This window comes from Apteryx mantelli, chromosome 1, assembly GCF_036417845.1.
Source record: "Apteryx mantelli isolate bAptMan1 chromosome 1, bAptMan1.hap1, whole genome shotgun sequence".
NCBI lineage: Eukaryota > Metazoa > Chordata > Aves > Apterygiformes > Apterygidae > Apteryx > Apteryx mantelli.
The window spans coordinates 131466476-131749998 of NC_089978.1; the positions used below are offsets into that span (position 1 = coordinate 131466476).

The 283523-nt window shown below is 44.8% G+C and overlaps 8 protein-coding genes and 3 long non-coding RNA genes across 21 annotated transcripts; 7 read left to right on the forward strand and 4 right to left on the reverse strand.

Annotated features, from left to right (window-relative positions):
• Positions 1-1986: 1986 nt before the first annotated feature.
• Positions 1987-30710, forward strand: LOC106490700 (galactosylgalactosylxylosylprotein 3-beta-glucuronosyltransferase 1-like). 2 transcript variants are annotated; one of them, XM_013950186.2, is made up of 6 exons: positions 1987-2292; positions 21020-21168; positions 21619-22157; positions 23501-23797; positions 24300-24407; positions 28148-30710. In XM_013950186.2, exons 2-5 carry the CDS (start codon positions 21057-21059, stop codon positions 24384-24386), a joined length of 1035 nt encoding a protein of 344 aa, XP_013805640.1. In that variant the 5' UTR covers positions 1987-2292; positions 21020-21056; the 3' UTR covers positions 24387-24407; positions 28148-30710. The 2 variants fall into 2 exon arrangements, with proteins under 2 accessions (XP_013805640.1, XP_013805641.1); XM_013950187.1 differs by lacking the exon at positions 1987-2292 and adding an exon at positions 18184-18285.
• Positions 30711-31588: 878 nt separating this feature from the next.
• LOC106490701 (uncharacterized) lies at positions 31589-37070 on the reverse strand. The gene is made up of 2 exons (XR_001293666.2): positions 33961-37070; positions 31589-32495 (listed from the first exon to the last, which is right to left on the reverse strand). It is a non-coding gene; the product is annotated as an uncharacterized lncRNA (long non-coding RNA).
• Positions 37071-37191: 121 nt separating this feature from the next.
• Positions 37192-51896, forward strand: LOC106490693 (beta-1,4-galactosyltransferase 3-like). 2 transcript variants are annotated; one of them, XM_067302087.1, is made up of 7 exons: positions 37192-37237; positions 37548-38007; positions 44966-45201; positions 46058-46248; positions 46896-47018; positions 49861-49965; positions 51201-51896. In XM_067302087.1, the coding sequence occupies exons 2-7, from the start codon at positions 37770-37772 to the stop codon at positions 51340-51342; spliced, it is 1035 nt and encodes a 344-aa protein (XP_067158188.1). In that variant the 5' UTR covers positions 37192-37237; positions 37548-37769; the 3' UTR covers positions 51343-51896. The 2 variants fall into 2 exon arrangements, with proteins under 2 accessions (XP_067158188.1, XP_067158197.1); XM_067302096.1 differs by lacking the exons at positions 37192-37237; positions 37548-38007 and adding an exon at positions 41178-41736.
• An 80-nt stretch (positions 51897-51976) lies between these two features.
• On the reverse strand, positions 51977-85389 carry B4GALT4 (beta-1,4-galactosyltransferase 4). 5 transcript variants are annotated; one of them, XM_067302072.1, is made up of 7 exons: positions 85371-85389; positions 66605-67091; positions 64637-64869; positions 60897-61108; positions 56589-56711; positions 53911-54015; positions 51977-53409 (listed from the first exon to the last, which is right to left on the reverse strand). In XM_067302072.1, exons 2-7 carry the CDS (start codon positions 66873-66875, stop codon positions 53268-53270), a joined length of 1086 nt encoding a protein of 361 aa, XP_067158173.1. In that variant the 5' UTR covers positions 66876-67091; positions 85371-85389; the 3' UTR covers positions 51977-53267. The 5 variants fall into 5 exon arrangements, with proteins under 5 accessions (XP_067158173.1, XP_067158162.1, XP_013805646.2 ...); XM_067302061.1 differs by lacking the exon at positions 85371-85389 and adding an exon at positions 85040-85100; XM_013950192.2 differs by lacking the exon at positions 85371-85389 and adding an exon at positions 76158-76263.
• Positions 85390-90558: 5169 nt separating this feature from the next.
• Positions 90559-115566, forward strand: TMEM39A (transmembrane protein 39A). 2 transcript variants are annotated; one of them, XM_067302152.1, is made up of 9 exons: positions 90559-90736; positions 106430-106623; positions 107686-107908; positions 109356-109439; positions 110905-111047; positions 111563-111911; positions 112759-112946; positions 113488-113608; positions 115210-115566. In XM_067302152.1, exons 2-9 carry the CDS (start codon positions 106511-106513, stop codon positions 115441-115443), a joined length of 1455 nt encoding a protein of 484 aa, XP_067158253.1. In that variant the 5' UTR covers positions 90559-90736; positions 106430-106510; the 3' UTR covers positions 115444-115566. The 2 variants fall into 2 exon arrangements, with proteins under 2 accessions (XP_067158253.1, XP_013805556.1); XM_013950102.2 differs by lacking the exon at positions 90559-90736 and adding an exon at positions 91982-92084.
• Positions 115567-116314: 748 nt separating this feature from the next.
• On the reverse strand, positions 116315-136253 carry LOC106490646 (uncharacterized). Of its 3 annotated transcripts, XM_067302130.1 has the most exons (20): positions 136076-136253; positions 135940-135996; positions 133968-134005; positions 132576-132716; positions 130912-130974; positions 129699-129819; positions 129195-129287; positions 127919-128079; positions 126715-126800; positions 126429-126512; positions 125097-125159; positions 124876-124953; positions 124695-124783; positions 123914-123950; positions 120764-120912; positions 120248-120310; positions 119850-119925; positions 119302-119386; positions 119036-119123; positions 116315-118505 (listed from the first exon to the last, which is right to left on the reverse strand). In XM_067302130.1, exons 1-20 carry the CDS (start codon positions 136229-136231, stop codon positions 118395-118397), a joined length of 1839 nt encoding a protein of 612 aa, XP_067158231.1. In that variant the 5' UTR covers positions 136232-136253; the 3' UTR covers positions 116315-118394. The 3 variants fall into 3 exon arrangements, with proteins under 3 accessions (XP_067158231.1, XP_067158243.1, XP_067158235.1); XM_067302142.1 differs by lacking the exon at positions 133968-134005 and having other exon boundaries at positions 136076-136090; XM_067302134.1 differs by lacking the exons at positions 133968-134005; positions 136076-136253 and having other exon boundaries at positions 135940-136064.
• On the forward strand, positions 129297-132582 carry LOC136992638 (uncharacterized). Its single transcript, XR_010885082.1, has 3 exons — positions 129297-129384; positions 131314-131690; positions 132226-132582. It is a non-coding gene; the product is annotated as an uncharacterized lncRNA (long non-coding RNA).
• Positions 136254-136416: 163 nt separating the features above from the next.
• On the forward strand, positions 136417-161278 carry CHD1L (chromodomain helicase DNA binding protein 1 like). Its single transcript, XM_067302188.1, is given in 25 exon segments — positions 136417-136624; positions 138721-138833; positions 140301-140407; positions 141712-141826; positions 143540-143571; positions 145975-146056; positions 146888-147050; positions 147386-147539; positions 148713-148807; positions 149284-149380; positions 150564-150740; positions 150846-150919; positions 152255-152365; positions 152549-152663; positions 153093-153246; positions 154329-154494; positions 155845-155990; positions 156365-156528; positions 157233-157441; positions 158534-158632; positions 159434-159504; positions 159759-159779; positions 159781-159874; positions 160128-160236; positions 160923-161278. Coding segments are annotated over 25 exon segments (2844 nt in total). The 5' UTR covers positions 136417-136527; the 3' UTR covers positions 161002-161278.
• A 7421-nt stretch (positions 161279-168699) lies between these two features.
• On the forward strand, positions 168700-210926 carry VANGL1 (VANGL planar cell polarity protein 1). 2 transcript variants are annotated; one of them, XM_067302179.1, is made up of 8 exons: positions 168700-168747; positions 177743-178039; positions 179192-179318; positions 182332-182939; positions 203238-203371; positions 206823-206955; positions 209037-209271; positions 210557-210926. In XM_067302179.1, the coding sequence occupies exons 2-8, from the start codon at positions 177957-177959 to the stop codon at positions 210815-210817; spliced, it is 1581 nt and encodes a 526-aa protein (XP_067158280.1). In that variant the 5' UTR covers positions 168700-168747; positions 177743-177956; the 3' UTR covers positions 210818-210926. The 2 variants fall into 2 exon arrangements, with proteins under 2 accessions (XP_067158280.1, XP_013805600.1); XM_013950146.2 differs by lacking the exon at positions 168700-168747 and adding an exon at positions 177440-177543.
• Positions 210927-212728: 1802 nt separating this feature from the next.
• LOC136992646 (uncharacterized) lies at positions 212729-216816 on the forward strand. Its single transcript, XR_010885083.1, has 2 exons — positions 212729-212933; positions 216177-216816. It is a non-coding gene; the product is annotated as an uncharacterized lncRNA (long non-coding RNA).
• Positions 216817-229465: 12649 nt separating this feature from the next.
• CASQ2 (calsequestrin 2) lies at positions 229466-268306 on the reverse strand. Its single transcript, XM_013950060.2, has 11 exons — positions 268073-268306; positions 249162-249246; positions 247454-247554; positions 244814-244925; positions 243240-243313; positions 242092-242222; positions 238282-238327; positions 235551-235605; positions 234179-234279; positions 233718-233792; positions 229466-229748 (listed from the first exon to the last, which is right to left on the reverse strand). The coding sequence occupies exons 1-11, from the start codon at positions 268304-268306 to the stop codon at positions 229548-229550; spliced, it is 1215 nt and encodes a 404-aa protein (XP_013805514.2). The 3' UTR covers positions 229466-229547.
• Between the last annotated feature and the right edge of the window lie 15217 nt (positions 268307-283523).

Genomic DNA, 283523 nt, shown 5'->3' on the forward strand with positions numbered 1-283523 from the left:
CTGGAGCACCTCAGCTGGCTAATTCTTGGAGTGGGATAATGCTTCTGCCAGTAGTGCAGGGTTAATTCAGACTTCTGCTGAGCCATCTGTGGGGAAGCATCCGGCCATTTTCCTGACTCCACACACTGGCTTTGAGCCCCAAGTGCACAGGACTCTTCTGCACCTATTGTACAACCTGGTGATTTTTGCCTCTAACACTGAGGATGGCTGCATTTCTGGTTTGCTTTCTCCTAGTGCGGGGAACCTGTGATGCCAGGGCAGGATTGCTTCAGCCCTCAACACACTTGGTTAAGGAGAGAGACAATTCCTGCCCACCCTGGCTGAGGGAGAGGAGAGCGAAGTGAGCAGGGCAGCAGTGAGCATGGCACCAGGGCCTCCTCGTGGAAAAACACACCCAGCTCAAGGAGTCCCTTTGGTGAGGAGAGAGGCAAGTGAGCGACCGTGCTGGTGCTCACACACCTGCCACACTGCCCATGTCTGGTTCCCCTCTGTGTTCTGCTTTGTAAATGTCATTTGGGCTCTGAAATGCTACTTGATGTCTTCCTTTCCAAGGTCTTTCCAGCAACATGCGCTCCAGGAATGCAACAGAGACTTGTTGACTAACCCGAGGAGACTACTCTCTTGTTCTTCTCCAAGAGTGCTTCCCAGCCAAGGATCTCAAGACCTTTTACCCTGTTTAGCACATCCCACAGCAGGAGCCTATTACCTAAGGGAGAACATGCTGCTGCTGAAGCCAAACCTGATCAGCAGTCCCATCTGAGACTGGGCTTATGCTACCTGCTGCGCCTCTGAGTTTGCTGAAGTCTGTGGCACCCTCTTCAAGAGAAACTCCTAGGGCATGCCAGTCACAGCCATCAGGCTGGAAGCTGGCTGAGCACTTACCAAGGTGTGACAGCCCTCACTTCTCTGTTTGCCCTTTGCTCATTCAGCCTCAGGTTAGAGGCTGAGCTGCTGCTTCACACCTCCCTCCTGAAAGCACCGTGGTGACGGTTCTGCCAGTGAACACAGCTCCAGAGGGAGGCCAGCAAAGGACAACCACCAGGGGCAAGCTGCCTTCTCCAACATAGCTGGCACCTAGCTGGAGGCTGCTGGACAACTGTCCACTGTGGCTGCTCACATGGCCAACATTTGAAATCATCCAGTGGCAGGTGTGGTGAAAGTGGATTGCACTAACGTTCCTTGTGAAGCACAGAGCTAGAAGGGAAACTGAGGCACGCAGCAGTGATGTGATCCATCAAGCGGCAAGTGAGGATACCAATGCCCAAAAGAGCTGTGCCTTCTGGCTCTTGGTCCTGTCAGGTGCATCTGCTTAGTGTTAGCGACATTCAGATTTTGTAGTGGTATCTGTTGTCTTGTCCTTAAAGCAGCCACAGTCGAAACAGGGAGTGAGAAATCTGGTGTACAGTTAAAAGCAAACAAAAGCTCTAAAACAAACAAATGGGCAAAATACTCCGCCCTCCCAGCTTCAGCGCTAAGCGGGAACTGGTGATCGGGGAGCATCAGCTAGGGCTCGGAGACGAGAAAGCAACGGCTGTTTGAGGGAAGGGGCATCCAGGGCGCTCGCCGCGGGGCCGCGCGGGCCCCTGCCCGCACACAGCCGCGGGGGCGCTCGGCGGGGCGGAGCGGGGCAGCCCCGCTGCAGCCGGGGGGCGGCGGAGGGGCCGGGAGGGCGCGGGGAGCGGGGCGCGGGGGCTGGCCCGGCCCGGCCCGGCCTGGCCAGGCGCTGCCGCCCGCCGGGGCGGCGCTGCCCGCGGATGCTCCGCGCAAGGCGCCGGGCGCGCAGTCCCGGCCGTCCCCTCCCTCCTAGCCTCCCTGCTTCCCTCCCTGCCTCCCTCCCTGCCTCCCGGGCTGCTTTTCTCTCCGCTTCTTCTCCCTCTCGTGCTCTCTCCCCTTCCCTCGCTCCCCTCTTAAGGTGGCGCAGCGGGATGCTCTGCGAGCGCCAGCCGGCTGCGGGCAGCCCTCGGCGCTTCCGCCGGCGGGGTGGCCTTAAAAAGGCTCCTTTCGCGCAGGCTGAAGCGGAGCTGCATCGCCAGCGCCGGCGGTAAGGAGGCTCCCGAAACCTGCTGGCTCCCGACACCGGGAAGCGGAGACGGCTCCGTGGCGGGGCTGAACCTCCGGCGAGCCGCTGCCGCCGGGCACGTGTGGGCAGAGCCCGGCAAGGTTGCAGCCGGGCCGGGCACGTCGCTGCCCTGCGGCGGGGGTGCTCCCCGGGCAGCCCCCGGCCGGGTGCCGAGCTGCCCTCTTTTCTCCGGGACCTGCCCCGTGATCCGCGAAGCCAGCGCAGCTCGCCAGGTAAGCGGGAGCATCCCGCTCCGCCGGTGGGCGCGGGTCGGGGTGGGAGAGCACCGGGAAAGTGCAGATGACCTTGCAGTCCCCTGAGCGCCCAGCACTTCGTTTAATGACAAACTGTTATATTTACTGTGCCCTGTCAGAAAAGAGCTGACTGAAAGCTGGATCCCCAAACTTTAGCTGGGCTCAGAATCCAAATCTGGGTCTAAATTTCATGAGCAGCTCCTGCCCTTGCCGTGAACTAAGCCATGCAATCCCCCTACCTCCTCACCCTGCCACCTGAGGACCTTCAAAATGTGGAATATTCAACATCCAGATTGGAATTTTCCAGCTTTGGTGTGATACCGCTTGTCTTGATTTCTGACCACCCATCGCTATAGCATCCAAGAAAAAACAATAGGATCTCTAACCAGGTTACCCAAATGTGGTGTCCCAGACACATCACTCCCCAGTGAAAGGTTTTATCATGCCCCTTTGTGGACTTGTGAGGAGAGAGGACTTGTACAGAGGCACACGCAGCCACGATGGATACATACCCTGAGTGTACAGCTCCGTCTCCCTCAGCTAGGCTGCCCTCCTCCTCCTCAGCAAGAGCAGGAGGTGTTTGGCCCCTCAGAGAAGAGGGTCTAAGCACAGGGAGGGGAGACACAGTTTCACTGTGTTGGCTGGTGGCAATGGCCAAAAAAGGCCAGCATCACCATGAGGAGGCAAGAAGACTTTGGAGAGAGGGCAGGATGAGCAGAGAGGCATTAAGCAAACAGGGGGCAGGAGCAGGAGGAAGTGGAGGGCTGAGGAAGGACTCTGCTCCTCTTCACCCTTGCCTGGCACAAATGTGTCCACCGGGGATGCACCTGCGGGTTCTCTAGAGCAGCCGAGTTTGGGATGGATGTTCTTAGGTGGGTTGGAAAGAACTTGTTTTGCCCTCCCATCACTCACTCCATCCAGCTTGGGGCCAGGGGAGGGGAGGGGAGAAGCAGGTTTAGCAGCTAGTGCATAAGAGAGGGAGAGGGAGGAATCCCAGAGGTGCTGCAAGTCTGGGAAGAAGCAGCCGGTCCCTCAGTAACCCCATAGGAAGACCTGCCAACGGGCTAATTTCTGTGAGCGCTTGGGTGAAGGAGCGTTCGGATTTTCTGCGGAGCAAGGCCAGCACCAAGCATCTCTGTAGCACAGCAACAAAGACTGGCAATAAATATCCATCCAGCAACTTGAAGCTTGCACAGCACAGCAAGTGAGTGGGGGAGCATGAACAATGCAGCATCTGCAGGTACTTTCAGCTCCTTTTCTGGACAGGAAGGAGTCATTCCTGCGCAAAAGCACGTATGCAGAGAGTATAGCAGGGAACAGTGGCTTCACATGTAAGTCTGGTCATCCACATCTACTCGGGTTCAAATCTTGTCTGGTGCAAATGGGAAAAATGGCTTGTGAGGTTCATGCCTTGCATCCCTGGACCGCCAAAGAGCAGTCCCTCTCTGAGGGAGAGCCTCAGACAAGCCTAGGAACAGGGACTGCATGATGAGATGAGAGATGGGTGCACAGAGACGAAACTATGGGATCCTAGCAAAAAGGAGGCCATCATTACTCAGAGGTGAGATACCTTGGTAAGGAATTATGGGGAGACCTGTTTCAGGTAGTAGAAAAGGTTGCAGGGCATGAGGGTGGCACTGGCAGAGCTGCAGATGACAGCATGTGTCACATCTATTTGTAGCCATGCATACACCAATCCCCTTCTTTCTGTGCCTTAAAGCAGGATCTGGGGGCCAGGGTAGCTTTTGGTTAGTGTCTGCTCCATGATTTCCTGGAAGCTGTTAAGGGCATATATGAGACATGCTCTATACGTAAGTGCTAGTTGCCGAGCACACACTGTCTCAGCACAAGGCCAGGAGCTCAGTGGCCGTGATTCCATCCCTCCCTCCCAGGAACTACTTCAGTATCGCTTTCAGGACACTTCAGTCTGCACTGAATTAAGGCTTCGCAGGACAGTTAATGTCAGAGGTAGATGCACTGAGCAGCCAACATAGTGTTGGGTATTTCAGAAAACAGATGATATCAAATTAAAGCTCTTGGCTTCTTTGACATTTTCAATGTAGTATTAATAATTACAATAATTGATAAGCCATTTAGTCAACCTTGCAATTCCAAAGCAATTCAACCAGCTGACACAGCACAGCTGAGATGCAGCCACCTTTACAGTGAAGGGCCTCAGCCTTACTTGCAAGACACTTGACAAACATGGGATAGAAAGTAGAGCAGTTGGGCTGAGGACGCTTGCTCTCATGAAGAAGTTTTTTAATGAGCAAGACTCCCGCACCTGTGGGTTTTGTTTTGGTGTCATTTAGGAAGACTGTTGCCTAGTGAGCTGTACAAAGCTACAGAACAGCTAAACGTATATAAGAGAATATACTTCCACAACATATAGCCTTATCGCCTTTAAATTCACATTCCTTCCGTGGTTTGGGCATGTCTTTGTGACTAGCACTTCAGTGCTGTTTAATGGTATCTTCCCTGCAGAGTGTCCAGGTTGTTACTGGACAGCTCAAGGCTATGTCTCCCGGATATGCAGTATCCTTTCTTCTTGCCTGTGAGACCTTCTCCCATTGGTAGAAGTGCTTTCTTGAAGGAAACCTCCCTCTGCTTCAGTGGCAGGCCAAGATATGTCCTTAGGGTCTGAAAGCCAAGATGTACCTAGGATGCAGCTTGCTGGTGGGGGCTTGGAGTGGGTTCCCTGCAGCCATACCCCCAGATTGTTTTCTTTTCCTCTTCACTACAGTAATCACCTGCCAGCAGCACTGCCCTGCATACCCCTGTTTCTTTGTGCCTGCCCTGCCTCCTTTATAGCTCCAGCCCCCTCTGCCCCTCTTTCTCAGGGTGCCAGTGCTGCAGGCACCATCACTTCCAGCTTCCCACCAACATGTAAGGTGGCAATGCTGCCATCCCAGCTGTGAGGAGCCACCCCATGAGCCCATCTACTTCCTAGAGCTTCTTCCAAGGCTTCTTCTTCCTCCTCTTTAGCATCCTCAGTTGTCTTCCCTGTTCCGGCAAGGCAATGTTTGGCAGAAATAAAGAGAGCTCCTGATATACACTGCAAGCCTATGTATGCCTGTGAGGGATGAGATATTTGATAGGCTCCAAATATGCCCTTTACTGAGCATGCAAAATTGCTTTGGGAAAGCTTTGCAATTATTCTGCAGGATGTACACAGGAAAGATGATATCTGTCCCTTTCCTCCTTGTATTTAATTATTCTTAATACAAGAAAAAGCCTAAAAAAGTGGTAATAAGCCAGACTGGAAGTCAGGATCCAACACACCTACAGGGCCCTGGAGAAGTCTAAAAATCACTCTGCTCTTTTTGCTCCTGGCCTTTCTGTCTAATAATAAGTATTATGCTCATCCGTACAGTTTCCCATCCAAAGATCTCAAAGTGCCATGCATACGTGATGAAGAGCACTCCCTGCCCACATACAGAGCTGTTTGTCCGTATGACTACCCCTACTTTACACAGGGAGACACTGCAGCTGATAGCGTCAGAGCTGAGACAGCCCCAGATCATCTGTCTCTCGGACAAGGCCTGCATCTCTGAGAAGTGCCTGTGAAGCTGGGAAGTAGCTCAGCCTAACAGGACTGCAATTAAAACCTACTGGTACCATAAGAGACTAATAAATACAGAATACAGATGAGGCCTAGAGCTAATGTCACCCTCCTCTCAGCAACAGGCATGTCTGCATAAACCCCACTCTTTGAGAGGGAAACTGGTTAGACCCCACTGATTCCTCTGAGCTGGAATCGCATTCCAAATTGCACCCCAACTTTTGACCAACATGTTTATAAAGAACTTGATCCTCTATCCTTTCGTGTTTTAAGCTGTGCAGGCTCATAATTCAGAGCTTGGTTGAGAAGTCTTATCTAGGTCACTCTCAAGCGACATTAATGTTCCTGTAGGTCTTAAGAGCTAGAATCTATCTACTTTGCCAATATTCGCAAGTGTTCAATCACCTGCCTGATTGGCTTCCTCCACTGCACAGTGCAGGGGGCTGCCTAAGATCCTTCTCCCTGAGATAAAAAAATTGCACTCCGCAAATTCTTCAAATTTATGAAATGTGAGCAAAGTTTCCCCAGGAGACCCAGCTTCCCGGGGCTGAGACACAGAGTGGGATCCACAGCTTCAGCAAAGGGTACTTTATATTTTGCTTGCTATTTGTCCCTCCTCTCAGCAGGTAATCCCACAAATGCCTTATGCACAGAGAGATTTGTTAAGATGAGGCTAGTTAGTTCAGGGAAATAAATGAGGAATGACATCAGGGTGGAAAAAAACCAAAGCAATGAACATTGTAGAACAGGGAATGAATGCTTTTCTACACCTCTTTTCTTAGTAGATGAACTGGGTTGCATTCAGGAAAAATGCAAAAGGTAGCAATTTGGTGATTAAAAAAGTACTTTCCTTTGCAATGCATAGTGACATATGGAACTCACTGCTACAAGATGCTGCCGAGGCTGAGTGCAGGATTCAAGAAAGGAGGAGACATTTTGATGGATCATAGATCATTCATCATCGGATAGGATAGCCAGTTTGAAATAGATGTAAATCTTCAGGCTTCAGCCTTTCACAATTGTCTAGCATAGGATTTCTTGTACCTTCTGAAACACACAGCATTGATCAGTGTAAAAGGCAGAGGACAAAAGGAGACAGACATGCTCGAGTGAAAATCACTGGGGCAATTCTGATATTCATTTCTATGCAGAAGTGAAAAATTTATGTTTTCCAGCCTCTGTGCTAACACTTAGCTCTCATAGGTTTGCTTTTTGTCAGCTGGAGAGGGTTCAGGATAAGTTCTGATGAGATTTGAGCTGGTCCAGTGGTGCTTACACTGCTGCTTTCCCTGCCTGTGCTGTTGATTTTAATAGACTGCCAGCAGCCTGGCAACTTTGTCTGGTGCTGGTTTATGAATAATGCTGCATTACAAAAGAAAACTGTATTGTCCCATTCTTTGGATGTTACCCCTTGGCACTGAGAGCAAGGGCATTTGTTCCCAGTACAGCCTGCTGCTAGCCAAGTGAAGCACTAGTATTACTTGGAGGTGAACAGGGTTAGCAGTCAGACATACTGAGCTCTGGTTAAAAGATTTTAAAGCAGCAATGCTATCTCATTCTGTAAGTTCATGGTGGGTTTGTGTGTGGGAGTACAGGGCACATGGGAACCATGTTTTGCTAGCAAAGCAGGATTGCTCCTAGGCAGTCCTTGTGTGGGAGAACATGAAGGAAAAGCCAAGGGCCAGGCAGGCAGCAGTGGCTTGGCAGACCCTGCTCCCTCTGTGGTGATGCTCCCAGGGGAGCGTTGCAGGGCAGCCTGGCTCCTGAAGACACTGTCCCTAAAGTTAGAGGTAGAGATATGGTCTTAGCAAGGTCCTCTTTGTCTGGTAGAAATCTCCTGGTACCTATTTTTAGAATGGCATAGTCAGATCATTGCCTGGGAGAGAGTAGAGGTTGCCTGCTTTCCTCCACCAGTTAGCCTTCCCCATCAGTCTGTAAAGTAGGATAGATGATATTCACCTCACCCCGAGTCCTCTTTGTGTTCTGAAAGCATGTTAAAAAAACAGTTTGGAAAGGATATTTCTCCTGTGGCTGGCAGATTTTATCAATTATTACCTGGTTATGTCCATAGCCATGGGTTAGGCAGCAGTGCTGGCCTCCCTGGAAGAGGGACTTCATGGCTCCCTTAATGCCCTGGCTGTGACCGTAGTGCCCTTCATCAAGTCAAACTTATGCAAGGTATCACCTCCTAAGACAGTGCTGGGCCAGCCCCAGAGGAAGCAAAGGATCCAGCCATTGTGTCCACTATGCAGTGCTGGGATGGCTTCCTTGCTGGAGGCAGCCAAATCTAATGCATTTGCTGGGTCCCCCCTTCCCTCTTCTTTCTCCCACTGAGGAGTCCATACTGACTGCCACCGTGATCTTAGCTTTTTCCCTCCAGATACATCATGCCCTGGATTGCTGCCTTCCACCTCTGTGGATGCTTCCCTCCCACAGCCCTTCCCCCACCCGAAATCCACACAAAGGTGAAAAGGAAGGAGGCGCCAATGACTTTCCTATATCTGCCAGCTTTCCTTTCCACCTCTGACATGAATGAGGCCCTTCATGTGCTCCTCTTGAGCAAACACAGATGCTTTTGTTTTATGGGCTGGTGGGATGGGATGGAATTAATAAATCAGAGCGCTGATGCTGTGTTGCCACATTCCTGCAATTTTAAGGCAGGATCACCAAAAAAAAAAAAAAAACAGAAGCAAAATAGGCAAGCACTTCAGAGAGATTTCAGATGCTCTCTGCTCTGACTGTAACTCTTGCTTGCTATTCCACCTGGTCCCCTGCTCCATCTCCCCTGTTCATTCCTCCTCTGCTTTTCTCCCACTTTGTCATCCCTATTAACCTCCTCTCTTCTCCTGTTCCCTCTCCTCATTTTTCTTCCTTCACCTTCTTTTCACCTGTGCTTCCCTTGCCTCACCCCACACTAAGGTCTGCCCAAGGCTTGTGCATTCAAGTAGAGCACAATGTCCTGAGTGTAGGTCCAGGAGCAAAAATGCCTCAGCTCTATACTTCAGACTGAAAAAGCTCTTTTTATAACCACTTCCTCCTCCCTGCCTCAGTTTCTCTCTCCTAATAAGGAGAACATTGCTGTCTGAGAGGGTTAATGAGTGACTTTGGAGATAAAACAGAGTATTATCATTCTCCTCTCAAACATGGTTTTTATCAGTGTTCCTGTGAGCAAAATAAGATCCTGTTGCCTACAGTCCCAGAACTCATCCAGATAACAAATTTTTATAATCTCTACATGGCTACTATCAGGTGGTGAGGGGCTAGGAAAAGATCTTTGTTCTCTCCTGTAATTGGTTAACTGTACTTTGGGCTTCCAGTGTGAAACCTGTACCATAGGGATAGTGCATAGTATAGTATAGTATAAAGATAGTATATAAAGATAGATAGATAAAGAGATATATATAAAGATATCAATAAGATATGTAGATAAGAAATATAATAGTAAGACAAGATATATAGATAAGATAAAGGTGTGTGTATATATATATATAAAGATATATATACATAAAGAGAGTATAAAGATAGTATAAGCTACTGTCAAAGTGCTAAGATAGTCTTTATTCATTGCAACATTTCTTTCTATAATGAGCTTGGGCACTTGAAAGTCATTTCCCCAAATTGCTTATATATTGTTGTGTTTATCTCACCTGTGGGGGAACTGAGGCACTGAAGCAGGTGAAATGATTTGCCCAGACTCACATACATATGCATAGTTGAAGCCAGAAAAAGAACCAAGAAATCTTGTTTCACAGTTGAGTGCTTTATCCTTTGGCCTCAGAGGAGGCCAGCAAAGACCCTTATCTTGTTTAGATGAGTGGATAGTCATTCCATGAGGACACTGGGGCAAGAGTATCTTTCTGCATTAATACATGTCCTAATGAACCCTGTTTCTAAGCTGCTTCAAAGATAGATCACGCATCTTCTTCGCTAAGCATTGAAATAATTTTTTAATCATTAAAGCTAATATAAAATCCTCAGAAACATCCAAATCTCACAGCTGGGGCTCAAATTAGCAAGCAACAGAAACCAGATCCTGATTATTCCTGTTCATGTCCACAAAGCCCACAGGCAGCATCTGCTGAACTCAAATATGAACCCATCTGAGCCAGATCTCAGGGCTAGACAGGGCAGAGTCAGAGCCAAACTGGCAAATTCTAATGCTCCAAAGTCCACAATAAATTTCTTTCCTTCCTCAGGTATGCCGCCCAGCTCCCCATCAATGTGGAGCAACTGGAAGGGAGTGGGGGCATAAACCACCTCCACCAGCTAGTGAAGGTGTCACCTGGCAGATCTTTGGACAGGAGGAATTATTTGTGGTTTGGCAAGTGCTATCAAGTGACAGACCTCAGCATGGCTAGCGTTTCTCCCCTCACCCCATTTTTTTTCCTCGGAACCTCTTTCTCAGCCCTACTCCCAACAGTCTTCTGAAGCCTCTATTTTGTCAACAACTACCTATTTCAGCAAGGGTCCTCTCCATCCTAGCCCCGTCCTTTGCCTTCACTCACACGTCTCCCCTGCACCCTGAAATACCAACACCTCTTAAGCTGCAGCAGCCCATAGGACTTCATAGCTCTTCCAGGAATCCCAGTGCATTTCCAGTTCAGCTTAGCAACTGTCATTCTACTTGCCATTTTCCTAAAACCTACAGCTCTCAGAGGCATATTATCAAATGATAACATAAGCTTTCTTTACGGTAAAAAAGATGTTTCTAACTTTCATGTTAGAAAACAACTCTTGAAGCATTAAGGAAAACACAACAGATCTCTTATTACTTGGGTATGCATCAGAAAGTCCATTACAAGGGAAGGCACAGGACACTGCTAAGCACTTTGCTAAGATGTAACCATCACTGCTGACTTCTGTGCTGAGGAGACTTTTGTGGGTGAATATAGGTCATGCCAAGAATTCCTTTGGGAGAGGAGAATTAAAAATCTGAAGTACAACCAAGGGTTCCAAAAAAGCGTAGATCACCTCTTCCTGCCAACTAAAAGTATCTGTTCCTCAGATATTCTGCCCAAGGTCAACTGTCAACCCATGCATGTGGAAAGGAGGTAGGAAGGACAGCAGCTGTGAGAGCAGAGATATAAGAGCTGGGGAGAAACATCTCCCAGTAGTTCCTCGCTGGTGTTTGGGCAAAGACCACACTCCAAGCTCAAGGGACAGACAGAGCAGACAACCAACCATCTTGGAGGGTAGCATAAACCCCTTGCTGATTCCAGATTTTGAGCATCCTGAAGCACATAAGTTCACAGATAAGCTCCTAAGTACAATATAGCATAGGCTGACCTCCCAAGGGAAGGCTTATAGACGCCACTTTTGGCCTAGGTTCCTTTCATTTGCAATTAAAGAACACAACAGAGATAGCAAGCAAGCCCTATAGGCTCTAAGAAAGAGAGGAGAGTTTGTTTCTCATGCTGCGAGCTCTTCTGTCTTCAGTTCCCTCATAGTCTTGCCTTCCCAACAGACAAGCCTCTTTCATTTTAAAGGTGTAAGACATGGTAAAAACAGAATCCAAAACATACACCTCTTCTTTCTGGTAGGATTGGATTGTTGTCAGGAGGAGGTATTTGGCCTTCAGTACTCCTCAGCTCCATCTGTTCCCCAAAATGTATTCATTGCTTAAATGCTTTCCAACACTTTCTAGAAAGAAAAACTTCTTTCTATTGTGATGTAGGGCTATTTTCTGGCCAGCTCTTTTTGGTGCGTAGTTAAGGTATTTCCACTATTGAGCTATCTATCTGCTCTCCTGGCATTCCCAGAGGGTGGAAAGTATGAACTGCACATGAGTCTTGATCTCAGATGTCATATAGCCCTGGCACCTACTTTGGATATCTATACTTTGTGGCCTGATTATGGTCCAGAGTCAACAGCTTCCCTGCTAGGACTTTCCCCTTCTACCCAACAGGACACTGGCTATCACCTTCCTGCCACTTCTTTCCTTCACTCCCTTTCTGCCTTTTCATCTTACATGTGGAGGACAGAGACAAGCACTGTAGCTTTTTGTATTTTTCTCTTTTTCATCCTGGCCTTTTTTTTTTAATCAAACCCAAATTTATAGATCAGCTGTGACACTTAAGGTACAAATCAAGCAATGGACCATAACATATATCTATTACAAAAGAAAATTCGCTAAGCACCACTTTATTTTTCTGTTCTACATTTGTTTTTAAAAGTGTCTGCACAACACTTGGATGCCACAAAATAAGTGGCAAATCTGATGACTGCTGAGGATTTATTTTGGGGAAAAGATCAGAATTAGCATTTGGGACCATCACAGCTAGTTACAGAGCTAGCATATTTCACACAGATCAGAGAGCTATAACAGCAAAAATGTCCATCAAGTAGGCCAAAGCGTTGTTTTCCTCATTCCACATCTAACTTAATCAATGCCTGCTCGATTTGGTGGCAACTCATCAGTGCTAACTAATTTCCATTCTGGGTTAATCTATGTGCTGGCCACTTACAAAAATATTCTGCCCAAACTTGCTGTTTGCATTATGCTTATTGATCATGTAATTCAGTAACATTCCCAAATAAAAGCTCTGGGTGGTTGTTGTCCATATCTTGTGTGATGTTGCAGACATCTTCTGCCCCCAACTGTTTTCATGCACTAAGGACTCTGGATTCTGATTTTTCAGGGTGCCGGCACACATGGGAACCATTAAAATGTCAGTATTACAGCAGATTTCAGAAAGATGGCTGACATCTGGGTTTTAAATGGCATAACGGCTGTTCCACTCATTTACGGTATGATTTTAGCCAGAGCAGCTTCTCCTTCGGTCTTTTTTGCCTTCTGTAGGAGTAAGAGGGAAGTCCAATGGGGAAGAATGTTTCAACATTGCCTTTGAAAGTAGAAGGAAAACAAGCTGTCTAATCAATCAAGAGTGTGCATTACAGAGAGCATGTTCCTCTGGAGGTCTGCATTTGATGTCATATTGACACACAGCTAAGATCAAAGCCCATTTCTGCATCCTGGCTGCTACCAGAGGAACAGCATTGGCCTTTGTGCCCCATATCTTTACAAGGAGCTTGTGACCAATGTGGTATTTTTTCCCTAAACAAGCACCTGTGACATGTAATTATCCTTCAAATAACGCCTAATGCCTTTTTCTCTGAAAAAGTAATTCCTCTCCATCTTTGATAATGCTCTGGAAGCAAATACTATGGGTTTTTCCTTTCTGCTTTTATAAGAAACCTGTAAAATGACAGCTCCTACTCCTGCTGAACAGGCTTCAGCTGTTAACTCAGTAGGGTAAGCTCTGGATGAAATGTACAGATACTTCGGAACAATTCAGTATTGCTTTTGCTTCCTTAGACTTATTTTGCCTCCTCAGAAAAAGAAAGCTTTTTTTTTTTTTTTTTTTTTGGATAATGCAGATATTGGGCTGATTCATGCTGATACCTTTGGACTGATTATTCTGTAATAGTCATCAGTGCCTAAAAAGGACCTCAGTTCTGCCGGTGCTTGGCAGCAGGGGAGAGAAGTCATGGTTTAAATAAGCCCCTGAGCTCCTTTTAAGATAAGCTAATTCCAGGCAGACAGGTCTATCAGGAGAGAGCTGGCTTTCTCAGGAGACATCTGGTACCTCCTGCTTCTGTTTGGGCCTGAACTGCCAATCTTCCTCTGGGTATTTTTGGCACTCCTGGATTACCGGTCTGGTCAGGAACAAGCAGCAGAGATGCAGGAAAATCAGAAGTGGGTCGAAGGCTGCATCCCTCTGATTCATAGCCTGGCCTTGCCAAAGTGCAGGGCGGTGGGGAGGCGGTGACAAGTCGTACAGGTCAATCGGGAAGGACGTATGGGTCTGGGCTGATTAAAAATAGCATATATCATGTTAGATCTCCTTTCTCAGGCTCTGGAAGGTTCCCTAGGTAGCTGAGCTTTGTAGTCTAGTTCAATGTCTAGGCTTTATCTGAGCTGGGTTACCTCCATTCCTGCTGATAGCCCAGATAACACTGGATACCCTCATTCCATCTGGGGAGAGCAGGCTGAGCCACGCACTGCCTCAAAAGTATTGGCTCCCACAGGACCTAGCCAGCAGATTTAATTAGCTGCCTCAACATTTCTTTTTTGCATTTTTTTTTCCTTTTTACTTGGGAAGAGAACCCTCTAATGCGTAGCCTTCCTCCACTTTGTGCTGTTTAGCAAAGAGCCACCCAGCTGGGATAAGGAAGCTGCTTTACTCTCCGAGGAAAATCGCCATGCCGAGCTGTTTGCAGAGCTGACAGGCCTGAGGTTGGAGGAAGACGCTTGGCCCAGGGACGTGCTGGGGGTGGAGGAGTGGGAGGAGAGCGCAAGGCAAAGGACAAGCCTGGTTTCTGAGCTGAAGTAACTGCAGTCCCATATGGCGAAGCGACTGGCGCTGGCAAGGACAGAATGGAGCCTTTCGTTGCATCTGAGGAAGATGTGGGGGCTTGGGAAGGGAGGCTGTTTCACTAAAACTGACTCACTTCCTGGGGAAGTTGTCCCCCCAGGAGCCCTCGTGCCAAATGGCAGAGTGTAGCTGGGCCCAAACGCTGCGACCCCACAGCTGCTGCTAGCTCCTGTCTTCCTGCCTAAGGGAAGGACCTGACCATCGTTCCCCATATTGTTTTATTATTTGTAGTTCTCTGGTTTTCATCTCTCCAGGGGTCTCAGTGGACATCATTTCTGCCTCACACTCTGTCCCCATGAGCGGTAGTGAAATATCATTATTCACCTCATTCAGATGACAGGAGTTGCTTGCCCAGAGTCACTCACAAGGTCTGTGGCAGAGGAAGGATTCAATCCTCGGCTACCTGAGCATGAGAGCACCCTTCCGCCTTAGGACTGCAGTGGTCTGCAGTACCCGTGCTACTGGAAAGTGAGGTCCCAGTCACAGGTTTAGAAAAGAGCCATTCCCTTCCCTGATCCATCATTAAAATGTCCCTTCCCAGAACAAAACATCTTCCCCTCCTTTTGGGGGGTTTTGTTGTTTGTTTGGTTGGTTTGGTTGGTTTTTTTTGCTTTCCAGTCACCCAATTCCAGCAGAGAACTGCTGACTGGCTAGAAAACCAAGTATCCCTTCTGTTTCCCACTCTGTACAAGAAATAGTGCTGTAGGTGACCCTTCCGGTATTGTCCTTTAGGTTTAATCTGCCCTTTCTGTTCTACATCGGCCCCATGCGTGCAGACCTGTCTCAGGGTCAGAGGAGTCCCACTGCCAAGAAATGTCCTGTTGTGACTCTGTTTGCACAGTAATTACCCCTGCTAATCCCCTAGCAAAAACCCAGTCTGCCCACTTCTGTCTTTCCTTCAGTCGGTCCTCCCACTTAATTGTGCACATCTGTAATAGGCAGGAGACTGCATGCATCCATGCACTGCAGCATCTTGACTGGTCTCAATTTTACACAGCGCTGAAGAGAGGTTGCTCTCATCAATAATTGAAAGCTCCCTGCTCTGCCTTCAGCATTGCTTCTCCCACACCGGGAGTTAGGGAACTTATGAAATCTGCATGGACTTCCTCAAGGTGGCCAGGGCCTGGAGGGGAGATGCAGCAAAATACAGGCAAAACAAACCCAAGTCCTGCTGACAGTTCCAGTGCCTGAAATAATTAAATTATCCACACCCGCCAGCAGCTCTGCTCCCATTCTGCCCTTCTCCTCCTCCCCACAGCTCTCTCCTCCCCTCTCCACCTCCTCTTTCCTTGTAAGGTACACAGAGAACGGTAGGCTTGCAAAACAAGATTATGGGGTGTTTTTTGAAACTTTTGGCTCCATCAGCTGAGATCAGTTAGCTTTGGGTGCTTGCCTAGACAAGTCTGTACACAGGGTGGTGGGATGTTCCTGGGGAACAGTGTGAACTCTGAAAATTGTCCCTCCACAAAAACAATGCTCTTTAGAGTCTGTATCTTAGAGGACACATATATTGTCCTGGGGCTGAGGTTGCTCCAGCACTCAGGGACTGTGAGCCTAGGGCAGACAGACTGGCTGCCCTGAACCAGAGGCTGCAAAACTGCTTTCCTTGCAGAGCAAACCTTTTAAAAGGTGTCATTCTCATGCTGAATCCTGTGGGTGGAGTGTTTGGAAATCTACCTAACTCTTGGTGATTCTAATAATTTTTGAGTTATCAAAAAGGAAGGAAATTGAGCACATTTTTAACAGGGTTATAGCAAAATCACAGGCTCCTGAACTCACATCAGTCTCATAAACCCCAGTGAGCCAGGCCTCTCCTTAGCTTTCACTTTTCTCTGCCTTTCACCCACAAATATGTCCTTTAAAATCACTCTGCAGCTCAGGGAGAAAGTCACAAACTTAAGTATCTTAAAGTTGTATCTGAACAATGAGGCTGCCTAGGTTGTTTTTCAGCCTGGGAATCCTTAGCCCTCTCCCAGCATCTGAACTGCCCTGCTTATAGCAAATTGTATCGTGTTTTGATAATTAGTCAGCAGCAGACGGAGGGGTCTGTCACATGGGATGCTCTGAGCTACAGCCGCATCCTGCTTCTCTTCAGCGTCAGTTTGGGGCACCCAAGCTTGGTCTTAGGCTCTTCCCTGTGTGCTTTTCTCATTCTCTTCTCCCAGCTCCTTTCAGATTAGTGCCCTCTGCATCAGCACAGCGCTTAACAGAAACCGGACGCCATTGTGTCCTGGGATTTGAGAAGTCTGGCAAAGCCAGGTGAACTCCACATAGCACAAGAAACCTTTTGTCCTCAACATACCCAGCTTTGTGCTGTGTCTGTGTGTGTGTGCGCGCGTGAGTGTGTGTGTGTGTATGTTTGTTTATTTTTTAATGGAGAACAGAAGATTGATGGATGAAATTAAGAAGAGGGATGTGTAATTGGAAAACAGCTCAAGAAGGCTACAGGCAGCATATTGAAGGCATCCATCAAACATCCAGCTAATGTTGTTAAGGGTGCGTAACACAAGCGAGGGCTGCAGGAGACACTAGAAAAAAATGAATAGGGAGGAGAAAGGGGAATAGGCAGGAAAGGGAAAACAGCAAGGGAGGGGAAGAGACAGCAAGAGAGTAAAATCAATAATATCTGTATTGCAATTGCATCCAAAAGCCCCTGTTGGGATCAGTAAAGGACTGTGCAAGCACATTAAGAGACAGCCCCTGCCCTCTACAGTTTAAACCCAGGAATTACGGGATGATTACTGGAGATTGGTCTAGATGATCACAAAATTTTCTTGTGATCTACAAATCTCATTTAGTGGGATCTACTCTGAATAGGTTTAAAGACAGAGGGAAGAGAGCTGGCTGTGCCAAGAATACATGCAGTAATGCCTGCCAGCCAGGCACACAATTAATCTGAGGCACTTAGGGGTCTTTGTTTTTAATTATAAGAGGTAGGTAAAAATATGTGCAGTAAACCCCAATGGGGCCATCAGCAGCCTACCCAGAGGCACTGACACGTGACTAGGTTTTGATGCAGTGTTTTCAAGAAGATGGGCTGACGCTTTAATGGACTACTTTGTGGGAAATATTCCATGTGTAGTGGCCATTAAGAAAATGCAAAGGGCCTTTGTGTGGGGAAGGAGGCAAGATAAAGGATAGTGTTATTAGGAGGCCAGCGGATACCTCTAGTCCTGGAAACAGGGAGGAACAGAGACACCTAAAGACTGCAGAAAGGAGAGTAAAAGAGACATAAAGGAATAGAGAGAAGAACACAAGCATGGTAGGGCAAGGGGGTGCAACAGTGGAAAGAAGGTAAGGCTTTAAAGAGGAAATAAAGTATCTCAAGACAGATTTCCTAAAAACAGGATTAAAGTCAGACTCCTTGTGAGTTTCACAAGTGACCTGATGTTTTATGCAGGGCTTAACTTCTTCAGCATTGCATGCTATCGAGAAGCAATAGAAAGAAGGTGCATGTAGAAAAAAATGAGCAAAGAGCACCAGGGGAGCTGCACACACAGACAGCTTCTCTGCTTGTTTGCAGTGTTTGGGAAGCATGAACAGGGCTGGCTGTGAGGAGGAGGAAAAAGAACCAGAAAGAGAATTTGTTAAAGCTCTTCTAACTCTGATCCGCTCTCCTCTTTGCTCTCTTGGTAACACAGCTTCCACTGCCGCCTCCTCCTCACCTTCCCTCCAGAATCAACCTGAGTTTGCAGCAGTGGCAGGCCCGCTGCATAGAAACTGTGCTTGTATAATTAAGGCCTGTTATTAATGGGAAAAAACACTGGCTGCCTGAGAAGATGCTAGCACAGGGCCATTTGTAATTCCAGGCATCCCAGAGCAGGCAAGGAGCTGTGATGACCCCAAGCCAGGGCCTGGGTGAACCTGGGTGTCTGCTGCTGTTAGAAGGTAGCATGGAACCCTCCTTTCTTTTTCAGGCTTGGATTTCTTTGGTGGTTCTGCCTGTTCTCATGGCTCAGAGTGGCAGGAAGCCTTGCTCTGTACTGCTGCTCTGATAAGGGAAGGAGATTTCCTGCGGGGGAAAGCAACCTCCACGTAGGTAACACCATCCTGCCCTACATCCAGCTTAAACGTGTAGCTTACCTACACCTTTGGCACCAGAGCTTGAAGGAGCCTCTTGTGCCTGCCCAGGACCCAGCCATCAGAAAGCAAAATAGTTATAAAGAGCCAGCATGTTTGCCATAGAAGACTGTTGTTGGCATCACCAAAACACTTCTGTACGGCCACCAACCAAGCAGGTCCTTTGACCCACTGCTTGATTGGCTTTCCATAGCTTGAAGGTAGAGGAAAAAACACCAAATTGTTTCCTGAGTGAGGGGTTAAGGAGCATTAAGGATTACCACCATGAACAGTTAGTCTGGGGAGCAGTGGAAGTAGGTTGCCTAGAGAAATTGCTCAAGTATCATGCAGTTGGTATCTGATAAGAAATGAGCTCATGGTGCGGCAATTCCCTTACTAGGGCATGTGAGTATGGCTTCTTGCATCTACTTGCCTGCCAGAAGACTTGCTGGGACATGCTAGCCCTCTGTCAAATTTGGCTGAAATAAGTTTGATAGTTACTGGTGGTAGGGCACTGATGAGCCCTGCGATCACATAATCCTGGTTTTGTTAGGAAACCAAAGTAAAATGTCATTGAAAACATTGAAGACTGGTCCCAAGAAGATCCCAGATGATGAATTTAGCATTATGCCCCCTGATATCTTCCAGGAGTACCAAGTAGCTGCTGTCACTGCAAATCAGATTCTCTAAGGCTGAAGCAGGGCGATTCTTTCTCTTTGGACAGGTGAGGTGCTGCTGGGCCCTGATCCTGCACATGGAATTTCCTTTGCCTGTGTCACTTTGAGGATCTTGGTTTTAGATGACCAGCCTGCAGCACACCTAGGAAATCCAAGGCAGAGCAGGAATTTAGAGCCAACCAATTTGAACCTCTTTCCTTCTTTTGTGTCAATGTGATGCCATAGCCCTCTTCCCTCCAATTCCCTTCAACCTAGGAGAGCAAGTGAGCCTGAGGAGGCTGTATCATACAGTAGCTCTCCAGTTCCCAGGGAGTGTGACTGCAATTTCCCAATGGAAACCTCTCTGTAGGAGGTTAATGGAAGTTTTATGCTCCCTTTAGCCTCTGGGGAGCATCTCTGTAGTAGGAAGGAAGTCCACTGGGAGAAATATTTGACATCAGAAAGGAATCCAAGAGGAAATAGACCACAGATGTTACCAGGAGGGGAGGGGAATAAAATCTAGCAAATGCATGTCTCAATCAAGCATCAGGCAATCTGCCTGGAGTGATAGCAAAAAGTCTTCAGATGGCAACAAGCAACTTTGCTCTGTACCACTCGGTGTTTCCTTGGGCTGCTGTTCTGCAGCAGCAAAAGTGGATCCCTCTTTTTGAAGCACTGCTTTTGTTGCTTTGGGAGTGATAACAGGATTGGGAGCTTTAGCACCCAGAGAGAGACCAAAGAAAAGCTGGAGACTGGAGGAAAATGTTCTTGACAGTGTGTCAGAGTCATACATGTATTATGTATGCTGGACCTCCAGAATTCACCTCTGAGATCTGATGCTCATATGACTTACTGCACACAGGCTAGGAAGGGCCTTTCAAACAGGAGAGCCAGGACTGGGATTTCGTCACATCATGACTTTACTGAGCTATGTCCCTGAACAACTGGTCTGTAACAGACATCCAAGGACTTCAGTCTGTATTTTCCAAACTGATCATTAATGTTGGATACTTTGTTGAAGGCATGCCTACCTTGAGAAGCCAAAGATCTGATTTCCAGATGAGCTGGCTGTTCATTAATCATATTGACTAGCCAAAAGTGCTCAACAATTGGGAAAAAACAAATACAGGATTGCTGTAGCTTAGAGTGCCTGTAAATAAGGCACCCCTTGTTTTTGATTATTCCTGATACTTTTGTCCTTGAATTTTCTTTATTTTCCTTTAGTTCCTGTCACCTTATGGGGAATGTGGGGATTGAAATCAAATGTTAACTGTTGTGATTCCTCAGGTCTCCTGGTCATGTACATTACAGAAATACTGTGAATGAAATTAAAGTATTCTGAAGTCTGTGATATAAAATAAATGATGCAGTGGCCAAAAACTGCAAGCCAGCAGTGGAAAAAGATCTGGAATAATTAAACTTTCAGCAAGCACCACCAGCACTGTGGAATGACTGAGGCAGGGGCTTTGTGGAAAACTTAATAGGTAATGGTGTGGTTATTGACTGCATCAATGCATCTGCATAAGGAGAATGAATTAAAAATGCAAGTGTGAAAGAAGCTAGGCATCTTTAGGACCCCTGATATTTTCTCTTTGTTTTTCCCACTGGCACATTCAGGAATACAAATCTTGCACACAATTTTAAATAATTCTACCAATTTAGCACATTAAATGCTTACCACTAGGCTCAGGAATGAACACTCATCTGGAATGGGGGCAAGTAACAGTCTTCTTAGACCTCAGATTCAGCAAGGTGAACAACCTTAAGTCAAGGACAGCTGGTTCATCTCTGGGCAGCAGGAGGTTCTTTATAGCAACATAAATAGATAAAAGCTTACATTCAACAGCACAGGAATTGCCAGGCCTGCAACCTAATGGGGCTCCTTGTAAACTTATACTTCAACAAATGCTTTGCTGTATAATAATGTCCAGCATTTATTATGCCTCTCTCTAAGCAAGCCAAATTCAGTCTTTTAGTTTGGTCTCTGATCTCACTGTCCTAGTGTTTATGGTGACTGGTATTTCAGAGGCCTTTCTCTTTTCTCTGCTGTGAAGGTAGAGAGATGCCTGGGCATCGGAAGCTCTCTGCAGCATGCTGAGGAGACGTAACCTTCTTACCACGCTCCTGATCGCCTTGCCATGGGCTCTTCTCCTAACCTTGTGGCATCAGTATCCAACCACCCGCTACCTCAGCCTCCTGAGAAGTAAGTGTAAGATCTCTGCTGTCAGCATGCCCGTGGCTGTGACGATTGCTGGTGAGAGCCCTCAGTAGGAGACTCTCCCTCATGGGATGAGTTAAACCAAGACAAATTTGCTTGAAGGCTCCCTCTGTCTAGCTACAACAGGCACCTAAGTTGTTCTTAGGAGCATGTTAAAAATGTACCTTAGGCTGTCTTCAGGGAGAGCAGGCTGCTGTGCTGAGCATTGCTGTCGTGGTGCCTGTGAGAGGGAGCACTCTGAGAAGAGGGTTGCCAGGAAACCTCTGCCTCAGGCAGATTCCAGCCAGGCAGGTCTCCAGCATCCCTGGAGAGGAGATAGCCCTGCAGTGATTAGTTTTCTAACATCCTTCTTCTTCTCCTTCTACTTCTTCTTCTTATTCTTATTCTTCTTCTTCCTTCCTTCCTTCCTTCATTCCTTCCTTCCTTTTGCCCCAGAAGAGGCAGATGAGAATGTGACCTCTAAAGCTCTTGTCAATGGTACATCAGCACTGAGAGAGGAAGGCCTCCCGTCATGTATGCGGCAGCAGCAGAGCATGGCGGCAATGCCCAAAGTCATCCAGAATTATGTGTACTCCAGGCCTCCCCCATGGTCAGACACCTTGCCAACCATCTTTGTTATCACTCCTACCTACACCCGGCCCGTGCAAAAAGCTGAGCTGACCCGATTGGCCAACACCTTCCTACACGTACAGAACCTACACTGGGTGGTGGTGGAGGACTCACCCCGGAGGACCAACCTGGTATCCAACCTGCTGGAGAAGGCAGGGCTTAACTTCACCCACCTCAATGTGGAGACCCCCAAAAGTCTGAAGCTGGGCCTGTCCTGGATCCCATCCCACACCCCAAGGGGGACATTACAGAGGAACCTGGGGCTGCACTGGCTGAGGAACAGCTTCAGCAACACTGCACCACCAGAAGGGGTAGTGTATTTTGCCGATGATGATAACACCTACAGCCTGGAGCTCTTTGAAGAGGTAGGAACCGTAAAATTACATGGGACAGAAAACACAATATAGGTGCAAACCTATACAGCTGGACCTCTTAAGGCAAAGTCCTGCCTGCACTTACAGAGATCTCTGAGACAGGACTACCAAATGCACTTTTAGCACCAGCTGGGAGATGAGGGGTCTGGCATGCTGCCTGGAGCCCTTCCCTTTCTGCACTCCATGGGAGCTGGGAATAGGGCAGTTATAAGCCAATGGTTATGCAAATTCAGTAGCCATTCTTTAAAGGGCTGAAAGAGAAAAGAGTGCATCAGCCATGGTGTAGGCTGCAGATGTGCATAGGCACTCACCCAGCATTGCACCAACTACAGCCTCCTTTTGCCAGGTCTGTTTTCATAGGAATCATAGAAAAGATGCCCCAGAGGAGTAGAAGTTCAGGGAGAAGTGACTTGGATTAAATAGGCACCAAAGACAAACTTCTGCCAAAACATAAATCTTCACTGTTGTAGCAGTGTTATAAAAGTTGACTGACTGTCTAATCCACTTTTTTCCTTTTCCTGCCCTTCTGTATTCTGAGTTCCAACCACCACAACAGAGCTGTGTCCCTGGGATCAGAAAAGCTTGCCCAGACTTCTGCTGGAGACTTGGCTTTTGTGAGACATCAAGTCTATTGAAGACTGGCAAAGATGATTTTTCAGTAATACTCACTTGTCACCAATTTAAGCCAAACTGTAATACACCACTCAAAATCCTGTGTTATGCATCAAAACACATTTCCAGTTTTCACAATTTTTTAGATCTCTGTTAAGTTCATCCTTTCCTATTTCTTTCCAAGTCCTTTCAGGCAATTTAAATAAACCCCCACCCTCTTAGGAAGTAGCCATGGATGGTAGAACAAGGTGGGGTGAGGGGGGAAGTTGCTGTAAGTAAGCACGGAGATGCATCAGTGAAGGAGGGCAATTACTTGAAAAAGGGTGAAGATGGTGTGAGTGGAGTTGATAACAGGGAGCTAGAGGCCCGGGAGAAGTTGCGTTTGGCATGCTTCTATTTAGAAAAATTATAAAAGTTCAGATGAGATCAGAAACCAAGGTTTTCCCTCTTCTGGGGGACTGAACATGGGTAATAAAATGCAGCAAATTTTGGTGTTCAGAGCAGAAGAATGTGTTAAAACAGAGCTCATGGCATTGCAGGCTGTAGCTTTTCAAGCAATAGCACAGGTGAAGAAGAGTGTGTGCAGCTTAGAGCTGCATGATTGTGTAGGAAGTCAACAGGGGAGGGCAGGCACCAAATAATACAGGGGATGGTATACTGATGGGCTGGGACAAACGTCACAGGGCTGAATTCTCACAGCACTGTTTCTTTCTGGCCCACAGATGCGCTACACAAGGAGGGTGTCAGTCTGGCCAGTGGCTTTCGTTGGGGGTCTGCGATATGAATCCCCAAAAGTGAGCCCAGCAGGGAAGGTAGTGGGCTGGAAAACTGTCTTTGACCCGAACCGACCCTTCGCTATTGATATGGCTGGATTTGCCATCAGCATCAAGCTAATCTTGGAGAAGCCTCAAGCCAGTTTCAAGTTGGAGGGAGTTAAAGGAGGCTACCAGGAAACCAGTTTGCTGAAGGATCTGGTGACTATGGATGGGTTGGAGCCAAAAGCAGCCAACTGCACAAAGGTGAGCAGGACAAGAGACCTGAAGATACCTTCCCCTTGCTCAGTTCTGGCCTCTCCTGCAGCCTCCTGCTATGCCCCATTCACCTTCCATTGTGCCTGCTCTTGCACGAGAGCACATCAGCTCAGAATCGTGCTGAGGGAGATAGACAGAGCCTGTCAAATTCTTTGCAGATGAGAAGTTCAATGAGTGCCGAGGAACATTTAGTGCTATGCACTGTAATTGTGTTAATAAAGAGCCTCAGCTGCATAATTCACACCTTGATTTTTTTCTCCAAAATCCAGGAGGATTAGCAGAGGGTTGAGTCTGGGGTTTTGGTCCAGAACAATCTGTCCTCCTTACCACTTTCATGCACTTACAAAGTCTCCCCCAGGTCCTGAGTCAAGTCCTTTGAATCACACACTTCAAACAATCCTGAGCCCTGGGTTGCTCAGGATCCTACCTGCTGCTCTCAGCGTTTCCATGGCATCCAGAGCCCCTCAGCTCTCTTTGTGATTCCCTGTAGGTGCTGGTCTGGCACACAAGAACTGAGAGGCCTACTTTGGTTAATGAAGGCAAACGTGGATTTACAGACCCCAGAGCAGAGGTGTAAGCAGAGAGCCAGCTCCAGGGTGTGAGTATCCTTGTATTTATTACTTTTAGCAAGGCAAATAATCTATACTGCTTTCCTTATTTGTGTTATTACTTCCTCTAGGATTGCATATACAAGACAGCCTCAGTAATTCCCTTATCATCTTACCCTTTGCACAAGAAACAGATTCTCACCTTCACTCCCTTACTGTCTGCATTTCTTATTCATTCAAGCCTTCTTGCAGTTCACATGGAATTTTTGCCTGCAAGAAGATGAGAAAAAAAATGGCAGAAAAAATCTCATGGTTTCACTCAGTAATAATGACAAGTCAAAGTTCTTGATCCCCCTTAAGAGATTCCTACCAGGTCCAAAGTCTCTTTAGTGTGGCAGTTGCTCTACAGTGTGTGGAAAGACATCACACTCCTGCAGATGAGCTTCTTCCCTTGCAGCCCTGCAGGCCTGCCACCTCTGCTGTGATTCATTTGTCTGCCTTCAGCTTTTCTCCTGTAAGAGGTGCTGCATGAACAACCATGGTATGGGACAGCACATAAAGGCTGATGGGACACTTATACCATCTCAAAACAGCAAAAAGTAACCTATACAAACTCTCTTGCACTCTGAGGGGCTCCAGTACTGACATTACTGGAGGAAGGAGTATGTCTGCTGTTGAGAAGAAATAGTGAAGGCACTAGGAGTGCCTGTATGGTCCACAGAGAAAAGTTCAGCAGGGGGAAGGGTTTATAGCCACCACCACAGGCAAGGGCAGGAATGTATCAGAGATCAGTGATACATTCTTAGAAATTAAGAGTGATGAAAAATAGGCTCCAGAGGAGCTATAGAGACATTGACCTCTAAATGTGTACCGCCTATATGGTAGGCTGTAGCTGAGCTCTCTGCATTGCTGTGCACTTGGCAACACCACTCTGACACCACAGCAGATCAAGGCAGATGAGTATATCTTATGCCAGCTATTCAAACCCAGCATGACCTGATGGCTATGACCTCCTCTTTATATCAACTGCCCTGTCCTCTGATCTCAATGTTTGTCTTTGGCAGAATCCTAGCCCACAAATCCCAGAATAAAGGCATCTAATTTGGGAGGATCCAGGTCTTCCTGGAATGGCACATTCAGCATCCTGTACCCTGTGGCATTTATCCCTCCTATTTTGGAAGATATTCCAGAGCTGTTTTCAGTCCTGTCCCCAACATACACTTCAGCTCAGATCTACCAGTGGAACAAGAATGACAGCTTTTTTACACACAGTCATGAATGTTTCAACTTCTGCACTGATCCAGCGTGTGTATTACTTGTAGTTGTGTACAGCATTTCCACATCATCTTGTCACCTCTGAGTGATAGCCATGCAAAGAATGAAAAGCAACCCTGGCTCCTGCACATTGCAGGGGTAGGAGTAGGGACCCTGGTGTATCCTACCTGGCCCTCCTGTTGGGCATAAACCCTATATCATATCTGCCAGCCTTCCATGAATATCTCAGATATCCTAGGGAAACTAAAATGATGCCAGACACCCACACTTGGCAACAGCACCGCTCTCGGCCTGTGCTTGAGTGACATCCACTAGCAGAAACGTGATCATTTTATATACTCATTCATGCTGGGTCTGCAGTAAAGTAAAGCTATGACTTCCCAAGCTCAGCTCTGCTCAGGATCCAGTTAACTGTTGGGGGGGTACCACTTACTTCACACAGGATGAGCAAACTAAAAAAGTTAGACGTATTAGGCCTGCTTGCCTACTTATCAGAGGAGGAGTTAAGTACTCCATTACAGATGCAGAGTGTGGGCATGATGATTTTATAAATGTACTATGTGTCTGCTCTTTTGTCCTCACTCCCTCCTGGCCAAACACTGACCATCCTCCATGAGATATGCCATTCACCTACAGTGAATTCTCATGGGAATGGCTTCCTTCAGGTCAGAATTTGACCCACAGCCCTTTCTGTATCATCATCTTCCATGTGGGGCACCTGCCCTGACCTGCCAACTGGGTATGTAGTACCCACTCCAGGAGACAACCCCAAAGCAATGCCTTGAGTGTGAATGTGCTGCCCTGAGAAGCCTAGTGGATTCAGCTGAGAGAGGCTTTGGGCAGTCAAGCAAAATCACCATGTTCTCCCTTAAAGTTTTAAATTGACATCCCTGCTGATGACTGTGCTCTGGAAGTCCCTAATATCAAGACTGCTGAGCTTCAGAATCTTGCAGGCATGATCTAGATAAGCTAGAGGAAAAACAGGGAAAATTCCTCCCTTAGGGATGTTCTGTGTTGTAGCTACAATTGTGAGAATATTTCTGTCTTTCCTCCTGAGAACTTGTCCTCATTTTGGGTCAGATCAGGCCAGGCAAGTCCCAGACCTCCCAGAGGCCTTTTTCCCTTTTAACACCTGGGGGCCTGAGCCAGGCAGACATTGCTTGGTGCAGGGTTTGGTGCTCTGTTAACCCCTTAGTTCAACCACTCTCATGGCTTCTGGGCATGTGTGCATACTCTCTGGATTGCCACAGATGCAATGTAAAGGGATGCGCTGATCATGTAAACTGCAAAGATCAGGCTTTAATGGATACTGCATAAATGGCAGTTATATCCCCCCATTTGGAGTTCACCCTTTTTCTCACCTGCATTCCCACTGCTCTTAGCTGTGTTTAGCTGAACCATTGCAGTGTTTGTGAATCTATGAGAGAAGAACTATACACTCCAAATCAGAGAAGATCGGAAAAGAGGAAACAATAAGACACATGCCACAGTTTTGCTTTTCATGAGAGACAACAGAAAGAGCTCAAAATTTAATGAAAGTGTTTTACCTTTATGCACTAGAAATTCTGCTTTTCTCTGCCCCAAGAAACATTAGGGAGGATCTGAAATGTGTTGAGATTACAGACAGTGAGTGAGATCTTCAGCTGCTTATCCAGCTGTTTGATGCAAAGTAGAGGAGCAGGATGGGCAAAAAGGAGGTCTCTGAGCCCATATTCAGCCAAACTAAGACTTTCACTGTGGAGATATTTTAGCAAGTGGCCATAAGTCTGTTCTCTGAAAAACGCTGTGGGGACATGCAGGGTAGGAAGGGGAATGTTGGGGGTGTGTGAAATCCTTAGGATTGTCTGTATTACAACAAGGGCCACAGATCAACCAAAGCCATCACAGCATATGTCCCTGCACACTGTGTATTGGGATCCCCCCCATAGAAACAAAAACGTTGGTTTCTGAGAGCAGGAGAGGGGAACTAGTTTCGCTTAGTATTTTTCCATTGTTAAATGCTGAAATGTATCACTGAAAAGTGGTGTTAAAAACTAGCTGTTCTTATTGTTATCACCTATAACAGGCATTTGAGAGAGAAGAACTCACTCAGTTTAGCATGGCTCCTTCTGCCTTGTGATATCTGGAGACAGTGAAAGAAATTCCCCTGCTTTCCAGAGCTTCCAGACAGGCTAAACAGGGATCCTCAGATCTGATCATCTTGCTTTTCCTTGAAAAAATATCAGAGGGGGTAAATAATGATTTTACTGAAAAAAAAAACCTTCAAAACCTTTTACTAATCCATAAAGAAAAATATCCCACCCCCAAACTCTGTGGTATAGATAGAACAAACAGCACTTCAGCCATAACCCTAACCTGAGATGGTAGCATGGTTGAGGAACCTGGTTACTGATGCCTGGTGTTTACCTGAGCCAAAGGACAGCACTCTTAAAAATGCATCTCTTGCCATGATGTAGCGGATAAGACATTGAGACCTACCTCCCTTCCTCACCCCATCTTGTGTTTGTTTTGACAGAGGCACAGGGCACTGTTGATTCCAGAAGTTCGTCAGCAACCACAACAGCTGTGCACGCTGCCTCTTCTGCCCAGCACTCTGCTCCACCGCTGGAGGATGATAAATGCCCCCAAATGTGGCCACATCTATCAGCTGCCACTGCCCAAAAGGTGGTAACAAACAGGGACACAGCTGATGTGGTGCCCTGTGATCCTACAGATCTTTACCTTTGACTTCATGCACTGGCTCCCATTTCCCACCTGGAAGAGGGATGCTTCCTTCCCCTGTGGGCCCTGTGTTCATTCATTAAACGGGAAATTTATTAGACATGATCTTCATTCTCTGCTGTGCCAGCGTAAAGGCTGAAATCCAGGGTGGCTGTGAGATTTCTGAAGATCTCTCTTGGCAGATTGTGAAACTATAGCTGTACAGCTGTGGTGAGCTACAGTGATTCAGGAGCCAGAGTTGTCACAGAAGCACATCTGTCAGCCTGAGAATGAGATGCTCTCAAAACAGCTTAAAAACAAAGCTAGCCTAAGAGAGGCTCTCCCTCCCAAGGATACACTCAGATACCTACATGGCTCAGCCTTCAGTTTTGGGGAGGGAACTGTGCTGAAGCACCTCATTCTCAGTTTGGGAGTTCAGAAAGGTGTGTAGGTACCAAGTAGGGATCCGGTGCCTACACCTCAGCTTGTTGCTTCAGCTGAGAATGGAACTGCCCTAAATTACAGTTGTTTTGGAAAATGCCATACCAGATCCCCAGACCCACAGCCCTCTGGATGAAGTTGCTCTCCATCTCAGGGAGACCTGGCAAGTATTGTACCTCAAAAGCCATGCCTCCATGTGCCACTGGAGAGACCAGAAAGCAGGAAAAAAGATGGGTGGACTTGGCAGTTTTGTTTCTAGCCTGGAACCCCACTGCAGCGCCATCAGGCACTTCAGTAGCCTCAAATCAGATATATAGAGTTGTTTCCTCAATTTCCACAGACAGAGACACCTCTCTGGAGTGGAGGTGAGTGAGAAGTGCTCAGAGAAGAGGAATCCTGAGCCTGTGCTAATCTCCTTTGAGGACATCGAGGAACGTGGAGAGACACCATCAAGAAACTATTCTTGAGCACCATAAATGACAACTGAAGTAGCAAATGTGACAAAGCTTTTCAGGTGAACTTTGAAAGGCATGTTTGGTCCTGTGAACAGAGACAAGAGACATTGTCATCCAGAACAATTTCCTTTTCCCTTAATAAAACAGGGGGACAGTGAGGGTAAAGGCAGCCCATAAAGGAGGAGGTAGCAAATAAGGACTGGAGGATGCACTGGATTAAAAGCACAATTGTTTGTATCATGTAGAAGAGGGGCAGGTGTCGCTCCAACTTCCAGGAAGATACCTTGAATGACCCAGAAATCCCTGTAAGCACATCTTGAAAACCATCTTCACTCAAGCCATGAGAAACAAGGCTTTAGGCTTTCAAAACACATTGAGAATTTTCATAGCTGGGGGAAAGTTATGAGTAGCTGAACCATTCCCCACCCAAGAAAATCTGGGCTGGCAGGAGACTTATTTATTTGTTGATTTATTTATACTACAATTCTTTTCTGTCTATTCCTTGTTTTGTTTTGCATTTTAGCTTAGCTCATCTAACATATTCATGAAGAAAGAATAATTCCCCCCTCACCCCAAATTCTCACAGAAGAATAGTAGAGCTTTGCATTCACTGCTGAATGTCATATGTTTCATGTTCCCTGGGGTTTCTTTACAATGGTGTCTTAAACTGGCAAAATAATCAGAAACACAGCAAGGAGGTGAGTACAGCAAGGGAAACTACCATTCCTTTATGCAAGAGACATAGGTGGCACTAAGTTTCTGGCTCCTGAGCAGTCATAGCAAGGTGAAAACATGCAAAGGACTGGCTCACTCAGCAGACAGTCCCCACAGGATCTTGGGAAGCTTCCAAGAAGAGGGCTCTTCAAAGGATATCTGAGAGAGAGAGAGTTGGTCCATGTTCCCTCCTGTGGAACTAGTAGCAGCACATCCTGCTATGGGAGGGGGATTAGAGTACAAGAAGGGGGAAAGGGAGTAAGGCACAACCTCTTGGAGAAGAATTCATGAGAAATCAAAGAATAGGCAGCAAACAGAGAAATGGAGGCTGCCCTTAATTTGAGTGTAGTGAGGCTCACGCCAGAGATAAGCACACCCAGGAGAAAAAGCTACCTTGCCAGTCATCTCAGCACAAAGGAATACTAAATGTACCATGAAAGCTGTGTCTTCTCTGGACCCTAGAAAATAGTCCTTACTATTTTTTACAAGGGTCTGGCATGTTGGAACTGGATAGCAGGAAGGAAGACTGGCTTCTGTAAAACACTTTTTCTTCTCCATTTGTCAGAGCTTTATGTCCCGACCTCTGCATAAGATAACAGGCTTTGCCTTCTGGTGGGCTTTGCCCACCCATCCCTGCCAACTGACTGGCAGGCTCACTGATCCCACCCTGCATTAAAACAAGAAAGTGACCTTCTTGGTGATTTTAATGAATGAGCAAGACAGAGGGAATAAAGGAGTTATTTAGGATCTTCCATTTTCCCCTCTGAGATGGGCAAGGTTACTGCCCGTATGAAAAGCAGCGGATATGGTGACCGATTCCTTGGCCTTTAATCCAGCTTTTGAGATTTTCATGCAGGTCCTACGTAGAGTTTCGGCACTGCTAGAGGAAGTTTGTAGCAAAAGTCTATTACCATTGTAAAGGATACCTTCCAACACATGTTTTTTAGGGATTTCTTCTCTCTGCATTCCTATAAGAAAGTGAAATCGTTATTCCTATTTTTCCCACTGGGAACTTGGATTCCCGTGAGCTGTGCTACACTGTCAGCTCAGCGCAGGTCTGAGCCTGCTCTCAGGACTAGACCCTTCACACCATTTCTATTCCTGACCCAGCCTGACCCTGGAGCCCTGCAGGGGAGGAAATTCTGTGAATCAAGAAATTCACCACTCTGTAAATTGTGCAGACCCAAAGCCTTGTATGGGCAGTGTGGATGTACACAACTACTATTCCAGGCTAGCAGACATTTGGACCTGTTCAGCACAAATACTCCTTCTTTGTAGAGCAGACTAAGGACAGCAAGGACTGTTGCCAGTCCAGATGCATCAGCTAAGTGCAGATGAGTAAGAGGTATCACAAGTTAAGACAGCTATTTGCTAGCAGAGCTTGGTGGGAGAGCCCAAGAATGGAGCAGCAGTGAGGGCCACAGGTTTCAGGGTAAGCAAATACAGGGGTACAATAGGGAGGGAAGCTGCAGATCAACCCTAAGTTGTTTAAAACAAGAGAAGGCATCACAGCTCCTGTTTTTATTAGCATATTAGTGTCTGATATTCATGTTCTCTCAGATTCATCCAATTCACCAACCAATGAATACTACTAACATTTCCTGTTGCAGAAAATACTATTGACAAGGAAAAGAGTGTCAAGAAAATAATTTTAATGGTTATTTATTTATATTGAATGGTACTAGAACATTATTAATTATGATGCAAATAGTACAATATGGCACCACTCTCTATCATGCAGTGTAAGTGCTTACTTCTTTTCCAGGAAAACAGTGGACTCTGTAATGAAGAATGTTATCAGTTTTAATTGTTCTCCTTTCAAGGATATTGTCTCCAGTCTTCATCTGACCCAAATGCTACATGGGTTTGGAAGAGGTTGCCTGAATTATGGAGGTGAAGGAAAGAGACAGAAAGGAACATGGGTATTTTGTCTAAACTACACAGTCCCATGGCATCTCTAGCCACAACTGGTCATTTGAGTGACGTGATGACAATCCCGACTGAGACTGCTCCGTAAAGTGCTGATCAAAACTCAGAAGTGGGTGGTGGTCAAAACATAGGGCAGTTTTCCATCACAAGGGTCTTAATGCAATGACAAGCTGTATGGCAAAGTCATACCTAAACAAGGCTGCTGCTGCTGACAGTGAGCGAAGACTACCTAATTTTTGCAGGGTAATGTTATTTAAGTCTGCTCTGCAGGTAGCTGTGTACCCACTCCAGCTTTGTTGGGCCAGCCAGCTCCTGCACCCTGTCCTTCCACCTGGGAAGAGCCAGGACAAGCTCCTGGCAGCATGACAGTAAGACATAAGGGATCCCCCACAGGAATGCGGGGACACATCACCTCTCTAGGGTCTCAGCAAAGGTTGATCCATGGTCACGTATCCGTTTCGTCAGTGTGCGATGTGAAAAGTCTCCCCGAGTGGTCCTGGAGGCCATGAAACACCTCAAGAGACATTTTTCAGCTGCCTTCCTCCTGCTGGATCAGTTGCTTAGGACAGGTGGCAGTGAGCAGCAGCCAGGGCGATAGTTTGTGGCCCTGTGCAATTGCATGTCCTGGGGAGAGAGGGAAACATCCAGAAGCAGCACCAACAGGGTAAGGAAGAGTAGGCTAAGGCATTATAAGGTCTTGTCTTCCTAATGAATCACACGCTGTTACCAGTTCCTGCTCCTGCCGGTCCCTAGTTAGCCACAGCCCACTGGGAAAAGCGCATAAACCCTCACCAGAGCACTAGATGTCAATAGGATCAGATAGAGAAGCACCTCTGGTCTCTTGATTCTACTCTCTTCAGGCAGGAGAAAAATGGATAGGCCTATTTGATGGGACCTCACTGTGGGCTAATTCACGAGCTTGGGAGAAGCTAGTAGACCCAGGTCCTGTTTCTAATGCTGTCACTGATTTACTCTGTCATTTGGCCAAGGTACATGCCATCAACTATCTCTAACTTTGGGTTTTTCAACAACCATAAGGCACCTACCCCTCAGAAAATGGAAGCACTTCTAAGACTCTTTTGAGGAAGCATTGCTAAGAATTTAGTGTATTAGATGACAGGCCAAACCCATGTCTTATGTCATAACAATCACATTTGCAAAGGTATCATTTAAGGTGCATCTTGGGGTGTACAAGCAAAGGCTCTGAGAAACGCTGAGAAAAAACTGCAGTGGCTCAAGGTACCTGAAATCTCCGCTCTGCTAGAAAACACAGTTATCCCCCCAAAAACAGGGACAGCTCTGCTTGGCCATGGTGGCTGAAAGCCTCTACAGTGCCTTTAGCAAGGATTAACGCTATATTCCTCTTTCCTTGATAGAAACCCTGCTGATGTGGAGAGCAGCAGATAAGTAACACTGTCTGATACTGCCTGACCACCCTGCTGGGTATCACTCTGTTACACCAGCGCATTGGTCCTTCCCTCCGTTTGCCATGCACCTTTAAGGCTGAGCTTCCCAACCACTCTGCTGCATTTTCAACAGGGAACTGGTGCAGGTCCCAGGAGAAGGGGGGAGGTTGGGGGGAGAAAGAGAAAGGCAAATAAGAATGAATCTTATTAAATGGTGTGAGGTACTTCTCTCAGTCTCTCATCACATTCAAGACTGATTGGAGGTGAAATTACACTCGGAGGGAGGGGAAGCACCCTCCCCTGGGACATCCAGAGGCTCTTGCACAAACTTAATTTCAAGCTCTGTTGAAGATGGTGTTTGTCTTTTTTTTTTTTTTTTTTTTTAGTATGCATTCATTTAATTTCTCAGGCAGACGTGTGAAAATGAGAAAGTCAGACCTTTGACTGTGAAGATAGCCCTGTGCCTGCTTCTTATGGATCCAGCCTCACATTATTTTCTTCTGTTACTGCCCTCAATATATCTGTGCTCAGGGGTTGCTAAAATGCCTGCCATCTCCCTTCCACACTTCAGTAGAGACAGTTAATTTTTTTTTTCATTTAAGCAATTCAAATCATTTTGAATTAAAAAAAAAACAAAAAAAAACAGCTTTCCACAGATCAGTTTAGAACAGGGAAACTGTTACCTTGAAAAGGTTCTGTAGCTTGGGTCTGTCTGGCACCACGAAGTTCTGTTCTGTATTCAGCTCTCCAATCCATACTTGCTTTCTGGTGAGAAGAAAGCTTATGGTGGGTTATGATCCAGCCATTTTAGTGATGATGGCTGAAAGGGAAAGAGAGGAATCATGATTCTTGCATTTGGTTTTGAAAGGACGTTGAAGGAGTCAATCCCAGAGGTTCAATTCTCCCAGGCAACACAAAAAGACATGCCATTTTCACACAGTTGGTCTGACTAGTTATATGTTAGTTTTCCAATCTCAAGAGCATATATACCCACAGATTTAAATAAAGAGACTGTTACCTTCCCACTTGACCTGCTTGTGCCTGGAAACAAGCACAAGATGACAGCTATAACAACTAACATGTGGTTGCCAGTTTAAGTTAGCTGAGCTGCTGGTGCAGGTCAGTTCCAGGGTGCCTGGCTTCTCCCTGCCTCAGAAATGGGTGGAAGCAGACGGGCCTTGCCCAGGTTGTTCCTGCATTGTGATTTCCTGCTGTGACCCAAGGAAGGATTGCAACCGAAGCATAAATTCAGGCAGTACCTCGTCCTAAAGAGTTGCTGCCAGCAACTGCAGGCCATACCACTGAACTCTTGGTTCCTCTGTTTGGTTCACTACTGATGCAGAAATTAATTCTTTCCTGACCATGGTATTGTATTCACTGGAGCTTTCAGCAGAGCAGTGAGTGTCTCCTTGGTTTATTTCAAACCAGGCAAAGGATTAGTCATTAGCAGTCAAGTAGGAATTTGAATGTAGGAGAAAACCATTTTTACATATTTGAGGTCTTCTGAAAGATTCCCTGCAGACCATGCTATTTCCTGCAGGTTCTCAGCTTTCAGTGAAAGTTAAGGGATAGTACTTTTTGGTACAAATAGTGTAACTATTGTGGAGTTGAAGTGATATCACAAACCAAGCTATTGACTATACTTGGAAGGTGCAAACAACATGGGTTCAAGCTGTGGAGGGAACATATGTCTTGATTCTTTTCTGAAGACAGGATAAATACTAGTGAATGCTAGTGGAAGACTAGCATGATGAGAGATGGAAAGGCCCCAGGTGTGTAAAACTAGATAATTACTTTTTTATTTACTTAGTCACCAACTTATTTATTTAATGATATGTACAGCAAGAATGCCTAAGAGTCCTGGTCACGGACCGACAGTATGTAAACAATTGCTATGCATGGTGAACAAGCGGAATGGCGCTCTCTACAAAGAGTTTACAATCTAAGACAAGAGATGAGGATTACAAGCAAATAAACTAACAATGACTAGTGCAATCAATTTGCTATGTCAGTACAGCAGTTTTCTCTAAACATCGTGGAAAAGGAGGGATTTCAAGGAGAATAGCTAAGTATTTTCAGGGCTGTTCAGAGATGGGAACAGGCAAATTTCTTGATATTAAGCGATGTCAGGTAAGGTGAGGACAAATCTTGAAAATGAAGACAAACAAGGTGGTTTTGACATGGTAATGGAGAGAATGCCAAAGGAAGAAAGTAAAATATAGAGATTCAAAGTGTTGTGCAAGAAAAGCAATCTTTACAGCAATATTGGGTGGGTTTCAATAAAATAAGACTTTGTCTAGACAAGAGAAATATTAAGTACATTTCATCTTCTAAAAACAAGTAATTTAAATATTAAATTCTGACAATTTATATCCAGGTTTTAAGTAATCCACTTAAATGGAATAACAGGGTGTTCTGTGCAGCAGAATTAATGAGGTCAAGTTTCCTATAGATTTGTGTCCTGCATCTCCTAATCCTGCTCTGAAGCAAGAGTACTCTTTTCCCCGTGACACATCCCATTTGGCTGGGCAAACAGCAGCACGTGTTTTGCCTAGTTTGGGGCCATGTGTGCTGGCTGATGAGTCCACACACAGGAGCCGGCTGCCCTGCTGCCTGCTGCAGCTTGGAATGGGACAGGAGTCTGAGCTAAATGAACCCGCCCCATTTTGCAAGCACAAATTTGTGTCTTACTACTCTTGTCAGTGCAAATCCAGGCACTGACTTTTCTTAAAGACTGGTAGGAATTTAACGTCTGTAAGACTTCTTTTCCTCTGTGAAATTTAAGAGAAAGTGGACAGCACGTTTGAAATTTATTATTGGAGAAGACAGACAGGCCAACAGATAGCACAATCACATAAGCCCCATCAAGAAATCAGCCAAAAAAGAGATAAGTGTAGAAGCCAAAATTTTATAGGCAGTCAAGCAGTTAAAGGAAGTTCCTCACTGTGCAGTCTATCCAAGTGAAATCCTGCCATAGTCTCTTCTGAAGTAGGTAGGGTATTGTATTAATTTCTGTTTATCTAATTTACTTCAGTTCAATAACTAATTCAAAGTCAAGAAAATGACTGTGTGTTGAAAGCACAGAAGAGCTTTCACTCTCTCCTTCCCTATGATCGAAAACTAGGTGTGACAGATGTGACATCTATTTGTTCTAAAATTATGAAAAATACAGTGGCCAGAAAAAGTTACTTCAACTGTCCATTTACATATACTACTCCCTTTCCTCAATAAATCAGTACGAAATATAAAAAAAACTTAATGTATTCTGTATCATCAGACTAAATACTACAACGAAGTTTTGACTAATGAAAACGATTTTAAAGTGCTTGTTTTCAGCATTTTTACAAATTTTTAATTTCTACCCAAAAGCAGCTTGACATGAACCATGCAAAAATCATCTTGTAAAATAAAAAAAAAAATCATTTGTCATAGTCTAATACAGCAAATATAAAAACTGACACCGTGGAGTACTGCATGTTGTACTATACTCGTGTTTAAATCGTTTTACAGCTTCGCAGCGGTCCTTGCCCCTCTTCTCTCCAGCTCCACCCCACAGCGGCGGCTGCTCCCCACCGGGGGTTACTCAGCTGTTACTCAGCGGGCAGGGCAGCCCTGCCACCCTCACGTGTGCCCACAGCACGTCGTTGCGAAACTCTACAGGAGCAGAGACCCTGAGGGCCATGATAGCGGAGGGCGCTGAGACGGCGGGGGAAGGGGACTACAGCTCCCAGCATGCCGCGCTCCGGCCCACCACGCCCGGCGCGCCACCGTGCCCCGCCTTGCATGCTGGGAGCTGTAGTCTGGCCAGCGGGGAGGGGGGCGCGGCAGCACAGCGGCGCGCCGGCTCCCCCTCAGGCGAAATGCGGGCGCGAGGCCCGGGGCGTGGCTGCGGTGGCGGCCGCGTGACGGTTGGGCGGAAACGGCCCCGCTGCCGCCGCCGTCGGTCAGCTCCGCCGCCCGGTGAGGGGATTCTCTCTCTGCCTCGTCGTGGGTGGGGACAGAGCGGGGAGGGTCGGGCTCCTCCTGCGGGGGCGGTCGGGGGAGCGGACCCCCCCTCCTGGCAGCGAGCGCGCGCTCGCACCTTCGCCTCTTCCCGCCCCCCCCCCCCCCCCCCAGACCGCACGTTGGGGTCCGCCGCGCGGTGCTGCTCGCCTGCCTCTCCCCGGCGCGTGCTCAGCCCTGCCCCGCCCCCGCGCGCGGGCCCTGCCGAGTGCTCTGCTGGGCTGGGTAGCTGTTAACGGTTGTCTCTTTCCTCTCGCCTGCCGTGCAGGTCCAGCAGTAGGAAGGGATGGCTTGGCTCTAGCGCACCGGGCGGGGGCCCAAAGCGTCATGAGGAAGCCATGCTGGAAGTACGTGCTGCTGCTGCTGGAGAAAGTTAATTCTTGAAAAGGATGAGCTCTTCTACACACACTGATGTAGCCGTGAAAGTAAAACGATAGTTTGTGAAAGGCATCTAAACACGAGTCTGATTCCAGAGCATGGTCTAAAAACAATGTCCCTGTACCGTGTTGAAAATCCTTGTTTTCTGCTCTTCCTGCTTGTCTTCCAAGTGATATTTATCCTGATATTGTACCAAGGTGGACCTTCAAATGTGTTTCGTGGGTTTTTAGATTCACATCAGGTTCAGGATTACTCAAAAACTCATGATGTGTATACAAACCTCAGCTTTTTTATCCAAGCTCCTAATGAAGAAGTTATGCTGTACTGCTCAGTGCAGTCACCAATATTTGGTATGTATGAACCAGTAATGTTTGAAATACTGCTTTGGGTTATAATGACATTGCACACTTCATAAAAGTAAGCTGTATTTTCAAACCGGTTCCATTTTAAAAGCAGTATGCTTTGTTATAATGTTGTAATTACACTGACAAAATTATAGGATATAACAGGAAAGGTATTTTACTGATATAAAACCTTCCAATATTAAGGCGTTTGCAGAGGTTGTAGGGGAACAAGAATGAAAACAAAACACAATATTAATACTAAATTAGGAAAAGGTTTTTGTCATACAGTTGTTCTTTCTCTTAACTTGTGGTCGTGTATCAAATGTCTGCCAAGGATTGTGCTTTGGGAATCATCTTAAGTCTAGAAACTGGATACCTTTGACCTCTGTACTCTTTAACTCACCTGGGTTCTTTGTTTCAACCTTATGTTGAGCCTGTGACTCAAGCTGATGATGTTAGCTTTGAATACAGTTTCCGTGAGAATGGGAGTTGGCACTCTGAAAAGCTTGGTTTCTTACTTTTCTTGGTGACCTCGTTGGCCTATGGTTGTTAATGCTTCCTAGGCCTTCTCCTTTAGACTTAAAACTGTAAGTTTGGTCACAGATTTCGCATTAGAGCTGGTGCTAGAAGCAGCATGAATTCAGTTACTGCACTACTAAAATGGTTGAGAAACTTTGAGTAAATGCAAAGTCAAACCCATAATGCAAGTCTGTTAGAGTGTAGTTAGTATCTCTGGTAATAGTGAATCAGGTCCACCAAGATAGCTAAAAATGGATAAATTCTGTAACCGTGCACATATAGCTGGTTTGGCTCTTCCTGCTTCTTCTTAGTGTACTGTATAGTAAGTAACCCTTTTCTGTTTTTCTGTATTGGACAGAATTCTCTATATTTAAATCTTATATATAACCAGTCTTGAAGTGCTATTTAGTAGTTGCACTTGTGTTGTAGGAAAGCAAATCACTTCACCTGGAGCATGGTAAGAGGAGATGCCTGATCTTGGTTCACAGGAAGTGTTGTGGAAAACTGGTGCTGTGTACTTGTGTCAAGTTACATAACTAGTCTAGAGGACTCATCTGGGCCACTGTGGATGAGCCCTTTGACTCTGCAGTATTCATGTGGATCTTCTTCTTCTGGGGAATTTTCTTTCTTCCTCTGTTGCTGCAGTTAAATGAAGTGTGTGCAGCATGTATGATGAAATTGTATGATAACTTTTCGGTATATACTTCAGCATTTCGCTTGGAAAACAGTCTACTAAGTATATGTTACTGAAATACTAGTAGTATGGAGCCTTTTTGCACAGGTGCTGGTTGTTACGGTCTTGGTGTAGTCTCTGTTCATCAGTAACTAGAACCCATCAATTCTTTTGTAAAGCTACAATTTTGTGTCTCAGCCTTCTTTGTTTTACTTAAAAGCATAGTGGAAATATGCTTGCATCCTGCTTGTTTCCACTACTGACAAGAATCTGCTGTCCTGGAAGAGACAGATGAGGAAGCTTTGGTCTAACTAAAAAACTAGGTATGTGTTTTTGCAGTTTCCCTGCAAACCATCAGATAAGCAAGAGTAAGTGGTACGTGTGGAGGAGGCAGAAGCAGAGTAAAATTACACTAAAATAATCGGTGCTCTTAGAGCTATGGAAACTTTTTAAGACCTCTTATTCCTTCCACCCCTGGGAGCATTGAGAACAGAGGGTGGCATGCATGTGATACTCCAGAGCTAAAATGAAAACATAGTGTTGTTAGTTATAGACAGAAATAAACAGTAAAGTTCACTTGAAGGGAAAAAATATGACCCAAAATGTTACAAAAGTGTTGCTGTATGAGAAATTAGAATTGAGTGTGTGAAGTGCTGTTGCTGTGAAGCACTTAAATAGTCTTTTGGAGTGTTGATACAGATTCAGTTTAAGAAAAAACACTCTGCTACAACTTAAATTTTACTTGGTGATTTTTTTTTAAATATAAGAAACAAGTTATTCTTTCTGATGTTACTATATGCCAACTTCTTCCAAGTGTTTCCTTTTGGGAGAGAGAGGGGTTTGGTTGGTTGGTTGTTTTTTTTTTTCTAAAAGTGCATGCTACTCTCAGATACTTGCCCTTCATTTTGTATGTGATAGGTGCATGTGAATAGATATATAAATAGTTTATAAATGTCTTGATTGATTATCGTCTTCTCTCATGGGTCTGATCCCTATTGGAAACCTTACATCAGAGAGAATGATGCCTTTTAATATTAATTTCATAAACTCCATTAAATAAAATTTCAAGTCAATTCTTGTGGACTCCAGTCTCCAATTCAGAGCTGGTAATAAGTCACTGTGTCCACTCCAAAGTGTGTTAAAGTAACTGGCAGAATGCCAAATGCCTTAAATGATTTCTGGATCAGGGCTTTTATGAAGTGCAGCACTTTCTCCACTTATATATACAGTAGATCATTTCACTGATTGTTTTGAATGTAAGATCAGCTTGCAGCTCATCTTTTTCCAGCCTCCTGAATCCACAGCATCTTGGTTCTTCCAGGGTAGGGGAGTAAGAATTAACTCAAAGTATAATTGCTCAACATCTTTGCCTGGGAGGAACTGAACTTTTGCTGACTAGTATTACTTTTTTAAGCCTTAGTGTACTAGATATTCAGTATCTTCATTAATATTGAGAATGAGTTATTTCAGTTCCCTTAAAGGTTTCTACACAAATATCAGTTGCCTGCTTCCTTCTTTATTGTTTTTGAAAAAAAAACAAAGCGTTCATATGCTCAAGTTGAGCCTTTCAGACTTTACCCACTGGCATTTACATTTGAGGTCTATGCTTCTCACTTTGCACTGTGTTGTCTCTTTCAGTTCATCTTTTCCTCTTACAAGGAAGAAGCTTGATGCTAGAAGAATTGGGATTTTTTTTTAAGAGGTGCCTTACTTCATGATACGTGCTGTATGAGTTGATTTGGCCCTTGCAGATTTTAATAGGTCAAAATTCTGTCTGTAACTCTGATGTTTCAAATATGTTCATGCCATGGAAGAACTTTTTCCAAGCCTTTTTTATAGCATTTACTCCCTTTTCCTCCCATCTGTCATAACCTTTTCATGAGCATGTCCATCTGTTCTGGTAATGAGTAGTTCCTGCTGTGCTTTTTGATGGATGCTTTCCTACTAAACCTTCTTTCTTTGGTATTTGAAGAGAAGTAAAAAGTGCAGTAGTGGTGCTGAGATATATCTTTCGCTGCAACATCAGAGTCTATCATTGGAAATTGGTGTTTAAATTAAGGCTGTTTGCTTTTTATTTTTTTTCATCCAAGTGGTGGTAGAGTTATACAGATATGACTACAGTAATACACAGTGTGCTACTGCATTTTCTCTTTGAGATTTTCATCCGTGCTACTATTTCCACTTGGCTAGCTTGTGGAAGTTTTGCTTATCCTTGTTGAACTCAGTAATTATAACTGCTCGCTCTGAATTAAACACATGGGAAGAAGATGTTTAGAAGTCATGCAGTTGCTTCGTAAGGTGGAATAGGTCTGATCAAAACAATAGATCCCCCTGATATTCAAACGCTTTGCCTAAAAAGTAAAACGAGCAGATAGTGCAGTGTGCTGTCACTGGAACCAGCTAACAATGTAGACAAAGAATTGTGGTTTTTAACTCTTCACACTAAAGTTTCCTGTTCATATTACACGCCCTCCATTTGGTGGTACAGATGCAGAAAGAGCTCGGGAACCAGGCTGAGAAGAAGGTTGTTCAGACACTTCAAGGTATTGATTTTGTATCCCGTCTGAATTGGGATTCTGTGCTCTCTAGCATGTCTAAGATGGATTTTGCCTCCTTTCCTAAAGCTGAGCTTTAGCTGTTTTGTTTTTGCCTGTTTGGACTTGCCTGCAACTGCTCTGTCCACATCTGGGATTTAATTGGATTACAGTGCATTAGTCTTTTGTTAGTTGAAGTTAGACAGGAAGGAGGTTAGAGAGCCAGAATTTAGTTTATAGCCAAGGAATGTGGAGCAGCCAGAGGTTTGGGGGATATAAGGCACAGATTTTGAATTCTTTGACTGTGTTTCCTTGGAACATGTTAAGACTGAGTTTCTGAGCTGAGCTGTTTGGGATATGGAGCCAGGCAGCTCAGGAAAACATAACATTTTGAAAAACCTGCTGAATGTAGATGTTACCCTAATGAATCATACATATATCTGGGTATAGAAGGAGACAGGAGTGAAGCTATTGCACATTATCTTACTCTTACCCTTATGTCCAAATTTAGATTTGATTTTTGGAATTTAAGGATTAACACTGCAAATTCTACTCTGCAATATGAAGGGCCCTGGTTGTAGTGGAGAAAATAAAATCATGCCTTTGTGAGAGAATAAAAGGGTTTAATTCCTTTTCTTATATTTTCCTTGGAGCAATGATGTGTAGATGTAATCTAATCTGAATACAACATCTCTTCAGCAAGCTTCTGTTGCCACTGAATCAGTGGTTAATGGCACTTTAGTGAAAAGAACTGATAATGAGGGAATTCATAAATATAAAAAGCAACATAAATGACAAGTTAAAAACAATGCTGGGCTGAAAAGTGGTCTTCTAAAGGCAGAACAGGAAACTGACTTCATAGAAGTAGATAATAACATGATATCTTAGCAATAAATATGATCTAGATTCATGGGCCTTCAGTCTGCTTCTCTGAAGAACTACTGCTATTCTGTTTCAGGCATAAATACGTTGCCGTACTTGCATATTCCTGTTCAAGGTAACAGAGTCGAAATCAAACTCCCCCTGTGTTTTAGAAGCTGAGGGAAGGATTTAAAAGTAATACTTAAGAGTTTGGTATTGCAACATCTTGTCATTTGCTGACAAGGTAAACTCAGGTTTTCCTTTTTAAGGGGGAAAAAAAACCCTTAAAGTAGAATCCAGGGAGGCTAGTCCTTTGTGAAAGTTCCAGGAATGGGATCCATTGCGGCATAGACTGCGCTTCAGGAAGTGCAACTGTGTATGGTTTTTTGAGCAGGAAAAGGAGACTGTTGCAGAGAATAGCTTTGCCTGTCAGAAATGTGAAGTATACCAACTTCTGCATACAGGCAGCTCCAGTTCTGGACAGACAGCCTGAGTCTTACTCCAAAGTTAGGTCCCTCGGCCTTGTTAGCTTTCTTTTAAAAAAAAAAAAAAAAAAAAAAAAAAGGCAGTGAGAGGGGATGGGATGTTGCTCCCTTCTGAGTCAAACAGAATGTGGGTAAGTACAGGCTCAAAATGTTGTGTGTGTTGGAACTGTAGCAGAGACTTGAGTATAGGATGGGCTGGAAGAAGTATCTTCTGGATCCACTTGCTTAAATATTTATTAGAATTAAGACTCACCCATACCTTCCCCTCCTAAATGAAAGACAGTAAACATAAATACTTACACTAAATACTGCTAGTATATTCCCTAGGTACTTACTCTGTCTCTCCTAGGCTTCATTATCTGAAGTTTCTTGAGAGAAGAAAATAGTTTATTTCGGTGGTTTAAGAGGGAGTCTGAATTTTTTGATATTGAAAGTTCGCTTCAAAATGGCCACAGCATTGACTGTGAGCTTAGAAGGAAAAGAAAAACTCAACTATGGCTTAAAAAAAAAAAAACTCGCCCCAGAGGTTTTTGATACAAAATACTTCGTCTTTGGGTAGCATAGCCTGCAGAGTGGTTGGAGCTACTTAAAGCTATAGTTTGAAATTGTCAGCTTTTAGTTGTGATTTAAGTGAAGATTTCTTGCTAGTTCATTTAAGTAGTAGATTTTAATCTTGGTCTGCATTTGTGCTTTATTTTCTTAGAGAGGTTGACTGTCAGTGGTTGGAAACCATTTAGATGCAATGATTTGCAATTAAATACAACTCCTCTGCTAATTTTGGAATCTCTTCTTACTACCCAGACAGATAAACTATATACACGTTTAAGCAATTGTAGAACTTGGTGTGTTTATTCATATTGTTAAAATGTGAGACTTCTGTTAAAATGGTGATGGACATTTTATATTGACGATTCTTTTTACTTGTGATTTGTCAAATAATTTGTGATTTGTCAAAAAAAGTGATTTGTCTTCCTTCTGAAGAACAGCAGAATTCAGATAAAAATGCAGAAAGCCAGCAGTCTTTTTTATTAAATAAAACTGTTAAATGCAATGCATAGCCAGTATATTTAAATTTGATGTACCGAGTAGAGAAAATATTACTTGTAGTTCCTCTTGCTACCCTATGCCCCCTGTAAGTATGCAACATCCATCTTCCTTTTCAGCTTGGTAGTTTGCTTCTCTTAAAATTTTGATAGCAAAAGTACTGTCTAATTATTACTTTGTATATAACTAAATAATATAGTGAATACAGCTCGTATGGCAGGCTACCATAACTTCAAATTTAACTTGAAACTTTTTTTTTTAATTTTCTGTTAGAAAAGCTAGCACTTTCTAAAGCATTTGTATTCATCCAGGCTTTAAACTATTTTTCCCAAGTTCACTGAAAATTCTTTTGGATATTTTTGTCCTTGGAGCTCACCTGAAAAAGAAGCTTAGATAGACACTTTTTCCATATGAGTAGCAAAAGGAGATATGTCTGTTCATCTTGATCCATTTTCAGCTGTACTCTTACAGCAAATACCTTTAAGGATACCATCTAAGCAACACAACACACAGTTTGCTTGTACAACAGGGAGCCAGTACCAGGAAGAAGAAAGCTGTGCAAGAGCCCAGTGAGATTTGCTGGCTGTGATGGGATTCCTGATGTCTCTCTGGCAGGCAGCTGCTGGCCTGGTGCTGCATGGAGCCGTGGTGAGGTGTCTGGGAAGTAGCAGTGGAATTCATCATGTGGGCACAGCAGCATCACCTTATTGACAGTTCTGTGCTAGGGGTAGAGCAGGTGTTTTCAGATAACGTATACCTACAACTGATTGGCTTGAATGACAGTTGAGAAACATCACTGACCTTATTTCTGGTTTGGGTTTTTTTTTTTTGTCTCTCTGTTCTTGCAGTTGGTCCGTTAACCATCACCTTCAGGGTGCTCCCCAGTGAAAGAATGATCATCCAGAAAAATCCTCTTGTTCAGTCTGGTGGCCGCTACAAACCTCCTCACTGCTTGGCCCGCTACAAATCAGCCATCCTTGTAGCATATAGGAACCAGGAGCAGTACCTTCGCCATCTTCTTTACTATCTTCATCCTTTCTTGCAGCGCCAGCAGCTCAGTTACAGTATCTACTTGATTCAGCAGGTAAATCTAAGTTGGATGTGTCTGGTGATGTAACTGAGCTTTCTAGTTATGGAGTTAGATTCTGAATGAGAAATGTAAATCTTCTAATGTGGAAGTAACGTTTTATGTATGGGTTGAGAGCAGGTCAGCTGCATCCTGTCCTATCGCGATGGCTACTAATGACTGGAGTATCTTACCACTTGCTAAGATCATCAGCACTCTGCTATTGATTTGTTTTTCCTCTGCTAAAGGGATAAAGCTATCTTTAAAGGGTAACTTGTATTTTCAGCTGTTGGGAGGGTTGAAAGGTGGTTTGTCTGTAGCCCGTCAGTATAGCTGCTAAGTAAACTGTTGAGAGTAAATGCTAAAATGGAAGTTGAAGATCTTTAGTTCGTGCTCAATATCAAATAAAAACATCTGACTTGACTTTGCTGTGGGCCGACCTGTGCAGGTCAAACACCTATTACTTACTGATGGAGACAGGGGGAAGTTTTGGGCTCATTAAAGAAAACTGATAGCAGACTGGGAAGGAGAGGAAGCTTTTTCATCATCAAGATGTTTGCTCACTTCCCAGCTATAATAATCAGCAGTAAGGGCAAAAGTGTTGAAGCACAGATTTAGACATGAGAATTGACTTACTGGTCTCTTAAAAGTTGGCCTTCTTTGTGTGCTTGTGCTATATAACCCCTGATGCAGCAAAGCTTGTAACAATTAATGAGAATATTGTGAAGAGAGTGGATAAAATTTTCAGTCTGCAACATTAGATTTGCAGCCAGAACTGATTTACTCCAGTGTTGCTCAATTGAATAAGGCTTTTGCAGTAACATCAATTTTAATGAAATTATCGTCTTTACAAGATGCAGGTTTTCTTTTCCAGGTCGGGAATGGTACATTTAACCGAGCAAAGCTGCTTAATGTTGGTGTCCGGGAAGCCCTGAAGGATGAAGACTGGGACTGCCTTCTCCTGCATGATGTGGACCTAGTACCTGAAAATGATTATAATCTCTATGTTTGTGATGAATACTATCCCAAACATATGGCTAGTGCCATGGATAAGTTTCAGTACAAGTAAGTGCTTCCATTTGCTTTGGGATGTATATATTCTAATTGGTTTCTTTTCAGGATACAGATAGTTTGAACAGGGACAATGAAAAACATAACTTTTAAGAGGTGTTTTTTTTTTGTACTAGTGATTTCACCAGAAAAGGATATTCTTAACCTAAGCTTGCAATCTTGAACAGTTGCCTGAAGTTCTTTATTCTACTGTTAGTTCAGGTTGGCAGATGATCCTACCACCAGCCTGGTACATGCTGGCAGACTTTTCTGTTTGCCTTTCCTTCCAAAATAAAAAATATAGGATGGGAATTATTAGACTACATGGAAGATGTGTGATATGATACAGATATTTGGAACTAATCAGATGTTAATTTTAAAACCAGCTTTACTTTGGGCTACGGGGGGAGGGGGGGAAGAATTACACTGAATTTGCTATTTAGGGCTTAGAGCTTCCTTTTGAGTATTTTTTTTTTTTTTTAAACTTACCACAACTTGCCACTTCATATCCATCTACTTTTACAAAAAAAGGTCTGTAAGTGACAAGATTAATATGCATGTGAGTTGAATGATGTTGTTAGTTTGTGAAGGATTGGTATTAGCCCTCAGTCTTGATGCTTTCTGTTCTTTTTTTTTTTCTTTCTTTCTTTTCCCTCCTTTAGTCTGCCATATAAGTCCTTTTTTGGGGGTGTATCTGCTTTGACTCCAGAGCATTACATGAAGATGAATGGGTTTCCAAACACATACTGGGGAGGCGATGGTGAAAATGACGATATTGCTACAAGGTACTGATGCACAGGACACATACTCTTAAAACAGAATCAAGATAGTGATAGCTAGTGAAACATGTAGTATTACCCTAAGAAAGGAACTAAGAAACTGGGTTCCTTAACATGCTTGCAGTAGCATTGTAATTCAGATGCTATTAGTAGTTGGAATGGTTGAGGTCAGAAAATGCTTAGGCCCTATGAATCTAATCATTGTACGCTGGGAGGACAAAACTTTCTTCAGACTCTGGACAGTAGAGAATGTTAATCCACAGCCTTGTGCCTTCAGTTGCTCTGGAGTGCTTCCAAGGGGTTATAACCACCAGTAGTTGACAAGTAACTTCATTGACATGAAGAGGCCCCAAGGGAAGGAATGTACAAGCTTGACAAATGAGAAAAACAAGAAGGTAGTAAAACAGGTACTTCTGAATTCCCAAACAATTGGGAATTTAAGATACGTTGTGTATACATACTGCTGTAAATACTATCTAGTCACTAGCACTTGGAATTAAGGAACATAAGAAATTCCATCTTCAGTGTTGGATGACTTATGAGTCAGTGACAGAAAAAAAACCCCTTTTTTTCTTGTACCTTTGTTGCTATGGCAGCAGTATGCTGTAGAAGTGAATTTGATGACTTCAGTTCCAGGTAGTCTACATAATGCAAATTCTGAGTGCAAAATCATGGCTGTATCTGTCTTCTTTATCCAGCTTTGTTGCAGCATTTCATCTAGAGTGTACCTTTATCATCATGTACTGAGGCATGCTCATGGGGAGTTTATAAACTGACAATAAAGGGGTTTTTTTTTTTGGTCTTGCACAGTGTGACAAGTTATACAATTTCAGTGGAATGTTGTGTTCAAGGACTGTAGGAGTTTTTACAAAGCAGTATTCTTTGGGGAATTGAAAGTTAGGTTTTCTAACATATAATTCCTCCTTTTCCTTTCAAAGAAAGCTAACTAAAAGAGCATACAATTGTTTAGTGAGTCGGCATTTACTGAGGAATGGAATGCCAGGAAAATAGATCTTTAAATCAAACACTACAATGCTGAGTCTATTCAGCTCTTCTCTCAGTACAGCTTAGGCCTTTAGTGTGGTTTTCAAATACCAGTGGTGAAGAGTCATACCAATTATATGTAAGAGTGCACTTCGTTATAGAAATCACTTAAGGTAAGTAGGTTATATAGATCCCAAAATAGCCCTTTCTTGAAGGGAGGTTAATCTTGTGTTGTTCTGTGAAAACTTACACAAATGATTAGCGGTACTGTGGCTCATAGGTGCATAGAGGTCATGAGCAGTTACCGTTAATGATTTATTCAACTTTCCAAAGTCAGGAAGTAAGCTGGCTGTTTTTGAATGGCCACCATGACACACCTACTGGGATTTGGGTTTTAGAAAGTGTTCAACCACTTCCTACAAAAGATCAACAAAAATAAATTGGTATCTGAAATTGGACATTGAAACCTGTCTTATGTAAAGATTTCATGTTGGAATGCTGCTTATTAAAGCAGAATTAGCCCCCCAAGAAGTGCTGGCTGCTACTTATAATTGGCACAGACTGCAGTACTCTTATATTAGTTGTTAAAGCTAAATATTAGTCCTAGTAAGCACCAGCATCCACCTTTTATTAGAACACTACTTGAATTGGAACCACTTACGTGTTAACATCAACTACAGAAAAAGGTCTGGTGGGCTTCTTTTTAAAACAGTAAATGAATGTCGTATTAACTGTTTCATATTGGGTTATTAGTTTAATCCTGTAATATAAAAACTGCAGCAGCAAAACTAGTTCGGCATTCCTGTCTTTTCTTGTCTTTTTGATTGAATATGCAATATGCTTATGTCCAGAAAATAAGTCTTGTCTAAAACCCAGGATGTAATATGTTATCGAATGCTCACAGACTCTTAATGAACTGTTGTAATCATTTGATATCTCTAGACTAGCACATATCTCAAGTTATTAGCCTGTTTCTTTCAGCTTTGTACCAATCCTACTTCTTTGCAGCTTGCTGCTGTAATAGATCTCATCAGAAGGCCATCAAATGTTACAAACATGCCAGCTATATGAACTAAATTGAGCAAACACTCACTGTAATATATGTTCACAGGAATCCTCTTTGCATAAGAACCATCCTATGGTCACAGAGGTTTGCTAGATCTAGCACTATTACCGGCAATTTTTTGTTGATAAGCTAATATAGATGCCATCAGCAATGGGTTTCTTGAAAGTCACCCAAAATGCAGCTTTTAGCAACTCTATGCTGGAATTCTGAAGCTTCTGTTCAATTGGTACTTGGCAAATTGTAGTGCAGCTGACCAGCCTACATTTGTTGCTTTGGTGTGTTTAATCTATCACTATTCTTTCATTAAGTCAGTCCTCTCATCAGACCCTCTGTACAAATGGCATTAGTCAAAGAAGAAGAGACTTAATCTAGAGCTGAGACTCAGGACTGGGTTCCTTATAGAAACTGCAAGTGTTCAAAAAAAAAAAAATTGAATGGTGCCACCTCTAGGCAGTAGAAGCTCTGCCCTTATGAAGAAGTGAAAATAATGCTCACTTGTCAGAGGCATGGAAATTGCTCTTGGATGGCTCTGTGCACTGTTGTTCATTCCCTGCTTGCTTATCTTCTTTCTTCCCTGTCCAAACCCATAGCAACCAGGAGCTTCCCATCCCAAACATGGCTAGAACCCCCTAGGGAACATAGCTTGGCACCGTATTGTTAAACTTGCTCCTTTCAGCCTCTGCATTTTGCTGAAATTGCATTAATATTGAAAATCATCTCTGCCCTTGAACTTACTATAGCTAAGCCTAGAGGTGGCATCCTCATGCACAGGCAAACACTTTATTCTTTGTTTTAAAGAATTCAATTGGCAGGAATGAAAATAGTCCGGACACCATCTCATCTTGGACGCTACAAAGTGATGGACTACAAGAAAGAGACAGAGATCCAAGAGTCCTGGAGAAGGTAACTGTTCTGGGGGCACCTACGTGGCCAGTCTGTGCCTTGTTACTGTAACCGTCATCTTCCTCCAAAAAGGGAGAAAGTGTACCTAATGCCACTGTTTATTTTTCTGCTTTATTGCTGTTGTATAAAGCAAGCTCCCTGCTTTTGCTGATGGATTTGAGGATGTTCTATTTTAAAAACAGTATTTTGCCTTGTGATAATTTAGATTACTGCATCTTTCTGGTAGCGCTTACACTGAAGTCATGCAAAAGATGTCAAGATGTCCCACCAACACACACATAAGTTATATTAGAAGCTAGTACAGATCCCCAGTCAGTTTCAACTGAATTGTACTGCTCATGTACCTTTGAAGAGTGGATGCACTACTTTTGTTTCCTTACATCTTACTTAGTAGGAAGGTGTTGTTTTGATAGACAGCTGCCAGTAAGGGTCAAAAGAGCATTAAATTTTTAAAGTGTCACCTCAGTCTGCCTTGTAAATAGGGAGAATTGAGTTTGAAGATCCTTTTGTTATGCCTTTTCTAAAAATTATTATGCAACTTCTATATAATAAAAATTTACTCTTCTGTCCAAGGCTTACACTACATTAAAATCATTGCAGATTTACCATGACCCATTAAAATAGTGGAAAGCAGCGTTCTAGCTTGAAGAAATGAGTAAGGTGCATGACAGAGACCCTTAATGATGACCTACTTTAACCAGCACCCTCCTCCAGGTCTTTTATGTAAAGTGTGCTGGAGGCTTCCCATATGGACACATCAGGCTTCCCTCTCATTGTCTTAACACTGAGGTTTCCATAACAGTCCTATACTAAACCTACCTACAGCAGCCTCTAGATGCCAGTACTGCAAACCTCTTTCCTGTAGTCCCAGGTGTCTCTCTAAGCTGCTGCCAGTTTCTTATTTTTGCAGAGTATAGTTGCCACCTTACTCATCTCCTGTGTTCCAGTCCAAATTGTTCCAGTCCAAATTGTGCTCCTTGTTTATAAGACTTTTAGCATGAAGTTACTCCAGTTTATCTCATAAAATACCTTCTCTCTCTAATCTATATTATGTGAGAAGAATCTTCTTGGGGCTTTTCTGCTAGCAACTTTCATTCATCTGCTAAGCTCTTGCTATCTAGAACACCATTTCTTTCCCTGCCTCTATTCTAAAGCATCAGCTGCAAACATTTCCTGTGTGTTTGGGTTTTTTTGTTTTGTTTTAAATCTAACTGCAGGTATTCTTCCTTCTTCAGGCCTACTTCCCGGCATAACACCAGAAAAACATGGAAGGATGATGGAATGAACTCATTAGAGTTCAAGCTCCTTTCCAGGAAGAAACACCCTCTTTATACCAACATCACTGTGGACATTGGCTATGTTCCCCCATTTTCTTAAGGGAATGAAAAGAAAATTTGAAAAGAAAATTTGAGTTTGAGCTTACCGTGGCAGCACATGGGCATTTAGCCTCTACCTCCTGTGGTACAGCGCATGTTCCACCTGAGATTAGACCTTTTGTCTCCTGCATTTCACTTCTCTTCTGAGTGTACAAGACTTAGAAGAAAAGACTTCAGGAACAGGGTATGATAGCTAATGAATAGGATATGGCTTACTGTATAAAGACTCACTCAAAGTGCTATAAAACAATACCTACTGAGCCAGATGTACCTCAGGCCTTGAGGATTAAGATCTCCTTGACAGTAAAGGTGACATAAGTTTTCAGTACCCTGTGTTCCACAGCTGGATAGCTCTATCCTGCTGCTTACTTAAATTGTAAATGGGATGCAAGCCATGCCATCAGATACTCCTATCCTGTTGGGGCAACAGCTCCTCTGAAATGTTGTATTTTGAAAAGAATTCATTGACAGTGTTACAGTATTGAAACCTGTTACATTTCTGTAAATATTTTTGCGAATTTGAGTAAAATAAATTGAGATAGCTGTTCGGTTTGAGATTTTCTAGAATACTTCTTAAGAGTCTAATGAAGGAGAAAGTCGCCCTGAAGTCAAAGAAACCAGATGTCATATCCTTATTTCTGCCTCTGGCCAAGTCCATCAGTAGTTACATGTTTTTACTGTAGTCATAGAATAAGTCAGGCTGGAAGGGACCTGAGGCTTATCACCTAATCCAGCCTGCTCAGTGCAGGGAAATGAATCTAGTATTTCAGCTGTTGCTCAAACAATCACCTTTGTAATTTGTCAAGCTTGAACTATCTTCAACATAAAATACTTCTGAGAAATGAAATACCAGAGAATAACTAAGTCACATGAGCTGTGACCCTAGCAGCTACTTACCTGAGTGTGAGACCCTGCCCGTTTGTAATCTTATTCTCTATAAAGGCAGGCAGTAGCACTGCCTACCAGACAATTATTTTGCAAGCTTGAGACAGCTATTTTTCATTACTGCTCTCATCAAAATTTTAGCAGAAATCCTGCTGCATACTGGAACTGTTAGTTTTCCACAGATCTCCACCAATCTTCTAAAACAAGAAATACAAATAATAATGGTCTGGGCATTTATATGAACATGCACTGTGCCAACAGTGAGGCACAAAGCATAACCAAAAAAAAAAAAAAAAAGCAGTTTCGCAGTTTCTCTCCATCTCCCATAGCTAGCCAGTGCACTTCCTTGTAGATCTCTCCAGAATAACACAGCCTGTAGACTACTGCAGACTTAAGTGAGCCTTTCATTTTGCTGCAGGACACTTGAGCACTCCCCCGCTGCATGGTGAATTGAGCTTATGAAGGACAAGAGATGCCTTTTGAATGAAATTAGTTTTATTTTATTGAGAGGTTTTTAACATCCCCTCAACTGTTACCATTATTGCCTTCCCTCACACATAAGCAGCTTTTCCTTAGGCTGGAAAAAAATAGCTTTTCTCAGCAAGTTTGTAGATGCTGAGGTATTCTTGTGCTTTGAATGAAAAAACGCTGGCCTGCTCCTTTTGAAGTCATGGCAATGTTGGCAGTGCTAGGCTGCCTTTCCAGTACAACAAACAGTAAATTTAGTTGTGAGAGCAGAAATTTTTCAGGAGGCATAGTTCAAGTCCTTCCACTGGACCAGCCCAAACAAGGAAACTTTTATATATGTCCCAGCAGAAAGTGCATAGAAGAACACCAGGAACTGTCCCTAAGGTCAGTCCACATCTCCAGTCCTCACAAAAGGAAATTCTGAACCAATCAATTAGATGCTGTGAAGAAAAACTCTTTCCTCTGTGCTACTGAAGTACTTGTTCAAGCAGAATGCTGGGATTCAGCTGCTGTAACAGCTACCACAAACAGAAGGCCTGTCCCCATCTCCTAGAAACTGTGTGGTGCACACCCTTATGAGATCTTAGGCTGCATGCTGAAATCCACTGTGATGTTGATGTATAAAGGGTTATGTTCTACTGAGAGCAATTTATATGAACAAGAACTCAGCCCATCTGTTTTCCACATTCTAGACACCTGGCGTAAAAGCTTCATCCTGAGGACAGAGCAGAGAAGAAATAATCTTCATAACAGCACAAAATTAAAATGCATAGGAGAGGAGTGTTGAGCTCTTCCCCATTACTAGTAAACTTGCAGGTGAAGCAACAGCCATTCTGGGTCTACTTGGAACATCAAGGTCTGCTTTTTCTGTCATGATCATGCATGCTCAGTCAGACATGGGAAAACAGTCCTTGGGTTTTGTGGGGCTTGGGGTTTTTTAAAAACCATTTACTGCCTGAAATCAGATGCTCAAATCATATCTATGTGACTATAACTTTGGAAGCTTTTAAGGAACATTACCCAGGCAATTACAGGCAGAAGTCATGCATAAAACCACAGCTGCCAGTTGTGAACAGTGGTGTTACACTGGTGTCCCCCAGAGACTCTGGTACCACAGAATGCCTATTTGGCCTACAGTGAAAAACCGGGCCACCAGTTCCCTGGCTCTTAGCCACCTACCAAGACGATGCAAGGTGGAACACTGTCCCTGACTCACCTCTCTCCATTCTCTTCATTGCCCTGGTCTCGAGTGTGAAAGATCATTGTGTACCGGGCTACGTCAGGGGACGGCCTCATCACTCGCATCTTCTGCATCTCAACCCTGAAAGAAGCAATAGTGCACTGAGCAAGACTGTGTGTTAAGGCAAAGACGACATTTGGAGACTTTGAGTCTTGTAGAAGCTGTGGAGGCAAGCACACCAAGAACCCTAAGAAACTTATCTTCACCTCCTCCATGCCCCGTTTTGCCACAGGAATGGAGCTCAAAGACTTGTGTTTTTTGAGAGCAGGTCCAGCAGAGTGACAGATACTGTTTTCTTTTGCACAGAAGCAGGTAATTATTACAGTAGGGATCATGTAGATCATGTAGAGCCCATGTTTTTGTGCCAACAGTGAGCACAACAGAATACATTTAAATTAGTATTGTCTGGTGTAGTTCTTGTTGCCGTGTATTATCCTAGGAGGTCTGCATCAAGATTTCCACACATTCTGCAACAACTTTGTCTCAACTCCTGCAGTAATGCCCCTACATTTGGTAGCTTCCCACCGAAAAAGAACCGAGTCCATTTCTTTTCTAATGGTTTGCAGGCAGCTGTGCAATTTTTAACCTTTGTTCACATGAATAAAAATCTCTGATTACACTGCCAGAAACACTAAGTTTCCTGTTTGGTTTAAGTGCCTAATATCAGGCACTTCCTTGGAACTTTTGGCCTTAAACATATCTTATGGAATACAGTAATTTTGCTGCCAGCTGAAAGGATTAATTTCATGACAATGGAATTAAGGAATACGCTGAGCCTCTGCTAGTTAAAAAGCACCTAAAAGAGCAATAGGAAACCAAAAATTTGAGAAACTGAGCCCCCACAGATTTTCAATGACTGTATATAGCAATAATTTATCAAATGGAGGCAACAAACAATCTGAAATTCTCTTTGTGCTGCTCATTTTAGGAAGGGACCCAAAAGAGAGTATCCCATTTAGCACTGAGGCAACACAGTAGGATGCAGAAGTACTCCTGCCCTGAGTTCTTGAAGATAATGAAGGGGATGCTGCCATCTGCTGCCTTCACAGAGGATCTCTCCCTACAACAACCTACTGAGAAAGCAAGTTTCCCATTACCCACTGACCACAAACTGCATAAACAGCCCAGTCCAAAATCTACCCAAGAGGAGAGACATAAGCCAAGTCCAGTGCAGTGTGCACTCTCTGGGCCATACAGTTTGGTGGCAACCACATGGCTGTGCACCCCTTTCCACACCAAGACCACAGTCTGTGGTCTTGTGGCTGTGAAGTTACCAGGTGCCATGCCCAAGCCAGTATCACTTGATTCCAACCACTTACAAACACCCTAGACACCATCAGTAAATCCTGCTGATCTGCTGCACAGCTGGTTCTGCATCTCATGAACGTTTGAAAGAACACCACCATCACCTTTGCACATGAACTGTGACACTTTTCAGGAAGCTGAGGAATAAGATTTGACCAAGCCATCCCCTGCCACTAAAAAGGCATCTCTCAAGATGTTCTCACAGAGAAGTTGGTGTCTGTAGCTAGGGGTTTTTAAAAAAAAAAAAAAAAAAAAAAAAAAAGCGATGGGACCGAAATCTGTGTTACCACTAGACCTTTTACATTTCTTGAGACAAAGCCTGACCACATCAGTCATGCTAGACTGACATGGGGAAAACTTTCATTTGGAAATTCCTAACTTTAACATGCTTCATTTCACCAATGTAATTATTTAACAACACCAGGGGTATGCATTTAATGTCCCTGAAACGTTTGTTTGCATATTTAAGCAACTGAACAGGATAAGCACTAGTTTATCCACCAGGTTAAAAATTGACAGGCTCTGCCAAGCAGAGCTTGCAGGCTCTGTTCTTGCTGCACTAACAGCAATGTGGGATTATAGGGGTTTCCTCCAAAGCACAGAGCAGAAGTTCAACACTGAGCTTTTATTGATCATCAACATGTATGCTGACTGATTATCAACATACATCTTCTATTGGTTTCTTTGACCTGCTAAACTAACAAGCTTCTCCTGCTTCAAGACAGGTCTGTAAAACTAGTTTTAACCTCAGCGGCAATGGGCATAAGGCAGATATATGCAATCTATACAAAATGCAAGTTACTGACTACACCTACAGAAAAACTAGGCCATGCTCAGAGGAAATCATGACAGTCAGTGAATGCAAACCCCTCTCCCCTCCCCCAAACCCAAAGCTGCCACTCTCTTGCAATTACTGGAGCTCAATTCATTTGTGTTTCTTGAAAAAACCTACTCCACACTTCAATACTATTGTTTTGGTTATAATCTACTCCCAAACCAAAAATACAAATGCTCTGAGGCTGCTCCCTCCCTCCCCTTCCCCCACCCCCCAAAAAACTAGCAATAACAAAGAAAACACCCCATCCCCCCCCCAAACACAATCTCAACAGGAGGACCAGGCTTCAGGCCTGCCTAATCTTTTCAAAGAGGAAACTGTTCATAGAATTGCATCTCACACTCCAAATCCCCATAGCAATACAGCTTTTGAGTTGAAGACTCCTGTAGTGTTCCATCACCTTTGGAGGCTAGGTGTGAAGTCGCACAAGTTTGTTGCTTTTTTTGTTTGATTGGTTTTTTTAAACCCCACTTCTCACCCTCCCACACCCATTTCCCTCCAGCCTTCTTTTTACCTGATTCGAAGGTCATCATCTTCTCCACCCCAACCCCAGTAGCTGTTAGAGAATCCATTCACCTTGGAAAACTGTTCTCTCGTTAGAGCAGTTACGCCTCCAAAATATCCCTGGTAACGTAACCTAGAAGTGCATAAGAAGAGAGAATGAATAATTAGAAGTCTTGCTCTACTAATGGTGAAAATATTACCCTGAAGCTTTGGATCCAGACCTGACTTTTGCAAAGTTCAGGGTGCACAAATCCAAGAGCAAAATCTCTTCTCTCCCTCTTTTGCCAAAAATATAGTGTTGCTTCAGGCCAGAAGCAACTGACACAGAGAGACTGGTGCATTCTTACTTGAATAGTTCTTTCTTTTACACATGACTCCCCTTGCCAGTCAAAAAGGCTCTTTACCTCAAAGACTCTAAATGAGTAAGAAAGCAACAAATCTATGCAATAATATAAAAGAAACAACAAGAACTTGCTCCTTTGTAATAATGATCGTACAGCTAAATTTCAAAAACTTAAGATGAAAAACTAAGGGGAAATGTGCAACTGGTCCTCAGCAGAGCTAGCAATATTATAAGACAAATTCCAAGGTAAAGTGTAGCGTAAAAGGAGATCAGTTTCTAACCTCTACCTTCCTTGTCCTGGAAATTGCATCTACTTAAAAAAATATATAATAATAATGACATACCATGTTTACTCACTTCTTATACTGCCCTGCTAATTGCTTTTTATGACACCCTCCACTTGCTTGGCCCTAAAGGTAACCATTACAACACAGCCTGTACTACATTGTCACTACCAAATTCAAACATGATGTGCAAATGGCTGTAGATTATATTTTTATTTGTGGATGTATGTGAATCTAAATAGATGAACAGACTGGCAGAGCTAGAAAGTATACATTACACTAACTTACATGTCAGATAAGTGAAAGTGCAAATGCTTATTATTTATTTCATGGATCAATTGGGGGGAAAAAAAAATATCACAGTCACACTCACACTCACCACACACCCACACCCCCTATTTTTTCCTTGAGGCTGGCTGATTTTTGCTCCTGGCATAGAATCACAGGAAAATCAACCTCTGGAGATCATCTGGTCCACCCTCCCCACTCAGGGCAAGGTCACTACAACAGGTTGTTCAGGGCCATGTCCAGTTGGGTTTTCAATATGTCCAAGGATGGAGACTCCACAACCTCTCTGGGCAACCTTTTCCAATGTTTGACCACCCTTGCAGTAAAAAAGTTTTTCCTCATGTTTAAATGGAACTTCCTGTATTTCAGTTTGTACCCATTACCTCTTGGTTTTCACTGCATACCACTGAGAAGATTCTCTCTCCATCTCCACCTTCTTTACTCCCTCCCATCAGTGTGCATAGCAACCTGATAAGATGCACCCTGAGCCTTCTTTTCTTGAGCTCTCTAAAACTCTCCTCATACATCAGATGCTCCAGCTCCTTAATCTCCTCTGTGGCCCTTCACAGGAACCTCCCCCAATTAGCATGACCTTTCAAAGATAGTTGAGAGTGGCCCCACAATGACAGCAGCCAGCTCCCTCAGCACTCATGGATCATCAGGTCCCATGGGTTTGTGTACGTCCAGTTGTTTTTTTTTAAAAAATTTCCTGACTTGATCCTCCTTTACCAAAGGTAAGTCTTCATTGTTCCAGGCTTTCCCACTGGTTCAGGGGCCTGTGACTCCTGAAGGCAAATCTTACCAGTAAAGACTAAGGCAAAGAAGGCATTGAGTATTGCACCCTTTTTCATATCCTTTGGCACCAGGTCCCCTGCCTTGTTCAACAGTGGGACTATATTTTCCCTCATCTTCCTTTTGCAGCTGATGTACCTGTACAAGCCCTTCTAGTTTCCTGTCACGTCACCACTTGCCAGATTCAAATCCAGATGGGCTTTGGCTTTCCTAATCCAACCCCTGCAACCCCCCCACTCAGACAATGTCTCTATGTCCTCTCGAGTCACCTGACTCTGCCCACATCTTGCATGCTTTCTTTTTATGTCTGAGTTTTGTCAGAAGCATCCTTGTTCAACCATACAGGCTTCCTGCCATCTTTACTTGACTTCCTGCATATGGGGATGGACTATTCTTGAGCTTGGAGGAGGCAATTCTTGAAAATCAACCAGCTCTTCTGGACCTCTCTTCTCCCCAGGACCATCTCCCACGGGATTCTTCCAAACAGATCCCTGAACAGGCCAAAGCCTGCTTTCCTCATGTCCAAGGCTGTGATCCTGATATTTGCTTTGTTTCCTCCTTCCCTCCTCGTTTCCAGCCTTCACATCCCCAACCAGTCCTTTCATGTTTATGAGGTCCAGCAGAGCACCTCCTTTCATCAGCTCTGATGACCTCTGTCAGGAAGTTGTCATCAGTGCACTTCAGAAATCTCCTGTATTGCTTGTGCCCTGCTGTGTTGCCCTTCTGGCAGGTATCAGTGTGGTATTCTGCACCTCCGAATCACTGTTCAACAACCTCTTCCATGAGGATAAGAGAACATCAGCTCCTTTGGGATTTTTAAAATTGGACTGAAGAAACCATACAGTAAAAACAGTCATCAGAAAAGGATGTTGTACTAGTCTCTAAGCTAGAAAGAATTTTCTCACCCTTACCATCAAGGTTTCAATAAGTAAACCTTTTTCTATTTCACAGAATCTAAAACCAAGCTGTGGTTATACAATTCAACACTACTATTGTGCACTTGCTCTCCATAGAAGCGTAGCTGCTAAAATTACCATATCACCATAGAAGATATCCCCCTTTAAGAAAACGAACAAAAAAGCTCCCCCTCAAAAGACCCACATTGCTGCCCAGGACGTTTTGTATTAATGCAGAACACTTATGGTTTCCGTTTTCTCAGCTTCATCTGAGACACACGTCTCAATATGCCTACTCAGCCTAAGCAAAAGGCTGAGGTCACCCAACTGGGATTTTAATGTGTGGTGTCAGCTAAGTTTAGGTACTTAACGGACTCAGGATCTGAATTCCTTCAGACATACCAATGAATTTCCCTGGAAATAGACAATTGTTATCCCTTCCTCACAGATGTGGGAACAGAGACGGCAACACAAATGAGAAAGCATGAACTGAAGTCACACCACCAGTATCCTAGTGCAGGGTATTCACAACAAAAACATTTTGTCAGTGTAAGACTTTTTAAACCAAAGGCTAAAGCTGACCTAAAGCTATCAGCTCCCTTCCACAAACAGGAGAAACCCAAGAAAATTAACTGAAAGATGCCCCTTTAGCAAAAGCAAAAATGCATCTGCACGCTTAGCTAATCAAAACCCATGCAGTAACTAAGGCATAGGAAGTTAAGTAAAACACCTCAAGCTTTGTTCAATATTACTAATCTGGATTCTACATGTCTGTCAAATAACCAAAGCGGTGTTTCTGTTGCTTTGGTGTGTTGACCATCCTGCAGTCCTTAGCATTCTCTTTGCAATGCATGCTACTCCAAAAATCTGTCACAAGCCTAGTTCATTTCTGGTTGTTCCAGTTTTTACTAAATAACTGGTAAAGTAAATATTATTCTATATAAGAATTTGCACACCCAATCTCTTTCTCATATATTTGATAAAGAAAACCCAGAAATGAAGCAGAGTTTTACTTGAAAGCACTTTGAGATCAGCTTTTGAGAAGTCCATTTCTAATTAATATTTAGAGTGACATAAGAAGTGAATCTTGAAAGAAACAGGTTTGATCAAACCACTCTAGTCATTAAAATCACCAATCTCAGGAGTATCTTTCCTCCAAGGTGGACTAGACCTGACTTTTTCACTTTAAATTATTTGTATCACAGGAGCAGCACTTAGGGGACTCATGTAAAGCATTCCTGTGTTAGGCACTGCACAGTCAAACAGCTAAAGGGCTATCCTATCCCTTGGCAAATTCTCACACTTGAGCTCTCAATACCAGAAATTACCTCTTCAACAGCAAAAGCTAAGTGGCAAGTTTTATTAGCACAATCCTAATACAGTTCATACTGTTAAATCACAGGACAGAAGACTGCAAGTATATTTCTGTATTTCAACCTCTGGCGTGTTGCTTTCCACTCAGAACCTCCTTAACATCACCCCAAAAACAGGAATAGCGATGTTAACTACTCGCATAGATGACCAAGGGGCTAACTTCAAAGGAGTCTGTAAGGACCTTTGTTCAGAAAGAGCTCCAGGGAGGCAGAATGTTATCACCAGAAATCTGGTGTCAGATAGAAGTGTACTAATAATTAAACAGCTCCATTAGAAGAGGAACATTATCAGTAACATGGCATTTTCCAGTTGGTATTCTCTCCAGAGTCTTGATTTCCTACCTGTATCCAGTATTGTTTCTGCCAACTACAAGGTGCTTTGGTTGTGTGTCACACATGTAAATATTAAAGTCATTCTCTGGCACCAGATCCACATCATGGAAAATGAAACAGTCCCAGTTCTCTTCTTTCATGGCCTCTAGGTATCCTACATTCAACAGCTTAGCCCGATTAAACTTCGTGCTGCCAGCCTGCGGAAAAGAAGGGAAAAATCTCTAAAAAAAAAAAAAAAAAAGTCAAACCTTTTTAACCAGAACTGCTCCCAGGCTTTTGTTCTAATCACATAAGTTCACAATTGCACTTGTGCTTCACAGCCTTTACAGCAGTAACTATACAAAGAGTTACTCCATGACATTAGATATAGCATCAGAGCAGCCAATAATTTGAAGTGTTTCTTTCAGTCTACTTGCCATGAATAAACACAGTCAGGGTCAGAAAAGGCTAAGGCTATCTGGCTACCAGAAGTATGCATGCTGCATGACACAATTCCACTACTATCATTGCTCCAGTCCAGGAATTTCTATCAGGCTACATAACAAAAGAGGTATCAGTAAACAGCTGAGAAACCAGCACTCCATGCAACTGCGATTGTACAGCTTATGGAAGCTTAAAAAAATAACGGTACTCCCAGTGATTGGTTTATAGATTTCTGAGCACTTGACACAGGTGATTAAGCATTGCTATCTGCAAAACGGAGTGGACAAGCATAAAAGGGTTCAAGTGTATTTCCTTAGGCCACACAGTAGGTGGCAGAGCTGGAAATAAAATGTAAGCCTCTTCATGTTTTATTTAACTCCTACCTACACCCTAGTTACTATGCTGCACAGGGACTCCTCCTAGCACAGAGCTTCACTTTACTTTTACTGATTTTAGTTGTTTGCTTTTACTATACGTTAGTGTGTCTTCATTTTTTACAAATATCATTTTCCACCAGTTTTTTTAATATATCTATATAGGTATATATAGATATATATATCCTGTATCTGGCAGTTTTGTAAGCTTACAATGACACAGTTCATTCTGAAGCAACATGAGTACTTATCTGGCTATTTATTTTTTACTGGACTGTACACACACACCAGCCAGCAGAACACTTTCTGCTCCTGAGGGCAAGCTGAGAAGTTGCCTCCAGTTCACACTTGGGAATCAAAGGGATGAGCTTTATGCTTCCAGAATCCTGTCTGTAGGCTGACAAGATGGTCATTTTTGTCAAAGCTAGCAGCCTGGTGAACTTAAAAGAATTAAAAAACAATTTTCAATAGAAAGAGTCCAGAGAGCTTCTAGCAAATGACAGAAAGAGGCTCCATGGAAGAATAAAAAGCAGCTGGCCTCCCCAGACTGAGAGAGTGGTTAGCTCTAGGGAAAAGCAGGCATAGGCAAAACATGTTTTATTGTTTTAATAAGTAACTTTCCTTCAAAGAAACAATTTGCTCACCACTACCAATAGCCATCTGCTCCTGCACAAAGATATATAGGATTTATGGCTCATCATACCTGCAGCTAGGGAAATGAAGCCCATGGCCCATTCTGAAAAATTGAGAGGGAGAATCAATTGCTTCCATTTCGAGTCAGGGAAAGAGTGCATTTCCAAGAAAAACTTAGATACGATTCACTCAAAATCTGTGATGTCAAGGTTCTGAGTATTTTCATATACAGGACACACAAAAAAATCTGACAGAATACCTTCTCCTGATGATGAAAACATAGACTGAGTGAACAACAGAACTTTTCAGATGACTGGTAAAGAACATACAGAGAACGTATATTGTATAGCAAATCCAGCATAATTCGGCAGCAACATCTACTATCTGTTGGATTTTCCGTCTCCTTTGCCAGTTTAGTCAGTGACAACCACCCCCTTGCTGTACAAAGATAGCTGAATGACAATTACTACTGCCTTCTATCAAAGGTCATTTCAATGTTGGACCATATGGTGAACAAAAAGTAAACTCTATCTCATCTTTTATAGAGAGGAGGAGAATCCTCCTCCTTTTCTTCTATGCAAGAAAAGTGACTACAAGACAAACTTTGTTGGGAAAGAAATTATTCACCCTTTAAGAATTACAAACTCACATCTTTCAGTACTACACTCACGTGGGCATGTGTTTGTGCAGAGAAACATGGCTTTCAAAATGTTAAGAGTAAACCATAAAGAAGAAATCTGGAGTTATGCCCTTTTCGTGGTTCACAGAGAAAATATGAAAGGCCCATTTCTTAATCTTCCTTCAAAGGAGGCTTTTATATTTTAATATATTTTATAGTATGTATAGTATAGTACATATATAGTGTAGTATATTTTAATAGTTAAATCCTGGTTTTATCTATTTCTTTCCTCAAAGATACTTAAAACATGGAGACTGAAAATGGATAAAAGAGTTTTAGTTAGACTCACCTTCCAGTGTATGGGTGTGCCTATCCACCATGAAAGGCTAAGTAAAAGTTTCCTATCTTCCAAGTAAAAAGTTCAATAGAACAACTCCAGACTTCACATTGCTGTCAGATCAGACAAAACTTTCAGAATTCCTTATTACTTTTTGCTAACATAATGACAGCCTGCCTCCATCTCACATATCTCAATAAAACAAAACAAAAACCCAGGCATGCCCATTCTTCCAATGATTTATTGTTAACCACTGCTTGCTAGTTGGGTTCAGCCATTATATGTACAATTACAGTACACACTAATGCAGAAAAAAGCCGCACTTTTCTACTCTACAGTCCACATGATGACTATAAACAAGGAAAGAACAGTATATTCCAACTGAAAGTAAATCCTGCCATGACTTTTGTCATTGTTCTGCCACGACATAGAGCAAAAATGTAAGCTTCTTCCTAGAATGTGCTGCTTCTTCCTGATTAAATGACTCCAGGCTAATTAAACAGAAAGGAAGAGAAACTTCACTAACTTATCACCTCATTTGTGTCCCGCTGTTTGAAAAATCTGCCTAGTGTCAAAGCAGAGCACATAAGTAAATGACAGTAGAAGAAAACTGACACAGTTAAAGATCAAAGAAAAGACAACATATTACAAGAGAGAAATCTATGCTGCCTCAGCTCATGTGACCAGAACATATGCACCATATGAGATGGAAAAGGACCTGGCTGAATGCTCTGAATGCTCAAATTTTAGCCACCAAATCAGCAGAGCTAAAGAGAATATGAAAAAGGAAGTCATTAAATCTTTCAGGAACCAAATGCTATGACTGTTCCTTCCCTCAGCTCTTGTCATGCAACTAAAGTACCTACAGGCAGTAGGTAGCATGTTTACCTCGAGACAACAAGTACAACCACATGATGTGTGTGGCTTACTAAGCATGACAGCCAGTAAGCAGATGGGAGAGAAGAGCTGGATATAAACTGAGGCCTTTGGTTCAAACATCTCTGAATTTAAAGGCACAAAATATTTCAGCCTAGTTGTGTAAATATATGGTGCAGGAAAAGTGAGTTGCCAAAAGATCTGAGCACTAACTCAGAAATATTAAGTTAGAATGAGAAATGGACAACAATTAGAGACAGGGTTTGTTAATACTTCCAAGTTTTCCTAACAATAGCTCATATCCTCTAGCATTACCAGCAATGGTTGGAAGACCCACAACAATTAGAAGACCCTCAACAACTGGAAATGTTCGAAGCAGGCTCAGAGGACTGATGCTTGACAGCAGAGGTGGCAGCCTACCTCTCCTTGGACTGCAGAGCAATGATGTCACCCCCCACCCAAACAAGTCTCTGTGTAGCTGCCTCACCTGGTGAATAACGTAGATGCCATAGTCCAGCTGCTGCCTCTGTAGGAATGGGTGGAGGTGCTCCAGGAGGTACAGTAGGTGCCTCTCTCGATTGCGGTGCGGGATGAGGATGGCCACATGTTGCAATGCTGAGCACTCTGTAGGGTGATACCGGCCCTTGGCTACCTGAGGGTTCTCCTTTTCTACTTCTTCCAGTGTGAGAGATGCTCTGAAGGTGAGTTTGCTGGCACCTCCTGCAGGAGAAGCACAGGAAGCCTTCCTGATTTGTTTCTGGTTGTGGCTAGTCCAGTGCCCTCACGAGGTACTCTGATACCAGCATAAGAAACACAGGTTCAAGCCTACAGTTCGTTTCCCTGGCTTTCGAAGAGAAAAATAGCACTACAACAGCATTACAGAAGCAGTGGAAGGAGGGGATATTGAAGTTCCACTCTACTGCAGGAGGATTGGCCAGAGATGGCTGCCAGGACAAAGAGGAGGACAGCAAAGTGGAAAGAGATGTAGGGCTGGAACCATGAGAAGCCACCACAGCTTAAAACATGAACAAAAGCATCTCAGGCTTAAGACTAGAAATATATAAGAGAAACTATACCAGGGCTCTCTCTAGCCAAATGAAATTTTCATCACTTCTTTTGCACTGATCTGTCATTCTAGCCCCTCCAAATTCAGCAAACCAACAAAAGAGAACAATGCAAGCAACTGTGAGAGTACATGGCTTTACCTTAAACAAATACATCTAAAGGTGTGGGAGGGAGGATGCACCTAGACAGCAACCTTTTGGACTACATCAGGGAGGAGGGAAGAATCCAGTTTCACAAACAAGTACCTACTTGGGCTCATGAAGAAGATGAGGACGATGACACGGTAGTGCAAAACAGATGCCTGGTGCTGCTAGCACAGGGTGTCTAAGGCAGTACAAGTGGTCTAGTAAAACAGCTAAAACTAGGAAACAAAGTCACCTATTTGAACCTTCACCATAAATCCCCCCCAAAAATTCAATGACACAATGATCCAAGTGGGAGTACTACCCCCAAAGCAGCTGTAAAGACCTTCAATTGTTGAGATAAAGAGGTGAAAGCACATCTGATAATGAAAAGGAAAGTCTCTTGTGTGGAAGAAAAAGGGAACACTATAAAGAAAAAAATAAAGAAATTGTGAAACTGGCAAATAGGGATAAGGACCATTTTTCTTTATGCTGTCATTGTAAAGTTCACAGTTTCAGGAGATAAACTGTACTCCAGCTCTGCAGATTAAACAGCTGTAAGTAGTGAAGAGAACTGTCTGCATTCTTTTAAATACCTAGTCAGCAGTCCAGAGCAAAGTTTAATACACAGGTGTTAGGTTGTTGCAGCTTTTCTGATGGACTTTCCACTGTCTTTGCACCCTCTCCTCCTGACAGCCAAGAGTATCAAGTTCAACCTACAAGTAGGAATGCCTTCCATTTCATCTTATCCCCAAAGTGGTAGGATAGGGGGTTTTGCCCAGAACACATACAAGGTGACAATGGAGATAAATACAAGCAGTGCAGAATGACTAATGGGTTTCTACCACATTCAACTTGAAAATGCAGAGGTGGTCAAGCTTCCTGACATTAAAAGCTATATTCCGAAGTTCTCCCACAGCAAAGAGCTACACCCTGCCCTACCCAGACACCCTCTACATTGCCACACTTCACAGCCTCAGCTCCATGCACTGTACTCTTTCCCCGCCCCCTTTCTTTAACAGCGACTGTACCCTACACTCCCAATCTTCCAAGTCTACCCAATGCCATCAGACAAATCTTCCTACAGGAGTTAAGGCAGTCAGTGCCACAAGTCACTACCCTCATCCAGAAGTACTTATTGCAATTAGTAGTGTTGTTATTTGGTTCACAGCAAAAATGCCAGAGCAAAAAACAGCTAGGAGAAAACCAAGTCAGCAGTACTAAGCAGATGCAATTGTTAAAAAAAAGAGGAAAACAGTATCACTTACGCAGGTATGGAGAGAGAGCTGGGCAGTGACCCTGAGATGACTGCACTGTGGGAACTTTCACAGTTGATTTGGTCGTCTTCTGACTGTCCTCTTCCTCCTCCAGGCTGGTTACCTTTCTGAAATTTTCCACCACGCTCTTAGCTTTAGGAATTGCCTGTCCAGAGTCCACGATGTAACTGAGTGTGGCCCATAGCACCATCAAACACAAAGTGACAAGCAGCAACACTTTGAACCTATAGAAGAAGTGAAGGACATAAGAGCTCAAGGCCATGGCTCCCTCTGGCCCGCAAACTGCTTCCTTAGTGCTCTTCCTGAGGTAGGCCCTTCACTGAACACTCAGTGGGGATGATATCAAAGGTCCCCAGAAAAACGTCACAGTAGAGAAGGAAAGCCGGAGGTAGGGATGGCTGCCACACTTCCTCTGGTTTTGCAGTTCATGGAGTTCTGGTGCTGTTTGTCCTCGAAATGTCAGAAAACATGACTTAACCTGGACCAAAAAAAGGAGGGATGGGAAGTTAGCTTTTACTGCTGTACCTTCTCTGGCTTCAAGAAAAGAACTTATGACAAGCCAAAGGATCAAAACATCACAATATAAAAGGAAGAAGAAGTATCTACTGGTCAGAAACTTGGGAGACTAAGCTTTGGTCCTAGCTCAGTTACAAACCAGCCGTATGATTTTAGGCAAATCAGTTTTCTTTTTTGCTCCTCACTCCCAGCCTGTCCTTTTTCAGATCAGAATGTGCAGCAGTTGTCCCATTATGTCTGTGTATGGTGCCTGGCACTACACAAGCTTAATTACCTCTATTGCTAACATAATTAACAACAGCTGCAAGGCCACAGATTCTGCTGGCCATGGGTAAAGCCAGCTCCCCTCACCACAATGAAGAACCCATGAAATTATCTCTGAAGTATTAAACTGTTTTCTTCCGAGAGAGAATATTATCAATGCTATGCTGCTATACACTGTAGTGTGAACCATATAATGGTTAACTGACATCAGAAACTATTCATTAGCTACTGCCTGACAGTACCACCTTGTGGGTCATTGCCCAGTACTCCTCTCTCACATGCTGCTGTAATGAGGAATAAACAGGACAGAGGTAAATCATCCTGCTTTCTGAAGGAAAGGTTCAGTTTTCCACAATAGGTCTGCAAGGATCCAATCCTTTATTCTGTCTCCTGACCTCTTTCAAAAGCTCCATTTTCATACAGGCTTTCATTGCCATCATACTATAGAGTTACAATGCTAATACTCTTGCCTGATAGAACATAGCAGAGAAAGAATGAAATTGCAATAGAGAGAGCTTTGATAAGGAAAATACACAAGAAAATAGCACCTGCAGAAAAAAACAAGGACTGAAGCTAAGCAAAGCAAAAGCTTGGTGCTCTCATTTATGCCCTCTGCCCTGATTTTCCGTGTGGAAAATTGTCAAAATAGTCTGTAAGGCATTGATAGCATAGGTCTCTACTACTCTCCAAGAAGTCTGAAAATGGTCTGAAACTAGCAAGAACTAGTCTTTCCTCTGCTGATACCCATTAGCTCTGTTTTCAGAACAGAACAGAAAACAGCTGCCACAGAGCAATAGCCAATATCCAGCTTACCTACCAAACTAGAAAATCTATGTAGTTAAGGACTGCCATATACATCTGCGAAATCCAAGATGATCAGCAAAGCTAAACTGTATGCTGATAGTACACAGTGCTTTCCACAAAAGGATCTCAAATCTTGTGATAAACAACTGGAAAGCAACTTTGTGAGGGGCAATCTATAATATGTATGTCATGGATATAGTAAGCTTGATTACTTATTTTCCATGGTCAAACATTCACTATTTTTCTCTTTTTTGCACTAAAAAGTATCCAGCCTCTGCACTATCCAACAGAGAAGAAATACAACCTTCAGACCCAAATACAAACAAACCTCATGACCTCAGTTGTAAAAACCTTCACGTTTACTCAGCACACCTCTTTCATACATTCACTTAGATACTGTGATAAAACCATGCCTTCCTCACTTTTTTTCTCCTATACAGTCAAAAACATCAACAACAGAAGAGTAAACTATGAACTTATTTCTCCATCTGTATCATCAGAGATGTTCAATGAATTCTTACTACAGAATTAGCTGGCAGGGGTCTTGCATACACCTAGAAGAGCACTGCTCTCACTGCTGATAACCACCCCAACAAGCCATGTTTCCCCAGACACCTCATATTTCTTTCACCACATCCCAGGAATCCTCAATATCCTGCTACAATCCCACCACTCTGGCAGGCCTCAGGAGAGTCTCACATTAACACACATATCCACATGCACACAAACAGCAATTATGTCTCAGGGTCACCACACAGGGCCCAGACTAAACCCAACCTAAGTATTTTGCAGTGATGCTGATGATCTGCTCCAGATGGTGCTAACCTTGAGTAGTATACACACAAGCCAGTCTGCACCAATTCATCTGGAAGCCCAATTCTCTTTCTGGTACCTGTCACGTAACTGTTACTTACAGCACAGGGTGCGACACATAGTGACTGAGTGCCTAAGGGGGTACAACCATTATTGCAAATCCAACTGAAAAACTTCAATATTTCTGTGGCTCTCTGGAAACAACTCCATCCTGAATATTACAAAAAAGGGAGGAAATCTGGCCTGCAACCCAACCAGATTCAGAGAATAGCAGTGATTAATATCATCACGTAGATATTCCAGAGCTTGGAGATCAATGCTGAGCAGCAAGGATCTTTCCCCCTTATTTTTTAAAAAAGGGCCACTTTAAACCCACAAAACTTCTTTTGACCTGGTCATCTTCCTACTGGTTCTGGATTTCCGTGAACAGTCCTAACAGCCTCTATGGCATTCAGAACAGAATCCATAAACTGAGAAAGGGAGAGGGCACCAAGGGAGGTGGTGTGACTAACCAATAAAACCCTACAATGGAAGAAGGCTCAGAAAGGATGGGCGAGGTGCCCATGAAGCTCAGGAATAATGTCAGATGTTACTCATTAACCACAGCTGTTGCACAGAGCACTGACTTTATCTCAATACAAAGGGGACCAGAGGGTGACCTTTGTTTTAGAGAAGCAGCTGTATCTGTTGAGTGGATCAACTGGTGTAAACTCTTCCTGAGCTTATCAAAAGAATGTGAATGTCATTCTTGAGGTAACCAGGCCAGCATGGGGAAGTGTATACATGGCTCAGCCCAACATAGAGTATAAAACCTGAACAACTACCAAAGGAATTTTGAAGAGAGCAATGGGCTTGAGCTGGCTTCAACTCATGTATCCCTTCCCAGGGACTGGGGACACCCAGCATCGTGACAGTGAGCATATTACAGAGACCGGTAATGGCAATCATATTGGTATTGTGATTGAACTGTATAAGTGTACACTTGTAATGAGATTTCAGTATACTGCTGTATCACTCTGCTAAATCAAAAAACCCATGTAATATCAAATATCTTCAAAGTAAATTTTTATATTAAACATTGCAGTCTCCATGTGTGGAATACCTAAAAGAACCTGGTCAGAGAGTACTGGACTCTGACAGATGGACACTCCAGCTTCTGTTCCTCAAGAGTGAGGGGCCCAGTGAATCTGTTCTAGAAAAGCATCATCAGCTTTGTGAGGCATGGCGGTTCTACATGTTTTAAAAATCAAAGGTTTAAACAGAACCCTCATTCCACCTTTTCCATACTAAGGGCTACTACAAACAATCATGCCTCTAGGGACCTTATTTTACAGATATCTGTTGTTCAGCAGATGAGCCCACAAGGATACAAACACTCCAAACCAAGCCAGCAGCAGCATTTTACAACTTCAGGGTGGCCAGCAAGCTGGAACCAATGCTATGATATTTTCAGATATCCAATTGTTTTTGTATCCCTTCAAAGTTTAGATTTAACATTTTGGTAATACCCCATATGCATTTACTCCCACTGTATACTTCTGAAAACGGGGCCATCCCAACTGCACAGAAAAACAAGTCGTTCTTCCTTCCTCCCTAGGGTCCTCTGAAGGCTGCCTGATCCCCTCCTGCCCCTGCTGAGGGGGTAACCATCACTGGCTGCATTCCTTTCACAGGCATTCCTCATGTCCCCCCTGAATCTGAAGACATTATTTTACAAAGGATAGGGTTTCTTTCCTGTTTCTTTTTGTTACATTGTAAATGCACCTATTTCTTTCCACTATGCACATGACAGACATAAGGTGATGGACTTTACGGTCCTAAAAAGCCTGTGACATGCAAGAAACTCAATATTCTAATTTATACTATATTGGTCAAATGAATGGCAACAGAAATTAAATCCAGGATCTCCATATATGCCCCAAATATTGGTTTGGGGATTTTTTTAACCTTATAAAAATATTACTGCAGTTGCTGTCAGTAACTGATACACACTTTATTTTGCTGATCCTCATATGAGTTGCAGGCTACAGCTGAAGTACTGAAGGAATGCCCAAAACATGCTACTGGGATTGCAGGCAGGTGGGCAGGGGAGGGAACTAAAATGTGAAAGAGCAACAGGAAAAAAGGAGGAAAGTCTCAGTTAAGAGATAAACAGCACAGATAAGGGGTAGGATTCACTTTCCATCAAAGGGAATACTCCAGTTTGCACAGAAAAATAGAAAAGAGTGATCATTGTTTTACAGTTAAGAAAAATGAATTCAAAAAAAGTTTTAAATGGGCTCAAAACAAAAAATAGATTAAATCCAGTTTAACCTCCCCCCATACTTCTAGAGTCCAAACTCGATCAATCTCCAGAATGGGTGGGGAGGAGAGGGAAGCACCCTAACTAGGAAAATGAGATGCAGATAAAACTATCACGTATCAAATATCAAAGGGAAAGAGGCATGAAAAAGGAAAAGAAAAATGAATAGAATGAGATTAAATGGAAAAATCTACAGGAAAGGAGTGGAAGACAAAAATAAGACTGAGATTTTCAATGAATATATTTTATTTCAGCTAGTTCAGCATATTTCAATATGAATATTTTATTTATGATTTTTTTCAGCTATGAAGTTTTACTTCAGACATTCTGTTTAGTCTTGTTGGCAGACATGCCACAGTAAGCCAAATGTTCAGTTATGGTGCCCTGAGAGGTGACAGCAGAAATATCATATTGATATAACTTGAGTTAAACAAGTGCTCACGGTCAAGCTCAAAACTGAAGTTAACAGGATAGTATTTGTTTCTGAATATTGCCTGCTGTAACATCAGCTCATCCCTTTCACCCAAGCATCATTTTCTAATTAGCTGTCATTTTTAATATTGTTTGCTTCATCCGATTATTTCTGCCTTTCCAGGATCCCTGCCATACATACTGAGGAAAGATTTTTGCACGACAGAAGGGATTCTGGACCATAGCTTTGTCCACAGTTCAAGTCTGTTTCTTACAGCTCAGATTCACAACTGCAGCAACTGAAGAATTATCTGCTCAAAGACCCCACCCTATTGCCCCACTACATATTATCACCCAAACAATGGGGATGCAAATAAAAGTGCAGTTGTCCACTCCCCAGTCAGAGTGGACAAAAAATTGATCAAAATCAATTTATTAAATCCATAGCCCCCCACCATATCAGAAGCAGACTGTATTTTTCTAAAAGAAGTTAAAGTAGCTACTTACCACTCATGCATAGACTGGGGCAAGCAGATCCTCCCCCATGAGAGAAATTATTTTTTCCACAAATAAAAATTTAAAAATAAACTACCCATGAAAAAAACATAACAAAATATCAGGAAGCAATCAGGAGCATCAGTCAGAAGAACAAACTTATGAAATACTTTTATATCAGGAAGAGCATGCAGATGTTAAATTGCTAAGGTACAAAGATGCTCATTTATGGAAATAAAGCAAACTCTGAACTTACTGCACCAGTCTGATTTGTACCCCCTTCACACTGAGTTAAGTAGAATATCATGTGCACAGATTTTGTCAGTTTTGTGAATGCCGTTTACAAGCAGATGTTACTAGAAGTTCACAGTACTTGCCAGTGACACATACTCAGATTTTACTACTGTCAATGTGAGTTATTTTGTATGACACCTTAAACCTCTTCTCCAAGTTCTATGGCAGTCAGAATAACTGAATGTTATTCTTGCTTAAAATATTTATACTTGAGCACTTTATAAAAGTGGCATAAATATGCATGCATAATTACAAACAATTAGTCATTTTCAACTCATCACAACACATGCAGAAGGGCATAATTAACATTTTATATACAAACACCATAGCTTGCAGTTTGGTATTTTGGTGTCTTCTATGGAGAATATAGTTTGTATTGCAACACACGGAAAGCATGAAGATGCTTCAGGTATGTTAAATGGAAAAACATACACAAATTAATTCACTCAACTTACATTATTAGTTCATAAGGTAAAAGGTATTAGTCTTTTCCTGGGACAAGGGAATGGCATGTGCACAGAAAGGCTATACTAATGAATTATTAAAAGCTGTGCCCTCAGGAATGACAGCAACTGAAAAAAAGCAGTGAAAAGCTAACACGACTTCCACCAGGGATGCAGAACCTGTGAATATAAGATGACCGTAAATGGAAATAAAAGGACAAGCATGACGTTAGGCCTTAATAAAAGCTTGTTTGGAGTATGTACTTTACTGTTCCATGCTAAGGACTCTTCAAGCTTTATCTTAGCTAATAAAAGCTTGCTTACTTTGAAAAGGTGATTTTTCACCAGCCAGTTTAAAAGACTGGTGTTCCTGGGTTGCTAAGATAACTAACTCCGACTCAAGAACAGTAACAGTTGTGGCCTTGTAAAAAGAAAAACAAGTGTTACACCCAGAGGCTAGTGATAGAAAGCCATACTCAGAGATATAGGATAAAAGCCAGAGCTATAACACATCCATCAAATTGTTATTAATGGAATAGCCTTAATAAAAATCTTAATAAAATAAAATATTGACCAGAATAGTCATGAAGAATCTACTCCAACTTTAATAAAGACCAATGGTCACTCTGCAATTTACATGAAATGCAAATGTTTTGTACTTCATAACTTTTAGAGAAAAGGAAACCCTCGCCAATTAAGCACGGGCTGATGATAAACAAATCATTGCTGATATACTGGAGAATGAAAAGATCACCGGGTCGGACAGATATTAAAATATGGGCAAAAATAATTCAAACAAAAATACAATACTAAACAAATCTTGCTATAAAGATTAACCAATAATCTTCAAGACACTGGAAAAGCAGTTCTTCCTTCTTCTATACTTGGTAACTCTGGGTATCTGTCCCTCAAATAGGGGTGTGAAAATATAGGTAGTACAACAGAATTCTTCTCGTAGCTGTCAAACCTCTCTCTAGCTAGACCTGACCTCTATCAGACATACCCAAGAACCTTTCATACAGACCTAAAGTGCAATTCATCTTATGAGATAACTTCTCAGTGAAGCATGACCAAGCCTAGTTTAGAAAGCTGCAGCTGGTTAGCTGTGCACAGCAAAAACACAGCACTTCAGGCCACAAGGTTAAAAAGACCATGGTACCCACTTCAAAATCCATGAAAAAATTAGAATGTAGTTATCCAAAAATGAAATCGGCCAGAATTTCAAAGTCAAAGGCTTTACAAAGAATGAGGAAGGTCTCTATGCATCTACAGACAGACAAATCCATATCTAGACAGACACTGCAAACACCATTCTAAACAAACTCATGATCATATTAAGGCACATAAATACCATACGATCTATGTTGGGTACCTAACATCTTATTTATATTGGCAGCTGCTCTTCTGCTCTGCAGCTTGTCTGTGAGCTCAAGCTCTGTAACCTGCTACATTTTTTGAAACACCTGACAAACCCTACTTTTCCAAGGCTCCCCAGAACTGCTCAGAATAGGCTACTTGTAGGAATCAGTCAGAAATGCACTGCTGTCTGACCACCTCAGTGAACAGGGGGGTTCAAATTCTGATCCTTGGGCTTGTGGGCATGAACACAAAGCCCTAACTTGCCCCTCTCTGCAAACAGCCCAAACTAATAAGTGAGGTTCCTGCACGGACAAGATTTTTTCAAAGAAAAGCAACTGGATTATAGCCACATTTCATTCAGGGTTTTCGCAACAGAAATACACATGCATGTGTACTGAGTCAGATTTGCTGTGCAAACACAGAGCAAACAAGCAACATATGTGCAGCCAGCTCCCTGTGCATGGGGCTGCAGGGTCAATCTGCCCATATGCAATGGTCATTTGTCTAGCAGCCTGGCTGAAGCTACTACCATAACCAAGCTGAGAGATACCCCAAAATTCTAGATTGATAGCCATTCTTTTTCATCTAGACAAAATTTCTACATAGACAAAGAGAAGGTCAGCAGAAAGATGGATTATTGGTAGCCCTGACCTACATATTAGTGAAGGGAAAAAAATATATATTATAAACAAACTTTGATATGCAACTGGGGTTGATAAACTCATTATTTTCAAAAACTTATTTTTCACTGATATGTTTTTAAATTAAAAATTTTCATTATGACAACTACTTTAAGGCCTAGATTCACATGATTATTTGTAGAAAAAGCTAAATCAGTATAAACAATATAAATAATCAGGCAGAACAATTGCTGCCTAAACTTTATTTCTCAGGTGCTTGTATTTAAAACAATTCACCCTGTATGGAACACCTGCAGAGAAGCTCTAGAGAGATCCTTTAGTTCCATGCATGCAAAATTCCTTTAGTGGAAGCTTTTTTGAATTTGCACAAAATAACCTTCCAATTCTGCCTGTCTCACATTCCCCAGTAAGGAGAGGTTCCCTATCATGCAGGATTTTCCAAAACCCTCTGCAGCCTTCTCAAGTTCAGTGAAATGCACAAATTCCACAGCTGCCAAATGGATTCATTTCAACCTAGCTTTAAAACCCCTCCTAAGTCCAAACAGGAAATGAAGCACGAAAGAGTTCCTTGAGACAGTGTTCATCAGATCAATATTGTGCAGACTGTTACTTAGTACTTTATAAGGGCCCAAATTCAAAGCAGCAAGGGGTTTGCTCTGGGGGTATCACAAATAAATACAGCAACCTTCTTTAAACCCTCCAAGAAAGAATTAAATTCTTTACAGCTGACAGGGTAGAAAGATCAATGTATACCATCAGCTTTTCTATGCAAGACAGTTCAAGTCCTTGAGTTTTACAAGTGTCTAAACCCGCTCCTTTCACAAGTCTTTTCTAGCAGATTAGTTTTTCAGTTGGGCATTAAGCTAACACATTTTAGCACCTCTTTTATATAACAGCTTTATAATCCTATTACCTCCACCTATTAAAGAAATACTAACTGCACTGAGAAATGGTGAATACATCAGCAGTAAAAAAAATAAATATACATATTAACAGTCCTCAGATAAACATCCTTTTTGCCCCACTTTTCACTTCTCAGGGTTTCAAGCCAAAAGGAAGCACATTAAATTACTCACTGTTGCTCCTGCTGCCACATTCCTCCTTCCTGTAGAGCAGTCACTCCGAGAAGTACAGAAAGCCCTATGCAAGCAGCAGACACTTTTCAGCCCTGAAACCCCACACCATAAAGAGATCTCTGTTACCTCTAACAGGCTTCAGAAAAGAGTCAGCTCAAAACTCGCAGGATGACCGAAAAAAGTCAGTACCTCCAGGTTTTCTCCAGCCCTAGAGAAGCTCCCTAGCACCGTCCCCCACGCTCCTCCCCTCTGCCCACGTCCCAGAGAGGGAAGGCAGGCAGCCTCCCTCCCTCCCTCCCTCTTCCAGGGCACCACTGCACGACAGAACCAGCACGGGGGGGCGGGGGCACTCAGGCATATCTTGATGGAGCAGCGTGCCAAAAGCAGCACTGCAATACAAATTATATCAAACCATGGCCAGAAACAAAGAGATTGTGGTTTGCTTGAGCCTATCTGAGCTCTTCTGGTACCTGTTCTATTTGGGGATTTTTAATGTTAAAACTCACATCATTCTTACACAGATCAAGCTGCCCCTCCTCACATCCACACCCATGGAGAAGCCTTGGCATTCCCATCACACCTCTCCGTATCACCTGGTCATGTCTGGTAAGCAGAGTGTCATCAATGACAGAAGCATGTACTTTATACGAGGGTCTTTAGACTGCCTGTTTTACTGACTAGTATTTCCACAAAAGGTAACTCATTATGTTATTCTTATTGTGAGGTTGCCTCTTGCTGGTGCTTTTTCCACTTGCTTTGCCCCATAACTCTCTTCTAGCAACTTAGCAGAATCAACAGCACGAAAGCGACTGAGGCTTCTCTTTGCCATCTGGCCCACGAGGGCTTTTGCAGGCTGCGAGGGCAGCAGTGCCACCATACTAGCGGTGCCAGGCAAGCCCTGATTCAGCACATGGTGCACAGCTGCCAGAAGGTGTTTCCTGCCAACCTACCTAGGCCTCCTCCTTAATGGCCATATATTAAGCTGACAGTCAGACGTTTCTTTTGGTAGAATTGCACCTACATTAGGGGAATTTATGAGCACACCTATGCCAGCTAAGGGGTGGAATTTTCTCACACTTCCAGCCAACACAGTCATAATGGCAAAATAATATAATGAGGATGAAACCGAAGTACACACAGAGTACAATGCTAGAATGGACTGTATTATAGGTGGGGAGAGAAAGGAAAGTTACAGCCTGATAACAAATGTTAATCTCCTGTAATTCACAGCTGTTTGTACTCTTTGTGCAATACATACTTGAAATGTGTGGTAGATATTTCAAAACTTTACCAGTAGGTCTTCTCTATGCCACAAATATTCATTATTAGAACTGCACAAAAGTTTTGGGTAACAACTTCCTTGTTTCAGATACTCAGTAATGTGGAAAAAAAAACTTTAGAATTACTGTATGTTTTAACCAGTGTTCCCACAGCCACATAAATTCAAATCAGCCTGGATCTTGACTTTCACTGTATCACTTCTCTCCCCATTCCCACCCACAAACTGTATGTCCTTTGTACTGGCATTAAGACTTACACAAATGTGAGGTAAGCCAAACCAGGAAGCAAGCAGCATTTTAATAGCCATCTAGGATCCTCTGACTATTCTTCCTGATGAAGAATGTCAAAAGACACAATACAACTAGGAGAAGAAAAAAAAAAGTATCTCAGCTTTCTGTTTAATAGGGACAGTTATTTTAGGAGGACAATAATAAAACAATACATTTCCAGACAATAACTGGTAACATTCTACAAACTGCCTTAAACCAATTGTAAAGAGGAAATGCACGAGCTAAAAAGAAACAGACCAAAGAGCATCTGTGGGGCCTGAGTAGAATAAAATCCATTGCCAATGAAAACATTTCAGTTGTGTCTAGAATATAAGCAGATGTGCTGACTGCACGTTCCTTTCTTGCTATTTATTACTCGATAACTGTTTGATGCTGAGTGTAAAACAACTGAAGTAATGGCAGCCCCAGCTCCCTAATGTATAAATTAAAAAATAGAAGATTTAACATACTAGGAAATAACCTAGAGGTTTAGTTTACATAAATTACTGTCTCCATGTGCATGAGCATCACGAAATAAGGTATTTATGATAGGTTTAAGCGAGGAAAGGCTTGGCAGCCAAATACAGCAAAGCCATTTCACACATGAGGAACAACAGCAAAAAAGCACTGAAAGAGGACTCTCTAAACAGCTTTAACTCTGACACACAGGACAAAGAAGAAAATCAGAGGGGTAGGTGAGATACTGAGGCTCCGGTAGGGATGCCATTGTTCTTCTGCCCCGTGTTAACCCAAATGAGGATTGCTATTCCTGTGTTCCAACATGCTTTAATTTATAATCAATGATCTGAAGAACTTGCTCAACAGTGAATGCACCGGACAAATTCTTTTGAATTTACGTCTCTCTGATTTTCCTTAATTTCTAAAGGCTTAAGATGCAATTAAAGTTTCCTCCACAGCTGAGACTTTTAAAGATCTCTCTCTTTCACACGGGCTGTCAGGTTTCTAAAGAGAAGTAAGCTTTTCCTTCAGGACCTCTTCCCTCTCTGAGGCCAATTACTTTTGCAAAAAATACAGGAACTTCTGTACTGAACTTTGACTCCTGTGTCAAGTTTAGCTGAATTTGGCCAGTGCAGGAACAAACTCACTACAATGATCACAAAAACAAAACAGAATATAGGAAATAGGAATATAGGAAATGGTAATTCATTATGATCTTGTCCATCCTAATGTTACACCCAGAGCCCAGTCAGTTGAAGGGGATGCTTGTATGGTAAACCCAGCACTCAAACACAGCTGAGTTCCTAGGCCTTTTGTTTTGTTTTACCTAGAATATCTAGCTTCCTCTTTGAGCAATTAGGGAAATACTGATTTTATATCTTCTGGTTTCTCTATATTTAATTTCATAGACTTAAACATTCCCATTTTGGAATGGCACTCAGATCACAAAGCATCAAGAAACACCTGCTAGTTTAGCTTCCCATTACTGAAGATGTTTGAATGCAGATTGATGTTAAGAGTTAACTACTAGAGTTACTGCCAAATGTTTGACAAATGTAGATTTTAAATTTCTTGAGCTCTGATATTCACATATCTTCATTTATTATAGAAGTTTCCCCTAGGATTCAATTATGTCAGATTCCCTAAAGATCAAAACAGCTGCAGCACAAGTAGACTCTATGCCTACGTATTATGTTTACCAGGGCTTTAAATTCAGAGAGGAGAGGCCTGGCAAACAAACAGGGACAAGAGCCACACTGAAAAAAAAAAAAAAAGGCTGCATAAGACAACACATTACAAAAGTCTTCTGCTAACACTGTTCTAGATAAAGCTGCACAAATAAGCAGCTTTCCAAGGGAAGAAGTTAAAAATGCACAGCAAGTGAATAAGAAGCTTAATACCCTAGAGCACTCAGTTGCAAGAGCCAAACGAGGATCATTAAATTCGTTTTACAATCCAAATACATTGCACAACTGAAATTAATTGTTAAAAAAAACAGAACTGAAAAATTCAATCCAGAATTCCAGCATCTAATAACAAAAATGGGTGGCCTCAATTTGGTACAACCAACACAAATTCACATTTTCAAATGTCTTCTCACCACAAAGAGCATCACAAATAATAGGTAGTCTGTAGAACTGCAACGAGTAGGTCTTGCAAAGGCCAATCCACCTGCAGTTACTACCTGCCCACTTTCTTTCCTCCATATTCTAATCCCACTACCAGAATTTCCATTATTACCATAAAAACCTCTGATCACTAAGATATGAAAACGCCTTTTGCTCCTGTCACAACAGCTGAAATGACCAGAGAGAGACTGAACAATGCACTACCAAAGGGGCTGTTTCTGTGGCATATACAACTAAGAGGACTTCCAAATGAAGCAGTAGAATTCATCAAAGCAACACAGTAAAACCTCACGCAGGATCCTCTAACAGGTTCATAAATCACTTTTACTGATAGATATATTATTACAAATACGGCATAAATATTTTTTTCTAGTTTGCAAGGTGCATGTGGACAAGGAGGGAGGTAGAATGAGGAAAGACAGTCACCTTACACAGACTTCCCAGCCACAACTGGCCTTTCTTTCTTTTCTGCTCCTCATCTGACCAGTGCAATCGATGGATCTACTCACTTTACAATGACAAAATAAAAGCCTGAAAGAACTTGTTTGCTAGCTCAAAACTAGAGAAGACAGTGAAATACTAATCTAAGAAAGTGCTTTAAAAGATCCATTGTGTTGCTTGAGATGTATGGCTTCTTAATGATCAGTCATGTATATTTACCTAGAATATATATCATTTTCTGGCTACTAGCACACACAGTTGATACAAAGTCTTTTCCACCCTGTACCTCAAATATTAGAGAGTGGATATACAGCTACCTGTAACACCCCCAGACAATTTGTTGAGCAAAAAGAGACATTTTCTTATACAGTCATGTTTCACTTACAAACAAAGGCCTAATTCTTGGCAAATACTCAGCGCCTAGAACATCACATTTAGATTTCTGAGACTGCCTAACAAAGAACCTATGCTTTTTTTTTTTTTTTTTTTAAATAAGCACTTACAGAGCCTTCGCTGCAAATGACCCAACATTATCATCAAGCACAAGCCAACTGAGTGGGTGCTATTTCAATATTACCGCAGAGTTTTCACTCTCCTAAGACGTAATGAACTCTGATTTTATGCTACAAAATGCAATCCAGCTTCTCCAGGCCAAGAAACACATTTATGAATGGCTCGCCTTGTTAGACAACTACAGCCAAGCCACCGACCTCACTGTAAAAGACACAGCACTGTCAAACTGAGCGCAGTCAAAGAGACCAAACAAGACAAACAGAAAACTGAACTGGCACACTCCCTAACCCCCTAAACGCTCATCATGGAAGCGGCTTTTAAAACTACAACATAGTTTAAGAACACCTTCCCCCCTGTGCTCAGTGGAATACTGTGAAAAAGAAAAAGGTAAAACAGATTTCTGCTCACACAAGAATCTCATGAATAGGAAAGCTAAAGTTAAGATTCAGCTTGGCAATATTCTACCTTCTTCTGGCAGCTGCTGCCTTGCTGGAGTGGCATCAGCCAGTATGGATGCCAGATGTCACAGACTACACTATATAAAAAAAGAACAACAACAAAAAAAGACCCACCCCCTCCAAAAAAACCAACCAAACAAAAAACCCCTACAACAATGCTAAAACACATTTCTGGACAAATTCTTCACTCATCTTTCTTTGCACAGAAAATAATATAGCCAGTTAAACTACATCTGAGAAAGGCATGGAATTAAATCAGTGCATATTCTTACTGCAGCTTTAAGTACTTCAGAATACTTTTTTTTTTTTTAAGCCAAAGGATCAGTCACAGATAGCCAAAGCCATATAGGACTGAAATTGAGGTAAGAAGTAGAGATCTATGGCTATTTAAATACATTTTAAATTTTTAGTTTACAAGTGTCTATCTGTAAACCACATTGTAAAAAGTGAAAACTAATAATTATAATTATACAAATATCATGAATGCATAACTGAGAACAGAATCCCATTCTTTATTTCTCATTGAGGTACTTCTGTATGAAAACTGCACCAGAGACACTCCAGTTGAAGTTTTTAACAATTTAACAATTTCTTATTTTTGCAGTCTTCTCTCAGTAAAGATTGTACTAGGCACTAACAATTTATAAAGGCAGCTATAAGGAAACAGGGTAGACAGCATGATTTTGTTAAGCTGTTAAACGTACAGGACCTTTTCCATATTAGAACACAATTCAGAGCTATGCAGATTTTCAGCCCAATTACAGATTTTTTTTGTGCAGGAGAAAACTTCCAGATGTACAAAATAAGAGCTCTAAATCAGATTCTTCAGGAATGCTAGGGCTTAGAACAGTGTTTGACAGGATTCCAAACTGCTTGAGCAATTCTCGTTCAAGCTAGTGATGAGCAATTGTATTCAAACAACTTCTGGCGGTAATTCTAAAAACTTACCATGGTACCACCAAGAATCAGGATACTGTTGAACCTTTTGGACAAGCAGCTAAGTAACAGCTCAGGCAGCAGGAGATAGTGCATCTCTCTCCCCCCACCGCCTTACTAGTCTCTCATCTGATCTTGCTGGGGGTCTGGAGAGCAGACTCTCTCCTTCCTCAGGGTAAAGGAGCTCCCATTCCTCTAACAGCCCTCCTGCTCACACAATCCCCAGCCACTCCACACAAACAGCAGCTGGGCTCTAGCTCTTTCCAGGAGCAAGAGACAAAAAGGAACACTCTCAGCTCAGAAGAGGAGGAGGGGAAACCTCTGCCACCCTCCATTTCCTCACCGTTGTACAAGTCTTGTCGCCCTCTCCCCTTCTAGCTGATAAATCAGATTAGCTGCAGAAGTCTGGAAGAATGAAAGAAGTCAACTACAGGACTGGAGACAGAGGTACAGCAGGGGGGACACAAGATTAGCACTGCAGATGCCCTAGCCATGTCAGTTCCTACAATTTTGGTATCGTTTGGAAATGTGTGCATTTAGAATCATCATGATTATCAGTTCAAGAGGATGAGCTGAATTATGATGGATGATAACTTTATCCCACACTTCACTGCCTGACAAATAAATACTACCCAGAAGATCTTGCTCTCAGCAGCAGCTGAGATATGGAATATGGAAATAAACATTGGAAAAAAAGAACATTTAAAGACTCCAAGAGGACACAATTGTAGCTGTAAGGTACATTCCATGTATGTATACCAAAGCAATTCCAAAAGAAAAAAAAAAAGTACAGATGCACAATATTTATAAAAACACCTAAAATACGTTAAAAATCATAAAGAAAGAGGAGATGGAAACTCTCCCCCACTGTTTTATAATATTTTCAAACTCCCATTTATACACAGCACTACAAACACAGCTTTTGAAACCAAAAAAATAGCTAGCACCATTATATAGCCTGCTGGGTGACTTTTGGCCTACATATTTGCCTGAGGAAGCAGTTTTTGAGCTGAACCCTTGCATCAAGCAGATGGTCATTTGACCAAACTTCAGAATCTTGAGGCATATCATCTTCAACTAGCAAAACCCAAGTTCGCAAAACTCATTCATACACCTTAGGGTTAGGATCATGTAATAAAAAATAAAAATCAATTATAAATAGATTGAAATCAATTTGAAATAAAAATCAAAATATTTTTTTCTGCCATACTATTTAAAAGAGAAGAACATGGAGACTCGAAAAAGAAAGACTCAAACCTTCTGAAGTTTAAGTAATAAATTTCTTGGAGCAAACTAGAAACATACTTGTGAAAATTAAAGACAGCTGTTACAAAAAAAATACAGTGAAATAACCACCTAAATCAAAAACATGTTCATGCAGATATCGTCTATCAAACTCATTAAAGGTGTTTATCAAGAACAATCATTTTTCAGTAGCGTGGATGAAAGGTGATACTTCACAGTGTTAAAGAAAGGTTAATAAATTTATCTCACTAATTAAAGAGTCACAGAGAATAAAACAAAACTCAGAAGCCCTGCTTTCCAGCATCCTAAATCTGATCAGAGTATTTATAATTAACAAAAGACTTAAAGAATTGTCATTGAGTTGCAGAGAATATATACTTTAGAGAAAGAGCATCTGACATAACACTACAAGACTTACTAATAAAAAGTAAGCATAACATTTTAAATTTAAAGAAGTCCTAAAGCTTGTTTCCTTTCTTCTTTTTTTTTCCTCTTTTTTTTAATGTTAGCCATCTCAACGGCATCAAAACTTTACCTTTCTTTTCTCTAACCCCCCTTCTTGAAAACTGAGATCTAGAATGACTCACCTATCTCTTGGGAACTTCCTTAGCTCTTCAGTGAAGGGGTAGAAAGAATGTTAAATCCATAAAGGTATCTTTGCTGCTATCTGAGTCAAGTAGGTGTTAAAAAAACCCTATCATATATAATAAAAATTATTACTCTCTTTAATAGAGTATTGCTATCATGGTGCTGTGAAAGTCTTAAGTCTACTAGGTTTCTAATTTTATCAGAGCTATAATTTAAAAAAGCCACTTTTGCTACAATTCAGAAAACAACCCCTCCCAAATACTCCTGTTAGTACTCCCACTTCTGCTTTCCCCTCAAGGCCTGCAATCATACATTCATCATGAGGAGCCCACCTGGGGCATTTTCATGAAATGAGGTCTCCGACAAACCTGTGCATGTGCCCTCTTAACCCTCTGATCATTAATAAGGATCCTCCAAAATAACACCTGGGGGAATGAGCAAAGGAGTTTACGTTACAGCAACGAGAACATTCATTTTATTGAACTGTATGACTTGCCTGTGCTTCAGATTCTCCATCTGTGAAGTGGAGGAAATAAAACCTAGTGGAGTACTGAACTTACCTTATTACAAAACTGTTCAAAAGCATCAATTAAAATGAAAACACCACTGGACCAAGTCCATCCTCCAGACTTATAATCTCTAAACCCAATATGGTAAGCACTTAAGCCTCTCCATAATTTTTTGATATGCCATTATTCTCAATTTATCAACATGCTAACACAGTAGTATAATGTTACACTACAACGAAGTTCCATATCAAAGTAAGCATTTTCAGGATCACAGCCCAGATTCTTTCCTTTGACATGTTAGTATAATTTCAAAGGTGCTACCTGTAGATTCAGAGAACGACTGAACAGTGACCAACTGCAGGATGGGGGCCAAAGTGTTTTCAACATATTAAACGTTCAAAAATATTAGGCACAATTAAACAATTGTCCTTAACGGTTTTGCTAACGATTTAAAACTGAAGTGATCCTTGAAAGCCAGTTAGCTGCTAAGATTTGGGCTGATCTTTTTCATCCCTCCATCGCCAATTTATACCAGTTTCGTCCACATTTCACATTTACATTCTTACGGCTGCAGCCTCTCCGTCATACCCATTGCAGCTGCTGGCACGTGTATCCTCATAAGACATTTAACCGAGCGGCACGTTTCCATCATTTGTCGGATTTACCGAGATTCGTACTTACACGAGCCAAACTTTAGGGCAAATAGGAGCTGGCACCGCCCTGCGAGCCCGCCCGCCCGCCGCGGCACCCGCCGCGCCGCGCCGCGCAGCCGCCCTCCACGCAGGCGCAGCTGCCGCGGAGCAACAGCGCGCCCCTCCCCCCCCCCGCCACCGCCGCGTCCGCTCCCAACGGCTCCCCAGGGCACCCTGTTGCCGTTGAGGGCGGGGGGGAGGGGGAATGGAGGCGGCGCGTCGGCACCGTTGCCCCTGGGGGCATCGGTCCCTCCTTGCCGAAGGGAAGGCGGAGGCGGGCGGCGGCCCGGCGGGGGACGAGACCCGCAGCCGGTCCTTACCTGTCAGCCGCCCTCCCTATCGCCGCGCCACCGACTCCCACCCAACTCCCCCGCCAACCATCGAGAGCGAGCCTAGAGCGGCCGCCTCCCGCCACAGAGACCCCCGCCGGAAGGATAGACCAGCCCCGCCGCGTGCGGGGGCAGCCGTTGCGCCGTCCTCCATGGCGGCCCTTGGCCACGTGCGGCGCAACGCAGCGGGCCCGCAGGCCTTAGCTGCTTCTTTGCTTTAGCAGCGCAGAGCAAACTCGGGAGGTATAATTTAATCAGCACAGGTCAGGTGTGCCGGTGTTTAAATATGCTGAGGATATTTTATGGCTGCATACCAGAGACTGTGCCAACTTCTGTGATTTCCGGGAGCGCGAGGACCGTTCGCTGAATTGTCTGGGTTTGAAGCTCCAGGAGAGCTTTGAGGGTTTTGACATCACAGTGCTTGCGTTTCTTGTATTTGTGGAGAGCTGAGTTTCACTTTCTCGTAAAATGTATCCTATTCAGGACTTCTATAAAGTGAAGTTATGTCAGACTTGGCAGCACTTTCAGAAATCTCAGAAATCAGGACTTAAGATACCTGCTTTCAAAATGTAATTGCTTGTTAAAGAGAAATGTGTTCTCCTTCCTTAATCCAAAGTGGAATTATGAAAGGACTTTTGCGTCCAAACCCTGATGTACAAACAAACCCCCTTGAAGTATGCATGCCCACGTGGGTATCTGCAGATGGTTGAGAGTGTTTCTTCAGCTGTTACTGGTAAGACTTGTTAATATTTTAAGAATTAAAAGCTTCAAAATCAAAGGTACTTTTGCCTGCAGTATATTGCAAGCTAGATATGTTAAATACAAATTAAGTCACCCTTTGGGTTAACCGAAGTTTGTATCGCTACAGTGCAAAATTTGCTGTTTTCCCGCCGACAACTTTTCAAGATAAACCAAACAAGAAACAATCACTTTAAAGTATTTGTTCAAAACACCAAAGCTGTTTCACTGACAGTGGCAAGAAAAGCCTGGCTGGCTGGCTGGGTAGGCATTCCCGAGCAGGCCCTCTGGCGGCTTTTGCCCTCCGCACTGTGGGATGGCAACCGTGCTCCCCTGCTGAGTTCTCAGCTTTAGGGGAGGCCTGCATACATTGTACATGCTCAGCAGGAGCTGGAGCAGGATTACATTTCATCCAGACCTCAGAAAGGCTCTAGATCTGTAGCACCCAAGAGTAATCTGATGTCTTCCACTAAAAAAAAAGAAAAAAGAAAAAAAAAAAACCTCAAGAAAAAAGCAAAATGCATCTTTTGAGGTAAGAAATTCTTTTTGTGAAAAGATCCAGAGAGGAGAAAATCTTCTGTTTAAAAGTGTAAGATATTAAACAAAACAAAATGCTGCAAATGTTTTTGCAAGAAAGAAAATACCTGCATCAAAACTGTCAGAATTAGATCTGAAGGAGAATGAACTATGGTCCTATATTTCCTCAGCTTATAAATAGTGCAGGATATTGGTAATCCAAAATTAAAAGACATATAGTTAGTTGTCCAGGGCTGTGCACTTAAGATGACAGTAAGTGGCACTTGGTAAAAATTATACGAGTGACCTCTGCTCTAATGGTTTCATTTACACCCATTGATATTTTTAGTCTGGCTTTCTAAAGAAATTAGATTAATACTGTGTGATTGTCAAATCCAGATGCTACTTGCTGATTGTGATCAAATTTATCAAAGTGGCATCTTTCTTAAAGACAGTAAGATTCTGGAAGTACTGTGAGAATCAGAACTAGGTACAAGGAGATCTGAAGTCACTTCTCTACTGAGAGAGGGACAGAGCTTTAGCCTTTCTGTTTGACCTGGCCAAGAGTCTATTGGCATTATCCACCCTGTTAGTCTGCATACATACTACGGATTTAATCAGCATGTGTTTAAGTTCCAGCACCCTCAGCAAATCCCATTCTTACCTATTCTACAGGACAAACAAAGATAGGTACAGGAATGGTAAGACCTGAAACTACTATAGTGGTGGTCTTGCAGAATAGGGAAAAGGAGAGGAGAGATGGCCAAATGTCCATGGGACAACACTGAAAGGAAATCAGGATATGTGCAGAGGACCTACAGTTGTTGGGTAGACTTGGAGAAATGAGACAGAGTGTCTCCCCTCGAGACTCTTCCCTCATCTTTCATATTCTGTCTGAGCTTCTCCTTGTTCCTCAGTACCAGCTTCCTTAGCTCAGTCTGGATTAATTTCCTCTCAGGTATTAGGAGAGCACGGACCAAAGTTTCACAAATCCTTCTCTCTGATGGATTCAGGGATAAAAATACAGCACAGCCACAAAGACCCTGGCAGATAAGTGCAAGGAATTTCTGAAACAGATTTATCAAGGACTGATGGGAAAAAATTCTCATTCCCCAATTGTCTCAGGCTCATACTGTTTGCCTGCAAGAGTCAGAAAGGGAAAGAGGAGGCTTCCAGGTCTCTGTAACACTTCATTGAATTCTGTATTAAGTAGTGTGTTGGGGTATGTATGTTTACAGTATATCTGTAAAATATCCAGAGTTGTTGTCAGGTCACTAGCCTAAATTTTACAAATAACATGATAAAGTTATTTCTTTGAGTCAAAATGTATAGTAACTGTAAGATTCATATGTATGTATCCAGACTTAGACTGATGTTCAGCTTTGTGTCTAGGAAGGAATTTCCCCCCATCAAATTAGCCCAGACCTCTGTTTCTTACCTTACTGTGCAGTACTGCACAGTAAGGTAAGATCAGCTAAGATCTCCTGGACATGTTGTGCATAAGTGGCAGCTTTCCATTACAGCATGGGCCTCAGGCCTAAGAAGCACCTGGACTGAGGTTGAGAACAATTTATTTTCTGAACACTTCACATTTTGAAAAATGGGAAACCCAAGTTTGGATTTTTTCCTGGTGATCTGGAACAGGAAAATTCTTTGGGAGATTTTCTAATACAAGGTGTATGTATATTACACAGAGTTTGTCACTGATGAGTGATCCAGAGATACAGACACAGGGACTATGACTGGTCTGCTGCTAGAACTGGGATGTCACTGGTCATTTCTGTGGCTATCTATGGCCAAGCGAAAGGGAGAAAGATGAGCAAAGCTGACATATGTAGTCCTAGCAGGAAGTGAGGCATATGTGGTCAGCAGAATGCACCACCTGTAGTCTGTTTTGTAGACGTGAAAATTAATTGAGGATGCTGTTGAGACTGATGGGAGGAAAATGTATGTATGTATTCTAGATCGGAAATCAGCCCGACCATACTGATAAGCCAATGAGACCATATCAGAGCCCCTTTATGCCATTTATCATAGAAAAACCTGGCCTGATCAGCAAAGGAGTTTGCCAGGCCTGAGTAACCAAGTTCTCAGCGTAAAGCTTGTAAGTAGCGTGTCCCCAGGCAGAATTGTCTACAGCTCACACATGGTACAGAGGATTAGACAACAGGATTCTGGACTGAATTCTGTGATAATGTAACTCTGTCTTTCAAAAGGGTGATGTGAATTACTCAATAGGAAAAGATGGAGTTTACCCTGAAAGTTAAAAATAACAAATTTTACACTGAGTGAATTTTAACAAAGACAAACATCATTAGGCTGACAGCGGGCCAACTAAATTTCAGCCCAAAGAATGAATGTTTGGGACCATGAAAATAAATGGGTGGAAGGCTAGAAAGCAGACTTTTGCAGATATTTGTCAAGTTATTTCAACTGAACTTTCATCTCTTCCTTAGTTTTTGGCTATTGCTGTATGGGAAACGAGGGACAATCTCCTTTTTGTCAGCCTTGAGTGTAATTGGGTTTCAAGATTATCTCTTTTCTCCATTATTTCCTCTCTCTCACTCGGCATGTTATGACATGACCTTTTTTTCAAACAGACTGGAAGAGTATTCTTCTTGTTACTGTGAAAGATAATCATTCAAAGGGATACCTTTTCACCAGTACAACCTCTTTGCTTTGGGATAGCGTCTACCAGCTGGCCCAGAAGTCCCTTTCTGAACCCTGCACTAGACGGCCTGTAGTTGGTTTAGTATCAACTTACCTTCGATTATATGCTGCCGCTTGGTGGCTATTGCAAATATTACCCAATACTCCTTCCTCCCAGTTTATTTTTCACTGGGTGTCTCTGCCCATGCCTTACTGCTGTCCTGAGTACCTGTATGAAAGAAGAGTAACCTGCTTCCATGTTCAGGTGGTCCAGGTCTTCTGGCATCTGCATCACATTTCATCCGGAGGTGGCAATGCAGCAGGAGTTTTCAGCTGTTGTTGTTCAGTCATGGGATAAATAGCTTTTGCTGACTGTAATGAAGCAGTGAATTATATTTTTGGCCTCTTGTGATGCAAAACGTCTAGCTTTCTGGATTTATTATTACTCATGACTCTATAGCAACAAAAATGTACTTGGCACGGCAAATTGCAAATGAAGAGACAGAGTGTCTCCCCTCGAGACTCTTCCCTGAGTCTAGCCAACGTGTGGATGATGTATGGGTTTAAACAAACAGCCAGAAGGATGAAGTAGCAGCAACACTGAGCACCAGTTTTGAGTTACTTTCTGAATTGTGCTTGATTTGTATTAGCATTGCAGAGAGACATGAAGGACTGGCACCACTGAGTTATTAAGGCCTCTGGGAAGGAGCATGTTTTCAGGACTGGAGAAAGGAAACAACTTGTTGGCAGTGCTGGAGAAGGGATTTCGGGTAAGAGGGAGCAGAAGGGCATCAAGAATGTGATGATCTCTGCACTTCTGGAGCAGAGGAGGCAAGGAGGGGGCACAAAGACCAGGAAAAGAGAGCTTGAGGGAGTTTCTTCTGCGTAGACCAAGACTCAGCTTGGCTCGTCCTGAACACTGTGGTGACGCGCAAGCCTCACTCGCAGTTTTGACATCACACCCGTGGGACAGGTGCCGCCGCCTCCCCCCCCCTGGGCCGGGCCGGGCCGGCGGCGGCGGCGGCGCTGGCGCTCTGCCACCACCAAGATGGCGGCGCGGCGCGGCCGCCACCAAGATGGCGGTGCGGCGCGGCCGCCCCGCCCCCGCGGCGCCGCTCCCCTCGTGGGCCGGGCGCTGCCCGCCGCCGCTGCGGTGGTTGCTGCCGCCGCCGCCTGTCGCCCTGTGATGAGAGCATCAGCCCTCACTGCCACGTCTCCTGGGCAGCTGCGGCGGCGGCGGCGCGGGCAGCCGCTGTGCAGGGCAGCGCCGCGCCGCGCCGCGCCGGGGGCGCCCAGGGGGCTCTGGCCGCCCGTGCTGCGCTGCGCTGCGCTGCCGGGGGAGCGCCCGGCCCGGCGCGGCCCGGCGGTGGGTGTGCCGGTGCCGGGAGAAGGGGACTCTCCTCGCAGCCCATGTCTGAGCTGCGCCGCCGCCTGCCCCGTCGGCGCTTGGATGTGTGAGTACGGCGCCCGCCGCCTCTCCCCGCCGCGGCGGCTTTTTCCTGCCTCCCGGGAGCCGGCGGGGGCGAGAGGCCATGGGGGCCGCTCCCTCCCCCCGCCCGGGCTGCGGGGGCTCCCCGGGGCGGCCGGGCTGCGTGCCCCTGCCGGCCCCGCAGGCTGCCGCCGCGGGCATGGCTGGAGCGGTATGCTTTGGGATGTGCTGCAGTTTTGCTTTCAGCGACTCCGGGGCGGGGAGTGTTTGGGTGTTTTGTTTTGTTTTTTTTTCAGTTGGGTTCTTCTTCACTGCAATATTTGGCCCTGAACTTCTGATTTTTAGACGTTTTTTGATACCTAGGCAGTATGTTCGGGTTAGAAAAGAGGTGTAGGCACGTTATTGAAAGACGTGCTCTGAGGATTAAACATGAGAAAGTTTGTTCGGGGCCAGGTGTAGGTTTGCTCTGCGCTTTTAAAACGCTGGCCTTAAAGAGTCAATCCGACAGGGCCATATGACAGAATACCGCGACAGGGAACAGGCAGAGCTGAGACAGTTCTCTATTTAGCATATTAAAACATAGGCCTAAGCAAATCTAACCTGCAGTAAGATATCATTTCCAGAATTAATGTGTGTGTGTATTTCTGTTGCTGCTCTGTCTTGCACGGTCTTGATCATCTTCTATTGTATAGGATAGTAGTTGCACTGATGGTTTTGCTTATAATACGAGGTAGCTCCTTAACTGTTCTGGGATCGTTTTAACACACAAATGTTTAGCAGAAACAGAAGTAGTTTTGTTTGCAATGTATGGTCACTCTTGTGCATGCCTTTTGGTTGTGAATACCAGGCCCCTCATATCATGGGCATTTGTTATGACTGTAAATGAAGGAACGAGATATCTGTATTCCAGCGTGGCGAGTCATAAACTTTTTAGAGACAAGGCGTCCTTTCTGTAACGAGTTCAGGTCTGTTGACTGGCTGCAATCAGCAGGATTTTTTTTGGGGGGTGGGGGGGAATGCAGTGCTACAGGGCTGGGGCTGGAGTGGTTCAACTCTGGTTTCACAGGATGTCAAGAGCAGAGCAGGAAATGGACACCAAGCCTTTAAACCACCATCTGCTCCTTTGCTCACCTCTCAGCACTTGTGTTTGTTGGTGCTGCTTTGTTTCTGACGCTCATTTCTCCTTCTAGCTGCTTCTCTGGAGCATGGACACCTTCAGCTGAGGTGCTCAGTGTGGCATTTTGATGGCGCTGCTGGTAAAAGCTGGGCCCACTGAAGCCAAAACGTTAGCCAGGCAATGTTGATGTCTACGGGAGCTGTGCTGAATCTTCACCCGCTCCTTGTTGTCCCTTATCAGGCTGGAATTTCTTAAGGTGTGGACACATGTACTCTTTGCTTCAGTTCTCAAGCATCTTTACTCTTGTTTTGCCGTGCAGACCAGCTTGTAGGGTGGGAATGCCATCCAGGGCTAACTTATTTGGAGGCAAAGTGGAGCTAAGGAAATGTAGCTTGGTCAGTTAGTCTTGTCCACTGTGATGTGTACTCCTAGTTTCAAGACCATAGAGCAGCTGTATACCTCCTGTACAAACCATTCGTGGCCATTTCTTGGCAGATCTAGTTACTTGCAGGCATTTGACACCTGATTTTCAGAAAGTCTGGTTATCCACGCTCCCATTGTGCCTGTATTGTTTCAACCTAAGCATTCAAAATCATTGATAATTTAGAAAAGCCAAGCCCCCCCTTCCCTTTTTTTTCCTTTTACTCTGTGTGTCAGTCTTTCTGCCTATAAAATGGGGATAAAACATTTTACTTACTGCTTCTGCAGGGTATGTTTCTATTATAGTGTGAGAAGATTATTTTTAGACCTTCTTAAGAGGTATAGGATAGCACCTTTCTGCAGACCTTCTTAAGATGTATAGGTTAGCACCTTTCTGAATTATTCTTTTCACAGGGATATTAATGCCATCCTGTGACACCTAAGGAAATAAAGCTATTTTCCTCTCAGTGCCCTATCTATATTAGCAATATTTGTGCTGATGTAACATCACCAATGTAGTTACACTGTTATGTATTACTCAAAACCAGACAGGCCTAATCACTTTTTTTGTCTATGTTTTCTTCAGGCATGACTTTTTGATCTTCTGGAGGATTAAATTGTGTGTGTAGAATTTGAGGAATTTTCTGCCGGTTTTGGAATTAGGCAGCAGTGAACATGGATTTTTCTCTTGAGTTGTTCAAATCAATTTCCAATGCAAGTCTGAATATCATTAAACAAACATTTTTTTTTCTTCTGCAGGCATCAAATCTGGATGTTTAAAAATAGAGCAAGAGAATATAAGCTAGAAGTGTTTGTTAAGCTGGCTTCCAGTTTCAGTGAGCGCTCAGCTCTGAAGCTAGTTGAGCACACAGTATTACTCCATAGAGTTACAGCTCCTAAAGATGGTATGGTACAAGACAGTACTGACCGAGGCCTTTCCACTCCTCAGCCTCCATGCTTTCTCTGTGCCTCAGTATCATGAAATCTTGGAAAAATAGTTTTCTCTGTCAGTTACATTACAAGCATGTGGTTCAGGTTTAGTTTATGAACATGAAACTCTGAGTTTATGGATTTGGATTCATACTCTGGATCTAAATGAATCAGAGGTGTTTTGTCAACATAAAGAGGTGTGCATTTTTAGCACTTGTGAAAAATCAGTCCATTTCTGTTTAAACTTTCAGATTTGGTTGAAAGTGTTTACTATTTGAATACCTGGTTTAAAAAATTATCTATTTCTAGCCATTCTTTAGTTTGTCCAATACAAATTTTATGTCCTGTTATGTTTATGGACTGAGAAATACATAGGAGAGCTGAATTAAGCTTGCAGAATCTACTTAAATGCCTGTGTTGTTTAGACTTCATATTACTTGATCTGTTGTACTTAACTCTGCAATACAGTTTTCTGTTATTTAATATATTTCTTTTCCTTTCTTAGGCCCAATTTTTGTTCTTGCACTGCTATTCAGCTGGAGAACTGATGCAGTTTAATGCTGATATTGCAGTGTTAGCTTATGCACAAGAAACGTTAAGGAAGATATGAAGTTATGACAGTCAGTCTTCCTCTTTTCTCAGTGATCCGTTTCCTCTGCCATCTCAGTAATCCACTCTCCGTCTGCAGAGTGTGGCCTATCATGGTAATGGATAGGGTCATGAAGCTAGTGCTCTCCTCCTCTTTGTTCACCTCACCACAAGTAGGTCTCTTGTGCTGAAGGAAACTTTAGCTGATTTTTCTATCTGTATTACAATTTGAAGTGCTTTTTAACAGGTGAATTCTTAAAACTGGAGGTAAATCTCTAGTTGCTGTGTGATGTGGCTGAATCATTCATGAGCTATCATAAACTCAACTAACAGATTTCCTGCCATTCTTTATGCGGTGTATTTATTTGAGTGATTTGGGTGTATTCATTCCAACCTTTTTGGACTTTTTGGACTAAACATGTTGCAAGCGGAAAAAGAGACTTCTGGTGGGAAGAGGGTATTATGCAACCTAGTCAGAAAAGCTGTGCTGGCCAGCATGGTGCAGCAGCATCCATGTATGCTGGCAGGTTTGAAATGACTAATTTAAAGCAAAATTATCAGATTTCTGTGGCACAGAAATGTTTTTAAGGGAGCATGCACATAAATTCAGATGGCTAAAATAATAAATAATACTAGGGATTAATATATCCTACTGCATTTTCCTGATGTGCAAGGTTACCTGCTCTACAAACGGTCATATGAGGTTCTGAGTTAGCACTGAGGAAGCAAAGTCCACCAGAGTAAAGGGAATTGAACTGAAGGCCCTTACAGTTTTGCTGGAGACTTGCATAAGAATAGGGCCATATGAAATGATTGCTGATTAAAACATTACCTATACCTGCTATTTAAGATACAATTAGAGGGGAGTTCATGTATTTTTATGTGTTTTATGCTTTTATGCAAACTATGTTTTCAGGATGATCTATTTAGAATTCCCTATCATAATTTCACTTTTCTGTGGTGTCAGGGATATGTAAATCATCATTGTACTGCTAGTTTCTGATATGAATTCCAGTCTGATGACTTAGAGTAAGGCTCAAGTAATTTGCAGCTGATCTGAATGCACAAGGAAGCCAGGCTTTCAGAGTAGCTGCTAAATGAATTCTGATTAGGTACAGCTAGGCACACCCATCCATGCACAGCACCAGTAAAAGTTGCATTAGATGCCATTAGGAAAAAATGTGAAATGACTTTGAGAAGTATTCCTTGCTCTGTCTTCAAATTCACTGCTACAGATGGCAGATTCCTGCCCTATTTTTAGCTATGTGAGGACAAATAGAAAAATCCTAGTGACTCCCCATGATCTGTCACCATGGTTGATCTCCTTTAAATTAAACATAGGGGTTGGCAGAGGAGCCTAAACAGCAGGAAAGCTGCTTCTGTTTGTTTAAACAAAGCTTGTCAAGAGCACTAAAATAAAGCTATAAAAATCTTCACTGCTACTCACAGAGACCCCTGGGAGGATAAATACTTGCCCAAATATTTATTCTGTTTGGAATAAGGAAGTTGAGGCCCAAATTGATGAAACAACTTCCCTGCAAGTAAATTGAAGAGCATAGATTAGAAAGCAAAGAGTTCCTGGTTTATAATCTTGTACTCGGGCCATTAGACCATGCGTATGCATGGTGTGAGGTTTGGAAGAGAACGCTGATTTCAGTGGCTTACTTGTCTGAAAATTAAAAGATGGGTCTTAAGTATGGCTTTTTTTTGTTTGTTTTCTTTTCCTTTTTCCCCCTCTCCTCTGGAGTGGTCTATTTTGCTGTATGTTTGTCCCAATAGGTTGGGGGGGGGGGAACAACTCGGTGCCCATATCCCAAATTCCCCATCTTTGACTGTTGCTGTGCACTGCACTGTGTAACAGAGAGCAGTATCTCTGCCTGTCAGTAGTGGCTGTGTTTTAGCAGTGCTGTGCAGATATGCAGTATTTCCAGAAGAACTTTGGTGTGAGATGAACTTAAGAATGCATGTTGATAAATTGTATTAACTGATGACTTTGATGGCTTTGCCTGTATTGTCTGCTAATACGTCATCTTTCTGATGTAGCTTAACTTTCCAGCCTTTGAATAAGTGTTCCCTTTAAATTGCTTCTTTATTTGCTGCAGTATTAGTCTGCCTCAAAGCTGACCATATGCTAATCTAGCTCTGAATCTATGATACACTAGAAATGCCTAGATATCTTGTAAACCCTCTGGCCTACTGGTAGCCGACTTATGTTATGGAGAAAAATGGAGAGTAGTCATTTCTACAGTGATAAAATGTTTGTTTTTATCTGTGATAGGCTTATGAAATGGGAAGTTAAAACTTCTGTGTTGTTATATATCTGAATCCTGTTTTGGATCTCAAACTCTTTCTGTCTTTCAGATGACAATGCAAGTTGTCTTTGAGAAACATATGTCTAGCCAAGTAATTCCTGACAGCTCTTTAGTTTGACTCTCTTGCTGTCTATGAGACTGGAATTACTATCCCTTTCTCCATATGATTTAGAACATAGGAACTGTAAGACGAAAATAGACCATGATCCAACTAGTTAGGCCTGCGTTTCCCTCTGGTGCCGGAAAAGATGAACTTTGCAATTCTTTCTTGCTCTCATGCAAGAACTAGTAAATGTCTTCTTTATTCCCAAATCCAGTTTTTAGCTGTGATCACTGCTGTATATCTCAGTAGAGTCCAAGGAAAATTTTAATATCTGGCTAATCGTGCGATACTGTCCTCTAGGTGAGAAGTATGTTATTGGTCACTTGTAGGTGATCAGCTCCAAGGACTTTGTGTTATCTCTTTTTTTAAACCTAATTGCACTTATCTTCATTCATAAAATTATTATAATCCTTCATTAAAGTCTTACTAAGCTGTTTGCTGTACCATCCTGCAGCAGTTAGTTACACAAGATAATTATATGGTTCTGAAGTATTATTTTATTAGTCTAGAAATTGCAGCTTTGTTCTTCTACTAGACAGACTGTCCTTAAGAGTGCTTAGAGCATGCATCTCCTTTTGTCCAATCACAAAGACCTGACTTTATCTGTATCCTGAAGAGGACCATATTTCCTGCATGCCTCTGGAAATCTCTTCCTCAGACCCCCAGAAATAAGGTATTTGAGGAGATTTCTAAGGAATTTAGGATTCAGGTTGGAAATCTCTGTGCTTTTTAAAAACTGCTTTTTTAGTCTCTTGGATAATTTTACTGGCCTAGAGTATTAAGAACTTAAATATATGTCTCATCTTTCATGAATATGTCTGCTGAATGAGCTAAACTGAATTTACTGCATTTTACCCTGGATATGCTTTCCATGGAAGAATAGGCTTTCCTGCTCCAATTTCTTGAGTGGGTATTGGAAGTACTGTGGCAGCTACAAATGGCAGGTACTATCTTCATATTGTCTTTAGCTAGAGCTTTATTTTCCCCATTCATTTATCTGCTTAGCTCTAGCCTTCCTCCCTGAAGATGCCTGAAATCAGTCATACAGCATTTATGCAGTTCGTGCTAACTTTTTCCCTTTGCTTTTGGGACACGTGCAGAAGACCAGTTGATGGATCCTCTTTGTTTGCCAGAACTGTAACTGTGTGCTCTCAGAAAACCCTGCACTAACTTGGTCTTGCTGGTTGGTTTTGTTATTACAAAGGAGATTCTTAGTCACCGAGCAAAAATTAGTCTTGATAATGAATCACCTGACAGAGGTGATTCACAGCCATGCTTTCATTCTGTGAGTTCAGTGCCTCTGGAGCCTGATCCTTGACTGTGCTTTAGGGTATTTCTGTCTCTGTCCGCACTGACATCTCCCTGTTAATCTGTTGCTCCTGAGAGTTCAGTACGGCGTGAGGATGTGGAAAATGTGCTGACTTCAGAGATGTCCCTCCTAACCGGTTCTGCCTCCCCGCACCCAGCTCTGTGCCAGGTGGCAGGTGTACTCCTATGTTAGCAGGCCGACTTCAAAGGTCCTGTTTACTGTACGCGGAGGGAGGTCTAGGCAAGCCAAATATTTAGCTTTCAGTCTGATAACCTATCAGTTATTTCCTCCTGAAAACTGGGGTTGGGAATGAAAAAGCACTTGGTTGTTGTGTTAACGCTTCTGCGGAAGTTTTGCAGCATCTCGGCTTTAGCTGCAGCAGATGTGACAACGCTAACAAGGTGGCCTCATGATCAAAGCACGGGTGCAGTCATAACTATTTCTAGGCTCTATTCTTGATATTGCATTGTGTTGGGTAAATCAGTTACCAGCTTTGCATTTAAGTTTCCCATCTGTCAAAATGTCCTTTTTTTAAAAAAAGATAAAATTCTCACACCTAAAGGAAATTAAAAAAAAAAAAGAGCCACAATAAGTAGGACTATAGCAGTTCAGAAGAAAACTTGAATATCACACAAATTCACTGATAATTTGCAAAGGAGTTAGGACTGCAGGACAAAAGCCAAATTTGGATTAGACTGATCAGGAACAGTGACTATAACCCAAGAGACAAGGTTCTTTGCTGTGCTTGTTTCAATTCTGGAGACTGATAATGAGAGGGAAGGAAGAAGAGGAGAAAGAGCGAGCTGTTCCTCTGCTAGATAAGTCATAATTATTACAGTATATATTTAATCCCAAAGGTTAGAGAATCCTTTCCTATTTTTCTCCTCCCATCTGTTCAGAAATTATTTCACTAGAGGCTAGTAACTGTCTTTGAAGCCCGTCAGTGCTGCTCAAAGAAGGTTTTATACACAAACCACTGTCTGCCACACAGCGAGTGGTTGTCACCTGTAGCATTTTTTATTGGCACTGGCCATGAGTATCCCCAAAAGTTTTACAGGTACTGGCTGTGCTGCTCAGTGGCAGCACTGGGAGAAAAAGATTTTCACTGAGCCTGGGTGAACTGTCAAGATCTTAAATGGTCCTTTGCCCTTGCGGATGGGAAGCCTGAGTGTCGGAGTTTATTCAGGCGGTCCTTTGAATTCTGTCCCAGGATAGGTTCCTTTATGAAGGAAAATAACGTAGAAGTCAGCGCTCCCAACAGCAGGGGATTAGACACATGATATAGAGTTGGGAGGGACTGTCAGATACTTCGATGCAGGAATGCCTTTGAGATATACTCTGCCATTTCCCATAGCAAGGAAGCCATAGCAGTGACATTGGCTTCTTCTGCACTCCTTGGCTCATCCCTTTCCTGTGCTGCTTACGGTTCTTTATGCTTTTTGTCTTGCACTTGATGCTAGCTGTGGTCCTAGGTATTAGCAGCAGTACCCTGAGGGTCTAGAGATGTTGACAGTGTTGTGTCAGCACTGGTAGCTCCCTGTGCTTCATGTCAGCACTGCCAATGGTGTTCAGCTGTGCCGTGGTGGCAGCCTGCTGGGCTTTCCTGCGAAGGAGTGATGGTGTCAGCTCAGCAGCGCCTCTTCAGATGGCAGGTGTGCTGCGATGTCTGTTTAGCTGTAAAGTGTGGGCACCCCAAATGGAAAATCATGCTAGCAACCTAGATACCACAGGGAACCTCCAGTGTTGTTGAGGAAGAGGCAGGCCGAGTTCCCTCACAAACGGCCACAGAGGCAATGTGTTGCCTCACCCCAAGATGTCACGTGCTCAGGCAGGAAGGCGGCTTTGATGAAGATGGAGGGTTGCAATGAGAGGCCTGTGGTCTTCTTGAGCTGTATTGCTACAAATGAGGGTGGCCGCCACATTTCCCCTTCTGCTCTTAAGAGTATCTGGTTATAGGCCTTTTGGCGTCAAGGAGAACCTCTTGAATGTTTTCTATGCTCTGGCGATTCTCAGACCCCAGTGCAGCGAGCTTCCCAGGAGGATTGGAAGCTTGGAGTTTTCTCCAATTAAAAAGCATTAACGTCATCAAAATAACTGGCTAAGCACTGTAGTGTTTCCAGCAAAGAGACAGGGAACCAGGCAGATTTTTCATTCTGATGAGTCACTGGCTCTCTTCTGATTTGTTTCTTGTAAGTGCTGTTTAGACAGCTGCTGATGCAGGAATATGGTTCTGAGTGATGGTCACTGGGGAGCAGGATGAGGCTGTGTGCTATTTCACCTCTGAACTGGTGGATAGCTTGTCTGCCTAGCTCTTCATCAGTAAAGGCTTGCTTGCAACAGTGGTTCTTGCCTGCCTTGATCCTGCCTCTTCAGGATAGCTGGGGAGCTGATGGTGGGGGCAGGGAGAAATAAAATGTGTAAATATTTCCTGTAGTCCTAAATGAATAAATCAAATCTAAGACGATTTGGTGCATTTCATTCCTGGATCTTCTGTTAACTATATCACAGTTGAAGGTTTTGTCTCTGCCCTGAACAGAAAGTGACCCAAGACCTGTCCATACCCATATTCTTTCCATCTGCATGGACAGGACCACTATTCTGTAGCTGATTCTCAAAGCTTTCTCGAGTGTTTTTATGATGTCCACATCTGCCTAAAAGAGGAGAACTTGAAAACTAGGCTGTTTCTGTTTTGGGGATGTTGAGGAGGCAGGCACTACAAATGTGTGACATTGTTACTCCCAGTTCACCTACAACTTCCCTCAAAACAATGTGGAATCAAACTAATGGACTACAGAGTCTTGACAGGAAAAGTTTTTATCTACTGTTATTCACTTCTTGCATCTGAGACTGTATATAAAATAAAAGATGCTGATGTGCAGCTACAGGGGGACCTACAAAGAGCAAAGGGGGAGCCTGGCAGGCTCCCAGCTTGCTCTGCTGGGTCTTTATGAGAACTTATTATGACTTGGATGCACACAGGAATCTGATCTACTGGAGTAAAAGGTCATGGATGCTTTTTTTTTTTTATTTTTTTTTTAACAGAGTCATTTTTCACACTAGAATGCTTTTTTTTTTTTTTTACAGAGTCATTTTTCACACTAGAATCATGCCTTTATAGTTTTCAATTGTTAGTTTAAATTAAGAGGCTTTTCCCTGTGTCTCCTTCCCCCAAAGGAGGACTGTTGTCTTGTTCAAGGCAAAAAATGCCAGCTTACAGTCAAACTGATCTGTAGTCTCGCCACGTTGTTTGACTTGATCTAGGGAGCTTTGATTTCACCTGACTATTGAAAAAAAAAACGTTGTTGGGGAGATCTTGCTCTTACAGATACCTGTGAAACTTGATCAGAGTCCAGTGAAGTCAACAAGTTGTTTGAAGTGTGGCTTTAGTAACTGTACTCATAGGTTAGCCCAATCTATATGTTCATGGATCACTGTGAAAGGGATTATTCAAGTGCATTTAAAGTATAGTGTACTTGCATTAAAGAGAGCTGCTTCCTATATGCATTCTTCTTTTACAAGCAGATGCCAACATTTTACTGGTTTGCAAAAGCAGAGGGTGAAAGCATGATTACTTAGTTTCCAAGTCTCTAAGTTGATGAACATGTAAAGCATACTAACTGAATAATACAAATGAAAGCTGTTAAATTATTTGCATGAATTACTGAATGTGGCATAAAATATCTTGCACTGTTAATACCTCTAATTAGATCACCAGCTTCTGGGTATTGCATCTGTTATCATAAATATCCTGTAGGTTGAATCAGATCAATTATTTTAGCTTGCACAGTTCTTATAATAGCTTAATTTGGCTTGAAGTGGCTTTTAAAGTTATTCCCTTTAGAGTTTTTTCGTCCTTTTCTGCTTAACTGCTTATATAAAGCATCTGGATGCCTTAGATGAATTCTGCATTGTCCTTTGCCCTCTCTGCTTGTCCCATGCATGCAGGGTTGGCAAGAGAATTTTCCTCTGTTTATATTTAATTCCTGAAATATGAGTCTTCGAATTGTTCCCAAATAAAACTCCAGAACATTCTAGAGAAGTTTTTTCTGTAAGCTTTAAAGTATTGATCAGAAAGATAAGGAAGGATTCAATTCTGTTTTGTCACTGGAATCATAATGAGAGTTTTAAGAAGTCTGAATTTTTTTTTTTCTCCAAACACAAACTATCCAATGTTTGCTCTCTTCTTTCATGCAACTTCACAATTCCATTTGTTCTCCAGGATCTCTTTTATACTTTTTTGCAAGTGACCTTCACATGGGTTTGTACACAACATTCAACAAAAATCAAAATGGCATTTCTAAAGATGAAACTTTGAGAAATGTTTTTTGGAGTAGAGATGCAGCATGAGAAATTCTAATACAAAAGAAAGTTTTCAGATGGAGCGTTTTAGAATAGTTCTCTTGCAAGCTGTGTTCATGGTGACAGTGATGTGACTCATTCAACAAACTTCCTGGCACTTCTGCCAGCTATGATTTCTCAGGATTTTAAAGGAGGTGATAATTGAATTATAAATAGAAGATAGGCTTTATCTGTAAATTTCAAAACTAGATTCAGAGCTTCCAAAAAAGCACTCCCACCTTTTGGGAGCCTGGGTTGGTTCTGGCTGTAATATTTTTGCCAAAAGGGCAACTGATTAGTGTCTCTGGAAACACATACACAGATGTCCTTGTAGTGAAATGTTCACCCTCAATGTCTTGTTTCGGTACAGCATGCTCAGTTGGAATGACTTCAGGATTAACGCTCCAGTTTAAGTTGTCATTCTCTTATGTCTGTTAGCCATCAAAAACTTAACTTGACTACCAAAATCCTTGCAGTGTCATGTGTGAGATTCATGAAATAAAAGCAAAATTATATAGGAAGTGGTGAAGTCTGTGCCAGAGAATCCAGCTTTGTTATTGACCTTCTGAGTGGCCCAACCTCTCTCATACTAGTTCATTTTAAGGAATCACAGAATCGCTGAGGTTGGAAGGGACCTCTGGAGATCATCTAGTCCAATCCCCCTGCTCAAGCAGGGTCACCTAGAGCATATTGCACAGGATTGCATCCAGGCATGTTTTGAATATCTCCAGAGATGGAGACTCCACAACCTCTCTGGGCAACCTGTTCCAGTGCTCTGTCACCCTCACAGTGAAAAAGTATTTCCTCATGTTCAGATGGAATTGTCTGTGTTTCAGTTTGTGCCTGTTGCCTCGCGTCCTGTCGCTCTGAACCACTGAAAAGAGTCTGGCCCCATCCTCTTGACACCCTCCCTTCAGATACTTGTACACATTGATAAGATCTCCTCTCAGCCTTCTCTTCTCCAGGCTGAACAGGCCCAGCTCTCTCAGCCTTTCCTCATAAGAGAGATGCTCCAGTCCCCTAATCATCTTTGTAGCCCTTTGCTGGACTTGCTCCAGTAGTGCCACATCCCTCTTGTACTGGGGAGCCCAGAACTGGACGCAGTACTCCAGATGTGGCCTCACCAGGGCTGAGTAGAGAGGGAGAATGACCTCCCTCGACCTGCTGGCAACACTCTTTCTGATGCAGCCCAGGATACCATTGGCCTTCTTGGCCACAAGGGCACATTGCTGCCTCATACTTAACTTGGTGTCCACCAGCACTCCCAGGTCCTTCTCCGCAGAGCTGCTTTCCAGCAGGTCAACCCCCAACCTGTACTGGTGCCTGGGGTTATTCCTCCCCAGGTGCAGGACCCTGCACTTCCCTTTGTTGAATTTCATGAGGTTCCTCTCTGCCCACCTCTCCAGCCTGTCCAAGTCTCTTTGAATGGCAGCACAGCCCTCTGGCGTATCGGCCACTCCTCCCAGTTTTGTATCGTCAGCAAACTTGCTGAGGGTGCACTCTGTCCCTTCATCCAGGTCATTGAGGAAGAAGTTGAACAAGACTGGACCCAGGACTGACCCCTGGGGGACACCGCTAGCTACTGGCCTCCAGCTAGACTCTGTGCCACTGATCACAACCCTCTGAGCTCTGCCATTCAGCCAGTTCTCAATCCACCTCACTGTCCACTCATCTAACCCACAACATCCTCATAGGTAAGCTCAGGAAGTATGGGAGACAGTGTCAAAAGCCTTGCTGAAGTCTAGGGAGACAACATCCACTGCTCTCCCCTCATCTACCCAGCCAGTCATTCCATCACAGAAGGCTATCATCAGATTGGTTAAGCATGATTTCCCCTGGGTGAAGCCATGCTGACTACTCCTGATCACCTTCTTTTCCTCCACATGCTTGGAGATGGCCTCCAGCATGAGCTGCTCCATCACCTTTCCAGGGATGGAGGTGAGGCTGACTGGCCTGTAGTTCCCTGGGTCCTCCTTCTTGCCCTTTTTGAAGACTGGGGTGACATTGGCTTTCTTCCAGTCCTCAGGCACCTCTCCTGTTCTCCATGACCTTTCAAAGATGATGGAGAGTGGCTTAGCAATAACGTCCGCCAGCTCCCTCAGCACTCGTGGGTGCATCCCAGCGGGGCATACTCTGACAGTGTTCCTATATTCCTCCCAAGTGGCCTGTCCCCCTTTCCACTTTCTGTATACTTCCTTCTTCTGATTGGGTTTTGCCAGGAGCTCCTTGCTCATCCATGCAGCTCTCCTACCTCCTTTGCTTGACTTCCTACTCATAGGGATGCACCGCTCTTGAGCCTGGAGGAAGTGATGTTTGAATATTAACCAGCTCTCTTGAACGCCCCTTCCTTCTAGGGCCCTAACCCATGGGATTCCTCCAAGTAGGTCCCTGAAGAGGCCAAAGTTTGCTCTCCTGAAGTCCAGGGTTGCGATCCTACTTAGTAACCTGCTTCCTCCTCGCACGATCCTGAACTCCATGATCTCATGGTCACTGCAGCCAAGGCTGCCCCCGACCTTCACATCTTCCACCAGTCCTTCTTTGTTTGTTAGTACAAGGTCCAGCAGCACACCTCTCCTTGTTGGCTCCTCCTCCACCACCTGTGTCAAGAAGTTGCCACCAATGCTCTGCAGGAACCTCCAGGACTGTTTGAGCCTAGCTGTGTTGTCTTTCCAGCAGATATCAGGGTGGTTGAAGTCCCCCATGAGAACCAGGGCCTGTGATCATGAGGCTACTTCCAGCTGTCTGTAGAAAGCCTCATCGACTTCCTCTTCCTGATCAGGTGGCCTGTAGTAAACACCCACAACAGTGTCCCCCATGCTAGCCTGCCCTTTAATCCTTACCCATAAGCTCTCGACTCGCTCTTCAGCCACCCCTAGGCACAGCTCAATACATTCCAGTTGCTCTCTCACATAAAGAGCAACTCCACCACCTCGTTTGCCTGGCCTGTCTTTCCTGAAAAGCACGTAGCCATCCATGACAGCACTCCAGTCATGCGAGCTATCCCACCATGTCTCTGTAATGGCAATGAGATCATGGCCCTGCGACCGCACACAGACCTCTAGTTCTTCCTGTTTGTTCCCCATGCTGCGTGCATTGGTGTACAGGCATTTCAGAGAGGTGATCGAGCATGCAGGTTTCCCAGGAGGGATACAAGAGGATCCTCCATAGCCACATCCCATGCGCACTTCCCTGGCTGCATTCACCTGCTGGAGGCATCCCGACTTGAGCAGTCTTTTGCCAGCTACCCTGGCAGTATAACTCTCCCCTTCCCCCATCTTTCCTAGTTTAAAGCCCTCCTTACCAGGTTGGCCAACCTGTTGGCAAAGACCCGCGTGCCCTGCCTCGTGAGGTGGATCCCATCTCTCGCCGTCAGTTGTCGATCTTCAAACAGCGTCCCATGGTCGTAGAAACCAAAACCCTGTTGCCAACACCAGCGGCGCAGCCAGTCGTTAACTTGGAAAGTCCATCTCCTCCTCCTCTCATCCATCCCCCTCACTGGCAGGATTGAGGAGAAGATGACCTGGGCTCCCAGACCCTTGACCACCATCCCCAGAGCTCTGAAATCCTGCTTGATGGTCTCCAGTTTGCCCTTGGTGTCATTGGCGCCCACATGGAAGAGCAGCAGTGGGTAATAGTCCGAAGCATGGACGAGCCTAGGCAGTCTTTGCATGACATCTCTCACACGAGCCCCCGGCAGGCCACAAACCTCTCTAGACATGAGGTCAGGTCGGCAGATAGGTGCCTCCGTCCCCTGCAGCAGGGAGTCCCCCACAACAATCACCCGCCGCTTCTTCCGGGCGTTCCGGCAGGGCACAGGGTCTGTTGTCCCAGGTACTTCCCTGGAAGGAACTGATTGAATTAAATGTAACATTTAAAATAATCAAAGACTTTTTTTTTTTTTTTTTTTTTAAGAATAGGCTTTTAAGGCTGGGATATGTGATTGCCTATCCATACGTTCAAACTACATTCAAACATATATTTTCTGTTGCACTACTCTGTTAGCTAGGATCATTTTAAATGGATCTCCTACCAGCATGTCAGTCAGGTTTTCTTAGCAATAAGAGAGCTGAATCATGCAATTAACTGGTTTGCCAAATCTTCATGTAGACCAATTAGGGCTGTCCATTTGGAGCCCCAACAGAGGGGGTTCAAATTATCTGTCAGCATCAGATGCTATCAAATGGTGTGTTGGATGGTTAAAAAGACCTGAAAAGCTCTAGCAGTTTCTCACACTGTAACAGGGAGAAAATTCTTCCATATTTGCTCTTAAACTAAGCCACGCAGTTGTTCTGTCTTTGGCCCTAGAAATGCTCAGTAAAGCTTTCCAGCCAACAGGAAGTGCTACCAGTCATTGATGGCTAATTTAAGCTGTCACTTCTTAAAGATATAGTGTCAACAGAGTCCCTTCTGTGTAAGCAGACAGGCACTGATCTGGTGCCATCATAATGGGATGGTGTTTAGGGTGCTGATGGGTGTCCCAGTTTTACTGCAAGGCTCTGCATGTATGAAAATGGCTTCCTGTTGCCTGAATTCATTTGGCTTGGTTGTAGACCAGCTCACCAGAAGTTTGCAGCTTAACTGATGATTCTGCCTCTTTGCAGACCTGGGAAGGCTTCAGGATTGTTGTCTGGGTCTCAGGACACAGCCTGCTGGAGGCACTGGAAGTGGATTGGTTCCTGGTCATGCCCGGTGGAAGAAGGGGACCCAGTCGGCAGCAGCTAAGCCGTTCAGCTTTGCCTTCTCTCCAGACCCTGGTTGGTGGGAGCTGTGGCAATGGTTCTGGCTTGAGAAACAGGTGAGGGCAAATCCCAGCTTCTCTTCCTGGCTCTGCTGGTGATGCATGCTTCCCTCTGTGGCCCCCCTCTCAACTTATGTTAAAATCTGCCTCAAGGGGAAGCTTGTGCAAGTGTTCTCAGCCACCCTTCGCTGCTCTCTGTGGTCACAATGGCTGGGGGTGGAAATCGTACAGTGCTCATTTTGTCTTTCTCTGCAGCAATTCCCAGGGTAGTGAATTCTAGCCGATTATGAGTCCCCTTCTCTCTTACTCTGTTGCCTGCAATGCCCTGGGAAATTACTGTGATGTGCCAGAGCCCAGTTATGAGTCCCCCTCCTACATGGTAGAAAGGCAGGGCAGGAGGATGTCTATATTCTGTTTTAGCCCTGTCAGCTCCACATGAAACAGATTCTCACAATTGGTAAAGCTCATCTCCATTTTCTGGGGAAGCTGGGGGTTGAAAAAGGAACACACAGTGACATTTAGATCTCCTCATTTGTCATAAAGATTAAGAGAGAGCCCAGTGTTATTTCCTTCTATGCAGAAGTGAGTAAACTGGAGAAACTATTTGCTGCATGTTGAGGTCCTGACTTAGTTGGTATAGGTTCATTCTTACAGAGTAGAGAGGGCCAAGTCATTTAGCTTTGGCCTTTAAAAACTTCTTGGGCTGTGACAGGTAGATGGATGGCACAGTCTTAGATTCTTGAGGAAAAAGTGACTGTGTTGGAAACTTGGAATCAGCACCCCAAGTTCCTGGGGAACGTTGTTTATCCTGGTTTCAGTCAAATACAGCAGGGTTTACATGTGTTGAACTTTCTCCCTCAGCATAGTCTGCTGGAGCTTTTGGTTGTCACAGGCTCCTGTGAAGGCTGGGCAAGAAGGAAATGTCAGTACACAGACGGGTCAGCCTCTGGGAAGTAGCTGAATTCCTCTAGGTACCTCCTTATCTAAGAGAGCACTGGTACCATCTCTACTCCAGCAATGCACAGTCCCAAACTTGCAAGCACAAGTACTGTCTTTCCAGGAAGATGGTGGAGTCAATGTAGGATGTTTCCCAAAGTGAGTGATATCTGTCTGTTTCAGGAATGGTAGTGCCATCAGCCTCTCTGCACCTCCAATCACAGCCCTGATTACTCCAGAGCCTGTACGTCACTGCCGGATACCTGAACTGCCTCTGGATGGGAGCCTTCTCTTTGAATTCCTGTTCTTCATCTACCTACTGGTAGCCCTCTTCATTCAGTACATCAACATCTACAAGACTGTCTGGTGGTACCCATACAATCATCCTGCTTCCTGCACCTCACTGGTGAGTTTCCCAGCTTATGCAGTCACCTGTGTTTTGTGATTACACAGCTTCTGTTCTTGCTGCTTCAGTCCAGGACTGGCCAAGCATTTGACTTAAGTGGGTAAAGGGGACTTCACATGCCCCCCCATCACCAGGGCCATGTCACCCCCTATTTTAAAGGGGAGAAAATACATGGAAAATGAAAGAGAGAAAGAGGTGTTAGCAGGACTACTTCAGTGCAAATCTTTTTTACGATACTTGCGAGGCCTAGTTAGCCTCAAGGTTTTGAAATGGAGTTGAGACTCTAGAAGGCTGCTGTCTCCTGGTGCTGATGCCTCTTCCCAGTGGAAACACCAGAGACTGAGAAAATGCAGATGACAGAAGTTTTCATTAGGATCTCACAGCAGATCAGCAGCAGAGGAGTTGGGGAGGAGGTCAGATCCTCAGCTCATGTAAACCTTGCAATCTCCTCAGGTTCAGTCTTAATCTTTCCTGACCCAGAAAGCTGGGCTTCCTGGCAGTGACCTGTTCCTGAGTCTTCTAATGCCATCAGACTTCATCTGGATGCAGCTAGCATCTGAGGTGGTTCCCCCAACTTAGATGGTTGCCTTCTTGCTTTGAAGCATGAGGTGGTTCCTTAGTTTCCATACTGACAGGTGGTGCTGGTATTCCAGTTATCCAGCGATCTCTTTCAAATTCAGCTACGTGATGCTGGACACAGCTTTCTTTGAAGAAAAAAAAACATTTTGTATTAGGCTCCCTGTGTGAAAAGATTTAATGGTCTTACATTTGTTCCCATCAGAAGTCAAGCATTCTCATTTACTCAGAAAAAATTCTTCAAGTCCCAGACAGCAATATTCAGAGTCTGCTAACCATTATAACCAGAACCCATATGATGGCTTCACTAACAAATTGTAAGGAGGCCAAGAGTTGTATCTAACTTGATGCAGCCAGAGCCAACATTAACTTGTAATACAGAGCTGTGACCCATGAAGATGACAGTTCTCAGATCAACTTGATGATGACATCTCAGAGCACTGGTGGACACTACAGCCTGCTTCTGAGATGAAGGGGTGAAGTGAGTAGATGTGCAGGTCTCTGGACTGTACTTCAGCTCCCCTTACTCTTAGTGGCTTTTCCCAGAAGAACTTGCGAGCAGTTGTCCACAGTAGGATCCTGGTCCTAGATCTCCCTTTGACCCCAAAAATATCTGCCTGAAGGTTTTGGGTTGTTTTTTTTTTTTGTCTCCCCTCAGTAGAAATTTCTCTGTGGGAAGGAACCTCCATATGGGGAAGATTTCACTTCTGTAGACATTCCTGTGTTACTGATTTTTCTCCCTTCTCCCTTCTCCCTTGTTCTTAATAGACAGATTTGGGGCATGTTTACGTGAGGTCCCAATGCACTCTCAACAGCCAGCTTTTCCAGTCCCACTCCTCTTGGTAAAGACCTTTTCTCTTTCCTCCTTCAGAATTTTCACCTCATTGACTACCACCTGGCGGCATTCATTACAGTGATGCTGGCACGGAGACTGGTGTGGGCCCTCATCTCCGAGGTAATATTTCCACTGTTCACTCTTCTGCATCTAATACTGGTCATAGAGCATAACTGTTCGTGTCTTGAGAGAGTTCTGTGAGTTGGATAGCTAGAGAGTTCCTTCCCCCAGGAAGAGTCTGGGTGTGAAGGACTAAGATTTTTGGGAGTGCCCTTCTGCCTTGGATCTCTTCTACCTCAGCCCACTTATGTCCTGTAGTATTTGGGAGCTCTGTTGTCTTTGCACCTAGAAAGAGATGGAATGGTTCCACTTGCTTCTGCAGGCGTGATACTGTAGCTCACTATCTCCTGCCAGAAAAGTGGCTGAGATGATTGTTAGTCAGGTAGCAGAGTGGGGAATGGGGAGGCTTGGTATTTTGGAAGAGTGAATAGGACATTACAGAGGACGTGGCAGAAGAAGGAGAATGTCTGAGTACACCAAAGTGAAACAGGAATAGCTGGTAGAACTGTTCTTCCTATACTAGGGCTTCTTCTTAAGCTTACTCAGGTTGCTGAGGCTTTGGAGTTGTGACTTTGGATTTTGAGAGCACGTGCATCTGTGTATCTGAGAGCAGAACCAGGCCAAATATAAGTCTGAAAGAGGTCATTCTGGGTAAAGTGGAAGTTGTGCCCACTGAAATAGTTATATGACTCTGGACTAAGCAATAGGTTTAAAATGACTGTGTGCACACACACACCCACACCTAACAGTTATGTCCTGTTGAATAGGTGAATGGGCTAAATGGGATCCCAGAAGTTCTCTTCCACCTCTAATTCCTGCCATTTTCACTTACTTTCCCGTCCTCAGTAAAACCTCCCATAGACTGAAATTTCTGCCTTGAAAGCTTTCATGCAGATTTTTGAGCATCCCATCTATTGGCTCTAATCCCTAAAAGTGTTTTTATAGTTCAGTTTGCCTTACCCCCTCTGGAAACTGGAACAAGCTTCCTTGCTGTTCTTTTGAAGGTGACTCCTCCTCGCTAGACTGCAGCCTGTACATCCAATAGAGATGGGTGGTAGAAATCTAGTTTTGGAACTGTCCAAGGTGCACCATCTTTTCTTCCTTCAGCTGAGAACTTGGACATTCCAGTTCTTTGGGAAAATGAATGCTGAGACCTGATCCCTCCAAAGGAAATAACAAGAGGAAATGTATTTCAGGCTATCCTGGAGTATCATCGGAACAATAAAGGACTTGAGCAAAAATGTTTCCTACTTTGCAGCGTGAATTTGAAACAGCCCTATTTCAGTCATGCCCTAGAACTTGGGGTTATTCACGAATCTTTTGGATTTTCCCAAACAGTGAATGAAATCAGAGGACTTCACCTTTGTGAGAGTCAGCCCTCTACTTCTCAGAGGAAGAGGGCAGCCATGCCTGTTACAGCGCCTTCTGGCGCCCTCCCCCTGCTCCTCTTCCACAGGCACACCCTGTGCTGTGTGTTTTAGCACTAGCCTGACGGAGTGGCTGAATGTTTCTTCTGGATTTGCAGGCCTCTCAGGTGGGTGCAACATCAGTGATTCACTACATGGTGCGCCTGGTGCTGCTCACCCTCTGTGGATGGGTGCTCTGCTGGACTTTGGTCAATCTCTTCCGCAGCCATTCTGTTCTCAACCTTCTCTTCTTGGGCTACCCGTGAGTAACAACACCTTGTACCTTCAGCATACGGGGAGCATAGCCACCTGGGGTGGCATGAGCCACATAGAGAACACTGGGAGAAGCAGGGCTGTTGCCTGTAATCTGCCCCCAGAAGATATGCAAAAAAAGACCTTTCCTGACCTAATAAGTAGAGAGGAATTAGGAATAACAGAGGTAGGGGGTGGAGCCTTTATCTGAAGAGCACTGAGCTTATGAAGCAAATTGCATGCAGTATGCAAGTTGCATGGGGGATCATTACTGTGACTGAAGTCTGAGCCATTGAGATCACTGGTTCCCATAAACAAGGGATTTAAAGAAGCATTTCTGCACAGTTGTCGAGGCTGTAGCCCCTAGTTTCTCAGGGAGAATAAGAGTTGGCCACTAGCCTCTCAAATGAGGGTTTTCTGTGTTACCCCTCTGATATGGGCCAGCATCTCATCAGAAGATGCACTCTTCATGTTGGGATAGCTGTCATTTCAGCCCATGTTCCTTTCTTCCTTCTCTCCCTGTAGGTTTGGTGTGTACGTTCCTCTGTGCTGCTTCCACCAGGACAGCAGAGCACAGCCCCTACCTGCGGACTGTGGTTACTTGGTACAAGATCAGATGGTGGATGATGGGGCTTCAGATGTCAGCAGCCTGGTCAAACCCAAAGATTTCCTCTCGCTTCTGTGGGAATCCCTGAGAGAACAGTTCAATAATCCTACGTCTATCCCCACCCACAGCTGTCCCCTCTCTCCAGATCTCATTCGTAATGAGGTGGAGTGCCTAAAAGCAGACTTCAACCGCAGGATCAAGGAAGTTCTCTTCAACTCTCTCTTCAGTGCCTACTATGTGGCATTCCTACCACTGTGTTTTGTGAAGGTAGCTCTCGTCTGGCGCTCTCTGTGCCCCTGCCCGTCTCCTTCTGAATGTTGTGTGAATTGCTGCCAGGCCAGATTCCTGGTTAATTCCCCTTTTCTCTGTCTCCCCTTTGGCAGCCCGGATAGCGGAGCATGGCTGCATCCGGAGTGCACTAGTACTGCTCCTGGTTGGCGGATAGGTATTGCCATAAATGTGATGCACCTCTAGTCCTATCACCCCACTTACTAACTCCCCTTCTCCCACCCCCTGTCCTAGGTAGATGGATAGCTGTGTTCTTAGACAAGGGCACCTGTTACTGTCTCAGAGCCAATGTCCTGGTTTTCAAGTGCTTGGATCAGAGGCTTTGGTGTTCGCTTGTTAGAAAACAGAGCCAACTAGGATGTTTGGGAACCTAAATCTGAGAACCACTTGTCAGTGTGGGGGTTGTATTTTTAATCTGTATTTCTCTAATTTGAACCAGCTCAACATTCATTAACAAGGATATTTGGGACTTACACAGCCAACTCAGTTGATGTAATGAAATGGGCAGGGCTCCACAATCCATGTAGCTGTCCTGGTGCAATTGGTACTCCTGGGGCAGTTCTGCAGCAAGTGAACCCTCCTGTTTGCTGCTGGGGGAGGAGATGTACCAGCTGCAGCATCACCCCCCTTCCCTTTCTCCTTCAGGTCAAGGAGAAGGGAGTCTTGGGTGTTTCCTAAACTGTAACCCTCTGAAATCACCGGCCCAAAAGCGCATGCCTGTAATGTGTGATGTGGGTCTGCTGGATGCACACAGAGTATGTCCTCTTGTCATTCCCTTCTCTGTTCTGTGACAGTGGTGCTAAATTCTTGTCTGGTCTCTTTGCAGAGCACCCAGTATTACGACATGCGCTGGTCCTGTGAGCACCTCATCATGGTGTGGATCAATGCCTTTGTCATGCTCACCACTCAGCTGCTGCCCCCCAAGTACTGCGACCTGCTCCACAGATCAGCTGCCCATCTGGGCAAGTGGCAGAAATTAGAACATGGTTCCTACAGCAATGCTCCACAGCACATGTGAGTGTGGGGATGGTGAGGGGTTGGCATGCCTGGCAAGGGGCTGATAAAATGATATAGTAGATAGGCAAGTATCCAGCAATGCTACCTCCCAGGGAAACTTTTCCATTCCCCACAGTGCTGGTGTCACAGGTACAACTCTGCTGATCTTTCTCTTCCCTCGAAACAAACATTTGCTCTAGAGCTGTCTAAGCCCCTCCAGTCAGTGCTTGTTCCCTCCCAGCAATAAATGCTCAGATTCCTCTTGGCTGCTGGAGCAGTAGCTTGTGTAGGTGGAAGGGGTGGCCTGCTCCAGTGCAATGGGCTAGGTTCTTGTACTGGGAGCCATTTGTTCACATTGCTGAGTCTCAGAGATCTGATGAGTTCATGATCTCCTCACCTTGCTGTGGTTTTCCAGTGGGAGCTGGAATGTTTCCTTGTGGCAGAGGCTTTGTTATTTTTCAAGATGCAGTCCTATTCCTGTGAGTCCTTCAGTGAGTTGGGAACATCCTCCCACTTGCTTTCCTTCAGGTGCTAACAGTACAGTGTTCTTTCCCCACAGCTGGTCAGAAAACACAATATGGCCACAAGGAGTACTGGTGCGACGTAGCCGATGCCTGTATAAAGCAGTTGGGCCTTACAATGTAGCAGTGCCTTCAGACGTCTCCCATGCCCGCTTTTATGCAAGTATCTCTTCTGTTGATGTGTCATAATTGTGGGAGGGAGGAGAGACTCAAACCTAGCTGCAGCAGAGCAGATTATGTTTAAACTGAAGAATTAGACTAGATATTTTCTTCAGTAAAAGACGTGTTAGCAGAATAATCGTACCTTCCTGCTCTTTTCTCCTCACCACCTTTTAGGATCTGACTTCAGGGTCACTCTTGGGGACCCTGTGTTTATACAGTAGAGGTGCCCAAATTACTTCCAAATGAACTGAGTAGCAGATAAAAAAAAAAAAAAAAATTCCACTACCGCCATAACTACAATAGTCTTAAAATCTTGTCCTCTGCAGGGATCACCCCAGCATCCTTTATTGTGGGTTGTGCCTCTTGGTAGTAGACTTGCTGCTCCACCTTGGTTACCTTCCTGTGTTTGTAATAATATACTTTCTCAGTATACTCCTGAAACAACTGCAGGTCAGCAAAGAGTAAAAATCAAACAGTCAGTAGCTTACAGCTTATGTCTAAAAGACCACACTTTTCTCCCTGCTACCTATGCAGTCTCCCCATGATCAAGTAGTTAGTTTTTAGAAAGTATATATTCTATGCCATCCAGGTTTGCAGATGCTTTCATTCCAGCTGTGGTGCGGGGCCTGCAGCTGCTGCACTGGTCATCAGTGGTGGTGGTGAAGTAACTGCTACTCAATTATGTGGTTCTTGAGGACTGAGGTGGCTCGGGAGCCTGGAGCTGAGCACACAGTTCCAGAGGAGGAGAGGAACTGATTTAAATCATTGCTGTCAAATGTGGTTCCCACCACTTATGTCATATGAGCTCTATTATTCATTAGGGTCAATTCAGCTCACTTACCTGGCAGAAGACTAATCCAAAAAGAAGTGGTTAGGTTTTGGCTGGGTTAGTGAGCTGAATCAGCTCTTGGGGTACTAGAGCTTATGCAAGAGGGGAAGAGTGTAAAACTGAGGCTTTCACCCTTCTAGTAGCAGTGGCTTGTTAAGAGTGGTTTTTAGTTCAAGAAGCTGGGGAGTCCCTTTCCTATCATGAATTGGCCACATCACACCTGTTATGCTCAGCTGAACCTTGTTCCCCATGCGCCCATCTCCCACACATGCTTTGGCTGGGCTGGATGGAGCAGAGTTCAGTGCTGGGCAACATCCTTTTTACTGCTAAACAAAGTATTTGTTCTTGGCAGAGGGACTTCTCCATTGCAGCATTACAGTGATGTCTGAGCAAGACAAAAGTCATTGCTGCCTTGTGAGTGCTTTCTCACCATGGTGATGCCGCTCTTCCATCAGACAGTAGTGTATTCTTAAGAGGATCCTAGTTAATAGAACCTCTTCCAGGGGAACTGGAAAATATGTGAGCTGACCATTAGGTTATTTCATCAGTCCTCCCCTTCTCAAGGAAAATTACAATTTGGCATGCCTTGTTTCCTAAACTTCTGTCATCTAAGTAGCAGCTAGTGGTGGGTAGGATATAAGAGCCTTGTTAGCTCAGTGAAGTCAGAAGGCATTATATACACACCCCTTCCTACTTTAATGCTGCAGCAAACCATAGAAATGCTGTTGATGTTCTTCTTTTTCCATCCTTTTTAACTGTTCCCCTGCAGTTCCTTTTTCACCGTCCATTACGGCTGCTCAACCTGCTGATCCTCATTGAAGGCAGTGTGGTCTGCTACCAGCTCTACTCACTGCTGCGTTCAGAGAAGTGGAACCATACCCTCTCCATGGCCCTCATCCTTTTCTGCAATTATTATGTCTTATTTAAGCTCCTCCGGGACCGGATAGTATTAGGCAGGGCATATTCCTACCCACTTAACAACTATGGACTCAAGGCACACTAGGCCTGCCAAATGCGTACCCCTTACCTCTCCCTTCCCAAAGGACAGGGAGAGAACCTCAGAAAAAATATTTTCGTACAGTTCTATTTTTTTCTTGCGGCATTTATAAATATTTAAAATATTTTATATTTTGTATACTATTGTTTTTGTGGGGTGGGAAGGGAACCAGTGGCAATTAAATGTCGCTTTATAAACAAGGTGTTTTTATATATATATATATATATATATATATATATATATAAAAAAATCAGTGTGTATATACCGTATATATATACCCATACATATATCTATGTGAAGCAACAGGATTGTGTGTGTGGTCACTGTGTCTGCTTTGCTCACACAACTGTCCTACCATTGCATGTGGTGGGGGTGGGACTGCTGCTAATAGGAACTGGTCTCATGGAGAGTTATGGATGAGTACAGCAAGGGGAAGTAAGGAAACACAGGGGGCTTTCAGCAGTGCAAGCAGCTCATCTTAGAAACCTCAGTACCAGGGGAGTTTTGCCCTGGAACTGTGCACTGATGTGATACCAGCTTAGAGAAAGGCAGGAAGCAGTGTGCTGAAAGACAGGCTAACTTGCTATCAGTCAGCAGAAGCTCCCTGTTCCCTTTTCTTCCAAGAGTTAGCAAGATGCAACTACTCTTTTTAAAAGCAAACCCTTTACTTTAGGTCCTAGCCATCCTTCAAGAAACCTGAGCTCCCTAACTCCACCCAGAGAATGAACTTAATCTTGAAATTGTAATTTTACAGTAGTGTGTCATTTAGGAAAGAGGAGGTTTGAAATAGTTACATTTTGCAGATGGTGATTGATTGGTTTATACTGCCGTTTCTAACCCCTACAGGAGTAGCATTAAATCAGTGAATATTCAGCCATTATTTCCTGCAAGCAGTAGTGCTCCTTGGAGAAATTTATTGTCAAACACTAATCAACTCCTTCTATTTCCATACAATGTACTTCACCAGTTTTTCATCTTGCAGGCATACAGCTCCAGGGTGTTTTAGAAATGTTTAATAAGTTATCATTAATATCAGAGGGAATACTTTGCTCTTAAAATCTGCTCTTCATAGAATTGAACTATACTAGAATCTAGTGAAGTAATATTTTTGGTAGTATTGTACAGGGGAGTTGAAGATGAAAGACAATATCAACCATTTCATTATTTTAACTGTGGATGCTGCTAACAGCTGCCGTTAGCAGTTGATGCTTTGACTCAGGTAATTGTGTGGAAGGTAATGCAATGTTTTTTCCATTCAAATGCTATCTGACTGCTAACTTTAGCCATTAGTAAAGTGCTAGCTCTGTTGAAAGAGTGGATTTAAATTAAAAAAAAAAAAAAAGGCTATACTGAGCTTTGGGAGAAACTGCAACCACTCTCTGTTCCTCCTTTCCTTCCAAGTAGAAATAGAGTGCTCTTTGCTGCTGATGATTATAGGACAGCTTCTCCAGCAGCCTGATCACAAGGCCAGAAGTTTCCCTTCTCAGATATCTGATAAGGTGGGCAACAGGAGATGTCTCTGAGTGTTAACCCTGAGCTAGTCCAAAATGAAGTTAAATGCGTAGCCTTGGTTAATCCTAAACTTCTTCTTGTCTTTGATGTGACCACAGTGGTGCAGGCAGGACACAGGCACTTAAGTTTACAGCCAGGGGGCTTTCAATGGAACCTGTAGTACATAGTACTGTGACTTTAGGGCCTACTCCTGTGGAAATGTAGTCTTCTCTAGCTTTTCCTGCTGCGGTATTATGATTTAAGTATTACAGCCTGGTCTTCTAATCCATGTCTTAATTCTACCTGATGACTTTAGGAAGTGTACTTGGGATAGAAGGGCTGATTTCCTGTGCTCTGTGCTGCCTACAGCTTCATGCAACACCTCTCCTGCACCCAGGTTCTGCTCATGCAGTACTCAGTATCATTTCCTACTTTTTAGTGAGGCACCAGTTTCACCTCCTTATAGTAATCGGATCAGCAACCATCTCCTTAAGAGCTATTTTACAGCATACCAGGTAGCTCATTCCATTCCACTCCACTCTGGAGAAGGAATTACTAAATGCTGGTAGGCTTATGCCTAAGAAACTACCGGGAGAACAGAGGCTCTCCAAGTCTTGACTTAGGAAGTATGCCACCAACAGTGGCATGAAAATCCAGAGCCCTGAACCAGTTTTGGCTCACAGAGTTACTGAGGGTTCTTGCTCTGCTTTTTCCTTCCCTTGCATATAAGACTGAAGAGAGGCAGGACTGCTCATGCAGCAAGCATGCCTGTATTTTGTGCAATAGTTAGACTGAGTCCTACACTGTTCCCAGCACAAGGGATGGAAAAGGCAGAGGGACACTTCCATAGCTACTGGACTTCTGTTTTGCTCTGAGGGACTATTCTAGGTAAGGGGCCATGACACACACACTACCTTCTTGCAGGAGTGTTAAGATCTTCCTCATTCCAAGGGAACAAGGCACTATATCTGTGGGAATCTATCTATCTATCTATCTATATAGGAAGCTGCCCTTCCCCCTCAAAAGAGTACCTTTGTTAGATCCTGGAGCAGGAGGCATTCTGGGAGAAGGTTTAAGGACTCAATTTTGGCTTTCCATGCATAGCCATGTAAACTGCCTGTATGCAGTCCAGCTGTCTTCCATCTTTACATAGGAGCCATACAGGGAAAGGGGTTGCAGAAGATGGTTGCAGCTTCCCCTACTCGCAAAAACAGTGAGGAATGAGCTAGCACAGGTGGTCTCCCCCGTACAAACTGGAACATCCCCTACCCAACAGGGAGCAGAACTGATCTCTGCTCGCATCAATGCCTGCTTAGATCAGTCTTCCTCCCCCTCCCTCAAATGGGCCTGCTAATAAACCTTATTCAGGTAAACACTGAAAACAAGTCCACTCTTACACTTGGTCAGGTCAGACTAGAAGAAAAAAAAAAAAGAGTTACAGAACATTCCCCATCTTGGCCACCCTATCATGCGAGGATGTCATAATAAATGGATGGTTTTTTGGTCTGGTGACGAAACTGTTCCAGCTTCAGACCAATCCTGAGAAGCATAGCTTCATTCCACCATTTTGTCATGACCTGGGAGAAGGAGAGAGGGAAAAGAAATGGCAGGGGGGAGAGAGAAAAGCATCATCATCACATACAGACACTACTGAAAGCCCTGCAGAACATGGCTAAAATTACTTCCAACAGCACCAGAAGAGCACATGCTTTTCCCTTTTACCCCAGTAAATGTGGCATTGCTGCATTTGGGACAAAGGCAGCTGTCTGACATAATTCAAATACATAGAGCTTTCATTTACATGACACCATTTCAAGAGGGAGAAGAACAAGGAAGGGTTTAGAGAAATTACATAACTGAAAAATAAGGAAAAGAGAGGGAAGAGTAGTGACAGATGATAGGGAGAGCCAGGTGGTTAGTGATGCAAGTAGACAGGAAGATAGAGAAATCCATCTCCCAGATGCCAGAAGAGTCCTTCTGCCCTTCTAGGCAAGTCTTTACTCAGAATTTAAAACTTTATTACCAGTCCCTGTATATTCCTCAACAGTGCTGCGTGGAATGGCAGGAACCTGGTTATAGTGGCTTCAGTTCAGAGGGACTGTCTCACCTGGAGGCTGATAGGAAGCCCAGCAGCAGAATATCCAACGGGGACCACTAGGCCTGGAATGCCAGTGAAGTTGCCAAGCTGCATGAACCTGGGGGAGAAACTGTTATCAGCATTCCTGCCTTGGGACAGCAACAAAGTCAGCCTTTCTGGGAGAGGCAGCTAAGATGGATCTCTCCTGCTCTACAGCCTGAGCTCCTTTAGTTAGTGCAGCTAGTCCTCACCTACTCCCGAGCTTGGTTCTTTAGTACAAGCAGCACTCTTCTTACCTCATGGCCCGGACTGTGAGCGAGAAATCGCTGCACCCAGCCAGAAGGTCAGAGTCGTGGATTCTTGGGGCAGTGGAAGCAGCAGCTGTGGAAGGGAAGAATCAGGCAGTGGGCAATCTCTAAGATACAGCTCAGTCCCTTAAAGCTACGTTTGATCTACACTGGTGATGCAAACAACCCTCTTGGAGTGCAAAGAGGACATTGGGATTTATGATTTTAACAATTAGTTTCTAATTGGAATAAGACCATCTTTGTGTCTAAGAAGCAAATGTCCAGTCTCTCCTCTGTAACTGTGCCAGCTCTGCAGGTCCTATTTCAACTACCAAAAAGGAATTTTCTGACTGCCATGGATACAGGCAGCAGGTCTAGAAATGCGCAGCACTCATCCTAACCAGAACCCATTTTCTTCTACAGACCTGAGGCACTGCAAAGTCTTTGCACAAAAGTCATGCTCTTAAAATTAGGGAGGTGGAGATAATGAAGTAACTGTTCTTAAAATGCACCACGCAACTGTCTGGGAGCAGCTCTGTGGCTAAAACTGCTAATACCTGGTGTAAGGATACAGTTCACAGTGGTGAAAATTTCTTGCAAGAAGCCCATGCTCCGGGTCCTCTGCCGATTTGCCTGCAAACAGAGACTACTGTCTGACAGGGCCTCTTGGTTCATGAGGCTCACATCTGACAGTGACAGCCACTACTCATCAAAGCCTGCATTCCCAGCTTCATTCTTGCAGCTTGGACTCAATGTGAAATACACCGACCAGTCTGAGTGGTGTCCTCTGTGGTGCCCCACCATTTAGCATGTTCCCACAGCAGAGGGCAGTATTGCTGCGTGATGTCTTTCCACAGCCCCTGTCCCTTGCATGAGATTAAAGGAACCTTCCACCCCACCTTTGTAATTTTACTGGATGACTCCCTTCCAGCCTTCACCACAGTATGTTCCTCACCGTAATATAGTCCAGAGCTGTGAACTGGCAAGCCAAGGCCAGGCTGGCCCGAGTCTCCAAATTCTGTAACAGAAAACCTTGATCATGGCTCTGCTTGCAACAAGCTAGTTAACCATATCTTCTTGCTTTAGACAAGCACAGGGTAAGAAAGCAGCTTAAAACTCCCTCTTTTCTCCCATACCTTTCTCATCCTCATTAACTTGCCATCATGCATAAGTACCTTACTAGGAACCATAGTTCACATCTTTGCACACTTGGGCAGTCTTCTATGGTGCCAGGAAGAGTTTTACATTGGGCATGACAATTTGAGAGGGCTAAGATGTGGTTAATAGTAGGAGACTGGACTGGATATTTCAGGAGTTCTCTTTTAGGTCTACATTCCTGTATCAGTAGTCATCCAGCTGTTCCTTTGCCACAGAAAAAGCAGGAGAACCCCAGGTTTCTCACTGATATAGAGCACTTGTTCTGCATCAGCTGTGAAAACCACTGGCACTGATCCAACCTGCTGCCACTTACCATTTGCTGGAAATGTTTGTTGAAGTCAGGTTGCAGGAAGTCTCTCATCTCACTGAGAATGCAGATTGCGTGGGCCACTTGCACTTCCTCCATCTCTGGAAGAAACACTTCAACCACGCTGGCTCCCAGACTCTGCAGGTACTCCACAGCTGAGGACAGAACAGGTCGAGCACAGACAGCATCCTTGAGTTTAGCAAACGTTACAGAGGAGCTGAGAATCCCACTCCCTTGAAAAGTCAGAAATTCCATAGGCTGTTAAAATGCAAGTATCTTCAGTGCATCATGTGGCATGCAGACTGCTGCAGCTGCTTCTCATAGGTAAAAGCTTTAGGCCTAACGAGTGCTGAGGGAGCTGGCGGACGTTATTGCTAAGCCACTCTCCATCATCTTTGAAAGGTCATGGAGAACAGGAGAGGTGCCTGAAGACTGGAAGAAAGCCAATGTCACCCCAGTCTTCAAAAAGGGCAAGAAGGAGGACCCAGGGAACTACAGGCCAGTCAGCCTCACCTGCATCCCTGGAAAGGTGATGGAGCAGCTCATGCTGGAGGCCATCTCCAAGCATGTGGAGGAAAAGAAAGCGATCAGGAGTAGTCAGCATGGCTTCACCAAGGGGAAATCATGCTTAACCAATCTGATGATAGCCTTCTATGATGGAATGACTGGCTGGGTAGATGAGGGGAGAGCAGTGGATGTTGTCTCCCTTGACTTCAGCAAGGCTTTTGACACTGTCTGCCATAACATCCTCATAGACAAGCTCAGGAAGTGTGGGCTGGATGAGTGGACAGTGAGGTGGATTGAGAACTGGCTGAATGGCAGAGCTCAGAGGGTTGTGATCAGCAGCGCAGAGTCTAGCTGGAGGCCTGTAGCTAGCGGTGTCCCTCAGGGGTCAGTCCTGGGTCCAGTCTTGTTCAACTTCTTCCTCAATGACCTGGATGAAGGGACAGAGTGCACCCTCAGCAAGTTTGCTGACGATACAAAACTGGGAGGAGTGGCCGATACCCCAGAGGGCTGTGCTGCCATTCAAGGAGACTTGGACAGGCTGGAGAGGTGGGCAGAGAGGAACCTCATGAAATTCAACAAAGGCAAGTGCAGGGTCCTGCACCTGGGGAGGAATAACCCCATGCAGCAGTACAGGTTGGGGGTTGACCTGCTGGAAAGCAGCTCTGCTGAGAAGGACCTGGGAGGGCTGGTGGACACCAAGTTAAGCATGAGGCAGCAATGTGCCCTTGTGGCCAAGAAGGCCAATGGTATCCTGGGGTGCATCAGGAAGAGTGTTGCCAGCAGGTCGAGGGAGGTGATTCTCCCTCTCTACTCAGCCCTGGTGAGGCCACATCTGGAGTACTGCGTCCAGTTCTGGGCTCCCCAGTACAGGAGGGATGTGGCACTACTGGAGCAAGTCCAGCAAAGGGCTACAAAGATGATTAGGGGACTGGAGCATCTCTCTTATGAGGAAAGGCTGAGAGAGCTGGGCCTGTTTAGCTTGGAGAAGAGAAGGCTGAGAGGAGATCTTATCAATGTGTACAAGTATCTGAAGGGAGGGTGTCAAGAGGATGGGGCCAGACTCTTTTCAGTGGTGCCCAGCGACAGGACGCGAGGCAACAGGCACAAACTGAAACACAGACAATTCCATCTGAACATGAGGAAATACTTTTTCACTGTGAGGGTGACAGAGCACTGGAACAGGTTGCCCAGAGAGGTTGTGGAGTCTCCTTCTCTGGAGATATTCAAAACCCACCTGGACGCAATCCTGTGCAATGTGCTCTAGGTGACCCTGCTTGAGCAGGGGGGTTGGACTAGATGATCTCCAGAGGTCCCTTCCAACCTCAGCGATTCTGTGATTCTGTGATTCTGTGAACTAGTTCACAGTGCTCCAACAGAGCAGACCTAGGGGCTTGTAGGCAGGCTCATAACTTACCTACTATACTTTGGGCAAGTTTATCTCTTCCCTCTATCTCCTGGTTAATCTAGACAGTAAAGAGGGGTTGATAATGCCTCCCTGAACACTTGACATGACCAGTACAGTAAGAGCATGAAAAAGTTATTTAGCACCAGAAGATTCTCATTCAAAGCCTATTCTGAACAACAATGGTAGGGGAACCGTGGGATGGGCTCAGAGACCAAGTCAACAGTACAGGGTCACCGAATCCTAACACACTTTAGCAAAGCTGAACACGAGGACTTTGGTAAAAAGCGAATCTTTAGCAGCCTACGAAGAACACCTTTCTCTCTTTGATCCCAGCTTGTTGATAAACTCCCAGTCTTGCCTATTTCACTGGCATATGGTGTGTCCCTCCTAATAAAAGTCTACACATGTGAAGAAAGGCCAGATCTGGTGCAGGTAATATCTCTGAATTCTCCTTTGTTGAATAACTAGGATAACTAACCATCCACCTTTGAAGCTGCATGCCACTGGGAGAGGAGTTGTATTTTCAGGGAGCCTGTCAATTTGACATTTTAAAGCTACAGGCTATATTTTGGATCTCCGAATGCAAGTAAGCTGCAGAGTCTGCAGCACTCTCTGTGTCTACGGAAATAAGAGCTGGAAATAGGGAGGCTGAAGAAAATTCAGGCTAGCAAAGCCCAAGTACTGTGAACAACCTCAGCTCCAATGTGCAGGAGGCCAACTGTTCTGCCAGAGACTGTGGAGTCTCCCTCCTCTCCAACTACGCACCAAGTTCAATTTTGCTTAGTCTAAAATTTGACAAGGCCACCCTAATGGCACTCTTTGGCTGATTTCAAGGAAACACCACAGGACTGGACGCATCGTAAAGACCTAGCCTAATCTTTCCTCCTAAACAGTAGATTGTCAAACAAATCCCTCCGCTAAAAGTCTTTCACCCTTAAAGCTTGCAGAATGAGTATTACTAAGCACAGACAGAGCTGCCTTTATAGAGAGACAGAGACTTAACACATTAGACCCCATTCTTCCATTGTAACCAGGCAAGCCTACAACTGCTGAGCTTTTTAACCCTCAGCAGTCAGGAGGATTTCCCTAGTACAAGAATACCACTGTCTGTCCAGCCAGACATCTTCAAGCATCCCCCTTAAAGGACTTCAGGCCAGACCTCTTTAATGGGTGCATGAGAGGAGCACAAAGTGATACAATGACCTCAGATAGATGCAGAAATATTACATGCTTTTGCTCTTTACCTTTCTCACAGATGGACAGGACTTCTGCATCACATGCCTAGAGAAAAAGAGGAAAGGCCTGATCAGATTTTAATAGCTGCCCTCTCTCTCCCCCCAGCACACTCACCAGGACTTCAGTCCACACGGAGCTTTCTTTACTCCTGTCTCTGATGGTAGGGAAACACAGCCCTCCAGAGCTGCCTTTTGGCCACCAACTCCAAGAGAACAGCTTGGAGGTCCTAACTCTATGGAGAAGGAATAGTCTCCCTTTCCAGGGGAGAAGGTGTTCCTCCTCTGCCCTGAGGCAGAGCCGGAAACAGCCCTTGTTCTCCTCCAGGGAAGAAGTCTTGGGCACTTCTGTGGGGTTGCATTACAACTGCTAAGCAGTACTAGCTTGCCAGCCCAGTTTCTACATTGGAATGATGAAATACCATGCAGCAGCTACACTGTTGTAATCAAATGGATAAACTAATTTTCCTCATTTGTTTTTAAACAAATTACCTTTTGGAATCAGTTCAGAAGCATCGCTTCCAATGGAAACACTAGTATGAGGAAGCACACTGCCATCAACTGCACAGAGTCACTACCTTTCCTCACACTTCCAACAGACCTTTGCTCAAAGGCCTGTCTCAGGAAAGAAAGTCATCTCAGCGGATAACTTCACCTGAACCATATTCCCCTCTAAGTATAGGACTAAATATGAGGAGCTCTCAAGTTGACAGGCAAGGGAACACTGACCACGCTGAATTCCTTCAAAATCTCATCTTGCAAAGCACCAGGAAGAGAGAAACAGGACAGGCACCTTAAAAAATGTCCAGTCCACTCCCAGTTTTAAGCCCTTCAGGTCAGGCGCACACATATCTGACAGAGTTGCTTTGGGCTGCTTTAATCCTGCAGGAAACAAACAAGAGTTCCTCTTTTTATCTAGGATGCCTCTAGGAAGGCAGATCACCTGGACTGAAGAAGGGAGAGGGCTCACCTACCATATGGATAGAGTGGATCTGGCTCAGCAAGGATACTGTAAACAATAGCTGCATCTGCCACTGAGGTACAGATAGGGCCTGTCAAAGAGAAATCAATTATGTGTGTGACAAGGGGCAAACAGGACCTTCTTCCCAAGGCTTTTTGTAGGCATAGATTGCCTCCCCAAGCAGTGACAACACCACACAGTGAGGTCCCTGAAGTGAAACACAAGCCCTCTTACCCACACTGACTGTGGAATAGGAGAGTGGGAGGCTGCCATGAGAACTGATCCGCCCAAATGTACCTTGAGAAAAAGAAATAGACAGGTAGATATGCAAGGTAATAACAAGCAGTTGTTGGTGAGATCTGACCTGGACAGCTCTGGCCCTCCCAGCCATGTTCCTCAGCATTTGTCAGTAAGCAATATACCCCTGCCAGTCACTTCTCTGTCTGCAGTTTCAGACCCTGATCACTGATCGTTCAATACCCAGTTCTGCTGACTGCCAGTCTCATCAGTGAAGCAGCTGAGTTCAAATACTGAAACCATTTCCCCCCATAAGAAATGATCTAGTGAAGAGGAAATATGTGCAGGGATTTATGAAATAAATGCATTTAAATAGGCAGAAGCAGCACCTATGGTGCAGAGGATGGAGAGGCAGGAACAGAATTATCAACAGGAGGAGATGCTGGGCTCTGGGACCAGATCACTGCTCCAAAAGATCTCACTGCTTCACCAGTGAGACTTAATGCCTAACACCAGTTGTCTTCTGTGAGTGTTCTTGTTGCCTCTTTGTGACCAGTTACATTTGTCATAATCATCATGATCTTCTTCAGATCAATCAAGATGAATCAAGTCAATCACGTGTGAACAACGGAAAAACAGGGTAATGGTTTGAGTGTCTGGTCTCAGATGAAGCAGCTGAGATCCTAAAGGATGATAAGCCTTTCCTAAAACCCAGTATCTCTTCCAAGTGGCAATCCTGCCTGTCTCTCCATCCTTCATGCTGCAAATACTGCCCTGTGCATTTCCTGTGCACGTTCCCCCTGATTACATTAACTCTTACTGGAAAAATTGCTTTGCAAACTGTTTTCAGGAATGCATCCTTGACAGATAAGTCTACATCCTGATTTGGTACAAGCCTGTTACCAGGTTTAACTTACCAGATATGAGTCTGAGCAGTCTCAGCCTCCCCATCTAATTGGGGTGATGGGAATCCATGTTTGGTGGAACTGCTTTTCACTAGCTCACTATGGATACCCAACCAAGTTGGGAACACCTCCCGGCAGAGGGACAGAGAAGGAGGATAGAAAAGGGAAGGGTGGGTAGAAAGAGAGGAAGCACGTATGTTTTGTTGAGCATTTGGTTCACATACAGAAGTTAATATTTTTTTGAATGTCTGTTCAGTGGCCAGTACTGGGAACACTTCCACTCTGCCAGTCCCACCTGTATGACTCACACGGTGTTATACTCCAGAGTTTCTCTGGTCGAGTTTTTTATGACAGGAATTAATGGAACATGCCTGACTTGTTTGTGGCATCCTATCTGATGCAGAAATGATTAAAGGGGCACTACCTTTCAGCCCTACCACACCACAGAATGAAGCAGGAATCCTCACAGAGCCTCCTCCATCTGTGCCAACAGCCACTGGGCAGAGACCTACAAAAAACGTAGTGGTCTGGGATCAGACAGGTGTCATGTTGCCCCTTCCATCCTGCTGCCAACTGTAGCCAAGACAGCACACAGAGATTTCTGTTCAGCTAGGAGTTCCCCCAGCTTCCAAATCCCCTCATAAGAAGCTAATGTTTGAGACTCAGGCCCTTCCTCTTCCCCCCTCTAAGCTCAGTTTAGGACCACTTACCTGCTGCTACAGCTGCCGCTGATCCACTGGAGCTCCCACCTGTGTAGTGATTGGGCTTGTAGGGATTCCTTGGGATCTTGTGGCACCTGAGGCAGATAAGCATTATAGAATCTTTTTCTAGGAAGGACCAAATGCATTATAGGGCAGGAAAGATCCAGAAACATAGCTCAGGGATTCAATTCTCCCAGTAAAGAGACACCCCTTTTATCCCAGATAGTGCTATGTCCCTAGAAAATGAGGCCCAAAAAAGATTTATGGCTCAGAGTCCAGTCTCCTGTTATCATAGGCAGCCTGTCTGACAAAGAGCAAAGCAAGAGAAAGGATGCCATTCCAGCTCTTCTCTCTGTGATGGTGCTGTGCCATGTGAAGCATTACACATTTCCAAAAGATGGAGCAATTGCTGACCAGCTCTTACAGAATCACAAGCAAGTTAGCATCCCCTGCTCTGCCCTTTATTCTAGAGCAGTGACTCTTGAACTCCCTATTCCAACCACAGGCCCCACATACCAGAGAGGCCTGCCACATTGAAAGGTATCTAGCTAGTGTGGCAGACCACAAGCAGTGGGAAATGCCCTGGCACTCTGAAGCAGCTGAAGGGGAGTCCCAGTTCCATGCATACATGCATGCATGAACTGTGGTTCTACAGGTGACTTATTAAGGCCATCTGGACCGCTGCTCTGGAATAGCTGTTCTCAGCTTGCTATAGTTGAAAAATTCACAAAATTAAAACAAATTACAGTGACCTGTTTTAGCTTGGAAATAAAAACAGTCAGTTCTCCTGAGTTGGTTGTACCTCTTCTCACTGTTCTGGGCCTTTATCTACTACCGTGACTAAGCAGTTTACTATTTACTTGTTTTCTGTCCCTGAAGCTTTCACCTATCACTCATCCTGTAAACATTCACACCTCCAAACATGTAAGGTCTTGGCAAAGCAACATCATTACTCAGCAGACACCACTTGGATCCTCTTTTTCTTTTGGTTCCAGGAACCTTCAGGCTTCCACAGTTGTCCTGACCCTCAAATCTGCAATGCTGGGTTTTCCTATCCCCAGGGTTCCCCCTGCACTGGGCATTTTGTCAGTTTTATTTCCACATGTTTACCCTATTTTTGCACCCTTCCCTGTCAGGTCTGGACATATCTTCAGGCCTTTCTAGATTGGTGCGGGTTGGGGGGGGGGGGAAGGAAGAGAGAAAGGATTTTTACCCATTAGGGTTACATCCAGTTGTTCCAGTCCCTAGTTCATGCATGTTTGAGACCCCAATAATGATAGCTCCAGCCTCTCGCAGTTTCTTGGCCACAGTAGCATCTTCTGTCTCAGGCTCTGTCCCAAGATACTCTGTTCCCACTCGGTGATGGTAAGGCACCTTAGCAAGAAGACACCTTGTCATGCATCCTAAAACCCTAGTCAGGCAGGCAAGCACATGTACATGCTTTACAGTTCACCCCCACAACAGATCCCAGACATCACAACCCACAGAGTTAAGACGCAGCCAGGCAGCTTCCTTCTCCATCTTGTTCTGTATTGGTTTCTGTTAGGAGGGACACTTAACCCTTCAATATTTGATCCTTCCCACATGCAGAGGAGTTCTTATACTGCCATAATATGGAGGAGCAGAAACACATAGATTATCTAGAGCAATTCAGTTGTTATGCCCAGAGGCTACAGAACGGACACTTTGGCCCCACGGCACACAGCAGTTCCATTTTCCACTTTTCTATGGAAGGAGCTGCAGTGTTTCAAAGTAAGGCACCAAGATTAGATGGATGTTAAAATACCAGATGGGCTCATTTTCAGGGTATGCTAAGTACTTTCCACTCAGATACAGCAGTAGAAGAACCTGTACGTAAACAGGACTCCCACCCTACAAGTAGGTATCTGCAGAGCCTATGACAGCTCGATGGCACCAACAGGAATACTTAATAGTAACTGTTACTAGGCCACATGCAAAACACCCCATGGCTGGGGATTTTCAGAGTAACTTGCATATTTCTGACAAGTATGTCCTTTAAGGTAAGGGGAAGGAGATGCTTAGCCAGTGGAGCAGAGTCAGTGCCTGAGAAATCCATGCAGTTACAGCTACTGCTACAGATGTATTTACTCATTCTGATTTTGTCAGATAAGTTCCCCACCCTACTCCCACATTCTACTCCCTATGGACTAAAGAGATCAGTACCAGATATGAAACATGTCTGTCATTGCCCAGATCTGTCTTCACCTGGGAACACCTGGGAACCCTACCAATTACAAACCTATATACTACCCCTTATTACAAACATATTCTCAGCCTTCTGCTGAGGAGTTGGTCTTATAACCTTGCTGCAGTGAGTTGCACAGGTTGACCACTTTATATTTGCAGGAGCAAAAAAGATACTGTGAGCTTCCTGAAATAGGTTGCTTTGAGCTCCTTCACAAGAAGGAGCAAAACAAGCTCCTAGAATGCCCTACAGCATGAACTGACAACTAGACAAGGAAACCCACCACTTTAAACTCTTCTTTCAGGCACACTGGGATCCCATCCAGATAAGACAGGGTACATTTATTCCTGTAACGAGCAGTGGAGGCCTCAGCCATCTGCACAGAGGAAAAATAATTAGTTGAACTGAAGGTCATTACCAGTATCAGAGCAGAAGCTACAAATGGCCTTTTCAAGCTGCTGCTAAGCCAAACTGTAAGTTTCTTTCTTTTTCTACCATTCTCTGATGGAAAACTATTGCTTAGAGGCCTCTGTGCTGCTAACAGTTGCCACAAAAGCTAGAAATCTTGTTTCAAACATAGTGACTCAGTAGAAAATAGATTGTCTTAATGCTACCTGTCTTTGGAGGAAAGGAAGCAAACTTGTTTGTAGTCCTCTACCCAAGGAGGGAGGAAAAATATACATACTTTTCTGTGCAATATATCTGCAGAAGAGCTGCTCCCCCTTCTAATAGATGCTATTGCTGTTGGGGCGGCAGAGGCCCCTTTTCTACCACAGGCAGACATTACCAGCATTATTTGCTCATGGTCCCATTGCACTATCGCTCGGAGCGGGGGTGTGGATTTGTCGCAGTCCTCCAGCACGGCAATGATGTTCTTTGCTACCTGAGATGGTGTCAGCTTTCCACTCCTACGGGACAGGAGAGGTTGGGACTTCATTGTAAGACCCCCCACACCACACCTATGCACAGGGTTTGCCCCTCACATGTAGCAAGATGCAGCTGTCACTTCTGTAACAAAGAACTAGATAGGAATCTGTGGGTGGTGATAATTTCAACACAGTTTACACCATCAAGACAGGAGACTCCTTTCTTTAAAGGGGAAACCCAGATATTCCTGAAATACCAGATGAACAGGGAAACATGGCTGAGAGCTCTTGAAAGCCTGAGGCTATGAAACTCCCAGTATCGTGAGCTAGGCTGAGAGGTCAGCCCTCTTTATACACACCTCCCATTACAGAGAAGGGGCCCACAGAGGCACTGTCATAATCTACCTTTAACAAGGAGGCCTTGCCTCCCTCCTGGCGTTACACCATAAACAGACCTGGCCCTGGTTGATACTAAAGCCTCATAGTCAGGATGAACCCTAACACCAGACAGCAACATCAGCCTTTTGCACCAAGGCCACAGCTTTCTGGCAGAGGTGGCCATTGAGGAACATGTGCCAGGTTCCCAGGAGGGTTTATCTGAGCGCTCCAGATCTGGGCACATGTGCCAGAAGCATCTAGGAGTTATCAAGCAACCAACAGCTTGCAGTGCCACAGAGTCAGGGATGTGCTTCCAGCTGCTCCTGACCTGGACACACTTGCTGGGTGGATGCAGTCAAACTGCTCACAGCAGCACGAGCAGCAGGGGAATCAAGGGACTTTTCAGAGACTTGCAGTATGTGCAACTCTTACCATCCAGATGAACCTTCCTCTCCTTCCCTCTCACTTGTCTGGGCAAACAAGGTATGTAGAAATCCCTCCCAGAGAGGACTGACAATAAGCCAAGGATAACGGCATGTAAATATCCTTGTGGGGCTTCTAAGAGTTTTGCCAGCTCCCCAGGTTGGCTTTTCTTTGTTATTCTATTAGAGGGAAAGGACTGCAGAAGGTGGTGTGAAGCAATGGTACGTTGAGGACAATCCTAACAAAGAGGTACCAGAGAGCTTGTGGAACAACACTGGCCTGCAGCAGGGGAACATGCAAGACAAGTTGTTCCCAGACTATAATTTCACCTACCGGTAGCAGTCCAGGTAGTCTTTAATTCCTTTGAAGCTAAACCCATCAGTGGCATAATCAGGCCTGCAAAGAGAAAATTAAAGGGGCAACTGTACTGCCAAAAGTCACCTCTGTTTAGAGCTGCAGAGTCCCCCTGGGACTGCGGATTTCAATGTCACAGTCCAATGCAGGTTGAGCACTGCTCACCTCCACTAAACTTGATGGTTATTCTTTGGGCCACTAGCCCAAACATTTCAGCTCCATCAGACTCCTTGCAGACGAGCAAAGACACATGTACACTAAGAGTGCTGCAGAAATAAGGGGCAATCTTGTCAACATGTTCTCCTTGCTTCATATACCTACTGTTGCTTCATATATCTACTGCAAGAAAGTAGTCACTAAACTGTTTGAAATTTATTGCAGATTTACATTTGCTGCTCATCACTGGAGCGATGCAGAAGAGCTAAAAAATACCAGCAAACTTAGTTCCAGGATCTCTGCCTCAAGTTTAAGTCAGAGTTAGGCAGCAGTGCATATGGTATGTGGTGGCTGGAGAGGGAAGAGGCACTACACAGCATACGCAGGAATTTACATCAGCAAGCTGCTTAAAGATCAAGTCTGTGGCTCTAGCACCTAAGAAACAGAGCATTTCTCATCACAGTAAGATGAGCAAAAGAAAACACAGGAAGAACCAGCTACAATTACTACTCCCGTGATGTCTCCATATCATCACTCAATCCAGAAGCTATATCCTGGAACAGGACAGCATAAGGTCCCATAAGATGCTATGTAGGGAAGAGGTAAGATACAAGTAACTTGCCCAGTAATACTGGGCAATGTATCAATATATCACTGGTAGAGCAGGGGACACAGAACCTGACCAGCATCTGCAGGAAATACACCCCTTCCTGCAAAGTGAAGGAGCTGAAAGTATTTCCTTGCTCTAACTTAAGAACTCAAGGAGGGAGAAAGTTTAGTCTTGCTACAGGCTGAGCTATAAACAGAGAAATGACTCTCTCTGTCACTGAAGTGCAGCTCACAGACTTCTTCAGTAGCCACTGGATAGGTCCACAGCTGAGAACAAAACCAGATGGGGTCCAGCCGCTCCCAGCCCACCTCAGCATCAGATCTCAGTGAGACATGTGAACCAAAGTAACTTTTCACCCCTAATCTAGGAGGATTTATTCAAGTACATCAAGAAGCTGAACAGGCTGTTATCCAAGTAACCTAACTAACAAAGCCTAAATTCTTGTGGATTGTTTTCTTTGTACCGTGCATTCCTTCCCTCCTCTCAGCAACCTCCTTCCTCTATGTTCTCTTTATGATTCCTTGCAGGCAAGAAACAGCACATCTGCAAACTCACTTGAAGGGATGACAATGCTGACTAGCCAGCCACTAAGCACACCTGCTCTGACAGTGCAACCAGAGCCACGGTGAGGCAAAGACTGACAGAATTTGGTCTCTCCCCACTACACAGGCTCCATGAAATTTGTAGAAACTTGGTTGTCACTGCTAACAACTTATGAGTTACAGGAAGGATGACTGATAGCACTGTTTCTTTTGAAAAGCAGCATGGTGTGGGAAAAGGGATTTTAAACACAGATTATTGACAATGAGTTTCCCACTACTATAATAGCATCAACACATGTGGTCTTCCACTCCACTCCTACACATCACCTACTGACCTTGCATCTATCAGCTGCTTGATAATATCCGAAGTGCTTTCAGCCTCAGACTTGTCCTTTGTAAGCTCTGCAGCAACCTCTGGGATAAATGTGGGATCTTCGTGAATATCAAGAGAACGCATGAGAGAGAATTTGTTCAGCCTGAAAGAGAGACAATCACTGCTGGAGCTTGCAAGTTCCACCATGACTTTGATTTTTTTAGATTGTTTAAAGGTAACTTAATTCTAGGACATTTTCCCTTAACAATCTGCTTCTTACAGCATGGAGTTGCAACAGTTACAAGATAATCTCTCACACCTTTCCTCAAGGTAGCATAAACCCTACTGTGCTTGCTTAACAAAGCCTCCTACTTCTTGACATAAGGCCAGCCAGCCAGTCTCCATCAACCCAAGCTGGAAAAGAACCAATGAAAGTTTTCCCATTCACTTTAATTATACACATTTCACCCACAGACCAAAAAAAAAGACAGGAGTGGGGAGCAAAAGATAAGGAGAAAGTAGTAAAACCCATCTATACAAGCACTAATCCTGTTAAAATAAGCACCTATTCAGAATTTTCCATGACCTGTCTCAACTTGTTTATAATGAAATATAACAGGGGTCATAGCAAGGATTCAGGCTTGGAATCGGTAACAAAGCAAGGAAATCAAGACCCTGTCACAGATATCAAGAAACAACCCACTGTATAATAGCAGCGACAGTTGTCTGGTTTTGATTCAAACAAACAAACAAACAAACAAACTTGTGGCATGCCCAGAAGTGAAAATTCAGGTTTACCAAGAGTGCTTAATATACTTCTTAGTGTCTTGGAAACTGCAGAGATGGTCCACCACGTTACAGGCAACATATACAAGTTAAGTGTGAGGCTGAGGTTCCTGACACCTCTTAACTGAGTGGTTTTCAGTGCAATGTACACTTGAAAAACATAGGTTCTAACTAAAAAACTCCTAAGAGTGAGAGAGAAGGAGAAAAGGCTAACCTAAAATGGTGAATATCTCTAAAAAGAACATATTAAAAACCCTGAACTTCATGTCTGGCCTCATTTCCCCACTACAACTGGTGATAAACAGAGTAGATTTGCACATCCCCAAGCTTTGAAAGAAAGACTGTTCTTTTGCAAGAACACAGTAAGACTAAGAGGCAATCCAATGAAGTTTCTGTGCACCAGCCTGGCTGTGAAAGAAGGTTAATTTCTTCTGATAAAGGGCCACTCAAACCAGAGTTTGTAAACAAAAATCTAGTAAATAACCACTATGAAATAATCTTTTCTCACTCTTCACTCAAGTTATGCAACTTCCCTCTTAGAAAAGGTTATTTCAGATAACCTGTAAGAGGTATGCAGTGCAAGCACCGTAAAAAGGGAACTTAAAGGGGAAAAAATCCCCACTCTTACCTTAATAAGAATGGCAATAAGCAGATCTGTCCAAAAGCCTAGAAGAAAATGAATGCAAACATTGGTTTGTATCTACTTTGACCTCAGCACCCTCCTCACTAGATGAGGAATGCTGGATGCGCTCACAACTGCTGCAGCCTTGGCCTCTGAGCACCCTCTCTGAGCATGCTGTGCTATGTAGTAAAAAAAAAATATATATATAGTTGAAATACAGTTATTTCAGGCCACAAACTTGGCCTGAAATGCCTTCCCCTCTCCTCTCATATTCAGAGAATCAGAAGGATTGTATTCTTCTGGATCTCCTGTAGAAACGTGCATATGTCCTTCCCCGACTCGGCCCCAGAAAGCCTGCACTTGTAGACTACAGTAATGTTAGATCAACTGCAAGGCATACAAAGCTCCCATCTGTTACTTTCTTAATGGTCTGCAGATTATGCAAACATTGGATAAGGTGTAGAAGTTTATTATTATTTGGCTTATCCCACTATTAGCATCTTTTCTGTTACCATTCATCCTCAGCTGCCCTTTAGAAGACAATCAGCTCAGCTCCTGCTGTAAACTGAGTCAACTTGGAAAAGCATTAGAAATGTAGAGATTCCATGGTAGCAGGCAGCTGAAAACACCCTTTGAATACCTTGGTACCTGATGTAGCAATACCAGCAGTCCCAGATCAGCCTTGTTCTATCCTGTTTTAATAGCTCAAGAATAGATTTCCAAATCATGTTAAAGGAGTGTGGCTTAGTACAAGTCTGAAGCAAGACTCACAGTCCTAGATCTATAGAGAGATATATCGCACATTACAGAACCATTACAGTCTTTTGAAAAGGCAGTGCTCCTAATCTACACCCGCAGTGATCCAAGACAAAGAGAATCCTGTACGAGTTTGAGAATACTGTGTCCCCACCTCCAAGAGTGATGTCAGGGAAGGGGGAACTACAAGCCCCAAGGTCACACACCAAAAGTGGCCATAGAGCAAAGGATAAAAAGGCATTCCTGCTATTATGTCCTGAAACAAAACTGCTTGCAAGGTGATCTCGCAACAATCTCAACAATAAAGGAATAACCCATTGCTAGCTTCCACGCCAGTCCCAACGACTTGCCAAGATCTCAAACAGGTCACATTACTGAAATGAGACACTTCTGCATCACCTTGACACTGGCTCAGAAGGGAAGATGTAGGAAAGGCAGAGCAACACCAACAATAAAATCCAACTGCTTTGGAGTGATCAATGCTACAAGTCACTGCAGAGGGGAAGCAGTCTTTTCACGCCATCAGCACTCTCCCATGCAGCAGTCACACCTGTTCCCAAGCACTCCTCCACAACTGTCACTGCCAGCATGGCAGGGATAAATCCACAGGCTTAAAAACATGCCAAAACCCGGTGAAGCATAGCTCTGCTTAGGGCAACTGTCTTAAGCTTCTTCACAAAAACTACACTCAGAAGTGCTCAAGGATCAGAATTCCTTTATGTCCCAGTAAAGTTCGCAATTACTTTATTCTGCGTTTGATCTCTAGTCCAGGCTCTCCCCACAGTCACAACACCAGCACTTCAGAGAACAGCTTTCTTTTCCTACCACATCCTGCCCAGCCAGCCACCAGTACCACTTGGAGGACCCAGAGAACCAAAAAGCATTGAGAGAGCATGAACCTCCCTATAATGCAAGAAGTATTCAGGAAGCACGGATTTATCTTTATTCCAAGACCTGCTCCCTCGGAAACCCTTGACAGCGTTGGCCTCGTTTAGTTCCCCTGTGCAAACAGGGAGGGTTTTACTGCCTCATTTGCTTATCGGCATCCCTGCCGGGGAAGCACCATCAGGCGCCCTTCCCCGGCTGATCCTCCCCACCCCGCGCAGCTCCCCGCCACCCCTGGCGAGGCCTCCAGGGTCCCGTCCCCCCCCCCCGGGGCTCACCGAAGCGCTCCCGGTGACCGTTAAACGGGGATCACCGCCGCCCCCGCGCCCCCACTCACCGTGTTGGCCACATGCGCGAAGAGGCGCAGCCAGAAGCCGCTCAGCCGCGGGGCCCACTGCGGAGAGGAGGCGAGAGGTGAGCGCCGGGCCCGGCTCCCCGCCGCCCTCCGCCGCCCTCACCCCCCCGGCGCTCACGGTCTCCCGCGGCGGGCGGCGGCCCCGCGTCCCGGCCCGGCCCGGCTCCCGGTGGTGCAGCACGGCGCCCGCGCTGCCCGTGTGCCGCCGCACGCAGCCCAGGTACACGGCGGCAGCCGACAGCAGCGACAGAGAGAGGAGCAGCAGCAGCGCCATGATGTCAGCTCCAGCGAAGTCCGGCGCCGGCGGCCCTGGGGCAGGCCGGGCGGCGGGGCGGGGCGGGGCGGCGGCGGCGGTGGGCCCGCCCGCTCCCTGGGCGGCTCTGCGGCCCGGCAGAGCCCGCGGGTGGGGGCGCTGAGCGCCTGCACCGGGCGCGCTCCGGCCTGCGCGCGGGCAGCCGTTACGACGCTCGACGACTGCGCGTGCGCCTTGCGCGCGGGCAGGGCGAGCCGTTACGGCGTAACGGCCGGTGTTTGCCGTGACGGGACGGCCGCGCTGCCTTGCTGCCCGGAATGTCCTGCTTCTGCCAGGCTCTGCGCCGTGCGTCCGGAGCCCGGGCGGCGGGGCCGGGCGTGGAGGAGAAGGACATATACCGATGGGGGCTGACAGGTCAGTGCGGTGCGCTCGGCGCTTCCGCTTTGCCGCCGTTAAATGACGCGGCTGGGCCTGGCTCCGGAGGGAGCGCGGGGCCCGTCCGCCCTGCTGGGCACCGGCCGCCCGTTAGTGCCGGCAGCTCCTGCTCTCTCGCGGAGAGCTGCGGAAGCAATTACACTAATTTTAATGAGGTTTGTCTCTTCGATGTAGCGAGCCGGCCATGGCTGTAGCGCCAGGCGCCTCCGGGGCTGCCAACTGCAGTTCCTGCCCTGCTTCTCAGTGGGGGTGGTTTGTTAGTGTTACTCCGAACCGCACGCTTTAACGATTTAAGTAAAGAGAGTATAAAGACTAAATAATAATGATTGAAGTTGTTTTTTTTTTTTAATTTTGGTTAAGTACTGAAACATAAGAGTTTTTTTTCTTGTATCTTCCCAATCAGCAACGTCAAGAAAATAGGGCAAATTTTTAATCACAGGTCTTATGAGTCCATTTATCATCAGTGTTGACTCTTGTAATACTGATAAACAGTTCTGGTAATACAGTTATTTTGTTTCTTTAGTATTCTAGTATTTGATATTCAGTTTCTCAGGATACATTCAGCATTCCTATTTTGGGGGGTGGGAAATACAAAAACAATCTAAAAGTGTCAGACAGCATGCTCCTTACTCATATTTTGGAAATAGAATCTATACAGTCTGATGAGAACATTTTTCATCTTCTGCAAGGAGTGTAGCCTGGGTGGGAGGCTTTACATTCGCTTCCCTAATATGTTCTTTGCTGCAAATTAAAGAATGCTGACTGGCATCCTGGTGGTCCACCAGGCTAGCAGACTGCCTGGTGCATCCCACTCCTTTCCTCCCTCTACCTTCCCTAGCTGGAGGTATTGCTTGGATCTGTTAGGTTCAGTATGGCAGATGCTGTGCTGCACAAATATGGTTATACTGGTCCTGTCTCGACCATCTGGCTAGAAATAAAATTGGCTCTTGGGCTTATAAAAGTCGGCCATGACTGTTACAGAAAATGGCATACTTCCCTGCTTGCTGCCTCTTGCAAGCCTTTCCTGGGTGTTTCAGTCACCTGGTCTTTATCTTTTCAGTTAGAGAATTAGGCCTGGATCTTGTTTTTTTGGGCTCTGTTTTGACTGCTAGAATGTTTCTGTGCAACTTTAGTTCAAGCAACTTCCATTCTGTACTTCTTTATCAAATAAATTAAGACAACTTTCATCTACCTCAAAGTGGGTCATAAAGTTTAATGTAAGTTACAAAGTGCTTTCCACTGCTTGAATGATAGATGTTAAAGAAAACAGTGCCTGGGCTATCCAGCCTGCCTGCTTGCATGCTTTCCTTAGCTGTGGGGAACCCTTACCTCAACCCATTTGCTAGTTTGGTCTTCTGTTTCCTGTGGACTGGTGAGTTAGTCCTAGCCCTGTTCACTCATTCAGCTTTATGTTTAACAGTAGAGGGACAGCTAGGGTGGCAGGGGCAGCAGTGTCAGTGTTGCCAGTAATCACAGTACTTAAATCGAAGCGCAAGAAAAGACCTTGAAATTTTCTCATTGATTTGTTTTATGTTTGCTTTGATGTATTGTGCCTGAGAATAGGGATTGCTCTGCAGTAGTGGTAGCTACGGTGGTCTACACTTGTGGTGGTGTATCCTACCCTAAGCATGAGAAATCTGGAAAACATCTTGTTTAGAAATGATTATTATTCTATAGTAGACTGTTATAGACAAACATTTCCAGGCCATTAGCCTAAAGCATATCTCTTACATATTTTAAAAAGTGGCCTGAGCTGAAAATCCAGCTGTCTTGTAGGAATGCAGAGTAGTGGCCCAATTATCCTTGTACAGGCCTATATAATGACTTAGGGCATTTTTGTGTATGCAGATTCCTGAAATTGCTGTAATTTAGTGAATTCACTGTAATACCATTGTCTCGGTCCTTTCCAGCAGGGCAAACTAGCTTGTGCTGAAAGAGTGTGTGGTTTTCCTGCAACACAGTTGGTTGGGTAGGTCTGGTCTGTGCAAGGCCTGTTTCGCCTGGCTTCAAGGTGTAACAGTATATAGAGTGTATAGGATGACTACCTAAATGTAACAAATTGCTTTTATTCCCAGGCATTAAGCTTCGTCCCTATCAAATAGAAGGTGTAAAGTGGCTAGTGCAGTGCTTTGAAGTCCAGTATGGCTGTATCCTGGGTGATGAGATGGGTCTTGGAAAGACTTGTCAGGTGCAGGGTTTTTTTCTTCTGAAAAATCAGCTTTGCCCTGTTTTTTTGTTTGGCCAATGTTTCTGCAAGATGAGAAAAAAACTCCTTAATGATCGATCAGTTAAGCAACCAAATCCTAAAGTCCTTACTCAAAAGAAAACTCTCTGTTTCTTTCATTCTTTATTCACTTAAAACTCGTTAGGTCCTGAGTAATGCTCCAAAAGGGTTTCAGGGTTTTGTAAAGAAGTGAATGATGATTTTAAAGAGACTTCTCAATGTATAATTCATAGTATGTGGAGTTGAAGGGTGTGGTGTTGCACCAAAGATTCTTTTGAATGTTTGTTATCTTAAGGCGGACTGTAAAAGAGCAAGGACTCCAGGTGTAGCACAGCCACAAGCAATAAGCATTTATTATTCACCCTTAGATTAATCTCAGCCTAATTTGCTATAGCCAGGCACTACATATTACTCTGTGTGCCCTTTGGGATTGCAACTAAGTTGCTGTCTTACGAATTCTGATCCTTCGGTGCCCAGTCAGTCACAGAGGAATCATGGTGTGGGCATCCCATTCTCACCAGGTAGGGGTCCTGTGGTCAGTCCAGCTGTCCGGAGCAGGGTCCAAACTGTGTAGGATGGCATTAATCTTTTATATCTCCCTCCCATTGTTCCCCCTCCAAAAGCAGCAATTTAAACCAATCACAAGCCGAATTGTCTTTTTATCCAATCAGATTCCGTTGTTCCCTTATGATTTTTGTTTCTATCTTTTATCATTATATCCTCACATAGTTCTGCCAGAGTTGATCATTTCTGCAGTGTCATCTCATTTCTTATAACTTTCTTATTCCCACATAGCTTTGCAGTGTGGTGCCTCAGGCCATAGACACCCCAGGTGATTTCCGACTGGTGGGATCACACCAGTGCATCCTGCTGTAGTCAGGGCTGTGCTATCCATGAGGCCCTCTCTTGTCTACAGGTCTGTGACAAAGGGAAAATATACAGCCAGTACAGTGAGAATGATATTATTTTGACTCACCTGCAGCAAGATGGTTTCTGAGTTTGTCAACACATGGATTAAAGCTGAGTACAAATGAACATTTATCAAAGTATTTTTTTGTGTTGAGTTTTTAGATAGGCTGCAGTTTTGTTGGAGAATGAATGTTGTGCTTTGCTTCAGCTCATGGTATTCCATGAGTCTTCAATAATAAACTAGTCATTTTTAAAAATGATGTTTGGTAGCTCTTCTTTTTTGTGACTATGGGAGAAAGGGCTTTGGAAAGGGGACTCCAGCTGTCAGGGTCAGTTTTTGGATCTAAATTTTTCTGTCATTTATGCTGGTTCTCATTTGGTATCTTTTTCAGTTCCACTTTGTGCTACAGAACCTGTAGGAACCAGCTACAAAGCTCAAGAAGGAGAAACTTTATGTAGTTTCAGGCTATTGAATTGAGCCCTTTTTTGTTACTAAAAAAGTGTCTTTTCTTTGCCTTCTAGACTATTTCTCTACTTGCTTATTTAGCCCAAAAATCAATGAACAAAGAGACATTTCTGATACTTTGTCCTCTGTCTGTTCTGAGCAACTGGAAGGAAGAACTGGAGAGGTAAGTTTCAGTAGTTGCCCAGATCATCATATTCTTGCCCAGCGAGTTACAAAGATTCTCTTCAAATATACTCAGTCCAACAATTTTCTTCCTTTCAAAAGGAAAAAAAAGTAAAAAGGGAAGCTACCAGAATAACAAATCAATGCAAACACCATTTGTAGTTAATGCACAGTCTCTACTATGTTGTGGTATACATGGATTCATTCAAATTATAGTATTGAATGACTTTCAGTACAAATACCCCCACTAGTTCCTTGCTTTTTATTGTTTTGTTTTGTAACTCTTCATGCTCAGTCTCTCTTAGGCAACATCTGCTGAAGACAGACAGGATTCTATATGAAGAAAAGTAAGATCCAAATTGAATGGTGCATTTCTTTGCATGCTAACAGAGGCATGCAAAATACTGTTACAGACATGCATGCAACCCATCTTCACTGGGGTGCAATGACTGTGCTGATGGCACATTCACTATGCAGAGTTTTTCTAATCTTTTTTTTTTTTTTTAAGCTGGAACCCAAACATTCCTTTTAAAGAGGAGGGGCAGGAAGTTAAAGATTAGAACAGGTGACTTTCTATGTGGTTGTAGGATGATGCTGTCTCTCAAAACTTGAAGTCATCCGGTTTAGACCCTGAAGTGAAAATACCTGATTTGAGTAGAGTTACAGTTGGAATACTTGGGGGAAAGTGCATCAATTAGTGCTACAGATCAGCAGTGAATAGCTGTCCAGGAGGAATGTTGGGGAAACATTAGTGACGGGATTAAATGAGGAAAAATTTTATGATCCCAACTCTTTTACTGAACTGTTTTTATGTGCTTCTTGGCTATGAGGATAGATTTTTGAGGCCCTGACTTGGAACTGTTTGCTGCAGACATCATTACCCTTTATTTTAACTGGCTTTGGACCAGTTTTTTGGTATCAGCTGGGGAAAGTGTGTGTTCAGCATCCTGCTTCTCATTAGCTTTTTCAGTTCAGAATAGCAGATGTACCATGAGATTGGTTTGCAGTCACCTGTGTTGGACTATGAGAGCTAAGAGAAAGCAGCATATATGGGACTTGTTCATACCAGAACCAGCAAATGAGGTGCCAACCTGAGACACAAGTCAATCAGAAAGGGGTTAGATTTGAGAGCTGACATCCAGCCACTTCTTGCAGGAGGTTAAGGTGTTTGAATAGGAGGTTTTAATTCAGCCTTGTCTCTGTGCTGTGCACTAACTAGGTTTGGTAATGGGGTCCAAGGTCTTAAACTCACAAAAGACTTAGCTTGGTGTTGGTGGTTTTTCTCTTTATTTCTCATGACAACAGGTTTGCTCCAGGTCTTTCTTTTGTGACATACATAGGCAACAAGGAGGAACGAGCCAAACTGCAGGGAAACCTGAAAGGACGATTTCATTTCCATGTGCTCTTAACAACATATGAGGTACATGATGTCTGTCACTTGGAAGGAGGGCTCAATTTCCTAGGCTCAGTAAGACAGTATGTTTGTAGCAGTGTGTTAATTAAAGCAGAGATTTTTTTACTGATAGAAAAAAAGAAAAAACCCTATGGGATTTGGCTAACAAAGCTATCTAACTCAAACTATTTCCTTATTCAGTCATATTGTTGCGCTGTCTTCAGGCAGGTAAGGATTGCAGAAAGAGTGTTCTTTGTAGTTTCTTCTTCTCTCCCCATTTTAAAAATCCAAAGTTTTTCCTCCCCTTTTTCATTCATCTGTGCTGCCTAGCTCATGCCTTGTCCCCTGTACACATCTCTGACCTTCCTCAGTGATTTTCTCCCCTGTAACCCACCTCACCCACTCATCTAACTTTCTGCAATTTTTTTGTCGCTAAGATGATCTAATTTAACCCCAGCTTTATCACATAGCTGTATCACACTTTGAGTAAAGAAAACAGATACACATCCATCCTGTTAACAGTATATGCAGTGACTCAGGTTGTATATGTCTGTGTATGGTACATTACAGACCTGTAAAGTTTAATAGAAATGTACACACGTGTAATTTTTATTAAGATCCTATCAGTCATGCAACACAGGAACACTTAGAGCTTGCCTATGGTTGTGCTCTTTTCAGCACGCCCTCCTCAGACAAAACTCTCATTCCTGGACTGTAAAATGGTACAGTTCCTGCTACAATTGATAGGACTTTGGGCTGAATCTGACCAGAGCTCCCCTGAAAACTGACTGGAGTAGCATTGCTCCCTTGGTCACTGCTTTGAACTGTGCAAGACCTGATGGTTAATTTATTTGTGAGCAGAAAAAAGCCCTCATTTTTCTTTTATGAGTCAGTCCCACTCAGGTGCTACTTCGTATAGCATGTTGATTTTTCTTTGAAGAGTCTCTTAACAAACACACCAATTTGAAATTAGATGAAAAGCCTCTCTTACAGCTTCTAGTTCATTTTTTCCTTCTGATTTCCCTATCCTTTTGTCCTTTTCCTTTCTCTCTCTTCAAGTATTATTGTCTCCTTCCTCTGGGAGCTGTGTGACCTGGGCTGACCACTCTGAACCTACATCTTTTTCCATGTAATCCTTGTCCTAAATGTAATAAATGGAGGTGCTCACACTGAAGCAAGCCTGAGAAAATGATTAGCTGTGTCAAGATACTCACTTTGCTAGTATTCTTGTCTCTCTGTTGCTTTTGATAGTAAAAGGCTGTGCTTTTTAAGGATTTCTCCTGAGCAACCTGATTCCTCTTCCTCTTTGAATCTGAAACTGGGCAAACAATGTGTGCACTTTAGGATATTAGCGAGTCATTATAATAGCTCAGGTTGATCCACTGAAGCCTGTGTTTACTTTGGATCAATAAGTGTGTGATGTTGAGGGTGTACGATGTTTCTTACTGAGTGAGAAGAAGGATGTTCAAAAAGAGGTGAGACTTTGGTGTCTGTACCTTTCCCCTAAATCACTGTAATATTGTTTCTCTGAGCACTGCTGGTGCTTTGCCAGAGAAAAGTTAAAATGTAGGATCACAACAGCCTGTGATTACAACAGCTGTCATGTTACTTTCTTTAGATCGTACTTCATTCCACTCTGCTCCATTTCACCATAGCTTGCAGTAGACAGAAAGATGCTGTGTTTCTTAACTGATGTATTAACTTAAGTCATAAGTAATGATTCATTTTCTTTCATTACAGATTTGCCTGAAAGATGCAGCATTTCTAAAATTGTGAGTATGGTTTTAATTTTTTCAAATTAATTCTGTGGGTCTGTCAGCAGTTTCCTAAGTGTATGTTTGTATGTGTGAGAGATCCCATGCTTCATGGATGCTCTTTGCTGGTGATTAGAGCTTTGCCTTTATCATCTTTCAGTGAAGAATCTTTAATGTATATGAACTTCACCCCAAGGACACTTTTTAAGACAGTTAACTCAGAATAAAGTGATACATAGTGGCTTATAGCAGTATATTAAATATCAATCCAGGAGACAGAGGTGTTCTTCAAAAGCTTCAGATTTTAGAAGTATTAGATGCAAAATTTGCTGAACTTGACCTGCCATATATTATAGTGGTCACATGCTAATACCACATCTTGCAGTTTATTGCCTCTTGCTATCAGTCAGAACCGAGGAGGGCTTAGGGAGCATTATGCTTTCTAGCAAGACTGATTTTAGTGCTGAAACTCAACCTGTAGGAAGTACTGTCATGATCATGCAGGATTTTCCAGAAGCCTACACCTGAAATGGGGAGGAATTTTCATGTCTTTTAGTAATACTGCCAGTGCCTTGTAGTAGGGGTCATGTGACAAATGCTCAGGGCAGTCGCATATCATGAATGATTCAGGATCTCTGTAGGAACGGAAATCCAGTAGCAGCCACTGACACAACCTCGGATCTCTCAGTTCACAACTGGTCAGGCCTGCTACGGGGGCCCTGCTGAGTTTCTGCAAAGCACATGTTCTTGGCCATTGCTGGAAATAGGCGATTTTGCTGGATGAACACATCATGGTGGAAGCCAGGCCTTGATTCTGCAATATGAAAGCTGGCCACAGGCATACAGTTCTTACAGCTCCAAACCATGTCTTGTGCTGCTGCATATGATTCTGCTTGTTTTGCAGCTTGGGCCTGGTATGTTGAACGGTCAGTACCCAGGGAGAACAAATAACTAGCCCTGGTATCATAGAAACGTCAGCTCCAGTGCAATTTCCTAGATCTAAGGCTAGCACATAACCTCAGTGATTCCAAGTCATGTCACTCAAGTATTTTCCCTCTCTGTTATTCGTTCTGAAAAAGGTGGCATTTGTGCCTTGTCCTTTATGTGTCTTAGAGCACTTTAAAGGTGGGTCATAGTTATCAGATGTCCCACCACCCTCTAAAAGTGTAACAAAATTGAGACTTGGTAAGGTTTTCACCATTGCTGAACGGACAAGGCATTTAGCACCAGCAGTTTCACAAGTTTTCTATATCAGCTATCCTCTCTCCTGCTCTTGTTTTCCATGCTGGAACCTGCCCCTTTCTCTGCTTAACAGTCTGGAAAGTCTGGGTCATCACTGCTGCTATTTGTTTGAGAGCTTTACAAAAGGTATTCTCCAATGGTGGATTCTGTTGCCTTTTCTGTGACTGCTTCAAAAGCAGAGTGCAGCTGTCTGCCTGGCCCAGCAGAACAGGAGATGCACTGCTTTCTGCTGACCAAAGAGCTGAAAAATGAGTTGAGCAAGAGCCCTGCTCTCATGTAATGCAGGAGAGATCAAACTCTGCTCTGCATCTGAGCTTCTGTCAGTGTCCCTTTTGCAATTCAGTTGCAGAGCCTGTAAAATAATAATGACATTTCCTGGCAATGGAGAACCACTCTTAAATAGCAAAGATGGGAATCAAGGGAAGAGGAAGAGCTGTGGGGAGAAAGTAGGTCCCTGTGATTCCAGGCTTCTCCTACTCCACTAGGAAGAGAAGTGTGCGGGTAAGAAAACTATAGAGTGTCATGCTTTTCCTCCCTTGCCTACCTGTGAGCCAGACTTGACTGTGTGGAAATCACTCTGTGATGTGGAAATTGAAACCCTAGCAATAAGTGCACACCCACAATAAGACCTGAAAAGATCTGGGGTTTGTATTAAGCCTAGTGGATCTGCCAGGTCAGCAGTGATTCTGTAGCATGATGAGACACCTGCATATGGCTGTATCAGACCCAGAACAAGTCAAAACTCCTATCTTGGTTGAGTTGCAAAAGACCTGTAGTGGCTCTGCCATTACAACCTCAGGGTTTTGCACAGGTGCAAGGGCCTACTTTCATGGCTCTTCCTCCAAAAGATAGTCCTTCTTGCATGTTTGACTGACCTGTGCTTACATCGTTTTCCCCATAGCAATGAGCGTGGAGAGAGAAGTAACATGGTAAAGTGAATTTACTTAGTTTTGATTTCAGAAAAACTCATCTAAGCTACAGTTGAGAAGTGGTATTGTCTCTCATAGGCCAGTGCTTGTGAACTTTTCTTTTCCCTCTTGTGATGTTTGCATGCATGCCATGGTGTGGGGCCATCTCGAGTTCAGCCAGGCAGAGTCATGGCTTATTTCAGTCTTTGCATACTGACAAGAATGAATTATCTGCATCTAACTTAACATGGTGTTTTGTGTTTGTTTGCAGTTTTACCTGGGCTGCTTTGGTTGTAGATGAAGCCCACAGACTGAAAAATCAGAGCTCTCTGCTTCACAGGACGCTTTCTGAGGTAAAAACTCAGCCATCTTTTAATGGCTAAAGACTTTTCTCTCTTCAGTATAGGGTAAGGATTCACTGTTTGTCCTTCTGTGTATTTTTTAAGCTCTGGGCCATAGCCAGTTTCCATCAGATTTGGTGAACAGATTCCCATATTTAGTGGCAGATAAATCAGGGCCTATCTTGTTGGCTTGTGTGGAGGTGGACAGTGCTTGGAGATTCTCTCTTATTGTGGCTCATGTTTGCGCTTGACAAGTTGGAGCAATTTGAGAGAATGAAAAGTGTAAAGAAGCCAGACATAGCACTGAACCACAGCTGTGTGACTGAAGTGTCAGGAGTCTGACTGACCCAAGACAATAAAAAGTTACAAAGTAAGAGAGGACCTACAAATCTGTGCAGGTGAGGGAACCCTGGCCTAGTTCATGGGGGCTTGAGTCGAACTATTTCCATTGTCTTGTTTAATGGAGTCACCTGAGCTTATTGAAATTAGTAGAATTGTTTCAGCTTCCCTCGTACTGTCCCAGATCAGCAAGCACCCCTGCTGGAGTGCTGTGAGTGTCTCAGGGTAGAATATACCTCTTGTCATGCCAGTGAAACGTGGGCATAAGATTTGGGCTGTCACCGGGATCAATGAGCTATGTACCTTTAAAAAATTCCTGTTGCTCCAGACCTTATGTTGGCTGGTTTGGGCAGACATTTGCAGCATTCTGCAGACATTTATTTCTGTGCCATCTATCAGCTTTAAGATGGGCATACAAGTGGCATGGGTGGAGTTGTATATTAAGTGACTTTTCATTCCAGACACTTTGGCCTGATCATTTTATTTTGCTGTTGGTTCTTTCAGTTCTCAGTAGGCTTCAATCTGCTGCTCACAGGCACTCCAATCCAGAACAGCCTTCAGGAACTGTAATCCTTACTCAGCCTTATTGACCCTCATATCTTTCCTAGGGAGCAAGTAAAAGAGTTTGTTGAGTACTACCAAGGGGTTGAAAAGGAAAGTGAGTCAGGCAAGTAGTAAACAATGTTGTACTTGAATCAGAACCGGCTGTTGTCTTGACTAGAAAGCAGGTGTGTTGTGTCCTCTTCATTTGCCTTTAAATGCCAATTGGATATAAAATGAAGCCATTAAAAGTAATGATTAATTGTCTTAACATAGCTTTTAAGTACTCCAGGTTTGCAGCTGTGTTTTGTTTTCTCTGTTTGTAAAATTGGGCTTGAATCATTTCACTAAGAGGTGTAAGGTTCATTTATACCTCTGTTTTGAAAGGATAGTAATGAAGTTGTTGTACAAATTCCTTACATTGAATTCAATAATCTCCTCTTTTTTCCTGCCTCTGCCTAGCCAAAGAATTGCACAATCTTCTGCAGCCATTTTTGCTTCGAAGAGTGAAGTCTGAGGTGACCGCAGAACTGCCAAAGAAGGTGGAAGTGGTTCTGTATCATGGAATGTCAGCTCTCCAGAGGAAGTACTATAAGGCCATTTTGATGAAAGATCTAGATAACAAGGGGTTTTGAACCCTGTCAGTTGATTTTAAAACAAAATGAATTCCGTTTGTAAATCCATGCTCAATTGTAGTGAAGCAGAAGCTACTTCGGCCTGCAGAATATGCACAGAATGAACATGCCAAATTCAGTGCTCTGGGCTGCTTAATTAGTGGTTTTAGCTTGTGATAAAATTAGAGGCAAGTGGATCTAGTGAGCTGTTGCAGAGCTAGGGAGGGATCAGTTTCAGAATTCTGCTTTGGGCTTACCACTGAGTAAGCCTGCATCTATTCCATGTTTTTGTATTCAGACAAAAAGGTTGTACCAGAAGTTTATAAAATGTGGATCTCTAAAAATTTTCCAACAGCAGTGCAGATGCCATACAGCAAATTTAAACCTACTGGTGGTAGGTTTGAGCTTTCTAGGAAACTGCCAGACTGTATAGACAGTATAAGCAGACTCTTATAATAGCTCACGCCTTGGCACTCATACAAACTAACTATAACAAAGCACCCTGAGGTGTAAGAGATGAAGTATTTGCTTCTCTTGGAATTCTTCCTCTTCTGTGTATGCATATCATATGGTTTGCCAGTGCTTACCTTTTTGTAGGGGTGGTAAAACTGTAGGGAATGGAGACCCTTTGTTCTGCTAGTGCTAATGTCTGGTGCATCAAAGAGCCAATATCACTTTATGGGAATATCACTCTGCAAGCTGAGCTTGATTCTTCCAGCATCAGCCTATGTATGCTTTTTTTTTTTTTTTTTTTTCACCTCACACACATGCATCCCTTAACTTCCTGATTCCCCTGGAGATCCTGACTGTGCTGATACTTTTTTGTTAGAAAAGTTAAATGAGCTGCACCAAAATATTTTTGATGATTTCAAGATCTATAAATCACTCTTAGAAAAATGCTAGTGAGACTTAGCAGGGTGTCCAGAAACTAAGTGTTTGACAGGGCAGAGTAGTTTTCATCAGGGTCTTATTTCTAAATGCTTGTTTCAAAAAACATGTGGGAAAAACTGGTCTATGAAAATGGATGTGTTAGGATTGAGAGTGGAAATCCAAATGCAAGTTATGTGTAGAGAGATACTCCACATCAGTGCTAAAGCACAAACATTCCCAGTCACACCCACTGGTGGAGTGTGGGCTTTCATGCTCACTTCTTTTTCCATGCCACTCTGTGTTCCAGATGCATTTGAAAGTGAAACAGGAAGCAAAGTAACACTTCAGAATGTCTTAGTTCAGCTTCGGAAATTTGTTGCACACCCATATCTTTTCAATGGTAAGAAAACTCTTTCTCTCTTTTGAAATAGGAATAAATCAGTTTCTAGACACACCCAACAGCTTTCTACAAATGCTTGACAGTGTAGTGCTTAAAAGAAGCAAATAAAAAATAATGTTATACATGAATCAGAACCAGCTCTGAGCTTGTGACCAGTTCCAACATATGACAGTTCACTAATGATGAGGAATAAAGTGGAGGGCTACGTGAAGCTGGAGTTTCTTCCTTTAACCCTCCAATTGCTTTCATGTCAGCACATTTTCTCACATCTAAACAATGATATCACGATGCTTTGTACTGAAGTGTTCTTTAGAGAGAGAGAAGGACCATCACTTTTCAAGCAAGCATCCTGGGTGTATTGGGGGTCTGTTTGGCAATGTTTGGCAATATTTGGCAGTGCAGACACGCTAAGGTTGACCATGAAGTTCTTACTTGTATAATATTAGGGCTGCTTCTGAAAATCCTTTTTGTTCTAGGTGTTGAGCCAGAGCCCTTTGAGATTGGAGACCATATTGTTGAAGCTAGTGGCAAGCTGTACTTGTTGGATAAACTCCTTTCATTCTTGTATGCTGGGTATGTTATGTTGGGGTGAGGAAGACTGGGTGGGGTTGGCATAGGGACAAAAGGTAAATGAGGAAGAGGAGCTACCTTGTTTAACCATAACTTCTGCAGGTATTCACCCCAATACAAACACTGCCCTAATTAATGTGTGTTATTGACTATCCTAAAGTAGTCACTTCAGTATAAGGGGCTGCATTAGAGATGGTAGAGGAACCTCAAAGATTTTGGAGCTTCCCTTTAAACATTTAGCTAATTCTGTCGCATGTTCTCATATTTGCTAAATTTATGCTGGGAACCTGGGGGAATAAACATGTGACATGGTGTTCAGTACATCCGGTTTGATCATGGGTTTCCTGTGGGTAGCCTCCAATGCATCAGTTCGGTTCCTTTGCGCTACCATGCCTGTCTGAGCCCCGGAGGCAGAATGCATAGTGAGCGTGAAAAGGAAATTTGGTGCAAAAAACAAGAATAAGCCAAACCCTGAAACACAAGCAACCTAAACCTTGGAAATGGCATTCAGAACTCTGATCTTGATTTTGAGCTTTGGCGACTTCAGAACATGGAACCCAAGGACTTGGATATTTCCCTCCAGCTCTGATGTGAGGCAAATCAAACAGCAGTTTGCGTTCCTGTGCAGTCTGTGCATCAGTGCCTCCTGCATGATACAAATTCTACTTCCTCTCTTAACTGGGCTGCTGTTTCCCTCTGTCTACTTCCAAAGGACAGAGCTTCTGTAGACCTTGTGACAGTCTGATGTGGCCAGAGGGCTTTTTCTTGCTGCTGTACAGCACCCTGAGTGGTTGCTTCTCTCCCTTGGATATTTCTGCCACATGAGCAGCCCTCTGCAGCTTCTAGACTTCAAAATACCTGTATTCTGCTCAACAGTGAAGCCTTGTTTAAACAGCACTGTAAAACAGTCTGAGGCCTAGAGCAGAAGCTGGAAGGAAGGAGAGTTGATTTCTCACTTGAGCTCTGTCTACAATGGTATATGATCTTTGAGGGTCATTTGTTGGAGAAGGAAGTGCTCTAGTGTCCCAGAGATGCTGAAATTATATTTTCCCAGCAGCTAAGATACTTTGTGCTGTGATTTGAGGACAGTCTAGTGTGTCAGGTTATGTGGTGAGGGAGACCTCGTGGTGCTAAGTTGAAGCTGAGGAGTGCATTTTTTAAACAGTATCCTTTGGATCCTCATTAGGGAGTACCCAGCCAGCGGTAGTGCTGTGCCACAGCCTCGTCAGCTCTGCATGACTCTACACTCCAGATATGACAACTGGCAATGGCAGATGAGGCTGACTGACTGCATCTGGATGCGGGGCTCAGTGTGCAGTGAGGGAATGGGCCACGACTGCGTGAGGCTCAGTGTGCAGAGGTGGTGAGATCTTGCTTACGTAACACCACCTTGTTAAGCTATTATAACCCCTATACTGCTCTGTGAAATGCTATCACAGTATGTTGAAATCTCACTTTCTTCTTCCAGTGGCCATCGCGTCTTGCTCTTTTCTCAGATGACTCAACTGCTTGATATCCTGCAAGACTACATGGACTATAGAGGTATACTCTGCACGCTTTGGCAACAGAGGGCTTATCCTAATGATCTCTGACATATGCTCTTCCTCTGTCTTTGGCTGATCTGCCCAGGATGGAGAAGGGACTATGATGGGGATTTATTGCTTCTTTGTAGTTAGAAACTGTATTGTTGCAGTCGAGATGCGGGGCTGTGAGTTGGGGGGTCCCGAGTTCAGCTCTTTGCTGTGCTACCATCTGCCTGAAATGGGCTTGCACTTCAGTGTTGTTCTTAAAAGTAGCTTCAGCTTTGGTTCCTTGATAAAATGGGCCTTAACAGATGGCAGGGTAGTAATGTTTCTTTATAAGGATGTGTTCAGTTATGTGCCTGAGTCCTGAGGTTTTGTGGGTGTGGGGTCAGCAGTCATAAGAATAAATCCAAGTTTGGTGTCCATGAGCAAAGAGCCCTGTTGGTTTCAGAAAAGTTGTATCAGGTTGTCTGGAGGCACTAAGCTGGTTTCCACTGACCAGATATGTCAGTACAGTGATATTTGAATACTTGTGCTGGCTGAGAAGAACCCTGTGCTACAGGGACACATTCTCCTCTTCTTTCAGCAGGTATTAATTGAAGTAATTGCACTGAAGGCAGTAGGCTTGCTCCAAATTTAGTGTGTCCAGCATACCATGCAAATTGGGCCACATTCGTACCAGGAAATGAATTTTTTGATTAAAACGGTTTCTGGCAGTGGGTCCCCAGCATGTCTACAAGGGCAGATTGGATCAGACCATTTTTGGCAAGGTTACCAAAGTGTTCTTGGAACATTTTCTTTTGTTTCAATCCACATGGCTTCATGCCTACTTAGGATTCCCATGAAAGAGGCTTTTATTTGGTGTTTATGGTTTTGAACAACTAGTGCGGAATAAAGCCAAATGCAAGACCATATCCCATGCTGCTTGCTCACAGGAAAGCACACGTTGAAGGCAGTGGGAGTTTGCCTGAGGAATACCCAATAGTTGGCCTGTTTTGTGAGGCCAACAGCCAACACTGCGTAGTCTGAAATGGAACTGTGTGCTAACATTCTTTTACTTTGGCTCTGAATTTTCCCATTTTATTTCCAAGCAGTAAATTAAAAGCTAAGAGTCTCTTCTTCAGACTCAGCTAAATTACCCTTTGCCAACAGTGGATCTGGAAGCGTGCGTCACTGCTTCAGGTTATACCAGGTTTATTTGGAAAAGAAGGGAGGAGTTGAGAGCAATAAAATAAGAATCAAGGCAGAAGGATTTGGTGTAAAAAGATTCAGGAGGGAGTCTGTGGAGAAAAACGTAAGAGGGGTGAGAGCATAGACAGAATTTCAGAAACATACGTGTTGCTTGTTCGGAAAGGCTACAGCTACGAGCGTCTGGATGGTTCTGTTAGGGGTGAAGAGAGACACCTTGCCATAAAGAACTTTGGTCAACAGCCCATCTTTATCTTCCTGCTGAGCACCAGAGCAGGTAAGTCAAGAAAGGGAGACACAAACAACCCTAGATCCTTGTGAGACTCAGATTTGGGGTTGAGAAGTGGATTGAATTTGATGTAGCTGATCAGATCAGACAGAACCTTGCATGGCATAAATTCTCTAGCTGCTCCTTTATTTTCTGCTGGCAATATTATTTTGTGACCTTCTTTCTTCTTAGGTGGAGTTGGCATGAACCTGACAGCAGTGGATACAGTTATTTTTACTGATAGTGATTTTAACCCACAAAATGACTTGCAAGCAATAGCAAGAGCTCACCGGATTGGTCAGCGCAAGTGAGAAACATTGGTACTTCTGGTTTGGTTGCTGACCCTCTTGGTCTCAGTATTGCTTTCCCTTTCCATAGGCAGTGGAGGGTTTAAGGACAATAGACTGAAGGGCAAAGAAGGAGAACAGAGAGGGTTTTATGTCCTTGTTTTCTCTTGCAGCCTCATGCAGTTCTTGTCATGTGTCCAGGGTGGGAGCTTTGTAGATGAGGAGGAGAGGGAATCTGGAGGTTTGCTGCATACTTGCAGTGAGCATTTCTCCTTGTGTCAAGGAACGGTTGTATCAGCATTACATTTCTGCTGATTATCTTTCCTGATTTTGCTTTTGCCTTTGTCCATACCAAACGATTGGATGATGGGTTAGTGCCCCATGCAAGGAAACAGTTTTAGTGCACCTCAAAAAAGGAAAATAACAACAACTTTCTTAAACTTTGCAAGGCCTGTAAAAATTATCTGCTTGGTTGGGCAAGATACAATTGAAGAAATAATCTACCGAAGAGCTGCTTCCAAGCTCCGGCTGACAAATGCCATTGTAGAAGGAGGTCAGTTTGCTCTGGGAGCACCCAAGCCTCAGGGAGCAGCAGAGTTACAGGTAAAATATAGCTGTGCCCTCAGTTTGACTCCAGTAATGTCTTTAGAAATGTACCCCCTATATGTATGTCTGACTTGGACCTATTCATACACTTGTTTGTGGGAGGAGATGTACGTTATGGACATGATAGCTTGTTGCATGTGTCTTAAGAACCACAATGACATCCCAGGTTCAGACAAGGTCTGAAATTTGAAAACAGGTGTTATAATGTTGAGGTTCATCCGTTGTTGAAAAAGGGTGTGTTTTCTGGGAGAAGAGGGAAAGGCAGAACTTCACTTTGTTTTATTTGTTTATTTTTAATTATGACAGGTCTAAAATGGAAGCTGGCTCATTGTTTTCTAGGAACTTATCTGTCTCTCTCGCTTCTCAATTGCAAACAGAGCTGACAATAGGTGCTTTGCCAGCTTTTGATTGCCAGTCTGAAACTTGGGCAACTTTATGTTGACCTTTTGGTAAATAAAATTTCTCAGGAATCAGGGCATAATATGTAGTTCTGACCTGAAAGCTGAGGTTTGTGCTAAGAGTTTGGGGTTGCAAACCTTAAGCAAAGTGAAATATAGAGGAATATATACCCTGTGTGCAGCTGAGCCTAGGGGAGGGTTGGAAATTGTATAGCATTTCCCCCCCTCCCCCACCAGCATGTATCTCCACAATTGTGATTTCCATGGAAGAAGTGGAACTGAGCCCATAGGAAATTCCATGCTGATATTTTTCTCCGGCTGGGCTTTTGTGGGATTTAAGCTTTTGTTTTAAAGGAGTAGAGGGAGAAAGGAAGCCTGGCATTTCTGTCTATGAAGAAAACTGCTTGAATGCAGTTAATACAATGCTATCATGTCATACAGCTAATGGAGAAAAATGACCATTTAAATCTAGATGAGTATTGCTGAGGGAGATTTGTCATAGAGGTCTATCCCATCAAGTGTTGGGAGAACTAAGTGTGAAACAGTAAGTGTTTTGACAGGTAACATTAAGGACTAGATTGCTTCACTTGCACATCCTTTGCATTTATGCCTGAGAAGCTCAAGAAACTGTGATTGAATTAGGAGATGTTAATACTGAACTTCCCCCTCTCTTTGTTAAAGCTGAGTGAAATCCTGAAATTTGGCTTGGATAAATTACTCTCATCTGAGGGGAGTACTATCCAGGATGTGGAGCTAGAAAACCTCCTTGGAGAAACGAAAGGAGGGATGTGGGTAATGGATGTTGTGCTGCCACACAAAGACGAGAGTGAAGAGAAGGATACAGAGAGTAAGTTAAGAATCTAAATATCTAATGAAATGCCTGACACTTGGATGCCAGTAGAGAAGGCTTCCCAGACAGGGGTGGCGTTTTTCAGGCAACAAGAAGTAAAGTGGACTTGTAATTAAGCAGGTGACTTGGATTTTGTTTGTGGCCTATTTACAAGTTTAATTTATGAGCCTTTATTGCTCTTTTTCTTCTTGTTTCCTTGTTTGCCTACCTGTAAAATAATGGTAGCAATATTTTCCTCATGAGGTGGCTGGGGGGGGCAGAATTCCTTAATGTGCATTAAGTATTTTCAGACTTCAGATGAAATTCATGAGAAAAAGTGAAAGAGTCAATCTGCAACTGCAGTTATTCCCACAGAGAACTGTTAAGATGGAACTACAGTTTTAGAGATACAACAGTAACGTAGGGAAAGACTATGTAGCAGGTGTTCTGTATTTGTCTCCAAACAAAAGATTATTGGCCATGAAAATTACCAGTTAAAGTGATCTTAAAGAATTCCAATATGTGAGATAAGAAATGCAGAGTCATGGAGTCTAAACAACTACAACAACTCTACTCTATCTTGAATACTCTACCTTCCGATCCAAATGTCGCACAATTACGGTAAAGTCTTTGTAACCCTGTATTATATGAGAATAAATTCTAAGGATATTTTTCCCCCTTCCAGTGTCATGATGAGAAAGGCTGAATTTCTATCTTGAACACATGATGGAACTTAAATATAGATCTGTGACTGAAGCAGAAATATGGCCCTACAGGATAGGTATTGCGTGTCCTGCCAGCAACAAGTAATTCTTTGCTGGCAGTTAGCAGGTGATATTTTCTGATGATAACTTAAAGAGGAGCAGTGGTACCATACTCTGTAATAGCTATTAGAAAAATGGTTGACCTGATGAGCAGTAACTCTGTATTTCCAGAGTTCTGTGCTTTTTATTTTGTTTGGGAGCTCAAAAAAAAGGTATGTTATCCATTTACAAGAGTAACCCTGCAAATGGATAGCAAAGCTAAATGGATTAACTGCTGGAAGAGGTGGAGTTACCAAAGAGAATGGTGTTAGAGCCACAACTTAAAACAGTTAATTGACTGAAGCAGGCAAAAGGTTCTTTGCCAATATAAATGCCTTAACTGAAAAGGTTTTGTCTGACGAGACAAATCTTGATTCTGTTGTCTCAACAGGATGCTAACACTGGCTATACAGAAAACTATGAGTGTAAACATGTCCTTTTTTATAGAGGTTACAGCAGTGTCACAAAGAAGCCCTTTTTTTTTTTTGTTTGTTTGATCTCACAAAGTATTTTAAGTGTTAGCCATTTTTAGTTTTTATTTACACTTTTTAATTATTTTTTAAAGATCACATGTACCTGTATGAAGGTAAAGATTATTCAAAAGAACCCAGCAGAGAAGACAAAAAAGCATTTGATCAGCTTTTGGATTTTCAGAAAGCCTTGATCGAAGAGACCCACAAGGAAGGGAGAGCTCTCTGGAACAAAGCAAATGTAAGACAAAAGACATGACTAGGCACATGATGCTCTTAATTGCTTGTGGAAAATGAGGTTGACAGTTTTCCCAGTTTGCATACAGCTTGCAGAAGATGTTAAAAGATGTGGATACAAATGTAATGAGATGGCTCTTGAATCTTGAGGGCTGGATGATCCAATGGTTCTGATTACAGATCAGATGTTTAATGTGCAGGGCAGTAATTTAAACTTAGGTCACAAAAGCAAGAATTATGTGACAGTTGGGATCTGATGACAAATACCTGGAACAAGTAGACAAATGGGAAAGATACATGGGGTGTTAGGTAAGGTGGGCACCAGACAAAGGTTTGAGATGAGCAGTTTGTTTCTGTGATACTTCCTTCTTTCTCGAGGTCCTTCTCATAGGTCTCCGTGAACAGTCATCCAGGAGGAAGCACTCACTGAGCACAGAGGAGCTGGAGGCTAGGAGGAAGAAGCACCAAGAAGCAGCAGCTAAGAGAGCAAGGCTAGTGGAGGAAAAGAGGAAGGCAAAAGCAGAAGCAGAACACAAGAAAAAGTATGTTTTGTACTGCATCTACTACTTATAAACTGGTGTCTGTTAACACTGTGCTCTGGAAATGTGTGTCTGATTGACAAAAACAAGTCATGCCCTCTGTCCTCTCAGGCAGATGGGACTGGGAAGGAGGGGAGGAGAGGGTGACAAAATGGCTGCAGGCCATGTTTCTGAGAGTGTGCTCAAATTGCAGAATATAGGGATGTGAAGTGGGAAAAATGACTTGAGCGCCTAGCAAGGGGCCTGCCTTCACATCTAATTTAATTCATAGAGATTGGCATGAAAAAGAACCCTATATCTGAATGTACACCCAACTTTTAGGAGAAGTTTTTCCTGAAACTGTTGGCCCTTATGTGTTGTTCTGACATCTGTGACCCTCTTCATTCTCCTCGCTTCCTCGTTCTTCTTCTTTGTTACCTCTCTAAATAACTCCTTCCCCTTGTCATATACTCACTCTTTCTGTTCCTTCAGTCAGCTTATCACACCGACACATGCTGTTAATAGCACAGATAATAACTGTGGTAATCTCAGACCCTGTCTAAAATAGGGGAGGAGAGCAGACAGAATGCAAGTCTGAATCTAGAGTCTGAGATTTGTAACTCAAGACCCCATCTCCTGTGTTTCACTGCAATGATTTAAAACACAAGGTGCATGTCCCACCTGCCTTTCATTTTCATTGAACCTCATCTTCTTTTGTTTTGTTTCAGGATGGCCTGGTAGAAGGCAAATCATTACACATCTGCTTGTCTCCCTTCAGAGGAGAGTGATTCTGAGGAAGAGCTTGAGGAGGAGGATGCTGGGCTAAATGTGGATTTAGATTACAGAGACCCAGACCTGAACTGTATCAAGTACATCATGGGAGATGTCACCCACCCCACAGCAGAAGAGGAGGATGTTATCATTGTCCACTGCCTAGGTGGGACTCAAAACAACAGGAACATTGTTGGGTGGGGAAATGGCCTGAATTGTTCCTTCTAGCTCAGTACCTTCTAATTCCCATCCAGATTGAAATACTTTGGGTCTGAGTGCGACATGCCCTTGAGCAGGGCGGAGGCAACACGGACTCCAGCTCCGTTTTGTATAACCCACACAAGTGCTTGGAAGGGGTACATGGGGATTTTCATGCCCTTTCTGTGGATTTCTGGAGGAGCCTCTCAAAAGGTGCATTGTGCCTTGAAGTTGCATGAGTCTGCAGCCAAATGAGGACAGTGCCTCCAGAGATGAGGGCCTTCTATTCATCCTGTATAAGCTGTAGGCACTGAACTGAGATACTGAAAATCAGCTTCCTTATATAGCCAGCAGAGAGAGACAGACACTTCCAGAGGCTGAGATCAGAGCTGCCCTCTTGTGGTGCCTCTCTTTATGCTGAGCAAAGGGCTATAGGCTAGTCTCCTAATTTAAGGGCTTCTGTTAAGACACTAAAGCTGAGGGGCAGAAATTCAAGCTACAGAGCTTCTCCTGAGTCACTGTTGGAGCTGTTTCCAGACCAAGGCTCTAGTGGAAAATTGTAATCTGTTTGGCTTAATTTAAGCTCAGCATGAAAACTCCTGTTTAAAGTAGAAATATCAAGCAAAAGTAAAAGTTCTCAGATTACAAATGAAGTTAATTTAGTTACAAATTACAAAACAAAAGTTACAAATTAGTTCTCTGAAGCACAGGCAACCAATCTGGGGTCATAATGGATTCATGCTTTCCCTGAATACAAGGATACTGACAGGTTTATATGATAACCTCCATGATTAGTGCTCAGATGTACATCTCCACTGGGCAGTAAGAAGGAATTCTTCCTGCAGCGTTTTTCAAAAAACTGTGGCAAGTTTGTTTTTTTCAACGGCTCAGGTTTATCCTCTAGGATGGTCTCCTGAGTGCTGTTCAACTTCAGTTCATGTATGGTTCCCATATCTGTCTTTGATAAACATTCATCACATTTGACCAGAATAGGTGCCTTGCCTGCCATGGTGGTCTTCAACCTCAGTTTCTAGGAATCTAACTTGTCGTTTCACTCTAGATGACTCTGGCTGCTGGGGAAGGGACGGTTTATTTACAGCTCTGGAGACTCGTTCTGATCAGCCAAGGAAAATATATGAGATGGCAGGAAAGATGAAAGGTAAGAGATTAAAACATGACCTTAGGCCTAGATACTTGAAAGAGCTTCAATCCCATTGATGTCGCAGTGGTGAGGTACCTGAATACCTTGATGGTGATGGTTTTTCTTCTTTCTCTAGGTATTTGCATCCCTAGCTCTGAAAGTAGGAATACAGAGAGTGTGCTTTAACTTAACTCGTTTGGAGTGTGAGAACTCTGCACAGGGGTTGGTCATTCTGATCTATTCTGCAAGTCATTAAAAAAAAGCCCTTGTCCATTACTCACAGGATTTTTTTCACTGTATAAGACAGAGCCCTGCATCTTCTGTCAAAGTCCTTTTAAGAAGGATGAAAGCCACCTCAGGCAGTATGCAACTGAACCTTTGGTTCCTCCAAACACTAATTTTCTCCTGAGCATGTTAAGAAATGTGAGCTACATTGAAGAGCTGGTAAAGAATGTGCATCTTGCTGTAGATCTGTAGATGGATCTGTTGTTTTCTTAATTTCCTGGTGGAGGTTTTTTTTTTATTATTTTTAACTTGTTTCAGTATCTCTACTTCCATTTGTGGCCTCGGACTGTTTATGCGAGGGGTAGGGGAGGGAAGGGGGATGGGGACCCAAGGAAATGGTAGTGTCTGTCTTTTTTCCCTCACCAGAGAAAACGACTGGTTGACTCAACTGAAATCATCATGAGGGAATAAAAACAGCCAAGAAGTACAGAACATGAGATTGAAATCACTACTGTGATTTCACAGCACTAGTGTGCTGATTCACTACTGACTCTTCAGGGCTGATTTTTTGTTCTGTTCTTGTTTTCTGGACAGACCTGGAGTTAGGAGGAACCCTGTTATTCCCCATTGATGACAAAAAATCCAGGAAAAAAGGGCAAGACTTGGTGAGAATGAGAAGGGTTTTTTTGTGTTACTTTGCCCAGATGTTTCTGAAGCTTTGTGAAATGAACATTATGTCTTCTTCCCAATAATAGTGACACTGAATGCTAAATATGACTAAGTTGCATTTAAACATTAGAGAAGAGGAGAGCTTTTCTAGCTTATTAAATACTTGCATAATGCAATTTTTTAGCAGCTATCACTATGTCTCTTAGCATTGTAGATTGACTCCCTTTTTTTTTTTTTTTTTTTTCCTTAGTTGGCCTTGATTGTAGCTCAGCCACCGGGATCGGTCCAACAACTTGTCTGGCATTAAGCTGCCTGCTTTGGAAAAGGGCCTGAAGAAGGTTTATTTAGCAGCTAAGAAAAGGAATGGTAAGTGATTGTGCAGCAGAATAGTGAATCCTATACCCACATGTGGATTCCACCTAAAAATGACAACCAATTTCCACGTCTCCTGTACTGTTTTTTCCTGAAATGAAGTAAAAGCAAGGTCTCCATAGCAAATGGCATGTTGTGTTCCAAAATATTTCTTCTGTTCTTGCTGGGTAATTTGAACTCCTTTTCCAGGTTGTTTTCTGTAAGTGTATCATGTCCTAAAGAGTATGCACTCTCCCTTCCCTTTCAGCAAGTGTGCATCTTCCACGTATTGGGTACGCAACAAAAGGTTTCAACTGGTATGGTACTGAGTGGCTCATCCGAAAATATCTGTCAGCAAGGGGTATCCCCACTCTTATGTATCCTTTTGAAATATGTTCTCCTTGGTTCAAAATTTAACATTGAAATAGTCTTCTAAAGATCTTGGTGGATGCAAAGAAAGGCAAGGAATAGTTCCCACAGTATGACAGTCCAGCTGAAAACTCAATTTATCTGTCTCTACTCTTGTCCAAGTATTCCTTACACTGTGAGGGCTCAGCATCTTAAGTGATAATGATACTTTAGTGTGATTCAGTATGTCTGCCAGAATTTGTTGGGACTGCACGCTAGTTTTATGTTGACAGCCATCAACTTACCTGTCAGGTCAACTCTGTGGGGGAGATGACTGAAATTTCAGAATAACAAAAGTGTCTTAGAAAGTATCAAAATGGAGCACGTGGAAAAAAAATACTCCAGTGTTCTAAGCAAGTGATAACCTGCTTCCTTGGCTGAACATGATGGAGTTGGTGTTGGGACAGACTTGCAACAAAACAGCTCACTGCTTTCACCTTCCAGGAAAGGAAATAAACATCTACAAGGAGGCTCTGTTTTGTCACTTCTCCAGGAAGACATGCATTTGCTAAATAGTGCCACTGTCAGCAATGCTCCCAGATTGAAAATCTGAAACAAAGATAGTAGTGTACAGAGCATTCTGTCTCCTTGTTTGAGTCTGTTGTTAGACGCATTGTCTGGCATTTTGCAGCATTTCCTTGACACTTGTTATTAGATACCACTTCCCTAGGAATAAAGGCTCTTCCTCTGCTTCACAACTATCTTCATCTACAATGACAGTCTCAAAGCCATGAAGACACAGCAATTTAATTGAGAAGCATGTGCAAAAAGCCAAAGATTTTTCAATATCATGCAGGCAGTCTGTATGCATTCACTTCAGAAACATGGCGTACACAGCCATTATTTGTCTCTGTATCTGTCTGCCTTTATTGTTCAGAACCTTTATATGCTGTCAGTAGGCTTGAAGTGGAATTGGCCTTCTTCAGATTTCAAAGAGTCTTTGGACGAGGATGTTGGCTCAACCGTAAATCTGTTTTAGAGATGGAAAATTAAAATTTCACTGATGGTCAAGTTGTTATCCCTTACATTCAGTTATTGCCAGGGCTTCCAATACAGTATTGTTTGACCTTTTTTTTCTGCCCTTCAAATTTCATCTTGTGTCACACTATGCCTTTTTTCAGACAGCTTTTTAGTGGTTACTTGGGACTCTATGTACATGCACACGTAAACGTCTCTGTGGAAAGGACTGCATTAATGATGTGGCATGACACCCACACAGTATAAACAATTCCAGCTCCCCAGAAATCCATTTGACTTGCATGTGTTCAGATATAAAATTTAGACACATAATCATGTGTCTACAATCTAGCAGTATCCTTCTGACCAGAATTCTTGGCAAAGTCATGCAAGGCTGCCAATATTTGAGATGGCTTTATAAATGACACCTTTGCTCCACCCATAACTGCTTTTTCATTACACAGTTCTTTGACTGTAGCAGCTGTTGGGCAAAAGCAGTTCCTTATTGCTGTCCAAAACGCTGGATGAAAAGTACCATGAGCCGTTAATTCAATGTAAAGAAATCCTAATGCAGCATTCTTGCTGTTGGCTTTAGTCTGTGTTGCAACAGAATTTTTCTGCAGGTTATGTTGTTGGCAATGTTGTCTTTAGTATATAGGGTACAACCAGGCGGTAATACCTTCCCTAATAAGTGTTTCAACCAGAGAGAGAGAAATCGAGCTGCCAAACTTAATTCATTGGTAAGTTCAGCTTCTAAAAGGAAATTATCCCACAAGCAATGGAAAGTATGTCTTTAAATATCTAATTGCCAATACACATCTCATTTGCTGAACTTACACTGTCTCTGTATCACCATCTGGTTACTTAATAATATCAAGCCTAATTCTGACATTGTTCATCACACTGACTTGTGTCCTCCACACTAGAAGAAGTCTTCCTGAGTTGGATGCTGTCTTTCACTCTTATCTTTGCCAGAAGACCCCGAGCAATTCTCATCTCCTTTTACCCTGCTGAAGCTTACACGAGCTGCCTAGCACCTCTCTAGGTGAGACCCTTGTTGCAGCTTCTCACAGGAATAGCCCCTATGTGTGTGGCGAAGGGCTTGCAGGATCAAAGCCTGACTGTAGAGACTTCCTGGGGTATAAGGTGGTAGGTAGATGTACATTTTTTTCCTTGTTACATGAACTGGCACTCTTCCAGCTGGCCAGCTGGTGGCACTGTTAATCAGCTGCAGCAAGCACATGTTGGTCTTCAGCCTCCCTTCAGAGATCAGGGCTGTGATCTCCAGCATGGAAAAACACTCCGTTTGCTGGAATTAAAATAATAATAATGGCTTTCTCTGAACACTTAATATGTACTATCAGTCTGAAGGCTCAAGGCTCTGTTCCTCTGCCTCTTCCTTTCCTTTACATTTATTGCCCTCCTTTAAAAAATTTCATTCCCCACTGTTCCCAAGTGCGCAGTCTTGCTCTTCAGCCTCACCCACACCTCCAGCCAAATCCCAGCCCAGCTACAGGTTCTCTGGCTACTGTGCCATGGAAGGATTTGTCTCAAGGCTGAGACCCCCGGAACAGAATGAAGTTGATCTGAGTACTGAGTTTACCACCTCTGTTGTCAGGTATTCCTATGTGAGACCTCACGCTCCTCTCTCCTTCTTTGAGCAGATAGGTCTCTGCCTCTGTCCTGTGCCCCTCCCTCCAAAACTGACTGGGGTTATGGAGGAGAGGGGATCATGATTACCTGCCTGTTGATGTCCTTCATCCTCTAAGTACGGGTACACAAAGAAGAAAGGTCATGGTATGCAATAGACTCCAGCTCTCCAACTTGGGGGTGAGTCAGACAGGAGGTGTTCCCTTTTCGTGCTGTAGTCCTCTTGGCCTTTACAGATGAAATCTACCTTAACTTCTTCCCTTTAAATTTACTTTGAAAATGCTTATGGAGTGTTTTTTTCTTTTTTAAATAGTATTATTTAAGTCTGTTGAACCCAAAGAGAAGTCCAACTTCTAACTACATCTGCTTTGAAATGGAAGTGAGATTTCAACTGAATAGTGAAGTGGGTTTTGCAGAATCCCAGCTAAGTGAAGTTTTTCTAGTGTTTGCTGCCCATCACCATTTCTTTTTATTTGGGCAGAAAACATATTTTGGATAACTGATTCCATAAAGCTTTTATGCAAGTTCCTATGCAAAACAAATGTGTCATGCTGTTTCTTCAGCTGTGCTGTACTACGCATTTTCCTTTTCTAAATAGCAACCACTCCAAAAGGGAAGGAAGGCATTCTTTTATAGTCCTGTCCCTCTGTCCTCCCTCTTCCTCTAAACAAGATTTTCTGCAGAGTAAGAGCTGAAATGTGGCTCCTTGTGTTTATCTGTCACTGTACATTTACCTAAAGCTCAGATATATACTGCTAGATCGAGGTCAGTGGCACAGAGAGAGCATGCACAGTTCACATCAACTAAACAAGCAATTTTGACCGATAGGCCTGCAAGGGGGCATCCAGTCTTTCAGGCAAAAAGCTGTCCTCTCTACCCCATGCTGGAGGCTCCAGCTGATGCCATTGAGAAGTGAGCCATAATTCAGAATAACATTCATACTTCTGCTGGCTCAGCTCATGCTTCTGTTTCTTATTTGAGACAAGGCACTGCCTCTGATTCTCAAGGCGTTGTCTAGACAAACAAATTCCATTTTAGGTGAGGAAAATCTGTGGCTCATAATTTAAGAATAATCATCTCTTCATCCTGTTCAGTAAACAATAAGAAACTGGAGAAACTAATCAAGTTTTATAGACATGTACAGATCTGTGATGTTTGTCACCAAACAACTTATTGTGTGCTGTGTATTGGGTTTGGGGTAAGACAGAGGAAGACTAATTTCCAAGGTGGAGGAGATGATCTGCAGCAGCTTAAACCTCAATATTTTAACAGAAATACTGTATGTGTGTGTCTCCAAATAAGGCAAACTCTGGCCCACAAAAGTGAAAAATTGTAGAAAAATACAAGGGTGAGTAGTTAGACTTTAAAAAAATACATGGATCTAATGCTCCCAGGGGTACAAAGAAAGCAAACTAAAAGAGAAGCCAATTGAGAACAGATGATCCCAGAAGGGAGGCCGTAAAAGTTTATTTAACTAATTTGCTTGGATAGCAGATTGGGCATGAACTGTGATCGGCAAATCAAAATGTGAGACAGTGATTTGAAATACTGTGGGAGCTTTTAGAAGAAGAGATAATGTCCACATTCCTGAAACTACCTCTTCTAGAGCCAATATGACTTGTGTTCCACACAAATGTGACCCAAAATCCATCTCTCCCTGCTCTCTTGTCCGACTCATGCTTTTCACAGTGAAAAATACAAGCCTGTATAATGCAGTAGCAGGACTAGTAAAATTACAGCATGAACATTTCCTCTAAAAAAGCAGATTTCTGTATCATTTTGAATTCTCTGCATGAATGATTCTGTGTGTTTTCCATGCTGGACTCTGCCATCCACCCATCTTGGCCTTGGTCAGATGATACTGCCACTGTGGGAAGATGCCTAGAACCATTTGAAAATTTGATAAGGACAAAAATTGTCTCAATCCTCATGTTTCAACCAGGAAGAGAATGTTCTGAGCACAGCTTGCACTTCCTACCATTTTTCTGACTGTTTCTTCAAAGTTAGGGAAAGAAACAGTCCTCTCAAGGAGCTATATGAAACAAGAATGTTAGTCATATATCTATTAGAAAAACAAACCAAAGGAGTGTAAAGGGAAGCCAGAAGCTCTTTCTCATAAGACCTGACGAAGTTTCAGGTTTTGCTACCTTAAGCAGAAAAAAATTACTCGTTTATTTACTTGAAGTAAGTGCAGAGCATCTACTAGCCTTCCTCTGCTGTTTCCAATTAACTTTTGGCTATAGCATTGCCATTCTCACAATAAGGATTTTTTTTTTTCAAATAAGGGAAGGGAAAGACAAACTGGGAGCAAATCAAAGGTGTTTCTTCTGTATCTCATGCAAGTTAGTGGCAGAAAGGGATGCAGAATCTGAGATCATATCCCTTTTCTGTATGCTACATCATGAAACAGACCAAGTTTGAGCATGGCTTAACATGAGTGACCTACCTCTTCGTCCTTCTCTTTTGTGTGTGCATCCTTTCTGCCCTTTATTTTTGGAAGAAGAGCATGCCACAATGTAGTGCCAGTCTATGTACTTGATCACACACAGATCCTTCCTAAAACTTCCCCTGGCCTCTGTACCAGCAAAAACGGGTAAAGACCAAAACAGAAAGGAACTGAACAGTGAAAGTGTCTCACATTACATGAAGACAGAGTGCAGTCTGGGTCAGACACAATCTCCACTTATTTAACTTTGACACACTGGAGCAAGACAAGGGAAGGGCTGCTAAGATGATGAATGGTTTGGAGCAGCTGACATAAGACGAGAGGCTGAGAGAACTGGGATTGTTTAGCCTTGAGAAGAGATGGTTCAGAGTGGAATCAATGTGTATCAATGTGTACCAATACCTGATGGAAGGGATTAAAGAAGACAGAGCCAGACTGTTCTCAGTGGTATTCAGTGAAAGGTCAAGAGGCAACGGGCACAAACTGAAACACAGGGAACTCCATTTCAACATAAGAAAAAACATTTTTACTGTGAGCGTGGTCAAACACTGGAACAGGTTGCTCAGGGAGGTTGTGGTGTCTCCATCCTTGGAGAGGTACTCAGAAGCTGACTGGACATGGCCCTGAGCAACCTGCTCTAGTTGACCCTGCTCTGAGTGGGGAGGGTGGATTGGATGATCTCCAGAAGCCCCTTCCAACCTCAATGATTGTCCTGGGATTCTGAGAGAGGGTATTCTAAAAATTTAAAAAATCTAATCTTATCTATCCAGTAATGTTCATGAGCATAGCACTTGGCAAATTTCTAAACTACGACCCTACCACACAAGTAGCTTGACTCATGCCAAACATTTCCTCATGTCTCAGTGGTTTAAACAGATGATTGAAGATGTGTGTAACAGCATCTCAGCATCTGCCTCTGAGCCTGTATTCAGTGTGTTTCTTCTTTGGCAATACTCTGTGCAACAGTTTGACCCAGTCAGGTGTCAGTGGGCCCCACTGCTGGGTCTAACAGATTTCTAAGACAGCTAGGTTTGGACAGGGCCTAGATGCTACTTATCTCCGAGGTCTGTGTACACCTTCAGCTTAGATCTTGTAGCCATCACTTTTCTTTAGCATACTGCAACAAGTCCTGCTGCCCTACACCATGAAACTAGTATTCAGGACTCCTCTGAATCTTCTCAGTGTTTTACTGGCCTCACTTTACACATGCTTCTTTTGGACTCTGCCTTGTCTCTGTCTACCCAAAAAATTTCTTGAGCAGCTGCTGGGACAGCATAGTAGGAGAACAAGAAATATGAACTTAGCAGAAGAGTTTCTTGGTCACTTTGAGAGAACTCCAGTTAAAGAAATTAAAGATCTAAGAAAAGAAACTAAATACCTTTGAAAAGATCCCCTTTTCCTTGTTGAAGCTCTTTTCTCTTAGTTTTCTTAGCCTTTCAGCCAAGGCAACATCTCCTCCTTGTCCTCCAGCCCAATCTGCACAGGTAAAATCTTGCTTCTTACACTGAGTCACTCTCCTGTGGCACATGCATAGCCTGCATTAACTCCAGCCTGTTGCCTTTTGTCACATTTGCCCCACCTCTGAGCACCAGAGCAAGGAGGAAAAAGTCCTGTTGTGATAGTTCAGCAGTTGGGAGCCATTAGCACCCAGTGATGCTGAGAGACAGGCTTTCAGCAAGATGTCAAACACTTTCCAGGGCAGGGCAATTATCTGGAATGCAGCAGAGTACTCAGGCCTTGGGCAAGTTTAGACACGTGTTGATGCATAATACAAGATGGAGTCTATTATTTGAAATAGGCCTCTTCCAGTCAGTCACAGGGCTGGATAAGTATGTACACCATGCAATATGGGAGGAAATTCAGCTACCAAATCAGAGGGATATGGAAACGTTTCTTCTAATTCCTGATTGACTGTGTTTCATTGTAAAGTCATTCTACATTGTACAGATCTTGAGTAGAGGACAAGTAGTACAAATAAAATTGTGACATTATTTTGGAAAAGGGGAGTGAGGGGAAGTTGAAGGGGAAAAATTAAAGATGCAATCCACAGAAGCTGCAATAATGCAATGCAGAAACTATGTGGTAGGATTAACTTCAGTAAATTCTGTATTTGTTCCTTTTATAGACTGGATTGTTCTCAAGTAATTCAAAGCACAGGACTGGGAGGTAGATGGTCTAGATTTTCTTTATGCATTCTCAGCTGCTAGTTCATTGTATGACCTGAAAGCTTAACTGTTTTTATGGGGTAAGACAACCCAAAGGTGAAATGGAGAAGGAGCAGCATTCAGAGACAGGAAAGGTGATTTGCACGGCTTGCAGAACTCTGCCTTTTTCCTCCCCAGCTGCCCAGAGCAAATGGTGTGAAGAGTTGAGTGCCAAGGCAGACAGGAAGCCTGTTAGAGGCTTTGGGCAGACTAGACCATCCTCCCTGGGGGGCAAGAGGCCCTACCTCATTGCAGACCTTTCATTGCAAGGGGGAAAATGTGCTGCAGCTGCAGGCTACACGTGGAGGAGGAGACCAAGTGATCCTGTAGGCTAGGTTTTGTGGAGAGAAACCTGGGAACGTGGGCGTCCTAGATGGGAGACCTTGAAGAGACTAGTCTTCATCCTGGAGGGGAGTGTAACTGTATAAGAACAGGTGATGGGCAAGGCTGGGTGGAGGAAGACTGTGGCATGGGAAGGGCTCAACCTTGGGGGGCTGTAGGGCTCAGCAGGTGGGGGGCTGCAGCAGGGAGGAGTGCAAGAAATGGGTCTCAGGAAGAGAGGCAGCAGCAGGAATTGTGAGGGTGCATGTCTACAGGCTGAGACGGGGAAGAGGCAAATTTGTAGTGAGAGGTTCAAAGGGTGAAATCAAGTCTCTCGGGAGTGAGAAGTGGGTCCTGGCTGCTGATCCCCGCAAGCCATGGCTGCAGCAAGGGCTGGATGGCCACGAGGTGCGGTTCAGCCTTCGTGCGGGGAAGCTGAGTGACAGCAGGGGTGCGGGTGGGAGACGCTGGGGACCGGGTCTGGTGTGCGGGTGGGCAGGGCTGGGGTGCCGGAGGAGGCAGGTTATGGGGCACGGGGACCGGCCTCGCAAAGGGCAGCTGGGGTCGCAGAGGGACTGTGCGGGGCTCTCGGTGGGAGCAGGGGGCGGCCGCCTCTCGGGGGGGAGCCGCGTCCGGGGAGCGCGGGGGCTGCTGCGGGCGGCGACTCCGCCGGGGCTGGGCGCGGGGCGCCCGCCGCCGCCAGAGCCGGTGTGGGCCGGGCCGGGGCCGTGGGCGGGGGCGGCACGGCCGTAGTCAGGGGGAGGGACGGGGCCGGGCACAGGAAGCGGAAAGCGGCGGCACCAGCGACTGCGGCCGCTGCCGGGGGAAGGCGGTGGGGGACGGCGGTGGCGGTGGCGGGTCGGTGCCGAGAGCGGCATGGGGCGGCCGCGGGAGGGAGGTAGGTAGGTCGCTCGCTCGCTCGCTCGCTCGGTGCGGGGTCCGGAGCGGGGCGAGGGGCCGCGGCGCTGCCGTCCGTCGCACCCTCGCCTTCTGCCGCCGGGACCCGCCGCCGCCCTGCTGGCTGGGGCTGCCGCTCCGCTGGGGAGCCCCGCTCCCAGGCGGGGTTGTGGTTGGGGCTGGGGCCGCAGCGGGCTGGTCTCCCCGGCCGGCGGGAGCAGGGGAGGCTGCAGCCCCAAGTGGGGGAGGCGGCGAAGCTGCCTTGCCGGCCCTCCCGCGCCGGCGGGATGGGGTCCCCCGGGCCGACACCCGTGTCCCGCGGGGCCTCGGCAGCCCCGGGTCGGCGGCGTGCGCGGGGTGCGGCTGGGAGCCGGCCGGAGCTTCCTCTGCGCCCGCAGGCTGTGAGCTGAGCGGTGCTGGGGCGGGCGGAGCGGCCGCCTGCGCCTACGGCTGCCCGCTGGCAGCCCGGGGGCTGAGGCTGAGAGCCAGCGGGGCAGCGGTGCCGGCCGCGGCGGGGCCTCCCTCTGCCCGGGGCTTCCCGGGGAGCCGGTTCTCGTCGCTTGGCCGCGGGGGGAGCGGGGCAGGTCGGGGGGCCTCCGGGGCGCCGCCCGGCCCCTGCCCCTGCCCGCCCGGGCACTGGCGGCGGCGGGGCCAGCCTCGGCCGTGGAGCCCCGCGAGCCCTTTGCCGCGGGGAGCAAAGCTGCTTGGCCGTAGGGTCCTCGCTTTGATGCTTCTCACGTTGCAGCGAAAAACATCTGAACTTCTTATGAGCAAAACCTTTAAATTCGGGAGAGAGCTGTAGGCTTAGTCCTGCAGAGTGGGCAGCAGTTGCTTTTCCAAGCCTTGTGTTTGAAAGAAATGGTGCACTACTAACAGGCCAGCGTGAGTGAAATCAGAGTGGTTTGAAGACTCTGCTAATGCATCATTGGCCAAATCATATAAAACAAGCTGCTTTATGTTTCAGCTCATCCATCTGGGTGGCTAGGTGTGTCATGGGGGATGGGGACACAGCACACAGTTATGTTTCTCTGGTTAGAAGCTGATTTGGTCAGTTGGAGTGATATCCAAAATCATGGGCTCACAGGACAGAGTGGTCAGTTCTGTTCCACAAATTACAGCGTGTGGAACCTCACATGGCTGGAGATAAATCTGCTCCAAAAACGCAGGCTGCAGCACAGTAGCTGTAAGGAGATCCTCCTTTCTGTATCTGAGCAATATTGGCCTGGGATACACAGCTGAACATTTCTGAGTGTGCCCAATAGAGGGCAAAGCTATTGCATTAGTTGTTCAATTTCAGTAACAGCAAACTTTGGATGGCCACTGTGAAACAATATTCTTTTCTTATTTAAAAGATTGCTGAGGGTGTAAATTAATTTTCTTGTGCCGAAGGCTGAGTTCTTTGACTGCAGGGTCCATGAAAGCTTAAATGACTTGATGACAGGGTTTTAGTCTGTTGAGGCAGAGTTAGTAATTCTATGACTGGTTGAAGCGTTATTTCTTTGGACTTGGGTTTGTCAACAATCCATTGCCCACAAGATCCTTGCAGCTCTAAAGAGTTAAGAAGTTAAGTGACGCTGCTGGAAGAGGAAATTGGGATGTTGCAGAGTGCGTTCCATGATTTTGTTGCCTGTAAGCCCATTACTAGAGTGTACTGACACCAAGGAGAAGAGAGAAACTCTCCAAAGTTGCTTCACCATTGCTGAAGCTACGTAGTCTTTGAGGAACTTCATTTTGAATGTGCTTGGCTCTCTTCCCCCTCTGGGGTTTGGCTATATAACTGGCTGTAACTCTGGGACTTGTATTGGCTCAGTCATCATTTTGCTTGTTAATTTTGAAAAATAAATGGTGAATAGAGTCTTACAGAAAGCCTCACTTAAAAAATGCTCCTTATGAGCTGAAATTTTGGAAGGATTTCCAGCCTGTGTCAAACCACCCAGGCGAGTAGCTAACGGCCTGTGGTCATTGGCCAGCGGCTTTGAAAGGAAAGCAGATACTTGAGCTGTGCTTGGTGGTAGTTATTCTAATATAAAACCCCTTGTAGCTGCTAGTGACGTTTTGCTTTTGGTTAGTATTGGCAGTATTCTTGGTAGACCTTAGTGTGTTACGAATGTGTGCACCTAGGGAGGGTTTACCGTAATGGGAAGAGTAGGATACTGTACTGCAGAAACTCTTCCAGCATGTCTGCACCAGTTCTAGGAAAACTGTGTGTTGTGTTGTTGTGGTAACCTTCCTTCCACCCACACCTCTGACAACCAAAACTAAGAACAACATCAGAAATGTAGCTTTGCTGTTGCAGGGTCTGTTGCCATTGCTGTGTGGGGGTAGGGACCTGAGAGACCGACCTGAGCAGAGAACTGTGCTGTCCAGTTCTGCCAGTGGGAAACAGTAATTGTACAAGGCACAAGTAGTATCGTGCTCCTCTGTATCTCCTACTGTTGCTGGGGAATTTGGTGGAAGGAGAAAACAAGCATTTGTCAAAACTATCCTATAAATTTTTTAAAATTTCTTATTAGCCTTTACTTCAGAAATACCATGCCATTCAGGTCACCAAAAAAAGTAGTTACTTCCTCTGTGGTCAGCACTCCTGCCCTTCCTTCTTGCAAAGTCAGAATGGCATTGGCTTTATAATGGGTTGATCGCAAGGAGGGCGTTAGAAGGAAACTGTGTTGTGGAATCCAGCTGTGTTGTGTACTTGGGTTTGGTCACGGCCTCTAGACCTGTTTTTTGTTGGTGGTGGGTTTTGTTTGTTTTGAAACTCCAAATAGAGTGTGTAGAAGACATGGAGTGCCCTAAAGGAGGGAGTACACAGTCAATAGATAAACTTTCTGTAATTTATAGCCTTTGATGTCCTCTCAATATTTAACTGCTATGGCTACAACTAAACTTTGAAAATAAGATACAAGTACTGTTGGCTTGGATAGGCAGAGTCTGAAGCAACAGCTCCAAGGCAGATCTTGCCTCAGTTTGTTTCTGTGAGGCTGCAGGGCTTTAAATGTTGGTATTGATAACTGTGTTAGTGTGTACTAGAGCATGTGAGACTGCATCACAAAGATCAGAGGTATGCTCGAAGGTCCAACAACACAGGGAATACATGGATGAGGAAGTACGAGTTTTCACTAGTCTAGCAGATTGGTAATTAAGGTATAGTTTGCATGACTGACGTGAATGCTGGGTGGGCTTCCAAGATTTGGACAGTGTAGATGTGGTTCTTGGAACAGGTAAAGAACATCCACTGGGGAAGCAGCAGGTTGGTGGATCCTGTGTAGAGAACTTCCCAAGTCATGGGTCAGCTATGTAACAGAGAGGCAAGAGGCTGGGACTTACTGCTGGGAAACCCCACTTGCTTGAGTATCAATTTTGTTCAGGCCTTTTCTTTGTTGTCAAATAGGATAGCCTCACTACATTTTCAGAGCAGTGTTATTGCATGTTCTAATTAAGTATATGAGTGGATTGCTTCAACAAATACAGTGACTTATCTTTTTGAAATATCCATGTCATGGACTTCTGGTTTCCAGTCTGGGGATGCAAATTCCTGGGGGTCCATGAACTGCTTCTAAGAAATTGCTTCTGTGAGAAGTAATAAAGAAAAGAGAACCCCTTGCTATAGGGCTTGAATTTGCTGATTACTGAACTTTTTTAGCATGAGGGGCTTGCAAATTAAGAGCTATTAAGAGCTATTTGCTATAAAGCAAAAACTTTGGTTTATACATTTCAAGGCCAAAATATGCCTTATTTAATGACATGCAAAAATAAATAAAAAGCTTTTGGAAAAAATGATTCCAAAAGCATGTTGGCAGTTGAAACTGAAGCCCTTGGCTCTGCAAATAGATAAACGTGGTTGAACTTAGGTGCCTACAGATCAAATTGCTGGATCGGGGACTACTCAGGAAATTCAAAAGTGAAAAGTTCCTGCTGTATTGCTCATAGGTCTTTCTTTACAGTTGAATATAGTAAGTTACGTAACTTCTCATTTTTCTGAAGTGAATAATAGGAATATGCTACAGCTGTACCATGTAGCAGAGTTAATGCCACAGTTAATATAAAAGAGACACTGTAAGACAGTCAAAAAATATTAATTTTTAGCCTTGAAGCCTAGTGCCATCCCTTAGCATAGCTCTTGGCATTCTGTGTGTTTAATTTGCAAAGCTCTTCACCTCACTAAATGAAGAAAAAATTCTTCAGCGTGATAGCTAATGGGCATCCATTATCCTCTAGACAGCTGGTGCTGTTTAACAAGTGAAGCCAACAGTGTACTGAACTGAATGTGTGCACATACTCGCAGACATTGATGGCTGCTTGTGCTCCAGATGGCACTTTCAAATATATGTGATTTCATGAGCCAATTGGTAAATTAACTCTAATTCATTGCAAGTTCTAAACTGGGCAAGATTGAAACTATACTGACGAAGATTTCAAAGCTGAGCTGCTGTGGAGTTATTTGCCTCAACTTCACAAGGGAAAATCCATTGGGATATAGGGTGTTCTTGTTTGTGTTTGCCTTCTTTGATTTAAAGATGTAACTCGTTCTTTTAAATTTCCCTTGGGCTTGGAGCCAAATTGTGCTCCCTTGAAGACGATCACAAAGCTAACTTCATTGGAAATGGGATTGGGCCGCAAGCATGGAAAATAGCAATTCAAATGAACTTTTTCTTGAGATTTATGAATCTTTTTGTGTGAAAAGAGGGAGTTGCAATGAGTTTCATAGCTGTGTAGAAGCTGTACTTACTGTGATCTCTACTGTACTCAGGAAGGGGCGACTACATTTCTTCACTGCCATGCAGGATGTGGCCACCCTTCTTGCCAGGACAGGGTACCAAATTTTCCTTTTGGGCATCCTTAGCATTGTTCCCCATCTTGTAGTTCACAGTAAGGTGAAGTGTGCTTCTGTCATCTGTGAACAGGAGAAAGGCAAAGTGAGAGTCCCTGTCCTACTGGTAGCCAAGTGCGCAGTGTGTAGTTGCACAATAGGTTGGTTTGAGTGGAGGAGGAATTCCTGTCTGCCCTCTAGCTGTTTGCTTGTGCTGCTATTCATCATGGTGTTTGTTGTGTTGTTTGGGACCATGCTGTGAACTAGGTCAGGGAAAGGATCCAAGACAAAAGCGCAACAAGTGGGAGAATAGGGTTTTTTTCAGTGGTGCTGTTTGCTCTCTGAGAATTGCATTGACACAACTGAGTGGTGAACCGTGATGTGGAGGTGGAAGTTACTTACACTGGCTTTCCTGTCAAAGCTGAGGTATAGTGTAACTGTACCCTCAGGCCAGAGGAGCCGCCTTTCACACAGGGCAACAAGCTCTGCAAACAGACCATGCCTTCAGTGGAGTCCTGTGAGATGTAATGATCCTTTGTGAAAGCATTTGAACTAATTAAATCAGACTCTCAATTGTTGCTTGTTTGTGAAGGGATGAGGCCCTAAATGACGGGCCACTTCTTAATGCAGAATAGTTGTCCTGGTCCACAGGGGGTAGAATAAGGATAGTGATGATTAGTAATTCTGCAGTGGAGGTGTTTAAAAATTGCACTTAGTTTGGATCTGGTTGTGCTAGGTAGGATGCACATGTCAATTTGCCTTCTGTAGCTTTGTTCAGGCTTTAGGGGTGGGAACTACTGGGGTGGTGGCCGTCCAAGATTGGTTTCTGTCTCTCGCATCAAAAGGGCTCCAACCAAGAGACTGCCTGGGTTGTTTTTTTTTTGGTCCCCTCCCTACCTCTTCCTCAGCAGTTCAGAAGAATTTTCTGGGGTAATGCTAGTACCCTTCCTGCTGTAACATAGACAGGAGGTAGTTAACCTACTTGGTTTGGCTATGAGAAGTGTCTGGTTGGACCATTCTCTCTGCAGGCTGTGCTCCTCTCTCCTTGGTTTTCTCATTTCATCTTGCTTAGGTTGGGAGTGGTGTCTAGCTAGCTGCCCATGCTAAACTTTGCTGGTCAAATCTAGGAAGCCTTGTTGAAGATCAGCCTCAGTTGAGCACCAGACAAAGCCAGTGGTCTTCTGCTTTTTCCAGCTTTAGTCTGGCAGATATATTTCTATTCTCAACAGGCCTATAGCTGCCTTGGCAGGAAGCTCTATTTAACCATCAGTGTGTCCTGCAGCAGGGGCCAGGAGGTGTTGCAGAGTTCCCATGTTCAATATATTGCTTTTTGACCGCAATCCAGGAGCCTTAACATTTTCTGGGGGTTCTCTTGTTGACTTTTCACAGAGCTGTGTCAAAGCTGTTGCTCTTGTTTACACAGAAAAGGAGAGTTGGCATGATCCAGCCTGCCCCAGAGTTCCTGTGTTAGCCTCACCATGAGCCTGCTTTCTGTGCCTGGTACCCAGCGCTGCCTTGCTTCACCCCACCATAAAATGGGAACTGCTTGCTTTGTGGTTTGTGTCTAGTAGGCCTGTGCATTTTCACAGCAGTTTCTACCTGCTGAAGTGTTCTCTGTCTCCAGAGAAGTGTGACCCTGTGTTACTGGAGATGACAGGAGGCATGAGAAGCTCTCCTACTAATCTGTCTCAGCTCTGATTCTTCTGTCTGGGAGCTGGGAAGAAATTCTGTTCCGTAATTAAAGGAAAATGCTGGGAACTGACACTTTTCTCTTGGGTTCCCCCATAGCACTGCTATGTGATCCTGGGTGAGTAGTATGCCTCTGTGCCTTGGTTTTCTCATTCAGCCTCTCCTGGAGGTTGTGAGAATTGTGCATTAAGGCAAAGTCCATTGAGATACTTGCTAGTAGGCCACCTATGCCAGCTTTCAGTATAGGAAGCCTAGGAAAAATTAGTAAGCCTTACTGAGGTACACCAACAGCTCCCTTCATTTTTGCTATTCTTGTAATGTGGTAGTATGTGTTTGTAAAGACAGTGGCTGCTCTCAAAGAAGAGACTCTAATAAGTTTACAAACAGCCAGTAGTTTAAGCCTGTAACACTTGTTAACACCATTCATATAACTGAGAGTGTTCCTGGTTTGTTGTGTCTGACACTTATGACCTCTTGAATGGCCATGCCTAGTGTATCATCGTGCTTTACGGGGGTGGTAAGGAGAGACTTAGCTCCATTTATCAGTGAAGGATGGACGCAGAGGAAGGGGTTTACCCTAGGTTGCCCAGCAGGGCAGAGGAGGAAAAAAAAAAAAATCAGCTTTTCTGAGTCCAAGTGTATTGCTGGAGCCATGAGCCACAGACAGTGTGTGTGAACCTAGTGAGTTAATGAGCGTTTCATCACGTGTACCAAGCTGGAGGATTTTTGTTCATGTTATGTTAATGATGACATATTCCAGACTGTACTGTGTCTTGGCTTTTTGTTTTGCTGTGCCTATACAGTTTAAATTCATCCTCACTTCCCTTTCCCAAAACCAGGCCTTATGATTCCACCCTTGTTTGCTCTTCCCAGATTTTGTGCTGCCTTTAAGGAGCTCTTTTGAGGCATGATATTCCCTTACAGCCTGGGAATTTGTGTACACAAAATGTCCCATCCTCTACCTCTCTTTTCAAAGAGCCTTGGCAAGCCCAAGTGCTGGGCAAGTACCTGCAGCTCCTGATGCAAAGGGACCGCTTCTCAATGGTGTTACAGATTGCACCATGAACTAGGGAACCCTGTGGTGAAGGGATCTGATTCTTTTGGCATAGTCTGTATGTGGTAGAGGGCTGTACTCAACTTTCTGCTTGCTTACAGGCTTTTCTGAAGGTGTTAGAGGAGAAATCTTTCTGTGTTTATGGCTGGAAAGAATAGTTGGCCAAGTATGAGGTCTGATTTCTCTTGTTGTCCCTTTCTGTGTTTGGGGAGGCAGAGGGCGGAAGGCAGTGGTTGACTTTTATTGCAAACAGCTTTGAAAACTGCTGTGAGCAGAAAATAACGGAGGAATTTAATTTAATTTAAAGCAGCTTTTTCCTTGCTTTAAAACTACAGGCCTGTAGACTGTGGCCTTCCATTCCACTGGTGTTAGAGGCAGCAATAGTCTGGGCAGGAAACATGTGAAAAGACTCTTTCGAGCCAAACACTGGGCTGTGCCAATGCAGCTCCGTCCATAGTTGCAACCCTTCTCTCTACACCTCTTTATAGTATGCATTCATCCTCCAAGCTGGTGACTTAGTCCCCTCCTCTCTGTTTCTCTTATCACCTAATGCAGAATCTGGACTTGGGAGCGATTGGTGTCTACCCTTCTCTCCCCCAGGATTCAAAATCTTTGACATATAACTATTAGGAATTGTTCTGATGTCTCCCTGTTCCTGTCCCAAAAACCGTGCTTCTCTTTTGCCCTTTACAGTTAGGACTGTAGCTGCTGTTCCAAATGGACGTACTTTGTAAGAAATGTTGGCCCGTATAAACTAGATATGTTCTCTAATCAGCGTTCCCCAGTGTTATTAGTGTATGTGTATATATAGATATAATTTTTAATAAAATTCAATTCTTCAAGACCCAAATTAACTTTTGGAGGTAAAGGTTGCAAAGGAAAGGAGGTGTTTATAGTGCCATTGATTGTATAGTAACTAATGCTTGTAAAATGGGCACACCTTGCAGTTATGAAAACAAAGCAGGTTCGGGCATGGTGGTCTGATCCATTCCTGCATTTCTCCTGGGATAGTCACATCCCTGCCGCACCTTCCCCCAAGCAGACTATAATGCTGTGATTCTGAAGCTGGTGGTATTTGGGATGTGCTTTATACAGGTGTAAAGATGGGGTGGGGAGGTCAAGACCAGTACTTTTTTGGGGAGTGAATATCTATATCTAGGCTGCTGAGTCCTCTCCAAATCACTGTCTTTTCCAAGTGACTTATGCTGGTTTTGATTTTTGGATGAATGGACTAGATTTTTCAAAACAGAGGTACGTTATCAGCTTATTTAAATGTGTATGTTTCTCTGTAGACCTAAAAGAGATGTATCAGCCAGGAAGAATGTGTGAACAGACAGTATGATGAGTGCTGATGTATGGCTGGGGTGAAGAGGGTGAGGGAATTACTGCAGTAGGAATGCTGTCTTGCTTTGTGCAGAGTGCATTTCCATCCCTGCTTGTCTTTCCCTAGGTCGATGCTGAGGAGTACGGCACCCTCCCTCCCCTCTCCTCTGGTTGGGTTCCTTGTATCTGAAGCTCACTCATTCCCTGAGGACCAGGCCTTACTGATGATTGGGAAGCAAAGAGTACCCAGGAAAGCACTTCTATCACAGACTACACCTCAGGAGCACCAACAACTCATCATCTAAATAACGTACAGTCTGTGCCCCTGCCGTGCAGTCCTGATGTCTGCTACCATGGATACAGAATCAACTTATTCAGGATATTCACACTACTCAGGTCACTCCAAAAAAGCCCACAGGCAAGGGTAAGGAAATGTTTATTCTAAATTACTGGCTGTTCTAAGCTAGGATACATCCTGTGGAAAAAAATCTAAGTTAGGCTGAAATCAGTGGGGCTACATGGAGGAGATACAGGTGGAAAGACTTCATGAGGAACCCAGTGAGGAGACTGGAAGCAGTTATCCTACTAATTTAGTGGTATTCAACCAGTTACATGCGCTCTGGAGTCATATATGGCTGGAAAGGTTGGAGAAGAGACAGTAGAAGGAAAAGATCGCTTAACTGTACTGTTAAAGTGAGAGGGCTTAACAGAGTCTCTGGGGAGAAGACATGTCAAAGTTCTCAAACTGATATTTGTCCCTTTTTCCCTTTGATGTAGTTTCTTTACCATGTAGCAGTAAGGTTTCCTTCTTCTCACCATCCTCCTGTCTGCTCTTCATTGTTTAAATAGAATTTGAGTGGTACTTGAGTCTGCAACAAGTCCTTTATCAGGATTAATTGGACTGGAAGTCGGGCTTTTCTGAACTTGAATAGCAAGTCCTTAAGGCCATAAGGTTTTAAAGGGTAAGGCAGAAGTAGCACCCTGTGTGTCTAGTACCCTTGATGCTCTCTGCCTCTAAGAGGTTAGCAGGGGGATATTAACCAGTGGAAATAAACTTCACCAGTTGTCTTGCAGTGTTAGGGTCCTAGCTGGCAAGACTTCACCTTGCAAGAACTAGGGCTGTCTTGATTAATTCTTTGTGTTAACTATATGTGTCTCTGTGAGAAACTTTGTTGCAGGTAGTGAATTGTGTAGAATAGTTAATCTCAAGTAGAGTGGATAGCTCTTGAGAGAACGCAAACTTTTCTTTCAAGTACAGCACTGTAAAAAAACATTTTAAGAGAAGCTGAGATGGAGGCAAGATAGTGCCAGCCCATTTGCTTCCCTCTGCAATAGCTGAGGGGTTATGCTGTCCCAACCACCGGGCTGTAGGCTGCTCTGGGCAAGTTTGCTTTCTGCCTCTTCTGAAGCTTGTTTCATCACAAACTGAATCATTATTGATCAAGAAATGGGGCAAGCATGACTATAACCTAATGTTAGGGTACTTGCCATAATACAGATGGTGCAGGTTCCAGGCCCTGCTCCAGAGACTGTCTTTCTGGTAACTTTCTTCTCCTCTTGCTCTGTTTGGAATAAGGAGTCGGGACAGGCACAAATCACCACGAAGCAAAGATGGCAGTCGATCTGAGAAGTCCGTCACTATCCAGACACCGCCTGCAGAACCACTGCTTGGGAATGATGCCTCTCGGACAGAGGAGGGCCAGGTAAAGAGGAAGCAGAAATGAACATGGAGTGTGGTTTCTGGAACAGACTGCCTGATGCTACCAGCACATGAGTAGAAAATGTTGCTTGCGTGCTGGTAATGAACAATCATGATTTATTGGTACCCTCCTGTAGAGCTAGAGTGCTGTAGTTCCATTTAGAATTAGCCTGGTACAACAAGAGTTTTTTGCACTTTGCCTTTGATATAAATATACTTATTCATGCATAAAGCCAAGGTCTCAATCAGTTTTATGTCATTTCTGCAAGCATTATTTTTGACAGCACCAATGCTGGTGTGACTACCCATGGGGCATTAATTTAGCTCTGTCTCCAAAGAGTGTCATCTGCCAAGCTCTATAGAAACATCTGTTTTCATCATCTCACTGTGCATTATTTGGGTCAACTCATTTACCTGTATATGCACTTGCTTTTAAACAGGATTTGCTCAGGAGTAATAGTGTAAAACATTAAGAGCCAGAATCCCAGTAGAGAAGGGAGGCAAGAAATTTAAAGCAAATGTGAAATAGCTAGGAAGGAAAGCAAGCGAGAAGAAAAACCTAACGGTGAAGCTGGTGTATTAACACTAATTCAAACAAAGAATGGAAAAATACTATTTTTAGCTTGCATCTTGGATAGACTCCAGTATCTGGAGTTCCAGCAATTGATGTGAAGGTGCATATTCATTTACAAGGAATGGCTGATGCTGCAGACATGACGGACTGCAGAATGCAGGATGTTTCAGCGCCTCCTGGGCTGGATTTTTGGAATTTCAATTCTTGGTTGTTGGGCTCCTGCTCTGCACTTTCCAAAACAAAACAATGCTGTACTGTTTCCACCTAAGATGTATATGATAGTACTTGTAACAGTATTTTGTGATGATAGGTGGGCTGAATTTATGTACCTCCTCTTGGTGTTTTGTGATGAGATGTTTGTTTTCATGAGTCCCAGCTATTACTTTGAATAGATCTAAAGTTTCTAGTGAATTCATAAGCCCTTCTTGTTTTCATGAAGACCTCCTCAATGTGAATTTAAAAAAGTCAAAGAAAAATAAGCTGATGCATGAGCACGATTGTCTCCTAGTGAGTGGGGTGCCTTAGATTGGGTCCGATAGCTTTGTACCGCTGGAGCTTTAGACTCATGTTTCCATGTAACTGCATGATTTTTTGCTTGTGCCTCTTAAAATGGGAAGAGCTGTTACAAGAGGTAGACTAAGACTAGGGCTGTGTGGCTTCTTCTCTGGGCTGTAGCCTTAAGGCACTGTGGTATTTATGTGCCTCTTCTCTCTTCTGCAGTTATTCAGTCCTTAAAATTGTAGAAATTATGCAGAGTTATTTCATACGTAAGCATAAAATACTTGAAATGCTTAGATTCCTTTACTGGAGACACCAGCAAAGAGGAAAATGTGATATGATTATGCTCCCTTTCAGGACATACTACAGTGCAGATATCTCTTCTGGGGCCTCTGTTTTGATGAGAAGTGTTTTTTGCAGGGGGGGGACCCCACTCAAATTAATTCAAGATGCTGACTGTTTGTGGTCTGTCTGTCTCAAAGCCCTACTGCTCTAGGCGGGGAGGTATTCGTGTCTTGGAGTGCATTAGAAGTTAAATTCCTGGAGCTGTTCAATGTAGTTATGCTGTCTCTGTCCACTCCTCTCCCAAGGTTTCTTGAAGACGTTTTCCCATAACTCTTTAAAAGAAGTGAATAATGGTTAAAAGGTGCTCTGATAAGCCAGAGGCTCCACAGTCATACAGTGCTGCAGCATGCTTATTTCTGTAGGTATCACGTCTCATGTTAAAAACAATACTTGTTTCTTTAAAGCAATGTGCTTTGATCAGCATGTGCAGTTGCAGAAGTCTGGGGAAAGATGGAAATCCTGTTAATGACATGGAAAGCAGAAGGATGCACTTGGGAGGGTGGGTAAAAGAACAAAACCTGCGCTTGTGAATGAACGTTTCAACTACAAAGACACAAGGTGCCAAGGAACAAAACACATGCTACCTAGAAGCATTTCTACTGTTCAGTGTGTACTTATGTGAAGTGTCAGGAATCTTAAACAGGGGTGGTGAGTCAAATCCGTACATGTCAGCCTAAGTCCTTAGCCACACCAGCACCAGGGAGGAGCAATTGGAGGCATAATGGATTGGGAGTACTGGCTTGCAGATGTCCTCTGAAGTCTGCTAGGGTAGAAATCTGACTCTTGGAGAACTTACTATAAACTGAAACTTGACTAGATGGCAACTGTATTTCAGGTAGGCTTCTTTGAGGCTGAATGGTATCTGACAATGTCCTAGACTCTAATACTGGTTACTTGGTAGTCTAGATCCCCTAAATTTAAAGCCCTATACCTGTAAATATCATCTTTGACCACTTGTGAATTGTTGGTTGAACTAAACTTTTATTAGAATATGTCAGCTAGTGTGTACAATATTCCCATATAGAAGAGTAAAAGCAAAAAGTGGAGGAACTTGCTGAAAGTACAGTTGCTTCTGTATTGATGGAAAAATAACGTGTGGACATGTTTTTGATTGTGTAATGATTATGACTGGCTGGAAACACTGAAATGAAAGTTTCCCTTCCAGGTGATTCTGTGGTGCACTTGCACCATGGAATTTGCAGGCTGGAAGGGTGCTAGTCCTAGCCTTGCATGTGGGAGCTGATGATTACTGCAGTTTCCAAGAGTTATGTGATATTACTTGTTAACCTCTGAGGTACAGTGAATGGCATAGAAAGCTGAGCTACCTGCTCTGCAGTTGCACCTTTTAAGCAGCACCTAAAGTTTAGTCACTGGTTTAGGCAAGCTGCTGCTGTTTCTAAATCTTTGTTAATTTTCAGGCTTGATGTTGAAAGTAGTACTTTTGCTTTGCTTTTTTTGTTGTTGTTTGTTTGTTTTTCTCTCCTGAGACTTACGTCTGTTACATTGTAGCAATCCCTTTCCAGACAAGAAAAATGGAAGACCTGGAACAAACCACTTGATTGTTTCACTCTTGTTTTTTGTTTATCTCTTCCTCTGTCAGGATGACAACTGGGGTGAGACCACAACAGCAATCACAGGCACCTCCGAGCACAGCATTTCCCAGGAGGACATTGCCAGGATCAGTAAAGATCTGGAGGACAGTGTTGGGTTGGACTGCAAACGTTACTTGGGCTTAACTGTGGCGACTGTTCTCGGACTCCTTGTCTTCCTCACCCCCATCGCCTTCATTTTGTTACCCCAGATCCTGTGGCGGGATGATCTGGAGCCATGTGGTACTGTCTGTGAGGGACTGTTCATCTCTGTGGCGTTTAAACTCGTCATTCTCCTGATTGGGACCTGGGCTCTGTTCTTCCGCCAGCCCAAGGCAGATATACCCAGGGTGTTTGTGTTTCGAGCCCTCTTGTTGGTCCTCATATTTCTGTTTGTGTTTTCCTACTGGCTCTTTTATGGTGTTCGCATTTTGGACTCGAAGGACACCAACTACCAAGGAATAGTGCAGTATGCAGTGTCTCTTGTGGATGCGCTACTCTTCATTCACTACCTGGCCATTGTGCTGCTTGAACTACGGCAGCTGCAGCCCATGTTCACTGTCAAGGTAGTTCGGTCAACGGATGGAGAATCGCGATATTACAGCTTGGGACACTTGAGGTAGGTACAAACCCTTGAAGTCCAGGGGTGTAGATAAATGTGGCTATGCTATAGCACAGAGCACCAAATGCTTTTGTTCCAGTGACATCACTGGAACTGGTTTCTGAATCTTTCCCTGGAGGAATCCCAGAGTCTCTCAGAAATTACCAGATTGAACCTCTCCTCCTTTCTGTGAGTGTGGGAAGGACCGTCCTTGCTTCAGAGGGCTAGTGTGCATTTCTGTAAATGAAAAGAGCTGATAGCACAATTTGAGGCTGGTCACTGGGCTAAGCCTGATGAGATCCTTGTTTTAAGTCTTCTCTGGGCCTCTTGCCCTGTCCCCTTACTGGAGGAAAGGGGAGAGGCTTCATTATTACCTGGCTGAGGGTGTCTGTGCTCTTCAGTTGGATGGGCCAGATGCCAGTTTGGGAGCACCTCTTCAGACCACGTGGAGCCATTTGTATCACTTTTCAGAGGCTGCTGACAGCAAGCCAGTCCCTTGTGTTCATGCGGCAGGGCTGAAGGAAGTAAGCAGCCCTATGTGAGAAAGCATTCAGCAGCTTACGTGCTGTTGACAACATCTGTTTGTCCTTACTGCCTTGTGCAGCCAAGAATCATGTGAGGGACCTGAATGAATGTCCCTTAGTTGGATCCAGCATCATTTGGATCCTACGTGAGCCATTAGTGGCCAGTTGAAACACTTCAGATGTTTGAGCTCTGAAGCCTGCTACTGTGACAAGCAGGGACTACCTTGAAGGACTCGGCCAGATAACTACACTGTGGAATCTGAAGGCTGCTTTCAGTAACTAGGTACTCTGTCCTTCTTCTTGAAGCCAGCAGTTGACTGAGTTTTGTGCTGCCTTGGAGGAAATAGCATTTGCTCCTTCTGAAGAAGTTGGCTTGATGCAACCAAAATTTCCCAGCAGTTTGTGTGCTTAGGAATACTAGTTTTAATGAATACTGGGGCACATGTAGGTGCAGGCAGCTTGTTTTTCTTGAAAGTGCTGTGATGCTGCTGGTTTGGTTCTGTAGCATGCTGGTATCTGCAGTTTCTGTCATTGGTATAGATCAATTTGCTGGGTTAGATGAACCTGGAAGTGATTAGACCTTTCAGAGCTGTGCATTATCTTTAAGTATATGACTCATGCATGCCAGCTTCACCTTTCCTGCTGGGGTTAATGCTTTCCTCAACAAAGGTACAAGAAAGGACAGCTGTCTAAAAAGACTCCTTAGTTGCCGTGCCCTATGAAGCTGTCTAGAAATCTCCTTAGTTCTTGTGTGCTGTGAAGGTAGCAGTTGAAATCTGGGGATGATTCTCCAGACTGTGTGCACTTAAACGTCTGTTCAACTTATCTTGTCCAGATCCCTATGGCATGCGTATCTGTTGCAGATGGAGAGATTAGTGTCTTCTGGTTTAAGTGGATGTAGGAACAGTCCCCTGCAACCAATAGCTTAGTAGTGGAATTACTTTGAAGCAGATTTAGTGGTTGACACTCAAGTCTGGGATTTGACTCCTGGATGTTGTTCCTTGCTTAATGAAGGAGCTCATGGTCTTTTGAATAAGCTAGGTCTGGACTCTGCTGTATCTTCCTCCTCTGTAAAATGTAAAGGAGAGACCCTCTTCTGTAATGGAGGGGACTTCTATTGACTTACTGAAAGGTCACCTTCAGGGTTTAAAAAATTACCTAATCACTGCTGGTTTTCTTGTGAAATGAGACCAAAAATGAGATTTTGCTCATTAATTCCTCTGTAGTAAGTGGCAGCCTTTTGGACTAGGAAGAAGGGAAGAGGCCTGCCAAAGAGTTCCTCTGTGTTAGGGCTTTGTATCTTGAAGTGTGCCGGGGCACTTGTTATGTCAGTGAATACTGCACTGAAAGTTCATTTTTTGTGTGTGTGTGTGTGTGTGTGTGTGTGTGTATACATACCTGTGTATGCAATGTGCAGGTTTGGCTTGAGAGAGTTTGTTGGTTGCTTGGTACTAGATCACAGGTTTGTGTTCAGAGGAATTAAGTTTCTACTCTTGCCAGTATCTACATATGTGGCTTTAACAGTGTAAGTAATCTTGCTATCTGAGGCAAAGAATTTCTTTAAACCTCTGGAGAATCAAGGCCTAAAGACCTGTAGCACACAGGTTAGGAACAGTGTTCTCTAAATGCTCTCCTTGCAGCAAAGTATTTGAAATGCCTTGGGTGATGTAAGGGCAGCAAAGAATTGTTAAATTTAGGGTGAAATTTGAGATGTATGAAAAATTAATAATTTCTCATTTGTTGGCAAGCTGATTGCAATTTTGTTTGGCATATCGAATCCAAACCACGCAGAATGTAGGAGCTTCAGTGTCTTGTGTTACAGGAGAGTCTCATCAGACATGTCTAGTAATAGTAAACCAGTGCTGCTTTTTCCTTAGTTTCTGGCAGATGAGTATAACATGTATTGACACACACTTTGAAGTTCATGGGTTGCCTTTTTGTCTTTGTTAGTGTAAAGGTGGAACTGTATAGATTTGATCAGAGGCCAGATGTCTTCCAGCTAAGAGAACATTCACTTCCTCCCTCTCTCCCTTTTGCTAAAAGCAACAGGGGAGAGTTATTTACGTGTAAACCTTAAGAGCTGCTTGTCTTAATATGAGATCTGGCCCTAGTATGATAAACACTGTAAGAAGCTAGTGAAGGTGATACCTCCTTCATCTCATAATCCTAAGTCTTCAGAAGCTATATAAAATGTTAGAAAGTCACAAACTGGGAACATCTTTGCAGCCTGGTTTTAGCAAAGTCTTCACAAAGGCCTTGCCATGCTTGTCTGTGAAGTGTCAGTTAGGGTCATGGAGGGCTTGCCTCTGTCTGGGTGGCCCTGTGGCTGAGGCACTGGACTGGAACAGGAAGTCTGTTGGTGAAAAATGTTGGGCAGGGAAAATGTGAAGATGAGCATGGACTGTGTGAATTCTTCAGGAAGACAGAAGAAGCAGCCTCGCATGTGTGCTGCAGAAATGGTCATAACTATGATGGGGTATTATATCTACTACCTCTTGCTGCCTGTGGGCTCTTTCCATTCACCACAGTGTGTGCTCACCTCACCCCAGTACTTCTAAAGGTGTATCAGGTAGGTTGCTGGTACTGCCTCACAGGAGAACGTGTGCTTTAACAGGCATGGAAATCTCACTGCCTCCCAAAATCAATACCAAGCTTCCTCAGTCTTGCCTTTTGTCCTCTTAGAGCTCCCAAATCTCTAAAAGTTTTGGTCCCTGGCTCTGCATGGAGTCCCCCTTCCTCAAAAGCCCAGTGCACTTCAGAGGCTGGGGGCAAGAAGGCTCTCAGGACATCTTGTTCAGTGTTGCTTGTCAGACCAGCTCCAGATTTTTCATAGCAAAATTGCTGACATCAGCCTTTCAATCCAAACTGGAGTCTTTCAAATTGTTTTTTTTCTGATGAGGCGCGGAGAGTTGCTACACAAGTGTGAGGAGAAAACACTTTTTGAGGAAGAAGGGAAGAAATCAGCCACCCTTTTTTGAAAAACTGTTTTTGCCAGGCAGGGTACGGACAGGATTTTCCGCCTTCCCTGGCTCCAGGTTTAGGAAAGAAGATGAACATGCTGAGTTAGGTATTCCACTTTGCCCTGAGGATGCTAGGTCCAGGAGGGTAAGCATATCTGGGAGTAGTTCCCCAAATTCATAATATAATTAATCTATTAGTAGACTGGCTTGGTCCAACCCCCAGCGCTTTGACTGTAACTTTTCTTTTGAGAGACCTGACTGCATAAATGAGTGTTCCCTTTGGCAGTGACTCGTGGTGGTGGTGAGATAAAAATTAAATTGGAGTCCCCATGAAGATCGTGCCAAATCTCAGTTTACTAACTGTATGGCTGCTCCTGGTGGAAAGACTTGCTGCACAGGGGAATACTTCATGGTGATATGTATGGGTAAAGAGGAGGGAAGAGAGTAGATACAAGACAGGAAAGCCTGGGAAAACGTAAGAGAGGTAGGGTGGGGATGCTGGCAGGATTTGTGGAAGCAAGAAGAAAGGGAGACAAAGCATAGTAGCAGAGGCAGTAGATAACTTTTCTGTTGAGACATTGGTAGTTTGAGCTTAGACTTGGATTTGCAGGCCCTATGGATAGGGACATTGGCAGCATATGTCATTCACAGTTCAGTTCCTTCTGGATGGCTCAGAAATTATGTAGGAAATACACTGCTGGAGAAAACCCTCCTGTCTTTTCATTAGGATGCTAAATGTATTCTCTTCCTCTCCAGTGAATTGTCTTTCCCCACCCTAGAGCACTGCTAGTCTAGACAGCTCAGGAAAATGAATGGCTTCAAATGCACATGGTAATTACTGATCTGTAGCTATAGATTTGAGCTTTCGGCCCCAGTATAGTCTTGGTTTTCTGAGGTTAAGAATATCTATTAGTGGATCTTTCTCCTACCTTTTTCTTTTAAGTTGGGATGTGAGGTGCACAATCATGACAGTTCATTCATATGTTGGGCTATATGAAGCACTGAGGGATCCAGTCTGCTTTTCCATTCTCCCTAGCATAGGTTTACCTTTATGAACAAGCTGGCTGGGAAGCTAATCTAAATAAGAGAAGCTTAGCACTCAAATATTAGCTGCATATGAAAAAAGTCTGTTAGCGTTGCCTGTCCCTCTGCAAGACATCTGCATTTGGATGGACATTTGCCGAACTGTGGTTTAAAAACCCAAGAAGGGGACAGGTGCTTCCTCAAAACTGGTATATAGCTCTGCAGGGCCTGCACCCTCTCTAGAGCAGTTGTCTGTATCTCAGTGAGAATCTTGTAGCATGTACATGCTCACAAACATGGAGAGTAGATGCACCAATGGAGCAAATGCACAAACAGATTTACTGAAAGGGGAGCCTGTGTTGCGAAAGGAGTGATGCACTTCCTTCGTAAGAGGGAAGCAGCACTACGTTTATTGCAGTAAGACAGTGACTTAACAAAGTTCAATCGTAAATAAGAACGATTTAACAAGGTTTGATTGGCAAGGTTCACTCAGTTATTTACTGCATGAAGGACAGGGTCAGATGTGTGTGCAACGGAGACCCTCCCGTTGAGTCATGAGGTTCAGACTGGACCCCCTTGCTTTCCAAACTCCTTTGGAGAGGAGCCTAGGTGTGGCTGGATCCAGTCCTAGTCCCAGACTTGGTCAATGGTTTATGTCTAAGGAATTATGTGCACAATTGGTCAGAGATATAACTTGGCAAAGTTTTGTGAAGTTTGCAGAAGTTCAGCATGCTATTAATCACTTACCGAGGATCTGTTGCGGGTAAGGAATCTCTCAACCTCAAGGAGTAACCTTGAGAGGTGTCCCTGCTCAAGAGGAGGTTCTGCAGTGCAGCCCACTGCCATGGAGGAGAGCTCAATGGGCTCTGGGCTGCCCCCTATTTATGGGGGGGGAGATGATTGACTCATAGTCATATTTGCATACTAGACGGGCTTTAGTTGGCTCATGCTCAACTAGCCCCTACATATGTGCTGTTTACAGGGAGGTCAGGTTGAGGGGGAGAGAGCCCATCAGTGCGGGGGAAAAGGAGCACACCATCACAGTCTGTCACCCAGCCAAACTGAAACAACTACTCTGCTGCCTCTTTATGGGGTGCTTGACCCGCAGGTGATGGTCACCCATATACCTTTAATGCAGCTGTAACAGAATTGTGCAGTGGAAGCTGATGTCCCTGCTGATCCAGCTCTTTAGGGTTAGCAGTCTTGTATCTATTGAACCTGTCACTTGTAAAACTGATCTCTAGGCTGTCAGTATTTACTGACCTAATCTGATAAACTCTCTTATGTGTGTGCCTTGGTGCCACTGGAGCCACGTTCCCTAGTAAGGATGGGGAAGGTAGCAGGAGTGAACACAGGGCTAAAGACTGGGAAGAAGCTTTTTCATACCATAGCTTGCATTTGTAAGCCTTTCCCAGAGCTGGGTATCTGATCTTGCAGCAGCTAGGTGTTGCTCAAATATGCCTCCCCTACCAAGGGTGACATTTTTCTAATTAGCAAGAATACATGATGCAATATTTGAGCTGCACAGAAAACTCTTGCCTAGACTTGTGTCAACACTTCTCTAGATTGTGCTGTCATAAAATCTCCCTACCCCACAAAAAGGAAAGCTTCCATGGCATATACAGACAGCTTTGCCCCTGTTCTCTAGTATGGTGAAATATATCGGCGTAACCACTGGTTTAGTATACTGGATCTCTTGCCTGGGGCAGGAGCTGCCATAATGCTGCATTCTGGTGAGAGAACATGCACAATGTCCATCAGGTGGTCACAGGTGGGACTGCAGAACTCTGCATGCTCCTATTCTTGAGCTTGCAGAACTTCCTGTCCACAGTTGTGTGGCATGGGCAGTTGAGTATTAGGACCATTGGCGTACATTGGTGTAATGCTGTACCTGGCACTCTGGGCTTGTGCACTCCTTTCTTCTGCCCTCTGCGATATGTATACAGTTTGCTTGGACTTCATTCCCAGGGGCTAAAAGGCCTCGACCCTCCTTTCTCCATGGAGTTTCTTCAACCCTCACCATCTTCCAGAGTGATAAACACTGTGATGAAAGAGATTGAGCTGGTGGGTTTTGCCTTGTTCTGTAGCAAAACATCTCATCTGTCCTGCTGCCTTGATTATACGAGCTTCCTAGAACAGCATGTTCCATAAACTAGCTACTTTGCACAGCAGTTCTGTCACTAAAGCCTCTAGTCTATGTGGAACTAGCCTTGTTCCCGAATGCATTTTTTCAGTCCTGAAATCTGTTACACTGCTTGCATGAGGTGACAGGGTGAGCACATGCATGTCCTTCCCCCTCTTCACCAAACCTGATGAGTGCCACCATTAAATATGCTCTCCTCCCAAGAAGTTCTGAATGGCCAGCCAAATGGGTGTTAATTGCATCTGCAGGTGTGAAGCTCCTGAAGAAACTGAGCTGTCTGCTCCACAGCAGCTTCTTAGTACTAACTCGTAGGTGTCAGTCTTGTGACCTCCAAGCAGATGTCTTCCCAGAGACAGTTCACGCAGTTCAAGTCACTGGGTGTTGAGAACCACCTTTTTGTAACTGATACTCTCCAAGGCTGGGCCCCTTCTCTGTACTCCCATGCTTTGAGCTTGCAGAACTCACTGTCCACAGTTGTGTGGCATGAGCAGTTGAGCATTAGGACCATTCAAACACCCCATACCATGGAGTAGTGATCTGAGGGAAGGAAGCTCTGGCTTGGGGCTGATCTATTAATGACTTAATGGGGAAAAAACTTCCAGCCTCATTCTTAGTCCTTCTTAGTCACTAGCTATGCCTTTCCCCCTCTCCCTTTGTCTGCTCCCTTGCCTCCAGGAGGATGCTGCCACAGAGAAGAGCAGTTTGCCTGGTTGATCTTGCCATGAGGATACTAGTGGAATCACATATGTGAATTTTCCAGCAACCTCTGAAAAACCTTGTGCTGTTTCTTGCAGAGCAGGGAACAGGCTCCTTTGATGCTCAAGATGAGTTATGGGAACAGTGCCTGATTCTGTTTTATGAGGGTCTGTTTGATGGTGCATGAGATGTGTCGTCAACAAAAGACTAACTAGGGCTTCTTGCTTGGGCCAGAGCAACACCTACTTAAGATGATGCTTAGTTGTGATAGTAGTGAAGAGCAGAGTCTGGGAGTGCCAGATGCTTCTCATTACAGAGGGGAGGTGAAGGAGTCTAGGACTGACCATCAGTATGTGGCTGCATGTGGTGCAGTGAAGTCCATCTCCAAAGCCTGGGAGGGCTCTGTCCTTCTGAAAGGAGCATGTTTTCCTAGCCTCTTCCTTTTCTGTGTACACATTTCAGAAAGTTTTATACATGACTTAGAGCTTCTCTTCATTTTGCCAGGGGTGACAGAGCTCAGGGACTTGAAGTGTCGAAGGTTATCTTCCTGCCTCTTTCCCCTGTTTGATCTTGGTTTTGTTGCTCACTCTTATATGTATCTCCCCACTATGACTGTGGGGAACCTTCTGTGAGGTTCAATAAAACCAGATGTGTCAATAAAATAACAATATAAACCTGAACTGATACAGGCTCATAGACTTTGCTTTCCAGAAGACCAGAGTGCATTTACACTTCCTCCCACAAGCCCCTGCACATTCCCCCACACAACCTTTCCTGTCTTTTTCTACAAGAGGAGCACGGAGCTGAGCACACTAGACCACAGCCCAGGTAACAGTTGCATTCTGCTCCTGTAGCTGCACCAAGCAGCAATGACTGGTAGCACAGGGTGATTGTTATACCCTGGAGCGGTCTTACATTTTTGGAATACTTAATACTTTAAAAGTTTACGAGTGTACTTGCAAATGAAGGACCTGCAGTCAATTATTAATCCCCCTGGCTAGTACAGTGTTACTTGCTCTCTGACAGGGAGCTGCTGGGCTTTGTCCTTCTGAAAGAAGGTATGGAGGAAATGCCATTGGTTTCATCTGCAGTGATTTTCCTTCTTTTTGGTTTGCTCTTGAAAAATCGACAATGCCCAGAAGTACAAAAACAGCATGCACTCCAGCCTACCCTGTACTTAAGGGGTTTGTCATGTCATTTCGTTTTTCCCCCCTGCTGTCTGTACCCTCCAAACTGCTGATGTATACCACCCACAGAGGCAGATGGTCTCCCTAAGCTCCTGAATGAATTCTGTGGCCGTTAGGATAAAAGTGTCTTCAAATGCTGCAAAAAATCCACCCCCTCAACCTTCAACATCCATTTCTTGTGGTGAATGATGAAATACAAATATTCTGCAAAGGAGTGAGCTGTGTGCCCTTTGGGGAATGGAGTGGGCTTAGTTTTTGTTAAGTGTGCAAGAAGTTGTAAATTCACAATTATCATAGAGCACAACCCAAATCATATGTCTAAGAAGACTGGAAGCTAATTCTTGACCTCACCCTGAAGGAAAAGGAAAAAGTTAATAGGGAGTTAGATGGTAGTAAAAGAAAATTCTTTGCCACGAAACTGAGAGCAGTATTTTAAGTTATAACTTGATTCCCCCTTCAAACATTCACCCCTTTAAATACACTGCTGTGCTTAACTTCACCTTATGCAGTTTAGCTCAAGTGGGGACATCGGCTGAAACTTTGAGGAGAACTGTTCTGGCTGACAGCACAACAGGCCTTTGTCCCAAAGGACCCTAGTTGCCGTGTGAAGGCTGCTGACCCTGGTTTGTATTCCCTAAGTCTCTGTGAAGAGTCAGCTGCAGCCTTTTGGGGGATGGATTTGAGGATGCTTAGCTTGGAGAACTGTAGACCGTGTTTGTAAGGTCACCAAGCATTGGCTTTAAAATGAAGCTGCTTTTCCTTGGGCAAAGCTAACTGGGGTGGAGCGGGGGGTGTTGACTCCCCTGTGAAGGGGTGCTGTGCGGAAGAGGGCTGGGCCCCAGTTTCTGTGAGCTGATGTTCCTCCCTGAGCAAGGGCCTGCTGCTGGGTAGTATCGATGCTGCCTTTTCCGGGTCCATGCATGCAGACTGGCACTGAAATAATGCCAAACTGCAGTAGGACAAGGATCTGGATGAGTGCTCAGTACATGGACAAAAGCAGTGAAATCTCACTATGACTGTAGCAGCTTCCTTTGTCAAACTGACCAAAACTAGTTGATTTCAGCAAACAGGTTAACTAAACCTGTTCAAATTTGTGTTTAGGCCAGGCTTAAAACATAGCTCAAATCTTGGTTGCATCATCCTGCTTGAGAGCCCCATTCGTCCAGGAATAGTTTCTTGGAATGGCTCTGAGATCTTGTGAGAGAGATCTTAGAAGAAGTTAAAAGCTGCTGTATTGACTCAAGTGACAACCTTCATTCCAAGTCTGGCCACATTAATCCTGTCCCCTGCTGGGAGTCAAGGATGAGGTGATCCTCTTTTCCTGAGAGAGCGCTTTGCCAGGCTGCCATTGGAACAAGAGCTGAATATTTCTTTTTCATTACAGCAAATAGACATCTTCCAAATGCAGAGACCCCCTTACTGCACCAAGGTTTTGCTGTCAGTAGAAGCTTTGGACACTTTCTATTGTTAATTCCTTAGAATTAAAATCGCATTTGTTAGCTTTCATTTAAAAAAAAAAAACTTAGTTACTTCATAACTATTAATATAATTCAGGGAGAATTCCTCAGGAGTATTTGTAAGCTGTCTGAAGACTTTGGCTTTATATGATGCATAGTCAAGCTTCAAATTGTCTTCTGAAAATGTTAACTTCTTTTCTTGCTACACTTGAGTTTGTGTGTCTGTAGGGGTTTTTTTGTTTGTTTGGGAAGAGCGGGGAGAGGTTTGGATTGCTTGGAGGCATAGTGTACATCATTGTTGCAGATGCACTAGTCCCAGGGACTGAAGGTGGTAATCCAGGATATTGTGTGTGCTGGCTGCTGTAAAATTTCTAGATGCTTTAGAAGCAGGGCACAAGCTAGAGGAGTCTTTGGAGGCCAGTGGATGCCTTGTAGCCCAAGGCTGTGGGAGCCTGGTCTTTCACCCCTCCTGGCTGTGTGCTAAGTGCCTGTTTCACTTACATTTTTAAAAAAGATCATATTAAAAAAGAAAAGAAAAGCACATGCAAAACCTTTGCATCCCTCCACCCCCGCTGGAGTTGTTCAAAACTCCTTAAATTCTAAATATAACTTTTAAGTGTGTGGAAACTTGTAAAAGAGGCCAAGGATCCCTCATTAATACTTTTTTTTTCTATTTTGCAAAGAACAACTGTTAACTCAAGAGCTAATGTTACTTGTTATCTAACATATTCCAGTGAGTGCAAGGGGGAAAAGAGAGAAGGAAAGAGGAGTAAAACTGAATTTTGTCTTGTGCTACAGTTCCTTTTTGAGATAAAATGCTGGTGTAAGAGTTCTCTTTGGTTTGGTTTGGTTTGGTTTTTGGTTTTGTTGCTTGAAGTTTTTTATCAACTCTTGATAGTGTTTTCTGAGACAATAGCACAACAGAGAAGCTTATGCAAATGAAGTTAGTCTGCTGGATTACTTATGAACGTCAAGATACGTGTAATTCATGCCTCAGATGCATAAAAGTTTGATTATAGTTTCACATCACTTCTTCAACTGATGCTGCTGCAAGAAACTATTCTGCCAACCATCTGATTCTCCCCCAGCCCTCCCAAAGAAACTTTATCTGGTTGCATGGGATCTGAATGAGGGAACTGATACTGTATTGTGTGTGTGTGTGTGTGTGTGTGTGTGTGTGTGTCTATCTCCTCCCCCACCCCACTTATGCAATTTCTATAATTTTGTTAACTATCCTTCTTGTGCCTAAGGTTTACAGACGCTTGTGGTGGCAGAAGAAAGTTGTGATGTAGGCAGAGGGGAATGGGCAGGATTGCATCCTGTGGCAGCAGGGCTGATTACAGGGAACACAGTCACAATGCTGTTGCCTTGGGGGAGAGCTGGGCTGTGGGCATGGGTTGGTGCCGTCTGCCTGCAGAACCAGAGCAGCATTTGGTAGTCTGTGCTCTGCCTGCCAGTAGTGTGCTTCTCAGCTGAGCCACAGGGAAAGGAGATTCCCATATCCCTGTTTTTCCTCCCCTACCCAGCAGGCCTTCAGGGCACCAGCTGTGGCCGAGACATGAGGAACAGGACTCATGCCCCAAGCCATGTCCCTTAAGGTGCAGAGCTGATGACTGTGTACCACATGACAGCTTATTTTTGCTGCAGGTTTTGTGTAAAGTCAGACTGCCAGCTGTGAAGTGGGACTCTGTAAACTCTTACCTTGAGTCACGCAGGTCTTCTTCCACAGGGCTTACTGGCCTCAACAGTCTGCTCAGCTGTGGCCATCTTCGCCGCAAGACTGACTTCATCAGTGTCCCTAAGTTTCTCAAATCAGTCACAAGAGTCACGAGTCAGTGGAGCATTGGGTCCTGACAAGTGGCACGCGTTTGGGCTGCTGGCAGTCAGGTGCAGCGCTGAGGTGCCCAGGGCAGCCAGCTTGTCCGTGCTCCGTCTGGTGCACCTGTACCTGGATCTCCGATGCTGTGTAGGCTCTTAGGGACAACTCAGCAGCAACTTCCTGCAATCATCTCTTTGCTTAAGTTGTCACCTCTGTTCTCTCTGCCCTCCTTCCCAACTTGCCAATTTGCTCAATAGATAAAGGAAGCTTTTCACAGCTTTGGTTTGCTTCAGTGTGAGCAGTTGGTAGTTGGGATTTTTATTCCTAAATAAGCAACTTAGTATTCTCACTAACACCCTTGGGGACACCCAGCCACTTTGCAAAACTGTGGCACGGAGACTGTCTGCTTGGTATGCTGGTAGCGTGCTTGGAAAAAAACAGTTCTGGGTTGGTGTTTTGATCCAGCTGCTGCTGCTCTTGGGGTCTGATTCAACTGCTGTTGGCTTCTGAGGGCTTGTGATGTGGGTGTCTGGTCAGGCATTGGATCGCTTTGCTGTGGGTGTCTGGGAGGTGGTGGATATATGGCTGGGCACAAGCAGCCGCTTTGCTCTCCTTTCTGTGCACTTAGCAGACCTTGGGGCCATGAGGTGCCAGTAGCAAGGGGTAGCTCACTGCTTAATGAGAAGGTAGTGCTTTCGTTTATTTTAATGTGTTAGATCTGATTGAAAGGGAAATGGATGTCTTCAGTATGAGGGCTGTTGGGGCATCTGCACATGGTAACTAGTTGAAATCCAGACTGAGCTGGTAGTGTCTGAAAGCTGCTGATGTTTGTTGGCCAATCCATGAGCTACATCACTTGGATTTAGTGGCTCTGCTTGGTATCTGCATGATGAAGTGCTTGAAAACAACCACCTCCAACACATACTGCTCCTCTTGCAGGGGTGGTCTTGGCGTGGGAGGCTCTGAGCGGTTTGCGTTGGAGCCTGCTCGCTAGGGCAGCTGGCTTCCCCAGGCGTCTGGGGAGAAGTGTGTTGCGCTGCGTGCTCAGCCTTTCACAAATTACCCTTTCAAATGCAGTCCCTCAAGCTGCTCTCGATGTGCGCTCACGTACTGTTCCCAGCAGATGGGCTGAGGTAATCAGTGTAACGTACCTTTGCCACATGCAAGCAAAGGGGAATTTGTTATTCTGAGAGGGGGCTGAAAGACAGTCTTTCTGGTTACCTGAGCTGACCCCTTGCAATAAGGCATCCTGGCATTACACGCAGTGAACCTGGAAATTAGTTTAGGCTCAGCAAGGATTTACGGCTTGTGAAAGAGTCCACCAGATCAGCCTCCTATGGGATGTAGTACTCTGATACCTCCATTGTTTCTAAAACTCATTGTACCGTTTTGCATTTTATATCTTGTTTCACGTTCTATCCATTGAATATGATGTCAGGTATCCCTATAATCTTTGCCTCCCTTGGCAATGAAATGAGATGCTCACTGTGTTACTGGGGAAAGGGAGGCGTGCGAGCTGTCACAGCATCTGACCTCAACAAAGTGACCTGTTTTCCCTGATAAATCATCTTACTAGACCTTTTGGGCCTTTCTTGGAACAAAAGCATTGTTCTCTCCTCCTCCCTGCTATCTATCACCACTAGTATCTTGAGCTTTTGTCCTAACTAATTTTACTAGCTGCCTTCTTCAACTGTCAGAACGGAAGGCTAAGGCAATGTGACAGTTGGAGAACATTAATCTAAATTGGAAGTTCTGCCAGTAAAAGTGACTGGCAAAAATGTCCAGCAGGCACACAGGTACTCTAAAGAGCAGGTAACTTCTTCAAATGTCAGACTGGAAAGTCTCTTGGAAGGAGTATTGCAATGGGAGCGTGCCTGTGGGTTTACTGGGTTTATATAGCTGCTCACTAAAGCCTAGCACTTTGTACTTCTGTACAGCAGCATCTTAGTACTGGCCTGGGAATACTTTTATAGGATTCTTTAGGGAGATATTAAATAGTTCATTTGGGTCGTATCATTTAAAGGAGTGGATTAAAAAAAAAAAAAAGGTAATGTCATCCTGTAAAATTGTCTATTGTTAAAACTTAATTTCCCTACTCATGTTCTAATATTTTTATTTGAAAGGGAAGCTAACAGCAGCATTTGGGGTAGAGTTGGAGTGGGCCTTCTCTTTTTAGTTCATATTTGGAGAGTTGTAGTTAGGCTACTATTAAAAAAAACAAAAAAAACCCCCCTACTTTCCACCCCACCCCCCATCAGAAAACCTTTAAGTTGAAGTGTCTTCTGCATTAGCAACAAACTACTGTATTGCTCATGTCGTGTTGGTTCTGGTTTGTCTCATGAAACGTGGCTTTAGTGTATAGTGGTTTGTGGTGGACATGACAAAATCTTGGAACATACACTGCAGAAAAGGGGAAACCTGCTGTTAGTGCTTTTCCCTCTAGCACAATACTGTATCTTAAACTTGCAGCGTTAATGTGGCAATTGTGCAGATGTCTAGTGTTGTAGGGGAAAGCTTAAATCCCTTTTAAAAAAAGGGTGGGAGGGAGAACGAGTGGATGAAGAGTAGCTGCTGGAAAACTATGGGGCAGATCCTTTCAGTGCTGTGTTTGTGCTTGCGTGGGTTCCATATAAACTGCACCATTAATGGATGTTCACTTCCTTGAGGTACGATGGAAGTGTTACCAAGAGGAGCCATGCTGCTGCCACAAGACAGCCCATTAATACGCTAAGGATTAAATAATTGACCTTGCAAATCTCTTCCCTGCCTGACCGAGTGCCAAAAGTTAAGTATCTAAAACAAACTTACTATGTCCTGGTAGTCTGCTGCCTGTTCTGGACAGGTGTTAGGGAGGGCGAGATTTCTGCTTGCCTCCCTCAGCTGAGCGGAGACTTCAGTTGTGGTTGTCTAACAAGAAAATGTGGTTTTCCTGTTCCTAGGGGCTGTGGTCTTGTTCTCTTCACTATACCAAACTGAAATGCTGTTGTAGCTACGACGACAAAAAGGCATTTTTCTGCTCTTCTTGTTTGGCCGCAGCTGCTGAAGGAGTTTTTTGTCTTGGCATCTCTGCTGAGTTCTGACTCCTGCTCAATCTCTGTTTACTTGCGAGGACAAAATTATAAACTAAAACATTGCTACTGCTGCCACTGTTACAAAGCATTTCTGCGCAACCTGGATCCTCTTTGGAACCTTGTATTGAGAAGCTGCTTGGGAAGGACAGCAAATGCCAAATCGCTCGTGCTCTGTTGGCTGGTAGAAAACAGCCTGTGGTTTGGCAACGTTGCCAAGAAAGGATCTGTTTCGGCAGCCTACGTTGGCCTAACTTGTAGTTACGGTAGGAAGAGGGGTGCAGCAAAGTCTATTTAGAGGATGGTATAGGTGGTGCAAATAGCTTCTGTTGCTGTTTTCAACAGGGGTGTTGTTTGTACAGGAAACATTTTAATTCTGTATTTCCAGTTTTATTTCTGAGCTTTCAATCCTGGTGACTTTGAGTGCTCTGGAAGAGCAGCCAAGTAGTGAGGGACCACGTACCTTTAAACCCCAACTCTGTGCCTTTCAAAAGAGCGTGTGGATGAAAGGAGTCTCTTGGAAAGCAGATGTGATCTTAGGGTAGGTCTGAGAAACTGCAGAAGCTTTCTGAGCCTCTAAGCCTGTTGGATATGAGCTGACAGCGCTACTAGAGCATAAGTGCTGTGTACGAGTAGATCGCTGTTCCAGGACACCTGAGCACCTCCTACAGCAGATGAGTTTGATGCAGTTGCAGACTGGAGACAGCCTGGAAGTTCAAAGCTGGCTCTGCAAGGAAGAGTACTTTGTGCTTTTCTTGCTCAGCTCCTCTTTGAGGTACCAAAGCTTCCCAACTGGTTGTGGCATGCATTTAGCATGCCCAGAGACCTCAGTTTGTTTTGATGCTGTGTCTGTTTTAGAGCGCTTGGAAAATGTTGTTTGGAGGAGATGACTATGTGTTGGGAACCATTTGATTAAATAACCCTAGGCTTACTCTGCTGTCAGCCCTCAATTAGCACAGCAGTAATCAGGCCTCTCTGACTAGCCCTGTGGATTTTAGATTCTTAGCTCACCCCAAGCTCTGCTGCTGTAGGACTTGCCTCCATAGCGCAGTTAGGAAGTGGGTACTTCAGTAGCAAACAGCTTAGCTCTTTCTGGATGTATGTTTAGATCTGTATCTGTTACAAATGCATGAGGCACTCCTTTGCTTTCAGTGGGTAGCGATGTCTGGCTGATGGTATGGTGCCATGACAGGCTATGTTTTTAGCTCTGCAGCAAAGCATGAAACTGCTAAAATCATGCAAGTGACAGCTGCTGGGGCCTGCTGAATTTGATGTTAGTGTGTCAAACGGCCACTTTGGGCACACAAGTGTGGCTTCTATCTTCTATTCTTCTTCCTTTCCATCTCTCCTCTCTCCCCCTCCCCCCCAAAACTTCAGAAGACCCAAAACAATTTTTCCTACAAACCTGAAGGTCCCAATGCCAATATTTTGATGATGTAAACCAGGCTTCTTTGTGCTTTGCTTTGGTATAGCAATGGCTTGTTTTCCTGGAAATCCTCTAACAAGCCAGTTTCAGTAATGGTGTAGCTATGTCTAGGCTGCAAATAGGAGGCCAAAAGGGCACCTGAGCCTCAGAGTGTCGCAAGACCTTAAACCCCCAAATCCCATGGAGCAACAACACAACAACTGTTCAAGCAGAACTCTTCCTGACTTACCTTTTGATGGGGGGGTGGGGGGGAAGAGCAGTTGTTGCTGCCTTTGTGTCGCTTAGTCCCCTCCTCCACTTCCTTGAACACCCTGTAAAAGTTAATTCATTACTGTTTTAAAGGACTTTGTGTTTCTCTGCTGCCAAATGCCACTGAGGTACACTGCTTCTGTTGGATCTGCTTGTTTGCTTTCCCTGCTGGCAGCATGCTGTGACATGGCCTTCGTAAGAATAAAAAGAAAGGGTGGGGGAACCCTCAAACAACACAAAATACAAACCAACAAAATGCAGGCCCTTACCGATACTTTGTACAAGGAAAATTCAGATTCCATTAGGCCACTGGCTGTGGCAAGTGTTTTTTTTTTCTCATGTTACAGGTTTTTGGAGTCTGAACTGCTCTGGCATTTGTGTTACTGTGACCCAAATATTTTGGACTGGCAGTTGTCCTTTGTAGAACTTACGGAATATCCTTGATTTGGCCATCACTGAACAGACAATAAGGCATTGAAACTTTCTGTTCCTTTTTCCTCCTGCCCCTCCCCATTCTTTAAAATTGCGAATACAAGGAAAGCCTTAATTTGTTGGAGTGCAAAGTGAACAAATGCAGTGAACGACATGATGCTGAACTCCTCCTGAGACACTTCTGCAAGGAAAAAGCCTCCAAACGCAGGCTCCAGGAATTCTGCCAGTTTCCATTCCAGTTGGCGTTGGTGCGTGGGTGGAGGAGAGGCTTGCTGCAGCCACTTTGCTTTCAGTTTGCAAAAGCAGCCGTGGGGGTGGTCTGCAGTGGAAAGTCCCGAAGAACCTGGAGTCCGAGCCGAGCTTCTGCCAGGAGATAGCAGGCTTCCTGGTCGTTTTGCTTCTCTCGCTCGCTCCCCAGGGCTGCTTTGGGTGCTTATTTGCTTCCACATAGTGTCCTCCCTGCCCCTTCTGTTGCACAAGTGCATTGGGTAGCTGACAGGGCCCCTTTCTGCTGGGCTGGGGACGGCTGCGTCTGGTCGGGGCGAGGGGCTTTTGGTGCTTTGTAGTTCCGGCACTGGGCGGGACTGGCTGTTGTGTGCTTTGCAGGGTGAGGCTTCCCCTTGATGTGGGTGAAAAGGTTGAGCAACATGGCCCAGAGGCTTTGATTCAGCCTTCCCCTCGCTCTACCAGTTACTGTGACCCTTCTAATTTTCTCGTCCATGGCATCTTGTCTTTAATTTTTCTTTTTTAAAGAGAATTTGAAGATGCTCAGCCCAGCTGTCTTCCTAACTCAACAAGTGTGTGGTAGACTACGTGGGAGCCAGACATGGGCTGACAGAAATTTAGGAAACGATGTTGTTTTATTAGAATTATGTCTCTAGAGAGCAGGTCCTCTGCGTGGGTGGGATGTCATGAATATGTGGGGCTGAGCCTGTACTGGATTTGCATCAGTATAAAATAAATAACTGGGCTTTAACTTTCAGGGAAATGATGGCCACTTATTGCAAGGTAAAGGTTTAATTGTATTTGTGTGTGCGTGCACACATGGGCCAGTGAAGCTGGTAGGGGTAGGCTGGTAGATTAGTGAGGGGATGGAATGGGTAGGAGGTGGGGAAAGGTGGCATCCTGATGGTAATATTCTCTATGGGGTCCGGGGAAAATATCTATATTTTAAAATGAACTATTCTCCCCTGGGATGTATTGTGCTTTGTCCTAATGGAGCTGGTCAGTCAATGGAGCACCTCCCAAACATCTGCTGCTGCTGCGATTGAAGTCCTAACACCGTATGAACTGAGTGCAGTGCAACCAGAGTGTAACTCTTTTTATTTTTATCTTTTTGTTCTCAGTTGCGCCTAGTTTTCCAAGTCTGTTGCCTTTTGAGATGAAATTCCATGAAGTCTCACTTTTCTTCCTGGAAAGCTGACATGGAAAAACTTGAGTCATGTTTGAACACAGTCCGGAGGGGAGAATGTGTGCTGCTGCCACATGACTTCTTTTATGAAACTTTGTTTTTAAACCGCAGTAAATTCACAGAAGAAATCAGAAGTTTAGCAGGCAGAAATAAACGAGTTTTCACTTGTTCTCTGTTAGTGTGTATGTGCGGGTCAGTCTGTACTTCTTTGACAAAGGAATATAACTACCTTGATTAAATAGTAACTTTTTATTACATATCAGTAGCTGAGTGCTCGAATGGAATTGCTTTTAAGGAACCTAATATGAGGAAATATTAAGCACAGGCCCCTGAAAGGTGAAGCTCCTTTCAGATGCTCTAGTTGGATGCAAAAGACCTCATCAAACTGTCTTAAAGATAGAATTTGCTTTAAAAGCTAAATTCATCATCGTAAAGGTATACAGCTAATGAAAGAAATGGAGTTGTACCATAATACTGAATAAAGATGCACCATGAACAAGTCTTGGCCTGTTCCTTCCCAGAAGCTAGTAGATGGACTAGGATCTAGACTTAATTCACAGATCAGCAGGCGAGGGACACCTGGAGAGTTAGGATGGCACAAGATATGTGTGTGTGTTTTTAAATTACTGGGGTGTGATACAGAAGTTAATATTAGCACAAGGCACAGGAAAATTAAATTGCTCCCCTGGGAGGACATGTTGAATTGGTGGCAATGCTGAGAACTGAATTTAGGTCTTAATTTGTTCACATCCATTTTCCCATGTTACCATCCTTCTAACGTTTTTTCCTATGTTATAACATGTGCAAGAATACTTGGTTGCTTTTCTTATGAGAGGCTTTGTTGGTAAATGTGAACTTTACAATGAACTGGCAACAAATGTGCTGGCAGTTCTCTTATAATTTTTGTGGGTTCAAAGTCAAATTAACTGTGGGTTCTTGGCAAACTCCAGATCACTGAATTGGTGACTTGCCATCTTAAGACTACTGCTGCCAGCTGAAGACCGTTTTAGTGCATGGAGCCAGGGCAATGTGAAGAGAGCTATGTCCTAAATCAGGTGGTGTTTTTTGATTGTTTTTTTCTTTTCCATAGTTTTATCTCATTTTGAAATACTCTCCTACCATTTGTTGGTAGCGGTGCCACAAACATATCTCTCAATCTCTCTTAGCTGTGAAAATGATTGTAAAGGACCTCTGGGTTGAGCCTTTCCTGCTTGTGGTGCACCTTCTGTTTTGCTCCTATGTGTCATCATTTTATGTAGAGGCATCCCTTCAAAGGGAAGGAGGAAGTGACACTATCCTTTATTTAGTCCCTCACCTGGGATTTAACAAGAAATCCTGAGGTAATTCATTCTTGGGCAGCTGTACTCCTGAGGCAGTGATTTTTATCTTGTTGTGAAAGCTGAAAAGATTGGCTCTTGTCAGTGCTTGGATGGAGGAGATCTGAGGAACTGCAAGGTGAGGCTGGAAATGACTCAAAGGGAAAAGCATCCATATTGTGCTGGTCCCTCCATCTGGGCTGGCCAGCCACAGCAAAACCAGTGCTCTGCTTTTCAGCCTAGGCAAGGCCTTTGTATCACAGTTACCATACTGCCGAGATGGGCTGAGTTCTATGTTTTCCCGTGCTGCAGGAAGCCTAAAACTTGCATTATGTTCTGCTCTTGTTTCATCTTCAAACTGAGGTGAAGGGAGAAACATTTCTCTTACATCTCCAAAATGAAATTTTAGGTCCTAGAGAGCCTCCACAGTTAGTAACGAATCCTGGGTACTGCACAATTTCATGGGAGTAACAACCACATTCCAAATAATATGGCTATTTCTTCTTCCATACAACTTTTTAAAAGGGAAAGAAAAGACCTCTTTGCATTTTTGGGGCTTTAGTCTTGTTTGTTTGTTTGTTTGTTTGTTTTCCCCCCTTCCCTAGCATCCAGCGGGCTGCACTGGTCGTTCTGGAAAATTACTACAAAGATTTCACAGTCTACAACCCAACCTTGTTAACAGCCTCCAAATCCCGTGCAGCCAAGCACATGGCTGGCCTGAAAGTCTACAATGTTGATGGTAGGTGAGGTGAAATGCAGTCTCTGAGACTGGGTGGGATGGGGAAGGGCTGGGTCAGTGTTAAGCTTTGTTATGCACACGTCCTCACCTTCTTGCTTTGCCAAATCCTTGCATCTTGCTGGAAATCTTCCTGACAGTGCTGAGTTTGCTGGTTCCAAATGACTTTACGGATGTGTTTAGCCCACAATAAGGCTTTTGTCTTAACCAGGAGAAATGGCTAAATGGCTTAATTATTATGTGTCTTGACAAACACTTCTTTCAGCCACTGGAGAGTTTTAAGCAGCCTCTGCTTTGTCACCCTCTAGTCATCCCCCTGGTTGTGTCATTATGTTAAACCTTACTTTTAACCCAGATCAGTTCTCCAGTCCAGTTTACTGTGCTGCTTCCATAGGCAGCCTTCAGGAAAACTGAAGCAGTTAGTACCAGTGCAGAAACAAGCAAGTGCTGTTGCCAGTATAAAATGTTCATCATCCTGCAGCCTTAGCAGTAAATTACTTATGCCTGGCTTGCTTGGCTGTGCTTCCAGGTCATCCTGATGCTAAGTGCTTCATTGGCAAACTCAAAGACAGATATCTATTCCCATGGAGCTTTTAACATTCTGCAAACCTGTTTCAAGCTTTTGGGCTTTGAAGAGGTGTGTGGGAGGATGGCTGGGTGGATCCGTGTGGATTATCAAAGCCAGGAAAACCAGACGTAGTCGTTTGACACTCTTGAACTCTATCAGTAAAAGCTAGGCTTGATAAGGAGGATGTGCCCAGCCATCTTTATAAAAGTGGGCATTCCTTTGATGGGAGGGCTTAAGTTACATAGGGAAGCTTTTCCAGTTCAGCATGGCTGAAATCTTGTGACAAGATGTGGTAAGGCACATCTTGTATGGCAGTCCTGCACATGGATGAGTTAGTTTTGACAGACCTTGAGAACAGAAAGGAAGAAGGAGCATAAGGGACTTAAGAGGGCAGCGTGGTTCTGTGTGCAGGGTGTGGAGACTAAAATATGAAGAATAGCTGTCATGTAGAATCAGATGTCTCAGGGTTTTTTTTCTTTGTCTTCAACAAGGTTTCAGTGGCTTGTGCTTTACTGCATTTTTAGGGACTTTAGATGTTTCAAAGGCCTTATTCTAAATGTTTCTCCAGATTTCAAGCAGCACTCAAGTCTGTAAAATTTACATGCAGGCTTAGATCCTTACAGTGAGAATGCCCATTTCTGAGAGTGGAAGACTGAAGGGAAACAGGGGAATGGGAGAGGGGCAGGCAGGCTTTCTCACCCTGATTCCCCTTCTGCCTGGAGTGAAGAAACTCACAGGTGAGAAAGAATGAGTTGAGTTGGAGAGGGGATATAAACTGACTTGGTCAGCTCCTTTCTAGAGCAAAGTTTATGGGAGGAAATGAAGTTGCTGTAACAGGAATAGAAATTTTTCATTCCAGTTGCTCATTCTCAACTAGACCTGGTGTATGGAAAGTGAGGACTTCCAAATCTCAAAGGAGTCCATGTGCCATTCAAACCAAATAGCCTGCCAAGCTTGCTGCAGAATGTGCCATTCTGTTTATTGTCTTGCTTCTCTTCTCCTGCAAGACAGCATCTCCTTAAGAGGTGGCAAGGTGTCTGTTCCTGCAGCAGCTACTGTGGTATCCAACTGAAAAGCTGGGACTCCCATGTTTTGAGGAAAAACTGCCAGTCCACTAGCGTTAGTAGTTTAGGAGCAGCTAGTTCACAAAGTTTTGTTGGAATTGAAGAAGCCAGAAGCAAGCTTAGAGATCTGGCAGGTAGCCCTTTTAAGCATCAAACTCATGAGCCTGCCAGGGTCTGAAAACTAGTGCCTTCCATTCTGGGGTAGTGCAGGTTTCCTGGGCTGCTCCTTGTGCAGTGCTTTTGCCTTTGTGGCCATGGAAATCCCAGGCTTAGAGGCGTATCCTTTAAAAGGATTCCAACCCATGTTACAAAGCAGAGCAAAGTAGTTCTGGCTGGGACTTACCCTGGCATCCTGACAGTCTTTTACGCCCTCTGTGTGAAAAGACTGTAATACTATTAAGGCAGCCTAATTTGTTGGCAGCTTTTGTATTTGATATTGCAGCAGCCAGGATGGAAAAAATGTTTTACTGAAATCTCTCTTATATAGAGTGGGTAGTCTCACCTTCAAAATCCAGATTTTCTTCACCAGGCATAGTCAATGAGGCATATAATAATTCTAACCCCAACTTGGGAGCTGGTATCTCCTTGAGCCATATCCTCCATTTTAAGACTGTCAAATAACATCGAAAATGTTTAGACTTTAAAGAACCTGTCTGTTTGAATGCTACTGCATCCCTCCATAAAGTTTCAAGCTTTTATCTTGGAATCTGGTTTGTGCTTTTTAGGAAAAAATAAAAAGTTGCTCTTGCAAGAGCAGGTTAATTTTGAGCACGTCTAGGCAATTGATTTGCCTTAATCACTGCCATTTAAGAGTGTGGGATCTCAGAGCAGTTAGTCAGAAAAGCAGCTCTTGAAAAATGTAATTTGGAGGGTGTCTTAGATTTCCGCTTTTCGCATCTGGATTTGGTAGATTCTTCAGTGACAACATTATTTTTCCTCTCTACCCCCTGCTCCTCCCCAAACAGTCAGTGCTGTGAGCTTCGTGGGGGAATTGTAGAAGCTTTTCTGTGTTTTAGTGTCACTAGGCAAGATCCTGTAGTAGACAACTCCGTTGGTTGTCCCTGTATTACAGCTTCCCTCTTCCTGCAGCTATGTGGGTCTGTTAACAGCAATACAACCTCTAGGGGCAGATGCTGCTCTGAGTGCCATGGGGAGTTACTATGTACATAGACCCCAGCCTAACCTATGTCAGAACTGCTGCTCTGACAGCATGTGCCCTTCTGAAAAAATGTCTGTACTTTGTCTAAATGTGATGCCACTGCCTTTGCATCCTGGTACAGTGTTGTATTTCCTCCCTGTGTGTGACTGTCTGGAGTTTGTTTTTTGTTCATTCATCTCCATGTTTCTTGTTGTTCTTGTTTTTCTGTCTGTCTTTTTCTCCCCTTTCCAACTCCCCACTTCTTGTGCTCTCACACTGTCTTGTTGCTGCAATGTGGTGTGTTCCAGCTGCCCTTGTTGCCAAACTGAAAACATAAATAATGGATGGTAAGTTGCATCCTTGGCGTGTGCATCTTGCCGCTTCCGTTGTCTACTTTGTGTGAGATCCTTCACCCCAACTAACTTCCCTCTTCCACTGCCGTGCTTGGAGCATGGAGGAAAGCCTTGTCTCCAAGCCTGTGCTGTCCAACGGGGTTTCTGCCAGAGCTCATGAAGACTGGGGGTTTATAGCCCTCCCTGGTAGGGTACAGCCTGGCCTGCGACCACAGGGCACTTGTGACAAATGCTGCTGGGTGCTAGTCCTTGTCAGGTCCAGTTCCATGATAGTAAGGCCACCTTCTTGTGTCTTCTTTTGCATCTTTTTGTTTGTGCTCCCTTCCTGAAGGCCCAGGTAACAATGCCTCTGGGCAGTCCCGTGCCATGATTGCAGCTGCTGCCCGTCGCAGGGACTCCAGTCACAATGAGCTGTACTACGAAGAGGCCGACCATGAGCGCCGAGTTAAAAAACGTCGTGCAAGGTAAAGCTGTCCCTTCCCAAGTATTGTTCCTAGGTGCTGCTCAGCTGAACCGTTAGAGGCTCAGCCATACTGGGCTTGCTGAGCCTGATGAGAGAGAAGAATTTTTGATTAAGGGCTGGGGGGTGGCTGTAAATCTGTCACAGAAAAGAAGCATATGAAACCCAGATGCACAAGGGACAGTGACAGCTTGCAACCAGAATTATCTGAAGAAAATACTCAAGTAGAGCTCATGTATATTATGCCCAATAAGCTAATGCAATGCCACAGATTAGGGAACAGTCCAGTGCTTGACAAATCTGTAGTTACTTGGTGTAGGAAATCCCATTACTTCCCCCATGCTCAGACTTCTCATTTTGGCTCAAGTGATCCAGAGACAGAATCATGGAGCACTCGCTATTGCCAGTTCATGGGAGAGTAAAGAATTCTTGTGTTTGCAAGCAGCTAGCCTAGTAGGGGCAGTTTGACTATCCTTTTAAATGGATTGGGAAGACAGTGAGAAAGGAAAGATATGACCAAGCCTGACTGCATTTTCTTTTGGGAAATAGGTATGTTTTTTTCCCAGCCACTCTCAGGCCGTAGATTTAATGCTTTGTTGAAGCAACCCCAGGTAGTTAGTGCCTCTATTTGCTCTGGAACCTAACTGTAGTTTGTAGTTAACATGCCAAACAGTTTGAGGCAAGTTGCTTACAGATAGGCACCCCTAAACTGAGCTATGTTTGGAAGGAATGTGCTGTAACTGGAAGAGCTGGCTTGTTTTGTGTTTTCTTTTGGCAGTTTATATTTTATTGGGAAAATGCTGGCACAGAGTGTTCCTATAGACTGATTCAGTCTGACCCATGCTCCATAGCTGTTGTCTTTCAGGCTCTCTTCCAGCCTTGGAGCGATAGGAACTTGGATTTTTCCCTTCCATGCAGTTTAGCCTCCTGACTAACTCAGGCATATATCCCTTACTTGATAAGTTTGGTTAGAGCTGTCGCTTGGTCAGAGGAAAACCGTCACTAGAAGACCAGGCCAGATATTTCAAAGCAGGGAGGTCACAGCTGCAGCAAAAACACAAGGAGATCAGAAACTGATTTTACGTGCACATGCACCCTCCTTCCCCCCGCAAAATTAAACAAGCAGGGCAAGGGTCAGGGTTTCTTATGCTGCTCCTTGTATAGTCTGAGTGCAGTATCTTGTACCTCTGCTTGTCATGAGGCAGCGTCTCCTGGCTTTAAGATCAACTGAGTATTGAAGGCAGTGTAGAAGATGGTTGGTGACTTGAATGGAAGTGCAATGTGAAATGAGCCCTGTCCGGAGGGGCAAAAGAGTTTTGTCAGGTGGCTCTTCCGTTGTTGTTGCTTTTTCCCATTAACTGCAATGTAGCCCCTCACTTGTTAAATTTGACGGGGCTAACTTGCAAGTGTTGTCTGGCATCTGTTTGCCTTTTTATGGTGTGGTCTTGGTGTTTGCTCACCTGCACCAACTCAGGAATGGTTTGCAGAGGATGTCTTTGGCTGCAGTGTTAGAAATGAAGACAGGGGAACCCAATCACTCTTCAGTGGAGGGATACAGGGCAGCCATCCAGGAACACAAGGTCTGTACTGAGTTGGTGTAAATCAGAGCAGACTGCAGCTTGTGAACACAGAGAGTCTGTAGAGCACTCTGTGTCCTGGGTCATGCTATCTATAGCCAGCTTCTTCCTGCCTGCCTGCCCTTATGGTTCAAGCTGCAGCACTGTAGGCTGGAACTGTTTTCCTAGACATGCATTAAACACGAGCGCAGCTGTGTCTTGTTCAAGTCATGTAGCTGATGTTTATGCTGTGTTGGCAGAACCAAGTACAAGCCTGGGGCTTTTAATGTCTTAATCCTGGTTTATGACCCTCAGTTGCTGGATGGCTTGGCAAGGAAAGGAAAGCTTCTGTCTACCTCTCTGAAACTGTCATTAGAAAGGATTAAGTAACTTGTCTGATGGTAGACAGTGAGTCAATGGCAGAGTTGGGAACAGGAGCTTGTAAATCCTGACTCCCAGGCTCTGCCTTAACCACAGACCCATCCTAACTCTCTTGTTGTGACTTGCTGCCCTGATTTTTTTTCTGTAGGCTTGTGGTTGCAGTAGAGGAAGCTTTCACTCATATCAAACGGCTCCAGGCAGAGGAACAGCAGAAAGCTCCAGGAGAGATGATGGATCCCCGAGAAGCAGCTCAGGCAATCTTCCCCTCTATGGCAAGAGCTCTGCAAAAGTACCTCCGCACCACCCGCCAGCAACAGTATCACAGCATGGAGAGCATCTTGCAACACTTGTCCTTCTGCATCACCAATAACATGACACCAAAGGTAATGCTTTCTCTAATGGTGCAGGAGGGAGGGAGGAAGGGATAGCACATCTGTGCATGCACACAGAGCAGAGAGAATCATGGGGGGCAGCAAGGGGAAGTTTTTGTAGTCGTTATCTGTGATATGATCAGTGCACTGTGGATTGCTTCAGTTCTTAAAGGAAAGTGATGTTTCCTCTAAAGCACTTTCTGTCTTTTTGTAGCTGAAATTACCTCTGAGGTAACTAGCTATGTGTTCTCACATCCACTTCAGCACAGGAGTATCAAAGAAGTGTCCAAGGCAGGGGTCTTGAGTGGCAGGAGTTCTCCAGGTGTGGTTCATGGGAGCAGTGCGATGTAGAGGGCAGCTTGCAAAGGACCACTTTTTTTCCCCTCTGCAGTGCTGCCTTTTGGACTGCTGCTAGTTATAGAATTAGTATCTGTATCCTAGCCTAAACTCCTGTCTGTTTGACAGTGTTTCTGACTTGTGGGTTGCTTAGTCAAGTATCTGTTCCTTGCTTCATGCTCTGACTGTGAGTGTTGAAATGCAGACACTGGGAGTCATTGAATGATGAGGGAAAGGGGCCTTATAAACAGCCTAGTTTTTAAAAAAAAAAACAAAAAACACACACAATACCACAACCACCATCCTGGAGAATGCAACCCAAGGGTAGAAACACAGGAATTTACTCTTGTACTCAGGACTTCCTATAGTAAGAGCTGAGATGCTGTGACAAGACATGGATTAGCCCTCCTTTACTGGAATTTATCCAGGAATCTGCCCTGGTTTTCAAGGGCCAGTTCTGCAAACTGTAAAACATAAGAGACATCAAACAACACTTCCTGTTCTGTTCTTGTCAAGACCAGTCAGGCTGCAAAGAAGGAAAACCTCCAGTTTTCACCTTCGTTTGGACTGAGGGAAGGCTGACTGTGCCGTCTGCCTGTGTTGGACTGCAGGGTGGGGGTGGGGGTTTAAAGAGGTGTCTGCTCTGCAGAACTGCTGCTGTTTCCAAAGTCCTGCTTGGAGGGCAACGTTGAAAGTGAAAGTTGGGGCTGTGACTTCGCAAATTTGTCTGGGATGGAACAGAAGAGGATCTCTAGCTATTGTTCTGTTTGATCTTGGGGTCTGAAATGTTAGGAAGGAAAGGGGGAAAGGATATCTCCTGAAGCACAGGAGCTGAAATAATTTCCAACATGGCATGTCAGTGCTCACATAGCTGTAGCTAGAAATTGAAAGAGAGCATCGAAGCAGTCAGAGTCATGGGACTGTTGTTCCCCAGGCGTTAATGTGTTCGTTCTCTCACTAGGCATTCCTGGAGCGTTACCTCAGTCCAGGCCCAACCCTCCAGTACGACAGGGATCGCTGGTTTTCCAAGCAGTGGACGCTCGTTAGCGAGGAAGCGGTCACAAGTGGGTTACAAGACGGAACTGTTTTTGTCCTCAAGTGCTTGGACTTCAGCCTTGTTGTTAATGTGAAGAAAATCCCCTTCATCAAACTCTCAGAAGAGTTCATAGACCCTAAATCTCATAAATTTGTCCTTCACTTACAGTCCGAGACTTCAGTTTAAGGGGTTTTGAGGGTGGGTTGTTTGGGAATTTTTTTTCAATATTGTGCTTTTGGGTTTAATTCCCCAATGCTGACTGAAACTGGCAGATGATGGACCAGTAATATTTGACCATCTGCACTTTATTTGGAAGGGGGAAGGGGGTGGGGGGATTTGGGATATCTTATCTAGAAAGGAATATCTTAAGGGGTGACAGGGTGACTTGGCTCGGTTAGCTCAGCTTTGGAGACAGAACAGCTTTTTTTTTTTTTTTTTCCTTGGCATATTGTAAATCTCATGTTCTCTTTCTCTGCAAAATTGCAATGTCTGTATTTTTGTTGGAATGCTGCCTTACACTGTGTATGTGCGTGCACTTTTGTGGCCCTGCTTTTGCTACCTGTAGCTATTTCTGAGAACGCATTGCTCGCCTCTTCAGTATAGAAGTCTGCATGGTACCAGGGGAATGTGCAGTTCTTTTTCACTTAGGAAGGAGAGGGAGTTTGAAGGGTGCATGCGAGAGGGATTCCTCTGCGAACCACATAACCTTGAGACTGAAGGGGGTTTTTTTGTTTGTTTGTTTTTTCCTCTTCCCCTTGTTCCCTCTTGTATTAGCACTGGACCTGTATGAACACAGTGGGGTGGTTTTGCTCCCTGTTGTCCCTGTGAAGCTGCTTGTCTTGCACTGGATCAGCCCATTTTGCAGCTGTTCAATTTTTTAACAGTGCTTGTTAGTGAAACATCTTTATTTTGCATGAACTCTCTTGTTCTCTCTGCTGTTTCATCGCTACACTTGCCCCCTTCTTTGTCAAACACTCCCAAAGCTCCCCGTTTCTGTTCCCTTCCATCTGGCTTTACAAACGTGTTTCTCTAGCCCCTGTCCCCTCGGGGTCTGCCTTACCACTTCTTCCTTTCACACCTCCAGGGGCTGCATATTTGCACTGGGATGGAGTAGATAAGTAGCTAGCTCCTTCTTAGATAAATCACAGACCCTCCCTATGTCTGACAGCCTCTTTGAGAGGAAGGGGAGTGCATGCAAGAATGCACCTCTCATTCTCTACAGGGCTTCAAGTGTGTCTGGAGAAGAGAGGGGCAAAAGCACTTCCCTTCCTCAGGAAAGGAGCAGGGGAAGGGCTGACTTCTGCTGTGTGCGCTTGCTTTGAAGAACGCCTGTGTGCTGAAAACACCACAATATGTCCTTCCCTGCCATACACCTCTGGCTGTAGCTAAGAAATACCAAACTATATCTGAATGTTGAAAATCTGCCTGCCTTTCTTGGCCTTTCTCTCCTGTGGGAGTCTCTCCTCAGTGCTCAGTGACAGTAGCCTGCTATTTCTCTGAGCCCAGCAGTGACCTGATCTTCTGCTAGAGCTCTCCTGGAGCCCCCTGGCTCTGTGATGATGGATCCATGTGCGTGAACAGAAAAGCTCAATTCGTTCTGCCCGGTCTTTTACCATGCAAATACCCATATTTAGCAGGAGTCGGCCTGCCTTCCATGCAGATGTGTCTTATCACGGAGGGCCCAGGTTCATGAGGTATATAAATGAGTGCCTTTCATTATGAGGGTGCATTTTCTTTTGATGGGGCGGCTGCAACAGCCCCTGCTGTCCTCTTTGGCCTCCCCCAGTCCAGCCTTGGCTTCTTCATCAGCCTGCCAGCCTGCTTCCTGCCAGCATGAGGCAGCCCAGCTAAGAGCAGAGAGCAGGAATCTGCTAGTCCTGTATGGTGTAGCTGAGCCGGGCTGGCCAGTGCCTGCTACAAGCAGGTGGGAGGGAGCAGTTACTGCAGGCCGGGGTGCTGGAAAACAGATCAGGGAAGTTCGGCTTCTTCTGGCTGCGGCAGCAATGACTGAGAAGGAAATGCATGTCCAACAACACCTGCAGATAGTCCTGCCAGGATCAGAGGAGCTACCTGCTGTCTGAGCACCCTGGTGAGTGAAGGTCCAAAGCAGTGGTTTCCCAGCTACGTGTCATCTACAGCATGCTGAACTCTTCCTGCCGATGGACACTTTCTTCTGAATGCATAATATTTACCAGGATCCAGTCCTCTCAGTGTAATATGCAAGAAATGGTTGTGAAGAAACGAGATGGTTTGCTACACAACGGGATCCAGGATCAGACCTGTGCCCTTTGCAGGGTGGGAAGTAGGTAGAGTTTCACTGCTGTAAACTTATTGTTTGGAGTTTTTTCTAGGTCAGACTTCCTGGTAGTCTGTATGGGGATTTTTTTATTGATTGTGGCCTTTGCAGTATTTTAATTTAAAAAATACCAGATCGTTTTATATCCTCTCCTTAAAAAGCGGAGGGGGCTTGTAATATCTCACACTTAGATCTCATAAAGATATGTGTATTTGGCTTTTATGATGTGCATAACCAGCAAGGATGGGAGAGCCTGGGAGTAGCTTGAGAGACTCTGGAGCACTTACGCCTGCATTCAGGCTGCTGCCTGTGGCTGAATTGGCTCATTTGTGAGAAGCCAGAACAAGAACCACCTTGCCAGGGGCTTGGGTGTGCCATGTGTGTGTGAGAGCACCTTGTTTCAGGCACCTTGGTAAAACCTTCTTTCCCAGGATTTCCTGCCCCTTTCCTTTCCCCTCCCCCCTTGAGGGGGGGGGTTGTCTGACAGTATCTGCTCAGGAAACTCATGTCTTAGTCTTTAATTGCATTAAATCCTGAAACACATGGAGAACCAGACGGAAGCAGTGTGTGCTCGTTCTGGATCTGCTTCTTAATCGCTGTGTTGCAGGTCAGAGTGCTGTTTCTGCCTGTCACTGAAAAAGACACTGTCAACAGGGACCAGTTCTTCTTACATTAAATGCTCTTCCCCGCGTTAGGGCAAATGCTTTGCCTGGTAAAATCTGGAGAAGAGAACTTCACCTCTCAAACAGTCTGTTTACTTTCTTTGCACTTTCCTGAGACTGGAAAGAGAAGCAACCTGTTTAGTGGTGAGAACAGAGTAAAATGCGAATCGGGACTCTTGGGTATTTTTTCTCATGTCATTTTATTTCTCTGGGTCTCCATTTGTTTTGGGGCTTGTTTCACATCCCAATGCAAGGTCAGGGGACCGTGATGATACCTACCTCATTGGGGTGTTGTGAGGCTGAACTCAACTTTTATAGAGTGCTTTGAGATTCAAAGATGGAAGGTGCTACAGGAATTCAGACTCTTCATAAAAAGTATTGAATGGCGAGAACAGACTGGCTTGTTTAACTTTGTTTACAGCCAGCTAGTGAGTAAGAATCGAGTCACAGGGAATGAAACTCTGATCTAAATCCTTCAGTCCTTACTTCTGCAGAGCTTGCCAAGAGCTGAGCGTAAATAAGGCTTGTAAGGTTTGCCAGCCAAGCACAGGCTGTTTCCCTCCAAATACCTCTCTTATCCTGCACTGTCTCCTTGCACATACTTCTCCCCCCCACTCCCTGCCTGTATGCTTGTACCTGACTGGGAATTGATTTTTAGAAACAGTGGTTTATAAGAAAACCATGTTTGTAGTGAAGCTGACAGCGTTTCCCTCAGGAGAGCCTTGCCCAGTGGTAGCTGGGCATCTTTTGCTACAGGCTGAACCATGTGATAGGGTGCAGGTGCTTTGTGGCCTAGGCAGGGGTGGTATTACCCCACTCCTCTCTTTCACATTGCTGTTTTTCCTGTGGCTCTCAAGTGTGCTGCACAGATCGTTTAAAGACTTTGCTCTCAGATTTGTTACAGCATAAACCCAAAACCATGCCAGAAGCAACAAAGATTTTCAGCTGTTTCAGGGCAGATGGAAATGTCTGTGGGTTTCCACAAGGACTAGCTTTTTCTTTCATTGCTAAAGAGTGGAAAATGAGGATTTCCTGCAGCTTCTAGGAGTGTAGGGGTAGATATTAGACCCCTAATACCATGCCAGTCCCACAAACAGAGCTTGGAAAAGGTTAACACAACTGCTAGGCAGCCCCTCATTGTCAGGTGGCTGCAGCCATCCCTGCCTAGGCTTGTGGGGCTGCCCCGCTCTCTGGCTCTGTTCCTGCCCATGGGAGCAGAGCAAGCAGCAGCCAGGTGTAAGCACTTCAGCTCTGCTCCTGTGGCATAGCAGTCCCTGACCAAGCCACTCTGGGAAGGGTGGGTCTGCTTGCAGCTACCTGCCTATAGTCTGCGGAGGGGAGACTTTGCCACCCCTGCTGAGTATCTACAGGGGGATGTACGGGGTGTGAAAGGGTGCTTTGATGCAATTTGTTTGCAGAGCAAGGCCAGGTCCAGCATACATCCTGCTTCTATGGCTGTCCTTGGTGCCTACAAAACATCAAGGGAAGTGAATGCCTCTGGAAAGGGATCTTGGAGAGGAAGGTAGATCTGATTTCAGCCTCTGCCAGCTGTTCCTCTGATATTCTGCTGCCTCTAAAACCTTTCTGCCAACAGCTTCAGTCACTGTACCTCCTGCTTCCGTCCTCCCCTCTCTGTGTTTTTTTTTTTTTTTTTTTTTAAGTTCCCTAGTGAGAAAGAACAAGTAGCAGGTGGTATGAGAAGTGCTGAGGCTACCAGTTAAAGCTGGAGAACAGCTCTTGATAAGGCACAATTTTGGGAGACTCTTAAGAACTCTTCCTTTTTTTCTTTTTTTTTTTTTTTTTTGGATGGGGATCTTGACACAAAGCCTAGGGAATCAGCTGTTTCCAGGTATGCCAAAAGCTGACGGAAGCAGTTTCTGAAAACTGGCTGCCCATAAGTAGCTTTTAAAGTTGTTTGAGATGTGCTTGTTACAACATCTGTTACTGAAGAAACTTGAAAGACCTGTACCACACTAAACTTGGAAACCTATTTAAGCCTATTCCATCTTGCTTACCAAAGGTTGCAAATCTGGCCTTTTTAAAGATAAAACAAAAAAAATGTTCCTGTCTTTCGGAAAAATGCTGTAGTCTGATCCCAGGCTCTACTATTCAGTTGTACTTAGTAGTTCTACCCTGCCCTATGAGAGCTGTTCAGGAGATGTGTGCACAGACATCTGTTTTCTCATATTCAGTTTGTGTGTGTGTGTGTGTGTGTGCTTTCCCCTTATAGGTGTTTGCATTTTACATGTATAAGGCCTGAAGTCAGGCTTGGTGATTTGCTGCTTAAACAGTGTTAAGAAAGAAGCACTCTTGGGATCAAGCTCTTTTTAAAACAAAACAAAATTCTGCTCTCCTAAGAGAGAGGACTTTGTGGCTGAAAGTCTCTGACAGGAATATGCATCCTTTTGCATTCAGGCTGCTGCCTCAGATTATGACCAGAAGTTGCTGTTTCTGACAGCTGCCGTTGCTGGTGTGGATCTCTTTGGATTACTCTTGAGCCAGGTCCACACAGCACCATTGGCATAGTTGGTATTACTTGCCTCTCTGCTTCCCTTTAAAAGACTGTGTTTTCATCCCTGTAATACAGTGAAGCCCTCTGGGCAGTAGGCAGCCAGCCCTGCTGCATGTGTGCTCTGCTGAGGAGGGAATCCTTCCCTGTGGCTGCGTCCTGGGCACCTTTCACCAGCACTGAAGTCTCTTGGGAGTATCTCGTGCGTGCACACGTGAATGCTGTGGTTCGCAACCTGCACGGATTTAACTGTGAAGGAATCTTACACTCTTCTGTGCCTGTTTCTTTAATTCAGCATTATTGTGTCTTGGGGAAGGGGATAGGAGTGAACTCCCCTCCCACACCCTTTTCTGATCACTGTGTAATACTCTTTTTTTTCTACACAAAATGTGTATAGTAAGATGGGTTTTGCCAAGGTTTTGTAATTAATGCACACTAACCAGCATTTCTTTTTCTCTCTCTCTGAACATGTGACTTTAACTGCAATGGTACATGATCTTTCTGTTCTTTTCTAATCGTGAACTTAAGTAAGCAAATTCCTGGTGTCTGTGACATTAATGCACTGTGGGTCTAACCTAGTAAATTGTTCTGTTCCAAGCTGGGTTCTCTTAAGTTATAGCTGGATGGGTTTTTGTTGTTTTTAAACTGAAACGTAAAACCATTTTACACTTTGCATATTTTGTACAGTAAAATTCTGGAAATAAACTGAAACCAGAAATTCTGTTGTCCCACTCCTTCCTCTTATCCTTTCAGACAAAAATAGTGTTGTTCTGGCCTCTGAGCATTCCTTAGCTGTGGCTGGGAGGAGCCCTGCAAACATGCGGTTTAACCTTTTTGAGGCCAACTCTGGCACCCTCATTCTAGACCTTTCTGATCTGCCTTGCCACAATAAAATGAACACTCATTTATCACTCTTAAAGTAAGACTTTAAGTCACTGGTAGGTGACTGCTGTGAGCACCTGAAATATGGAGTGATGGGGAGCAAATACAGCTGGTGAGGGTGTGGGGAGACGGGACTGGAGTTAGAACAGGTTTTTCTACCTACTGTATTCCTTCATAGTTTGCACACAAATTATGAAGTGCAGGATTCATTGCTGAATTCCTTATTTGGACCTGTTTTAGAGGGGAGGGAGGAGTGGTGAGATGAGGAAAAGTGAGCGCTCCTTGTTGCTGTGGATTTGGGCCTGTGTTCTGTTAAAACAACTTACAGTGTTCATGCCTTGAAAGTATTTGTGGGTGCTGCTTTCCCCCTCCCCAGCTTCCATAACTAGAAAGTGGAGAGCTTTGAAAGACCGTGGTGCCTCACAGCAGCTGTGCCTGCCTGCTCTGCATCTGCCACTGGGCTGAGGAAAGAGCCACCTGAGGAAGCCTTGGGAGCAGCCTTCCCTGAACAGTCTTTGGTACCTGCTCTTCAGGACCACTGCAGGGCCTCATGCCCTTTTGATGGGGGTACCTCATCTCACAGCTCTGTCCTGCAAAGCAAATCTCCTCCCTTGGTGAGCCCTAGCCTCTGTCCTGGACTGCTGGAAAAATCCACAGGATGCTGCTGTGCAGTGAAAAATACAGTGCAACAGTTGGTGAGATAAGTAGCTCGCGCATAAACACTGGTGGAGAGAAACATCCAAATGGCTCTCAGCTTGGGAGGTGAGTGTATTTAGGCTACAAAGCACTGAACTGAAGCCCGGTAGGAAGCAGGAAGGGTGGGATGGGGGTGTGCTCAGTCCTACCTCCTGCCCTCCCTTGATCTCTCTCCTTTCGATCTGTGTCCCTTATCCTGCTGTTCCTCTGGTAGTGCCCAGCGCTGCTGTCCTGTCTGGGGCTACTTGCAGTGCAGCTCCTGGAGATGTGAAGGGAAAGGAAACAACACTGCCACCACTCTCCAGTGCATGTGGTGGGTGTGTAGCCATTGCTGGTCCTCCTCCTGCCCCACAGAGGACCTGACTTGCCGGACTGGAGCCCTGTAGGCAAAGACACTGTCAGAGCCAGTGGCAGGTGTGTCACAGGAAGGTGTAAGAACCAGGAATTTGGCACAGACAAGACAACCAGCTCACCAACTTCAGTTTCATGCTAGGCTCTTAGCCTTGAGAATTTTGTCTTTCCATTCGAGTTTGGCATGCTTTGTTTAATTTGTGGCTTAATGCTGATGCCAAATCAATACCTGATCCCTGCTGCTACTGCTGTTCATTGTGCTTTCTCTCCTGCTGTGGGTTGTGGGAGCTGATGGAAGGAACAGGCTTTGCTAGAGGGACCAGTTCCCTTGGCCTTTGCCCAGAGCTTAAGTTATCTGCATCATAAGGGAATTGTGGCATATAGCTCAGCAGAAATAAGAGCTGAGGGTGCTGTTTTGGTTTGGCTAAATCTTTCACTGAAGTTGCAAGGGTCTTTGGGGTGTGAGGGAGTCTCAGGTACAATGTTGGAGCATAATTGAATATTACTGACCCAGGCCTCTGACAAAATGGGGAAGGAGGCTTTGAGTGGTAACCAACACTTGGAGGAACTCATCATGCTGAACAAGAAGCAAGTGTCTTGCCTTTGAGCGAGATAACAGAGCAGGGTCACCGGGGAAGGAGGAACCTCTTCTGCAATGCCTTCCCTAGGTGTAAAGGCATAAGACTTTGGGGCTGCCCTGATGCAGGATGGAAACAACAGCTGAGGCAGAGTATTTGATGCTGAGCAGGGTTGACAGCTGAAGTTACAGAATCACAGAATGGTTGAGGTTGGAAGGGACCTCTGGAGATCATCTAGTCCAATCCCCCTGCTCAAGCAGGGTCACCTAGAGCACATTGCACAGGATCGCATCCAGGCGGCTTTTGAATATCTCCAGAGGAGACTCCACAACCTCTCTGGGCAACCTGTTCCAGTGCTCTGTCACCCTCACAGTAAAAAAGTTTTTCCTCATGTTCAGATGGAAGTGTCTGTGTTTCAGTTTGTGCCCGTTGCCTCGTGTCCTGTCGCTGGGCACCACTGAAAAGAGTCTGGTCCCATCCTCTCGACACCCTCCCTTCAGATACTTGTACACGTTAATAAGATCCCCTCTCAGCCTTCTCTTCTCCAGGCTAAACAGGCCCAGCTCTCTCAGCCTTTCCTCATAAGAGAGATGCTCCAGTCCCCTAATCATCTTTGTAGCCCTTTGCTGGACTTGCTCCAGTAGTGCCACATCCCTCTTGTACTGGGGAGCCCAGAACTGGACGCAGTACTCCAGATGTGGCCTCACCAGGGCTGAGTAGAGAGGGAGAATCACCTCCCTCGACCTGCTGGCAACACTCTTCCTGATGCACCCCAGGATACCATTGGCCTTCTTGGCCACAAGGGCACATTGCTGCCTCATGCTTAACTTGGTGTCCACCAGCCCTCCCAGGTCCTTCTCAGCAGAGCTGCTTTCCAGCAGGTCAACCCCCAACCTGTACTGGTGCCTGGGGTTATTCCTCCCCAGGTGCAGGACCCTGCACTTGCCTGCACTTGCATTAAGTGTGGCTTAATGCATAAGATCTATTGACCACAGTTATGGAGGGTGAGAAAATATCTCACCCTTAAGAGAATTTGGTGGGGAGGTATGGTGCAAAGGGGCTGCATGCTGTCAAGGTGCAGCAAATGAGTTGAGAAATGGGTTTCTCACTTGGACAACTAGCACCAGAGCCTTCCAGGGGTTAGTAGCAATGCCTCACCACATAATAATGTTAGCTAAGCTAAATGAAACATCTAGCTGTGGAGGTGAGCAGGGCTTCAAACTCCCAGACCAACCTTTCAGCTTCTACTGGTGCTGTGTATTGGCTCTGCTGTCCCAGCCCCAGATCTGGATGTGCAAGAGAGGTGGGGAGTGATTGGACTCAAGGTCTCCAAGGGAGCAGCACGCAGCAAGCCAGGGGGCCCTGGCACCCAGGCAGGTGGGGGGGGGGTGTGCAAGGGGAACTGGATCTCTCAGAAGGACATGGTGCATCACAACAGCATGCAGGAAGGGAAGACACGTTGGGAGTTGGCCAAACTGAGCACTTTGATTTGTCTTTCAGCACCACTTCTGAGTTTATCTTGGACTGGGAAGATGATGGGCTTAGGCTACAGTCTTTTCCTGTACTGACAGATAATCCACTGGTGCAGGGGCATCCGTTCCCTTTTTGCATGTGCATCCATGTGCCACTGAGTCAGTAAGTGCTGAGAGAAGAGGGAGTAGTGAACATAGCATGTTTGCAGAAGTTTGTAGGGATAGTTTGGTGTGGTGACTGCTTATGCATAACTAGAGTAATCTTGTTCATAGATAATGATTTGCTTTGAAATGCTGTAATTGGTTCTACAGCCCTGCTGTGAGCACATGGGTTGGTTTACACTGGTATGTTGCTAGTGAAATGGAGAGGGAAAGAGAGCAGTTTTCCAGATTTTCCTCATCCACCTGCCTCCTTCCACAGTGCACTTGAAATGGGGGTTGTCTCTGGACACTGTTAATACAGTGACACATGATCAGCTTGGGGCCTGCTGCAGATGGCCAGCTAACTCCAAAGCCCTGAGCTGTTATTCCTCACCGAAAATTTGGGAGATGAATCTGGTGGAGAAGCTCGCTTTTGTGCATGACTTGGGGCTTGCTCTGGTTTGAGCTCTGCTAATGTAAATAACCTGGGAAGCCAAGAACTGTCATGTGACAGTCCCATTGCCAACCTGCCTCTGAGAGCAAGGGTGTGGGTTTTGCCCATGGGTGGAGCAGAACAATTGCTTGCTGGCAGGGCCACAGCCAAGACAAAGGGAGCAATCATTCTTTGGCTTTGTCTGAGTGGCATTAAATATAATTTAGAGGAGGAAGAAGGGAAGGTATTTTTAACTTTTGGGTGTGTATTTGGGTAGGTCAGTGCAGCCACCTTACTCATGTATCAAAATATAGAGAAAGCAGCAAAACTAAGAGACAAAGATGATGACTTTGCTTTCAGAAATGTCATGGTTGGCTTAGGTGAAGAGCTAGGTGTAAAACTGTTCTCTGGCTTATTAAGTTTGCTCTTTGCAAGGATCAGATAAGAGTTTTATGCAAAGGGGGATGATGAGAAAAGAAGGAGGCAATGTGAGTCAGCGAAAGAGACCTGGGAGGACAGAGAGCTTTATTTATTTATTTATTTTTCCCACAGAATCACTGAGGATTGTTTGGTCCAACCACCCTGCTCAAGCACGGTCAGCTAAAACAGGTTGCCCAGCACCATGTCCAGTTGGGTTTGGAACATCTTCAAGGATGGAGACCACAGTTTCTCTGGGCAGCCTGTTCCCCTGTTTGACCACCCTCACAATAAAACTTTTTTCTGATGTTTAAATGGAGTTTCTTGTATTTCAGTTTGTGCCCATTGCCCTCATCCTGTCACTGAGCACCACTGAAAAGAGTCTGGCCCTGTCCTCTTTACACCCTCCCTTCAGGTATTCATTGATAAGGTCCCCTCTCAGATGTCTCTTCTCCAGGCTAAACAGTCCTAGCTCTCTCAGCCTCTCCTTATATGAGAGATGCTCCAGTCTCTTTATCATCTCTGTGGCCCTTTTCTGGACTTGCTCCATATGTCCATATCTGTCTTGTACTGAGGAACCCAGAATTGGACACAGTGCTTCAGGTGTGGCCTTACCAGGGTTGAGTAGAGGGGAAGGATCGCCTCCCTTGACCTGCTGGCAATGCTCTCCCTGATGCAGTCCAGGATAACACTGGCCCATGTTTGACTTGTTGTCCACCAGGACTCCCAGGTCTTTCTCTGCAGAGATGCTTTCTAGCAGGTCAGCACTCAGCCTGTACTGGTGCATGGGGTTATTCCTCGCCAGGTGCAGGACTTTGCTTTTCCCTTTGTTGAACTTCATGGGGTTCCTCTCTGCCTGTTTCTTCAGCCTGTCAAGGCTGGAACATCCTTAGCCACAGCATCCTTGGAAACATGAAGGCACAAAGATTTAAAAAAAAGTAAAGACATCATAGATTGCTCTAGGCATGAAGCTACTCTCTAAATTGCAATATTTTAAATCTCTTTTTCTAAAGGCAAAGATCAGACTTCCAAATGCTTGGACTCCTGCAGTCTTGGTCTTCAGGTTTTTTCTACTTGAAAAGATAGCATGAAAGAAAAATGGGCTCATGGAGAAAAGGAAGTGGAGAACTTGGTAAAATCATTTGATTCAGCTTCTCTAGAAGTTTTAAGAGAAAGTCAAAACTATTTAGCTGCTTGGAACTGTCTTCGTTGCAAGTCAGATGCTGTGGGCGCACTTTAAAAGAGGGAGTGAGAAGTGGGTTATATCTGGCCCACAGATGTGAAGCAGATCTGTAAATCTTCTAGCTCCTGTTTTGTTAAACTCATTCTTGAGTACTCATAATACCAGGATCGTACAGTTTATTATGATTTAACTTTGTAAGTGGTTAGGATAAACTGGTTTAGTAATTCAGTAACTAGATTGTGGGAAGCTTTGAAAATTCTTTCAGTGATCTCATTTTGCAGACTAAAATATTCTTCAAACATTTAGGGGTTTTTTTGTCATTCAACAACTTCTTGCTCTTTGTCACTAACTGGGACTGGGTTTTGACATGTTGGATTCAATTTTAAAGCAAAAATCTAACAGGCAAATTTCAGGGCCGCTCTATGGTTGAACATTGTTTTATTTCTAACTCTCTTACTGAGGGAAGGACCTGATTCAAAAACCCAAGCGGAAGATGAGGTGTTACCAAAGCAGGCAGCCAATGGTGATTTAAGTCACTTCCCACCCACAGCTGAAGAAGGGCTCAGTTAGGACAACCACCGGTCTTTCCTGGCAGATAGTTGGCTTTTCTACTGCTTTTCAAGTATGGGATAACCTCTCCAGCAAAGTTCAGTTTGTTTAACCCTCTAGGCTTATTTCTTGTGTGTGAAGTTATGCTGCTTGTCTTGTGCTAGGCAGTGTAATGTAATTGCCGGGGACACTGGGAATTACTGTTTTCTTTCTGCAGCAGTGACCTAAATAACCGAGCCCAGCCTTTCCCTATTCAGACAGGGCTTGGTGGAAAGGCGATATTCCTCATCTGGATTCTGGGACAACTGAAAAAGATGCCCACTCAAAAATCCCATTTTTTTCCCATAGAGCCCAGCCTGTAGTGGAGGCAACACTCCTGGGATTTTAAATGGGAGAGGGGCAATAAAGGCCACCAGGCTCTAGCCCTTACTGTGCAGTCTGTTTTGGGCTTGATATGTGCTGCATTTCCCCTGATTTGAATGGGATTTCACAACAGGGGGCAAACTGAGCTGTGCCCTCCTCTAGCAAGGAAATATTGCTCCTTCTCGGGGGCAGAGAGGAGGAGCCATGGGTCCCAGCGCTGGCACAGGATGGCTGCAGGAGGTCCCCAGGTGGAGGCACAGAGGAGGCTCCAGTCCTTTCTGGGAAGCGTCCTGGGTGGTGGCTGGGTGTTTGCCCTGGGGGATGAGTTCAGGGAGCCAGGGCAGGGGAGGGCCTTGTCCTTAAGTGTGATTTGGCACCATATGCCGGGTGGCAGGTTGAGGAGAAGAGGAAGATAGGCAAGGTAAAAATGGAGGGAGCAAAAAATTACAGGAGCTGGTAAAGAACAGGAGGGTAATAAGTCAGGGGGGATAGAAAGAAGAAGAAAAGAAGGTGAAAAAGCTATGTTTTCTTTTTCTCTGTAGCATGGGGGACCAAACCAGAAGTCCATTAACTACTCTGGTGGTGTCCTTCATTACAGAGGCTTAGGCGAGGGAGGGCACGAGGGGGGAGCAGAAAGGGGCAGTGGGCACCGGAAGGATCTTTGCTTCCATCCCAAAAGCTGCTTGCAATCTGACTCGACATGAGTCTTCAAGCTGCAAGGAAGCTCTGTAGCTTTTTTTAGCATTTATCACCTTTTAAACATGGCAGGGAGCATTCTGCTGGAACAGAGCTGGGCCAAAAGGGCTGGCTCTGTCCCTGCCCTGTGCTCTGCATTGCTGCTAGACCTCTTCTGCCAAATGGGTGTAAGGGCAATCCCATTTCCTGCTCTGGGTGGTGCTGTTACAGGCCTGCTTTGCCTGGATATTGGTGGTACAAGGTGTGGGGAAAGGGGAGAAGGGGGCAAAGGCAGGGGATGCTGTAGCACAGTGAAGCACTACACAGAGATATCCACTTGGATCTTGGATATGGTACAGCCCCACTGACACAGCTTTGTAACCTAGGTTAATTAGCCTTCTTGATCAACTCTGTTGCATCCAGCTTTTAGCGGATTAACGTTGTACTGCACAGTGTAGACATACCTGGGATATAAAAGTAGCCAAGCACCATGCCAGGAAGCAGTTTGCTTTACCTCTGGACGACCTTGGTACTTGTTGCCTGCTGCTTCGTTCTTCCCCTTCACACCCCTGAGATTTGAGGTGTCTGCATGCAAATGCCACATATTGGGCTTGCACAAACAGTCAAAGCTTTGCTGGGGACAGAGGAATCCAAACACAGTTCTGGCCTATTTTCACAGGACTGCAAGGGGATTGATTGGTGGTAGGGAAGTGATCCATTCCTGTCTAATTAATGATTTCCCTCAGAGTAAAAGGCAACACTTTATGTTCTGTTTTGGTGATGAATCAGTGAATCATTTCTTAGGTATGGTGTGCAGACAGACACAGACAAGCAACCTATATCCTTGGCTTTGTGTGCTTGTTGGCATCTGGCTGAGCAGCTCTGGTTCTGGGATGGGAAATTGTTGAGATCTCTAGTGACACTAAGTGGCCGTTTCTCTCCCTGCTGTGCCTGAGGACACCACAGCAGAGTCTCACCACCCCTATTCTCATAAACATCAGGAAAACTGCTGAGCCTTAAAATAGGAAGTAATCTGTGATTTAGAGTGTGCCTCCTTTGTCTCTCATTCTGGAGCTGTTTCTCAAAAGGTTGACTCTAGCTCAGAGCAGCTTTTCTCTGGTTCGCAGAGCCTCTCCAACAATGTCCTCAGGTCAGCTGCAAACACAAAAGCTTTCTCCTTGTTGCGTCTGTACAATAGCTATAAAACCAGCCTGAAAGTATATGTTTCCTGGTAGGGTATCCTTCCCCTTGCTTGCTGTGTTAATAGTTCTTGTCTGGTTTAGCAGGGGAGTGATGAAAGGATAAAATTTGAGCAACTGAGGAGTGGAGGAACAACTTGAAACTGTTTGATACTTACAATTGTCTCACTGCAGCTAGAATAACTCAGGGAGAAAGGAGAGTGGGAGCAGCCTCTTTTATGTCTGCTCTTACCTAGAAGGGTCAGGAAGGCTCTGGAGGTTTAACTGAGGATCACCCCGGTCTCCGCTGAATGGCGTGGGGTGGTGAAGATCTTGGGATGGATGCAATCAGCCTGTGGTACAGCATGCCAAAGATCTCCTCTTCCTTGGCTCCCTGGCTGATGTCTGGGGACTGGGAGGAGGTGGCATATGAATTCACATTCTGGTAATGTGCCACTTGGGAGAAGGGTCCTCACAGTCTTTGTGGGGCTGATAACACTAGATTTTTGGCTACTTCATACTGAGCCTGAAGCAGTCTTAGTTGGATGAGGGCAAAACACGATTCCTTGTTTTTTATTTTTTTTTGTGTTAAGACCCATTTAATATGAATGCCTAATTAACACTTTGGAGAAAAGAATTATTTATTAAGACTGGGAAGTAATAAGACTTGCCTACAGAAACATTCAGCACTCCCCACACATGCACACTTTTTAAAATAGAAAGTTATTTTGCTGGTTCCTCATACAAATGTACTGACCTTTCACTCTTTGAGTGAATTATGGGCAGGCTGACTCTGCTCTTCAGGGTGGTCAGTGCCTTTCACTGCAGTCTGAAATTCTGGAGCCATTGCTGTCCCCCTTTGTGCCTGGTTCTGACAGAGGAACCCAGGAGTGCCCATGCCCAGGATCCTCCCAGCTCCTACCTTGGCCCCTGAGATCAACAGCAAGAGAGCTTAGGAACAGGCGGGAGGGAATCTCAGTTCATGTGAGTGACATGTGATTCTGCACTTTGCAGATCCAACTAAGGCTCAACTCAGATTGTAAGTGGAAAAGCACCATGTCCCACCAGTAGTTCCCAGAGCACTAGATATAGCAATGGTAAGACCAAAGAGGCTAAGGCCCACTAGTGCCTGTACAGAGCAATACAGTGTTTTTATCAGTCACAACTCCGGACCCCTCTGGTATCTCACTGGTCACATATTGAGAGATTATGACATAAAAGAAGAGAGTCAAGAAGACTGGGCATTTTTAGCTTTATAAGTAAAAGGTTTTAGCTTAAGAGCTAAAGATAAAAAGACCTCATCCATGGACAAAGAGAACTAGAGGAAACTGTAATAGGGAAATGAGGGAAGGGAAAAAGGGGAACTCATTAAAGGGCTGCACTGGCACCATGGAGGAGTGGCAGCCATGTGATTAGCCCTTTCTCTTATAACTCAAGAGAAACTTTCTACAAATCACTGACACCAGCCCATCAGCCACAGCAGGAGCTCAAACTCACTGAGCCTCTGTATTAGCCTAAGCACCACCACCTTGATTTTTTTCCCCCAGATCTCTGTCGCTTGGTGTACTGAAATACATTTGTGCTTGTGAAACACCTGTGCACTTGGACAGAGCTGTCATGCCAGTTACAGGGTCTGTCTGTTCTGCTTTTGAGCGGGGCTAGCAAATTATGCCTCTCAGAGCACCTAGAGAGGGGTATGTCAGGGCAGACGGGCATCCAGAGCAGAAGGGGAACTATGCAGAAAGTACCCAGGCATTTGGGATGTCCAGAGATCCCTCTGGGAAAGGCAGTAGAGCTTTATTCATTTATTCTTCATGTTTATAGAAATTCATGGGACTTGGAAATGACTGATCTTGGCCTGCAGGGCCTATGCAGGATGCCAAGGAAGTTCTTATGCAGGGTGAAATCTTACATGTTTTACTCCTGGGAATAGTCCCAAGGTAAAGTTAAACAAGTATTCTTCTCAGGTGAGTAACGCAAGCAGTATTTGTTCCCTAACCGTGGGCTGAGAGACTACTAAACTGCTAGTTTTGCCAGTTCTTGCTCCTTAGCCATGTGCATGGATGAGGCCTTGAGTCTCCTGCTTGCTCTCCACAAGGCCTCTTGAGTCCTCCCTCTCTCCCAGAGACAGAGGGCCTTCAGCAAGGAGGAAATAGCTGGAAGGAAAGAGCAGAAGGTCCTGTGCACCCCTCCAACCAGGAGAGAGGGCTGCGTGAAGGAGAGGAGAGGACTGCCAAGCTGAAAGCACGCTGCATCTTGAGCCTTCTGAAAATCTCCACAGGGTCCTCTAAGATGGAGGCCGAGTTGTTCATAATCCCAGTGTGAATACCCAGACAGTCTCCCCAAATACACTTCATTCAAGTCTTCCACACAGTGTCTATGCATCATAAAGAAGCAAGAAAGGGCAAATGTATAAAAGATAATAGTTGACCTTGGGGCTTTGATGTCCTCGTATAACCTATTCTTCTAAGAGCATGTGCCTGAAAAGTGCTGGTTAAGCATTTGATATTCAAAGAGGTCTATTGTCATATACCATATACCAGCCCTTTATGAGCACAGTACTTATTTGTGTACATACAGGCGCATAGATATCTCCCTGTGTGCTGTTCATACTGTCACTTTCCACCAAGGGGACATGGCACAAGTAGAAGTATATCAGTACTTCAGCCTTTTTATACCAGTAGTCTTAAATTTCTATTTCAGCTATTGTAAATATAGAGAGACAAAGAGACTGACCAACAGGCAGGAAAAAAAAAATCTATAAAACTTTGCTTTGCACTTCATCCAATAAAGGAAATATGTGGTGTGTAAACCTTGTTTCTCATCAGGCTGGTTCACATTCATACAGTAAGCTTTGATTTTCCTGTCCCTTGCACTATTAATTCCACTAACATCACTTGTTATCTCTGACGTAAGCCAGTGTGAGAAAGATTAGAACAATGTTCCTTGTCTCTAGAAAGAGAAGACAAATATACCCTACCTATGCTAAAAAGTCTGAACAACTGGAAAAGGTATTTATAGATGTATTTATAGAGATAAAACTATCTCCAAACTCTCCATTCATTGCACTATTGTCAAACCTAATAAGCTAAGACAATTGAAATCTGCAGGCTGGGGAAAGCAGAGAGATATAACACTGTTGAAGTGACCTGCGCATGGATGGTGTTGCATTCGCGAGGACTGAGTTGCTGACCCTTTGCATTGTGAGTGACCTTTTTGACTGCAAACTGAGACCCTGAGCTCCTTTTCAGTCTGCGGTCAAAAGAGGCTTCTCACAGGCTACCATGGGACACCTAAGTCTCTAAGCAGGGAGTAATTTTGCAGCTGAATACTTAAAAGACAAACAGCTTGAATCCTTTCACTACTCATTGCCCGACTCACATTATCCAACATCTAATATGATTGGATGGATGTGTTCCCTCCTAATGTCTTGGTCATCGGAAAAGATGCCATGTGGGATTTGGGTTAAAAAGTCAGCTAAAGCTGGAAGGTCATGTGGAATAGGGTGGCTTCAGGACAGGCCCCTGTGAATGTTTCCAGCAGCTGGGGTATGCCCTCTCACATTTCCTCTTCAACTATCTCATGCTCTCAGTGCACAACCTTTAATTCAGCTGAGGTTCACCTGAAGAAGAAGGTAGGCCCAACCCAGATTTCGATGCAGATGTTTGGAACTTGGCTGGGATCTGGTCTGGTGCTTCTTGAAACTTTGGGGTTAAGAATCAACAGTTCACTTCAGCACAGTGATCATTAGCCTCAAGAATCTGGGCTCGGATCTGGATCAGCCTTTCCAGCAGTTCAGGAACTTCCAAGCTGCAATGTCCCATATCAGACCACCCACACTAACCCTATCAAGAAGATGTTGTGCTAGACAGGGAATGTGGTGTTTGGTTTTGCACTGCTTTGCCAGAAAAGAATATCCTGTTATATGGAATTGCTGAAAATTTAACTAGTGTCTGTAAAGCCCTCCTCCCCTCCCAAAGCTTTTTGCTACTTACAACATGTTAATGAGTAGCTATGGACTCCCTTAGCAGAACTTTCAGGAGGATTCAGTGGTCTTGGCAGGATAGCTGCAAAGCATATTTTGTTTAATAAAAAAGGACTAAACTTTACAGTGACCTTCTCTATGAATGAGATTTGGTCTTTGGATGTAAGTGTTGGGCTGATGAGCACGGATAATATAAATTGGCTTAATGCATTCCTCTGGCAGTGAGTGGGCAGCCACTTTTCCTCCCACCTTGGGGAGATTCAGGGGGGATTCCCTGCAAATTCCTATTGTCTGTATTAAGGAAGCATGATTTACAGCGGTGCTGGGTGCCCGCAGGCATCACCCACTGCAGGGGGAGTCCTGGTCGCTCAGCACTGCTGAGAATCAGGCTGTGGGGACTCCTGGCAAGGGCAAGGGGAGCAGGGCAGAGGGGGAAAGAGGAGCAGGCAGGTGCTTGCTGACACTCAAACACAGGTCTTCTGATGGAGCAACCTGCCACAACAGAGGTCTCTCAGCACCCACAAGTCAAACTGTACACAGTCAAAACTAATCGTCGTCATCATCATCATCATCATCATCATCATCATCATCATCATTGTCATCATCATTGTCGTCGTCGTCATCATCGTCGTCGTCGTCATCTTCGGTATTTATCTTCCCAGAAAGCACATCCTCTATCCAGTCCTCCAGCTCCTCGACTGTGGGCAGGTCATCATCATCTCTGATCTCCATCCAGATGCTGTCAGCCTGCAAGGACAGGTGACAGAGGGGATTAGCCACTCTCAGAGACATGAACCAGACATCAGGTTCGCTACTATTGCAGGGGGGAGGGTTGGACCGCAGGTGGGATGTAGGACTGGTGGTGGCTAGCTTACCTCTCTGACACAGCTTGGGGATAGGATCAGCCAAAACATCTCATTACCCACTTGCTGGGTTCACCACTTGCCTCTAAGTGCTGGTGTTTCTGAGTAGGAGCGGTGGGACTGGTTTATGGGTCTATGGGAGTGTGTGGTGCTGTTCACTCCTACTGCCCATGTACATGCTGCATTTTCCTCACCCTGTGTGGCCAGTTCTGCTGACCCTAAATCTATGTAAAGAGGCTATGCTGCCTCCCCTTGCACAGCCCCAGTCCACAGCCTTTCCCTCTTTCACTCCATAGCCCTTCTGGGGTCTGTTCCTTTGGGCCTGCTCACCTGCTGTCAGCCCCCCCCCCCCCCTTTGAACATCAGCTTTGCCTCAGGATGATGCTGTGGACTCTCTGTATGTAATAGTGGTTTCTTCACTTGGAAGAGCCTTTCCCCAGGTCATCTTAGCCATGCTTCGCATGAAGAATGGCTACAAACCTCAATGCCCTGGTCTATAGGTCCCCTCTGTTCTTTCTCTCCAGCCATCTGCACAAGGCGAGGAGAGAGGGATTAATTCAGGAGCAAGATGCTGTCTAAAATACAGTTATTAGCCATGGACAAAAAGTATTGCTTGAATGTTCTCTGAGACCTGGAGATGAAAGTTTTTCTCTCTACTTTGCTATAGGTTCCTTGGGTAAACCTCTGGGGAAGCCCCTTCCCTTTCACTGGTGCCTCTCTGTAAAATAGGATCAGCATCCTGTTTCACAGAGGTGTTGTGAGGTTAACTCAGTCAGCATTTGATGTTGCAGAACCAAGCACTAGTCATATATTAGAAGATAACTATGGGCTTTGACAAATTCACTACACATCTTTCCCTGTCGTGGCGCCTAATTCTCTTTTTTTGGTACCATTTGCTAAAAAGCTGGGCTATATTTCTGCTCAGAGGAAGCAGTTTCTCCCTTGTATTTCCTTTCTAAAACACCAAAACTATAGCAAAAGGAGGCGTGGAAGGGCATGCAGTTCATACTTCATGCAAATGATCCTGTGCTGATGGCAGGACTTTTTGTGTGGCAAAAAATGACACCTTTGAATAAGGGGAATAGGACTGGGCCCATTGCACATGGAAAAGATGCTATGTGAATAAAGCAGCAATATTTTGTAATGTGTTGTGACACTAGTCCTGAGCCGCTACGATGTGATGGGCCAGTGGGAGGCCTCTGGGAGCTCAGTGGTGTTTGCATTGGCGGGTTTTTAGAGAAGCGATGGGGTCGCAGAGGTTATGTCCACTGAAGCCAACAGGACCGTTTGTTTGTACTCTGCTGTGTAAGTCCCACTTTGTACCTGTCTACCTCAGCTGAATTCAGTGATGTAACACTGAAATAACAAAATGAGCTCAGTGTTTGTTTTAGGTATCACCAGCCAATCTACAACTTTCTTAGATCTCTCTCTTGAGGAATAGAAAACAGCCTAAGAGGAATGAAAGAAAAACTGCAAATATTATAATCAACAACCTGAAACATTTACTATATCAATTCTAGATAATCCATGAGTTTTTACAGGTCTCTGAGTGGTTGTTGGATAATACGGCATATGTTCATGCCTAATATCTCTTTGTATATGATTTTCTTGCTACTTTCAATTTGACTTCCATGCATTTCCATTCATAGCTATTTAACATAACTTTGACATGACTTTTAAGCATGGCCAACTGCAGTAAATACAATGAAGAGAGATACCATGGGCTAGTAATGAGAGCAGCAAGCTAAAAGATTTGGGCTCTGTTTCTGGCTTGTCCATTTATCTCTCATATTATTCTAGGTGGTGCATGTTAACTTGTCCTTCCTTTTTGTCTGTCTTAACAATTCTGTTAACAAGTCTTAACCCACTCAGTCCCCAGTCTCTAGGTATCTCTCCAGTGTTCTGACAGATGCTGGTCTATTACATATAAAACACCAGCTACATCTAGCCAGCTCTGCACCTACTCTGTAACTCCTGAACCAACCTGTGCAGTTCCCTTTCTTTGCACTCAAATGTGGTGGGCAGGATCCAGGACCATCAGTTTCTTAATAACACCATTACTTTGCCTTTCCTTCCGCATATCACAGTTTATATAAACTATTGCTTTTGCTTCATTGCCATCTTGCAGTGCTTCTCAAGTAATAGGAGGCACAATCTTCTACCACTTCTCTGACACACAGGAATTTCACTGTCCTGAGGGACAGTATGGGAGGGAGGACATGGATTGCTCCAGGTCACAGAGCAAGGTCAGTGGCAGGGACAGAACTAGCACCAAGCCCCTGCTGGTTGCCCCAACTCTCCCAAGTCCCTCCCTGCTCTCTCCTAATGAAATTATCTGTCTCTGTATTGATGAAATTTCAAACACAAAGATGTCATTACCCCCAACACCGAATTAAGAATACTTCTGTGATGGAGACAATTCTGGTTCCAGAGACACTCTCCATATCCAGATAGATTCATTTTAAGCCACAGTTCAAAGCATCCAGCATTTAATCATTAAAAATAAAGTAGTAAACAAGTCAGGCTGGAGCATGTGTTAAGTGTGCTCTGATCAGCTTGACAGTTATTGTCAGGAGGAAAAATGCTTTTTTTTTTGGCCTCTCTGCAGCAAAGCACAGGGGGTTGCATGGGGGGTGAGCTGCACTTTCCATGGTAATGTGGCAGCACAGCTCAGAGCTACCTGCTCAGGGGAAAATCCCAGATGCTGGGCAGGGAGCTGTGTTTTGGCCAGTGGCAAGGGCAGAGCTGTGCTCTCGCCCATGTTTGCATAGGTGGGCTCCATGCGAGGGCATGCAGGAACATTCCCATCCCCTGTTCCTGCTTCCTCCCTGTGGCCAGACATCATGTGTCACTGGCTTTGGTATGGGCACAGGGAGGTGGGACCCTCCCCCGGTTAGTGCTGCTGAGGGGGTCAGAGCCCCTGGCCATGCTCTTCGGTGACATGAAGGGGATTTATAACTAGGGGCTGGCTGCAGGCTGGACCGTGTCTGTGAACTTTTTCAACAGGGCCTACAAAGGCTCCCTTGCACCAAGGAGCCTTGCACCTCCTTGCTGCCCCTGCAGAAGGTCTTCTGGGCCCTCAGCGTGTTTGCAACTGAACTTTTATGCGGCGAGGAAATGGCCTCAGTTTCAGGCTGCAGGAGAGTGCAGCTTGTGCAAGGGAAGTGGCAGCAGTGGTTCAATGGGATGAAAGCCTAGAAATCCCCCAATTACCCTCTTTGTCCCAGGACTATCCCTCTGTTTTGAGTTTATGCTGTCTTCCTATTATGGCTGTGTTATTTATTTTTTAATCTGTGCAGTTGCTCCCTGTCATCTGTTGGGGACCATCTTTCACTCCTTCACTCAAGCTGTGCCACTCTGCTTCTGCTGCAGAAACATTTTCCTTCTTCTTGGTTTTTCTTTCCCTAAATGCAACCCCCCCCCCCTACACACAGACAAACGCTTTTCCCCCTCAAGCCCAACCAGGCTCCAGTCAGAGCAGACCCTTCCTGCAAGGCACAAAGGTGCACGCTGAGTGAAGGCGTGGAAATGTGAGGCCTTGAAAAGGAAACCAGGCAAAGTCCTGAAGTTCAGACCACAGGGGCCAATATTGTCCTAGGCAGAAGTGGTTTGCATGTGACTCAGCAGCAGAAGCATGCTCAGACTGAAGCCTGTCATTGGAGATGTTAAGAGCCCATTTGCACATGGAAATGGTGAAGTCTTGATACTTTCTCCTGGGGAAAAAGCCTGGTATACTTGAACTTAACAGTAAAAGTCCTACTGACCTCAGTGGGCTTGCTTTCTATCTTAGATCCTGTCCTTTCTAGCACTCTAATCTTTCAATCACTGGATTTTCTGGGCTTGTGCTACTCACGTCTGTGACGTTCACCACCCCAATCTGTGGTCTGAACAGGTCGATCTTGAAAGTCTTCTCCCAGTAAGTGATCAGCTGCAGTAATGAAAAACAAAGCTCAGGCAAGGATCTTTGCAAAACCTCTTTATGTTAATTCAGCCAGCCGGACTGTAGTGAAGAGACTGTGTATTGATTAAATCTGGAGAAGAGAGTTAGACCTCAAACTTGGGCTGCCTCACACAGCAGAGAAAAATGCCTTATCCTAGGGATGTTCCCGAGACAGCCACATAGATCACCCTCTTTCTCCAGCGCTAGTGTGCAAAATGTGGCTGGGAGGCAGACCCTGAATGAGTAGCCCTCAGTTTGATCTCCTGAGGCCCAGTTTCCCTTCCTTTGTATTCTGTGCACACTTTGGGGCAATGCTGGTGCTCTCACACATCCACACACAAACCCAAGAAAGGAAACGAGCCTCTGCCACTCACCAGCGGAAAGTCATCGGGGTCAATCCACACAATGCTCAGGTCGGGATTATCTGTGTTGTCCCTGGCAACCTGCTTCAGAATTTCCAGGAACTCGAAGCCATCTGAAATGATATATGAACCACTACATCCGTCTCCTAAAAACACATCAGCATTTGCACTCCTGGGCTTTTCAACATCCCTCACCCCCTGTGAAAACAAGAATTGTTTATAATTCTCCTTTCTGTAAAAGAAAATGCTGCCTCCCAACTCTTTTTTTTCTGATCATGATGCTTTTAATTTCCAGCATCCTCCCAGGATACTGAAATTAGTTACACATGGATTAAGTCTCGTAATCTTTCTGTGGAATGGAACAATGTCACTATTTTCTTTCAGCGAGTCAGGAAAGGAGTCCCTGAGAGGCTAAAGCTTTTCCATGTGCTGGGAAGGATTTAGCAGCACCATTTCCATTGCTTTTCAGGAATTGTTGCCCACAGCTTTTCTAAGTGTACTTGACAAATCCAGCCCCAAGCACATTTCCCGAGCCACACAGCAGGGCGACCGCAGAGTCAGAGAGCAAATCTTGGCACTCTGGCCCCTGCTTCTTCACTCTGTACCATAAAACGTATAACCTGCCATGCAGAATAAACCAAAGGTCTGTGCTGGGCACTGTTTCAGCAACAGCTGGGACTGGCATACAAAGCTGCTAAGGAAACGCAGGCCAGTGATGAATTACTTCCTGGTGCCAGGCTGGGCTGGAAAGGGTGATTTTTTTTTTTTTTTCCAGCTGGCGATCAATTTAAATCCCGAGCTGATGGTTCAGCCCATGCATTTGACTCCCGAGCAGTGAAACAGCTAATGCCTAGCGCAAATGCTCTTGAGCAGCCTCGCTCCCTGTCCTGGCAGGCACCGGCTTCCCCTTCCTGGCCAGGGTGTGGGGTTCCTGGCAGGAGACAGGGCTGTCTGGCTGGTCCGACAGGCTCCCAGCTGCTGGACTGGATTTGCTCTGGAAAAGGCAAGTTACGAGTGCTGAGCTGAAAGGCAGCAGGCAGCCTTCCTTCTCAGGGAGGCTCCCCGTGGCTGTGCTACCAGCAGGACAGCCTTCATGTGGGAAAGGCACGGACCCTGGAAGGAGGAGTCAGGGCAGAGCCAGCAGTGGAGAGTGAGATGCCTCTGGGAGCACGAGGGGTGCATTCATGAGGGAGGTAAATCACACACAGAGGAGCAAAGCAGGGAGAGCAGCATGTGAGCAGGGACAAGAAGGGGAAATCTGGGGATCTGCAAAGGGGGACCTGCACGCAAGGTTCCCACAGAACAGCCACAATGCAAATAAAGCCCATCAGACCGTGCTTCCCTTGAATGACAGGGTCATACAAGGAGGAAAATGGCCTCCTACCTGGGTCATCTTCTTCAGCAAAGGCCACGATGTGGATTCCTTCCATGTCATCTTCCTGGAAGCAATAACACCATTACTGATGGGCCAGGAGAGAGAGGATAGGGGCCCGGCTGCTACTGGAGACCAGCACAAGTGGGATACTTTCAGAAGAACCACTCAATCATAAAGGGAGGCTTGACTGGAGCCCCACTGAAACACCAAGAAAGAGAGCTGAGGTAGGACTGAGCTGTGGAGGTAGCAGGTGCTGAACAGGGTGATTTGGGTGGCATTGTTGAAGTCCTGCAACTAAAAACAAGGTGGACACTGCAGCAGTGAAGGAGACAGAGCCTCTCGTGGTGTGGTTGGGCAAAAGATTGCTTCTGAAGGAGGCCACGTGACCTCTAGCTTGGGGGGGGGGTGGGTGGGAATGGGCTCACTCACCATGGCTTGAGGCCACACATCCCCAGTTGATTTACAGATGTTAGGGGCCAGTTCATGGGGAGACAAATATCTCCTGTTCAGACCCCAAACACACTCCTTTAGAGTGAGTGAACGGGGTTTGCTCATAATACTAGAGGTGAGCTGGCTTACTTGCGCATCTTTGGGAGGTGAAAGGTCTGGTCCAGGCAGGGGGCTCTGTGAGCAGTGAGGGGAACCAATTGGGAGAGGATGTCTCTGTGCAAATGCCATGGGGCTCAAATGAGTGCAGGGAAGAAACGACAGCCTGGTGGCTTGGAGGAGCCGGACTGCTTTTCTCCATGAGCCACATGACTGCGGGCTTAGGTAATGATATTGGCAAAGGCCGATGGATCTGCCAGATGGTTTATCATCTGCCTGCTACGAAATGTCATCGCAGAATTATCCCACAGAACAGCTTCGCGTTCCTCGTCCATTGCTGGTCCCTGTTTCCATTTCAATTGGTTTTAATGTGAGAAAAAAATTCCCATCTAAATGCTAATTTCTTTTCCCTTTTGAGCCCAGAGGTAACAAAGCCACCATCAAAAACTGAAAGGAAAAAAAACTCTAAAAGATTAAGTGGACAACATTATCTTTAGAAACAATAGTGGATGCTGAGCCCTCACTGGTGTCTTTGGGAATACATTTTCACAGAGGCATTCTAGGCAAATTTACTCCAGGATTCACACCACTTACAGCTGGCAAAATCTATAGTTTCGCTTTTTCTCCATATTTGCCAGCAGCATTGTCAGACAGGAAAATACAAAACCAGGGCTAGATTCAGACCTCTAATGCAGTGGTTTAAAACTGGAGTAACTCCAGTGATGTCACTTGTGATATTCTCAATTTGCAGCAGAATTAGAATCAAACATGCTGTCGGTTGTATATAAGAATCTCCTGAGCTTAATGGGACGATCCCTGTATTCTCAGTGTTCGTTAAGCAAACACTCCATCATTCACAATTCACATTTTTCCTGAAGTTATTTTAAAATATATTCAGTATGAAATCAAAACCACCATGTGTGTGAAATTTGAGTCCCACTGAAGCCCGTGAAAAAAACTTCGAGGGACTTCAATGGATCTTGGAAGCCATCTTCTACACTGAAAACGTATTTCAAAATAAAATGAGAAAGCTATCATGCCCAAGAGACTCTTAACTCCTGATTCAATTGTATTAAAGATTCCCAAGGTTTTTGATGCCTCTGAGGCCCACAGCATCTCATGTTATGCAAGAAGGCAACTGAATGCTATTAAAAATCTTGTATTGAGCTTTCTGGAGGAATGACTGTATTGTCTTTAATGTCCTTAAAGCACCTGTTCAATTTGTTTTTCAGCATTCTGCTGGCACTTGAAGTTCCCTGACCTGCTGTTAACATCATGCTCATTTGCACTGAAGGAATAATTTGTAATACATGATTTTTCTTTAATTTTCACCTTTCCCCTCTTCCCCCACACTTGCAGACCACAAAAGCCTTGTGCGATCTGTTCCAAACTGCTGGTTAATTCTGCAGAATCTCCAACGTGTGGTTTGCTCATGCTGTGAGAAGTGCAATCAATGCACCATTTGCTCCATAGTGTATATAATTAACGGAATTGCCTGCCCTCGTTTGGATTTTGAATTGTACAATTGTTCCTGTACAATTTCCATTAGTCATCTGTTCAGTACAAGAGCCCTTACTCACCCAGTAAACAAGCTGCTGAAGTCACCCTACCAACAGCTTGGATGTCTCTGAGAAAATCCTTCCCAAAGATGCTGAACATATAGTCATATCATGATTGCTAGAGAGACTTAACAACAGATACATCTGGACCAGCTAGGGTAGTTACTTAATTGAGAATAGTTTCTCTTCTTCCATTGTTTGGAATAGCCAGTTCTTGGGAATCAGCACTGTTTACACTGCTGGGAAATTGCTTTTCTATCCTGCTTCCTCCCTCTCCATTCCTGCGCAGAATTGGAGGTGAATTATGACTGCTGGGGCCGCCTGGCATGCTTTGCTAGCCTTTGGTTCTCTCTGAGGAGCAACTGGGCCCCCGCTCAGCTGTCCATCCTTGCTCAGCAAAGCATTTAAGCATATAGTTTGAATTCAGGTGTTGGACATCATAACCAAGGCTTTCCCTTCTTCCCAAAGCAGCCAGCATGTCTATAATACTGCAGCCACTTTGCAAGGAAGGAAAGCTGGTGTTTCTGTCTAGTCAGATGTTGGAGCTTTTATAAGGCAGTTTGGTAGCCAGAAAGGATTTGTGTCTTGTTAGAAGCTCACAGAAGATGAAAGGCTTCCCACCCGCATGTGCTTACCCAGGTCTCAAACATGTCTTCTGGGCGCAGCTTCCGCAAGGTAGACCTGGAAAGAAGAAGAGACATGCTTTGAGGATGCAGACAGCAGTCCACTGTGACAGGAAGAGGTCGCCATGGCATATTTGACTGGTGACTGGCATCAGCTTCATAAGCTAGCACACTTTGAATGCAAGCCTAGGGGCACACTAGGTCAAATTAGCCTTTCATTTACAGTGATAAAACTCTGCCCTTGTCCCCACTAGAGTCACTGCAGCTGTTATTTGTGCCTCAGAAGATGAGATGGTCCTCTGTGCTGGAATTCTTTGGTGAATTATCCTCACACATTGTAGTTTGTTCCACCATGTGGAGCTGAGAGCATGAGATGGCCCATTCAGTTTTTGAGCAAGTAAAGTTTTGTATTGCAGTCCCTGGGCTATTCACATTCTTGCTCGCCTGTTGGGCTTTGTTCTCTTCTTTTCCTAGTTTTACCCCAGCATAATTGCACCATAAAAATCCTTCAAAATTCTGCTGAAACAAAGAAGGCAGAATAACCTCTGGCAAGAAAATTTAAATCATAAGGTTAGCCAAAGCAAATTTTTGGGATAGTTCACAAAAGGCAAGAAAAAAGAGCAATAAATGTTTTCAACCACATCAGAAACAGGAAGCCTGTTAAAGAGTCTGTCAGGCTGAGAGGTGACTGATGTGTTAAAGGAGCACCTAAGGAATATAAGGCCAAAGCAGAAAAGCAAAAGTAATTCTTTGCATCTCTGCTCACTGTAATACAAGGTGCCTGGGGAGGTTCCCCCACCAGAGCAGTTCTTCCTAGCAGACAGGTCTAGGGAACTGTTCCAAAGACAAGTGTCAGTAGATGAGGTTTTAGAACAAATTGGTAAAATGAATAGTAGCGAGCTGCCAAGACCAGATGGCATTAACCCACGAATTCCAACAGAAATCAAATATGAAACTGATGCTGTGCTATTAGAGGTGTGTAATCTGTCGGCTCAGTGTGCCTCGCTGCCAGAAGGGTGGACACGAGGACCGATGATCGCATTTTCAAAGGTTCCAAAAAGATACGAGGAACCACAGACCAGGAAGGGTGACTTCCATGTGGGCAAACTCATAGAAGTTATTAGCAAGAATAGAATTAATACACATTTGAATAAATACAAGAGGATAAAAGACTACGTGACTTTTTAGAGGAATGTCATGCTTCACAGATCCATTAGAGTTCTTGGAGCGAGTCAACCAGTGGATAAAGGTATTCTGGTCAACACAGTTTACTGCATTTAAAGAAGCATTTGACAAAGTCACTTACTAAAGGCTATCAAAGAAACTATGTTGCAATGACGTAAGAGGAGAGGCCCTCCTGTGGATTAATGACATTTGAAGATAGTAAATGAAAGGTAGAAAGGAAAGGTCAGTTTTCACTATGAAGGGTATTAACCAGTTAAAATTCATAGCGTATACTGTGGCTTGATCATATGCATATTCTTACATAGTCTGAAAAAGGTGGTGAATGGTAAGATGAAAAAATTGCTTCTCATACACAATTATTCAGATGGTCAACACCATCTGAAGAGTTGCAGAGGGATCTCCTCTGACTTGAGTAGCTGCATGATAGATAGACACATAGAGAGTAATGCACATGGAAAAAAAAAACCAACCTTGATTATACATGTGCAACAATGGGTTCTAAATTGGTTATAATTAGTTATTGCTGCTCAGGAAGGAGGTCCAGGTGTCACTGTGGGTACTTTTAGGAAAACATCAGTTCTGAAGGCAAAAAGACAAAAAGAATGCTAGAAATTGTTGGGAAATGACTAAGGATTAGAACACAGCATATCCTAATGGCAATGGACAGCCCCACTGTGCACCCCATACTGCATACATCTGTGGTTCTGAATATCCCATGTCAGAACTGATAATGAGACAGGGTGGAGGGAGAGGTGGTGAAGCCTGCCTGAGCAGCACAGCGGGGAGCCCTTTTGAAGGGGCTTCTTAAGGTGTGCAAAAGCGATTGGGTACTTCTGAATATGGGGAGCTTCCACTAGTGATGTGATGGGGTAGGTACTCCTTCTTCTGAGGGATGGAGAGATGGCAGAGGCTTTTCTCACCTTAGAGGAAGGATATCCCATGACTCCCAGCTGGAGTAAAGTGAAAGACTCTGCTGTGTGAGGGGAAGGAGGCAAGTGGCCCTTATAGACCATCTTGCAGTGGAGAAATTCCTTCCGAGTTGTCTAAATGGAACTAGCAGGCAGCAACTGCTGAAGTTGCTTCATTTTTTCTACATGCCTGATCATCTCTGTATCTGACTAATTCCGCTTCCAACCTTTGGCTTAAGGTGCTTTACCAGCAGCAAGGAAAGAAGAAGCAGTATTAATTGCTGGGAACATATCACTGTGATCCAAAGGTTTTATTCCCCTCTCATGACAGCACCTTGGCAGCTCTGGGATTTCACACATCTGATTTCATGAGACTCCTTTTAATTCCCTTCTGAGCCTTGACTTTTACAAAATAAAAGACACATTCCCCCACTTCTATCAAGCGCAAGATAGCATCTTGAAATATGTAAGACGCAGGGGGTTTCCACTGCAATTTTGTGCCGATGGAGAGCTTGCCTTAGGCTAGCATTTATCTGACTGTGTTTAATCAGACTCCTGATGCTGCTGTTTGACAGAAAGAACTTGGGGAAAAAGATGGGAAAAGCTGTGGTCAGGAAGTGTAGGAGGTCAGCAAAGTGACCTGAGAGTACATGGGGGATAGAAGACCCCTTCATATTTCAGAAAAAGCAGAGATCTGTTTCCAAGTCTGTCTTCTGAATCTGTATGTGACCAGTCTCCTGTCTCTATACCCAGCAATATGTTTAACCCTGTGTGTATGAGCAGAAATCTCCAGCTCAGTCCTATTTTTTATCCCCTAACAGTATCCATGGCCCTGTTTTTACTGAACACTTTTCTGGTCCCTTGAATGTCTTCCAAGAGATGCATTTGCAGGAGCAGCAGATACCTGGTGTGACTATCCTGCACTGTATTTTTAAGGGTGCAAAAATACAGCACCTCATAGGCATCTGTGCCTATATATTTAAGTCTGTGCATTGACACTGGATCAGGCTTTCCAGTCACTTCTAGATTCCTGGGCTCCTCAAGTAGCCAAGTCCCTAACCAATTATGCCACACACCTGATGATTGCAAAAAGCATGGAGCATCCACAGCTCCCACTCACTTGATCAAAAACTGTAGGTCCTCAGCACCTTTCCAGATGAGTTCCAACACAGTTGTAACTGAAGGAGCTTACTTTGTGCACCCCGCTCTGAGCAGAAGTGTGGTGCCGTTCGTCTTAGTCCATCATGGTTCCTCTGACCTTGGTCTGAGCTCAGAGTCTGTGTACAGACCTATCTGACATCAGGAGAGGAGCATAGCCATTAGTGAAGCTGTTTGGGGGAAGGAGAGGGATGGACAGAATTTGGTGTTCACCTGACAGTCCAGGAGAAAATCATTTTCTGTACAATCCTAAATAAAAAGTATGGACGAGCAGGGCAGACTTACCACTCTTTACTGCCCGAAAGCTTCTCTACTAGACTAACTCAGGAGGAGGAGGGAAGTTGTGCTGTCATAGCTCCATGTACTGATTGGCTGTGATTGTGGTACAGCTGCTTGTATCTCAGGGGTTAGGAAAAGACTCACCAAACTCTCAAACTCGGATCAGCAAACAGCCAAAAAGTGGTAGTCATCTTCACTTCTACTGAGATGGGCTGCCCTAGAGGGGGAAGCCTATGATGACAGACACCTTTACCCACTTCCCATGGCCAGGAACATCCTGCACTCTACGTACCTTTTGTGCTCCTTCACAAATTCAACCAATTCCTCTTCTGTGTAAGGCTTATCAGGGATGTGAACAGGCTCATCCAGAAATGGTTCATAGAAATCCACCTCATTCATCTTCAGACCTAATTTCTTGGCAACCTGTTGCAGTGGCAGAAGGTCACACGTGAGTAAATCTGATGTGCCTCTTTGCCTACCTAGGGTCTTTCCTGGTAGCAGAGCAGAGTTCGAGGTGCTCTCTCAGAGAACGCATTATTAGAAGTGGCCATGAAGAACATGAATGAATCCTTCCTTGGTAAAGAAACACTGATGCTTTCTATTCTACTTGTCTCAAGCACTGGGTCAGACCAAGGCCAGAATTACGCACTCATGACTCTGATGGGGCTGGTTTTCAAACCCAAACCAGAATTTGCCCCCAAACTGCAGAAATGACCTTTTATCTTGCAACAGGACCAAATCAAAATGTGGACACACATACTACTAGTTACAGGAATGTTCAAAATGAAAAACTGGAGCTGGACATTAAATCTGAGATCATCCTGAGCTTCTGGAAAACACCATGTAAATGGTGGAGTTGGAAGTTACAGATAGAGTGAGGTTTTGTGATAAACATAGTGTCCTTTTGCACCTTACAACTCTTTTGATCCATGTGTCTCTGTGACCCCTATTCAAGCATCCCCCATTTATTCCTCACAGACTAGTTATTTGCATGTCTTCATGTTGTACATGGGGAGCCTGAGGCAGGCATATGCCTGTCTCTTCCATTTGAGACTTGAGGGTCTCAAACAGCAAAGAAGGAGATGAGGCACAATGGGGCAAAAGGAACCTGATTCTCATCTCTGTATGCCAGCCTTGCTCCGTCTTCATGGTGACATGTCCACTAGGACCATGCAAGTGATGCAGCAACTCATGGCCTAGGAGGGCCTGGGTACCAGCTACAGAGATTCAGGAAAGTGTAGCTGGGCATTGATGGCTGGCTGAATCCCTCAATTCTTTCATTCTTTTCACCAACCCAACCAAACCTCCACATCGACAGAGTTTTAGGGAAGGCTTGTTCTTAACTTCTTACTTCAGAGCCTAAACCTGTGTAACTGAAAGCCTCTAAGCTGTGCAGAAAAGAGGCTGTGAGCTCTCACAGTGGAGTCCTTGCACGCTTACCCCTTTGTCGAAGGTGGCAAAGAATTTGATGTATGGCTGAAAGTGTTCAGCTGCCTCTTCAAATGCTTTATAATCTGGAAGGAGAAAAGGGGAATGAAGAAAAGATTTCACATACAGCTGGCTATGCTCTGATCAGCACAGAAGGCACTAGGGAAGAACAAATATATATTATTACAAAATATGACAGATGACAGCATTATGTTTCTTCCACCCTTCCAGGGTTTACAAAGAGTAACCATTTCATATGGAGCAAATAGGACAGACTTTGTGCTGCTACACAGGGCTCGGGAAAGCTATAGACCCCAGAACTTAACTAGGGGCTCAAATCTGCAGCCCTGAGGAGCAGGTCCAGGGATTACACCTCCAGCCTGCTGGTGATGGTTCTTGCAGTTGCCCCTCGCACAAAGCAGTAGTTCAGACTGAGTCACTCTAGCATTAATGATTGCTGGGATTCCCTAAACATTCACCAAGCACAATGAGGCGCGCTCCTCCAGCTAGCGGGGGAAAGGAAGGAGATATGTTTTTACTGTTACTGATACAAGGCCCTCAGCTAAGGTTGGGAAAGAAACTCTCAGCCTGGCAGAAGCTCTTTATTACAGGTATTTTCCACCTTTCTTCGAAACACCTGTTCCTGAGAAGTGCTGGGGGCACAGCCCTGCCCCAGGTGCAGCCAGTTTGGAGGCAGCAGGGAAACTAAAGAGAGAGGTGAAGGGGTTGCTGCTGTGCAGCAGGCTCTTTGATATGCTGCTTGTTCATGTAGGAATATCTTTCTTTTTTGCCAAAGGAGTTTGTATAGGTGTTAAGACCTGTGGTGTGGGATGTGCAGTGCCAGTGCCTCCTGGTAAGCAGGGGAGAGTATAGGGCTGGCTGAGGAAGCTGCTGGCAGTCACCAGGAAAGGACTTTGGGGAAGGTCTCTCTAGGTTTGTGAGAGCTAAGGACATTTCTCCTGGGATGCCAGTGAGAATCCCTGAGCCATATGTCTCTCAGGGTATGGGACCAGCCTCCTCTTAGTGGGGTGCTGGCTGCTTACCTCAGCTATCCCTGGGTTTAGCAAGCAGAAACAGGTCAGAGTTGCTGCCAGGTTGCCCTGAAGTGTCTTGCTTACCGCTGCTGTTTTTTTTTTTTCCCAAGATGGTGTTGAATGTATGTCCCCCTTTCCCTTCATCTCCCTCTCTTCTTGTGATTTTTTTTTTTTTTTTTTTAAACCTTCCAGGCTCACTGCTTGTGAGAGACGGAGGTGCTCACTCAGTGTTACTGTAATCTCATGTGGTTTGGGGTGAGGTAGAGTTACTTCTCTCAGTAGGAGAGCCTGGATTATCACCCCCTTCTCTTGCCAGCAGACACCTTGCAGAAGGGTTACTGCTGTCAGCAGAGGAATGAATTCAATAGCAGCAGCAGCAGAAACTTCCCTGCAACCCTGCCTCATTTTCCACCTGCTGAAAGTGACTTTGATGCTGCCATGGCCCACTGTATACTGCTGCTCCTTTAACATTCATGACCAAGAATCAGTCCCTGCCTTTCCCAGCTCCCCCTTCAAGACTTCAAGCCCCACAAGGGAAAATACTCATCTCACGTTCAGAGTCTTCTCCTTTGAAGTAGCCAATGAGTTTGATTTCCTCATCAATTTGGTCAAAGGCCTGGAGCTCCAGCTTGCTGTTTATGATCTCCACAGGGTCTTCTAGCAGCTGCCATGAAAAATGCATTTGGTAACACAATGATTTGCAGCCCCAATCTATGACTAGCAGGCTATGTCACTAGTGACCTAAGTGGGGAGAAAGAGGTTGCCCCATTTCTCTGCTGCTGGAAACCCTACTTAATGCTCCCTGCCTTAAGGTGAGAAACCTAGAGGAAAAAGGTCACCTTCAGAGGGAGCTGTTAGGAGGCACACTGCATAGGTTGAAGCATCGGCAGGGAAGTGGAGAGAGGTCTGGATAGTCCAAATGGATGGTGAGGGACCTGCTGTGGTGAGAGATAAGGAGGAGCAGTAGCTGGCTTTGGAGAGGCTGAGTTGAAAAGGGCTGTCATGGGGACTGTGTGAGCCACTGTGGGTGATGGATATATTTGTTTTCAAGTGTAATTTGCTGGAATAGGTCATTATAAAGAGATCTCTTCTGGAGAACAGCATGAAAAATGGCATGCTAGAGGGTGGGCAAACGATGTTGCGGAGCAGTAGAAAGTATAGATGCATGTCTTCCTGACTGATCATCCTACGTAAAATGGGTTAAACCCATACTTTGGACTGGGATACATCACAGTTTTGATGAGGCATTTGGTTCTAGACCTATCTGCAGCTACAGTCTGTCTTTAGTACAAACTATTATTTTTTTATTCTCAACCAGCAGCAGCTAGTTAAAGAAACAAGATTTGGTCTGGCTTTGCCCAGCAGTACTGGTGTAAATCAGGTGCGGTTGTACTAGGAAAAAAAAATGCAGGCAGGCCACTGTAAAATCTGTAGAGGACGACTGGGTTTGTTTTCCTTTGAGATCAGGCTGCCCAGACATCACAGATGTTTATTTCCCTGCTTTGCTGGGTATTTTCCCTCTTGAGTGGAAAACATACAAACAGAAATCCTTGCTTTCTTCCTTTTATCACTAAACACATTTTACAGGCAGCACACCACAGAGTGCAGCAAACCGAGCATCACAAAATGACTTCTGCTGCACAGCTTGCAAGTGATGCTCAGGCATTCGGCTAGTTCAGCATGCTTTCTGCTGGGCTGGGCATGGGAAACCCCAAACCGCGCGTGTGTTCATTCCGGTAGTGCCCTCTGGTGCCCAAGCCCTGGGAATCAGGGATCCTGTGACAGCCCTGGATCATGAAAAAGCCTTGTCTGTGGCCTTGCTGGGTCGGGGGAAAAGACCCCAGCTTCTTTCCCTGCATTGCTGTATGAGAGATGGCATCCCATAGAGATGTTTCTCTTCCCTCCCTGCCGGAGCAGCATTGGAGGAGGCACCTGTGGTGAACGGTCCTTCCTGGGGCACCAGAGGGACTGGTGTGGGGCTGAGAGGTGTGGGAACCCTCACAAATAGGATGTACATGCTCTGGGCCTTGCTCTCAATGGCTGGTACGAAATCACAGCCTGAACTGTGGCCCTTGCCATGGGTGCTTCACCTTCAGTAATAATGCAGGTGACTATCTAGGCTGAGGTCCTGCCAAACTGGGAAGCAAACTCACAACTGCATTATGGCAATAGGTGTTCATAAAGGGAGCCTCATTTCAAAGTAAAGTCAAACTTGCAGGCCATGAAATTCCCTCAGCAGAGAGTGTGTGCCTGTGGCTACAGCAAGCTGCCTCCAATTTTTGTATTTTGATGTTTCTGATGGAGAGTTAAGAGTTGTTGCAGTATTCCTGTGTGCCTTAGTTTCTCCACCTACAGAGCATAAATAATAATTATTGCTAAGCTTTGAGGGGCCATTTTGAGCTCTTCAGGCTGAAAAGCCTTATACAGAACAGGCCAAAATTTTCACTACAAAACGAAGACCTTGTTTCTGGCTTGTTACCCTTCCTAGGAATAGAATATAAAAGGAGGGAAGAGCAAAAAGTTGATGAGGGAAGCAACATTTCTTTTGTCTTTAGGCACAAGGATGAGTATGTAGTTGTGCCATGAACAAAATGACCTGAGAGGACTAGGTCTAGGGCCATGTTCTCTTCCAAGTTAGGGTGCTGCAGTTCCATAAGTTCATGGAAGTGTCAGTAGTACACTACGTTGTTTGTGTGACTCTGTCTAGAAATGGGCAAATAGTTAACAACATATAGCCCCCCCTCCCCCTGCAATGAATTGAGCTCTTATTAGTTGATTTTTTGGGGAATGCTACTTCTTGGATGCTTTGGGAAACATTATATATATTTTTAAATCGGGTGAATGATTTTGCAAATGGCAATGTGTTTGCATACCAGCTTGCTAACTGAAGTGGGTGACTAGCCACTAATTATGTGGGAATGTTACTTGCTCCCCAATAGAGCAGTCAGACACCTAATAAGTAGGAAAGAGCAAAATGTCCCTAAGATGTAAGTGGCTGGTGTCTTATAAAAGTGTTGGCCTTCCTGAGAACTTGTATTCAGACAATTATTGAAGTTGGCAATGTCATTTGTATGCCAGTGTGCAGCAAACAGATATGGAGTTGTAAAGATAAGCAATGTTTTCTAGTAAGGTCAGTATTTGCAAGGTCTTCTCTGGGAGATTTTATCTAGCTCTGGGCTTGTCACTGCTTACATCCAAGAGGAATTCCACTAAGACATCTGTGGCCAGTTCCCCATCAAATTCAATCAACCGCTCCTCTTTAAAGACATAGAGACTTCCTTCTTCAACCAAGCCTGAAAGAAGGAGACAGGAAACATAATGTGGTCAACACATCACTAAAAGCATTGCTCTTTTTACCATGGAGCATCTTGCTTGTTATTCTAGGAACGTGTCCTGGGAAAATGCAATTACCAATTCACTGAGCTTGTCCGGTTAGAAACAATCTGAACAATCTCCTGACCAATATTTCAGGGCACGATGGGCAGACCTCAACCAGAACTTGTGTTAATTTCTTCCCAAATGTTGGGAACTTCTCATTTGGATCACAGTTTGGTCTCAGTTGGAAGAATGCTGTACTAGGAATTTTTTAGTTTGGCTATCCATATTGCAGTAAATAATACTGGGCTCTAACTGATGTCCCAAATTTGAACAGCCTGTCATTTTAGGAAAAATGGAATTTGATATAGGTCTGGATTTCAGGGTTGCACTCTCTGCCTAGAGAAGACTGAACTATGTGGATATAAAAAGGGACCAGAAAGCCAAAGTGAGCTTTAAACTCTCTGAGGCTTAGCTAGCCTTAGAAAAAGGGTTAGAAACCTATGCTTGAGATGCTAAAGATGGCAGGCTGGCAGATCTGAATGCTACATCACTGGCCTGAGGACTGAATGCCACAGTGTCTTGGTAGAGGATCCAATATCAGCAGTATCGAGCTCCTGCAACGTGTAGTGGCAGGGTACCACTGGTCAATATGGGTGGCAATTTGTTGCCTCTTGGAGAGGCATAAAATCTCAGCTCTGGTTAAGTGTCCACTAACATGCTTGGCCTCTACTTTGGGAAAGAAAATTACAGCCTGATATACAATGCTTAAAGTTACTGACCCTAAGCCTATTGGTATATGTATGTACCATTATTTTTATTTGTTGTAGTATTTTTATAAACTTTGTGCACTCAGTTATGAAGAAATTGCCAAGCACTAGAATGCAACTATTTTGGGGGGTGTCATCAACCTTTCACCTTTATAGGAAGTTGCCTCTTCTATTCTGGGGAGCAAACCACAAAACTGCGTTTTTCTCTCCTGTCTCCAGCTGAGCTGTGGGGCAAAGGCAGCCCCTCCTGGTAAGAGTCCCTGCACAGATGGACTTGAGCGGGAGAGTCAAGAAGCATAGCAGAGGGAAGAAGGGGTTAGCTGGAAAGGGTTGGCACCTGGCTACCAAGTCATTGCAAAGTGGTGGCTTTAGTGACTGGTAATTACCCTGCTAGAAGGCAAGGTGATATTTAGAGGGCTTATGTGATATCTCTGTAGGTTTCAGTTCTGCATCACTGTGTCAGATCTGTCTCTGGGCATGAAGAGTGCATTTACTCCATGACATCTCTCTTATAGTTTCTGCTTAGCAAGCTGTGAGCCTCCACCCTGTCATGACTACAGCATGAATTGGCTCTTTTTTGTTAGCTTTTCTTAGCATTCTCAACTAGGAAGCCTTTTGCTGGAAAGGTCCCAGCTCGCCCCTGCCTCCCACTTGATCCTCCCTGGGTTGGGGAGGGCAGACGGTCAGTGTGTGATTGCCACCACCACCCTCTGCACTGGGGATAAGGAATTGACCATCCTCTCTGGGGCTGGCTGTCTGGCATCATTCCGGTATTCTTTCCATGCTATTCCAGAGATATTAAATGTGGCACTCACCTAGTTTTTTGGCAAGCTTGGCATCCTTCTTGGAGTCCACCATCCCGAAGCCGATGCTCCGAGGTTCTAGGACCTGAGCTGCCAGCTGTGGGGGAACCCAGAGAGCTGACAGTTAGTGGTACGGACACTACAGGGTTTTTAAAGGACTTCATGCCCTGCCAGGATGGCACGACAGAAACAAGTGACCATATTCTGCTTGTAGGTAGCACTGATAGGTGGGCCACATCACATGCTGTCTCCTTGCAGCAGTATGCTGCCTGCAGGTCACAAGGACTGGATTTCTTCCCACTGTGTTGCAGCACGGAGTTACCTTGGAGTACTTTGGTTATACCAAGGAGTATAACCAAGGCTGGGAGAAAGGTTTGTGTTCACTGGCACAAAACAAAGAGCTCTATCCTCCTTCTTACTCTGGGGGGTCTGGCTCCATTTGGAGGGGAATGTTACACTTGGGCATTGTGGATGTTTTAACTCTGGAAGTGCTCAATACTAGACAACAGTGGCTGGAAAGTGGAGGTGACAGTATTGCAACTTCAGTTGCAAACCATCAGCTGATGGTTTGTTTCTGGCAAAAAACACACCCTCAGCAAAGTTAAAGGGAGGGCTGCAGAGGAACTCCTGGACTTGCAAAAGTAGGGTCATGCCTGTGCTACCAGACACTCTTCTCCATACTCATGTCTCCTTTTGGTCCCAGATTTCTCTTGTCTTTTCTTTATTGCTTTTCTTGCTGTGTCACTGAAAGGAAACCCAAACCCAGTAGCATTCAACTGCCCTGTTTTGTGTTGACTTGAGACCCTGGGGAAGGAGGGGAAGTGGGAGCTGTTTTCTCCAGAACCAACCAGGGAGTCATGTCTCTTCAGTGAGTGGTGGAGATGTGTTGGAGAGTAACAGCACAGTAATAAGACAGATGAGTTAATACCTGAAGCAGTCCCTTTTCTTATGAAATGCTTTAAATAATGTTTCTTGTCCAGGCTTCAGTCACCTGCCAGTTTCTGGTCTCCTCTTTCACCAGGTTTCCAAAGGAAATGAGGCTGATCCAGTCACGCTCCTGGCTGTGCCCTTATAACTTCTGAAACTGCTGCCCAATTTCAACCATTTTTGACGAAGGGGCCTCTTGAAGCTATCGTGTTCCTGCTTGTTTTGTGAAAATAGATATCCAAGGAAAGGAGAGACACTCTGTAAATGCCCTGCTGTGGGAACGGCACCTTCTAAGACCCTAGAAATTCCACACAGACCTCTCAGAAATGCAGCAGCCCCAGGAAACCAGCTCTGTCGCTCACCAAATGACTTGCTTAGCTCTGCCACAAGAATGCTTGAGACCCTCAAGGGTCGTAATGATGTATGGAGATCACAGAGCACCTGTGAGATCCCCCCCTCCCTTTCTATCCCTCTTCACCCCAGGAATGCCTGTGATGCTGAAGGCCTCCTGGCCATCCTCCCTGGAGCCCCTGCTGCAGGGTATGCCTGTGGGGGACAGATGGGGGGTGGAAACTGGCATGCGGGGGTAGGATGAGGCAGCAGAGGGATACTGTCAGACCAGGAAGAGGGGCTGCAGGCCTACGGGACAGCAGTGTCCCTGTTAGGACATAGATGCCTTCTCTCGTGCCCCTGCTGGCTCCGGGAGACTTGAGGGAGGCAGAAGAAAAGCTGCAGCCAGCTTGTAGCCTGATTTATGAAGATTGCCCTCCTCTGGGTCCATTTCTGCACCCTTCCCCCTCACCCACCAAGGCTGGTTTGAATGTCACCCAAGAGCTTGGTGCCACTGCGCCTGGGGACGGGCAGCCCCTAAGCTCCCCTGCTATAAATAGCCTCTGCCTGCACCCAGCAGTTGCAAGAGCAAGTGGTGATTGAAGGTGGTGAGGACTGCTAGCCCTGGGACGGCACCTCCTCCCCTGTTGTGCTCTGGGGGCTTTGCAGGGCTAACCAGCTCCCCACACTGGCAATGCTCAGCCCTCCGCTGAAAGTAATCTCAGTTTTGAAAACATGGTTGTCTTCTCCTTCTACCAAATACACATTCCTAGGCCTGTACCTAAGCCCTCCTAAAAGACATGTTCTCAACCAACTGTCATACTGTTACAACCCCCTTTTCTGGAGGATGTCCCCTACAATAATGTGTACTCAGACTTGCTCCAGTTTCCTTCACGCCTTCATCAAGGAATAGCAAAACACAGAACTACTGCGATCTTAATTCCCCTGCAGCTGCTTGGCCTGTTGTCTTTAGGGGAAACTGCTGTTGTGTAAGGCAAAAGGGTGCTACATGTTATGAAGGAACCATGCACTGTGCTTTTCTATGGTGGTTTTACCTTCTGTTCATTTCTTGCTCTTTGAAATAAAAGTGAGGCTGGACACTTAGGGCTCTTATTTGCTTACAGTGAATACTGCCAGAATGGAGTATCAGTCTTTATTTCCACATCTGGTTACATCAGAGCATTGGTCTGACCAGTCTGGTGTCCCGTCTCCTGGTTCAGGCCAATGTGATCCATGTTAGAGCACCTGAGGGTAGCTGATACCTGATAATGCAGTGAAAGATGCAGACCTCTTGTGAACTTTATAGGCATCTGCAAAGCAGGTGGTAGTGGAAGAAGTTGTTTCCTGTTCCACATTATGGGGATCTGTCTGTGCCTTTACTGGGCCAAGGGATGGAGCCTCTAGGATTATCAGCTCTAGGGGACATTATCAGAAAATGCCTGCACCGAGGCAGTTGTGTGGACCAGCAGCAGGTTCCTCAGAGTCAACACTTGAAGCTCTGACTGCACTGTGGCTAGGGGTAAAATATAGAAAGCCTAAGAGAAGGCGGCTATTCAGTCTGTCTGTCATGTAAACATACTTGGTCTAGCTACAAATTTACTGGCTGCTTACTTGTAGCTATGTAGCCATGTGCCAGACAAAACCAAGGCAGTATAAGCTTGATCTTTCCTGATTCCTGCAAAGAGGAGGTGGGCTAGAGTTTCTTGGGGGCATTTCAAGGATCTCAGAAATGTGCCTTCATCATTTGAGGCTGGAGCACCTGCTACAGACATGTAGTTGGGTGTGAGCCGGGAGTGAAGGATGTTTGCAAGAGAGGAGGCTTTGATCAGGAGTCAATGTATGTGAGCATGCAGTGCGTGCAAGATAGCTCTTCAGCAGGGTGTGCATGTAGCTGTGAGCATGGGCAGTTTAATGGGGAAAAAGTAAATGTATATAGAAAATGTGGCTGATGGGATGAAAATCTCTTTGTGTGAGACACTGGGAGTATGCATTTCATTAGGACTTGTGAGGCAAAAAACGTCACAGTAAGGCTGGAGGTGTGCTTCTGTGTGGTGGGGTTTGTGTGACTGTCTGGAGAGCCTTGCAGAGTGGCAGCTGGATCTGGTAATACTGAAGTGTGTGGATGTGTTTTGGCCAAACTTTGGAGGAGGTATACGTGCCAGTGGGTAGGAGTGTTTGGAGATGTTCCTCTGAAGAGGCTTGTCTTGAGAGAAGATATCTGACAGCGTATGTATATATGACAGTGTGTGTGTGTGTGTGTGTACCTGTGTCTGTGAGGACCAAAGCTGTAAATTATGCAGGCAGTCTGCCTTCTTTGCTGGGACTTTCACAGTAATAAGATAATACGAGGCATGCAGTACAGCGTGTGCTCATCCACAGCACCCTGAGGGTCCTGCGCTGGGGAAATTTTTCTGCAACATGATATTCTCGGGAACTCTTTCTACTGTGGCAGTGCCTGGGAGCAGGGGGTCTTTGCAGGGTTTTGGTATCTAGGATGTTTTTTTCAAGTGCCAGCTACACAGAGGCTGCCTGCTGCCGCTGCCGTTGCTTTCCAGTTGGGCAGGGGAGTCTGACAAGTGCCTAGGTATGAAGTTGTTCCCATACGTATATTTGAACCTCATCAAGCAGCAAAATATAGAGCATGCCAGAGGCACAGCAGCTTGGCTGGTTGCTGCCTGCTCATTACAGTATCAAGCATTTATATATCTCCTTACAGTATTTTCTGATTCCATAATGATAGTAGGATTTGAATGTAGATAATGTTTCTAATCTTGACAATCCTTTTGGCTCAGAACCTTGGGACAGAGGAGGCTGTAATATAAGAACACAACCCCTCCTCCTCCTACCTTTAAATTCATATTGCTTGTAGTCTTAGCCAGCCAGAGCCCTTGTCTTTGTGTCAACCTCAACAGCAAGTAATTTAGCCTCAACAGCTGCATAGGGAGATGGAGGGGAGAAACTGCTCTGGTAAGAACTGGACCTAACTGGTGGTGCTATGCTGTCCCTGAGGTACAGAAGGAGTTTTGGGCAGGCAGAGCTGGCTTAGAGTATGAGCAAAGACAACAGTCACCTGTGAGCTCACATCCCCTACTCACGTTGCAGCCTTTCTCTCACGTGCAGGAAGCCTTTGTAATGCACCTTTCAAGTCTGATGATCTCAAGCTGTGTTCTAAGCAGGCTTGAGAATAGGAGGTCTGTGTCTGGGAGCACTCATGCTTTCTCCCACTTCCCTTAGGTAATATCCCTACTTTAACTTGGGCAAGCATGAGGGAGTGCCTGGCCCTCTGGGAGCTGTGAGAGGTGCCAGCCAAAACTGAAGCTTCAGAATCGCCAAGTGCACACACCTTGTCTTGAAAGGTGTTACTGGAAATCTGAAAAATGAGGATGGAAAGAAAAGAACTCCCTGCCAGAACATCTCAGCTTCATACCTACCATACCTATCTGAACTTAGGCTTGGTGTTGGGAAACGTTGAGGTGATTTGGTAAGGGTTGCTCTGAACTCTTAGGTTATATAGCAGCAAAAGTGTTACTCGATTAAAGGAGAAGGGATGAAAGAGCTGTTTTGTCTATTAAAAAATGGTGATGGACCACCTGACCATGATCCTATTCCTGCTTCAGACAACAGTGATTGTGCTGAACCTTGTATTTTGCGTCAGTTTTGCTGTCAAACAGCAGAAAAATACTGTGGAGAGGGCTACAGCTCTGTGTGTGTGCGTGTGTGTTTCAGCATGGTTAGTTTTTCATTGTGGAGTGAAGTTATGGCTTTCTGGCCTGGATTTTCTTCTCACTTTACCAGCATCTGTCTGGAGCTCCCACAAACAGTAAGGCAGATCTCCCTGCCTACCAGTCTGAGGAATCACAGAATCGCTGAGGTTCGAAGGGGCCTCTGGAGATCATCTAGTCCAACACTCCTGTTCAAGCAAGGTCACCTAGAGCACATTGCACAGGATTGCTTCCAGGCGTGTTTTGAATATCTCCAGAGGAGACTCCACAACCTCTCTGGGAAACCTGTTCCAGTGCTCTGTCACCCTCACAGTGAAGAAGTTTTTTCTCATGTTCAGATGGAACTGTCTGTGTTTCAGTTTGTGCCCATTGCCTCATGTCCTGTCGCTGGGCACCACTGAAAAGAGTCTGGTCCCATCCTCTTGACACCCTCCCTTCAGATACTTGTACACGTTAATAAGATCCCCTCTCAGCCTTCTCTTCTCCAGGCTGAACAGGCCCAGCTCTCTCAGCCTTTCCTCATAAGAGAGATGCTCCAGTCCCCTAATCATCTTTGTAGCCCTTTGCTGGACTTGCTCCAGTAGTGCCACATCCCTCTTGTACTGGGGAGCCCAGAACTGGACGCAGTACTCCAGATGTGGCCTCACCAGGGCTGAGTAGAGAGGGAGAATCACCTCCCTCGACCTGCTGGCAACACTCTTCCTGATGCACCCCAGGATACCATTGGCCTTCTTGGCCACAAGGGCACATTGCTGCCTCATGCTTAACTTGGTGTCCACCAGCACTCCCAGGTCCTTCTCAGCAGAGCTGCTTTCCAGCAGGTCAACCCCCAACCTGTACTGGTGCCTGGGGTTATTCCTCCCCAGGTGCAGGACCCTGCACTTGCCTTTGTTGAACTTCATGAGGTTCCTCTCCGCCCACCTCTCCAGCCTGTCCAGGTCTCTCTGAATGGCAGCACAGCCCTCTGGTGTATCGGCCACTCCTCCCAGTTTTGTATCGTCAGCAAACTTGCTGAGGGTGCACTCTGTCCCTTCATCCAGGTCATTGAGGAAGAAGTTGAACAAGACTGGACCCGGTATTGACCCCTGGGGGACACCGCTAGCTACAGGCCTCCAACTAGACTCTGTGCCACTGATCACAACCCTCTGAGCTCTGCCATTCAGCCAGTTCTCAATCCACCTCACTGTCCACTCATCTAGCCCACACTTCCTGAGCTTGTCTATGAGGATGTTATGGCAGACAGTGTCAAAAGCCTTGCTGAAGTCAAGGGAGACAACATCCACTGCTCTCCCCTCATCTACCCAGCCAGTCATTCCATCACAGAAGGCTATCAGATTGGTTAAGCATGATTTCCCCTTGGTGAAGCCATGCTGACTACTCCTGATCACCTTCTTTTCCTCCACATGCTTGGAGATGGCCTCCAGCATGAGCTGCTCCATCACCTTTCCAGGGATGCAGGTGAGGCTGACTGGCCTGTAGTTCCCTGGGTCCTCCTTCTTGCCCTTTTTGAAGACTGGAGTGACACTGGCTTTCTTCCAGTCTTCAGGCACCTCTCCTGTTCTCCATGATCTTTCAAAGATGATGGAGAGTGGCTTAGCAATAACGTCCGCCAACTCCCTCAGCACTCGTGGGTGCATCCCAGCGGGGCCCATGGATCTGTGGGTGTCAAGTTTGCTTAAATGATCTCTAACCCACTCCTCCTCCACCAAAGGAAAGTCTTCCTTTCTCTGGACTTTCTCTCTTGCCTCCAGGGTCTGGGGTTCCTGAGGGCTGGCCTGAGCAGTAAAGACTGAAGCAAAGAAGGCATGCAGTAACTCTGCCTTCTCTGCATCCTTCGTCACCAGGGCACCCACCCCATTCAGCAAAGGGCCCACATTTTCCCTAGTCTTCCTCTTGCTACTGATGTATTTGAAGAAGCCCTTCTTGTTGTCCTTGACATCTCTAGCCAGATTTAATTCCAAATGGGCCTTAGCCTTCCTCGTCGCATCCCTGCATACTCTGACAATGTTCCTATATTCCTCCCAAGTGGCCTGACCCCCTTTCCACTTTCTGTATACTTCCTTCTTCTGGTTGAGTTTTGCCAGGAGCTCCTTGCTCATCCATGCAGCTCTCCTACCTCCTTTGCTTGACTTCCTACTCATAGGGATGCACCGCTCTTGAGCCTGGAGGAAGTGATGTTTGAATATTAACCAGCTCTCTTGAACGCCCCTTCCTTCTAGGGCCCTAACCCATGGGATTCCTCCAAGTAGGTCCCTGAAGAGGCCAAAGTTTGCTCTCCTGAAGTCCAGGGTTGCGATCCTACTTAGTGACCTGCTTCCTCCTCTCACGATCCTGAACTCCATGATCTCATGGTCACTGCAGCCAAGGCTGCCCCCGACCTTCACATCTTCAACCAGTCCTTCTTTGTTTGTTAGTACAAGGTCCAGCAGCACACCTCTCCTTGTTGGCTCCTCCTCCACCACCTGTGTCAAGAAGTTATCATCAATGCTCTGCAGGAACTTCCTGGACTGTTTGAGCCTAGCTGTGTTGTCTTTCCAGCAGATATCAGGGTGGTTGAAGTCCCCCATGAGAACCAGGGCCTGTGATCATGAGGCTACTTCCAGCTGTCTGTAGAAAGCCTCATCGACTTCCTCTTCCTGATCAGGTGGCCTGTAGTAAACACCCACAACAGTGTCCCCCATGCTAGCCTGCCCTTTAATCCTTACCCATAAGCTCTCGACTCGCTCTTCAGCCACCCCTAGGCACAGCTCAATACATTCCAGTTGCTCTCTCACATAAAGAGCAACTCCACCACCTCGTTTGCCTGGCCTGTCTTTCCTGAAAAGCACGTAGCCATCCATGACAGCACTCCAGTCATGCGAGCTATCCCACCATGTCTCTGCAATGGCAATGAGATCATGGCCCTGCGACTGCACACAGATCTCTAGTTCTTCCTGTTTGTTCCCCAAGCTGCGTGCACTGGTGTACAGGCATTTCAGAGAGGTGATCGAGCATGCAGATTTCCCAGGAGGGATACAAGAGGATCCTCCATAGCCACATCCCATGTACACTTCCCTGGCTGCATTCACCTGCTGGAGGCGTCCCGACTTGAGCTGTCTTTTGCCAGCTACCCTGGCACTATAACTCTCCCCTTCCCCCATCTTTCCTAGTTTAAAGCCCTCCTTACCAGGTTGGCCAACCTGTTGGCAAAGACCCGCGTGCCCTGCCTCGTGAGGTGGATCCCATCTCTCGCCGTCAGTTGTCGATCTTCAAACAGCGTCCCATGGTTGTAGAAACCAAAACCCTGTTGCCAACACCAGCGGCGCAGCCAGTCGTTAACTTGGAAAGTCCGTCTCCTCCTCCTCTCATCCATCCCCCTCACTGGCAGGATTGAGGAGAAGATGACCTGGGCTCCCAGACCCTTGACCACCATCCCCAGAGCTCTGAAATCCTGCTTGATGGTCTCCAGTTTGCCCTTGGTGTCATTGGCGCCCACATGGAAGAGCAGCAGTGGGTAATAGTCCGAAGAATGGATGAGCCTAGGCAGTCTTTGCATGACATCTCTCACATGAGCCCCCGGCAGGCCACAAACCTCTCTAGACATGAGGTCAGGTCGGCAGATAGATGCCTCCGTCCCCTGCAGCAGGGAGTCCCCCACAGCAGTCACCCGCCGCTTTTTCCGGGCGTTCCGGCAGGGCACAGGGTCTGTTGTCCCAGGTACTTCCCTTGCAGCCATGCCCATCTCCTTCTCATCCTGGAGGGCACTAAACCTGTTCTTCAGCTGCAAGTCTTCAGGAGGAGTAGGAGCCTTTCTCCTCCCACGAGCAGTGACCAGTTTCCAGCCTTCTTCTACGGTGTTATGATGTACCGTTTCACACAGCACAGAGCCCTCTGGCAACTCCACTGCTGTGGGGGGTTGGGACTCCCGAAGCTGCACAGTCTCCAAGAATACCCTGTCTATCTCTTGCTCATCTTCTCAGATGCTGCACAGCCTACTGACCTCCTCCCATAACTCCCTTACCTGACGACACAGCTCGTCAACAGCAGCACACCTCCTGCAGGAGAGCTGGCTGCCAGCCCAGGCCTCCCGGAGAGGCCCCAAGCACTCCCTGCAGCCTGACACCTGCAGAGCTGCAGCTACTGTCAGAGGGTCGGTCTGGGTCCCAGCCTCTGACACAGCAACTCCAACAGCCACTGGGGAACGCGCTGTGTGGCGTGTCACAACCATACTTGAGGAAGCGTACACCACAGGGAACAGAAACAAAGGTACCTTCATGCACCCTGCTGCACAAACTGCTGCCTCTGTTCACTGCACTCTAGGCCTGGCTCTTATATAGGCCTCTCCCTAGCACTGGCTAAGAGGGTGCTTGACCGCCCTAATCAAGGGCCACAGGGATCAAAGGCTCCAACTCCCTCTGGTCAGGGGCAACCAAGAAAGCTCGTTAGCAGCAGCCACTCCTAGCTAGAGCTTTTCCCAGGAGAAGTCAAGGCCTCCTGCAGTTGTCCTTGCCTAGCTTCCCCTTTCCTGTTCACAGCAATCACCTTCTAGTTCCTTGGGGGTCCTCAGAAAGCCCACAACTTCCAACAAGATCCTCAAGTTCTAGTCAGAGCCCAAACACTGCTGCGCAAACTGCTGCGTCTGTTCGCTGCCTCTGGGAGCTGCGCTGGGAGCTGGGAAAGACATATTTGGGTCTTTGTGAGAGTCATCATGAGTAAACTTCTTTTAAGCCCACCAAACTTTCTTTCCCTAGCTGGCAGCAGTGAAAGAACAAAATTCTAGCAATGCAAGGAGGACAGCAACAGGAGTTGATGAGGGAACGTCCCTCAAGTGATGCGTTCTTCTTTCTGCTTCTCAACTGTTTCTGTCCCACTGTCTTTTTTCAAAGCTGCAGTCTGTGTTGATGGTCAGAATCTGGCTGATATGATGATGATTGCACATTATATCCCAAAACACTAGAGTTTTTTTACTTTCAGAAACAGCAGGAGGAAATGGCAGTAGGCTACAATATTTAACTAAAGGCTTTGCATCCTTATTCAGGGTGCCTGCCACCACCCTACGGTTGGCTGCCCTGTTGCTTGAGAGGTGGGCAGTCTTTTGGAGAGCAGAGGGGGATCTCGCTCCTTCCCAAAGCTGTGCTGTCTGCTGTAGCATCCCCTCACACCTTCCACCAGCAAAATTTCAGGTTCTCATGTGATTCAGGTTTCTGAATTATCAGTTCTGAAGCGTCACGGTAGTCAAAGAGAAGTGGCAGAAGCCTGGTGAACAGTTGCCATTAGAGAAGCCAACTGTTGGTAGTAGGACCTGGAGAGAGCTAGTTCATCTCACCTTCCTGCCCTTTTCCACCACCTGAGCTCACTGAGAGAGGCTGTTTATTGCTGAACCTTCCCTCTCAGGGGGTCGCTGCTCCTCAAACTAAAAGGCAAGTCTCCAAATATGGAACACCCAAAGGTCACTTCTGCGGAGGCCCTGCACAGAAGGTGGCTTTTACAGGTAATGCTCCAAGCAGACATCCCTCCCCCTATCAGTCAGGCCCTCTTTTTGCTGGAACTCTCTGTCCTGAGAGCAGAGGAGGAAAGGTTTCTCCAGCCCCTGCAGGTCCTACTGAATATTGCCCAGGGCAGCTTTGTCCTCATGGGCCAGGCTGTGAACTCTGGTGGATAGATAAGCGTTTCCTTCAGCCAGGTCGGCTACAGGCACTGTAAGATCTGGCAGAGGGGTCAGGCAGACAGTGAGGGCAGTAACACCTTAAACCAGCACTAACCAGCTCCTTTCAGTAAGTGCTGGAGGGAGGTGGTGAGAAGTATGTTTAGTATTCAGCCCATTTTCCTTTTTGCACAGGCCTCAAGCCATCGCTCCATGTTATTCCTGCCTTTCCAGCTCCCAGGAACAGGCTGGCTTTCTTGAGTCTTCCTGAGTCTCTGACCAAGTTGGTCTAAGCCAATGTGATCTGAAACCCTGGAGAATCTGGGACACCGTGGATGGGAGCTGGGACCAGGTACTCAGAATGAGCACTGTCCCGAATTCTCAGGAAGAAATAATATGGGGGGCCCCAGGGGAACAGAAGGGTCCTTGAGACAAGAAAGACCTTTTAACATAGGAGTGAGTAGTAAGGAATTGAGGAAACAAGAAATGAGGAAAGCTTTAAAAACAAGAGACCACCTTAAATAGGATTTGCGATGTCAGGGATCTGTTAGCTGATTGAAGTTCATCTCCTGCCAGGGCAGAGCAGAGTTCCCGGAAAGAGGATGTATCATGTATTACAGCTGATCTTAGCCAAAGCTGTGCCAGGCAGCACACAGGAATGAGCACCATCAGCATGGCCTTCGAGCACTAGTTGTCCCAAGGCATCAGGGGAGGGAAGGAGCCAACACCTATTTTGCAGTCACCTGCAGGGAATTTAGTTCAGTGATGCTGCTTGTTCTATTTCCTCAGGCAATGCTTTCTGTATGTAGGTAAATCCCAACGTGTAAAGGAAAAAAAGGAGAACTTGGACCTTGCTAAGTGACTGCTTCCCTAGGCCATGGATTCCTCGTGTGGGTCCCTATTATTTAAGGACAGAGGCCTCAAAAAGGCATCTTTAGTCATCAAACCTGGGACTGTCATTTAATCTCTTTCGTAATCTGGTCAAGGTCCATTTAAAACTCATTGGGTTGCTCTTCCCCTGACTTCTTTCTCTGCTGATGATTAGGAACTTCCTAGTTTCTAGCTTTGGTTTATTCATAGCCCATTTGTCCTTAGGCATTGTGCTTAAATAGCTCTTCTCCCTCTTGGGTGTTTAAAGAGAATTATTGTATTCCCTTTTCATTCTCCCCACAAATGAAGCTTAGGCATGGATGAAGGGCAGCTACAGGCTTTGATCAGTTTGGTTTTAGATGATGGGAACTGACAGACTAAGCTATGGAGTAAGGTTGCTGTGAGCAAGTGCAGGACGGCCCACTGTATCCAGTCTGCTTCACTGAACAACAGCTGCCCCAGCACACAGGCAGGCACCATAGAAATGTCAAGGTCCAGGCAGAGAACATGAAATGATAACTATAAACACCACACGTCCACTGAGTAGGCGAGTGTGAGCTCAAGTGCATCAGCCCCCCCGCCAGTGCATGAGGCCCCCACTTTCAATGCCTAGGATAGGGGCAAAGGCATGTCATTATAAAAGAATGAGATCTTGTTTCCTGGGAATTAGCTCAGCAGGAATGCAGTGGAAATATTCATTAGCACTTTGCTGGGAACCTGACTGGTGTGGCAGAATGGCTGTGATGGAAGAGGATGGACTTTTAAAAATTTTTCTTCATTTCTTGGGCACTTGCAGTGCTGAATGGCAGAGCAACACAGAGGAGTGTCTGTATGGCTTGAGGTCTTGCATGGCACCTACAGAGGTTGTCTGCTCTTCAGCTGGATGGTGAGAACAGCTCCTCACTCCAGGGCTGAGGAAGTCTGCAAAGCCCAAGCAGACTTTGCTTTGCATTGTGTCAGCAGTGAACCCAAGGTCACAGGTGTCTACCATGTCTCCACGTGACATTCACATAACAGTTGGTCTTTGGATGAAACCAGCTTAATTTTCTTTGGGGTTTGGGATTACAGCTGTTTTCTGCCCACAGAACTGCTGTCAGCACACTCCACTCCAGTGTACTTCAACAGACACGAACGGTGTCTTTCAAAGAGAGGTGCTGCAGCAAAACTGGGGTCTTATATGAAAAACAGCTCCTGCAGCCAGTTCAAACTCTCTGCTGGGGGACTGAAAGAGGGATTTTTAAAGAAAGATAGTAGGCAATAACAGGCAGGGCAGTCCTGGAAATTGTTTCCACTAGTTATACAGTATGGCAAAAGTGTATACTTGTTGCTGGATCTCAATGTCCCCAAAATGGGATCTTTCTGTAACTTGCTTTTGTCAGTGGGTGAAATCCTCCTAGCACTACTGCTAAAAATCAGTGCTCTTTTTCTGCAGGCTGTTGATGAATTGAGACCTACTTACACAGTCTCAAAGGACAAGTAGTCAGTGCACACTTTTCCCTCTTCTCCTTTTCTCTCCCCTCCTTCCTTATTTTTGCACTAACTTAGCTGTAGTGTCAATTACTGCTTTAGTAGCCATGGAAACCAAAACCTCCTTTTATTACAGGTATGTACAAGGCAGTTGCATGGTAGGCTTCTGCACATACCTTCCCTTCCAGGTGTGCCTCATCTCTTACCCTGAGGACTTACTCTGTAGGGACTGGCTGTTTCCATGGCACGTTTCATCTCTGGCACCACTTGCTCATGCTGTGATTAGAGGCATTTAGTCCATGTCAATGAATATGTTTTGTGCATATGACTACCTAGTCCAGGAAATTTTATTGAGGTACTCTCATATGAACATTTTCAAAGAAAAAGGCTGAAATTTGAGTCTATGAAATAGACAGACATAGGTGCTTAAAGAAAGTGCTTGATTTTATATTCTCCTGTATGCTGTCTAGAGATGGGGATAAATAGAATCTCATCTCCTGGTTCCTATGAATTTCTGGGATTACACGGTTTTAACTGCACAGATCTAAGCTTGTAGACTTTGTTTCCATGACTGATCGGAAGCAGAGCAGTCCTGTTTTCTGTATGTTGTGTGGCTCTGAACTCTCACAGGAACCACCTGTTCTCAAGATATTTCAAGACCATGTGGGTAGAACTACCCAAAAAACAGCTGATCTTGCACCAACTTTTCCATCCTGAGCTGAAAGCTCATGAGAGGAGCTGCAGAGGTTTGAACTCCTGAAAATAAATCCTTGCTCTCAAGTGAACTGAGAGCTAGACCTTATCCCCACTTTAACCCTGTTCTTTTACTGAATTGAAAATCTGTCTTTCCTTCTCCCACCACAAGTAGCTACTGACTGTGCTTGGGCACTAGGAGGGAGATGCAATGTGATCTCATGGGCTCATATCTCCAGGTTTGTAGGAGGAATTTCTCCTTGTGTAGTTTATTACAGAATTGGACAAATATGTTGTGGAGTTTCACGTTGTCTGTCATTTATTGCTAGAGGCCAACCTCTGATCCTGGAGCTGATCTGGAAAGGGGACCACCATGTCCTTCTTCTCTAACATCTAATCAAACTGGTTTGTGCTATGGTAGTTCTCCATAAAATTTCAGCCGAGGGACAATGTTGCATGAAAGGGCCTAAAACGGTTGGGCTTTTTTTTTTTAAGGTTGTTGCATGTACACAGGCATGGCAAGGGAAGAATGAAAGGGGAACCAGAACCGAGAGAGTTTAAGCATAGGGGAGAGGAATGGAGACCATGACTTGCATTGCAAGCAGCCTGCTCTGTTAGTGAGACAGGCTCAGCTGCTGGAGAGTTTCCCATGTTCAACAGCAAAGCCTCTAATCCCACTGCTCATTATTCTTATTACATGGTTCCTAGAGGCAGGGGCTGGCCCTCTGGAAGGAGAAACTATTCCAGTAACTGTGAAGGGTTTGGAGATGAGAGGAAGAGAGGAGAAGGTCTGAGAAGTAACGGCATGAGACAAGAGGAGAGCTAGGAAGGACAAGAGAAGCAAAACAGACACTTCTCAGCTTCAATGATTTGGTCTCTTTTGCCCCTTTTCAATTAAAGCTGAGACTTCTTCAGGACAAGAAGCTTTTTTTTTTTTCTTTAACTTGCCTCTTAAATCACAGAATCACAGAATAGTATGTATGTAGTATAAATATAAAAAGTAAATATGTATTGCAAAGCCTTGCGTCTGGCTGTGTCATCTGGTGCTTCACTGTGCTCACTTTGCAGGGCATGCAGGGCCCTTGTAAACATTGCCACAGAGTAGGAATAGCTACTGTTACCTCCAGGACTGCCTAGTTCAACCTCTTGCATTGACCTGTGGGAGGCCTTTCCCATTCAAGCTGTGGGTGCTATTCAGTAGTTGGTGGGGCAGAGTGGAGGGTTGGGAGAAGGGAGAGTAAAGGAAAAGTGCCTTTTCATCTGAGCTGTGCAGCAGCCCCCACTTGTGTAGGCCACACTGTCTCTGCCCTGGAGTTGCTGTCATTTTGCACTGTCTCCCCATGCTGGCCAGTAGGCAGCTGCATCTCCAAATGTTGCTTTGACTGTTTTCCTGACCAACTAACTCAGACAGCCCCAGGTCTTCTCACCTGCCACCTGAGGGGCTGGCACTGCCATCCTTGGAGCTATTGCCATGCGCAAAGGTTGGTGCCAAGAAGCTGCTGTTGCTGCTCCCAGAGGGGCTCAGTTGTTCCAGGGCCTTGTCCTCACCGGGCAGCAGCTAGCAGAGGCAGTGGTAGGAGCTGCCAGGGTGCAGCTTGGGAAGGACTTGGAGGAAATTTTTGCTATTTTAACAAAAGAATGGAGTGCTCAGGCTTGGGCACATGCTTTTCTTAAGCAAGTCTCTCACAGGCCTGCAGCTCATCATGTCAGGCCTGCGTGCTGTCAGGCTGTGCCAAGTCTTCACAAAACCTGAGCTATGGCTTCTGGGGAAAACATTATTTCTCCTCACTCTGCTTTTTGTAGTTCCAGTTTGACAAAGTCCTTAAATACATGCTTAATTTTACTGATGTGTCTGGTTTTCAGCCTGATTTCCTAAGGAAATGAGGCCCTTGTTATTTTGCTCTTTCTCTCTCTCTCTCTCTCTCTCTAGTCTGTTTGTCAGTTACCTCCCCGATAATTTTTCAAGTTATTGACTCATTTCAGCCAAATCTTACAGAGGTAGGAGTTTCAAATATAATTAAGTTCTTGCAAGCTTCATGAACAGCAGGAACTTGGAAAGGAAGGGACTAAAGTGCCCTGAATGAAGGAAATGTTGCTACATGACCTCAACACTTGTTAGACACCAGAGAACCCTCATAAGAGAGCCTCATGGGTTTCTCAGTCGTGGGAGAAGCCCCAGTCAGAGCTTGTTACTGACTGTGAGCTACACACATTTCAGGGGAAACTATGCTCACGGTCAAGGGATAATTTGTTCATGGAGTGGAGGAGTATCTGTCTAAGTCTGTCTTGCTTTTCTTAGGTGCTTGGTAGTTGTGGCTTTTCTCATGTGCTGAAGCCTAAACCAGTGGCTGGATCTGGAGTCGAACTGGAAGGCACTGCTGGGACTTTTGCTTGCTTCTGCAACATGTCATGCCATCTACTATCTGAGCACATCTAGGAATTTCTACTAGCAAATTTGCAGGAACTCTGTTCTTTTCTTGATGTCTATGATGTTTCTTGAGGCCTTTGGTCTTCTATATTTATAATCATAAATTATTTATAAGGTGCTTAATGACTTGGGATGCATGTGGGAGAAACAGAAAGGGTGGACTATTTGGGGGCTTTCTGGGCTTAACATTCATTAAGCTTATTCCCCTCTGTGCGTGCAGTCACTCACATTCATCAAGAAATAGGCTATGACAACCCTCAACGACCCAGTTCAGGTCTTTGCCTAGCTCCACACCTGGCTGGGTTTTAGTTGAAGGCTCCCTATTATTCCTAAAGAGGAAGGTCAGTGCCACTTTATGGAAGGGAAACTAAGGACATAATGTTTTCCAGGCTGTGGAAGCAGCATATCCTATTGTGAGTCAGCAGGTAAATTCTCTGTGAAGTAAGATGGAAAAATATTAGATGCTCCAGAAAGGCATCTTACCACAGCCAGCTCCCAAGGCTGGGAGCCCCCCAAGTCAGTTGGCAGGGAATACCAAGGGCTTGAGTGTTTGCCTCTTAGACACCTTATTTCAGGCTCAAAGGATCTTCCTTAACTGAGCATTCAAAACACTGAACTCTTTCCTGAAAATAGACACATAAGGCATTCCTGAGTGAGAGGCACCAGCCAACTTTTTCCAAATGTGGCTGGAAGGAGAGGCCCTGTCACTATTACTGTGTCTACCTAGTAGCTCAGTATTCAAAGTATTTGCTTAAATTATGGGAGACCTGTGTTCAGTTCCTGATTGCCTCCAGGGAGATTGATCCAAGGTATTTCGTCTCCCAGGTGAATGACTTCACACCTCAGCCATGGAGCCACTGTAGCCATTTCTTTCCCTCTCACTGGTCTGGTGAATATGTATGAAGTCACACAACTGGATGAGCTCCAGCAGGAGAGATGAGTGATCCTCACTGCACAATAACGTTACAGCTTGATGGTCAAGCTGCCTCCTGGGAGGTGAGCCTTTGAACTCCGTCATGAGAAGGATTCAGTTAAAACCTGGCTTGACCACACCTTTCATGAGTGCTCTGATGTCTGAGTTAACCCAGAAATCGGGAGCTCCAGCACCTTTCTGGGCTGTGTCCTATCCAGGATTTTGTCTCTTAGGTGCCTTCTGAGACCCTCTCACAGTCCAATTCCCTTGGGTGACAGAGGCAAAGGAGTGCAGTCTGTAGACTGCTGTTGTGCTTGGGCTGTGAAATTGCTGCTGTGGTTCCCAGTCCAAGGAAGACTCTGAAACTTTGAGACGTGCCCTGAATTAGCATTGCAAATGCTTGGGAAATTTTGAGGTTAAATCCACAAGTGCTAGTAGGTGTATGCCATGGTCAGCTGGTAGCTGAGCATTACTGGATTGGAACATTACAATTATATAAAATCTGCTGTTCATCTAATCCATAATCTCTTGCCCAAGGTCATATGAGAAGTCCATGGCAGAGAGGCATTTGGAAACTAAATGTCCAGAGTCCTAAGCTAATGTATTCACTGTAGAGTCAAACCCTACAAAACAGAAGTTTAAACTCATATTGTACTATCGTCATTGCGCCCTTGATACGGTTGCTAGAATGGGTATATTTGTCATGAGTATAATCTATAGGATGCAACATACCTGTTTCTGTAAGGTTTCTATAAATATGTATTTAGTAACTGCTTGCCATCTATGTAGCACAAAATAATTACCCTATTAAATAACAATGCAATTATACTACCAAGCATAAACACTTCAACAGGTGTTCCAGGGTTATCTTTTCTTTTCTTTGCCAAATGCTAGTTGATCATTCACCTGGGGCAAATAACTGTTTCCTGACAGGTGAATAAAATCTGGTTAGTTCTTGAATCTTTCTTGTTGTTAAGCTTGCTGAGGGGGTCAGCAGATTTTGAACTTGGCATCAGACTTTTCTAAGTCCTAGCCCTAAACAAGTATATTTTCAAATTCTCAGTTGCTGTTCTCATAGGGGTACAATGCATTCTTTCCCTGGATCAGAAAAATAAAGTTGTGTTTCTTCTGCAGTTTTTTCTCTCTTTCCAAATATGTCTTTTAGTTAAGAGGGAACGTTCCTAAGCATTTGGTGGGAAATGAACCCCTAACAATCCAGGCTTTCTGGTGTGTGAGCCCCTAGATTGCAGCTATGCTATAAGAAAGAATGCTATGAATCTACTTTGTAGTTTTTACTGTGGTTTATTTTACTGAGGATTAATTAATCATTCTTTCACCAAAGAATTAACAATACTTTTCTCTGACACCAAAGTGAATGATTGCATTAACAAGCAGCTACAGACTGATTCCAAGCAGGCAACCAAGTGTCAGGAAAGAAAAAGGGATTTAGTGCTGCGCCAACCTGGACCTTTTGAGAAGGGGAGCTAGGACTCCCTTTTGCAGCACAGTTCAGTAAAGGCTTCTTGGCTGATTGCTCCTAGTGGGATAGAAAATGGAAGTGAATCCAGAATACAAGGAGGGAACTGGCTTGCATAAAATGAGAAGGGATCTAAAAATTTCAAGCTCCAGACTCGGATCTGTGAGGAGATTTAGAAAAGCTCAGCTGAGCTGAGTTCATGTTACTGAAGTTTAAAGGTTATTTGGCTTTGCATGGGATTCTGACCTATGATCCGAAGGGGCTATCTCCCTGCAAACAATTCAGAGCAGTGCAATAAAGGCTTTTTGCTTGGGCTTCACAGTACCCAGGTGCTAAGGCAAATTCAGGTAAACACCCAAACCTTTGGGTGCCCTCCTGTATGATCCTTTGACTGTCCTTTCCTGTGGCTCCTCTCCACAGCTCCAAAGGGCGCTGTGGTATTGACCCCAGCTGAGACATGCACTGGTGCTTACCTCCAGGACCATCTCTGTCATCTGGAACTGCTTCTGGGAGACCTTGTCGGAGCTCACGGGCTCATGGAAGAGCAGGCAGAGCATGTCATACTTCTTCAGGGCCTGCTTGTAGTTCTTTTCGTTCAGGTCAATCACTCGGTCTTTCCCATCATAAGTGGGGAAATTCAGTCCCTCTTCTGCCTTGCAGCAGAAAAGCAGGTAAAAACCTGCCAGAATACAGCAAGTTGCCTTCATAGGGAAATCTCTGGAGTGGAGTGGAAGGCAGGTGAATGTCTCTTCTCTGTTTGGAAAGAAGGGGAGACCAAAGAGCCTGGGTGAAGTTTGAACTGAGTTTCTCTTTCTTCTGCCTTCCTAATGATCAGTCCAAACTCTGCAAGGCTGGTGGGAAGCAGCAAACTTTGCAGTCCTGGGCTCAAAACAAAGAGACAGACAGGAGAAGCTGTCAGGCCAAGCCCCAGATAACTTACATAGCTGTGTCCGGCTCCTGTGTCATTAGGAACTCCATTTTTAGGAAGCAGTTGTTTCAGGCTAAAAATAAACCCTGCAATGAATAAAAAGGACAGATATGACACTATTGAGGGACTTGCTGGCACTCTGCAGCATCTGAGCGAGAGGGAGGGAGTGAGAGGCAGTGAGTGAGTGGAAGATGTTGATGCTGGGAACATGCAGGCAGGTTTTACAAAGGGACAGGCTTTATTTATACAGAGAATTAAGGCACACTCTGCCCTACTAGGACTTAACAAAAATAGAAGATATTTACTGAGTTTTATAATAAGGGTGTCTTTCTTTGCAACCCCTTGGGCATCGCAGTGATTAGGCTTGGATAACAGATCTTGGATTAAATGATTCAAGAGACTGCACCACTAGAGGCAAAGTCACATTTCCTCAGGCAGCAAAGGACATGAGAGCTCATGGGACTCCCTTCTCCTCCTGGGGCATCAGCCAGAACTGCTTGCTTAAATTCAAGTTGTTTTCTGAAGCACTCTCTCTGCTTGCAGGGTACCAGAAGAATTTCTGGCATTTGAACCCAGCTGTAATCCCAAAGCAGATGGAAGTTTATGTTGCAAACTCCCATGCCCAGAGCAGTTACCAAGCCTCAAATTTTATGTGCAAGTAGTTAAAGCCTTATCATGCTAAAGAAAAGAGGGTCAGGAGGCAGTGACACACACCCTTGCAGGCACCTTGGGGCCACGGGCAGGGATCTCCTCAGGGCAATGGACAGATGCTGCCATCCCCATGGGCCTCTCAGCTTCTGTGACCTGCCTGACGGTCCTGAGGTGTTTGTCACACCGTTCTGTTGAGTTTACTAGGAAGTGGTTCCTCATATCCCTTCCTTTTCGTTTCCCAAGAACGGTGGTCAGTAAATTTCTCATTTTCCTTGGGACTGCTCTCTCGAGGTCTCCCCCTACTTCCCCAGGGACTCAGCTCTAGTTACCACTTTTCTTCTTCACCTACATCAAGCTGCTGAGGGAGAACGGTTTGATGGCAGTGTCTTTCATGCCTTCCTCTCTTCTGACATGGATGTCGCCACTGCCCCTGGCGGCACTGGGACTGCACTGCACTGACTGGCAGCAACGGGAATGTGGAAGCAGGCCAGCTGGCTGCAGGTCAGCACTGACAACGGGGGGGTGACATTGATCTGCTGGAGAAAGTATTCTGAGGAGCTGGCAAAGCATAGTTTGACAAGGGGCATGGGCGTCCCCCGTGCCAAAGTGAGGTGCAGACACATGGGTTTACTAGGCCTCCTCATGGTGTCCAGCCTTGCATGTTGCTCCATAACAGCTTTGCTCTGTCCACTCTGAAAAAGAGATGATCTCTCTTCTTGGTGCATACAGCTCTTGCCCCATCCAGCTCTTCCCACTAATTGTACGGCTGGGAGATTTCTATATTTGCTTGAGGAAAAAAGTGAGTGCTACTGAGCAATTATAGCTCTCTTCTGGGTGATGTAGGAGCACATACCCCCTTAGCTTCCACTCTCAATGTGAACAGCCCACAACATTGCTGACTGAAACTCAGTGCAAAAAGTTCAAAACCTGACTTGTTTTCAAAGCCCCTTCACAAATTCTGGCCATGCTTTTTCATAGACTTCATGTTCTAATGATGAAGCTTAAGGAAGCTGAGGCACCCTTTAGGAGTGGTTATTTTTAGAGGAGATGGGAGGAGGATAAATCTGATTTGTTTTAGTGGGAGCTGCAAGACTCATGTCACAATGAGTGATAATGACTGGATAGACTTTTGCTGAATGTTTACGCTGTAAAACGTCGAACTGAGATTGTGGGATGATCAGGTGTACATCAGGTTGGTTATTTATCTTTGAAGAACTTAATGCATTCAGGTGCAGGAATAAGCTTCCATTGGCATCACAGTGTTTGGAAGTAGGCACACATCAGACAGAGCTTTAAAAATGAAACTTTCACAGCTACTTCAAAATCAGCTTCCCAGGCTCCTGCCCTCCTGTTATTTTTGTAGATCTTTAGCAATTGCTCCACTTTCATATCGCTTAAGCTATTTTTAATGTGCTATCGCTAGTCTTTTTTATCTGCCTTAAAATAGACATAATCCAATTTTCATTTTCTCTTCTTTTTGCTATCAGAAAAAGCAGCAAAAAAGTTTTTTTATTGACAAGAAGTGTTGATTTTTTAGCCCTAGACCGTCTATTTTATCTGTCTGTGGCATGAGTAGTGAAGATCTCTAACTGTTAGGCTTCATCTATGCCCTGGAGGGAATTCCTCTAGCAGAATGACATTGGATGTCATGGTCAACAGAAAGTCCGTCTCTTTGCCTCTCTGCTCAGAACCTCAGTGGGACTATTCATGCTAATTCCAGTGGACGTTTTCTGCAGTCTTTTAGTTTTACCTGCATTCAGCTGAAATTCAGGATACCTTGTTCCCTAGTTACAAGTGCCTTGCATGTCTGTATGCTTCCCAGGAGGCAGAGTTTACGTGTTTGACTTTTAGAAAGGAATGAACCTGCAAAGAGAATCAGGATAAATTCCCCAGAATCTGGACAACAGTCTCAATCATCTTAATTTCTTAATTCTTATGAAATGGAGCTTTAATCAATGCAGATGTTCTCCTTGTAATCTTGCAGATATATATCTGAATTGAAATCCCAGATTCATGTGTTTTGGGATGTTTAGAACAGAAGTACTTGAGCCTGAAACACAGCTCCTTATTTGCCCGGGAGCCTATAGAATGCCAATAGCAGAGCTGGGAGTGAAACAGAATCTCCCATACCCTGGCAAAGGCTCCAAGTATTGTATTTTTCTCTCTACCTGACCTCTCTGGGTCCCAAGAGCAGCACGCTGAATCATGCTCATCTCAGCCCCAAAAGCAAAGCTCTTTGGGAGTTCAAAGCTGTCCATCTGAGTTCAGATAGTATTTTAGACTGGAAATTTTGGGATGGACTTGCTGTCAAGAAAAGGACAGGGTGTAGACTTCATGGGGAACCAGGATTTTGTTGAAGGCGCATTTCTACAGGACACTGACATAATGTTTCTCCATACACTAGATCCTCTCTTGCAGGGTAGTAGTAATAGCAGTTCCCGTGGGAGGGGAGGATGGGGTGGGACAATCAGCTACTCTGTGAAGTCTCAGATTGTGCATTCACAGGACCATTACAAATGCTTCATGCTATCCTTCTGCATAGTCCGAGGCTTTCCTGTGCCCACGGATGCCCATGATTGCAACACTTCAAGTTCTGTGACCAGTGACAAGCAGGGGGATGGTATTGTTAGTGTTGTGTCTCATGACGCTTGCCTCCCAGCTCAAATAGCTCATCCTCTGGCAAAGCTGGAGTCCAGTAGTCTCTGGGGTAAGTTGACTGCAAGTCTCAACATCCTGACTCTGACTCCTTAACCAAAACACTTCTATCATTCTGTTACTGCATTTCTTAGTTTCATGTTCTGCTTCCGGAAATTGAAACAATGCTCTTCTCCAGGTAACCATCCCAGAGCCTTCCACCTGGAAGCTCTCTTAGTAAAAGAGGGGAAAAAAGAGAGAATTAAGGGAGAAACTTAATATGGCTTTATCCACTATTCTAGGTTTTTGGGGGGCATATTCACTGAGAAAAATTCTGGCTCCATGGAACTTGGTTGGAAAACTTTCCCTGAGAGTTGAGATAGAATTTTTTGAGGTAGGATTTTATTTTGTTTCTTTGAAATTTTTGATGATAGGTAGCCAGCAATAATTATAGAACACGAATGCTCAAAATAGGACAATCTCAGCCCTTCACCTCAGACTTGCAGAAATGCGGGGTGCCTGATGGGGAAGTAGAATAAATAATAATCTCCTCCTTGTTGATTTTTTTCCTACTTATATTAGAAATTCGGGTTATACACTGGCTGCTTCTCCCTCCTTGCTGCTCCAGTCACACTCTGCACTGCTGTTCTCACCTTCGTTGTCCTATTTAGCCCACACAGAAAAAGAACTCCCCAGCCACCGCTGATCCAAATGCTTTGGTGAGCCTTTTTCCAGGGCTCCGGGATTTAAGGTTCTGCTTATGCTAATCTCTTTTCAAGCTTCTAAGAACTTGTATGTTTTGCAAGATAGGAATATTCAGAAAATATGCCTTTTACCAGCAGCTGGGCTCATTAGAGAATCACAGAATGGTTGAGGTTGGAAGGGACCTCTGGAGATCATCTAGTCCAACACTCCTGTTCAAGCAAGGTCACCTAGAGCACATTGCACAGGATTGCTTCCAGGCGTGTTTTGAATATCTCCAGAGGAGACTCCACAACCTCTCTGGGAAACCTGTTCCAGTGCTCTGTCACCCTCACAGTGAAGAAGTTTTTTCTCATGTTCAGATGGAACTGTCTGTGTTTCAGTTTGTGCCCATTGCCTCATGTCCTGTCGCTGGGCACCACTGAAAAGAGTCTGGTCCCATCCTCTCGACACCCTCCCTTCAGATACTTGTACACGTTAATAAGATCCCCTCTCAGCCTTCTCTTCTCCAGGCTGAACAGGCCCAGCTCTCTCAGCCTTTCCTCATAAGAGAGATGCTCCAGTCCCCTAATCATCTTTGTAGCCCTTTGCTGGACTTGCTCCAGTAGTGCCACATCCCTCTTGTACTGGGGAGCCCAGAACTGGACGCAGTACTCCAGATGTGGCCTCACCAGGGCTGAGTAGAGAGGGAGAATCACCTCCCTCGACCTGCTGGCAACACTCTTCCTGATGCACCCCAGGATACCATTGGCCTTCTTGGCCACAAGGGCACATTGCTGCCTCATGCTTAACTTGGTGTCCACCAGCACTCCCAGGTCCTTCTCAGCAGAGCTGCTTTCCAGCAGGTCAACCCCCAACCTGTACTGGTGCCTGGGGTTATTCCTCCCCAGGTGCAGGACCCTGCACTTGCCTTTGTTGAACTTCATGAGGTTCCTCTCCGCCCACCTCTCCAGCCTGTCCAGGTCTCTCTGAATGGCAGCACAGCCCTCTGGTGTATCGGCCACTCCTCCCAGTTTTGTATCGTCAGCAAACTTGCTGAGGGTGCACTCTGTCCCTTCATCCAGGTCATTGAGGAAGAAGTTGAACAAGACTGGACCCGGTATTGACCCCTGGGGGACACCGCTAGCTACAGGCCTCCAACTAGACTCTGTGCCACTGATCACAACCCTCTGAGCTCTGCCATTCAGCCAGTTCTCAATCCACCTCACTGTCCACTCATCTAGCCCACACTTCCTGAGCTTGTCTATGAGGATGTTATGGCAGACAGTGTCAAAAGCCTTGCTGAAGTCAAGGGAGACAACATCCACTGCTCTCCCCTCATCTACCCAGCCAGTCATTCCATCACAGAAGGCTATCAGATTGGTTAAGCATGATTTCCCCTTGGTGAAGCCATGCTGACTACTCCTGATCACCTTCTTTTCCTCCACATGCTTGGAGATGGCCTCCAGCATGAGCTGCTCCATCACCTTTCCAGGGATGCAGGTGAGGCTGACTGGCCTGTAGTTCCCTGGGTCCTCCTTCTTGCCCTTTTTGAAGACTGGAGTGACACTGGCTTTCTTCCAGTCTTCAGGCACCTCTCCTGTTCTCCATGATCTTTCAAAGATGATGGAGAGTGGCTTAGCAATAACGTCCGCCAACTCCCTCAGCACTCGTGGGTGCATCCCAGCGGGGCCCATGGATCTGTGGGTGTCAAGTTTGCTTAAATGATCTCTAACCCACTCCTCCTCCACCAAAGGAAAGTCTTCCTTTCTCTGGACTTTCTCTCTTGCCTCCAGGGTCTGGGGTTCCTGAGGGCTGGCCTGAGCAGTAAAGACTGAAGCAAAGAAGGCATGCAGTAACTCTGCCTTCTCTGCATCCTTCGTCACCAGGGCACCCACCCCATTCAGCAAAGGGCCCACATTTTCCCTAGTCTTCCTCTTGCTACTGATGTATTTGAAGAAGCCCTTCTTGTTGTCCTTGACATCTCTAGCCAGATTTAATTCCAAATGGGCCTTAGCCTTCCTCGTCGCATCCCTGCATACTCTGACAATGTTCCTATATTCCTCCCAAGTGGCCTGACCCCCTTTCCACTTTCTGTATACTTCCTTCTTCTGGTTGAGTTTTGCCAGGAGCTCCTTGCTCATCCATGCAGCTCTCCTACCTCCTTTGCTTGACTTCCTACTCATAGGGATGCACCGCTCTTGAGCCTGGAGGAAGTGATGTTTGAATATTAACCAGCTCTCTTGAACGCCCCTTCCTTCTAGGGCCCTAACCCATGGGATTCCTCCAAGTAGGTCCCTGAAGAGGCCAAAGTTTGCTCTCCTGAAGTCCAGGGTTGCGATCCTACTTAGTGACCTGCTTCCTCCTCTCACGATCCTGAACTCCATGATCTCATGGTCACTGCAGCCAAGGCTGCCCCCGACCTTCACATCTTCAACCAGTCCTTCTTTGTTTGTTAGTACAAGGTCCAGCAGCACACCTCTCCTTGTTGGCTCCTCCTCCACCACCTGTGTCAAGAAGTTATCATCAATGCTCTGCAGGAACTTCCTGGACTGTTTGAGCCTAGCTGTGCTGTCTTTCCAGCAGATATCAGGGTGGTTGAAGTCCCCCATGAGAACCAGGGCCTGTGATCATGAGGCTACTTCCAGCTGTCTGTAGAAGGCCTCATCGACTTCCTCTTCCTGATCAGGTGGCCTGTAGTAAACACCCACAACAGTGTCCCCCATGCTAGCCTGCCCTTTAATCCTTACCCATAAGCTCTCGACTCGCTCTTCAGCCACCCCTAGGCACAGCTCAATACATTCCAGTTGCTCTCTCACATAAAGAGCAACTCCACCACCTCGCTTTCCTGGCCTGTCTTTCCTAAAAAGCACGTAGCCATCCATGACAGCACTCCAGTCATGCGAGCTATCCCACCGTGTCTCTGTAATGGCAATGAGATCATGGCCCTGTGACCGCACACAGATCTCTAGTTCTTCCTGTTTGTTCCCCAAGCTGCGTGCACTGGTGTACAGGCATTTCAGAGAGGTGATCGAGCATGCAGGTTTCCCAGGAGGGATACAAGAGGATCCTCCATAGCCACATCCCATGTACACTTCCCTGGCTGCATTCACCTGCTGGAGGCGTCCCGACTTGAGCTGTCTTTTGCCAGCTACCCTGGCACTATAACTCTCCCCTTCCCCCATCTTTCCTAGTTTAAAGCCCTCCTTACCAGGTTGGCCAACCTGTTGGCAAAGACCCGCGTGCCCTGCCTCGTGAGGTGGATCCCATCTCTCGCCGTCAGTTGTCGATCTTCAAACAGCGTCCCATGGTTGTAGAAACCAAAACCCTGTTGCCAACACCAGCGGCGCAGCCAGTCGTTAACTTGGAAAGTCCGTCTCCTCCTCCTCTCATCCATCCCCCTCACTGGCAGGATTGAGGAGAAGATGACCTGGGCTCCCAGACCCTTGACCACCATCCCCAGAGCTCTGAAATCCTGCTTGATGGTCTCCAGTTTGCCCTTGGTGTCATTGGCGCCCACATGGAAGAGCAGCAGTGGGTAAGGACCAGGACTGTAGCTTGCCAAGCAAGGTCACAGTTTGTAATAACTTGTAGAGTATTGCTGTCGTTAAGACAGGAGCATCAGAGAAACACTGAGCCTTTCAGAGGAGACTGAGAGATTCATTATCATCTCGGAGGAAGTTCTGCATTGCAAGAAAACCTCATTCTTTCTCCCTTCCCTTCAGCCCTACTGCAAGGTCTGAAAGGTGACAAGCCTTTCATAATGCCTTACACTGCCTGCACTCTGATGCAGTCATGTCAGTGATGGCAAGTACAAGGCAGAAAAGTCTTTGCATCATTTGCATTCCTTCCTTTTTTCCCTGTTTTAAATTGCCAGAGATCTTTGCAAATAGTGCCTGACAGCACTTTGTATATTTTGACTGAGGTGTCCTGGGACCTATTGTTTGATGAGAAGATGCTATAATCCCTCCTGGTTTTGACATGCAGACACATTTTTGGATGAGGAAATAAAATGCAGTGCAGACAAAAGCACTTATGCAAAATTATATAGAAATTGTAAAGGGAAAGTCAACATGACGCAGGAGTTCTGGCTCACACTGAGCCACACAGAGTTGCTACTTATTGACATTTCAAAGTAGTTGTGTCTCTTTTAGACATCTTGTCCCCCAGAGTGAAGTTGCTTTGTGCCACTTTATAGGCATTGTTGTGCTTCTCTGTCTTTGGGAGCTGGTTTGGGACCAGCATCTTTTATACAGGTCAGAAAGTAGTTTAGAAGGTGTCCTGGTCAAAACTGGGGCTGCCCCAGAAGGATTGCGATCGTCATCTCCTAATGGGTTTATAACTCTCACAGAGCAAGATGGATTTTGTCTCAGACACCACCTGGGGCCAAAGGGAAATGGACCCAGTGGCATGGATGAAAACAGGTGGGAAGGAGAGCAATGAAGTGAAAAGGAAAAGCATATGGAGAAATACTGAGAAGCAGAAAAGGCTCAGTCTTCATGGAGAGGCCTGGAGAGGCCTTATATTTGGTATGAATGCAGGGCTACACTTAGGTGTCCATTGGCTCCCTGTACTTCTGTGTACAAGAATTCCCCTTTCCTAGGATGGAGTAACTGACACCCTGCCTAAAGAAGCTGGACCCAGATTTATTCGTTATGTCACCAACGGTGTAGGGCTTATATCACCGCAGAGCCCACGCCCTCTGTTTGCAGGTTGTTGCCTCTGTGGGAGCAGGCATAGAGAAGCTATGTTTGTGGCTGTGCTGATCCAATTAAGCAGTGATTTTTCCAATCCTCAGGAAGGCAGACTTGTTTGGGCAAATGACTTGGGTTTGGAAAAGACTTTTGAGCAGGCATCTGGCCTTCTGGCTCTTTCTAACCTGCAAAGGGAGACATTTGACTTAGCCACAGCCTGGTTAGTAAAATCCTCCCCTCACTGGTAATCACAGTGCGCTGGGGTCCTACAAATGTCCTAAAAAGCTCTGTTGATCACGTTGCACCAAACTAGCCCAACAAGAGACCCAGCCCATGCTGCTGCCAGGAATTGCTTCTTTACCCACCTTCTCTTCTGCAGGACCTGGGAGGAAGGAAGAGGTGTGACATGTATTTAGTGTTGGGGCTTTCAACCTTTTTTTGATTTGTGAACTTCTAAAATCATTCCAGTGTCAGTGCAGATCCCTGCATAATAAATTTAAGTTGACTGATGAGAGACCTTTTCTTCTCAGATACCTGACACACCCTACTTCAGAAAAACTCCTGTGCCACAAGCTGAAAAACTCTCATCTAGACAAATAACATGGCAATGGGAACAGAGCATGCTTGTTCCACAAAAATCCTCTCAAATTACATGTGATTATCTTGAGTAGTGTACAGTTTACCCCTCTGATTTATCTTGCTCCATTGCCCCTCTTCTGTCTCCTTCCTCTGTCTCTCCCTTTCCACCCCACCCCTTTTTGTGTCACCTTTCTGTGGTGTGATGTAACAATTAAAGAGTTAAAGCAGCAACTTATACACGAGACAGGCAGGGACCAGAATCTCCTTTCCAGGGGAAAGGCGCTGGCACGCGTCCTAGCAGGAGGGTGCTTCAGGAGTGAGCAAAGATGGCCGAGGGTAGGAGATGTTCATTCAAGTTTTCCACTGCCACAGGCTTCCCATGTGACTTTGGAAAAGTCCCTCTGTGTCTCAGTTCTCCATGCAGATAGCACTGCCCTGCACAGTAGGGTCAGGTGAAGGTAACTTGTTTCAAGGTGCCTGGATACTAGACTGCCAGAGGTTGGTGCTGTAGGCAGGCCAAGAGCATGGGCCAGGTCCAGGCTCCTGAAGGATCTGGTGTGTCAGAGAGCTGGCGGAGGGGAAGCAACTGCTGCTGGCTACGTTTTCAGCAGAGCTTGTTCAGAAATCTGGCCATGCATGTTATCATGAGAGATGCTGGCAGCTGAGCTCTGGGGGATTGCTGCAAAACCCAAGTGCTCAAGAGCCAAGACCTGAACCTGCCTGAAATCTAGGCCCAAAGCTGGTCCCCTGAGAGCAAGGGTGTGAATGGATTTAGGCTAAGCTCTGGTCCAAGGACCCCAGGAAATTTCTAAAACTGACTTGGGCCAGACCCTAAGAAACAACCACATGGTTTAATATAGTGTGTTCCCTTCTGGAAACCCTTAGGCCAAACATAGCCCAATCTAGCCATTTCCCTCTGGTTCTCTGCCTTTTTCTTGAAGGAGAGGGAATCACTGGACTCATGCCTAGCTTCACCCCTGGCTGTACTCAGAACAGCAGGAGGAGGCAATGGGGTGAGTTAATGCACGTGTTAACCACTAGCACTGCTTCAACCCAGCCCTCCAGGGGCAGGGTCTAAAATGATGATCCTGCACCCGGCAGCGCTGAGCTGGCTTGGTCTGGGATGCCATTCTCACACCGAGTTTCTCTATGTTCCCTCAGCCACAAGAGTGCCAATGTAATTAATACGGTTTTGATGATCAGATGGGACACTGGGGTTTTAATTTAGCAGTGTGGATTTTTCTGCTGCTAACGGAGCTGTGCCAAGCAGATTTACACCTGTTGCGCTGCAATTGCGGCTCTGCTCTCCTTTGCTCCCCTGCTCCCATCCTCATGTGCTGCCTTTTAAAACCACCCTCCCCCTTTCCTGGAGTGGCCCCAGACTATGATGTCTGCCAGGTTTTGCTGGGTGCAGCTGGCAGGGTCAGGGAAGCGTTGGAGTGATCTCACTGTGTCACCAGGAATTTCATTCCTTTTTGATGATGAGCTGGCCAAGCTTAGTGTTCTCTTTAATTTGGTAAGGGGACAGAAAGGATTTGCTGCTCTTGAATTTCTGCTCTGTTTTGACCTCTCTCTCTTCTCTAACCAAACTTTGTACTGTCTGGGGTAGCTTTGAATCTCTCTAAAAAGTCTATCAGCACCTGTCAGGCATGCATATTTCTAGGGTGAATAGCTTTCCAAACAGTTTTATTGTCTTGCAGGCAGGGCTTTATGCAGTAAGGACTCTGGCCTGAAACAAATGCGGGGATATGTTGTTTTTTTTTAATGTCTGGCAATTTTTTAATTCAAATTCTTCTATGTGAACAAACTCTCCTGGCAGCAAACCCACCAAAGATATTGGTGGGATACAGTTACACAACATTTCCAAGGGTTCAGAAGCAATGACTCAGGCATCCCCTTCCCTCAGATCAGTAAGAGAAATTGAGAAATCAGGAGATCTGAGAGGTGTCTAGCTTGTGATTTTTTTTTTCCTGGCATGGCAGCTTTGGGGTTCCTGTGCTCAAGCTTTTCTCTGCAGTCACAAAAGATGAAAAAAAGTTTCTCTGTTTTAAATGGAAGCTGAAATGCTTGAGTAGTAGCATGAATCCTGTAGCCAAGAGCCAAGGAAGACCTTAATGATCACAAACTGTATGATAATATGGTGAAAGCTAGCAACAAGATGGAGACCCTGCCCTGCTCTTTAGGGATGACTGAAAACTGGTGTTGCATTTGATGGGCATGTCTCTGCCCTACTGAAAATGAGGCCAGTAGTTGAGGGTGGTTAGCAGCCTTCTGGCTGGAAGACACATTTCACTATGCCTTTTGAATCTTTTTGCAGCTCTCCTTAAATACTGCCACATACACTGGAAGTAATACTGGTGTGTGTTGCCCAGGTGTCTCTTCACACTGGAACACTGTTTCTGAGTTTCATGATTTTGTTGCAAGTGTGAAGCCAGTAGTCACAGTGCTCACACTGCCAGCAGGTTATTCTGCAGTCCAGAAACCCAGCCAGTGTCTAGAGACACCTGAAAGGGCAAAACACCTGAATCCACCATTCAGAGGCAGAGGCTGAGAGGACCCATGGTGTGTGTCTGTCCATCCAGCTTCCTCAGTTCCCTTTGTAGGACCTGGGAACCGACCCCATCTCTTCTCCACCACACTGGCAGTGCCTGCGCTGTGGGTGAGATGGGGGCCTCAGCAGGCACCCTGGCCACAGCCCAGCTGTGTGACAGGCCAGCTTCCTGCTGACCTGCAGGGCAGGCAGGAAGGAAGGCATGCAAAGGATGTGAGGATGCTCCTTGGGTCCCCAAGTCTGGGTGACCATAGAGCCTACTGCGGACTGTGCCATATAGACAGTGTAATTAGCAATAGCTGTTGGCCCACACCAGTCAGGACTCAAGCACTACGCAAGAAACCTGTGTAGTTGTTTCCTGCCTTTGCTGCCTTATAGCTTGACCTATACTTCAAACGCTTGTAGGGCTGTTCCTTGGCCTCTCCTGCTGGCTGTGATCCCGCCTTCCTGGCCTGTTGGCCTTGTCTGCTGTGGGAGGCTGGGAAATGGAGGAAACTTTGCAGGGCTGAATGCTTGAAGGAGTCCTGCTAGAAGGAAGAGACCCCAGCAGCAGCTCCCTGCCCCAGCCCTTCACCATGACACCAAGAGAAACCAAAAGCAAGAGGTCAGGCAGCTAGTGTTTTACAGGGGAAAAGGCAGTAGCTGTGTCTCTCCAAGCCTGGGACTAGGAGGACATTGTGCTGGAGCATGGCTTTGCTTTTCCTTCTAATCTGAGGTCTCTTGCTAAGCACTGTCTGGCAGCACCCCTGAGCTGCAGCCTTGGCCGTGTCGTCCATAACAGGCTCCTAGGTTCATCCATATTTATAACACTTGCTTTCGCTGTGGTGTGCCAGCTAGCAGAAGTCAGCTATCTGCTGGGCGCAGGGGATTCATTCCACACACAGCACAGGGTGTTCTGCTGTTTCCATCCCCATGTGCCAAGTGGCCTCCCTTCTGTCAGCAGATCTGCCTAGAGATTGCTGTGTTGGGGGCACAGCAGAGTGGACCAGTAGGGAAAGGGTGATGAGTCAAAGGCAGTGCACAGAAAAGCAGGTTTTTGGCTTCTAGTGTAAGCTCTGGGAGGTGTGTGGCTCTTTCTAGTAGCACAGGAAAAGTGTGAGCCACTACATGCCTGTGGGAGACGGTTTATCTCCAGGCAGGAGAAGGGTCTTCTCCTTCAGGTGCATGTTAGTTGGCACTTCTGATAAAAAGGATCTCAAAACCTGGGACCTGGCTCCTCCAGTGGATATAGCTGGACTCTAAGTTCATCAATGATGGCTTTGGACTTGTGAGTACAGCTGCCAGCTGTACAATATGGTACTCTCTAAGTGAAACTGCACAGAAGAGGATATTGGACCACTGGATGCCAACCTGTGGCCAATGTTCCAATATTCCTCATGGTTTGACAGGGATGGCAAAGTATGGCATTGCTCCCAACATGTTCCTCACTGAGTTCTGTAGCCTGAGAATTAGTGAAGGTTGGGGACCTTTGAGTTAGGATATTCTGGTGGGCAGGAGATACAGGCGAGATCAGAGGGAATGATGGGTTTTAGGTAAGAAGTGAGGTTATACCCAGATGGTGGTTCTTCGTCTCTTTGGTCTCACAGCATACATACTGTCTTGGGGGACCAGCGCTGCAAACTCTGCTCTTCCAGCTCTCTCTGGAGCTGTAAGTTGTGACTGTGTGTGGATCATCACTAAGGGCTGCAACTAAGCTCCTATGGAGCTCCCCAGATTTGCACGTGTAGATATGCAGGGCAGCGATGAAGTAATTTGATCTGGAGTTAGTGTCAGTTAGTGCAGTTAGACAAATGTCATATCTAAAATGATCTAGCGTAAGAGTTTGTTCTCAGTTCTTACCAGCCAGTAGGAGGAAACAAAGGTAATTTTAAATTAGTAAATATAACTGATCCCCATTCTTCCTCAGTCAAGCTCTTTTTCTTGTCTTTCAGTCCCCTCTCCCTTTTTTTTTTTTCATTTCAACTAATACTGGGAAAAAGATTCCAAGGAGGATTAAAGAGCTTTCCTAGTACTCATGCCATCTGGGATATTTTGACAAAGATACAAATGCCTGGTTTGCCATCAGGGCTACTTATATTACTATTTTGGGCTACTTACATTACTATTTTGTCTGAGTTAAAACCTCTGGATTTATGAGTACAGTGAATTTTTTAAGATCAGTTTCAGGATGCAATAATTTCTTGTTCACTATTGTTCATTTGCAGGGAGCAGATTTTAAGGGCTTAACCAGGCAATTAGATATTTAAAGCTAGTCTTGTGAAGATGCAAGGCTTTTATTTGTTTGCTGCACCTACAATTATTTCTGATTACTGTTTGTCCAGATTAGATCTGCAAAGCAAAAATTTAAACAGCTAAATGAATCAGGCCCTGATTCAATGATGCATTTAATATACATTGAATCTGCTGAAGGCCCTACTTAAGTCCTCTTGACTTCAAAGCATTGTGAACATACACGTAAGAGTGTGGCTGAATGGGATCATGTACCCCTATGTTGTGAACTTGAAAAACTGCCCATGCCAAAAAAGGGAGACCAACTAAAAATCACTTCAGGCAGATTCTCAATAACATTAACTGAAGTGCTAGGTGAAAAATATCCAGCCAAAACACTTCACTGATGGAAAGCACAGATCCTGTGACATAAGGGATTCTACAACTGCAGTTTAATTTGACAAAATTCAGATAAACCAGTCAAAATATTTCCAAATGCAACATTTTTATTTTTATCCAAAATTTCCCTCCTATACTTAAACTGTGTCTCAGACAGTAGTTGGGAGACCACTGCTTGAAAATCAGGCCCTAAAACACCCTATCCACTGGGGAGCACTATGAAGGAAACCAAATGAGCCTGGAGCCCAGGAGAGGGGTGCAGGAGTGGGCAAGTGAGCCCACAGTCCTGATGCTCTGGGAGACTTTACCTAATTGAATTCTTCTGAACCAAATACTATGATTAGCTGCTATCTATAGCTACCCAGTGACAATAGGTTGGCTTTTTTTTTTTCTTGACTCTAAATTACTGAACACAGGTGGGGAATTTATTAGCATAAGTAAAAATTAGGAAGCAGCACTCCCAGGTGATGCTGACATGCTGAACGACATTGACCTTCTCTGAAGAATCTGCTTGTTTGAACCTGAACCAAGCAAAGCACTTAGGCCATGCCTAATTTTGCATCCCATCAGGCCTGCCCTTGTCCCACAGGTTAAATATG

Excerpts from the sequence above, each read along its gene's own strand:
- LOC106490700 (XM_013950186.2), top strand. The coding sequence starts at position 21,057 with ATGCTGAGGAGACGTAACCTTCTTACCACGCTCCTGATCGCCTTGCCA. Across the intron at positions 22,158-23,500 it reads GCCTGGAGCTCTTTGAAGAG|ATGCGCTACACAAGGAGGGT; the intron begins GTAGGAACCGTA and ends TCTGGCCCACAG. Across the intron at positions 23,798-24,299 it reads AAGCAGCCAACTGCACAAAG|GTGCTGGTCTGGCACACAAG; the intron begins GTGAGCAGGACA and ends GATTCCCTGTAG.
- LOC106490693 (XM_067302087.1), top strand. The coding sequence starts at position 37,770 with ATGTCCCTGTACCGTGTTGAAAATCCTTGTTTTCTGCTCTTCCTGCTT. Across the intron at positions 46,249-46,895 it reads ATGGATAAGTTTCAGTACAA|TCTGCCATATAAGTCCTTTT; the intron begins GTAAGTGCTTCC and ends TCCCTCCTTTAG. Across the intron at positions 49,966-51,200 it reads ATCCAAGAGTCCTGGAGAAG|GCCTACTTCCCGGCATAACA; the intron begins GTAACTGTTCTG and ends TTCCTTCTTCAG.
- B4GALT4 (XM_067302072.1), bottom strand. The coding sequence starts at position 66,875 with ATGGCCTTGAGCTCTTATGTCCTTCACTTCTTCTATAGGTTCAAAGTG. Across the intron at positions 61,109-64,636 it reads GCATCTACGTTATTCACCAG|AGATTTTTCCCTTCTTTTCC; the intron begins GTGAGGCAGCTA and ends TTTTTTTTTTAG. Across the intron at positions 54,016-56,588 it reads GATGATGACCTTCGAATCAG|GGTTGAGATGCAGAAGATGC; the intron begins GTAAAAAGAAGG and ends TGCTTCTTTCAG.
- TMEM39A (XM_067302152.1), top strand. The coding sequence starts at position 106,511 with ATGCCCGGTGGAAGAAGGGGACCCAGTCGGCAGCAGCTAAGCCGTTCA. Across the intron at positions 107,909-109,355 it reads CTGCTTCCTGCACCTCACTG|AATTTTCACCTCATTGACTA; the intron begins GTGAGTTTCCCA and ends TTCCTCCTTCAG. Across the intron at positions 111,048-111,562 it reads CTTCTCTTCTTGGGCTACCC|GTTTGGTGTGTACGTTCCTC; the intron begins GTGAGTAACAAC and ends CTCTCCCTGTAG.
- LOC106490646 (XM_067302130.1), bottom strand. The coding sequence starts at position 136,231 with ATGGCGCTGCTGCTGCTCCTCTCTCTGTCGCTGCTGTCGGCTGCCGCC. Across the intron at positions 128,080-129,194 it reads TGAAAGAAGAGTTTAAAGTG|GTGCCTTACCATCACCGAGT; the intron begins GTGGGTTTCCTT and ends CTTCTTGCTAAG. Across the intron at positions 119,387-119,849 it reads GAACTGTATCCTTACACCAG|CTGCTGCTTCCACTGCCCCA; the intron begins GTATTAGCAGTT and ends TCCCTTCCACAG.
- VANGL1 (XM_067302179.1), top strand. The coding sequence starts at position 177,957 with ATGTCTGCTACCATGGATACAGAATCAACTTATTCAGGATATTCACAC. Across the intron at positions 203,372-206,822 it reads GAAAGTCTACAATGTTGATG|GCCCAGGTAACAATGCCTCT; the intron begins GTAGGTGAGGTG and ends CCCTTCCTGAAG. Across the intron at positions 209,272-210,556 it reads CCAATAACATGACACCAAAG|GCATTCCTGGAGCGTTACCT; the intron begins GTAATGCTTTCT and ends TTCTCTCACTAG.
- CASQ2 (XM_013950060.2), bottom strand. The coding sequence starts at position 268,306 with ATGAAGGCAACTTGCTGTATTCTGGCAGGTTTTTACCTGCTTTTCTGC. Across the intron at positions 247,555-249,161 it reads CAAGCTTGCCAAAAAACTAG|GCTTGGTTGAAGAAGGAAGT; the intron begins GTGAGTGCCACA and ends TCCTTCTTTCAG. Across the intron at positions 244,926-247,453 it reads TAGTGGAATTCCTCTTGGAT|CTGCTAGAAGACCCTGTGGA; the intron begins GTAAGCAGTGAC and ends TTTTCATGGCAG.